Below are 288,358 nucleotides of genomic sequence, written 5' to 3'. Positions count from 1 at the left end.
CACTGGTGAAAGCAAAAGACACGGCGCCTAGGTGTTTTATGTTCCAGGAACCTTGTTTTGAGGTCGCTTATTTTGTAAGAGTGAAAGGAAAGAGATTGGTGCTTAGTCAGTGGCAGCATTCTGTAAATTGGATTAAATCCACATGGAGGCCAGTCGGTCTCAAGAGGGTTTCTCCCCAGCCTGAATACCATGCAGAGTGCAAAATAAAAGCTCTTAACCTCTCTTTATCTCTGAATCCCTGTCAACAGCAAGGGCCTCAGCCCATCACCTGAGCTTGCTTAAACATAAACAAGATCAATAGACGAATGAGAGCAGGCTAAATTATTTGTTTTCATCTCAAGGGAGTCCCAGTTCCCATTAAAATGCGACAAGGACCCTGTTCTGCAACACAACATGTCCATGACAGTGAGTGGGCATTGTAATACACTTTGGCAGCTGTGTTATGCAGCTAGCTGGTCATGATATCTGGCACCAAATGTGCCATCTGTGCAGATAAGCATCACATGCATTGGCTCATACACAACATTAAAGCAAGGCTGACAGAGCCGGTGTTTACTGACACCAAGGATGGGGCTGAGAGTGAAAAAACATAGCATTAAAATAGGAGAGGATGATTGTGTTTGAAGAGTAATTCTGGTTCATTACAGCTCATGGTGCCGATTCGCCAATTCGGCAGTAACAGGTCAATCGCTGAGATCTGGCTACAGAGCAGCTTACTTTAAAGGTAAGGACCAAGCTTTCCACTTTCCTTCTCTAAAAAGGGGCTTTTGAAATGGTATGGGTACAGCAACTGTTTCTCATGATGGCAAAAGGTGTTTCTGCTGCAAATGTGGTTGCAGCTACGCAGTAAAGGAGTGAGCAGAGAAGGTGACAGTCTAAATACAACACCATATGAAGGGCTGAGATGTAGACTGCAAAGCTTAATTGTCTGGGCTTGGGACCCTCCTTTCCCATCATTTCCTAAGCACACTACATAAAAAGGAAACAATGTGCAATGTTACCAAGCATGGGCATAATCAGACTAACTGAAAGATGTTTCTCTCTGGGGGGGATTAAAGACCGTCTACAGATAGATGACTTAATATGCTGTACAGATTCAGGAGGCTTTGTGCCACAGCTTCCTGCCTTTCCAATGTGTTTCTGCTGATTTTTCTGCTCTATGTTTTTCTTGTTTTTCTGTCTTTGTGTCTTTTTATGTTTGCTGGATCCCAGTTTTCACCCTTAAGCCTTAGCACTAAAGACTTGATTGGCATCACTTGGTAAGTGACTGCATGCAGAAGGCTGGAAGATCTCGAAACATATAAATAGGAATGGGAGAGTACTTTGTAACACATCTCATGATGTTAACTTAACAGTGCCATTTTATGAGGGCATCAAAAATACAACAGCTCTCATGATATTGGAGGAATTATTCAAATGAAGCCACCCCAAGCATGTTTAAAACCTAACGCAGATTTTTTGGAATACGCAATGTTATCAGTGGTGATAAAAACGACACCCAGAGCTATAGAAAATAAGACCCGAGTAATACAAAAGCGTAACTATTGTGAACATGAGCTCATTTAAACCCACATCATCTCATTGCTTATGACTGTGCATGTTCAGTCTTTGATAATTATGCATCAGACACACTCCAGGTTCATTACCATCACTATTCTCTCCCCGTAACATTTAAGTGCCAGTCACAACTGATAGAGAAAACCACAGAGGCATCCAAATCCAACCATTCCTACAACTCAGTGCCCTGACCTCCACCTCTCACTCTCACCAATTAGGAGGGTGTGGTTAGCAGCCCTGAACTTGACACTTCCCGTCTCTCTGCTTTAATTATGTCTGAGTCTCTAAAGGCCACAAAAAGGACAGGGTCCAATTAGTCGACAGAGACAGAGGGCGATGAATGACGTCATGCGCACACATGCCAGAATCCATCAGAGAGAGCCACGTGGGCACTTCAGCTGTTAGTAGTGAACAAAAAAGTCTATGGTGGGGAAAGAGGGGTGAAGGATGGGAGGGGATATGCTGATGAAAACGTGATGAGAGCTATGAGGTTAAATGCAGCTAAAAAATATGGATACTCATGAATTTGTATGTGCCCTAATCACTCTCAAGAATTTCTCTCAAGAAATTTGATTTCCTCCTTATCAGCCCCCCTTTATCATTACATGTTTGATCTTTATTGCAACCCCGTCTCTCACCAACCGTCTCCTCTATACCTCCATTTTCCCCCCTCTCTCACAGTCTCCCTTAATCTCTGCCGTGCCCACGCATCCCGCGCCTGTTATTGTTCTGGTGAATGTCATACACAGATTCACCCTAAGCGAAATGTTAACGTTCTTAACAACCTGTAATTTTCCACTCACTTTTGTAAACCTGTAGTTTTGGAGGAATGAAATAAAGGCATGCTCAGCTTGTGCTCTCACATTTTGATCTCTGGACTGCTGGCCTTCAGACAAAAAACCAGACTGCATTTATTTGCATAGCTATCTTTACCAAAATGAAAAGGACTTTCATTTTTGTGTGATATGAGCCACAGAGGAAAGGTGTGTGTATACTCCTTTTATAGTTAATTATCTGGTGCTACATGCTGTTATTCTTTGATAAGACCGCAGCTCATATTAGATTGACAGCCAAAAACAACCGAGTGAAGCAGCTACTCCTTAATGTCTGAACAGGACTACTGATTAAAGTCTTCCAGGGTAGTGCAGAAAAAAATGGCTGAAAGTTGGAACTCCCGGGGTTTACTCAGATTAGAGGAAGCTCTTCTCATATGTGAGGAAAGACCTCTTCACAGGAGACAATGACACCGTTATCAGGTGTGAAGTAGAGCTGTTGCCAGCAAAAATCCTCTTTGTGCTTTAAAATCTGGACAACCCTCCTGTCATTGAGGAACTTGCCACTGGTGTGGTGGATCCCAGCGTTTCAAGGCGTTAAGTACAAACGCTATATACAAAAGCACACACAGCTCTCCTCTCTCTCGCCACTTCTCTCTTAAACCCATCTACACAACATATGGACCCCAGAGGTCCCATTTATCTACACCGCCACAAGTTCAAGGATTTTGAGACAAGTGGTTAATAAGGGTCGCTGTTTTATTCTTAACCACGAAGAAAAGAAAAACAAACGATTTTTTTAAGTGTTTCATCTGCTACACCGGTAAGTACAACCTTAGTCCTTAGTGTGGTGAAAGGTTTCTTGGACCAGAGACAGTTTCAAAGCTCAAAGGGGGCAATGAGTCTCTAATATTCACACTTAAACTAAAAGAAATTACCAGATGTACGCTACCAGAGGCAGACTGAAAGAGCAGTGCAAGAACAGTCCTGAAGGTCTTTTATTGATGAGAATTATTAGATATCTCATGTTATTATAATCTGCATCATTCACTCACTGCTAATATACTGCAGCACCCAAAGCAGAGTCTCACACCATTTTAAGCCTGCTTGTTTTCATCAGCAGAGAAATCGTGTTTTCTTTTAAAATCACAGAAACAGCAGAGAGGTTATTTTTCTTGCATGAATGAAAGCTGTCAATGAAAGTTCAACAGCCAAAAAAAGATTGCGACATCTCATCACAAGTGCGTTTTCAGAAAAAGGAGTTTAGTTGTCTTTGCAGAGATGTTGCCCATCAATCATGTGGCCTCACTGTGAGAAAACAACGTGACGGGATTTATGAGTGACATTTGCTTTTTTAGGGTTTTTTGTTGCTTGTTTTTTTCTGTGGCAGATTTCAAGTAGTCTTTTCTTGATTTTTGATAAAGATGTATGTGTATTAAGGTTTAAAGAATATCAAGTTTGTTGTATGACTGTTGTTTGTGATTATTCAAGTAGTGAGTGAGACTCGCAGATAAAAATGTTGCTTCAGCACGTTGGTCCAAATTTAAATATCCATAGAGATTATTGAGACGATTATGTGAATTATATAGTTTTCACTTATCAAAGCACTAACATTTGCTTCATCCAGACACTTACACAGTGAGCTGCCTTAAACCATAGGCACTCTGAAGATATCGCAACTATTTTCATAGTGTTTTTGTTATGCTAAGTATTTTGTACTTTATTTGGTTCCTCTTACTGAGCTTTTAAACATACAAATACCTGAAACCTTCGAGCTATACTGCTTGTTCAAAGCAAATTAACAATTATTAGGATTTAAAATGGACAGAAGAGTAAAGCCAACCTACATTCTTTATAAAGGCCAGCAGGTCCTTTTGCACAAAAAAAAATAAGTCGTTCCTCCAAGATGGTGCTACATGTAACGTATAACAGACAACCAGCACAGGACTACATAAAGTGTAAGTGTGCAAAAATAGCCCAGCTATTTGTTTCTGCTGAGCAGCCGACCTGTCCACTTTATCTACACCTTGCCTCTGCCTTTCTTCTTGCAGCCTCAGCATACTGCCTAATGTATTTGTTGCATACCAGAATTCCAGACAGAGAACTAATTGTTTAAGACCATTGATCAATAACCTGTCTTTATCTCAAATTAGGACAGGCTTAGCTTCAGCTCCAACACCGGACCAAAGTTGTTCATTACACGTAGCTTACTTGTCAGAGTGAATAATGACCAACGGGAGAGGAGCACAAGCAGTCTTGTCAAGTCCTGACACTAAACAACTTTCCTTTATGTGAGTTACTGCTCAGACACGATTTTTTTATGGTCTGGCATTTATGTGGAAAAGTTTCAGTGTTGTTGCTTTTAACAGTGACTGCGGTTCTTAAAAATAGTTTATTTAATTTATTGAGGGAAAACTAAAAAAAAATCATGTGAAAACAGCACTTTAAAGCGTTCCTCTCCTTGAATAAGAGAAGAACACTTGAGCCTTTAATTACGCCAGAAAAAATGTAAACTGCTTCTGTTATTAGAAGAAAAGATATAAAGGCATAGTAAATTATTACTTTTACAGTAGTGAATTTGTAGGCAGCTTTAGAATTCTTTGGTGCTTTATAAAAATGACGTTCTGTTTTGGGATTTTTGTTCAGAGTCTGATCTGTTCTGCAATTTCACATTTCAATAGCTGTCATGGGTCTTAGACACAGGGTTGCTGAGTTATTAAACTTATTATAGAAAATAATCTGTTGGATTTCTTGTATGTTTGTTGATTAGAATTTTTTTTATCTTTGTGTATTTTCTCAGTATTTATCTCTAGTGCTTAGTTTTGTTGCTGCTATTTGTAATTGAGTTTAATTATTTTCGTTTAATTGTTGAAGAAGTCTGTATGCATTTGGGGCTGCAACCTGCACACCCATAACATAGCCATTTGACTTTATTACCACATTAATTATAAAAACTGTTGTTGTCAGCTTCTAAACCATTAGCTTGGTTGTGGTCTTGGTTGCTGTCTTTACTGGGTCAACACAGAATCACCTGCTTCCATTTCATCCTATGCCTAGCATCCTCCTCTGTCACGCCAACTTTTTGCATGTCGATGTTTATTCTCCACTCTGCATTTGATAATTGGTTATTATTAATCTCTTGCTCTCTTACATTATGCATTGGCACTGTCTTCTTCCCCTCACCCCCTCCAAACTGGCCCCTGCAGATGGCCGCCCCTCCCTGAGCCTGGTTCTCCTGGAGGTTTCTTCTTGTTAAAAGGGAGTTTTTCCTTCCCACTGTCTCCACTGTCTTGCTAATAGGGGTCCATCTGATTTGGGGGGGGGGGGGGTTCTATGTATTATTTTAGGGTCTTTACCATACACTATAAAGCACATTGAGGCAACTGTTGTTGTGATTTGGTGCTATATAAATAGATCTGAATTGAATTGCACTGCAGTGAATGTCCTCCTTCGCTGAACCTTCTTCCACCCACGTACATCACCAGCAGCACAATCTTCGATTGACTGCTTACCTTATACAAAATACATTTAGACGATCGTGGGGCGATCGTGGCTCAAGAGTTGGGAGTTCACCTTGTAATCGGAAGGTTGCCGGTTCGAGCCCCGGCTTGGACAGTCTCGGTCGTTGTGTCCTTGGGCGAGACACTTCACCCGTTGCCTACTGGTGGTGGTCAGAGGGCCCGGTGGCGCCAGTGTCCGGCAGCCTCGCCTCTGTCAGTGCGCCCCAGGGTGGCTGTGGCTACAATGTAGCTGCCATCACCAGTGTGTGAATGTGTGCGTGAATGGGTGGATGACTGGATATGTAAAGCGCTTTGGGGTCCTTAGGGACTAGAAAAGCGCTATATAAATACAGGCCATTTACCATTTACCATTTATCCTTCAGCGAGATGTGTGGCCGTTTCATTTCTAGCTGACCACAACAGGTCTGTTAGAAGGAATTCTGAAGTAGGTTGGATGAAATGGTAGAGTGTCTCCTCTGGTGATGGGATAATTATTTATATACATATTTAGGAGAAACATTATTTCATTGTTGACTGGAGGACAGTGGAGGAGATAATAACAAGATATTCAAATCAGTTCAGTTAAATTCAGCATTCTGAATGAATATTTGGTTCAGTGTTGCACTGCTTAATTGCTTGTTTGCTGGCCAATTGCATTGTGTGGTCATGTTATAAATAATAGCCGCTATCTGAACTTCTCTTTCTCTTGCTCTCCTGTTACTGTACGCATCCGGGTTTTCACTCACCCGATGCCACCTATAGCTGTCGCAGGTAGTGTCGTTTATGCAGCTGCTGCCTCGGTTTGAATGGGTTACATTGTTGCTGATCGTGCGTTTTTCTAGAAATTGCCTGTGGATTCCTATTTTACTGAAAGACTTCCTTTTACAGATTATTGCTGGTATATGATTTATTTATTCTTTTGAGGTGCAAGTGTAATTATTTCACTTGGTGATAAGCATGTGTTTTGATTATAGGTCATAGCTGGGGGAGCCCTGTATTGGCTGCTTGTACCTAACATTTGATCAGTATGTTACTCTAGCTGATAACAACCTTTATTCCTGTTATCATCATCTTTAATATTAACACTACTTTTACTGTGCATCACAGGATGTTTGGGCCTTGGTGGGTGGCCAGTAGACTTACAGTGGGGCATCACTGCTACTTTGTCCTAGGCTACAGAAGTGCTGCTGCGTCGCCTTTTTGCTTTTCTTCCTTTTGATGTTGTTTTTGATGTTTCCCTGTTACTTTCTGGGTCATGTCTGAAAAAGAATTGTGTCCATTTCAATAACTGGTTGGGCACTAGTTAACAACCTGCTTTGTCTCAACCAGAACTAACTTGGATGTTCTGTGGTGATCCAGAAAGTTTTCTTATACTTTGTGTAATGTGTCAGGTCTTCGGCCTACTTTAAAGTTGTATGACTGTTTTGAATGTGAGGTTTATGAAAGGCTGTAAATATTATTTTAATCATAGCTCTAAACCTCCTTCCTTTCTGTTTTGCTGGGCGATCGTGGCTCAAGAGTTGGCAGTTTGTCTTGTAATTGGAAGGTTGCCGGTTCGAGCCCCGGCTCCGACAGTCTCAATTGTTGTGTCCTTGGGCGAAACACTTCACCTGTTGCCTACTGGTGGTGGTCAGAGGGCCCAGTGGCGCCAGTGTCTGGCAGCCTCGCCTCTGTCAGTGCGCCCCAGGGTGGCTGTGGCTACAATGTAGCTTGCCACACACAAATGACTGAATGTAGTGTAAAGCGCTTTTACCATTTGATGTGGTGGTGGGATCATCTTCCATGTGCTGTGGTTATTTCTGCACTTCCAGTTTAAGCTCGGTGTGTGCAGAGGTTAAGAATCACATGTGAACTGGTGTATCTGCCAGTTCATTTGCGTAGTGATAAGTGCCGCTCTGAGTTGATGGTAACAGTATGTGTGATTAGATTAATGGCTCTTATATTTAATGTCTTGTTTTTAATAATTGCCAATAAAACAAATTCTTGATCATTTTAATCACGGCTCTGTTTGGCGTATAACAGATCTGAATGCCTTCTTGGGGATTGTTCTAGTTTTGACATAAGTACTCCCAGGGTGCTATTGCTGGTCTTTCCTCTTTACACTTGAAGCTTCCAAGCTCCCAGTCGCCATATCACCACAATTGTGTGGGTATGTTATCATTGTCTCCCTGCACTATTAAAGACAAGGTGGTCTTTAAAAGTGGAGTTTGTATGAACTTCCATTATGTAGTGTGAACAATGTTGATCCATATGATAAACACACACACGCACACATTATCTAAAAATCAGCTGTTCTGGCAGATGTAAAAGGCACTTCGCTAAAAGCAGAGCGCATTGATGGAAGCCCACATAAACACCACATCTGCAGCATCCACTCATCACAGCTGAAACATACATTTATGTATGTACAACTGAGATATCCCATTGGGTCTTACATCCAAATGTTCCTTTAGACAACACCTAACAAGCTTGAAGTAACAAATGTGTAATGGTTATTAATGCCTCGGGGTCTATGAAAAGAAAATTCCAGAATGACTATGTGCTTCTGTTATCTATGACTATAGCTGCCTCAGATTTAAGCCTATACATGGAAGTGGTAGCTCAAATAGGAAATGTGCAGCACTCTTTCTAAGACGATATTCCATAAATATAAGAAGAGGATTTGACTTTTTTCTTGAAAGGCAAAGAGTTTGCATTTACTGTGCTTTGAAAACGAACATACCAGAAAAGAGGGATGCAAATGAGTAACATGTATGTTCTTGGGGTTTTGTTCTCTAGTATAACGCAACATCAAGAGATTATATGATCTGTTCATTTCACAGGAAATTTGCACGGCAGGAAGTGAGCCATATTGAAATGTGTTAAAGATTAAAGCATATTCTGACAGTTTATATAATTTTATTCCAGGTAAATCAAGCACAAAGCAGAGAATGTGATGAAAAGCCATGATAAATGCAAGTTTTTCTCAATCTTAGAGTATTTACACAAAACCTCTTGGAGTGGCTCTTGAGTCCTTTCATGTAATCAAACAGATGAATCATAGATGAGTCCTAAATATCAAGTGCAAAGGCCAGAAATCCTTTCAAGCACTGATATGAAGACCCACCTTGATGAACACAAAATTACTACAGAAAATCAGCATGAGTGCTGTAATGGAGGAGGGCAACAAAACACCACAACTCTGAGTCCATTCCTCTTGCTCCATTGCACAGAAACAGCAGCCCAGTGAAGCACAGAGCAACTTCACACCAGCTTTGCATCAGCTCCCCAGCATTGGACTAATCATAATAACTTTACCAGAACTAATCCATACCTCACAAGCGACACACTGCTTTCTTATCCTATAGCAATGCTGCAGTCTGTATTCTTGGGGTATCTTTGTGATGTAGTACCTCATCCCTTTCACTGGGAAGCAAGACGAAAATTCTTATTTACTTCCTACTGAGAGCAAAGGAAAGGCATACTTGGGCAAAATGTTCAACTCTGATCATCTTCTGTTTTCACCAAAGTAATGGTTATTAAGCGAAACTACGTTTTTATAAGAATTCCCGCTGGGTAGACATTGGCTGAATATTCAGGGGAACAAATGCGATGGAGGCAATGACTAACAATAACATCAGAAAAACACAATAAGGTGATTGAGCATTTTTTAACCTTACCACATGAGCTAGCTTTCTGCCTAGTGAACAGCAAGCTAAAAAGTCCTCCTTGGAGGGATATTCGCCTGTCGCAAATGGCTTTGGAGTTTTGGGAGGTGTTTACTGTACAAACTGACTCAAACTCATTTTCTTTGTACTGACTACAAAGAAAATGAGCCTGCATTTAATCTTATTTGCTTAAAGTGAAAAGCAGACACTAGCCATTTCTTATTTCGGCTTTGATATCAATGAATTTTGATAAAAATCAACATATGCATTTCAGCAATAAGTTAAAGAATATGAATGCCATATGTTAAAAACGATCACAGTTATTAGCAACTTGAACAAAGTTGCAGTATACTGGACCTGCATCTATCTGTAAAGCTCTGCTATCATTATATACTGCTCCACCTTAACATTAACACTTTGAAAAAGCATCAGACCTCACTGGGAAAACTACACTGGAAATCTATAGCGATATGTACTGAGCAATATGTTATGGATGAAAGGATGCCACATCATTTGATGTGGAAATGGCAAATGATTAACCTATGGAGGGCTAAATTCAAATACACCATAAACAATCAAAGTGATAAAAAATATGACTTTTGGGAAAATGAACTTCATCAGCCCGAAATGGTACTCAGTAGTTTGAGTTTGTATGCACCCCACATGCTTTATGCATGCCTGACTGTATCAGGGCATGTCCCTGATGAGACAACGGATGGTATCCTGGGGGATCTCCTCCCAGAATTGGACCAGGGCATCTCTGAGCTCCTGGGCATTCTGAGGTACAGAGGTGTTCTGTTGGATTTAGATGGGCCAGTCAGTGGTATCAAGTCCTTCATCCTCCAGGATACTACTTTCATACTTTCATCACATGAGGTCAGGTGTTGTCATACACAAGGAGGAACCCAGGACCCACTGCACCAGTGACAATGGGTCCAAGGATTTTAATCTGCTCTTATATGATAAAAGTACAGGGCAACAGTAGTGGACCTACCAGTTCTGTTATTCTTTGTGCAAGTAACGCTGGTGGCCCTGTGCTGGCCCATGTATGGATTACCTCTGGCAAACCTGATCTGGGCCACCAAAGGGCCGTCATTCTTTGCGGTATGTGGGCCATGTGTAAGTTGTGTGCAACCACGGGCCAGTTGCAGACACACTGCTGGTCCTGTGCTGGCCCAGAACCGTTTCAGCTCTGGCCCCAGATGTCAGCCTAATGTGTACCTTAATCAAGAATAATAGTGCAAAAGTAACCTGCCGGAACTTTGTTCAGACAGTGAATGGACTGATTCTTATAAAGCGCTTTTCTACTCTCCTGGATTACTCAAAGCATTCTATACAACATGCCACATTCACCCAACCACACACTTTCTCTAAACTGAGTGCTTCCTAACTACATTCATACACATTCACACTCTTGACATGCAGACTGGAGGAGCCAGGGATCGAACCACTAACCTTCCAATCAGTAGGTGACCTGCTCCACCTCCTGAGTTACAGCCTCCCATTGGTGAACATGAGTAAACCCTCACTAGGTTTTGGATAAAGTGCACACTCACAAACCTGTGAAACCTGCATTTGAAAGGTTGGCTACCATAGCAGTATAGTATTGCAACATGGCATTTGGGTCTTCTAACTAAAATAGGAAAATAGGAACATAAATAGTGCCATCGTTGCCAGACCTGGCCCACATGGTTGACATACACCCTACCATGACACCAGTCAGGATCCGGGCCAGACTTGTTTTCTATGAGCCTGGACCACATAAACCAAACCACAATGTGCCAGATGTGGCATGCCATCACATAAACAGTGCCATCTACACCAGGCCTGGCCCAAATCGAGATGACATACCACTTACCATGCCAGAAGTCAACCAGCAGTGCCGGCTTGACACCAGACCTGTCTGCCATGTGGGTACACAGACAACTTTGTGATTGGCTCAGAGACTGCAGAGTCACAGGTTCAGTGGTTGCAGAAGATGCCCAAATCAATCGTTGACCGTTGCTATGAGGTGTTTGTGCTAATATGTTGTGTTGGTTTTCACCACATTGTTCCAGAAGTATTTAGGCTCTTCAGATGCAATTTTGCAAAACTATGCTGTGCTGCCATGTTTCTTTAGTAAGAAAAGGCAGGAAACCTTTCCAAACCAGCTATACTTGCTCAGTCTTTGTCTAATTGTGCTGTCATGAACAACTGAGGCCTTCAGAGTCTGAGATGTATCTCTTTGTTTTTTTTTAAATTTCTCTGAAAATTGAATACACTGACCTTTCTCACATCTTTCTCACTGTAAAATGATCGACTTCAGATTGTTTGGAAATTAGCTTATAACCCCTCCCATTTTGGTGAGCAGCAACAGTTGCTTTCTAATGTAATTGCTGATGTCCTTCCTCCTCTGGATTGTATTGCTTTTTATAAAAGTATTTTGGTCCTGGTTTTTGTTAAATATGTAATAACACAGTGTGACATGCCATGTGTTGTTCTTCATTTAACATCATTTTTACCTAATTTAAAGATTGTAATGGATCAGATGCTTTTTTATATATATAACTGAAAGAGGGTAATCTTTCATTACCAACTCAGGATGGTCTGTCCCTTTCTTCTGTGCAGTGTCGATTTGTGTAAATTGCCATTCCTTTTCCACTATTATGCACTTTTAAACAGGAATACGCTCCCACATTAAGTTGTGGGGATACTGACTGATTACCAGAAGTGGACAAATGCAATTTGACTATTTACTTTACAAAAAGAGCTGAATATTTTTTTCAATCATAGGTCTCTGTGCACCATCACATTATACCTATGCTCTGATTAATAAGCATTTGATCCATTGACGATTGGCCAAGAGAAGTCAAAGGCAATATTTAATCTTTTGTTAGTAAAGAGTACTTAATGACACCAGTTGGTGTTTGTTTACAGTTCCTTTCATTCACTGAGACTGGAACTCTTGCTGGACTGCAGGGCGGTGGCACAGATTTGTTTAGTTAATGAGTCCCCGCTGACACAGTTAAGACATGACAGGCACTGTCATGCTTTCATACACACAAGGAACCAACAGCCCGGTGCCAGAAGCAGACGTCTGTCTGAAAGCTGGCAAAGATTCCATGCTGCAAAGCAGATGCCCAGACATAACAAATGGATCCCATCAAAAACAGAATAACAAAGGCTGAAATTGTTTGAGGAATAAAATTAGAGTTTGATGGCAACTCAAGCAATTTCAGTATTTAATGGGTAGAAAGCTCAGTCTTTGTGACCAGGAAACCCATTCCAAAGTGTAAACTCACTTCTTGTTTATATGCTAAATGATATAAAGGAGAAAGAGGAGAGTTGGCTCAGATTGCAACAATAATCAACAAAAATTGATTGCTGGCCAAAATGAATTGTAAACCATGTTTGGGAGCAAGATTGTAAGAAAAGAAAATACAAATACCACACCATAATTATACTAACAAACAAATGTATTTTCTGTATTTCTATTTAACGAACAGAACCAGTGGATGCAACATTTTGCAAACATGTGATGGCCTGAAAAAGTCCTGTTTGATCATTTGAGTCAGTGCTTATTAACCAATTATTGTAATATTGAATTTAAAGTTGTGGCATTCTCAGATTAAATGTTAAAAATTCCATCTTTCCTTTACAGATATTGAAGACTAGTCAGAACAATGATTTAAAATTGTCAAATGTAAGCCTTGTACAAAGTCTGATGTCAACACCACAGCTGGGAGTCGCTGCTAAGGATGCAAATCTCAACATCCAGGACCAAACAGCTCCCCTGCAGTCAAGAAAAGCACTTCTCTCCCATTATTTATGAGAATGCTGCAAAGCCAATTCACCTTGTTTAACAGCCTATAGCCATGTGTTCTGTTTGCATCTATTTCCAGGCAGTAAGATGGGGAAATCATTCCAAGGCTTTTCTCATTTTCACACAGGCATATAAACATACATTACACAGCATCTCAGAAAAGTATGCAGTGTGGCAGCACCTGCCTGAATTCCCCGCAGTAACAGAGTAGAAAAGGGTAGAAAATAAATAATTGTCACCAACTTAAGAAGAAAGGGAAACGGGTGAAAAAGTTTAAATCATTCCTGACAACAATGTTAAAGTAACAAGAAATGAAGAGAGAGGAGTAATGAAAGGAAAAATGAAGCACTGCTTGACAGCTTTGGTTTCAGAAGTATTGGTGCAGCATTGCAGCGTGATTGCTTAGAGGGACAGAAAATCAAGTAAACTTTTAATCTTTCATATGCAGTAAAGCTGGTTGGCTTCCAACTTCATTTGCAAGAAAATGAAGGACCGCCCTGTCCTGACATCAGAGTCAAGAGGAAATTGGCCTCATATCCATGGTGGAGTGTGCTTTTAACCAGTTTTTTCATTTAGGGGCCCTCACCTGAAAGCTGCCATTAACTTGAGAAGCAATTAGCCTTCTCTGACATTGACTGTTCTGGACAATGAATCATTACTTCTTTTCATTAAATGCTGAAACCCCCTTTCCATATAACTGCAGCTGTAAGCCAGTGATATTGTTGAAAGGAGGTGCTTAAAGGGCCGCTACTACCTTAACATTACTATGTGAGTGATTGCTTACACCAGTATCAACACAATAGTTGCTGTTCTGGACAGTGGAGTTGCAAGCAGGCTTGTGCTGAATCTAGCTCACACCTGTGCCTGCCAATTACTTTAGATAGCTTGCAGTGACTAAACACTGTGCAAAACCAAAAGAGAGGCAAAATGAGAGAGAAACGATGTTATATAACTGGCAAATAATTTTCATTTTTATCCTCATGTGGTTTTTATTTCTCTTTATTAGTTCTCTAATCTCCTACAATTTCATTTGGTAAGATTTGTTGAGATAAGAAAATATATCTTGGTTTTAGAAAAGTAAAATGTCTCCATAAATGAGTGTTAAAGCACTCACATCATGCATTTTCTTTATTCGATTCGAGTGCTTAAATCCAGAGCTGCTAAACATTTTGAATCTTCCCAAATAGTTTGCACTTACAGAACCTATTTACCTTAGAAGTTCTACACAGTGCTTCACTGTGTTCTTTTTAATGCATACACTCACCGGCAGCCACAGACCCGTGGACCTAAGGACATTTTAGAAGGTGGAAGGGAATTGGGTTGTGTCTCTGAAGTGACAAGTACGTTATAGGAAAGATTTGACAGTTTTTAAGGAATTACCATACACATGCAAAAAAAGGGGAAAACATTTTCAATAATCATTTAGCAAATACAATATTATTCTCAAATCAAAATCAAAAAGGCTTTATGACTGAAATGGCAAACAGACTGGTTCCTATGTAGCACTTTTCTACTCTACCTGAGTAGCTTCATATAACTTGCCTTGTTCACCCATTCACACAAGCACTTTTTTCTTTGCTTTTTCTCCACAAGTGTTTTCTGTCTAACATTCGCACACAGTCATACTCCAGTGGATGCAACAGAGAGCAACTTGGGGTTAATATCTTGGCATGCAGAGTGAAGCAGTCAGGGATCGAGCCTCCAACTCTCCGATTAGTAGATGACCTGCTCTACTTCCTGAGCTACAGCCACCCGAGCCACCTAAAAGCAAGACTGTTCCTACAATCATCTCTGAATAGGTGATGTGGGTATTGACAAAAAGGATAAGATAATGAGCATCCTCCAAGGGGTGTCCAGGCTCTCTCTGAGAGATGAGAGATAAGGTGAGGAGCTCAGTCATTTAGTAGGGGGGAGAGTGGATCCTCTGCCCTTCTGCATCGAAAGGAGCCAGTTGAGGTGGTTTAGGCATTAGGTTACGATGCCTCCTGGATGCCTCTTAATTAATGTTCTTCAGCATGTCCAAGTGGGAGGAGACCTGGGGCAGACCCAGGACAGAGTGGAGATGAATGTTTCTCGACTGGCTTGGGATTGTCTGAGTTCCCTCTCTCCTCCTCAACACCCTCAAAAAAGCTAGAGGTGCTGGCTGGGGAGAGAAAGCTCAGGGGGACTCTACTTAGACTGCATACCACCAAACCAGCAGCAGCAGCAGCAAATAGATGGATGGATAGAGCTTTACAGGTGGGTTTTAGATTGCATTTCTTGCTTTAATTTATTTTTTCATTCCTTTATTTATTCATTAATTTATTCATAGCAGTGCATAATGTAAGTGATATTAGGTGTAACGCAGAAAAAAAATTTAATCTACCCTGAATTCAATAAATGTAAACTAATTTACTTTTACTTGCTCTGAATAAGAAGCACAAGGCTTCTTTTGAGGCTAATCGTGGGCGTTTTGTTGAACAAAAATAAAGACATAAACCATCTAAGAGGCAAACATATCTTTACCAACAAGAGTTTCAAAAGCAAATTCACACTGAATTAATTAAAATGCCTTAACTCTGGAACCTGATACTGTGCTCTTGACCTGTTAAAACAATTTCAACACATTTCTGGGTTAACTCAGAGCTATCAGAAAATATTTAAATTCAGAAACCTATTAAATATAAAATGTTCTGCACTAAACGTACTAAAATAGTGTATAAAACAGGTACCAGAACCAGATGTTAATGAGAACAACCGGACGTACTTTTACATTTAAGTTACACCTGTGCTATTACTTGCACGAGCGAGACAGTGAGGTGGCAGCTGAGAGGATAATGAAATTTTGCATCTACAGAATGGTCTGTGTACCATATTTAATATCTCTCTTGCTCTGAGTGCGGCTGTTGATGTTACCTCAGATAAATTTGCTGAAGTCATGAGTTCATTTTCAACCTTGAAGCTTTCATCGAGTTAAACAAATTCTTTCAAATAAATCTTGAATTTAGATGACATTCATCTTTTGTACATTTTAGTCATGCACTCTCCCGCCAAGTTCTTGATCACAATATCCTGTGAGACCAGGGACCAAAATTCTCTCTCTCTCTGAGCTTGCTATTTTCACAAGTTGTGACAGTTTCCACTCAAAAACAATCAGGAGTCTGATTACACAACTAATGTTATAGTAAGTAATATGGTGCTGCATGAAATTCTTTCTGAGTTATGTAATATAAATAGATAATGTTGTAGATTAACACTGGTTAAAACTATAAACTGTGTATTTAAAATGGACATTTCTACTGTTGGGAAGCCTCACATTACTGGGCTTATCTTCAGAGAAGGAGGGAATATACACATGTGAGATTAGTAATGTTGAGGAGATGCTGATTAATTACACCATTATTCGAATAAGTCAAGGAAATACATTTATAAATGGTATATAAATTATAAATGGTTACATTTATAAATGGTTACATTTATAAATGGTTACATTTATAAATAGCTGTTAGACAGGTGAAAACTAAATGAATAGAAAATGTTCTTCAAATTGAACTTTTCTTATTCTTTTTCATATATAGTACATACAGATACTGAGTGCAACCCTTAATTCAGCAGTTTGTAGAACCACCTTTAGCAGCAATACGTTTTGGTCCCCTACTCTTTACCACTGTTGCCTCAGATAATTGAGGTTTGCATGCATTCATCTGTACATGACTGTCCTAAGCTCCTAGCAAGCATTACAATCAGGTTATGTCTGGACGTTGACTGGGCCAATGCAACGCATTGATTCTTTTGTTTTTCAGCCATTCTGTTGTAGAGCTGCCTGAGGGGAATCATTGTCCTGTTGCATGACACAATTTGGAAAAGCTTTAGCTGTTGGACAGCTCACATTTGACTCCAGAATACTTTAATATACAGAGGACTTCCTGGTACATTCAGTGACTTCAAGATACTGTAACAGTCACAATTGTGTGGTGTCTCTTTAAGACAACCTAAGTTAATGTTTAGTGATGTCACAAGTATGCGTCACTGCCCTCTGCAGAGTATGGGAGAAATGTGCTTGCACATGGACGTATGGACTGAGATTGACCTCATATCTTTACCCCTGACACACAAAGTGTTTGACACTTTACATTCTGGTCAAACATCCCCACTCTGCTCTCATCTGTGCAAACAACACTGTTCCAGAATGCCTCTGGATTGTTCACATTTGCAAACGTAAGATGTGCTGCCATGTTCTTCATGTTCATTTTAGAGAGAAGAGGCTTTCTCCAGGTAACCCTTCCAATCAAACCATACTTGTTTTTGTTTATAACACATGTTGTGTTATAAACGTTAACATTTAGGATGTTAACTAAGACATGGAGAGTCTAAGATGTAGCTCTTGGCTGTTTTGCTGTGGTCAGACCTTGTGGTTAATTTTCACCCTTTAGGGAGAGTGAGTGTTTTCCACTTTTCTCAATGTAGATTCATGGGCTTCCAAATAACCATTCCTGGCTGATGAGCAGCAACAGTTTTGCCTTTTAAAATCATTGCTGATATCTTTCTTTCTAGGCATTGTGCCAGCATACTCCTGAAAGCTCTAGATATGCCAAAACATCTGCGCTTATAGAGTTATTTACACTTGCTAATGATCAGTTGATCAAGTGCATTTGATTACTTACTCTCTTTATTCCTGTGAAAGTTTTATTTTTTCACATGACATTTTTCAAGTAACCCCTGTGAACCAAAGCTACATCTATAGACTATTCTAATATTTTAACTCTACATGATGCCAGTAAGAGGAGAGCAAGGAAGCCCCACCTCTCTGCTATTGAAACCTTCTGTTTATGAGGGGCAGCCAATCAGATAAAAGAAGACAATGTATGCTGTTGTCAGTTAAGGTCTCGTTATTATGCATTTGTAGGGTTAACTATACCTATAATAAAGATTATTAGAATATGAAGATTTTGGTTAAATCAGATCAGAAGAGGTATCATACTGATAATCGCTGTAAATATAGTCACAACTGTGTGAATCTAAATCAAATGCCATTAAAATATATTCCAGCTAGCTAACATGTCTTCTAACCTCTGGTGCAAGCTGCATGACGATAATGATTAGATTCCTTCGGACTTTTTGCACTATTAAACTCATGGGTATTATAACGTAAGCATGTTGTTTTTAATGACTGTGAGCCTTCTTGTAGCATAATCATTATTTTGAGCTTAAATGCATATTAAAGTGCATCTGTGTCATCTACTGAGTAATGTGCACTGTTTAAATCTCAATTAATATTAAATTGGGCTTAAAACTTTCTAATTTATGCAGTTCACTTTTAAGAGACTACACATCACACCATATGCTCTGATGAAGGTTATTGGCTTAAAACTTGTCTGGTCATTGTCAGTTAGTCAGAACAGTAATTGAGATAACCCAGTGCAGTCACATTGCTTCAATATTTGCCCAACGAGCCTAACATGAGAATGAGAGGCAAGAAGTTAAGGATTCCCTTTAACATTCTTGTGTTTTCCTCTCAACCTGCTGCAGTCATTCCTCTCCACACCAGCCGTAGCTTCAAGCAAACCATAAATAATTCATTGAAATGGACACAATGAATACCAATTCTTTCATATTGCCCTGCACTATCATCAAGGCTGATTGCTCAACCTGAGGTCATCAGTGTTATCGGTAGCAATATGTCTGCAATACTAAGCAGTCAGTTTGAACTGCTGACACAAGCGTTCGTCAAAAAAAGAAAAGGGAAACAAACACTGCATTTAAAGTAAATGAACACAATGTGTTAAAACAGTTGAATTTCTTTATCATGGTAAAGTCAAACAAGTTGGTGCAATATATGCTGATGGTTATATATTTTAAACTCCCGGGTCTCTGCTAGAAGTGAATTTGAGATCTGTCACTAGATAGAATTGGCATTTTATGAGGGCAGTCACAGAAGCTGGGCCATGAGATGGTATTGTTAAATGTAATTACAGACTGTTGGTCTGAATACCAGCAAGCAGTATAATGGACCCCCAGGGCAACTTGACATGCATGGACACAGTTCAAATTGGCTGCTGGATTTGTAGAGATTCATAATTCCCCAGCCCACTTTCAGAATCAGAATCAGAATCAGAATACTTTATTAATCCCTACGGAAATTATGTGGTTATGTGTTTTGTCTGTGAATTTACAAGTTCACTGAGTGGAAAGAGGAACAAATGTAGATTATACCCAAAGAAATTATTGTAACAAATAACTCTAATTTCATTAAGCTCTTAAAATTCATTCCTGGGAACAAACCCGTAAATGGAAATAACAAACCTTCTTATTTTCTACTCTGTGTGTGTGACTGCACCTTTGCATTGGAGTAGTAATGTTAATACAGTGGTACTGCAAATAAGTGACAATCTAAAATAGATTTGTTTTTACTAATACTAACATGTCCTCACCTCACAAAGTTGACACAATGGATGTGATTACTATAATTACCAATTACCAATTGAGCTGACATACAGCAATATAAGCAGTAACTTAGAGCCCTGTTTCAGATCAACTGAATAAAATAAGTCAAATATTCTCTCTGATTGGGTTTCTGAAATAGCATTTAATACCATTTGTAGTAAGTGTCTGGCTTTGTAGGTGCTTAGTAGGGGTGCAACGATACTCGTATCGATATTGAACCGTTCGATACAGTGCTTTCGGTTCGGTACGCATATGTATCGAACAATACAAAATTTTTAATTTATTTTATCAATTTCCTTCTGACGATGCTGTCTGTGTTGAGAGCTCAGTGGATCTGTGTTCGACTACTCCGCCTAGGCTGCACTGTCGAGCGCAGATCCACTGAGCGCAGCACAAGCTAGCAAGACAGAAGCTAAGCACGTTGCAACATGGCAAATTGAACCTGGTGGGAACTACTGCGTTAGCGCAGTTAGCTCGTTAACGTGTTGGCCGTCCAGCTACCAAGCACGGGGCGATCCGCGGTAGCTCGTTAACGGAGATTTGCCGTGTTGTGGCTTTAACGTCATTTCAGATTAACGCTGACAGCACTAGTGGGAACACAACAAATATGACTGCACATTTACTCCGACATCATCCTAGTGCAAAGACAAGTGGAAGCAGACAAAAACAACAAGCAGCATGCTACAAACTTTACCCGAGTCATTTAGACAGCCGTTAGCACAGGATTCTCCTTATGGGGACCTGATATGTTTAATATGCTGCTGAGAATATAGCCCAGAAGAAGCGTATAGTATAGCTTTTATTTTGGAAAGAGACATTTCTCTGTAATAAACTCTCTTTTCCAAAGATGAGGGATTTCTCCATCAGATAGATTTTTCTTTTTCTTTTGTTGTTTCAGCAACATTAAATTTAAAAACTGTACTTTTGAGATAAAATATATATTTATAATTTTAATAAATGACAAATTAAAAAAGCATGAACGTTTTTTTGTATCAAGAAAATATCGAACCGTGACACCAAAGTATCGAACCGAACCGTGAATCTTGTGTATCGTTGCACCCCTAGTGCTTAGTATTTCACTATGTTCAGTTGCTGGTTACCAGTGTAAACTCAAAGATGTTTATCAGTGGGAATGTCATGCAACCGTTTTGTGGCAGGCAGGAAGAGGACCCCAATGCAACAAAGAACAGAAGCAAGCCGAGGGTTTAGACCATGGCTGTCCAACTCTAGCCTTTAAGGGCCGGTGTCCTGCAGGTTTTAGATGGGTTCTTGATCCAACACAGCTAATTTAAATGGCTAAATTGCCTCCTCAACGTGTCTTGAAGTTCTCCAGAGGCTGCTAATGAACTAATCTGATTCAGGTGTGTTGACCCAGGGTGATATTTAAAACTTGCAGGACACTGTCCCTTGAAGCCTGGAGATCCCCACCTATGGTTTAGACACTGAGGAGATTAGGGCAGAGTGGACACACCTGGTGAACACAGCTGAACAGACCATAATACATACGAGATTAGGGACTATCAAAATAAGACAAGAAGTAACAAACACTGAGACAAACAGAAAGATAAACAAATACGGAGACAAGAGTAACTAGACATAACTAAATGGGAAAACCAGACAACCACAGGGACAGGACACAGAGAGACAAGCCAAACAGAAAGGATACAGGAATATGTAGAAACTCAAGATATACAATATAAACTGAAAACAAACCAGGAAAAGCAGATTCAAAAAGGTCCAAAGGCCTGGGTAAACCATGACAGTGACTGATTTAGTGCAAATTGTAATTTTTTATTTATCTTTTTATATTGATTAAGTAACATCATGTACCACAATATTTAAGGCCTCAGTCGAACTGGGAACCACCAGTGTGTTTGTGCGGCAAGGGGCCTTTAGAGGTTGCTGGCAGTTGCTGTGACACTAAAGCCCCATTCACACAGGCTCAGAGACCTGTTAGTGCAGGTCACGGTCTGATGAGGTGTGTTGATTGCAGGAGTAAACCCCGCCTTTACTCTGTTTGCCTCACACTTTTTCAAGTTTCACAGCAGCTTGGAGAGCAAACAGAGAACATATGTAGAAAAGTGAGTATCTTTCATGTAATATGGATGACCATGGCAATCTGCTAGTAAACGGTTTTTTGGTGCAGCACCCTGTTTTTAAACTGTAGACAAATGTCACTTAGTGACTGCCAGCAACTAGTCCAGGACTACACATTTGTCTCTAGATGTTGTCACAGGGTCACTGCCCTGTCTCTAGTGTTATGTTAAACTGAAATCAGAAAACATAATCTTTCTTTATATAGAATATTTTTGTTCTAACCAAAGAAGAATCTGTTAAAGGTCTGCAAAAGTTAGTGCCACTATCATTATGATGAGGAACTAAAGCTGGGTGCTGCCATTTGTGGCATCTGATCTTTTACTAAAGATGCTAATATCTTCTGCTAGCACTGAGCAACACTACAGCTGTTTATGATGTGTGAGCACAACTATGACAACAGCTGAGTGGAGCTGTACTAATGACCATCTATCCTGATTTTGAACTGATGCTGAGGCCATGAACTTTTTTCTCATTTGAGTGACTGTGTATAGCAGCTTTGTTTGGTACTGGCGCTGCACATCGATACTGGCTTTTTATTTATACTTCTCCTAAACAAGGGAGTCCTGCTTATTGTCATCTTTTATTTTGTGTTTCTCTGAGCTATAGCCAGTGTAAGTCATGATGTTTGTTATGCTGTTTAGCTGGCTTTTGGCCTGTTGGATGTTTGGCTAATCATTTCGGTTTTTGTGTTGCACTGATTCAATTAGAGCGTTTATAAGGAAAAATCTATCATGTAGTGCCACTTTTTGCAACAATATGCGTATTTTTAAAAATTTTAAACTCTTTTTCCACCAAAACAACTTTTATTTCTCTGAACTTTCTTCTTTTTCTAGAGCATGGGGTGGCATATGAAGAAAGTCTCCCACTTTTAAATTGCTTCAGAACTGTTCACACATAACTTGCACAGCCTAATTCTTCAAATAATTACCTTCAGTCTTTATGCAAGTTGTTAATCATTGTTTTATCATTCTTTCCTAGTCATAACTACCGAAGAGGTTAATGTATTTGACCTGCACTTTTCAATATTAGCTGGGAAGTTTGAGGATACAGAGCTGAGTCATTGGAGCAGTATAATGATGTATGAGTCAGAAATCAATAAATTTATTTTTTAAGTGTTTTTGCAATGCTCGCAGGTGGTTTTACATTACCTTTTGACACTTTCCAGTCTGCTTACCATCGAAAGAACATATCATCTTCACTTGGTCAGCATCTATCTGACCTCCGTTGACATTTGACACTCAGATAACTTTTAATCTGCTTCATATAACAACAACTGAAACCTGCACACGAACTGTACCATCACTCCTTTTATACAAAGCAAAATCTAACATTTTGCTGAAAGGCCACGTCGACTTAGAAATTCAAACTCCAGAAAGTATGACAACTATTAAAAGTAACAGTGACATTTTCAAATTGTTTTCAAGATTTAATTGAAGACTGGGCCAAGGAAGAAAGTAATACATAGACAAAGAATGGCATATACAGTCTTTTATTCTCACAGACTGTGAGGTTCCTCTCCAGTGATCTCAAAGTCAATTGGAAAACTTTCAAAAAGCCTCAAAGTAATTTGCTAGTTTACTAGACAAAGCATGAGTAATAACTGATTCCTGCCATTTGAAGGAAGCAAAGCTGTATGTCACATACTACACATCTGAAACTTGTTTTGTTATGTTTTGTTTACTCTGTGAGAAGTGTGGTTTGGACAGCAAATTGTACCAGAGATGAAAATGAAATGTGCCTCTAAGTCTAAATATACAATAGTTTCTTTATTAATTGTTTTTTTGTTTTTCAACATGCATGCAACGTCCTACTTATTATTTTTGACTTCTTACTTTATGGGACTATAGACACATAACAAATAGAGCATCTCCAAACTGAAAGAAGAAGACTCCGTATTTCAAAGCAACACTTCTGTCAGATTAATGACCACTTTAAGTTGTGCACCAAAATCTGCACTCTCAGTGAGTTGTAAATGGAAGCAAAGAAAGTCATTTGTCACTCCATTTGCCATTTAGAAGCACATAAATCTACCCAGTGTTATGATGCTTTTTATACCCAAAGCCTTTTGTTTTCCTTTTCTAGTCCTACATGTCTTTATGTCTATACAATGACAAGATGATAACCTATTTTTTCAGCATGTTGACATGACAGACTACTCAGACATTACTCAATACCAGCAGGATACAATAACGCAGATCTGGCTCTCCCTTGTGCAATATGCATTTCTTCCTGTATCAGCACAAATAGCTCAAGCAGAAGCAAAGACACGCATATATACTCCACCTCAGGCATTAGCTCTGTCAGCAAAAGGGACAACAAGTGTCCCAGCACTTGTTTTTACAGGAGATCAAAGGCCATTAATTAAGACCTCTCTGTATATACATATATATGTCTACCAAAATATTACCTGCACAGTAACATTTTGCAATGTACTGTTTATAAGGTTGGGGAAGAAGTCTGAAGAAAATCCTTGGATGACTGTCAAAACATTTGAACAGAATCAACCTTTTGGGATTTACTTGACTGGACGATTGAGCATGCATGAAGACATCTTAACTCAAAATCAAATTTGTTTTCAAATTATATAATTCCTATTTAATAAAACAATGTAGCCATTAAACAAGTGTTCCCATATTGTTACACCATAATTATAAGCAGCAAAACCTCCTAAAATATTCATTTAAATATGTTTTTTTTATTTGTTTTTTTGTTTTTTTTGGGGGGGGGGGGGTTGCGATAAAGAGCTATGAAGATTTAACTATTGGCAGTTATGTCTATGACCCCATTTGCACTTACTTCCTTTAATGCATGTGCAGTGTTTTTCTTTATGACTCTTTTAATACGGATACATGTGGGAAATGCTTTCAGGTGCCAATTTCTGCCATTGCTAAACTCCATCTGCCTGCACTGTTGCTTTATTTCCTGGAATACATTAAATGCCTATAAAATCAAGTAGACCTTGTTTTAAGAATATGTAGATACATTTACTGAGGAAACTGTATTCATGTGCATGCACTGCCTGGAGCAGATAACCTTGTAAAGAAATGTTTTTCCAAGATGACCTCAGGTAATTAAGAAACTGAAATAAATACTTTTAGCTCAGAGGTTTAACATTTACCTCATTTGATTTATTTAGTTTAGTGTGAACTTTTAAAATTGTATTACCAATACTGTATCACAGTTCAGGAAAATCATATTATATTCACTTTAATGTTAACTTCCAAACTTCACAAAACGAGAATGACTTTAGTCTCATGCATCAACTATGTTTCAAAAGTCAGCAGGTATAGTGCTCAGTCATCTCAAGTACAGTGCAGTAGTTTGATAGAAAAAGAACTTACATTTTACACATTCAGAGAAGGTAAAATGCTTTTTCATTTCCTCCTCTTGAATGAATTTCAGAGTTGGTGCTCATGTATGCAGAGATTCTGCAGAAATCTGTCTCCCTGCTGCAATCTGAGATCTCAAAATTTGTGTGAGAGGTCTTGACACTGAGAGACCTGCACTCACGATGAGTACTGGCCTGTTGTTTCCTTTCCTACTAGTTGTGTAGCTGAGCATGCTGCTCATCTCCGTCTGGCCCAGTTGACTGATGGATTTCCAAACTCTGCATCAGCCAAAGCTATTAAGTGGTCTGCTGGAGCGAAATGGCTTTACCGTTGCTGAGGTGCTGCAATTGGCTCAGCAATTCCTGCCTGCTATTGTCTCAGACCTCTGTGACTAAGTTAATTTCTTGCCAGACAAGCACAAACACGTATATGCTGACACACATAACAAATAACAAGGAAGAAATGCAACGAATCCCATTCCTAACAACGTCTTTTGTTCCCCCTCATTATCAGCACAGAATTCAGATGGAAGAAGTGACCAAAACTGAATGAATTCCACTCAGAGGAGCTTTTTGTCATCTTCTTCTGCTGCTGCTGTAACAGTTTCTTTTATTATGAATCTGCTACAGGCCTAATCTATCATGTTTGAAATCTGTAAGCTCATGCTGGGTTTTTTTGCAGATTTTTGGATTACTGTATTCTCTTCCTACTTCGAGATGATAGCAGTAAATCAGATTTGATGATTCTGTGGCATCGTGCCATTGGCTCAATATCAAAGGCACATGGAAAATGTAACACTGCTCTGATCCTTCATCAGCACTTGCTCTACCTGCTTCTACATCATTCATGGTCATAGTAGGATGTAGGAGTTAAAGTCTGTCTTTACATTTATGTATTTATAGTGACAGGCGGGGATGGCCCCAAAGGAATTCAGGCCCTTTGTGTTTTAAGTCCCTGACATGGTTGGGCAAACACAGAACTGAATTTACCAACACTGAAAAGAGATATTTCCCATAAGACCTCGTCCACAGTCAAGGGGCCTACTTCAAAAGTAATAAGACATAAGAAAAACTGAGAAAACAACTTGAAATACACTATATCTAGCAAAATAGAGTTTGCAATGAGTGAAATACGAAGAAAAGAAAGGCAATAAAAGAAAACCAAACAATGATTTGCAAATCTAATAAAGACATGTTTTGTTCTCAATAGGATATAGAAAACATACCAAATGTTTTAAATAAGTCTGTACTATTTAAGCAAAAATCAAAGAAGGTTGCAACAAAACTCTGGAAAGACAAGTGGAACTAAAAATAAACAGCTGCAGGAATATTCTGCAACTCGTTTAGTTAATTGGCAACATGTCAGTCACGTTTATGAAAAAAGCATCTTAGAGAACCAAAATGTCTCAAAAGTAAAGATGTGCAGAAGTTTACTAATTGGTTTACCAACCAAAACACGACATCCACAAATTGTGAAACAATGTCAGAAAAATGCTCCTTGTTATAAACCAGAATCATGTCTGTTGTTTTTGTGTTTGGCTACTCCCATCAGAGTGTGTGTCCATGTGTGCTTTTCTCTCTCCTCCCTCCAAGATGTGTGTTGGCTGAGACAGTTGATTGCTGAGTGGTTGATTTGAATGGGTTTCCTGCATCTGGATTGGATGATTAGATGGACAGCAGCCTCATAACCACCACCTGACAGCCAGCTTGGCCCTCTCCTTCCTCCAAAGCCAAGAACCACTCAGCGTCTTTGTTAGTCGTTCTGTTTGTATCTGTGATCAGAAAGACTGCGAGTGAGTAAAACGGACTAAGTTGTGTGCTTTGTATTACTGCAGGCCACCAGTTTGTTGTTGTGAATATTACACTGCATAAATTGAGCACTGCTGCAGTAGTAGGAGTGAGAAGCCTCTTTTGAGTCCCTTCTCTTGTTTATTGGTTAGGAGCTTAGGTTAGAAAGTTGTCTTTTGTTTGCTTTTTATTTATTCTTTATTTTTTGGATAGGGAAGTAGGGAACAATAGAGACTTTTGTTTGTTGTTTTGGCATTGCTCACTACCGAAGCTAATAAGCTGCTATGTAGCACTTTCAGTTCCTGTGTTGCTGACCATTTCTTTGGGTGTGGTTAGTGTGGGGTTGTTGCACCTTATGTTATGCCCAGGTTATTCATTGTTGTGCTTACTTTATCTCATAGCACAGAAAAGTTGTTTTTGCCTCTGAGGACGTGTCCATCTCCCATTCGTAATGACTGGAGCTGGGCAAGCTGAGAGGCCAGCCGCTTGTTTCTGGTGGTCTGCGAATTGTGGATGAACCTCTAGAGCATAGGTGTCAAACTCTGGCCCGCAGGCCAAATTTGGCCCGCAGCCTAATTACATTTGGCCCGCGAAGCCATACCAAATTACTATCAGAGCTGGCCTACTGGTATTATACAGCTAATATATATATATTGTTTAGTATTAAGCTTTGCTTGTTCCATATTCAGTTTTTCAGCAAAACGTGTTTGAGTCCATAAGAAAAAATTCATTCTTATATCTGGAGGAATAAATATATTTCAATAAATATTAACGTTAGCCCGCGACTTTGTTCCAGTTTTGAATTTTGGCCCACTGTGTGTTTGAGTTTGACACCCCTGCTCTAGACAGTAAACTGAGGGAGATCAGAGAGCTGCTGCTGGTCTGCTTTCACTGCTCCGAGATCAGTTATAACCCACGCTTCATATGGAAACACAGCTAGCACTAGGAAGAAAATGAGATTCGCTAAATTAGCATGATAACAAAAGAGTTTCCTCTTGGTAATCAGCTTGACCACTATGTGTGATGTAGAGAGGATGGATGGTGGAAAAGCTTGTTAATAAGTCATTTAGTAGATCAGCAAGGAAACCTGTGACCATGATGGAAAGAGGACAGCAACTCTGACCATGTCCAGTCTAATAAAACTGGTAAGTTGAGCAGTTGCAGGCTCAGCAGCACTTTTACATTAGCATCTATGAGAATGACTGAATGTAATAAGCTTATCCAGCAGTTTTGCCAACATTCCACCTTCATTTTTTATTCATATTTTAATCTCCCCCTCTGGATATTGTTAACCATGTCACACACTGCTTTTTAACTCAGCTGATTTAAAAAAAAATCATTTTTAAATATTTTTGAAAAATCAAAATAAAATACAACAAAGAGGACTCATTACTGTTGAGCAGCTGCTATATTCGACAAGAATGGGTCCAAGGGACAATGTTTCTTATTTTAAAGTCTAGCAGCCATTCTACTCAGACATTTAAGGACTATTGTTAAACGAAGAGTGGATGGTACACTGTGGTAACACTCAGCATCTTTGTTAGTTAATGTGTTAGTTAATCATAGCCCAACTTTTTTTAGATGTGTTGCTCCCATCAAATTCAAAATGTGTTTTTCATGAGATAGTAAAATGTGTCAGTTTAATAATTTGAAATGTTTTCCATGTTCTTTTCTGAATAAAATGTGGGTTTATGAGATTTGCAAATCATTGTATTTGTTTGTATTTACATTTTTCACAGCATCACTTTTTCACTTTTTACAGAATACCAACTGCTTTTGAATATTGCTTAATAACATGAAACAGAGGTCTATAAAGACATGGGGAATGAAAAGATGGGTGTCGTATGGAAGAGGACTTCTTTTTTTCTTCTTCTTTTCCATAATTCTGGGGAAAAAGTCAGAATTCTGAGGAAAAAGTCAGAATTCTGACTATTTTCTCAGAATTCTGGAAAAGAAAAAGAAAAAAAGACGTGGCCACTGTTTTTTCCAGTGGCTCTAATCCTCTTCCGTAGTGTGGAGAAGAAATCTGTTGTATATAACAGGAAGCCACTGAGCACCCTGAGTCTATAGCAGCAGAACTAAGGGGGTGTTCAGGGTCACCTGATCCAGTTCTAGCTTTAAGCTTTGTTAAAATAAATGTTTTAAGCATAATCTTAAAAGTAGAGAGGGTTTCCATTTCCTGAATCCAGATTGGAAGCTCCTTCCATAGTAGAGGGTAAAGTTGAGGCTCTTGTTCTGAAAATTCTAGTAACCACAAGCCTTCAGTCTGACAGCAAGGTGCTCTGTTGAGATAATACGGTGCAATGATATTTAAGACAGGGCCTGATTATTCAACTCTTTGTATGTGAGGAGCATATTTTTTAATGAATTCTAGATTTAACAGGGAGCCAATGAAAAGAGCGGAATATAGAGGAAATATGCTCTGTCTTTTTGAGATGATGGTGAGATAGCCTTTATTTGTCAGTTGCAGGTCTTTTGCCCACAACTGAGATGACAGACCTTGCCGACCGTACATACAACACAAACATCACATTGGGGAGACAGGTCAGGCCAGGTAGCGAGGAAAAAAACATCGAAATGTGCAACACAAAAGGATAATACAGGAATGCACAGATATCAACACACCATAACACAATAAACACAGACAGCAACATGGGAAAGTTGTTGTAAGTTTTAATTCCCTGTCAGTACTCTCACTGTAGCGTTTTGGATCAACTAAAGGCTTTTCAGGGAGATTTTAAAATAGCCTGATAATAATAATTTGCCATGGTCCAGCCTTGAAGTTACATATGTATGGACTAGTTTTTCTGTTTCAGCATTACTCTGAAACAGAAATCAACTTTGGTAATATTGTGCAGATGAAAGAACATAGTCATGCATGGTGAAGGACATATATGATCAAAACTTATTCTCAAATTCCTCACAGTGTTAGTGGAAGCCAAGGTAATGCCATCCAGAGGAAATACATTTTTAAAGCAAAGTACAGTAACCTCGTGTTTTTGTTTTTAATTTAGAAGCGGGAAATTAGAGGTCATCCAGGCCTGTAGTTTAACTGACTTGTCTTATGTGACTGCATTGAAGTTGGTGTCATCTGCATAGCAATGAAAATATATTCAGTATTTTCCAACAATATTGTCTAAGGGAAGCATGTATAACATAATTATAAGCTGATAATATGTGAGGCTGGTGTTTGTAGGCCTTTCCATTGCAAGCGGACAAAAATGTCTTAATGAAAACACTAAACCACCTTCTAACTTAACCAAATTGTTTAATTTGTGCAGCGTGTGATCTGAAACAGAAAGGTGAAAGGCAAGGAAAAACCTGACGAAGTTAAACATTAAAGGAATTGCTGGGAGTGAAATATATATCAAATGTTAGTGCTTTACAACACATTGACTTCTACCATTTTTTGTAAATAGTTTTTATCTTCCAGTGGAGGCCTATACTTGCAGGGTGTGCGCCAAATAGCACTGAAGTGGTTCCGTTTAACACACTGGGGCCCATCTGTGGTCTGTCTGTTTTCTGAAAGTGGATCAGTGATTCATAGGTGAATTTATATACCAGTTCTTCAAATCATAGGCAAGGTTTTTCAGACATAAAAGGGCAAGTTGTGTCACATACACATACAACGCTAACACCAATGATTCATCTTCTTAAATATGATACTAAATCAATAAATTGCTTTCAGTACTCCACTTTAGGAGAACACAGCAACATTAACTGAATCACTGAAAAGAAAACTCAAAATCAACACCATATTCCAACAAACAAATGGTGTCCACCGTGAACTAGAACAAGAAAGTTTCTCTTTGCAAAATCATCCAGTGGAGGTTCAAAGACTTGCAGAATCTAGGTCAAATAACACTGATGGGGTTGCATCTAACACATTGTGACCCATCTGTGGGTGTAATCAGTCTCCCAGTGAATCAGAATACTTGATAACTCTATAAACATGCCTTAAAAGCACATGTTTTGTGAGGTATCGTATGCTTTTCAGACCTGCAAATGCCAACGCTAATGATTCTTCTTCTTAAAAGTGATCCTGAATCAATAATTTGCTTTCAGTGCTCCACTTGTGGAGCTGCAGTCAGACAGACTGCTGTTTGGAAGTGCATTATCTCAGCTTTCAAAATGTCCTCAACTGGAAATAATAGTTGGACTATAATTGTAATTTTCCCATTCAAATGACAGAATTGAGTTATGCAAGAAACAGCATGTTATGGCCAATACACTGTGTAATGTAATGAGGAAAGACAAATTGAGGTGAACCAAAGAATTACAGAGGACAAAAGATAGAACTTCCAGACTTTAGGAAACAGAAACAGATTAGAGCAAAAAAGAGGGACCCTTAGAAATATCTATAAATGCTGCTTGTTGGTTCCAGGGTGGATGGCTGGATGTTCTGGCGTGGTCGTTGACCCACTCTGTCATGGTCCTGGGCCATGTTGGCCCAGTATTCTTAGTTTTTGTGTGTTTTGTATTTTGTTCTCTATTTATGCCTTGGTTCCTAGGTTGTTTAGTTAAGATGTTCCTTATTTGGTTACCTCCTGTGTGCCCCTTTATGTATCTGAACCCTTGTTTCCCCTCCTTGTGTTTTATTCCATGTTTTCCGTTATGTCCGTGCTTTCTCCTCCTGTCTGAACCTCTGTGTACTTCCTGTTTTACTTTGACAGTCTCTTGTCAGTATGCGTCATGTTGTGTTCACCCCTGCCCTGTCTCGTTACGATTATCTGTGTCAGCTGTGTTCCCCGTGTGCTCCCACTTCCCTCGTTTACCCTCTGTGCATTTATGTCCACGTCTCCCACAGTTCAGTGTCGCGTTCTCCCTCATGACTGTGTGGCCCTCCGTGTGTTTCCTCGTAAGTCAGTTCCTTAGTACTTCCCAGTTCAGGTTCATATTATTTTGTATCGCCGTTATCTTTTGTCAGCAATAAAGCTGTATTTTGGGTTCAGTCCTGTTTTCCCGTGAGTTTGCGTTTTGGTCCTCATCCTGCCTGTGCACAGCCTGATCACGACACACTGCCTTGGTGGTCCGGGGTGGCTGGACATCTTCTGCGTCAGGTTGGTATTTTTAAAACAAAGAGGAAATACTAAAGCTGGACATCTGATAGTGAAGGATAAATGTTCAATATATTTAATTTGTTTCCTTACAAGAAAGGAAGAACCAAAATAGGGTAAAATTATCGTGATTTAATTTGTCTAGTTTTTATCGATTTAATTGAAACACCATGATTAGGATTAAGTAGTGGAATAATTACCTTGAGTTAAACCTAAGCCACAAAATGTGTGTAACTTTAAAACTGCAATAATCCAATTTATTGGAAAAAAATATTGAGAAAGGGCAGAATATTGCAATACAGTATGGAATAAATTGTAGTTAAAAATCTACTGAACTAAGACTTCACTTTGCAGCTGCCCTCAGCTCTGTGACTAATTTTTAGCACTATTCAGCCCATCACCAGCCTCAGCACCATGGTTAGGATAGTTTTACCTTGTGTGCGTGTCTGTGTGTGTCACCATGGCAAATTGTGGTCCTGTGGGGTGCGCTATGAAGGGAGGTTAATAGGTTAGCCAGGTTTGTTGAGCCTGAAGCTCAAAGTCATGAAGGTGGCCGTCTTTTATCGTAGCTAGATCATCATGGTAACACTCTCAGGAGCAGGCTCCTGTATGTTTCAGTTTAAAATCATCTGTAATAGTAACCACAAAGGGACCATTTGTTATTGATATTTTCTATGATTTTTTTTGTCCTGCATAGCTTTAATAAACAAAGCTGTGAAGTTACAGTAGCACGGGTTGTACACCCTGTGAATTAACATGCATCCAGTGTACTTTATAGAAAATAAGCAATTATATGTACATTTATGTTTAGTCCTCATTCAAACTTAGCATAAAGGACTCTAGAGATGTCAGCGGGTAAGAAGCAGCATCCACCTTAAAAAGGTCTAAAAAAAAAAAAAACTATTCACTCTCACATACACATCATCTGCCAATTTTAAGTGACAGATGCAGCTCTTCAGAAAAGCTACCATCAAGCAGAAAGTTAACACTTCACAGCAGGAAGGTTCTGGGTTCGAACATCTGCACCCCTACACAGAATATTCAGTCAAATAAATATACTAACTCATGCATTCAGAAGGATGACGATTCTCTGCCTTTTATGTGGGTGCACACAGAGCATGAAGGAGAAATTTGATAAACACCATCATCATAACCTCATATCTGACTGAGGGTTTTAGGTTTTCTCAACTAACTTAAAGAAAATCTTGCAATTCAATTTATTTAGCCTATCCAGCACCAAATCACAACAACAGTCATCTCAAAGCGCTTTATATTGTAAGTTAGACTTTACACTAATACAATAAAGACCCCTACTTTTGCAGGAACTCCACCAAAGACAGGTTTCAGTAGATGGCATGTGCTCATTCTGCTGGTACTGTTTACTGTAACATGACTCATCACTTATACCTCGCTGATAGATCCTTATCAGTTCACTTAGGCACCTTCTCCTCTTCCTCCGCTCCGGTCTGTTGTGGTGTGCCTCAAGGATCAGTTTTAGGCCCTATTCTCTTCTCATTGTATTTGCTCCCTCTAGGCGCAATCTTTGAAAAATACAATATCGCCTTCCACTGTTATGCCGATGACATACAGATCTATTTTGAACTTACTGACGACCTTGCTGTGTCCCTGCACTACTTTCAAGAATGCATGCGGGAGGTCAAAGAATGGTTCCTGAGTAATTCCCTCGTTTTAAATGATAAGAAGACTGAGATTGTGGTGTTCAACAGTAAAATCCCTCGTGCCCAACTCTGTGCTGCCCTGGGTTCCTTTGCTAGTTTTTCTTGTGACTATGTCAGTAACTTGGGTGTACTGCTGGATAGCTCGCTCAAACTCGATAAGCAAGTGTCTGCTGTAGTGAGATCTAGCTTCCACCAACTGCGCCTTATCTCTAAGGCTAGGCATTATGTTCCGCATGAGGACCTGGAGAAGCTTATTCACGCTTTTGTGACCTCCAGGTTGGATTATTGTAACTCCTTGTACTATGGTCTTCCCTCTTCTCTTCTTCTTAGACTGCAAACAGTCCAAAATGCAGCAGCCCGCCTTTTGACTGGTACCAGGAAATTTTGCCATATTACCCCTGTCCTAGCTAGCCTGCATTGGCTGCCCATAAAGTACCGTATTCAATTTAAAATATTACTCCTTACTTTCAAAACTATTAATAAATTAGCGCCAAGTTATCTTAGTGAACTTCTCAAACCACATACTCCTGCTAGAACACTCAGATCTGCCACTCAACTACTTCTGACCCAACCCAGATCTCGACTGAAGTCCCGGGGTGACCGTGCGTTTGCTCTGGCTGCCCCGGTACTGTGGAATACCCTTCCTCTCGACCTCCGCGCATCTGACTCCATTGCACTGTTCAAATCACGATTAAAAACCCACTTATTCAATCTTGCCTTTCCCTCTAGTTAATATTTCTTTTATGATTTTATATCATGCACTTCTATGCTCATTTAAATTCTTGTTTGCTCTGTACCTGTTGCTTTCCTATGTATTAGTGACAGTTATCTGTTTGCATATTTAGTACTTGCTTTGGTCCTATTTCTATTATCCTCCTCCTATACTCTATTTTACTTGTTAAGCACCTTGGCATACCCTTGGTTTTTAAGTGTGCTTTATAAATAAAGTTTATTATATTATTATTATTATTACTTACTCATCACAGCAGTTTGTTGAGTAAGTAACTAGGAAGGTATTTCACCAGGAATGCCAAACCAGAACTAAAGCCAGAAAATAACTAGACAAGGACATCACAGCAAGTCAGTACAAGTCTTGCTCACTGATTGCTGAATGTGTTAATAAGCCAGGTTTTGCAAATATGTTAAAGCATCAGTTTTGTAAAGATCATTTGCAGCTTGTTTACAACAGTTGACACATTTATAATGCTAAACATAGAAACACAATTCTAATATCATTTTTCCGTAGAGTGTTGTTAAATATATCCTAGATCGGAAAAAGGTTAATAAACTCACTCATTTAAAGTGCTTTGGTTGGTCAGTAAGTTCTATAATCTTCATCCACACAGGGTGAGAATTATGATCAATGATGCAATACCTTTTTTAAAAAAAACCTGTGCATTATCCAATAATAATGAGCACTTTGTGAAATAGCTCAGGTCTTTGGGGAAATTAAAACTGATTTACCAGGAGTTGTATGACAGCACGGGCGGTGAGAAGAGGGGAGGATTGTCGAGGATTGTCAGAGCTGTTGGTCACGTACTGTCTCTGCTCTGCCCCATCCATTGTAGTGAGTGGGGTCTAGCTGCAGTGCTGCTCTGTCTGGGGGCCTTATCTGGCTGTGGAGCACTGGGCTCTGTGCTGCTGTCTCTATTGGCATGTTGATAGAGGGAGGGCCTGTCTTCCCAGATAAACCCTCCCCCTGTTCTTCCTGCTGGCGGCATTGTAAAAACTGTTCCCACAGCCATTAGACATCAACACGTCTGCTGGTGACAAGTTGGCCTCCATGACTGGGGAAGATAAAGGACGTGGAGGGGGAAGAAATGGAAGGTAGCGGGTAAACAGGTACATAGATGGTGGAGAGGAGGAAAGCTAGGGCAAAGGAATTGGGAGGGAATGGAGACCCAATGACAAAGTATGAATTTTACCAAGTAATTTACTTCAGTATCAGTTCATAAAATCCTATTAGTTGTGACCAGCAGCTACTGAATCATTTTGTTGGTCTGTGCTAAAACTTTGCTCAAACTAAAGTTTTCTGGTCATTTCTCATTTCTGCTGGTTATCGACATGGTTACATTCATTAGTTAAATAATATGGATAACCTTTCCTTATTTTAATAAATGTCGTCTATAAAATGTTGCCAAAAATCTCAAGATTATAATAACTATAAGGACCATTTGCTTCAAACTAACAACTAGTACTTAAACACAATTTATTAAGCTTCTATGAAGTTGCATTTTTTGTACATTTGTACACTTACAAAAACAAAGCTAAAGAAATAAAAATAATGTACTTAATTTCATCAGGTGGATATCGATGCGTCTCCTTAACATACGATGAGACAAGTGATTTCTAACCAGTTCACCTTTCATCTTCAAAAGTAATGGCATGTCTGGTTTGTGTTTGCAGATCCTTCCACTGCTTCTAAGTGTCAAAAATGTCTAGATAAAGGACATAAAATACCTGCTAACTTGCTGAAATCCTGTATGAAATTCACGTCTACTTGAGTCTACTCTACCATTTGAAATGACTGACACTTAAAGGTGACAAATTTTGGGAAGAAATTGACAAAATAAAAAAGTATTAATCGAGATGTAGGGATATATACGGCTACACTAACTGAATCCCTGAACAGGAAAAAAAGAGTCAGCACATCATATCCCAACAAAAAAGCGGTGTCCACAGTTAACTAGAACAAGAAAGTCTCTCTTTGCAAAATCATCCAGTGGAGGTTCAAAGACTTGCAGAATCTAGGCCAAATTGCACTGATGGGGTTGCATTATTACAGGAAAGCTTATGCATAAGTTAAATAAGCGAGATCTGTAATAACTCATCAGCCTGCTTTCCTTGGTGTCGGGCTGCTTTTCTGTTTACATGACTACTACTTATCCATGCTGTCAATCTCAATACTGACATCATTACACCAGTCCAATCATATTCTCACTTGCCTTCTTTGAGCCAATCAGCCTCTGGTTCGCGTGGTATAGAGACATCATACCTCGTCCCTATTCCAGTGGCCCCCAGGATTACAGGCCCGTGGCACTGACCTCCCACATCATGAAGACCCTGGAAAGGCTCATCCTGGACCAGCTGCGACCCATAGTAAGACCACATCTGGATCCCCTTCAGTTCGCTTATCAGCCTCGTCTCGGAACAGAGGACGCCATCATCTACCTGCTCAATCGTGTCTACACCCATCTGGACCAGCCGGCGAGCACTGTGAGGGTCATGTTTTTTGACTTTTCCAGTGCTTTCAACACCATCAGGCCGACCCTCCTGGGTGATAAGTTGGCAGCGATGCAGGTGGATGCTTCTCTGGTGTCCTGGATTGTTGATTACCTGACAGGAAGACCACAATATGTACGTCTCCCACAGTGTGTGTCTGACAAGGTGATCAGCAACACAGGGGCACCACAGGGGACTGTCCTCTCCCCCTTCCTCTTCACCCTCTACACCACAGACTTCAGCCACTGCACAGAGACCTCCATCTTCAGAAGTTTCCTGATGACTGGTGGTTGGATGCATCAGCAGGGATGATGAGACAGAGTACCGTCACGTGGTGTGAGCAGAATCATCTGCAGCTCAACGTGGCAAAGACCAAGGAACTGATCGTGGACTTCAGGAAGACCAGGAAACACTTGACCCCTGTTTCAATCCAGGGGGTCAGTGTTGACATTGTGGAGGACTATAAATACCTTGGAGTACACATTGACAAACTGGACTGGGCTAAAAACACCACAGCACTTTACAGGAAGGGCCAGAGTCGTCTCTATTTTTTGAGGCGACTGAGGTCCTTCAACATCTGCCAGAAAATGCTGAGGATTTTCTATGAGTCTGTGGTGGCCAGTGCGATCCTCTATGCTGTTGCATGCTGGGGGAGCAGGCTGAGGGTCGCAGATGCCAACAGACTTAATAAACTGATCCGTAAGGCCAGCAATGTTGTGGGGATGGAGCTGGACTCCCTCAAGGTGGTGTCGGAGAGGCGGATGCTGTCCAAGATAAAGACAATGTTGGATAACACCTCCCACCCACTCCATGACATGCTGGTCAGTCACAGGAGCTCGTTCAGTGAGAGACTGAGATTACCCATGATGCACCACTGAACGACACAGGAAATCATTCCTGCCTGTGGCTCCCTGTACAACTCCTCCACCTAACACACTGTTTACTGCTACAGCTACACCCTTCTTGCACATGTTCTTTTTCAGCTATTTATTAATAAGTGACTTTTATGTATATATGTCTGTATATATGGTGCTATTCTTAGTTAGTGTATTGACTGTCTTTGTTAATGTTTGTTTATAATGGAGCACTGTAACGAAAAATAATAATTTCCCCCAGGAATCAATAAAGTATTCTGATTAAATCTGTGTGCCATCATTCTCCCTTTCAGACTCTCCCTCATGCAACCCACCTCCTCTTCATCTGCACCTTAGCCAGAGGTCTATTCAAGCCTCAATCTTCAACTTCACCACATATGGGGGGTCCTGTCCTTAATCCTGCCATGATGGGTCATCGTAGTCTAATCACCAAATATATTAACTCTCTCTATCTCAAGAAATCATGTTCAGTTCTTCCAGATCATCTCCCCTCGTTGAAATGCTTTCAGTGCTCCGCTTGTAGCTCTGAATCTTTTCTCTAGAACTGTGGATCTGCAGTCAACTACTGCTGGTTGGAAGTGAATTATCTCAGCTTTGAAAATGTCCCCATGTGGAAATAATAGCTGGGCTGTAATTGTATTTTTCCCATTCAGATGACAGAACTGAGTTATGTAGGAAACAGTATTTTAAGATTACACAAAGTTATAGCAGATACACTGTGTAATGAAATGATGAAAGACAAACTGAGGTGAGACAAACAATAAAGGAGGACGACTGAAGCCACAACCAGAGTTTAGGAAACAGGACAGAACAGAGAAGAAGGACCAGACAGGAAACCCTAATCAATTTCATAAGACTTTGTAATTTTATCTTCCTTGCAACAACACACTGATCCACATTCACCAGAGGGCAGTTTTTCATTATTCATTGGCTTCTGTTTCCTGCTGTTTTTGTCCACTTGCTGAGTACTTAAGCATGACTTTAAACCACAAATCCAAAAGTAAGAATCATGCAGACAAACACGTGTGCACCAGACAAGTGTTAATGCTATTAATAAACAGGAAACTAGCTGCACCTGAAAGGGAATTTTAAAAACAGACAGTCTCTCTTCATCAAAATATGACCTTTTTGGATTATTTGTGCAATCATGAGGGTAATCAAAAAAGGTCAGGCTGAACAACAATCTTTGACATAAACAAGATTAAAATTACATTAAATTACTATTGCTAATCATAAGGTGCTATTTTTCTTAGAAAAATTGAAAAACTAATTTATTTACATTTTTTTTAAAGCCCTTCAAACTTTGAGTTAGAAAGTTTACCAACTTTACACTTATAGTTATTTTTCTATGTCACAAAACTAAATTATTCTGAGAAGGAATGCATATTCGGACACACTGGAGTCATTTATTCATCAAAAGACCTGCATCATCGTAGCTTGCCAAGGAACTGTGCCATTTGCGGACAAACTGAGGTCACTGTGAATGTGGGGTAAACATCCACTTCAGAGCCACAGTGCTGTGCCAGGCAGTGAGGAGGACACTGAACTGGCAGATCAGACCACCTGGCCCTGCCAGACTGTCAGCCTATTTATACCCAAGACAATAATTTGCACCAGAACTCCTCAACACCACTGACAAGGAGATCCGGGAGGGGGGGCTCTGTATGAGGTTACTATGGTGAAGGAAAAAGCAATCTAATGTGGATTCTGATAACCTTCTGCCATCTTTTCCCTGTGAGGCTTTCCCAGAGGAGAAAAGCAGTGACAGCATTTTCTTCTCTGCCTGCTGTCACCACATCTACAAGAGGAGAAACATTAATGACGTGAGCTGCACTCTGGGCAGAAGTGCTGGCTAAAACTTTGCTCACATTTGGCTTGAAAGAAAAGATGCGTTGGAATTTATTATTATGGGATATGCATCTTCTTGGGTAAAATACACTACTATTTATACTGTACCATGTAACAGTCTAATCTGTTGTAATTAGGACAAAATTAAAAACGTTTCACTGAAAGTTATATTTTCAATATAAAACTTAAATTATCCCTTCACTAATGCAGCTGAGAACAGGGGTAAAATTTCTTTAGGTCAGTCCAGAAGTCAGTAACTCCTCGCTTTCCTTAAAAATAATCCTAAAGCAGGAGAGAACGGGATGATCTTTGCAAGCACAGAAAGAGGGTGCAGAGTTTGAAACCACCAGTCAGGTGGGCCCTTTCTGTGTTTGCGTCTTCTTCTTGTGCCTGTGTGACCTCCAACACTGTGAATGAAATAGCTGTTTGTTCTGTTACCCCTTCTGGCACCGTGGCAGCCTGTCCAGGATGTACCTGACGTCCCCTTTATGACAGCCAGGATAGACTCCGGCCCCCCACACAACCCTGAAATGAATGGATGGATAACATTACATAGTTTGCTCAGCAAGGTGATCTTCACAAAATAGTTTCTGAAGCTGAAATCCAAAGTGTTGACATTGACATGTGTTGAGATTTTTTCTTATGTATGTTGTTTTATAACAATCTGAGGATGTACAACAGTTGTGTTTAACCAAAGACTTTATTTCAGGCTTCTTATCAAAAGCCTGTTTAAAAGTTGATGGCAGCTTGATGAGCTGTGTACCATTGTACCTCAAATGCGCATTTCATAGATGGAACACCTGTGTTGTATTAGTGCAGCTCTTCACAAACACATTAGATATGGTCTTTTACCTTCATGTATTTTCATTTTCATTTCTTTTTCAGTTTCACTTCATCTAGTCATAACTGTGTGGCACTCCCTTTGTCTAATATAAATTCTGATAAGCCCAGTATTGTCACTAATCAGGCCACACAGCCATGACAAAAACCCAGAGATGCATAGGAATGTCTTTCAAACTATTTTATTTTAAGTAAATAAAACAGAAAAAAGAAACCTGTTGTCACAAACTATGGTGTGTGTAGTCAGTACCATCAGTGGTGTAAAGGGTGGGAAAATGGAGTATGTAATGTTGTTAAATGCAAGAACCAAACCAACAGCACCAGAGTCCAACAGGGTGTCGCAGGGGGATGAGCTAGTGCACAGGTGTTGAACTCCAGGCCTCGAGGGCTGGTGTCCTGCAGGTTTTAGATGTGTTTTTGATCCAACACAGCTGATTCAAATGGCTAAATTACCTCTTCGACATGTCTTGAAGTTCTCCAGAAGCCTGGTAATGAAGTAATCATGTGATTCAGGTGTGCTGACCCAGGGTGAGATCTAAAACCTGCAGGACACCGGCTCTTGAGGCCTGGAGTTCGACACCCCTGAGCTAGTGGCACAACTAGGCTCTAAACGCTTTTTATGGAACCCTGGCACAGGGTGAACAGGAACTCCGCCTCTCCAATGCCTGCAAACAAGACCCAAGTAGGCAAAACGAAGGCAGGTGCAGTGGTCGTCACAGTATCAGTCCATTTCTCAATGTTATGTTCCATTTTCAGAGCTTAATGTTGATTTAATAAATTACGGTTACATCGATTTAATTATTTTTAATTCAGTTGCCAGTGCCAGAGCAACATCTTACATATTCACCAATTACTATACATTTATGTCACTTAAAAGGTTTTCTTGTGCCCCTAGTCCAAGAGCTTAGAAATTTCCCCCAAAAAGATGATAGTTCCATGTTCCTGAAAGATTTGTGAAAAGGTTCCTATTGTCCAAAAGCACATAAATCAAGTATTCCCCCATATCAATGCCTATAGCCAGCTATAAGATGACAAATCTAGTGTGATCATAACAAAATCTTTGGTTGACAATTTATTTTACATTTGTTATTTAGGTTTGCACCCTGGTAGGGTCACCCATTGCAAATTGATCCTGTGTGAGGGACCAGACAAAGTCCAATTCAAAAACCCTTATGAGTGTGAACAGTGGACCCTGAGATAGGGTTACTGGGGCCCAGCCCTGGAGCCAGGCACGGGGAGGGTGCCTGAGGGTGAGCGCTTGGTAGCCGGACCTCAGTCCATGGGGTCACGGGGGTACAGCCCAAAGAGGGGCCACGGACCCGCCCTCCTGTCGGCCCACCAACCTCACAAGGCGGCATAGGGATCGGTGCAGTGGCTGCTGGGCAGCAGCCAGGGGCAGAGACCCTGCCGAACTAATCCATGGCTACAACGACTAGCAACTGGGACATGGAACATCACCTCTCTAGTGGGTAAGGAGCCTGAGCTAGTGTGTGAGGTTGAGAGGTCGATTTTTTTCCCTGCACCTTCTGGACGGGGAACAGGTCCTGACTGTTGTCGGTTTGCCAAATGACAGTTTAGAGTACCCGGCCTTCTTGGAGTCCCTGGGTGGGGTGCTTGAGGGTGCTCCACCTGGGAGCACCCTCAAAGTCAAACCTCAGATACAGGAGGAACAATGCAGTTTTCTTCCTGGTCGTGGAACTCTGGACCAGCTCTTTACCCTCTCGAAGATACGCAAGGTTGCATGGGAGTTTGCCCAACCAGTCTACGTGTGTTTTTTTTGACTTGGAGAAGGCATTCGATCGTGTCCCTCGGAGCATTCTGTTCGAGGTGCTTCGGGAGTATGGGGTGCCTGGCCCGTTGCTACAAGCCATTCGACCCTTATACAACTGTTGCAAAAGCTTAGTCCACATAGTCGGCAATAAGTCGGACTCGTTTCCTCTGGGTGTTGGACTCCGCCAGCGCTGCCCTTTGTCACTGATTCTGTTCAGAATTGTTATGGACAGAATTTCTGGGCATGACCAAGTGAGAAGGCTTCCACTTGGGTGGAATCTCGTCTCTGTTTTTCACAGATGATGTGGTTCTGTTGGCTTCAACCAGTTGACGGTCTACAGCACACTGGAGAGATAACTGCCCCAAGTGGAGGAGTTTAAGTATCCCAGGGCGTATCTCGGGGGTTATCTCGCTCTCTCCTTACTTGTTCAAAAGTGAGGGGAGAGCGGAGTGGGAGAGCGATAGACAAATTGGTGCTGCAGCTGCAGTGATGCGGATGCTGTACCGGTCCGTCGTGGTGAAAAGAGAGTGGAACGTAAAAGCGACGCTCTTGATTTACTGGTGAATCCAGTGGGTGCTCACTTATGGTCACAGCCTTTGGGTAGTAATGAACAGAACAAGATCACCTTTCTCCGAAGGGTGGCTGGCCTCTCCCTTAGAGATAGGGTGAGGAGTTCTGCCATCCGGGAGTGGCTCCGAGGAGAGCCGCCTCTCCTCCACATCGAAAGCAGCCAGTGTAAGTGGTTCGGGCAAGGATGCTTCCTGGGCGCATCAAGGATGAGGTGTTCCCGGCATGTCCCACAGGAGGAGCCCCCGGGAAACATACTGGAGATATTATATTGCTCGGCTGGCCTGGGAATGTCTTGGTGTTCCCCCAGACAAGCTGATTAGGGGCTGGGTCCTGGGAACAGCAGCCTATGCAGACCAGCCCAGACCTCCATTTCCCTGGCCACCTCAGCATAGGCTGTTGACCCCACGACCCAGCCCCAGATAAGTGGAAGAAAGTGGGTTTATGAAATATGTCATAATGAATGCTTATTTGTTTCTTTTGATGTGAAATGTTAGCTACATTAGCCCTAATACAACACTGTTGATTAAAAATTAGCTTGCTTATCAGTAATGTAAGGCCTGTGAAAGCATTTCCAAATCCAAATTTGGAACTTAAGATAAATGAATAACAGTATTAGTTTGTAGATATATTATTAAAAACAAATGTCCTCAGTATATAACACATTATACAGTGAATCCATAATTTTTATGGTCTAGAGACTTTATTATGACTAATACGATAGCTCCAAAGCAACATAGCGACCTACTGACAATAAATCTAACTCAGTGGGTTTTATTTTTTCTCCATGTGCTGAATTAATAGAAGAAAATCCCATCGGGCCATCCACCCTGACTTTACTAGCCCAGAAAATAAGTCAAAGCATTAAAACGTCCACTTTAAATCTGCGTGTCATGTTATGTAAGTTATTAGCATATTAATAAATAAAAGTCATAATAAAAGATTTTAAATTAGACTTGAATTGAATATGGGAATCATTTGTATGTGTTTCAGTGAAATAAACTGAACCCATGTGGTGTACACAAGTTCATTTAAAATCCTTAACCACAGCCCCAGAGTGAAATAAAGTGTATTTGCTGGAGCCACCATTACTCAGACTTTTTAATTAATAGACATCCTGTTCCTTGGCTCTCCTTTGAAAAAACGAAAGGCTGGAGGTAGCAAGGAGGGAAAACAGGCTAAAGACAGTGTAATTAGTTATTGAGTGAGTCGGGTGCCTGCTGCAGTGGGCAGTGTCGGTGCTACATGAGATTTTATTGAGTGGGCGACACGAGTCTATTTACTTTCTGTCACCTCTCGAGACACCCATGGCAGTTTTAGATAGTGTCAGGCTGTCTGGCTTTGGCTGTCCATCAGCAACATTCTCAAGTTCAAATGTGGAAGACGGAGCGTAACCTTTAGATCAATGAAAACACAGAATATACCTTAATGATAATAAATCGATAGTTTTCTTCTTGTGTAAAAGGGCTTTTTTTCGCTGAAATGGAAATAACACCAAAAAAAGTTGTCACCCCTGTCAAATAAAAGCTCACAAGACCCAAAAGTCTTATAAATATGATCCAGTAAAGAGCAGCATATGTGAGCTAAGTGAATCTAAATACCTGCAATATTGGACAGAGTGAAGCAGCAGTGTGGTTATGAGAACATTTTGGCAGTCACGTCTGTTAAGCAGAGCAGGAAACAGGAGCTCAGCGTTGTTGAGCAGTCAGAACAGGTGGGAGGCTTGCATGCATTTGTGCATGTGCACATGTTTATGCACCCAGCTCGTGTGTTTGTGCATGCTGATGTATTTGTTTACGGGTCCCAGAGGTGCACAAGTGCAAAGGAGAGAGATATGCCGTGTTGGCAGAGTGCACAAGACTAATGCCTGAAACTTGGACACTTGTACAGTCTCTGTTTTCCCTCTGGCTCAGTGCTGGACAGCGATCACAGGAAAGCATAGCAGAGGATCCAAGGTGGCTGAAAAGTAAGAGTTAGAGATATACTTGTGGCAGGTCCTTTGACAGCTAGTATTTATAGCACAAGTGTGTTCATGGGCCACCCAAAGGATTTTCATTGTGGTAGTTTAATGATTTTCACCCTGCAAATCAAGATACCTATGGCCCTAAACTATAAATCAGAACATAAATCCTTAAAGGAAGAGTTTGACATTTTCAGAAATATGCGTCATGAGAAAGACTCACAGCTTCCCAGTAGAACGCTGGATAATATTATTCCCTTCATCTGTCACTGGTTTTAATGTTGTGGCTGTTCATACAAATCTGTTTTTTTTCCTTGTTAGTTTTATGATTTTGTGAACAAAAAAAGAACCATCGACAAACATTTATTGACAACAGCTTGTGAGAATATTTGCACAAGCCATACTGAGATCTGTCTGCTTGTTTTTTGGAAAGGAGAATTAGAGGAAAGGATATGGCGACAGGCACAAGATGCTGATGAAATTATTATTTTCTTTACTCACAGAGCCACTCTTACATCTTTTCAGTCAGTGCTATAATTTTGACTTAAAATTACTTCTCATCTTTAAATTCCTCAACTCTTAAAATGATGCTTTTTTCCCCTCCAGTCTGCCACACAGCAGACATTACTGATAATCTTAGTCAACAAACCCTCGCCTGCTATGAAAGACTTGCTGGCTTGGATTTACCACAAGGGAGACTCCCTTTCAAATCTGGGGTCAATAAGAGGAACTCTAATTGAAAGAGACCAAAAGATCTGGCCAACGGAGAAGTGCCTTGTTATTAACTGATCTGAAGATAGACTTGTTAGCGTTTAGATTGAGAGGGAAAGGAGCAGGCCTGATGTTAGATAATCCATTGTTCCCCCTGGACACAAGACTGACTGCCTGGTTTCATTTGCAGCTCGAATATAGCCAGTGGCCCTTGTGTCATCGGTCTGAATGACATAGCAGCTGGAGATAAAACTTGAAAAATGCTCTTTCTCAAAGAACATACACTAATTACTTGACAACCTTAACAGAATAAAAATGGACAGCAAGTTATATAGCGTTCTAAAGCAGAGATACACACAATGTGTTTTGTTACATTTGATGTTTGGCCCACCCATCATTTGCTGGAGTTATCTGCTGGTGCTTTCACTCACAAGGTAATCTATCAGAGCTTGCATTAGCAGTTGCAATGTGCTTAGCTAGCTACCTGTGACTTTGTTGATGTGAAGCAAGGTTGGTACTCATTGCATTAATCAACTTCTCATCCATTGTGATGTAGAATACAAAGCTGCACCAGTGACAACCACACACTAGCTAGATATGAAACAATTTGACTGGCTATTGAAGTTTTGCAGGCGCGTCACCGCTAACCTCATAGATGTTATCTTATCTGCCATTTGGGCATGTGACAATCATGGTGACAGTGTAAGGGCAAGTGAATGAGGCCCCAGTCACACAGACCTAGAGACCGGTAAGCGAAAATGCGCTACCCTCGATGAAGTGACTGCTGGTGTTTGCTGGGAAACTGGTTGCTAAAGCCCCAGTCACACAGGCAGCAAACAGTTGCAAGGGAAAAATGGGTCCACCCCCACTCCTTCTGGCAAAAATCTCCTTGCAGTCGCTTTGGTTGCCAGCAGATTGCTGCGGTCATCTGTAGTTTGCATAGAACTCATTGACCTATCTACAAATATTCAATATCTTCTCTCTGAATGGTAGTGAAACTGAAAAATTTGCACAAAATGGAAAGAGAGCACAAAGTAGAGTAGTAGAGTATGTATTTATGAATCATGTTGGTTGTAAGCTAAAGCTCTCAGCTACCAGTTTGCACTTTTTCAAGTTTTGCTATTGCTTGGCTAATAGTTAGCATCGGCATCATCTATGCGAACTACAGACGACAGTGGCAATGCGGTTTTTGGTCCAGCAACCTCTTTGTGGCCAATTTCAACTGGAGATAGTTTGCAACTTCTAGGAACCACTCACCAACCATTTTGGAAATATATACTTTTCCTTCAAAACCAATGCTTTTATCATGTCCAAATAGGGGACAACTCTCAAGCAATGTGCAAATGACATCAAACAATTAACCACTATAGGCTGAGGATGTATACTAATGTATACTTTACTGATCCTTGTGGGGAAATTCCTCTCTGCATTTAACCCATTCACTCAGTGAAGCAGTGGGCAGCCACCAATCTAGTGCCCGGGGAGCAGTGTGTAGGAATGGTACCTTGCTCGGGGGTACCTCAGGGTAGCCGTTCAGTGGACTCAAACCCCCGGAAGGTCAGGAGTTCAGTGGATTTAAACTCCTGACCTACCCAATCATGGGGTCACCACTCTACCTACTGAGCTATCTATGCAAACAACTGACAATTCAATGCCACAACATGCAACGTTACCATAATGACCATAATCATTATGGTAATGTTGCATGTTGAATTAAGAATTAAGTTTGTTGCCAAGTTTGTACACAAACAAGGAACTTGTCTTGGTTTCATGGTGAAGAAACAAGGAAAAAAGAAACAGTGGTTTCTTGAGAAGTTGTTGATGGCTGAATGCATGTAAACACACTTTTAGGAAATACTGTTACTTGAGAGTAAGGGCAGAGTTGTGTCAATATGAATTATTCTGTTGAATTATTTACTCGTGTATGTGAGAGGTAAGTGGTCAGTAAGCCTTGTTAGACTATATTGACTTATGATGATACATAAGAGAAAAAAAAAACGATGTAAAGGGAGGCAGAATAAAGCTGAGCATGGCAGATATAGGATTGGTGTTTATCTGATCCCAAATCTTTTCACCTCTATGTTCAATATAACAAAACATAAACAAAATAAACAACGGCAAAACATTCAAACAGGCATCCATGAGTTTAATTTAATAGAACTTTAATTTCCCTTCTTGTAAAGCAATAAGTAGAAGACATCACAGTGATGTCAATATGATATTGAAATGTATCCAGGGTAAAATTAGAGTGTGAAATTAATCAGTAACAAGCCAATATGCAGGTCCCTGATTCTGTTTTCGGTACATAAGGCACCATAAATCATTGTGAACCTCATTAAATGCCCAGCAAGCTCTAGGTAATTTCCCTAGGAGGCCTCTTGGCTCGAAGCCCCCAAATACACAACGCTGTCTCTTGCCTCAGCAGGACCTGGCAATGCCACAGAACGAGAAAGAGAGGGGGGGAGAAGCAGGTATGGATAGATTCTGAGGGATTGCAGTAGGAAGAGATGGATGACTGGGTTTTGAATGATGAGCTCTCCTCTATCTCTCTTCAACTACTGATAGTGACCCTGGAACCGTTGGACCCGTAGCAATCGCACTCTGCTCCAGACTCATACTTTAAATAAGCACTTCAAGTCTGCACTTCGGTTCTCAGCATATCTCATATGGTATTATGGTCTATTGCTGTGTTCTAACATCACCATTATTTCAAGCACTTAACTTTAATTTGCTTTTCTTTCTGTCTTTTCTGTGTTTTTGTGTTCTACGCTTCACTCACTGCCAAAACTTCCCATAGTGGAACTGATTCAAATGATTCTTCTGATACGTTATTCCTTTTATTCCATTTTTTTAAATGCTAATGGAGATAGAACCTTTTTATCAAAAATATTTATTATATGTTTTCACCTGTTATATTAGATTCACTAAAAAGAAGCGTCTGCTTTTTAGGAAAACTAAATATCTGATCTGCCAAAGAGAGACAATATAAAAATTGGTTTAACAGTGTGAGTTGATCTAGCTGTATCAGAAATCTTTCAGTGCTGAGCATATACTGTAATATGATATACTCTCACCAGACACTTTATTATGCCTTGCTAGTGTTGTGCCCTTAAACAGGGGAAATAGTGAGGAGAGGTGAAAGAACGGCACAGACACGCAGCTCTCACTCTCACTCGTCTGTATTGAGTTTCAGAAGCAATACAACCAAAACAATATTCTTATGGATGCACTCAGTCTCAGGACAACTGTATCCAAACTAAGTCACTATTGTTCGCTGCATTAGCTGATGAGAATACTTTAGATAACATGAACTGTAGCATTAGGCAAAAACATCTTTTTAACTCGCACGTGTTAGCTGACACAGTCACTAACTTTCCACAGCAATGAAATAATACTTTAAGTACTGCATGTCTTCCAGTAGTTAACTTATACAGATAATAACAGAAAAATCTTCACACAATATGGCGGAGCAATAGCGAAAACTAGCATACGCAGCAACAGAGATTAACTGGAACTTCTCAGCAAAATAGTCTGCAATTCACATCTTCCGCTACAATGAACAATGATAACAATGTAATAATCAACAGTAACACACATTTATACAGATTTGTGCATGACAGTTACCTTAAACAGGGGAAATAGTGAGGAGAGGTGAAAGAACGGCACAGACACGCAGCTCTCACTCTCACTCGTCTGTATTGAGTGAAGGAGGAAGCGCGCGAACCCACCTACTGGAGCCCTGAGGCATTAACAATGGATCGACGCACAATCAACCCAGGCAAAACTTTCACTACTTATCTCCCTCTATATTCCCACTGCATTTCTATTCGAAAACAGTCAAAGCAACAAATAAAACATTAATAAGGGCATGACATGAAATGTAAGGAACAGAGATGTACAACTTGAAAACTAATCAAATTATCAAATTTATGATCCACCACACTAGCATTGGGCTGAATGCCCTTTTGGCTTCAGAACTACTTTAATTCGTTGCGTCATTAATTCAACGAGGTTCTGGAAATGTCGTTCTTTGGTCCATATTAATATGATTCCATATTGACAGATTTGTTGGCTGCACATTCATGATGCAAGTCTCCTCGCTCTATTGATACTGAGTCACTAAACTGAGTTCTGGAGACTGTGGAGGGCAGTCTCCAGCCTCCACATGAGCTCATTCTCATGTTCAAGAAAGTTTGAGCTGATTCATCAAGAATATTCAGGTAGGCTGTTTCATTTAAATGAAGTCCAGTGGTGCCAGGAGTGTGAAATATGCCCCACAGTGCTACACCAACACCAGCAGTCTGAACTGTTGATCCAACGTACGATAGATTTGTGCTTTAATATTGTTAATGCCAAATTCTGACCCTACCACCTGAATCTTGCAGCAGATATTGACACTGATCAGACCAGCCAGTGATTATCCGATCTCCTATAATCCAATTTAGGTGAGTCCATGTCAATTGTAGCCTCAGTTTCATGTTCTTGGTGTGGTCCTGCACTGTTGTAGCCCAGTGCTTACAGATTCAATGTGTTGTGTAATCAGATGTTCTTCTGTGTACCTTGGTTCTAACAAGTCGTTATTTGAGTTACTGTTGCCTTCCTATCAGCTTGAAGCAGCGTGGAGCACTCTCCTCTAACCTCTGACATCAACACGGCCTTTTCACCTAGAGAACTGCTGCTCACTGAATATTTAAGCGTTTTCAGACCTTTTTTCTGTAAACTCTGGAGATGGGTGTGTGGAAAATTCTCAGCAGATCAGCAGTTTCTGAAATACAAACAACCATGCCACCTTCAAAGTCACTGAAATCCCCTTTCTTCCACATTCCAGTGCTGGGTTTAAGATTCAGCAGCTTGTTTTGACCAGTTCTACAAAAACAATGAGTTGCTAGCATGTGATTGATTAAAGATTTGTGTAAATAAAACTTAAACAGATGTATGTAACAAAATAGTCGATGAGCGTATTCACCTTTTGTTAGTCTGATCTAAGTGCATAGTAAGAATTCCAATACCCTATCTAGGGCACTCAAAGTATGCCACAATGCCTCTTGAATAGTAGTTTTTGGTGAAGGAAGAGTGACAGACAAGAGGAACAAGAGCAGTGCATCCCAGCATAAAATGCAATAAAAGTTTGTATTTATTAACTTTAAAAAGGGCATTTGGTACGATGAGTATTTGTCACAAAATTAATGGCAATAATGAATTTTTTTGGCTTGTCTTGATGTAAAAGAGGTAAAAAGGCCAGATTAATCCATTTATACATGGATATATTATCTGTTTTTCTGCAAAATTACAATGAAATTCCACTTTACTTAAATTTACTTAGATAATACTTAAATGTACATACACTATAATTATTTCTTTGGTTCCTGTAAAAAACTGGCTTACCTATCTTTAAGTATTTGTAGGTAAATATAGTTCAATTATACTTTCAAATAAAATGCTTTGAAATTCCATGTAATTACAGGGAAATTAGACCCTTAGTCACAGGCTGTATTATAAAGTGTTACAAAAATGCTTCAGCACTTTGTCTAAACTATACATTAATCATGTCACATTGTGTTGTTGTTGCAACTTTGTAAATGTTAAGTAACATTTATAGCCTGTTTTCCCTCTATCATTCTTTTGCCCGGCAAAAGAAGAGGACATAAATGTGTTCACACAAGAAGTCTGACGTACGAAGCTCATTTTCTATTTACTGCAATATTGAGGCGGTTTCTGTAAATCATTTTGTAGATATTCCTTCATAAACATATGGTTAATTTTAATGAGGTTCTCCTGTGAATATGAAACTGCCTTTTTTTGTACCTAATCCAAACCTAATCTTTGTCAGCCTCACCCTTATCCCTTGAACGGAAAATGCACAAACAACGTTGTCCTGTGTTTAAAAAGTGCTGTGTTTTGTTCTACAGGACAAAGAGGAACAAGTTTGGTTGTTTGTCATTTAAATAAATATAATCATAATTGTAATACATCCTGGTTGGCTGGCTCTGGGAATCGGCTGCCATGTGGGAAAAGCTTTCTGTCAAAAGCATTGTTTACAACCAAGAGCAGAAGGGAAAAGAGCTACAAACATGCACTTATTATACGACATCAACTGATAACACGCCGTAAGTATTTGAACAGTGTTCCACTAGATACAGACTGTACCGCTTTCTTGTGTGACAAATCCATAATCCTGTTTTTCATTACTGTGTAAATCTTGATTTGTACTTTACTGTTTTTAATCTAAAATGTTTTTTTTCTTTCCTTAATCCTGTTTCCTTGCTCTGCAGCTGTAATGTGAAATCCATGTCTCGAACTACTGGATGCGCCTGAATGACATTCACTCATATGAACAAGTTTGCCAGTTTTCAGGCTTTAAATCAGCCATTTCCTATTAATTTGTTGTACAGTTTGCATGTTGTGGTTGAGCTATCATCCAAGGGTACAGAAGCACTCATAAAACCACAACAGCTCTCAGCAATTGGATCCTTTACGCTAATCACACAAAGGAAGCTCGTGCCAAAACGAATTCAAAAACAAAAATCCTTGTTTACCGTTCAGCAGAGATCACGCAGCAATATAAAACAATCTGCCTCTGGGAATCATTTCAATTGGACTTTCCATTTTGTAATCAGTCAAGCAAAGACGCCCACTCTGTTTCTTAAACGGCAGCCTCTGTGACTCATCAAGAAGCTCTAGCCATTCTACTGTCACTGGAGACACAGGTCAGTGTTTATCCATGGAGAAACACAGAGATGATACCTTTCACTCAAGTGTAGGGCATCACTAGAAAGTACAAGCAATGAACGCATGTGTCATCCATTTTGAATCTATATCTGCTTTATTTTTCCTGCTATTTTGTGTCCATCAGGCCAATAGTGCAGCTGAAACCTTGCTCATCTCATGTAAGACGATTAGTATCGATCAAAACTGCTGTAATAGAAAAGCGAAGCTATACTTCTAGCTAATAATTCACTAATTTCATAGCCATTTCAATTTCATTCAGCCACCATCAAAGAAACATAGTTTCACCACCATGCTCAGTTAATGTCTCATTTCTTAACTGACACACTACAAGGTTAAAACAAGAAGTATGCTTATGCACATGAGAGCAGTGATATGTTTTGAGTGTTACTATTAGTCTGCAGAACGGGCTCTGGAGTTGCAATAGGGGACTTGTGTTTCTAACTGACATTCAAAAAAGACAGGACATGCATTTCCCCAGATCTCCTCCTTTGTTCCTCTCTCTGTTTTTAAGAGCAGACAAATGACTGGCCCCTCAAAGATTCAAGAAGTGACTTACAAGGGAAGCCAAGCAGTCATCTTGCAAAGAAGCACTCAATTTAACCTTCAGTCAGTTTTCCTGTTGAAGATAAAGTTCACCATTTTGCATAATATGCTTATATTTAATGTTGAGAATTAGTTTGGAAGACTGACATATGGTATCTTTTTGATTTAACCCACAAAAATTTGGTTGCAAGTAAAAGCAAGCTGTAATGTGTTATTGAGGGAGCTTTTGATGATTTGATTGGCTTCATCAACTTGCTTTTCTTAAAAATACATAAACAATAATTAATCCACTAACTCATTTATCATCAGGCCAATGCCGTTTTTGACAAATCACATTAAAATATATGTAATTTCAGTGAAAACACATCACCCGTGGCTTAATTGAATGAAAAATAAAGAAGCTTAAAGTTCTATAATTTCTTTTTGCTCAACTATTTAATTTGCTAAATGACGATTTTTAATTGGTTTAGTCTGATCAGTCATTTTTTTAGGATTTCGTGTCACTTTTAATTTTCTGGTTATGGCCGTCTGACATTAGAGCAACTTGTCGACTCTACATTAGTTTGTTGTGAGTGACAAGCCATTTGGGCCAACTGCAGAGAAGCAACTCAGCCCTGCCGGCTGCTCAGGGATTGACTTCCAAATGATCGCACCATGTCCACCAGAAATCCCGCAGCAGTAATGACGACACATCATACACTTTCTCCACCCTGCTGGGGTTGAAACCACCCTTTCTGCACCCCTTTCATCATGGAGAGGCCTGCTCGTCTCTGTCATCTTAGCAGCAGTGTCACTGAGACAGTAGATGAGAAGGCAGCAGAGGGCTTTCAGAAACACCACCACAAAGACAACAACAATCCAATCATCCTGACGGCTGATTTAGACCTCACAAAACTACTCTGACTATCCTTTAAAGTCATTGTCATGTCCCCAGGTTGGTCTAGGAGTAAGGGGAAGGGCATAAAATGAGATGGAGAAACACTGTTTGGATTAGTTTAAAGCTTTGTTTGTCTGGATGTTAAAAAGAAAGCATCGATTTACTTCAGGCAGAGCCAAGGCCAGCATAACAAATAAAACCGCCCTAACCGAAAATGAAATTGCATCAATTAACTTAGTCAAAAGAAAAGTTACAAGCCTTTATCTCAACTTTTTAACATGACAAGGAAAAACAGGAGAAAGAAAAGAGGAAAAAACAGGCTTACACTGGCAATGTAACACAAAACACTGCAACAAAGAATAAATCACGTGTAACAAGGACAAACAAGCTAACAAGGACCATAAGAAACCTAACCTAACAGAATGCTCTCAAAACACATGGTGCTCTAACGAACCAAAAGTGCAGCTTCAACCAACTTATACAGGCCCTGGAGGGCATCCACAGGCTGCAGGACTCAGACCTCAGCCAGTGACCTCAAGAGCCAGTAAGAAGTAGGGGAGGAACCCAGAAACCAGGCTCTAAAGCAGTATGGTCAACATTAATCCTTTATATACTCTAGACGTTCTTTTAACCCTTGCATATTCATATTCATATTCTCCATAATAACAAGGCAAGAATTTCCTCATAACTGTCTAAAGCAAACTATGAACTTAACATCAATTTAAAGTGTATAACAAGCTGGCTTTAATGGATGGACGAGTAATCCTTAGTGTTTCAGAGAGACAGGAAACTGTATTTTTGTTTTTGTTGTTTTTTCTGTTCTAGCACTCGTTTTTAGGGAAATACCATTTACTGTCATACAGTGTCGTGTCTTCTTATACAAAATAACAGCTACAATAATAGCTTGTGGCCAGAAGTCTTCACACTCTATCTAGTTTGTTTGTTGTGTCCACACTGATGTTTAGTCCTCTTTATATCCGCAGCTCTGGTAAACCGAACCTTTCGACCAATGTTCTTTAACATTTGTAGTATTTTTTTTAATTATTATTTTTAATAACATTTAATATTGTGTTAGGGTAATAAAGAGGTACAAACACCTCCAGGTACTTTTACAATAATGAAGTGAGTCTGCCTAAACGTTTATTGCAGAATGAAAACCTGGAGGGAAAAAGTAATTTAGTCAAGTGGTGCATGCTATGAAATGTTCCCATATTGCAAATTCATTTTACAGCCCAGTACAAACACCGGCTGCTGTTGTTTCAATGCAGTTTCATTTTAATAATGTAGCTTTACCGTGTTTGTCGATCTTTAAACAGAGTAAAGTGATAATTCCCTCTTTATCTATTTTTAGGAGTTCAGCTTGTGATGGCCTCGCTTTTTGGATGTTGTCCAGAGAACGAGGCGATGTTGTCACTTTTGATTTTTGGGAGCTGATTTTATTAGTTGTTTTTACTCAAATTAATGGCTTTTCTTTTTTTCTGTTTTTACTGGTACTCTTGAATGCCATTTGTATCATATGTAATACATGCGATTTTGAAACGTCCACAACATCAGTGTGATTTTTTTTTAACCCCAACCCGAAGCCCCTTATATGTTTTTGTTTGTTCAACATAAACCAAATGTTTAGAAAAATTATACAAATCAGAACTTATTCATGCAAATTGATTTTTTTATAATTTAGAAGGTTAACAAAGTTAGCTTGCACTAGTGGCTCCAAAAAGTTGACACACATGTTAGAGCTGATATTTGTAGGTCAAAAGACAAGTTAAAATTTGAAAGTTACAGTGACCACTTTAGAAACTAGAAAGTACAAGCGAGTTTTCTTAAAACAATGGTGAGACTAAACATGATGCTCATGTGGGTGTCACATCAGTACAAAACTACATCTGCAGACAGTGTTAGAATAATGAACACATGTCACTATGAGGGGCCCCAAAATCTCCAGCTAATAACAGCGCGCAACAATAGGATGGGAATCAAAAATGGAATTAATTAAAAAAAATTACTTTGAGGTGATGAAAATCGAAATTGTAAGTAAGTAAGAATTACAGTTAGCATAAAATCTATTAACATCCAAAAGACATATATATTGTTTTGGTGATGAAAGTGATGAAAGGTAACGTAGAGTTTAAGGATACTGTTGAGCATGGTTGGCATCATCCGTAGTGTGGTTCAAAGACGGGAAATTAATGGAGATAGTGTAGCCAGAGTTTCAGCTGAATCTCACTGAAAATGCATTCCTGTTACATCAGCCTCAGAGGCAACAGTAATGACTCATGTACTTGATGATAACCTGTGAGGAGGGCACCAGTCTTAGTGTTGTCAGCAGATGTAAAACTTTGGGTACATGTACTGTGGAGTGATCAAAAAAAAAGTGTCATTTTAAACACACTAACAGTCTTTTTGTCTGTGCTGTAAATACTGTCTGAGTTATTACTTTTCTTTATTGCATTTTTTCATTGTTATATAATAAAAGGTAAGAAAAAAATCATCAGCCCTTATTTCTTTACATTTTGCTTCCCAGTAGCGAGACTTTCTGGTATTTTTTTTCCAAAATGTCCTTGAGTTCTTCAGGTTTTCTGAAGATCTTGTAATGATTATAATGATTCAACTACAAAAAAAAAAGGCACCTAACTCAAGGAATAGCAAAGAATCGATTTTAAATTGTGTCTTAAGGAACTTTGTTGCTAGTCACCTGTTTTATGATTGGAACATAATTTGTTCTTTAATTGAATCCATGAAATGTAATTAAATTTGGCAGGCATAAAATTGTATTTTTAAATTAATAACAAGATAAGCTCCATAACATTATGCCAAAATGTTGGTATATCCTGGCATGGTGTAAAATGTGTCCTTAAAAATTGCAAGTAAAGAGGACAAGTGTACAACAAATGATGAGTATCTGAAAGTTGTGTCCTTAAGAATCAGGAAGATATCAGTGGAAGGGTGGCTGTGAAGAAGCTATTCTTAAGAAAGGGAAACGGGGGAAAGGATGAGGTAAGCCAAATACACAAAACCTGAACTGAAAATCAGTGGCAACAGGTCTTATGGAGTGACGACTCCCCATGTATGTATGGAAGAGGACAGAGGTCATTTTTCAGCACGACGGTGATCCCAAACCTGTGGGCAAAATGTGGTAAAAGTCTACCTGACAGAAAACACACATTTGAAGACTGTCAATCATGGATTGAACCTGGGCCTCAACATTATTGAAGCCGTGTGGGAACATGTTGAATTTTGACAGAGGACTAAACAAAAGGCAGCCAACATCCAAAGAAGAGTTTTGAATGTCCTTTAAGAAGCCGGTCTTCCTGAAAACAAAGCTTGTCTAAGAGAGCTCAGGCCGTGTTGAAGAAATAACAATTTGGTCAAACCAAATATTGACTTTGAGACTCATTTACAGTTGCAAACTAAGTTCTTTTTGCCTTATAAACTGTGTTTCCATGTGTGCTTGCACATGTTTTAATAAATCGCTGCAAACCAACCAAAATATAAAGAAATCATGCTTAAGATGAGACAAATCTCAAACAATGGAAAGTCATATCTGTGATCATCTTAGCATGGCACACAATATACTTTGTCCCGTGTTACTTGTTTACTTGGATTTGTTTTGTTTTTTTTAAACATTGCTGCTGTTTCAAATTAGTATTATGTACTGCAAGTGTTACGCTAAGGAGATAGGCCTGCAGTCTTTGATCCCTTGTGAGAAATTATTCCAAGACAATAAAGGCTAATCTAATCGAATCCAAACTGTCGAAGATCAGCCTGACAGGCACACATCCAGACAATTTGGATGGAAGTTAGGCAGCATGCATTAGAACAGAGGGATCTGCCAATAACGTCATGATCCCATTACAAAACAAAGAACAGCTCGACAACCATCAATCAACCAGATCCCTTCAGCAAACACGTCACTCATCAGTATGGCCCAGCTGTGTCCACACTAAACAGCACGTCAGCCTTGACCATGAATAGGAGATGATGCTGTAATCCCAGGACTCAGCGATCATACAAGCAACTGTGTATTATCCACCATAAACTCAAGATAGAAGTACGACATCCCCCCAAAGTAACAATGTTCCACTCTTTTAACTAGTCACTAATCACAGCCAAAGGGGGGGGATGAAACATGCAGCTCCAAAGCTCAGTGAATTACATAGAGCTATTTATTACATTAAGGAAGGAGAGCTACAGCATATTACAAGTAGGGAAGAGTAATTGCAGTGGATTTAAAGAGGGTGCTCCTTAATTTATCTTCCTTTTAGAAATCAACTGATATTGGCAACATCTATGCCAAGGGAGATAAGGGATTTGTTTGGATATTAGTACATATGTGCAAATCCAGGCTGTGTCCTAATCACTATGACGTAATAACCACTGTCACAAACTCGGCCTCTTGTTTGAAGCCCTATTTTGTATGTTGCTGTCCAGGAGCTGAGTATTCAGAAGCTAAAGCAAAGAAATACCCTGTTTTAACAGCAGATGTCTAGTGCAATTCACAACTAAATTCAAGTTTGCCAGCCCGTCCTGCACCAAAAGAGGAAGTTAAAATAAATACTCGCCACCGCCAGCAGTGAAAAAGAATTGGTGTGGGTGTAAAAGCTATTGATAGCTCAGCCCAGAAGCAACACACTGTGTCCCCTCTGCAACCCTGAAAATAAAGCACAGGTTTTCAGTCTACCAGCTCCAATTGGATTCAGCTGTCTAATTTACTGTGCCACTCCACGTTCTCACTTCAACAGCTGTAAATTATTCTACTGGTAACTGAGTTCAGGTACAATCATGGCAATTTAGTACTAGTGTTTAAGAGACGGTGCACAAAGGAAAATAGTGCCTATCCAGATTGGTAAAAAATAGAAAACAGCTTTTTAGGAAGTCAAAAACAGCCTTAAAACAGCTAAACATTTGATCACCTCCAGCACAAACTCTGCAGTCCTATTAGTTGTAATCATTGGTCATAAGATGAGCATTTTTTTGCCATACCTGTGCAAACAACAGGTATTAGTCTGCTTGGCATTTTCAGATCTTTAGTTTGTGTTCTTTATATTAAAATAAGCCCATTTAAGAATGACTTTTGCATCCATTGTGTATTTCTCCCTGAGTATTTGTCTTTTCTGAGATGATTTCTCCTGTAAAGTTAAGAACAAAAACAAACTAAATATATACAGCGTGTCACTTCTGTAGACAGCTATACAAAAAACATCCATTTTTCTTTATTTCCATGTATTTTCAGCTGATGAGGACGCTGACTTTTTTTTAATTAACAAGAAGATTGACACATCTAGTTAACAATTAAACAGTAACAACAACAATCCGTGTCCAGAAGACCAACTTAAGCTTGCACACATATATCTGTGGAAAGAAAAAGAAGAAACTGTAAAAAGATTAATTATTCATACTCGCATGCAGGAGCCATCCACATCATTAAATACAACCCCAAACATGGAAAACAGCACGCAACTAGAGAAAAGAACTAATCATGACTGTTGATTTGCACACACATATGCAATCACGTTTAGTCCAAGCAATACAAAACACACCACAACATTCACCTCATTTATTTGTGTGAGCATTTTAAATTGTTGAATTGCATGCAGCCATATTTAAAGCTTGTTGCAGACGGTGTTTTCCACTCTTATATATTTTTTCAGCTGTTTGAAGACATCCGAGTTTCTGTGAGGAGACGGTTTGTTATCAAGCCCAGAGGAAAAAGAAAAGAAAAGATATTGCCTGATAGAATATGGAGAACTATGGGCCGTATTCTTAGTTGTTCAATAAATATCAGATTTGCTTAAAAGAATGCTGTTTTCATTATTCTGAGGTGATGTTGCATATATTTTACTCTCCTGTGTCACAAATATGTGATAAATGTAAATCAAATTCTGCATACATTGTATCAGCCTGCTAGGCAATTGTACATTTATTCATTCATCTTTGGAAGCCTGCCTGAAGCAGGCCTTGACCCTCGATACTAAACAAATATCATGTGCTGTGTACGCACAAAGGAAACATTTGATAAGATTTGGATTTAAAATGAATCCGCTGGAATAATTCAAATGTTTTCAACAAACTAATAAAGCTAATAGTTGTTTCACTGGTTTCTATTGTTAAATATATTTAGCAGAGTAAACTGATGTCTAGTGGTAGCATAAAGAAGAACACTTTTATCTGCACTGGCTGACAGATCCAGCAGAAGCAACAGAGATAAGTGAAGGATGGATTCCATATGGAAGGTTGTTCACGCCACCATCGAAAATACAAGTTATTAGGTGGAAATTTTAAAATTATAACCCAAAATTTAGTTATGCCGCTTGAAGAAGCTTCCTTAATTCAAGGATCAGCATCACAAAGCAACATAATTTTGCTTAACCCATATTGCTCACAGAGAATCATCTAGACATAGCAGCCAAGATGTTAGCTTGATAAACACTGTGCATACATAACCTAGACAAAATGTGTTCCATTGATCACATGCTCGCTTTGCAATGCTCCCGTCTCATGTTTTTCCTCCTCTGCAGGGGGCCTGTTGGCATGCTGAGCCTGAGGGCTCAGGGACATTCAGCTGTGTCTAATGTGCTCCAAGTGTTTACACAGAGAAAGGTGAACATTGAGAGTTTCCTGTTGGTCATGACAGTCTCGCGTGTTCGTCCTTTTCACAGTGGATGAGAGACAGATGACAGTCAGTGATGTGTCAATCTCTCAGCTATAGCCTCTACATCCCTCTCTCAAAGAGCGAGGAAAACAGGTCGAACCCTTCTGCACATTAATCCAGATGGCTGGCTGCAATTTCAAAAGCCTCATTGTCATTCTCTGACATTTCTCAAGCCCCCCTCTGTGTCTTTGCTTATCTGAGTCATGCTGACTGAAATGAGGATTGGAGCTTTATGGAATTCAGATGGCACATTGGATGATCAGCTCTAACTCTGTCTCTTGATACAGGGAGGATAATTTTTCTGTCCTGATTGTCTTTGAATGCTCAGACAGTGTGTCAATGATGAACAAATGAGGAGTATAACCCAACACATTAGCTAACATGAGTTCTGCCTAATTTAACAGTGATATTTTGAAGATGGTACTAGCAGATAGTATTTGCGGTAAACGGTTAAAGACAGATTAAATAAACTGCAAATATGATGTAAGGTCTGTTAGGAGATGTGCAATGTTGTAGGTTAAGAACAAGCTGTAGTGGAGTGTTTGACTTATTTAGATGGAAAATAAACCTTGGGCTTGGTCATTCGCAGCAACAAATCCTCTGTGAGTCATATAAAGGAATGTGTAAGTTAATCCCCTGTAGCTGGAGATATTAAGAGCATGGTTTTTAAAACAAGAGTTTTTAAGACTATATTTGTTGAGCAAAGTAAATATAAGAGTTTCAACATTTCAGTGTTTTATAAATGTAATCGTCATTGCTCATGGTTAAAGTGACATTTGATCAGAATGGAAATGAAACATTTTTTGTCCTACAGGGAAGTGTTACAAGTGATGGTATAGAAACATTTGTATATAATCTTTAAATCCAGTACATGATTTTTAACATAACATCACCCATGATCCTTAAACTGGAGCATTGTTAGGAACGATCCACTCCTACATTTGGAAAAATGAAAAACTTCAGTTCAATTGCTTGTTAACGCAAATCTCTGATCAGCCAACTACATGACACCAATGCACAGAATAAAGCCATGTAGACATGGACAAGGTGGCCAGCATCAGAATAGAAAAAAATGTGATTTCAGTGTCTTTAAACATGCTGTTGATGCCAGATGGCTTGGCCCGGGTATTTCAGAAACTGATGATCTACAGGGATTTTCCTGGTTTTACAGAAAATAGTCCAAAAAGGAAAGAGTAGTCAGTAAGCAGCAATTCTTGGGGGCTCAAATATAATCAAATATAATCTAAAACTGGTTCCCGAACATGGTGATGAGGTCACTACTCAAATGACACACACAGTCACCAGATCTTAATCCACCATTGGGATGTAGTAAAATGATTCACATGATGCAATCACCAAATCTATAGCAACGGTGTAGTTAATACGGACTAAAGTCTCTGAGGATTGATTAAATTACCTTGCCATTTAGAATGAAGGCAGAGCATGATGTACCTATCAAAGTGGCAGTAAGTGTGTACAAATGTAGTAATGGGTGATAATGAGAAAAATGTCTGTTTTTAAAAAGAAATTTGAATAATGTGAAACAGACTACAGCTACTTCTACATTTATGGATGACGCTGTGGATGTAACTCATATTCTGAAAACATAACAGTGTGAAATGTACTGTGTAAACACCAGTTAAAATATGTTACAGAGCTCCTGGATTTTTCAAACCACTGTGTTGGTGGATGAGTGGGTTGGTTGGGGTAAGGGTGGCTTTTTGCAGATGATTTAGATTAATTTGTAATCAAAAAGTAGCTGAGAAAACCAGGATTCGGACTGGTGGGGGTGGATAAGCACCATCTGTACCACCCCCAAGGGGAGTGACACAAGCCCATGAGAACCACAGGTTAGTCCGCCTGTGATAATACAAAAAAAAAAAAAAAAAAGTAATGCCAGCATGAGATAGTGTAAGCAACAAAGGATTCACTTTACTGGGGCACAAGTGAGACTGTGATCATGTTAAAAGATTGCGACAGATCCCCTCCTGTGTGGCTGACATTAGCCTGAGCTGAAAGAATGCCCTTCAGCTTATTTACGAGCAGCAACTGACCAAGGTAAGACACAGTAATGATCTTCTTGTCACTTTTACTAGTTTATGTCAAACAGCTCATGCTTCATCACCGCTGCCACTGATGGCTCAATTCCAGCAGCAAAAATACAATCAGAGCCAACATTGACCAGCTGTCTGCTTGAAAAATATAGTGTTTATGAGACAGAGAGAGGCCAGTAAGTTCCGTCGTTATGGTGAAAAGAAAGTGAGCTAAATTGCTCACAGCTTTTAGGTCAAGTACAGAAAATTTGTCAAGAGAAAAGAACAGCACAGAGTGTCTCTGCTCGTGGACATCCATGTTCAGTGAATTCAAACAGGTGTACATACGGTGACGCAGCAATACACCTTTTTGCTGCGCATGATTAGCATAGCACAGTTAACCACATGTCAACCTCAATCACATTGACTGCTCAGTCAGAACCGAGTTTTCAGGCCTACTGGTGTATGAAATTCCTTTGCTCCACACCTCTTCTCAGACTTAATCTTAAATCAGTGGCCATTCAGCTCTGATGGGAGGACTTAAGTCATGTGGCTGCCTGCAGCAAACTCAGCTTTTCACTGGAGAAAGGAATATTGGCAGAAATATTGTACAGTTAGTAAGATCAGATGTGCCTACTGTGTCATCTCTGGAACAGGGAGGCATAATATTGCTGGTATGCATCTGTATGTGTAGCAGTAACAGAAAGACAAACATCAAAAAATCTGTCTTTCAGGCACATATTCACATTCTATTCCTGTTAATTAGCATAGAAACGTGTGTCATGATGTGTTTATTCATTTGAATAATGATCTGTACATGCTGTTGTTCTGGTTCTTAATGAAAGTGTTTTTCCTGTTTCTGTAAAAAAAAAAAAGTTTAATGTCATAAGGTTTAGGTTTGCTTTTATCTAGACAAGCAGACTGATAAGAATTATAAAGGATTTATGGCTCTCTAAGGATTCCTCTCAACCAAGATGTAAACAGATAAGCTGTTGTGGGCAACAGTTGAGTACAATAGGCCTGGAGAGGAACCAAAATGCAATCATTACAAAGAGAGACCTGCTTTAAAAATTGGTTAACATTGTTTGCATTTAAATTACAGATGGTGACAATGCAAGTTTGGCATTTCTTTTTATAGGGAAATGCACCGCAGTTATTTTGCTAAATGCTGATCGCTAAGAAAATGGGATTGCTAATTCTAAGCTATGTGGATAAGAAGTGCAAATTAAAGTTAAAGGTTACATTTAAAATATTACATGCTAAACAGCCTTTTCTTTTTCTTTTTTCATTGCAAACATTTTTCAATCTGTAAATGTTTCCATCTTTCCAGAAAACTGATTATTTTGTATACTTGTTACATATTAGTAAATTTGATCACCATGGTGATCAGCACAAACACAAGCAACATGCCTCTTGCTACTCGATGATATAGAAGCTTCTTATTACTTTGTGATTCAAGCATTCAATCGTATAATCAGTTTAAAAAGAACTTGGGTTGGCCACGTTACATCAGTGTTACTATACAAGAGGTATAAGTGGACAAATGTCAAACTTGTAATACCTGCTGAAAAATAAAACCTGAAAAGAAAGTCAATTGCTTTATGTAGTTTGAAATGTAATTGCCACCATCTGCATTTTAGTTTATTTTTTAAGTGCATTACAGTGTATTTATTAAAATATTATACAGTTTACTTTGCTGATGATGTCCCTAGCCTCACTTCATTACATTTTTAAATGTCTTTACTTTTGAGCATCATTAAATTTATGTCAATAGCCTGGTTATAAAAAAATAGACTCGGCGTGGTTTCGTTTTATGACTCTTAAACTGAAACAATTTAATAACACTGAACTATTTATATGAAGCCTTTGCAATGAGTTCACTAATTCGTGGTAACGTCTAAAAGCTGTTTCCCCTTCAACCAAAGGTGTTATTTACTGGTTTTGCTGGAGTTTTTATCTCTTGAATTTTGGATTGATGATACTGTTTTTAATGCAAAGTTAAGAGTCACGTTAACTGTTGATGCCTAGTAAGACTGTGTGTAGCCATTTCTTTTTTCTACTGCAAATGTTATTCATGTGGTGACTTGTGATGATCAGAAGTTTTGCAATGGAGGCTAATTTTACTCACAACTTTGTTTCTCAAAGTTTTTGACCCTATTAATCTCTTTGACTGCTCATTGTGTCCCAAGCTACTATTGTCCAATCCCTGTTAATTTTTAAAAACAAACTAAGACCCATTATTACCCACCAGTAAATAATAAAGTTTCTTTTTTGTTGCTAATTATTAGCAAAGGTTTTTGGGATGCAATTAACAAAAAACTAATCTTTTTGATCAGTTCCAGTCTGGTTTCAGAAAATGACATTCGACTGTATCAGCTGTCCTTAAAGTTTCAAATGATCTTTTGATGCCTGCACATGAGTGTGACTGTTCAATCTTACCTCAGCTCAGCCTTTGAAACATCTCACCTTCAGATCATAACACATAGGTGAAAGTGCATGGCTGGGATTTCTGCCCTGTATTGGTTAGCTTCACTTCATACCTTGCTTTTGATTTTGGTGGTAAATTTTTAGTCATGTGTTGCTGCTCCATTGTGCGGCGTTCCTCAAGGATCTGGGTTAAGTCCTCAGCTATTTTCATCGTAAAGCTTCCCGTTACGTCACATTATGAGCAGTTTTAAAATAATTTCTTATCATCTTTTCATTCAGCTATACCTCTCGTTTAAACCTCAGAAACTGGGTAAGTTATCCATTTTAAATGACTCTCTGAATGCAATCAAAGTTTGGATGGCAAATAACCTTTTGCAGCTTAACACGGACAAGGCAGGGCATCTAATTATTGCTCCTGAGAGGATTATTGCCTGCATCAGACAGTGACTGGGTTCTTTCTCATCCAACATAAAAGCTAACACTGAGAAACTTGGGGACATTTGTGATCAGTCTTTGAAATTTGATGCTCACATCAAGTCTCTGAACCACTCTTGTTTTTCATTTAAGAATTATTGGTGTCACAAAAGCACAAAAAGCAATGAAGATGCTTCTCCATGCCTTCATCTCCTCTGATTTAGATTATTATAATGCATGTTTTCTTGTCTGAGTAAAGAATCTATTAACTGCCTCCAATCTGTCTAAAGTGCTGCTGTAAGGTTCACTCTCATAAATCTCAACACATCACCACACTTTTGCAACAGCTCCTGTCAGCTTTAGACTTCAGTTTAAAATCTTTTCATTCTTATTTTACCTTACTACTAGCTTTTTATGAGTGATCTTTGATCTTTGTCTTGAAAAGAACTATATAAATGAACCTTACTTATTTCATTATTTATTTACTTAAAGTAAGTCATCAGGCGATTTAAAACCCTTTCTTATAACAATTTTTGACTAACTTTAGGTTGAACACTAGTTGATCATCTTGATGCCGTTTTTTTATCATTTGTAGTAATTTATATGAAGAATTGCCACAAATACAACTCAAAAAAGTATAGCGAATCAGACTGAAAACAACAGTACGCTATTACTGTGTATATGTATATGATCCAGGAAGTCAAGTTGTATTAACAGATAACTAGTTTTAAAATTTGTGGCATATTTAATTTAAAACTTTACTGCCAATCACCATAAGCTCATTAGCAGAAATTCCACACACTGGATTGGCTTTTATGGTGGACTGCCCTGTGTGTTTTCTTTGCTAGGAGCCACTACAAGGGCAAAACACTCTGCTCCAAAGTCTGTTCATCAAACTATGGTGTAAAGCAAGAAAGTGTCTTGTTATTCAGTTAAACAGCTGCTCGGTTATAGTAGAGTTATTTAAGCTTTCATTGGACTATGTACAGTATTAGAAATGTATTTGAAAAATCACAGAATTACTTAAAAGTTGTATACAGCTAACACTACAAGATTATTTTAGGGCAACACAAAAACAAAAAGCAGGCTTTAACTTAAGCTGGTGCAAAACAAGGTTAGCAAATTAAGCAGAAGCAGGGGAGCAGATGAAGGCTAACAAACTAGGCTAAAGAAATGGCACGAAGAAAGCAAGCACAGAACAAAGTAAGGGAGAGATATACAAGGCTATAAATATATAGAGAACAAAGTGAAAAAACAGGAAGCAGGGCAAGCAAAAGGGGAAATACACAGAAACAGAAGATAATTAACTGCATTATTTCTAATGGCCAATAGGATGCAACTCCTTTGGCTGGATGGACCTCTATGAGATGATGAATCTAAAGTACTGCTCATTTAACTTATTTACTTCAGTAAACAAAAGTGGGGTTTTTTTTTTAAAAAAATGAACATTGCATTCATTTAGTAGATTATAGTTTGATTTGGAGTAAAAATTACAATAAAGCAGCATATGCTTCAGTGTATGGATTCATTGTTTCCACTGTATGAGTCTGGGTGACAACACACTACTATTGTTCATATGCAGTCTAAAGAAGGATAATAGGAGACACAGTAAACACTGAGAAACATAAAGTAAAATGGGAGCCAAACCTACAACAACTAATAGAAAAAACCCAAACCATGATGCAGCTGCGTACATCAAGCCAGTTTATGAACATTAGACTCTGTGGTCTACATCTTCTTGGGTCATTCTTACGCAGACTGTGACTGCAGTACAGCAAAATATTTGACTGTGATAAATTTGAATACCAATTTGATATTTGCTGAAGGAGAGCCCATAATGCTAAATACAATGCTATTGTGAGAGGAAATTTTCCATTTTACTTCTTTTCCCATTCACTCTTATCTTAGTGAAACAGTCTTTCTGTGACAGTCTGATGACGTCTGCTTCTACAAATCTTTATCATTCACCTGGACTCACTTGAGTATTTTGTCTGGCTTGCAAGGATCAGAGCTTTCCCTTCCAGGCAATTAGTCAGTCAACGCTCCATCATCCAATCAAAAGGCCTCCTTACTAACCAGTGGGATACTAATTAGAGTGACATGCACATATCTCCAACGCCAGGTTTTACCCTTCTGGGCAGATTTTCATTAACAGTCAGAGCTGAGTGGCTGTCGCAGACCAATATATCATACCTTGAAACTGAAGCAGGTCAGAGGTTAGAAAATCAAACGGGGTTTTGAAGTTACAGAAATGGAAACCTGCGCTATGTGCTCTGATCCTCATACATCATGCCATGATTCAGCCTGTGTCAGAGATGTTTTGCAGAGGGTAAAGATACCGCTGCTCCTCTGACAGATCTGCACAGCCTATAAAAAGCATATTGATTGAATAGAATTGAACCTCCTCAAATCTACATTTTTTTCATCTTCCCAAATGCCCTCGAGGGTCAACACAGTATCTTTGGTAATTGGAAATGCCTGCCGAACTCTCGTTGTGAAGAACAAAAACTATTTTGGCCAGGATGGGTAATAAATGGGACTAATGTCTTTGCCGTTCACATGCTGTCTGCAGGGCTGCGATTTGTGTGTACAGCCTAAGGCAGTGGAAATGTTATGTTCTGAGGTCAGCTCTGACAAATCTCTGAACCCTGCCTGCTATAAACTGGGAGGAAAAATGGAACAGCGGGTAGCAAATATAGAAATAGGCACTATGAGAATAACTATATCAATAACATTGACTAAGACACAGTCTCACACAAAACACTCACCTTCAAAAATAACAAATAAGAACCTTTACAGTTTGATTTATTATCAATTAGTAAACATCACAACAAAGCCAGTAAGCTTGACACTGATCTTTAGATTTTAATACAGAAAAAGTATGAATGAAGCTGATAAACAGTTATACTCATGAGTCTGTGAATCTGTCCTGCATACTTGGTGGGACGACTTAGCAGACACACTGACCTGATTCTGTAGATGCTTTTTTCATGAGTTAGAGGAACACTCGTAAAATCTAGAGTGCTCAATGCCCAGCTGTTTTAGGAGATTACGCACCCTTTAAAAATGATTCATGACCCATTTTTAAAGATTTATATTTATAATAAAAATGAATGGCCTTGGGCCTTGTGACACTCAGTTCAGGGGCTGTTTGTTGAGATCGTCTCATAAACTGTTCACTCAACTCTTTGCTTGTTTTTCAGAATATAGTTTGTGGTGATGGGTTTTATTTAGAGTCTGCCTATCTATTCTGCCTGTGATATAAATGTTTACCACATGCAGTCCTTTCAGACTTTGAAAGTAGCTACGTTGAAAAGAAACCAATTACAAAGCAAAAGGACTGCTGAACAAAAAAAACAGAGAGCTTTTTATCCAACCATCTTCTGGGTAGGCCTACTTATTATCTTTGTCAGGATTGCTGCTGCAGCAGTGCAAGCAAAGCAGTTCAGACCGCCCCCACCAAGCTGCCTTCACGTCTCCCTAGGCGGCCTCAAATGGAGATGTAACCCCTGCAGCATGTCTTGGTCTGCCCCTTGTCTCCTACCTGGCTGGTCTTCTCCCATTAATTTGTGCTTGAAATGCATCCAAAGGATAGGGCTCAGGGGTCAACCCAACTTTTGGTGTCTCGAGTGCCTCAGATCCAGTTGTTGTTAAGTGTGCATGCAGCTCAAAAATGCTTCTGCTCCACATAGATACTGTTGGCTCTGTCTGGCACAGACCCACCGTTGGAACGAGATAATTCTATTACAACAGCAAAAAGCATTGGACACCAAGCAGAGCTCTTTGTTTGATCTCGTGCACGAGGGAGAGAACTGTGACGGGCGCCGTTCTTTCTGCTCGAACCCCAGTCGCTCTCAGCCAGCTTCCCCCGTAACACTGCTCTTTATTGTGGTTACATGACTATGCATAAGTTCATTAACATATGACGTCTTACACAGGCATACATGTGAACAAAGAGTACCTTGTCTGTGTGTACGCGCGTGTAGTATAAAAGAGACAGATTTTTTAAAACAAATTTCTGGGTGTACGTCGCATTAAAGCTGTGTTTGCTTTAACTAAACTAACTAAAAGTGTGTGAATTAATGTTTTATACTTGAAATTGATAGGGCACACTGGACTTCACTGAGAAGTCAAGAATGCAGGCAAATAACTATAATTTGGTATCTTAATCAAAAAAAGAATTATGTGCTTTATTATATTTTTAGCTTTGAAAATTCACAGATAAAAACAGTAATTGTATTCAGTAATAAATATATTGTTTCAGTTAAATAGTTTGCACATGCTGGTAGATCAACCATTACAGTAACATAAAAATGATTGCAATAATTACCAATACTTTTCATTTAGGGCAGCGGTGGCATAAACCTACCATTGGGTTGGTTTAAGCCAAATCTGGGCTAATTAATTTGTTAAGCACTGTATATCTACTCATATTGCACATAATGCATTTTAGAGCAAAGATTCAGAATATAATGCATCACCTCTACAGAAGCAGTTGTGCTGTGCATGCTTTCTGCATCACTAAAAGCCTCTCGATCACACATTAGCAGCTGACATTGATTTCTCTCATGAGCTGCACCGCGGGCAGCCTACAGAGAAATGTAAAGCACATTTACGTTTACTTTACATTTAGATCAAATCACTCATGCTGACAGTATATCATGTTTATGTTTCAGGTTTCTGCTGTATCACATTCTCCTTATACTCTACACTCATGTCTAAAAGGGGAACTTGGGGCTTAGTAAGCCCAAATAATCAAGGTGTCATGTTGAATATTAAATTAATTAACTTGTTCCTCATTTTCTTACTATGTAGTATCACGATATAATCCGAGGGCCTAATAAAACAGAGAGGGGTTTATCTGTAATCCAGAGGAGGTGATTATGAGATTAGATGTTTATTCAGTCTTACAATGTTGGTTTATTTTCTGGTTCAGCAGTGAACTTTATTTTGGTAGTTGTTTTAAAAGGAACTTGGGTGGGAAATAGCTACAAAATAGGGGACAAATCAAGTCTTAATAATATTACTGAACACAATAAATGTAAAATATTAACCCAGTTGAGCAAATACAATCACATAGAAATTAAAACGGATTCATTAATTTAGATGAGTGTCATTCCTGGTTATAATTAACAGTTTGAGTTGAAATTTAACCTTCGCTTCACTCTATGTCTCTTTTGTTTGTTAACAATTACAGTGGGAGATCAGGTGAAAATGGCATGTAGGTCACACAGTGCAAAGCAAGGTCACAGAGCTATGCCGAATCAATCAGGCAGATTAATGAAGCAAAGCCTGCTGACAAGACACATTCAAACATCTTGTGGTCACTGTGCTGCAATCACCAATGAAACAAATCCTGTCATTGGCAATATAATTTTGCTGCTTCAGGAAGTGAAAAGAAACTTTATCACTTTTCAAAGTCTGTTAAGAAAAGATTACATATGTAGCTTTGAGCTGTCCCTGAACTCTTAAAAAACCTTTGTGATTTTTTTAAAGTGGTTGAATAACAAGCAATGTATCCTCGAAATTGTGTTTATATAGATATTACAAATCTGTTTTATCAGTTCAGTTACAGGCTGCTTGAATTACAATTAGGGAAAAGACATTTCCATTTACTTTTGTACAGGATGTAGAAAGTTGTTTAGGGATTCATGTATGATGGGCAAGGGATTTGATCTGCACTCTGTTCCCTGTCTGTGCTTCTATACTTTTTATACTATTGGTAAGCCACTGCTGACTTTCTTAAACCAGGCCAAAAATGTATTCATAAGCCAAAAGCTGTGTGTTTTTGTAAATTAATAAAGTTTTTGTCATGTTCCTCAACAAACCATAATGTAGAGGTCTCACAAACTTTCCAGATAATTTAATTGAAATGTTTCCTCAGTGTACGGATAAAAAATGACCTCAGTCAGTATTACATTTTCTCTAAACAGAGTACAAAGCATTCTGAAAAATTTCTAAGAGAAAGAAAAGTCTGGTAATATAAAAGATGAAAATGCACTGAGGGTCCCATTGAATAAAATGAGTATAGCCCCAGAAAATAAGTTGACCAATGTCTTTTGTTCTACACAGATATCTAATGGAGTATGATACAGCAAACTATAATCGGATTTACTCTGTCTGTCAGAAATGAACACATTTTTCAAACTGATGTGCGAGTTGAAATACTCGATTGCGGCATCTTCCTGTATGGCAAATCTCCCAGTGGCAGATTATTTGTTGTTGATGCGTTTGTTCACTCACAGAGCTTATGTGGCCCTGGGGTAGTAATCCAAAACCACGTGAAAGCGGTAGGAATAAATTGTGATGGGCGAGGAATTATAGAGTCTTTGGCAAAATAGGGTTGAATTTTACACTTAAAGACTAAATTAACACCTTTGCTGAGTGTGCAAATCAAGTTGTGAGCTCGTGCAACAGAGCATCACACATACAATGAAGATTACTAAGAATGGAAAAAACAAAAACTTCTCCCTCTAGAGAGAGTGGAAAATTAATTTTTTCTATATCTATTATACAAGTCATCTTTCCAGCTTAGTTCCATAAATAAAATATAAAGAAGATACTAAATACATACAGCCTGAATAAGGTAGGATGTTTCATCATGAGAAAATAGAAATATTACATTAAAAATACCAGAGTAATTACTGATCATTGCAATTAGACATGAACAAGAGGTAGTGTGACATATTTATTTTAACCATGCTGCAAAAAAAAAAGACCCATCTTATTCTGGTAATTGTCATTATAGAGTATAACCTTTTTTCATTTTGTTTCATTTTTTATTAAATTAATACACAATACTATATTCTTCATTGTTGCAGCCCAATGTGCTGGGGATAACACCCGTTGCCTCACAGCAAGAATGTCATGGGTTCAAACTCCTGACTCTAAACTCTGAGTGGAGCTGGACCTCTTCGTGCCTTTGTCGGTTCTCTCCAGGTACGCTGACTTCCTAATCACTAAACATGCATGTTAGTTGGTAAGTGTAAGTGTGAATGTTCTCCAAAAGCATTGGAGCAGCAAGGCAACAGCAATTAATTTGTTTGTGTTTTGCACTGAACACATTTCAGCATGAGACCAAAAGATGAACATGAGAAGAAAGATCAGTGTTTTAGGTCTATTCCCCAGTATTTGCTCCGAGGTATACAACTTAGCAAATATAAATAAAGGACCCCTTTCTTCTTTAGTGAGCCAAATTGGAAGTGTTGACCGACAGATGTTCTTCTCACCCAGGTGTGCCAAATCCTTCTAAGAACCAAGGGGAAGTATCTCTCAGTTTAACTTTATTGGTGATTTGTTTGTCCACTACAGAGGACATAAATGAATAGGCTGGGTCTCAGGAGGATACAAGATTGATTCCAGAAAGTTGTTTCTTTTCATCTGGATGTAGCATTTTCAGTTGGAGAAACATTTCATGACTCATCTAAGCAACTTCTTCCCCAAAGTATATTTACCCCTATAGGCCAGTGACCACTCTTTCAGTGATGTTAACGTGCACATCTTGGATAGTGAGTAATGCTGGTTTGACCAGAGAGGGTTATTGCTTAGCCATGTCTAGACTCAGTTGGTTTTCACCTGTGAAGACTCATTTGAAGTTAAGAAGGGCAGACCAACATGAAAACCAGAGAGCTGGTTATTGTAGAAAACCATGCCATTCAGGAAAAATCCATCAGAGGTGTTTCAGAAACATTTTACACAGCCAGTACCAAAATTTGGAATGTCAGGTAAAGCAATAAGTATCTAACTGGTTATCCAACAAAATAAAGAAAAACCGTGAAATAACAGTCTATGACATATCACAGAGTCCAAAGAAATATCACAATACAATGTTTGAAGGAGATTTAGAGAACAATGATACAGAGCCCATAGTGCAAGATGCAAATCACTCATCAGCAGTAAATATCAGAAATCAAGAATCTTGAATCGGAAAAACAAAAGTACAAACATGACTCACAATAGTTTTTCAGAGTGATTAAAGAATGAATCTGCTTGTGATTCTAAACATCTTTGAAGCATGTTGGATGAGCTGTCATGGACTGGGCTGCTTGTGGAACAGGTTCAATTCATTTTTATTGAGATGTAATTCACAGTGGTGGTAGCATAATGAACACATACATTTACGAAAACATACTGACTGCCAGTTTATGTAGAAGTGCATCCAAACTCATTCGGAAGAACTTAATTCTGCAGAAAGACAATGATCCAAAAAATAGCCAGCTCAGGAATTAACTGTAATTTAGTTGAAAACGTTTTTTTCCAGTACTTGAAGTTACTTGAAAAAATGGGTGATTCAAAAACATGTCTGGGAGTGAATATCAGGGAATCAATGGTGAAAATGTTCACATTTTAAACTTGATCATCAAACAAATTAACTGCCTTTGCTATTTTTTAGGTTATTGTATGCATTAGCTCTCCCACCCATCTACCCTATGACCCCAAATTGGGGTGCAATTTTGATGTGAATAATCCCCACCACCACTGCAAAGAAGTCAGTTTTTATATGTTTAAAATGAAATCTCTTACTTAATCTTTTTCACTTACAGTAAATTATTTTTTATACGCATTTACAAAAAGCTTTGGCTGATAGTACATCCCTTTAAAATTGTTAAATAGTTTGTTCAAATTCAGAAATTACAATAAAATCCCTCCTTTTCCGTCATGCTAAAACCAACTGAAGCATCTTCAAGCCGCTCTGTCAAAGAATTGTTTCTCATTTTTACTTATCTGAATCTTATTTTGGTTGCTTCCGTACTTTTCACAGCAGCAGCTGTTCCAGCTTAATCTCGTCATATTCCTTAACAATGATAATGACTGTTGCGATGTACATTTTAACCTGAGAAAACATATTATATTACTGCACTGGATTGTTACACATCTGCGTGCCATTTATTATTTCACCGGCTTAAGTTTTAATAAACCAGTAAAACCTCAAGTCTTTTCAAAGCGTAGGTGGAACGAGAGCCCACTTGCAGATAATTGAATATAAAATAATGATCTCTCGTGTTTTTGTCAAGGTAGGAGCTCTCAGCTTGGTGTCCTCATCAAAGCCTTGTCTTTCAGGCATTGGGGGAAGTTCCATCTTGAAAAGCTTTTTTATTCTCAGAAACTTACAGCCCCTCACTCAGAATCAGCGCATCATTCACAGTTTGCCACACTGCTTAAAGACTTAAATTGGTTCTACAATTCAGTCCTCTATAATTTTTTTCGTATCACTTATTTAACAGTATCATTATTTATTCTCAATGATCCCAACTAAACCGCCACAAGATTGGTTCAGATCTCTAGATTCATGTATGTCCAAATTCCTTTGGAAAAATAAACCCCCACGTATAAGCTTAAAAACACTACAAAAGACCAAGGATAAAGGAGGACTAGAACTGCCTAACTTTCAGCACTACTTCTTAGCCAACAGGCTTCAGTTTATCTCAGGATGGCTAAAACACACCCTCTTAGATGAACCTTGGCTAGATGTAGAACAAGCACTCTGCAATAATCTAGAGATCTCAGACCTACCATTTATCAGCTCAAACATCCAACGACATGAATGCTTTAAAAGCATCAACATCAGCTCTTCTCTGACAGCATGGTGGGAGTTTCTAAAATTGACGGCGTCTTCATTAATCCCATGCAAACGTACACCTATCTGGAACAACCCTGACATATTACAAAACAATAATATGATAAACTTTTCAGATTGGAGTGATAAAGGAATCAAATATTTAGAACATATACTAGAAGGAACAGAATTTATTTCATTTGACGGACTAGTTACACAATATGGGATCAACAAGAAAAGATTTTTAGAATATCAACAAATTAAATCCATAGTAAAAAAGAAATTTAAACCGGGTCAAGTTGAACTACAAACACCACCAAGTGTGGTTCAATTTCTTACTCTTAAAACCCCCAAATTACTATCCAAAATATACAGAATGCTTTCTAAAACAGATGAATCAATATCACTTCCTATTGCAAAATGGGAAGCGGATTTATCAGTTAACTTAGACCAAAACTTCTGGTCTCAGATTTGCTTAAAAACCTTTCATCTAATTAGAAATCCCAGTCTTCAATTAATTCAATACAAAATATTACATAGAGTGCACTATACAGGTCATCGGATGTTCAAGATGGGTTATACGTCTACCAACAACTGCTCACACTGCCAAACCAATTCACCGGACAATTATATCCACGCTCTTTGGTTCTGTCCACCAGTTCAGAAGTTTTGGCGCGAGATATGTGAAGACTTATCAAAGTGTCTGAAATGTAACATTCCAACTTCCCCCTTAGTGTGTCTACTGGGCAGCTTAGATAATGTCACTTCAGAAAAGAATATCGCCCATATGATCTTCACTGCCCTATGCATAGCCAAGAAAACAGTCCTCATGAACTGGAAAAATAAAAATAATCTTAATTCTAACCAATATAGAAATTATCTATTAGATTACATTAGTCTTGATACAGCCTCTGCCACCACATCAGATCAATTGCTCTGGGCTCCTTTGATCAGCTCCATCACCTAGTGGGGGTGGGGGGTCATAGTTTGGTCCCGCCTTCACTGTTGTGATTGGTGTGGGGGTAGGGACAGGCTTAGGGCGTCGGGGGGTTCCCCGGAGGCATCTTCCTTGGGGGGCTCAACCCGGGGTAGCAGTCATGTCCGGTTAGGGGCTCTGTTGGCTCTCAGGTGACTGTTTCCTCGCGGCTGCGTGCAGCGGGGCTAGGGGAGGGTCTGTGCTGACGGACGTGGGTTACTGACCTGGTAGCCTGGCTGCCCCTGGGTGGGTCCGGGATGGGCGTGAGGTTCTGGGGGCGCTCCGTCTCTGGGCTGGGACCCGGACTGGGCCTCGGGGGCTTGGGTCCTGGTTGGTGTGTTGCCGGGGTTGTGGGCGGGTGGGTGCATGGGGGCCCAGCCCTGGAGCAGGGTGCCGCCGGTGCGTCGAGCCACCTGGGGGGCTCTTCAACTGGTGGGGAAGATTGTCACATCTTGCAGGAGCTTTCCTCTCCTCAGGAGCTCCCTCTGCAGGAGGGGGAGATACAGGAGAGGTGGAGGAAGATCTCAGCCTGGGTGTTTATTGTCTTATGTAGTCTGGAAGATGAGTGGATGGTGGGGTGGGTGCAGTTTTCTCTGTGGTGGGGTTGGGTGGACTGTCCCGGGCTCTGTGGGGCCGGGCGGCGCTGCTGCACTGGGCCCGGTCTGGATGGGCCTGGGCCCCCTTTCCCTGGCGGGTCGCGGAGTATGGGGGTGCCTACTGGGGTCAGCGGGGGAGCTGGCCCCAGGGAGGGGTCACTTGCCCCTCCCTTCCTTCCCTCCCCATCTCCAGCTGCCTCCCTCTTCCCGCTCCACCACAACCACCCACACATGCAGGGCCTTGGAGTAGGGGTATGTCACCAGGGTGCAGAGGAGGCTACCCCCCCCCCTCTGTCCCCTTCTGGCTGCCTCTGCCTCAATTTTATCCCACAACTTAGACATTCACATTACTCACACTCTCATTACACATACATATAGGATCTTGGGGGTGGGCACGATACACGGAGTCCAAAGTACCATCAGGGTGTACACCCCACCCCTGGCATCGTTGCCCACCTCTCAATTTTAAATACACGTAGACATTGAGGGCTAGCAGGAGGGACCATGCGCTTACCTGCTGCTCTCTGGCAGGTAGCTCCAAGCCCTCCTGGGTTTTAAATGCACCTTAGAACACACATGCATCAACACTACAATGAGCGGGTGGAGGGAGGTTTGGAGTCTTCTCTCACCCCCATTCTCTGCGACCTGCTGGAGCGGGGGGGCTAGGAGGAGGAGTTGGCCGTCCGACTGCGGTCTGGAGTGTGGAGCCTTCCTGCTGCTGCGGAGTCGGGGCGGTCTGCCTCCCCCCACCGCAGGGAAAAGGGAAACACCACCTGGGTCTGGGTGCAGTTCCCCCCTCCAGGGGCGAGGGCACCTAGACCCGGTTTGTAGAGTACGCTTGGGGAGTGTGATCGTGTGTACAACGTCTCTTTATGTCTGTCTCCACGTTGGTTGAGTGTGGAGTAAGTGCATATGAGAGCATGAGGGGGGGAATGGATGTTTGTATCTGTGTGTGCCTGTATGTCTGTGTCTATATGTCAGGTTGGGTATCAGACGCCACCTCTCTGGGGACATCTCAGGCCCTCCAAGGTTTGGAGGCCTATCTCCCCCTACCACCACTTCCCCTGCCAGTGGCGGACCCCCTCAGACATCGGTGCGTTGGTGGTTCTTTGTGTCCGGGGATGGGCGTCCAGGTACACACCGGCTCACTCCTTGGCGGCCGCTTATCGGGGCCTGGAGCCTGGGGCTCGCTCGGGCCACTTCGGAGGTGGGGTGCCCCCGGCCTCTCGGCCTGGGGCTCGGTCACTCAGGCGCAGCTGGCTGCCGGCGGAGCTCACGGGCGCGTCACTGCAACTCCCCCTGGCTTCTGCTCCGCGGCTGCTGAGTGAGCCCTCATCTGGGACTCTCCTCAGCTCTTTCTGGGACAGTGGCGCGGCTGCCCCTCTGTTGGTCTTCCTTGGTCTCTTGTGTTCTGGGGGCCTCTGGATGTCTGGAGTTTTGATCTCCTCCACACCTGCTTCACGCCCTGGAGGACGGGGCTGTGGCCCCCCCACACCCTCTAGCAGATTATTACATGAAGGAACCTTTTAAAAAAACAAAAAACAAGCGCGTCCATGCTCACAGGTGTACACACGGGTGATCACACCCACAAACTACACCCTTTTTGGCTCCTACCTCAAAGCACACTGTGTTCTGTTGATCTTATGTGCTGCACAATAATGTTTAATATTTAGCATTTACTGTCATATTCCCATATATCATTGTGATGTTGTTTATTCTATTACTCTTGTTCTCTTCTGCTTGCTTTCTTTTTTCTTTCTCAGCAGGTGATCCAGGTGATTGATATATGCATTTTTTTTCTCTGCCCGTTCTGTTGGTTTTTGGTTTTTGCCCTTCTCCCCCGTCCCTCTTCTCAGCTGTTTCTCTTTCCCTCTTTCTTTCTCCCCTTCTTTCCCCCAGTCAAGTCTGTCCCGTATTCAGTAAGTGAAAATAAAATAAACAATAAAAGGTGAATCAAATGGACCATTACGGCAAGGCTGGGATGGTCAATTTGGTAAAGTAAATCCGTTGGGCATCTTTCTTTGCCTTTAGACAACAATTCTGATGCAAAAGAGCCAAACGGGACAGGCCAAAAAAAAAACAGTATCACTATATCTGCCAAGCTACTATCTAATCTGTCATGGTAAATACTCACTGCTTCGAACATGCCGCAAAATGATACATACACTACTAAATCTGCTATTGATTTTTATCAGTTCATTTAAATTCAGTTGTGTAAGCTTTGAACTGCAGTTGCACCATTTCCAATCAGTTGATGATCAAATCAGCATGGCCAAGAATGAGTTTCAGATATAAGCTAAATCAAGTGCTGATTTGCATTAAATGTCTATTCTCTTATGTTCTAAAATTAAATATTTTATCTGACACACTAACAGATCTTTTTTCATATCCATTTATATGATTAGTTTGTTCAAATTAAACACACGTTATGCCTAACAAATGCACAGAGAAATGTTTGTTTGTCCTGATACATTGTGTAATTAATTCATTTTGCCCAATTGTAAATGATGTAATGATGCGATGGGTCATTCCATTCATGGTGGCAAATTTCACCGGAACAGGCATTCTTCTGATATGTCGAGTCTGTAGAGCAAAGTAGAGCACGCAGTCTGCTGAGAGTTGAATCTCTGCGAGACCTTAATAGAGGCTGCTGTGAACTTTCATGTTATACTCTTCAATAATTCTCTTTCATGAACACAAAACAGAACAAACTGAGTTAGCTCTTTACATAGCGTTGTGTTTTGTTTGTTCTTCAAAGTACTGATTTTAAACTGTAAGAAAATAAGGTGGTTGCTAAATATTGTAATATGATATTCTAAGAATCTCATCATTGACTTTACAGTTTTCTTTCCAGCTGTTATTGACCTTCAAACAAGTAAATGATGGGAAGTGAGTAAAAATTTGATGCTTGTACTTACCTTTACCTGTTACTTTACAATATAGGCGTTTTCATAACTTTTTATAGAATATTTGATGGTGTTTTAAACCATTTGTGTTAATCAATTATTTCTAAAACAAAGTGCAACAGCTTCTTTGATAATGTGTTAATACGTAGCAATAGCAACTCATTAGTGTGCACTGTGCCATGCCGGTCCTTCTGCACATGCTTTACAAAGGTTTGTTGGCTAAGCTGTCTGAGAAATGCATTGCCAGGGATTCCCTACTCAGTGGTTTAGATCAGGAATGGGAGAGAGCATGGGGCTTATCAGAGAGGATGCTTTTACAGTAGGGAAATAATGGTGAAACTAAAATTTTAAAAAACACTTCCTTTTATTGCAAAATAAAAGCAAACTACATCTGTTGGTGTTTTTCGTAGTCAGCTGTTAAAACCTCATTTAAATATTTAAATTGCTATGCAAATGTGAAAAGTGATTAAACCACCAGCAAGTTACTACAAATGTCGTTAAGGCGTTTGTTTACGTATATTTGACCACACTCTTATACTGGACAGTGGTGATGTGTACATAGTTTCTTGTAAAGTGACATAATGGCAAAAAATAAGAAATTTAAGGTTAGTACGAACATTTGTGAATTGCAAGTTTTAGCTCTGTTGTGAAAACTGATGTTAGGTTAAGTTGCACCAAATTAAAACAATAATATTTCAAAAAAGTGGTTTGTCTGTCAAAGACATTTCCTATTTTCCTGAACACTTTACATAAAAATAAGTGATGGTGCATAGTGAAAGTATGGTATTTGGACTGCTATATGAAATGCAGTCAATTTGAAAAAAATATCTTGGCTCACTGGAGCAATATTGCATAGTGGCAGCTCCAGCAGACAGTGAGAGCTAACTCTAAAAAAGCTGAAATTCAGCTCAGTGTGAAATCCACAAAGCACATGTTTACCAGCCCAGCTGGTTTGCGATTGCTTTTTACCAGAGGATACCACGGGGATAGGAGCTGGAAAAGATTTAATTGGCAAGTCAAACTTTTTCATGGTTGCTCAGTTGCTCTTCTGTAGGAGTGGGCTGGAATTAAACTTTTTAAATTTGTGAGTTCTTGTATGACTCTAACAACAGAGCTTAATTTGAGCAAACATGGTAAGCTTGGCCTTGGGACTTTGAGTTAAACTTCATGGGACACTCTTCTCTCTGGCAATGATGCTGTAGGAGCACATGGAGAAGACAAGTTTAATTTTATTTGGAAAATAAGGAATGTATTTTAGTACCTTTGAGGTAGAAAGCAGCAGACGCTTCAGAGCCTGAACTGACTGTACAAAAAATAATGTTTAATTTCTCTCTCTCTCTCTGCCAGAACTGCTGCTAGAAGAATCTTCCTTATGGCTTTTACCTGCAAACGTTACAGCCTCATCATATCCTGTCATGTGTGCTGACATGCGGTGCGATATGAATTTAGTTCCCTCGATATTCCAAGCTGAAAGATTTCAGTGTCTCGGTGTGGAGAGTGTGATAAATCCACAGAGGGCTCACATTTGCCATGAAATCATTCTCACACTGAACACTGGCAATCAAGTCTCAATCAGCTGCAGTGGCACATGATGAAACCTATCCATGAATGTGACCCTCCAGTGTGAAAGACAGTCAGATGGTTTAATTCAGCAATCACCACCCAGCCCAAATAACTGATTAGACCCATTTTGTCTTCACTCCTGTAAAAACTTTCAGTTCTGTACAGCAGATTTCATGCACTTCAGCTCTCATTCAAGACAAGAAACCCATTATTTCTTTGGTTTACGACAAGCAGGTGTGAATGAGCAAAACAACCTCTGATTTCTTGTAAACAAATTCTCATTAGTTCATAAAAAGACTGCCCCGTTGACTCTTAAGTTTTGACGGCCATACGCAATAGCCAATCAAAGCCCGACTTTATTGACTGTTGCTAGGATACCAAACTTTCCATATGTGAATTACCCTGGACATGATGAGATTTGTGCAGGCTTGCCACTTGAATTCATTGCATCATTCCACACACTATGCACTTCAAAAATACTTGGAATGCATAAGAGCAGGAAATCTAATGAGAAAAGCTGAAGAGACTAGCGGAGGGACGACAGACAGCAGCTTGGAAGGAGATTGGATGCCTGCAGGAGGGCTGATACTGAAAGTTCTCACATATACTGTTGATGAGAAAGACATGTTTTCTTTGGTCAACAGCAGCTTATATTGTGGAGGTAATCTCGTTTTTCATGTTTGTGCCCGGATGTTTTACCATCACAGAGCTGTAGCATGGCAGATGTGAAGCTTAGAATATTCACAGGATCCTGAATATTCCAGCATTTACGATAAACTTATTTTCTTCCCTCCACTTTCACCTCTGAAAGTGTTAAGGAGAATGTATTTCCATGTGTATCATGTTGAAATCAACAGCAGCAAAGCCAATTTGTGTACCGGGTCATTTTTTTCTGTCGTGTAAGGAAAAGAATATTGATTAATGATGAAAATTCAGTAGCTTAAGCTGCAAAAAGCATTATAACCTTTTAACGAAATCTGAAATCCACCAAGACCTGATGAATGAATGTGGTCAAATAAATACTAAACAAAAGGAGAAAAAGCTTATGTAAGGCATCCTTGAATTTTTTTATATATGACAAAATCTGAAGAAGCTCTTGGGACAACTCCCCAAATGTCTACAAATAAGACAACAAACTTACAATAGTGACTGCACAAAGTACAGTGAAAACAAACTAAGCTATATGTGGAAGTGCAGCCTTATGTTGTGCAGCTGACGCTGTGCTGTGGTGTCTAATTGAACCAACCTACTGGGAACCAGGTAACAGCCCCCCTCTCCAGCTGGGAGTGACATGTTAACAGGGAGTATTCCTCATTTGGGAATATTAATGGATCATTAAACATTAATAGGTCCCTCAGATCAGTATTTGCACTTTGCCGTACTCCCCCCTTTAACTGGCGCATATGTGACATAGAGAGCTATGATAAGTATTCATGCCACATCCCACTGGAGCAACAGACATCAGATGGAGAGCAAATGGTGGTTACCAGGTAGTGCAATCTCATGCAAACAAACCAAGCAAGATGAATTCATACTAAGTTGTCAAAACATGTCAAATTTCACCACGAGCCTAAGGGGAAAGGGTGGGTGCAAAAAAGCATTATCAATGGAGTAATTGGCATTAAATTGTCCAAAACACGTAATGATGTGGGAGTGAAATGCATGCTGGCACATATAATAATCCCCTTGTAATGAGAATTCACTAGATATCACTGGCTTTGTTCATGCCCCAGCATCTCTGAAAGAGCTTAGCCACTAGAACAGTAACAATAAGCTGTGGAGTAGGAGATGGCATGAAATACAGCTCAGAGCAAAGTGAAATTGCACACAAAATGAAATAATTTGCTTAATCAAAAGAAAGGTGGTATTAGAGACTTTAAAGTGACTCGTCCATTTCTCTGCTTTCTGAAGATAAAATCGAGACATTTAGCAGATAACTCGGTCATCTTTCAATGAGGGCGCACTTTAAGTGGTGTGCAAGTGACAAGAATCAGGTTTGAGCTTTTTTGTTGTTAAAGATTAGGATGAAGACAAAGTAAGCCTTGCAAATCCCAGGCTCAGATACCACAAGGACAAAATGACGAATGATGACAGCAAATAAACCTGTGACAAACCAGTATGCTTAGAGTCCAGCTTGTCATTCACAGTAGCTTAGAGAGGAAAGTTTTGATTTGGTGGAAAAAATAGTGATGTGACTTACTTAAAAGGGCCAATACATCTATGTAGAAACACTCTATTTAACATCAAAGTGTTCAGTTTGAGACGCATACTGCTGTCATATGAAAAAAAAATGTTTTCATGACCTCTTGCAGTCCTGTGAAAAACAAGGTACACCTGTATTGGGTCCAGTTGGAGTTGCCTACCCCTGCTCTAAAGGGTCATAAGATGATATAACTGATTACAATAAAGTTCTGCTATACACCATTTGTATTCTGTGTGTGGACTAATGAGTTATTTATTTATTTACAGTGTTACCTCTTTGCACAATAGAAATTTAAAGGTGAAATCACATGGAAGAAATCATGAAAACATAAAGACATCCTAAACATCACAAGGAGTCCCCTTAGAAACTGTGAAGCACGGGTATAACTCAAATTAATAAAGTTTGTTTATTGTATTAAAAATGCTTGATTATAAAAGTAGAATAGAAAAAAATAAAATGCAATTACTCAACTAATGTACCACATAACTAACTTTGACCACTTCACTTCCAGTTTTTGTTTTTGCAAAAACAGACTTTTATGTATGCTTCAGGATTTTTTGAATAAGTAAATGTGGCAGAGGTGGCTACACATATTCGTTCGAATTCCAGAGAATAACTGGCCTCTGCAAGGATAACTCATTCAACTTTAAATTTCATCAAACCCATCTGCATAATGGTTGGGTATTAATTTGAATTGGAATTTAAAGTGGATCTATTAAGTAGCCACAAATGAATAACAGCAGCTTAAGGAGATGATAACGACTTCTGATAAATGCACCAGATGGACAGATCTGTCTTTAAAATAAAAAGGAACAGATAAAAAAGATTTGTGGACCCAACTTTAGGAGCTTAGAATTATACATATTTTTGCCAAATTAAAAGAAAATCCATCCAAGACATAAAACGAAGACAAAAATTCAGTCCATCAATCCTTTTCTGGAGGTTCTGGGAACACTGCCTGAATAATAAATATATAATAAATATAGACTTTGATAGCTTGAAGCTCTATATAACAAAGAAAAAGCTGTATGGGATTCTCCTGGATCACAGCACAATATGCAATAGGCATAACCTATTGATAAGAATCCAGCTATTTGCATATTCTTATCCCCTATTACTGAACAAATACAAAAAACATAACTAAAGCACAAATAGAATTGTCATCTAATAACAAACAAGATTATAATCCACTTGATGAGTACTTTTACATAATTCATTTGCATATTTAACAATTAAGTCAAGAACAAAAAAGTCTGCAACAACAGACGATTGTCCTATTGAGGTCAAAATGTTGCTTTAAAGCATTTTCTAATCTGCCAGCTGTTATTCTGTTAGACAACAATTAATGCTTTTATAAATGTATATTCAAAGCCATACGATTGCATTCTAATTCTGCTTATGTGAACTCCTCTTCGGGTGGTTAAACTCCCAAGCAAATATAATTAGAAAATGCAGTGAAAATCTAAGGCCCATTCTACAGCTTCAGTACATTTTCTGTCCCCCCCCCCATAAATCTGAAAAGTAATCTGTGCACAAAATACTAAGATAAATTGCACTTATCACAGGACAAGATGGAACAAGATGGAAACCTAGTTGCTGAAAACGTGGTTACAAAATATCATTTCAAATAAATACATTTTTTTAAAAGAAAAAAAGTGCAGTTTTTCACTTGTTCCGAATTCTTGACTAAATGCATTTCAAATTAAAATACGTTATGAATCTACGTTTTGGTTGGTTTTGTTATTATGTATGTATGTATGTATGTATGTATGTATGTATGTATGTATGTATGTATGTATGTATGTATGTATGTATGTATGTATGTATATGGAGCAAGCAATAATTACAAACACATGTTGAGAACATATGGAATATTATTAATCTTATTATATTATTATATATTACGCATTTATGTCATAGCCTTGTGCAGCCCTATAATGTTATTGATATTATTTTAAAATTTTCATATGAATATTGTATCTGAGTAAACATCTGATAATAAATACTGAAATTAAAAACACGTATGATTACTGAAAGTTGATCAAAGTAGATTTCCAAAGTTGTTTAAATTAATATAACTATTTAGAATGAGAGTGATTGATTGATTTGATTGATTGGTAATTTATTTCAACATGTGAACAATATACAAGTACATTTAGAAAAGAAATAAGAGAGAAAAAAAATACTATACAAATTACATACAAAAAAACATTCTGATTAATTTACATGTTGAAAGGGAGTGGGAAGAAGTATACACTTATTTAATCCCACCCCTTTGCCATAAATTATCAGTGAATATTTAGTCAGCTTCCTTACTGATATAATTTGTAATAAAAATAGTGAACAGAATTCTGATATACTATATACTATAATATCACATCATGAATTTTTTGTTTGTTTGTTTGTTTTTAAATAGAGACATTCACTTAATTTAAATATTTTCCTTTTCTTTATAGATCGAGAAGATCATGTTTTTATAACTCTGTCACAGGCTGGGTCTCCGACCCAGCACTCTGAGTTTTCTTTGTATTTTTTGATATGTTATTAGTTTTTGTGTTATTTCCTATTTTGCCTTTAGTTTAGGCAGTTATTGGTTATTGTTCCTGGGTTTTCTATGTTTTGGGGTTTGGTATTTATTCATCACGTATTAGGTCTGTTAAGTTGTGTTGTCATGTTTAGTTTTAGTATTTCCTGTTTTATTCTGACAATGTCATGTGTTCTCTGTTAATTGTATTTAGCTTTTCTCTCCTGGTCCTGTCATTAGGTTTATGGCTGTCAGCTGTTTCCCCATATGTTTCCACTTCCCCTGATCACCTCATGTCTGTATTTAAGCCTTTTGTTTTCTTCATGCCATTGTCGGGTCGTCTGTTTATTCTGCCCTAGTTCTAGCCTGGTTCTGTTTATTTTGACCTCGGTCTTAGTTATGGTTTTCATCTGTTATTCATCATTAGTCTTAGTCATAGTATTTGCTGGTTATTTTCCATCACAGTCATAGTTTAGGTTTTGGTCTCAGTACCGTTTAGTGTTTTGTTTCTTAGTGTTTTGTCAGTTTACTTTGGTTTCCTGGTTTACTCCTGCCGTCATCTAATAAAGGATCACTTTTCTGCTCAAACTTTCAACTACTCGTCATCATCTGCTTTTGGGTCCTGTTTCCACACACATCGGCGCACCCCGCCGTGACAAACTCTTTTTGAACAGTTTTATGTTTGGACATTGCTTTAATTCCATATTCAGTTTGTTCCATAGTTTCACTCCATGAACAGAAACACAAAAGCCTTTTCTTGTAGTACGTACCTTCATTGTTTTGAAGTTACAAAAACCCCTTAAATTATAACTTCCTTCTTTCAAAAAAAAAAAACATACTCTGAATATTACCTGGCAGTTCTTTATTTTTTGCTTTGAATAGAATTTGTGCTGTTTGGAATTTCACTATATCGTCAATTTTCAATATTTCAGACTGCAAAAATAGTGAGTTTGTATGTTCCCTATAACCTGCATTGTGGATGATTCGAATTGCTTTCTTTTGAAGAGTAAAAAGTGAATGTAATGTGGTTTTATAGTTATTGCCCCAGACCTCTGCACAATAGCTTAAGTATGGTGAAACCAGTGAACAGTAGAGAATATGAAGTGATGTTCTGTCGAATACCTGTTTTGCCTTGTTTAGTACTGCAATGCTTCGTGATACTTTGGAATGAATATATCTTACGTGAGCTCTCCAGTTAAGTTTTTCATCTATTATTACCCCAGAAATTTATTTTCACTGACTCTTTCAATATCAACACCATTTATTTGAATCTTTGCATTTGTATTTAAACTACTATTTCCAAATAACATCAGTTTAGATTTATTCAAATTTAATGATAATTTGTTTTTATCAAGCCAGAACTTCACTTTACTTATTTCATTAGTCATATCCTCCAATAAATTCTGCAGATCATCACCAGAGCAAAAAATTTTTGTATCGTCAGCAAAGAGAACCATTTTTAATACTTTGGACACTTTACAGATGTCGTTAATGTACAAGTTGAAGAATTTTGGACCCAAAACTGACCCTTGGGGTACACCACAAGCAATGTCCATACATAAGGAGCAACCACCATTTATTTTCACAAACTGCTTTCTGCCACTTAAATAACTCCGGACCCAATCTAAAACTACCCCTCTGACACCATAACGTTCCAGTTTTCTTATTAATATATCATGATCTATGGTGTCAAATGCCTTTGTCAAGTCTATGAATAACCCAGCCACATATTGCTTTTTGTCTATGGAATTTGTGATGTATTCTATTGAATCTAATAGTGCCGATGATGTTGATCTGCTTGATCTGAATCCGTACTGACTCTCAGTGAGTAGTTTATGTTTATCTATAAATTTTTCCAGTCTGTTTTTAAACAGTTTTTCAAGAACTTTTGAGAATTGAGGTAGTAAAGAGACAGGCCTGTAGTTTGTGAAATGGTGTTTGTTTCCAGATTTGTATAGAGGTATAACTTTTGCTATTTTCATTCTGTCTGGAAATCGACCAGTTTGAAATGATAAATTACAGATGTATGTAAATGGTTTTATAATAGCCTCAATGACTCTTTTAACCACTATCATATCAATATCATTACAATCCAAAGATTTGTGATTTTTACATTTTTTGACAATTTCAAGAACTTCATTTTCATCAACGGCTGTGAGAAACATAGAATATGGATTTCTGTCAATCAGTGTATCGGGTTTTTCCTGTGCTTTCCCAGGATGAGTGATTGTTCTTGCTAAATTTGGTCCAGCAGTTACAAAGAATTCATTGAGACTATTTGCCACAACATCCATATTGTATTCTTCATGATCATTACAAATGAAATACTTGGGATAGTTCTTTTGTCCAGTCCCACATTTTATAACACTGTTCAGGATTTCCCATAATCTTTTATTATTATTTCTATTTATATCTAATTGCTTCTTATAGTATTCCTTTTTACTAAGTCTAAGTATATTAGTTAACCTATTTTTATATCTTTTGTATCTGATTTCAGCATCTTTAGTTCTCGTTCTTAAGAACTCTCTGTATAGAGCATTTTTCTTTGTACATGCATTTTGCAGACCTTTTGTTATCCATGGACAGTCCATATATTTCTGTTTCCTACTATATTGCTTTATTGGACAGTTGGTATTGTACAGTAATGTAAATATTCAATTATCATTAACTTAATGGTCAGGAACTTATTAAGCTCAATTCTGATTTTTAAAGGATTAAAAAAAGTATTTATTGATTTGTTTGTTTGTTTGTTTGTTTGTTTGTTTGTTTGTTTGTTTGTTTGTTTTAAACCTAAATTGTCCTTCAGTTGCAGGACAATCTAGGCTAAATACGTCTTTACTTTTAAAAACAGTTTTGGAGGAAAGCTTAACTCGCCAAAAGAACATTATATAACAATGCAGGTACCTTTTAACAGTTTCAAGTCTTTGGTGTGCTCTTATTTTGACGGGACACTCTCCCCTGACGCTCAGCTGCAAAACGAAACCTTCCAAAACACTAAACGTCAACGAAAAGCACGTGTCGACCTCCCGCTTGCCGTACTTGGCTCCGCCATTGTTTGACAGGTCTCGTTGCTAACCAGAGGCTTTCATGGTTACCAACTCAACAACACCAAAAGAAAGAAACTTCCAAGCCTTCCATGGCTTTATAGAAAGCTTTTCGACAACACAGAAAGCATGGAAGAGGACAACCGCCTTAGACAGGTACTTTATACTTTCTCCCTCATTTTCTCTTTCACTCCACCGGTGCTAACTTCCGACATCAGTAGTTCGTGTTAGCTTCTGTTTTGGAAGTTCACAGCGAAGCACATAATGTGTTTTGAAACGCGCAGAGCACTTTATTATCTGAAGCCACGCTTTTGTTTCAAACTGGTAGAGTAAACTCATTAAGTTGGCTGACTTTGCCACTTATGAACTGGGTTGGCTTGGTATTTATTCGAGCTGTGTGGAAGCGTAATGTTTTAAAGCGTCTTTGGAGCATCGGCACGGGAAGTCCAACCGCTAAGTCTGTTTCACAGTGAAATACGAGTCAGTCATACTGCTGCTGAGTTCTGAACGCAAAGCGTGTGCCGTAAAAATGTTCCTCTCCACGCCAAATAAACGCTAGAGGCGAATAATAGTCTTGTAATAGTCAAAACCATTTACTGTGATTTGCAGCGGTGCTCAGGAAGTTATTTTGGGTGCAGAGAACAGTTTATTGCAGCAGCCAGTGCAGGCTTTAGAAAAGCATGGGAAGTTTGATTAGCATGTTGCTTGAGTAAGGTTTCATTAAGATTTGTCTGATCCTTGTTTGGCCCTAAAATTAGCCAACATTGCTTGGTTCTTTATTCGTTTCAATTACGGGTTATTTCTATAGCACCAGTTCTGAACAGTCACCTCAAGGTGCTTTATATTGTAGGGTAAATATGTGACAGAAACCCCAATCAGACGCAACCCTATGAGCACACACTTGGTGACAGTGAGAAGGGGAAAAAATGAAGAACAGTTAAAGTTGGGTCCTTTTAACAGGAAGAAACCTTCAGCAGAACCAGACAGAGGGTGAGCAGCCACTTTGCTTTGGGTGTTTTGGGGTTGAGGAGAAAGATGAGAGCAGAGAAAGACAGGACAAAAAAACAAAGAGAGGGCCAGAGGTTAGTAATTAGCAATGATTAAATGCAGCAGTGGTGTATAAACACATAGAAAGTGAAATGTGAAACAAAAAAGAAGACTAAAGAAATGTTCAATACATTATGGGAGGCACTCCAGCACTCTAATGCAGCATAACTCAGGGAGGGTTCAGAGTCAACTGATCCAGCCCTGGCTATAAGATTTATCATAAAGGAAAGTGTTTGTCTCCTGAATTCAAACTGGGTTTCACATGAGAGGGGCCGGGTGGCTGACTGCTCTGTTTCTTGTTCTACCTTTAAAAACTATGACCCAAAAGTAAGCCTGCAGTCTGAAAGTGAAGTGCTCTCTTAGAATAATAAGGTACTTTGAAGTCTTTGAGGTATGGTAGGGCCTGATTAATAAAGATTTTGAATGTGAGGAGAAAGATTTTAAGTTCGGTTCTGGATTTAACAGAGACCCAATGAAGAGGAGCTAATACGGGAAAATATGGTCTCTCTTTTCAGTCCTAGTTAGTATTCTCTCTGCAATACATTGAATACATTCATTGCAAGCAGGTGGTAAAAGAGTGTAGCCATAACTGTACCAATGAAACTGTACAGAAAGAAGAATTACAGATGTGTTATTGCCATGGTTATCCATAATCAGTAATTGTGATGCAGCCAAATTTCTATAAAAGGCTATATTCTGACCATAACTAGTCCTTATGATCTCTTTAAATTTTGTATTATTTCCTTATATTCCTTTGCTGTTGCTCTGTGCTGTAAAGCCTTGGGATAATAACAGTTTAACTTGGCAACTGATCTATAAGGGAACTTATAGAAAATGGGTGGAAAGCAAACAGCTGCTCTTTGTTAGTAGAAATTAAGGAAACTAGTGTGGGCACTATGCAGCAAAACAGCTTTATGTCTGCTGTGTGATTGAAATGAAAAATCAGAATCAACGTTGTGGTATTTATCTTAAGTGGCCAGGTATTGCTCGTAAGTGGTGAGGTTATCTCTAAAAATATGGAGGATCATTACCTGAGAAGGCTCTACAAATACATTAATTTCCAGAGGTTCATGTTGAGGTGCATTTCTTTAGAGAGATTTGAAGGATTACTGAGTCATTAATGGTAACCTAATGCCAGTGATATAAGGGGTGTCATACAGGTCTGAACATCCAAGTCCAATAATGAGCTAAAGTATGGCTTCACAGGTATAATCCTAAATCTCGACTCCCTATTTTGCTAAGAGAGGCACCGCTGATAGAAAAGGTTAATCCTCCCTTTGATTAAAACTGGAGGATGCCATTTGTTCTGGCCCCGTTGTCAGAAATACAACCAGAATCTGGGCAAGAGATGTGACGTTTGAGGTGCTTTAAGCATTTAAGAAAACCAGTTAATTTAGGTAAAAGCAAGGTGACATGGGATTAGACCTACTGCAGAGGCTTAATTCTGTTTTTGAACGTTATGCACTTCCTGTTATACTGTGTGGACTTTTTAAATGAAAATGGGTGGTTCCTTAAACCAAGTGACTAGTTAGTAACTAACTAGGTAATTCTTTCATTAAAAGGAAAATTAGTAATCAAGAGTGATAGCACACGTTTAAACAAAAGCACAATCTGGTGTGCTGAAAATGCTGCAGGGTTATAACTACTGTTTATTTTTAGCTTATTATTTCAGGTGTTTTTTTAGTTATCTGTTTGAAGTATTAAATACTGGAAAATAGTGAAAAATTACCTTTGTGATTTTGTGTTTTCTACAAACAAGCTTTACTGGATTTTTTCACACTATATTGCCAAAGGTATTTGTTTGTCTGGCTTCAGACGCATGTGAGCTTGACATCCCATTCTTAATCCATAGGATTTAATATGATGTTGATCCACCCTTTGCAAGCATGACAGCTTCAGTTCATCTGGAAAGGCTTTCCACAAGGTTTAGGAGTGTTTTTATGGAAATTTGGTGGTTGCAAGGGTGTGTAGCTGACTGGTTATTCCCAAGTCTGGTGTGACTGAGGAATAACCAAAAAACTAGGTTCAGTATGACTGAATAATCAATAAATAAAGTCATTAGGTATTTAAATGTTTAGGTCTTGCTCCTGATAATCCACTTTTGTTTGATCATCTTATAAATATTGATCAGTTTTTGAGGATACTGGAGCTCAAACTGCTTGCAACCTGCGTTTACACCATGAGCTTTAATTCTGTGACATTTTTGGATTTAGTAAATTACAGGGAGAGACACATTTCCTTATTTAAGCTCTTCTTGTAGTGTGTTTACCATGTGAAGGATTAGGTTCAGGAGTTTACCCATCTCCTTCTACTTGGGCCAGATTTATATAAGCAGTGTTGTGGACTGCAGGACCAAGATGTAATAAGGGTGTCAATAATAGTATTTAGTATTTATTTATTTATTGTCATTGTCAATATTCGTCATGTCAGCAAGTTGTGCTTCATTAATCTGTCTGATTGATCCAGCATCCATGTGGTTCAGTGACCTTGGTTTGCACAAATAAGAACTGCACCCTTGCTGGTGTTACCTGATCTACCGCTCTGCTGATAGGCTTCTGCGTGAGTTATTGAAAGCACAGGACAGACACTTATGTGGACACCAAGTCCACGAGAGTGATGGGAACTCTCCAAGCTGAGGAGGAGGCCTTTTGTTACATTTCATGATATCATATGACTGTAGCAGCAGGATGGACCTAATAGACTTGTTCAAACTAATGAAGGTTGAAGAACTGAGAAAATACTTGGGGACTTTGGAGAAATTTGACCTTAGATGAGGTCAAGGGGGTTGGTCTTAGGAGACATCTCTTAGAGGTTAAATAGGTATAAATGCAGCTGCTATGAGATGGATGGTGTCATGCTGTGTAAGCAAAAAATGCTAATCAAGGGCCAGGAGCTAATCCCTTCCTAACTCATTCCTTGGAGATACACAGTTGATTTGGTGGATCGATATAAGTGCTGTGACTCAATGAACGGAATTAAGTGTTAGCCAGACTGGACTCATACAACATGCTAAATTATTTTTGCTTTAAAAATATTTTAGATGTTCCAGGTGGGCTTCTCTTAGTAGAGAAGTCACAACATACACATACTCTGTTACTGTACTTAAGTAGAATTTTCAGGTATCTGTACTTTAATATTTATTATTATTATTATTTTTTTTATTTTTTATTTTTTTTAGTGTGAGGTCATTTCAAATTCAACATTTCTATCAGCTCAACAAACATCAACAAATACACAATGAGTTTGTGTGCAGATTGTCACACAGTGTGTTTCTAGCTAAAGTCCAGCTGCTCTGTTTCCCAGGTAGAGAAAAGAATGAGAGTTAACTTCACTCAGAGATGGAGCATGGTGTAGGAAGACAGACAAGACAAAAGAGGAAGAAGAGGGGTTATATTTAAAGGTAAGGACCGCTCAGTGATGCTTGATAAACTGCAAATTTAAAGATCACATGCAATGTCATCATTTTAATCACATATTTGATCTGTATATAGGGATGGGTACCGGTGTCGTTCTGACATAAACGGTAGTAACCAGACCGAAAAGCAGCGCACATTTCGGTGCTTTATTTCGGTGCTTTTTTTTCCTGAGCTGTGATACACTTTAGATTCGAGCCAATCATTTTACGTTTCCGAGGATAGTAGGCGGGGCCAGGTACGTACGTTCTGTTAGAGCAGAGCTACAGATTAAAAATGTCCAAGGCGAAGCGGTCAAAGTCTGGCTGTACTTCACAGCAAAAGATGCAAACTCAGCAGCAACAAGTGCTTTAAGCTGATACTGTGATACTGTCAAAGGAGGTAACACCTCAAATCCGATGAAACACCTGGCGACGCATAGCGTTTTTTTTAAAAGCCGAGAAATGCGCCGTATTTGATAGCTTGCTGCGAGACCTCACACCGAGCGCATCTACTGCGGGTGTGGTGCCTGTAATCGGACCCGGAGTTAGCAACATCCCCCAAAAACACGAAGAGGAGAGTCCTGGCCCCTAGCCCTGCCAGTGTAGCAGAAATGATGAGGATGATGGTGGCAGCAGCAACCGTTCTTCTCTGCGTGAGTAGCTAATTTACGTTGAGTAGGCTAACCACGTTATTACATTAATGCATGTAAGGTGAACTAGCAAACATCATCATAGCTACATGCGGCTGTCTTCTTGTTTGATGGCAGATACTCCCTTCACCCTGGCCAAAAAGGCTAAAATGACCAAAGAAAAAGTGGAAAACAGTTAAACATGAGAGGTTTAGGACAAAGTTTGTGTTTTTCCCATTGTTTAAGCACTGCTTCCAGCCAAGAGTGATACCAAATATGCCCCATAGCTGCAGAAAAGGCTAACATTGTTATCTTTTTACAAAAAACCAGCTGAACATGAGAGGTTTTTGGACCAATTTTGTGTTCTCCATTCTTTAAGCACCGTTTGAGCACCGGCACCGTTTCAAAAGTACCGATTTGGCACCGGTATCAGATAAAACCTAAACGATACCCATCCCTATCTGTATATGATGTGTTTTGATAAATTATGTATTTTCATTTTGTGAAACTTCCTGCAAAACAAATAAATAAATACAAACTAGTTTTATTCAAATGCTGCATGAAAATACTGGGCAGTTAATCAGGTTAGTTTGTGGTGAATTCACAGTAAACCACTGTGTTGGACTGGTGCGCAGGGTACTGTGGTACCCATGGTCAGATTTAGGTTACATCAAGTGTAGCAGAGATGAGTTTGCATTTAAGCTCATGATTTAGATTCATTCACGGAATTCCAGTTTTATGCTGTCTGTTATGAAGATAGTATAAACTGTGGTGTCGCTGCACTGTGCCATACTTTCCCATCGATATATGTGATGCAGCATTAGAAAAGCCAGCGAAAGATGCAGGCTCAGAATCCCAGCTACACACAAAAACAGCTGAGCCCACTGGATTTTCCAGTATTTCCGATTTCTGTTATCTTAACCGCACCGTTAACAAAAAAGCTGTCTGAAAAGTGGAGTTTATTAAACATTTATTGTTGTAATCTCTATTATTAGTAGGCAGTAAAATATATTTTACCTTCACAATCTGTAATGAAAGGATCTAAATCATTTCTAAAACAAATAAAACCACTACACTTAAGCTTAAATAATTATTTTGGTAAACATAACCTATAAGTAGGAAAATTAGTTGAAAATGAACAGGGTTGAGTTTTAGATTGTAGTATTGTGACAAACTTAGTACACAATTTGCAATGACTGATTGCTGAATACTGGCTAAAACAGGATGATGAAGTTAGTTTTAAATTATACATAATTGTGATTGCAAAAATGTTATTTTTTTGTTTCCCCTGTGCTCTCTGCTTCACCATTTTTTTGTTTATGTGCAAGTGAAACAGACACAAAAGATTGGGGAAGGGTTGTGGAGAGGCAGGTGAAGTTTTGGGCGTAACCTAAAGTGAAACATCAGGGTTTTTAAAAGGTAGGGCAAGATTTGCTAATAATATTACATCTACAACTCCCTTACACTTATCTAACAAATCCTGCCACTCACTGCTTTAGCTCGTATTATAAAGTCTCAGATACAGACAGTATTTCAAGATGTATGTATTTAGTGACTGTATATTCTAGGAGCATTTCATTTGACTTTGTTTTTGCGAGGTCTTTTTCTTTATATATACAAATGAAGTAAAAAGCTAACAGTCATCTTTTTTTACTGAATGTGCTTTTGTCTGCACAACATTTCAGATCTGTCAGCTCAGTTAAAGTTGGATGTTTGGATGTTAGGTAAGGTGACCCTGGCTGCTTGGAACAGAGGCAAGCTTGAATAAAAATGCTGTAACCTTACTTTTGAAGTCAGAAGCCTGTTCTGCATGCAAATGTAGGTTAGTTTTCCAGTTGCGGATTAAGCTTTGCCAGTTCATAATATGATCTTGTACTTTCAAAAGAGATTAAAAATGGTGCTTTGTGTTGTGTTTTGTGCTCTGTTTAGGTAGGCCACACAGAAGCACAGAAACCAGGTCTTTTTTCAGGAGCCGCTTTTGGATTTAGAGCTACCTCTTTTTAAAAAGAGTCATAACTTTGCATCCATTCATTCAATTTAGGGAAATATCTAATAGTAGAATTCAGTAGTATTCAATGTGTTGATATCTATATTTTTGCCAGGCACTATTTCATTTATATTGTTCTAGACAGTGCGCCTTTGTGTTTGTGCTGATAAGGGTTAAACAGTGGGGTTATTTAACTGGCACACAAGTTAAAACCATGTCTACAAGACATCCAGTGTCTCACATTAGATATCTTGTATAAAAAATAAAATAAAAACATATCTTGTATAATATCTGTGAAGACAGGAGTGTTTGTCTAAAACTGCTGTAGCAGAGAGATTTGGACAGGATTTCTGACAGCCTCTACTTTGCTTGGATAAAATATTGATGTTTATTGCAGCCTATAGCAAGAAGGTTAAGAAAACGACCCTTGTTTTACATGTCCCATCTTTTCGAACACATGGAAAAAAACATGTCTGCAATTTCCGTCCACAGCACTAATTAATTTTATTAAAATGCGTTACCATAACAGCGCACCCACTTTCCACCATATGGTCAATATTTTCATTACTTGAAATTACTGTGAGTGGTGGGCAGTCCCTCTGTTTTCAGAGCCCACGTATGAGCTGTGTGTCATGTCCTTGATTATCAGTGTGCAGCATTAGAGTTGCTGAAAGCTTGTTTAGGAATATTAATGAGGTATACAGGTTTAGATGGCCTCAGGCGATTTGATTAAATGTAAAACTGTAGAAAAAAAATGTCTGAGTGCTTTGTAGCCAACTGTCAGTCACAAACTAACCAGACAGTACAAGTGCACCACAGCTCTGCTGTTGTAAAACATGAAAATGAGCTTCAGTATTTTGTTCAAGCTGAGAAGAGAGGCTGTCAGAAATTCTGTCCAAACATCTCTGCAATTCCAGACTAACACAAACACTTTTTTTTTTGCATAGAAACAACCACTGTGGCACCCAGCAAAAAGGTTTTAACTTTACTCATAGGGAAACAACCGTGTTAATTCATTTAAACATTATTTAATAGCATCTTTGGTCATCTGTTTAAAAAAAAAAAGTAACAGTGACTCTAACTGTATGCAGACTAGATATCCATTGAAGCAAAATGCTGTATACTGCTTTTAACCATGAATATCTTTGATTCACTTGTTTTTACACATCCAGTAAATTAATTGACTGTTTAAGAGTTTATTTGCATATCCATGTAATACTTTTGCTTACCTCACGAGCTAACATTTTTGCTATTGTGCATCTGACTAACATCAGCAGATCTTCCCATTATATCCTTAGAGGTGTCATAAATGCTGCTTATGTTACTTAAATGAGGCTTACTAGTGTTGCCTTCATTTGGTATTAGTTATTTATTAGAATTTAAGACTGTGCCCTCACTGTTTTATAGCCTCCCATGTGCCCCAGCACTATTTTGATTCCATCTGCAAAATCTGTCTGACTAGTCTTTTCTGCCCAAGGCCATGATACTAAACTTAGCTCACCATGTTGAGAATATTTTCCATGTTTTGAAGCAAATTGTTTTTGTCCCACTTGGGGTGAGAAAAGGTGACATTTCTCATTATGAGATCTTTCATTTAGCCTCAAGCGAATTTGGCAGCTGGATAAGAAGAGGCAGGCGATGACGAGGCGTCATCTCAGCGAATCAATAAACCTGTGTGCGTTTTGGGTCTGTGCATAAAGTACCAGTCTGTTGGGAAATACCTAAAGTGAGTAAATAGTGAAAACTGGTAATAGAAGAGCACGATAATAAATTAAACTACTGTTTAATTTAACTATGTACATATCTTGCATAGTATAGGTAGTGTATGTCTTTCTCTTGTCAAGCTTGAATGAGATTTAGAGATGAGGACAAAATTAATTGCCTCCAAATAAAATTTTAAGTTTTTATCAAAATGTTCTCAACTTTAATTCTGCTGGAAAGGCTTAAGGTTTAAGAGTGTGTTTATGGGAAATAAACTGTCCTTCCTCACAGTATCGTCCTGTGAGGTCAGACGCTGACCTCAGACGCATGGGACAAGAAAGCCTGGCTCTCAGTCCTCGCTCCTATTCATCCCAGAGGTGTTCGGTCAGGTCAAGAATCTGTGCAGGCCAGTCAGGTTCTTCCTCATCACACTCAGTTAGCCATTCTTTATGGATCTTGCTTTGTCCACTGGTGTGCAGTTATGTTGGAACAGGAAGGCGCCATCCCCAAAATGTTCCCACAAAGTTGGGAGCATGAAATTGTCTAAAATGGCTTGGTATGCTGAACCATTACGAGTTCCTTTTACTCAAACGAAAGATCAGAAGCCAACATCTGAAAAACAACCCCACACCAAATCCTCCCCTCTTCTAAAGTTTACACTACTCGTCAGACAACTAATCGTCTCCTGGCAACTGCCAAAGACGGACAGAGAAGCATTATTCATCAATCAAGAGAACATGTCTCGACTGTGTTGCAGTCCATTAGCAGTGTGCTTTACCAGCACCATCTGACTTTGTATTGCGCTTGGTGATGTAAGGCTTGCGTGTAGCTGCTTGGTTATGGAAACCCATTCCATGAAGCTCCATGTTTTTTTTTTTTTTTGTAGAAGCAGTTTGCATAGCTACTTTCTTTATTTTGTAAACCTGTGGCCATAGAAGTAATTGAAATCTGGATGATTTGAATGGGTGAGTGAATACTTTTGGCAGTGGATGTTTGGAGAAAGCGGGAAGAGGCAAACAACTGATTGTCCCCACAGTGAAACACGGTGGTAGGAGTATTATGCTGAAGGGATGAAGGGAAAAAAACACAACGAAAGAAGAATATGTGAGGATTTTTCAAGAAAACCTTAGGCAGTAAACAGCCAGTGTTGGTCAAGTTACTTGAAAAAAGTAATCAGCAACTAGTTACTGATTACTTCCCCCAAAAATTAATCCCGTTACTTTACTGATTACTTATTTTCAAAAGTAATTAGTTACTTAGTTACTTTTTAAAAACCCGATTTACACCCTGAATAGGTGATAAAGCGATAGATCTTTCAGCCCAATTCTACTTTTTCTGCATAATCCATCATACAAAATGTAATCAAATGGAAAAGCATCTTTTTAAAACTTGTTTTATTAGTTTTAATCTTTTAACTTTATGCATCAAGCAAAAATTTAATTCTATGCAACATTCTCTGACTGGAAGAAATTAGTTTAACATTTAAACCTATTTTCTGCACATTCCAGCACATAAAATAAAATATTTTTTGTGTTTACACTCAGTCTTTCAAATAGATGCAAGTAAAACACAGCAGAAAATAAATAAAGTCAAAGACTCAGCGGTCCTGTTGCTCTATTTTCACCTGTAAAGCAGGAGTTGGGCAGGCGGAGGTTTACCCTGGTGTAGGTGTGCCGCGGTCAGTGGAAGAATCCGTGAGTTTCTCTGTGAGTTTCCCATCACGTCGTAGCTACTCGGTGCTTGTTGGAAGTTTAGGGGTTTTTCGCTGTAAAAAGAAGTTTTCTTCCCACGCACAGCGGACACTAATGTTTTTGTCACTTTTTATGGAATCAAACTCAAAGTAAGGTCAGTACTTCCACGCTTTAAACGCTGCACGCTCATACTCTCTCTGCACTCGATATATTATCCACTGTTGATCTGCACACAGCTGTTGTCACAAACGTCGCACTCGCTTACGTCACTGTCATGAGACACTCTCGCAAAAAAATCACGGTTTTAGTAACGCAGTAACGCAGCGTTCCTACGGGAAAGTAACGGTTAATTACCGTTTTTGCAACAGTAATCCCTTACTTTAGTCGTTACTTGAAAAAAGTAATCGGATTACAATAACGCATTACAAGTAACGCGTTACTGCCCATCTGTGTAAACAGCAAAACTGGATGTGAGTCGCCACTTTGTCTTCCAGCATGACCACGACCCAAAACATACGACACCCTGATGTGAATCTTGTTTAAAATTTGTGGGGTTAACTCAAGGCCAAAGTCTATACCAGAAGACTTTTAAATCTATAGGAGGTTGAAAGATTTGGGCTGGGATTGATCAGGAGATGTGTGCAAGAATTGTTGAAAACTTCAACAAATGACTGCGACTGCGTTATCCAGCAAAAAGGATACACAATTGACTGTTAGAATCATGTTTTTTTTTTTTGTGAAATAATTGTTTTTTCTGTATGCAAAGTAAAATAATGTCAAGCATCAGAAATAACAACAACAACAACAACAATCTTTATTTATAGAGCGCATTAAAAAGCCAGGGGCATGCCAAAGTGCTTTACACAAAACAATAAAACAATAAAATGATTTACACTAAAACATCGGAGTCATATAAGTGTGGGATTATGTTCACAGGTAAAAACCACTAATAGGAATAATCTATAGCACACAGCTATAGCAAAGTAGAACTGTACCATCATACACAGTGATAGAGAACATAGACAACGCAACAATAAAATAATAAAATAATTAGCACTATAACGTCAGAGTCATATAAGTGTGAGATTATGTTCACAGGTAAAGACCACTAATAAGAATAAACTATAGCACACAGCTATAGCAGAGTAAAGCTGTACCATCAAACACAGTGATAGAAAACATTGACAGCGCAGGACAACGCAAAACAACCAGACACATTAATAGAATAACTCACTAGAAGCGAGGCGAGAATTTAACTGGTAGAAAAAGCAAGTTCAAACAGATATGTTTTAAGCCGTGATTTAAAAGATTGAATAGAGTCAGACGCCCGGGTGCCAATCGGGAGATTGTTCCACAGCTCAGGTGCAGCTAGAGCAAACGCTCGATCACCTCTAGACTTCAAGCGAGATCTGGGCTGAACCAACAATGACTGTGAGGAGGATCTTAAGGCCCTCGTAGGAAGATATGAATTTAAGAGTTCCTTAAGATAACTTGGCCCTGTGTTATTAGTAATTTTAAAAGTAAACAACAGAATTTTAAATTGAATACGAAATTTCACAGGCAACCAGTGCAGATCAGCAAGGACGGGAGTGATGTGAGCAAACTTCTTAGTTTTAGTTAGAATGCGTGCAGCGGCATTCTGGACTGTCTGTAATCTATGTAAAAGGGTAGAGTGGAGACCATAATAAAGTGAATTACAGTAATCTAGTCTTGACGTTACAAAGGCATGGATAAACTTTTCCAAGTCATTGTGCGGGATGTAGTGTTTGGCCTTGGAAATAAGGCGAAGTTGGTAGAAACTAGATCTGACGACAGCAGACACTTGTTTATCAAGTTTAAATGAGCTGTCAAGTAGCACACCCAAATTCCTAACAGTGTCAGGGAAAGAACTAGTGAGAAAACCAAAAGCATCATGAAGTTTGGCACGAAGAGCGTCACTGCCAAAGATCATAATTTCAGTTTTCTTATCGTTAAGGATAAGAAAATTTGCCAGAAGCCATTGCTTGACCTCACACATGCACTCTCGAAAGTTACTCACGGACATAGCTAGATCATCATTCAGCTCAAAATAGATCTGGATGTCATCGGCATAATAGTGAAAGGCAATGTGGTATTTCTCAAAAATGACACTTAAAGGAAGCATATACAGTGAGAACAGGGTAGGGCCTAACACAGATCCCTGGGGGACACCACAGCAAACAGGTACAGCGGAGGAGGAGGAGGTGGCCAAGTGAACCGAAGAGAGCCGATCGGAGAGGTAAGATTTAAACCAATCCAAGGCAGCGCCCTTGATGCCTACAGTGTGCTCTAGTCTCGCCAATAGTATGTTATGGTCAACCATGTCAAATGCCGATGAAAGATCCAATAGCACTAGGACAGAGGGGCGTCCATTGTCAGCCATTAGTAAAAGGTCATTAAAAACTCGGAGCAGTGCTGATTCAGTGCTGTGGTGTTGTTTAAAGGCCGATTGATATTTATCATTAATGTTATTCTCATCCAGGTAGGTCTGAAGTTGAAGCAGAACTACCTTCTCAAGAATTTTAGCCACGAAGGGAAGTTTGGAAATCGGCCTATAATTGGCATAATCATTTTGATCGAGATTACTTTTTTTAAGAACAGGTTGGATTATAGCAAATAATCCAAATAAAGTTCGGACGTTTAGAAAAGAGGTGCTAAAAAATTTATTGCTCTGTTTAACGAACTTGGGAAATACTTATTTGTGTTTTCTTATGTAACAGAACTGCAGAGTTCACATTTAAATAGTTATGTACTTTAGCCATGTGCATTTTTAATATGTAGCACATGCTAGTTATCTAAAATACAGACTCTTTTTGTCTTCTAAACTGAAATGAAATGGAGTTGCTGACAAATCCTTGAAACCCTATATTTTAATGCAGAGAGCAAAGTTTGTTTGTTTTTTTAATTTTAACTTATGTGCAAAGAACACTTTGTATAATGTTAAAAACCAGATGAGCTAAGGCAAACTGGAAAATGGTCCTGTGGTCATAATTAACATATTATCTTATATATATACTATATCTGTCTGTCTGTATGTAAACCGAACCGTGAATTTTGTGTATCGTTGCACCCCTGATATATACATATATGTATATCGACTTATCTACACGGTGCCAGACGCTGTGACAGCACGGAAGCATTTGACACCCAAGTAATGAATAAATAATTAAAATGAGAGAACATCAGATACACAAGAAGATCATTAGCAGTTGTGAAAGCATTGTGAGGATGGGACAGGTTAAAAAAACCTTTACAAAACATTTGAATTGAGGTGGATGAACTACTACGTCACTGACGTTCTGTTTCTGATTTTAAGTTTGTGTGCACTGCAGGGATATGATGAGGGCAAAGATGAAGACATTTAGTTGGCATGGTAACTTTAATTATAGTCACCTCCCTTGTAGCAATCTTGTGTTGCTGTCTGCTCTACTTCATTCAAATTGCTGTTAAAAATAAATCTGTTTCTTAACTTCAAACATCACCTACTTTTTCACTGCTAAAATAAACTAGCTTAAATGACAGTATGGGAGCATATGCTGTAAGCTTCCCAGGAGGATTTGAAAATAGAGCAGTGACCTCAGCCATACTCCATCTGCCACCTGGGATAGGCTGTAGGCCTACACAGGTATGTAGCATAGGAGATAAATGCAAATTTAGCAATGGGAATACAATGCAGACACAGGTTAAATGTATGCTTTGGTATTACTTTCACTGCATTGCTTATGGCTTGATAACTGGTTCCACTGAGTTCACAGACCTGCTGTACACAGCCAATACCTCTTTCCTCCGGCACACTGCATTGCTGTTGAAATTGGTCTAACCATCTCAGGACAATGCACTTTATCACTCCCCGTGGTTAGTCATTTAGGCTATATGGATTCCGGCTTTAGGCTAAATCTTCTCATCACATCTCAGTGGATACTGATCTTATGTGAAGTCTCCAAAAGGTGTGAAGTAAATTAATTTCATAGCCGAGTAAGTCTGGAAGCTGCAATGACATTGACAAGTAGAGAGGTGCTGGATGTACTTTACAGTTAATCCAGCACAGGAAATAGTCATGTGTTTATTATATCTCTATATAGATCATATATTTTCAGATATCAGACGTGCATGACTTTTGTAATTCATGAGCTGAACACTTTTGTTTTGCACCGATTACCTGATCATCTATGGATGACCTCAGAGTGGGCCATCCTTCTGGGCAGACCAATTACTTGCACAAATGCCATGTTTTTCATAAAGATGAAAGCCACACTTTTAATCAGCCACTGCTGATGATAGGCAATAATCTTACTGATTGCACTAAATTTTCAGTTGTAGTGATGAGCTGTGAGGACTTTGATTATAGCAAAAAAGTGGTCACAACATCATTGCATACTTTATCCGGGCTGCCGTGCAGTATGAATGACATCTACATATTTCACGCTATGAAAATTAGATTTCCAAGCCCTTGCCTTGCCTGTGTTCTTGGTTTTGTCTTAATTTTTTCAGTTTTATCTGAGCTTTTTTGTGGGATTTATGGAGTGCAACATATTAAGTAAACCTATCTATTTACCTCTGCTACCATCCTGTAATGAAATATATGTAGGAGGCTGACAGCCAGACATATTCGACACACACTAGAGCTTCAAATCACTGTACAACTGCAATGCAATCTTACCCTGCTAGATTTTGTAAAGACAGGCTTGGCCCTGTCACTGCAACTTTTTGATGAATGATGGCATCTGATTAGTCGCCAAGAAATCTGAAATGACTCCAGCTCTAAAGCCAGGAAACAATTCTGACAAAGCGCTGTCTGAAGCAGCCAGACATCTGGATTAAGGTGCAAAAGGATTTGACTATCTTTTTTTTCAGTCGGGGCAAGTGCTAGAATCTGATATATAAACTTTCTAATGTTAGCGTTTAAACTTTTTCTTGGGAGATAGTTTGTGGTCATGTTTTCATTTTCTTTATCCATCTTATAAATATATGAAAATATATTTAAAACTTAAAAGGAATTTTCTGAGTCAGACTTGTGTATATATATTTAATCTAAAAATATATAAATAGAGGTTAGCAGGGAGGAGCTGATGAGTCCATATCCATATTTTAAAATGGTAATTAAACTTAATGAGGAAGTGAATTTATCTGCTTCACAAATATGCAAATGCATAGAGAGACACAGAATCTCTTTTTCGGCACTGACTGGGTGCTTGTATTTGTTTTGTATTTTGGAAGATGTGTCCATGGTTCCTTTAACTGGCTAACAGTTAATTCAAAGACTATAGCATAGATTCTTTAATACTAGATCGTCATCCCTCGAAGGTTATGACCTTATAAGCCTGTTGTACTTGTAGTGCCACTTGTAGTGTTGTTTATGTAGAGGTGGGGGCCTGGCATAGCAGTCTTACAAAGTGGTTTAATGTTACTGTGTCCGTAAAGGAGATTATATCACTTGAAGAAGAACATAATATGTCTTGTAAAAAGGTGTTAAAGGAAAGTACAGCGTGATGGGAAGCCTTTCTTGAGCTGAATTTGAGAAATGCATTAAGTAAGTGAATTAAAAGGTAGCTTTCATCTGCTGAGAGTAAGTGTAATACTGTGTATGTTTGTGTGTGTTGTGGGATCAGTGGTGGTTTTCTCTCAACTGATTAAGATGAATATGTCATGAGAAATAACTTTTCATTTCTTCTTCCTGTTACCTATGGCTTACATTCTGTCTGAGCCTTAAAGGCCCACTTCTGTAAGAACTACCACGTGTGATGCTGGCCTTGGTTTACCTGGGAGTCGACTGACAGCTGCTGGAATGAGAATGAGGAGTGGCGCAGACAATTAAAGGGTTGGATTCAGCCTGGCCTGACCTTCTGATCAATGCACTCCTATTTAGAGCTGGCAGGCTAGAGGCTGGGTCTCTTTTCAGACTAATAAAGATGGCACAGAGAGCAGCTCCTAGGGTAGCCTGCCAATACTTTTAACACCCCCATTGATTCTCATTACTGTTAATGGTTTCTTTGCTAGTGTGAGTCGGATGTTGAGAGGGTGTGGGTGGACTTGGGTGTAGTTGGAGATTTGGTAAGGGCCAGAGTCATCGTATTATAGCAGTACTGAGAAAGTGCGTTGGCTCCTTGTAATACAATGAGTTAAGTCGTGATTAGCTCCTAAGCTTCGCTGGAAGTACAGGCGATTCATGGTAAAAAAAAAACAACATTTTTACGATTACATTCACCTTTATTCAACACGTGTGAGCTGCTATCCAAATCTTTACCTTCTGCTGTCACATTCATGGTCATGGTGGCACTGTTTTCCTGTTGCAGTGTAAATGCTAAAAGGGTCATAGATTTACTCTTAAACCAGCCTACTGATGTAATTGGTCAAAACAAAATCCAAATGTGGTTTCTCTCAGCAGAACAGACACACCAGCATCCACACATTTGTTGTGTTTACGTACAAAACAGCCAAAAAACACCCTAGTTTGATTCAGTCTGCTGTAGGAGCTGCTTAGCATTGTGGTTATACGTCAACTCAGTAGTTTAGTCTGGAGATGTCATGACTGTAATGAGACGGCAAGTTGGGGGCATGAAAAAGACATGTCAAAATAGTATGTGGTGCTTTTATTTTCCTACTTTCAAACTACTGGAAATACCTACATATTTCAGTGACCTGCAGAGCTGCTGTATACATTGTAGTAATTCTTTGCCTATATTTTTAAACAACCTTGATTTGATTAGATTCTTATTTATCTTAAGAAATCTACAGTGCAGTGAAAAGTATTTCCCCCCTCCTTATTTCCCTTTTTTCCCTTTTCGACCTCCGCGCATCTGACTCCATTGCACTGTTCAAATCACGATTAAAAACCCACTTATTCAATCTTGCCTTTCCCTCTAGTTAATATTTCTTTTATGATTTTATATCATGCACTTCTATGCTCATTTAAATTCTTGTTTGCTCTGTACCTGTTGCTTTCCTATGTATTAGTGACAGTTATCTGTTTGCATATTTAGTACTTGCTTTGGTCCTATTTCTATTATCCTCCTCCTATACTCTATTTTACTTGTTAAGCACCTTGGCATACCCTTGGTTTTTAAGTGTGCTTTATAAATAAAGTTTATTATTATTATTATTTTTTAACTGGGGTATTGCTTTTACCCAACTGGGAAAAAACTAGAGAACTGGGCAACATAGGAGTTTAAAATCGATACCATAGATGAGACGGCTACTAAAAATCTCGGACAAGTTTAAATCTCAGTGACTTTGACTTAGAGGTCAAGTTCAGAGGTCGAGTTTTCTGAAAACCTTGTGAATGCAACAATTCAAGAAGGAAGTCACCTATGACTTTCACATTCATACCACAGGCGCATCTACTGAAAGTTTTTGTATTGCTAAAAATGTTGAATGAGTTCTGAATCTTAGTGACCTTGAACTGAGAGTGGAGTTCAGAGGTCAAATTTTCTGAAAACCTCGGAAATGCGATAACTCAAATTCAAATTCAAATTTTATTTGTCACGTACACAGTCATACACAGTACGATATGTAGTGAAATGCTTGGACAACTGCTCGTGACCTAAAGAAAACAAAAAAAGGAAAAGGCTATGAATAAGATAGGAAATAAATATGAAAAATTAAAAAGGGTAAATTTAACTAGGAAGGAATAAAATATAAATTAAGGTTAAAAATGAAATAACTGTACAACACAAATTAGAATGAAGGGTAAATTTAACTGGGAAGAATAAGATAAAGATAAATATATAAATTAAAGTTGAAAATAAAATAACTGTACAACAAAATACACAATACACAATATAGAACTATATAAGAATGTATGAAGAAATCTAAATATAAATAAATATATACACAATAACAGCAGCTGTACAAGTATTAACTGGAAATGAAGAATATAGTGACCAGTGTTGTGCAAAACCAAAGTCCAGAAAGTCCAGTGTGTGTGTAAGAACCATATGTGTGGGTCAGTACTGTGTGGTGGTGTGATTGAGAGACCGTATCGCCTGCGGGAAGAAGCTCCTCCTCAGTCTCTCTGTGTTGGTCTTCAGGGAGCGGAATCGCTTTCCTGACCTCAACAGAGAGAACAGTCTGTTGTTGGGATGGCTGAGGTCCTTCACCATCTTCCTGGCCTTGGTCCAGCACCGCCTGCTGTAGATTGAGTGCAGGTCAGGTCATGAAGGAAGTCGCCAAGGATTTTCAAATTTATATCATAGGTGCAGTTACTAGGTGACTGAAGGGTAGCACTGGCAGCCCCCAGTATTTTTATATGAGGATATTTTCGTTAATGGATAAATTACCCAAAAGTACTTGTTTCCCTTTGTAAAATCATAAATTAACTGTAATAATTCACATGTGTTTGACACTGGGTTCAATTTTATTAGCCACACCCAGGTTTGATTACTACCATACCTGTTGAATCAAAAAATCAGTTATATAGAACCTGTCTAACAAAGTGGAATAGGCTAAAAATATAAAATACTATGGCTTATGCCATGATCTATAGAACCTCAAGAGAAACAAAGTCAGTGGCATCTATAACACCCACAACCCTGAAGCTGAAGTACCCTTGACCAAAAAGAACTCAAAAGTTTGTTTCACATTTGCCAATACACATCTTGATGAGCTCCAAGACTTTTGAGAAAATGTTTTGTTGGCTGACGAGCCAAAAAGTTGAACTTTTTGGAAAGTTTACATTGTGTTATATTTGGTGTGAAACTAACACAACATTTCTTAAAAAGAATGTCTTACCAAGAGTCGACATAGTGGTGGTATTGGGACTACTGGTGCTGCTTCATGACCTACAGCAACTTGCCATAATTGATGGATCCATGATTTCTGCTCTCTAACACAAAATTCTGAAGTCGAATGTTTGGCCATCAATTTGTGCCCTGATTCTCAAGTTCGTTTGGATTATGCAGCAGGACAGTGATCAGAAACACACCAGCAAGTTCACCTCTTAGTCAGGAGGCTATGGTTCAGGAGAACCATCCCTGGCTACTCTACTGCTTGTGGTACCCTTGGGCGCTGTTTGATGATCTGAAGCATATAAGTGTGACAAATATGCAGAAAATAAATCAGGAAGGGGACAAATACTTTTTCACAGTACTATATTCTTTGTGAGGTTTTTTTTCTCACTCCAAAGTTCAGGGATTGCAGCAACATTGTCTGCTAATCATTTAGTGTTTAGTGCTCCACTGGAGGCCTTGACACTGACAATAGCACAATGGAAAAACAATAAAAGGGGTTTTGTAAGTGCAGGTATTTTGCCACAGGGTGCAGGTAAAAATATGAAATACAAATAAACAAGCCCAGGGTGAAGGCTTAACATGTGAAGACAGTGGTTTACGTCCTCGTACTCCTTTGAGGTCTGAATGTACACCTCTGGAAAGTTAATCAAAGAAATAGCTTTCTCTTCTTTGTTGGTGCTCACCAGGCAGACAGCAAATTAGTGCAGTGCTTCAAGGTCCATGCTTCAACTTATTCTACGTGATATGTGTTTGCGCACATTTGATTTGCTATCGTTTTCCCTGATGGCCATACACTGCATTCTGGAAAAGTAGATGACTTCACATTGCTGTGTTTTGGCCTAGTGGCTCACTGAAATGAGCTTTTATGCAGCATCATTACAGAGAAAGGTGCCTTAGGCTGCAGGTTAGACTCTAAAAGTAAAATGCTCTAAATCAGAATGGACTGTGTGGTTTCTGTTTTAGTTTCCTAGCTCTAAAACTGATTTAGAGCCATGTAGTAAGATGATAATACAAGTATTTTAGCAGTGTAAGCCTAATACTGTTTTTTCTCTCATTTGCAGACTACAAGATGAATCCAAACTGCTCCAGCATTCTAATGGCCAGGGTAAAGTGACCTGGTGCTTGAGAGAAGCTGTTCAATGGCTGCAGCATGCAGGTATTTTCTCCATGGCATGCAGAGCTCATGCCAATCAAACTGACTAAGAAAGCAATTCACCACTGGTGTACTTATGTTATAAGCCCTGTCTGGTAATATGTGAAATATATTAACATGGACTTTTTCCCACTATAGCTGAGGACTTAGTTTTGTTTAGTCCACAGAGCCCGCAACCTCTGACTTCCACTTCAATACTTAGCCCTAGATGCAAAGTTTTTTACTTCTTTTTTCTATTTCGACTTCTTAATTTATCATCTTCACTTTTGAAATGAACCAAATTATTAATGGTGTGTCAAATTTAATGTGCGGTTGATGTCTGCATACCAAAAACTCTGAAGCAGCACAGGGAGTCTAATCATTCATTATAAGTACCATTAAAAAATTACATCATGCTGCAACAATAGGAGATGCATGCGATGCATGCGATGCACGCAGCTGTGTGTGGAGATTAGGATTCAGTGTTTCTTGATACTTGTGATAGAATGGAAGTCTGTTTAAAAAGTTGGGCAGTTGACAGATTTTGAAAATATTTCTAAAGAGGCTAAAAGAAGTGTTAATATGAACTAGCCTTGAATTTTTATCATTATGTTTCTCTTGTAGATGTTCCTGTAAATCAGTCAGTTCAAAATATTTAATTCAATACAATTTAACAGTTTAACATTTGGGGGGAAAAGCTCTCGAATTCTTCCTCTCATCTTATTTTTCTCTAACTTCTCTAATTTCTACTGTCTAGAAATAGTGTTAAACTTTATAACTAACACCTTAAACCAGTTCTGGATGGATTGGACAAACAGTTATGTCTCTATCTTAAATTCTCACAAAATCATCCTGTTTTTATTTCAGTTTTGTTAACTTTTTTGTGGTGTAGTTTCAACATCATGGCAACTGTAAACGGATGTTGGCCAAGCCTGCCTACACAAACACCTGTTGTGTACTCATGTTTTGGCTTCCTTTATGTTTCATAGTAGATATGAAGCAGTAAATTAGTTTTTAGTAATTTAGTTGTAATGAGGTGTTGGCGGTTAAAAAGGTATTGGCGTTAATTTGCTTGCAGGATGTATACTGTTCATTGCTGTCTCAGAGGCTCAGGTGCCGCTTGTCTCTCAGGCTATTACTACTGGAATCTGCCTTCAGATTCAGCAGCAGATAAGAGCAGTGGTATCTCCTCTAATTGCCTGTTGCCTAAGAACTCCTAACTACTGAAGATGTGGGCTGAATGTAAAACAGTTTTCCCGAACTAGATTCTGTGCGTGCATTTGGGCACATGCAATTAGAGCCTCGCTCATTTGAATATACTGCAGTGTATTTTTTTTTCTTTTCTGGCCATGGAATAATTATCTAACCTCGATTATATTCTGCTTCCTTGTGCAGTCGTCAGTGCAGTTTGAAATACATCTGAGCTTTATCTCAACCAGTCAGCGTAGTTTGCGTTGCAGTTCAAAAGCATGTTGTTAGGTTGGGTGTATGTATTTGGACTACATAAAATATGCAACAGGGGCTCCAGTTAAGTTGATTGTGTAAAATGTGAACCTTTCTCTGGTTTCTGTTGATTGTTTTGTTGTGGTCTTTGGCTCCTTTCCATTCAGTTCCAAAAAAATTAAATCATAATAGTTTATCTATATATTTGAAAATTGCACAAACATTGCCTGTAATGTTCCGAAAGTCTTGTCTCTGGCAATGAAATCACCAAACTCACAAGAGATTTGAAGGAAATTAAAGATCGTTGCACTACTGCGCAGTTAATGACCATGCATCGGATGCCAATTCTCATCCAGCACACAATCAAACTCATTTGCAGAGGATTCAACAATGCTTGTAGCTACCTGTTTCAAGCATGACTCATTAACATGATCTGTTACTGTCATTAATAATCATGCTGAGTGCCACTAGATGCTAAAAGGAGGAGCGACAATTGCATTTTGTTATAGTTTGTGTTGGCTGCTTATAGGTTATCGTAATTAAATAATGTATGTTCAAAAAGTAGAGATTTATTAGTCTCCATAGCCACAGCAAATTATACCTGACACACCACATGACACACTCAGTCACATTGCTTCACTTTAAATTGGTGGTGGTGGTGGTGGTGGTCAGTAATGCCTTCTGAGTCCAGAGAGACATAAGAGTTTTCAGAGAGTTTTCAACCAAGCCAAGCATTGCCATTATCTCCCACAGAGCTGCCTACCAGAGCTTCAGAAGTATTCATTCCCCCAAGAAAGGCAATTGGATCCTGAACTAGCTAGCTGAATTAGCTAGATGCTGTTTAAGCCCTCATTCTAATTTTACACATACTATATTTTCATGGGATACTCAGTAGGCAATATAGTGTCCTACTTTAATACCCAAAGTGGAAGCAAATGGGTCAAAGCTCCTGTTTTTAACTGGGCACAGAGGAATGTCCGTCACTCCGGCCTTTGGGAAAAGCTTTCAAGGTGAAAGATTGTATGAGAGCAGCACTTTCTTCATGCTTGGTAGTTTTGCATCATACCAGGGATCATTTTGTCACTGCAAGATATTTTTGGATTTCTGGTCATCTTGTCTCTAAAAACTCCCACTTGAGCTTTTTCTGTTCTTTTTCATCTGAGTCATCTCCAAAGTACTGACACTGTTGTCCCAAATTTTTTTGCTGAGAGTAGCCTGCACAGTACCGGCCACATGACCGCATGCACTCAGTGCCAGTGATACTTGCCTAGGAATGTTCGTCAGCCTCTTGCCGGTGATTACTCTAAACAGCTATTTGACATAGAGAGCATCCCAGATGATGCTGTGTGTTTGAAATGGAGAGGATATTACCTGCTATTGAGTTACTAGTGCAGAAATTTTATAGACCAGGCCAAATTACTGGAAATTTGTAATGTAACATCCTGATGAACCATTTTCTATCAAGTGCTATGTGCATTTTCCTACTGTCCTTCTGTTTTACCTTCCCTGCCTGCTCTCTGATAGCTGCAGTTTAACATTCAAGTGTAAGCGGGTGAAAGGTACGTAGGAGGAGTAATAGTTGAGGATTACTGCTGTGTCAATCCATGTGACACAATAACACTTCCTTTTAAATAAAAGCGACCGATAAATCCCCTATGATCTCTTTATGCTGTTATCTGGGACTTGCAACAGTGGGGGAGAACAATACAGGTTGCTTTTCTTTTGTAATGATTTCACTAACAAAGCAAAACATTCCCATTTATGTTTATTTTGAACACTAAGAACATCTGTTTTTACATGTATCATACTGCTCACACACCTTAATAGTGGTCACAATTTGTAGCTTGACAAAAAGGCATATGTGCTACTAGTTGAGTGACTTTGAAATGTTGCTGCAGATATTAATCTTATCTTACTGAAATACACCTAATCTCTATCTGTTTGTCCACAAATTCCTCCTCCACAATCAGGAGTTCAGCAAAAGAAAAACTTGGCACATCTCTGCACATCTTAGGCCCCTGGAGTTTTTTCAGATATCATGAGATCATCATGTTGCCTGGCAGTCATGTACCAAATGGGCTAAAATGACCCCTCTTTAACCTTTATGCACCAATAGCAACTTATAAAATACTGTCTGGGGTGAGTGGTACTCATCACCCTCTTAGCAGATAAATCTATGGTATCAATTTCAAAACACCACCTAGATCACCTTGTTCTCAAATTATTGCATTTAGAAGATTTTTGTAAAAGTTGACCTCTAACTGATTTATTGCCACCCAGCACTGACACAGGCCCAGCAGACCTTTTACTCCCATCTGTGTGATGGGAACCTCTAAATAAGTCAACTGAGGAGTAAGACTGCAATAGCTCTGTTAACTAGCGCTCTATAGTACAACATCTATAGCATGTTGACCATACACAATAAGCAGTTGTATCTAGGCTTTGGGGCAGTGGTTAGCACTGTTGCCTCTAGGGATGGGTATCGTTTAGGTTTTATCTGATACCGGTGCCAAACCGGTACTTTTGAAACGGTGCCGGTCCTTAAACGGTGCTCAAACCGGTGCTTAAAGAATGGAGAACACAAAATTGGTCCAAAAACCTCTCATGTTCAGCTGTTTTTTTTGTAAAAAGATAACAATGTTAGCCTTTTCTGCAGCTATGGGGCATATATGGTATCACTCTTGGCTGGAAGCAGTGCTTAAACAATGGAAAAAACACAAACTTTGTCCAAAAACCTCTCATGTTTAACTGTTTTCCACTTTTTCTTTGGTCATTTTAGCCTTTTTGGCCAGGGTGAAGGGAGCATCTGCCATCAAACAAGAAGACAGCTGCATGTAACTACGACAGTGTTTGCTAGTTCACCTTACATGCATTAATGTAATAACGTGGTTAGCCTACTCAACGTAAATTACACTCGAACAACATGAAGCTACTCACGCAGAGAAGAACGGCTGCTGCTGCATCATCATCCTCATCATTTCTGCTACACTGGCAGGGCTAGGGGCCAGGACTCTCCTCTTCGGGTTTTTGGGGGATGTTGCTAACTCCGGTCCGATAACAGGCACCACACCCGCAGTAGATGTGCTCGGTGTGAGGTCTCGCAGCAAGCTATCAAATATGGCGCATTTCTCGGCTTTAAAAAAAACGCTATGCGTCGCCAGGTGTTTCATCAGATTCGAGGTGTTAGCTCCTTTGCACAGTATCACAGTATCAGCTTAAAGCACTTGTTGCTGCTGAGTTTGCATATTTTGCTGTGAAGTACAGCCAGACTTTGACCGCTTCGCCTTGGACATTTTTAATCTGTAGCTCTGCTCTAACAGAACGTACGTACCTGGACCCGCCTACTATCCTTGGAAACGTAAAATGATTGGCTAGAATCTGAAGTGTGTGACATCTCAGGAAAAAAAAGCACCGAAATAAAGCACCGAAATGTGCGCTGCTTTTCGGTCTGGTTACTACCGTTTATGTCAGAACCGGTGCCATCATGGCACCGGACACCGGTACCCATCCCTAGTTGCCTCACAGGAAGAAGTTCAATTCCACCATCAGGCAAGGGTCTCTCTGTTTGGAGTTTGCATGTTCTCCCCTGGTACTCCGGCTTTCTCCCACAGTCCAAAGACATGTACTTAGTGGGGATAGGTTAATTGGAAACTCCAGGTGTGAATGTGAGCGTGAATGTTGTCTTTGTCTATGTGTTAGCCCTGCGACAGACTGGCAACCTGTCCCTCTCGCCCTAAGACCGCTAGGCTAGGCTCCAGCCCCCCATGACCCTGAAAAGGATAAGCGGAAGCGAATGGATGGATAGATCTAGGCTGTCAGAGTAAACTGGCATTTAAACCAGAGAAGTACATATCTGCATTTTGCACAACCAGCCACCAAGAAAGGAATGCTGGTGGTGCTAGCAGTGTTAACGCTGGTTCCAGTACCACACATATCTGGGACATTTGAAATAAGTACAATATTAATCTTAAATACAGACACACACTATTTGTGTGATCACCAGTGATTTACCTTGTCTATTAAGATGAGGTTTTTTTTAGGTATTTAGTTTTTCTAATTCACTAGTGAGAGAAATCTGTCCTTGGTGATCAAGAAATAAAATGCTGTGTTTTTCAGGCGTGCAGTTATGTTGTTATCTTCTTGTCCAAACAACTTGCCATTCATAGCAGCAGGCTAATATTAGCTCTCACCTTTGGTTCATTCCATCTCCCTCTGTCTGTCTCATCAACTCTTCTGATACAAACAACACACACACACACACACACACACACACACACACACACACACACACACACACCAACTTTGCTCCACCAGGCGCAGAATTAAGCTTTCTTTCACCTCTGTACCCACAGAGAAAAGAACAGGTATTATTGCTAGAATAATCAAAATTTCACATCAATATTAACGGAGTAATTTTTATAGAATAACATTTGTTCGTGGTAATGAAATCCACAGCCTCTCAGAATTGGTAAATGTGAATCTACTTGATGAAACTTTTGTGTTTGTATGCAGTTTTTCCTCCATGTAAGATCAATGTATTGTGTCTTGCACACTGATTGCAACTCCTCTATGTTGATCTGTTTTCATCACCATTAGGACCTGCTATCTGCCTTGTGCCAGCCTCAATTTTTGTTATACTGTAACCACAAACTATGAAACAGAAGTGGGCAAAGTAATACAGTCTAAAAAATGGTACAATTACCATTTTGTTTCAGTGACCACATCATGAAACTCACTAATGTCTTTTTCTCTCACATTTTCTACAGCAGCAGTTTTGTGATGGTGGTAGCTAATTACAATATCTTGAACTCATCTCTGCCTCCAGCCTTTTATATTTTCACAAAGAAGGCTGGGGGTTGAATTTCTAGTAGGCTGAAACGGCTGTTGAAGCACCTACACACACACACTTCAGCACTCTCTGCCGCACCAACACATTAATGCACATACAGTATCTGTGATTTTCGTATTTTCTGTGTCATCAAAAGGTTTTGGAGCTGCTTTCTTGAGAGCAATTGAAGAAGGAATACTAGGACTGGCTGACTCTCAGTCACAATAAACTTCTGACATATTTCTCTGAATGTTTGTGAGTAAGTTTACACATTAGACAAACATCAGTTACTTAGTAGTTTGGCCCAGTATGCCCATTTTGAACCATGCGTGGTAGAGTATATAATGCACATCGTCGGCAGTGATTGTACAGCATAGTTGTTTTTTCTTTGCCACATTTTGTGTTTCAAATCTCAGTACCTTGTCATATCCAGCCATTTTTTATGGGGAATGACATAGTGACATGACAGTGTTGTCACTCCTGCAAGTCTGAATAAATCTCCATGTTGAACAAGCAATACAGTGGCTCAGGAGTTATTTCTGTGTACATTGAGTGGAATCTGTTCTTTCTAAAATTATTTCTCCAAAGTGCATTTGACCAAGGCCTTTGGTAAAGCTGCGTCCACACAAGGAGTGAGTCGCTCGTAACACATCGCTTTTAAACTCACGGCTGGTCACTAGCAACCTTCCAGGCTCCGGTTGTCTAGGTAACTCTCTCAAGTGTTTGTGCCGCGGTCCATTTGCCTCGGAAGCTGAGAGGGATGCAACTCCCAAGTTGAGTGTGTTCCAATAGTAAAGACGGAAAAGTAAGGAAAAATGGCACAAGCAATACAACACAATGCTTGTTTTTATTTTTTATTTTTTCCCACTTAAAAACACCACTCCAACATATTCTCAGAAACTCAGAAATTCCGAATTTCAAATTTAGCTAGAATGCACTATTTCTACCCTGTTATATATGGGATCACATCTGTAGTCCCTTCAGTGGGGTGCTTTCTTTGTCTTGGGATCCACTCAGTGCACAACCAGTGTTCATCATCAGTTGAAGTCACATAACGTCATTGACTTTGTATGGTCTCTGGTTGCCAGGTCACTGCAAATCGCCGGCTTTGTGAGCAGCTGTTGGGCTGGGGTTGGAAAATGTTCTTTTCCCACATCAAAACACTGCAGAGCCATGCTGGTTAGTGCGTCTTCCTTTTCTTACTGTACAGCCTTGCTTGATAATCTTCTTGTCACAAAGAAGATGTAAACAAGCCTAAACAAAAACAATCTATATATTTCTGTTTTCATAGTATTTATTTTTCTGGATATAAATGGAGAGAATTTGCAACACAATTTCTAACTGTATTTAGACCCCTGCAATATTAGATAGAGTATATGAACTGATTCTTATATAGTGCTCTTCTACCTGAGCACTTCATAGGTTCAGTTTCTAGATGACATACTCTACCTCCCGACCTAGAGCCACCCCAACAAACATACTTGGTGCTTCTTGCATATTTGAGAAGAAAATTTGTTTTGAAAATGTTGCATACACCATCCAGATTTGGGATTTACAACTTTAGAGACATTTGAGTTCCTTTCTTTCTTTCTTTTTTAACCAAGGGGCTTTTTTGTCGACTGACAGCACAACTGAAGATGTTCACCATTTCCTGCTTGTTTACTTCCACTGATGCTCTACTAATAGGACTTTTCTTCTCTAATCACAATGTCACACTCGTGCCTGTCAGTCTTAGGAGGATAATGTGGCTGAGAATCAAATGTGTGTTGTGGCTTCAAGTGAGACTGCTAAGTTCATGACATTGAACATTTAAGTAGAGTACCAGTAGAATAAATTGTCACTGGTCTTGTATGAACTGTGATAACGGGTCTGATATGTAATTTCTGAGTGATTCAAATTCTTTACTTTTATTGGATCTGTTAAACACAGTGACACATTAATTTCACTTTGTGACATGTTCATTACTGCGTGAAATGCTCTCTGAAATGAAATATTGGTGCCACCAAATTATGTGTCCGTGCCACTAATGGGAAAATGTCAGTCGCGGGAGGAGCAAAAAATAGAGCTCTTTGGAAGTTTTGCTTTCAAACGACTCGTTGCCTGATTTAATTGCAGTGTGGTTTACTGCAAAACCTTACTACTTTCAGAATTTGCCAGAGTTTGGAGAGCAGATCTTGCATAAAGTTTATTCATGCCCACACTTTAGACCAGAGGCTGTTGCTTGTCCTTTGTAGTTTTTTTCCTTCTTGTGTTATATGTATTCATGTATTTGTCTATTTTTTTGATAACTGACACCAGTTTTTACAGCTTGAAACTCTGACATTAGTTCAGAGGCTTCATTGCAGTTCTGTACAGCTTCTACTGTATGGAGGCCACATTGCTGTCACCAAAAGGATGTTTGTTTGTTTTATGTCAAACTTGCATCATGTAATATTGTGGGTCTCTCAAGTGACATCTTTAATCAAATCCACTTATAAATCATTGCAACCTTAAAATAGAGTCACATCACTGATTCCACTGGTGACAGGACACTCGGGTCATGTTAACACAGCAGTTCCTTTGTTTAATTCTCACATGCTGAGAGGTGTCTCTCTTGGCTGAAGAAGTATTCGCTCTTAGCTGTAAAATTTTCTGTTGCTCACTCCAGGGAAAGCTTTATAAGGAATGAGACTGCAGCAGCAGGACACAGTGACTCTTTTTTTCCTTCTTCCTTTTTTTACGCTGGAATTGTCACAGAGCTGCCTCCCATTGGTCTCCGTCTCTATGCTTCTGGGCAGTCCTGGTGTAAATTATTTTCCCGAGTATAAATAGGCTGACAGTCTGGCAGGACCAGGTGGTCTAATCTGCCAGTTCAGAGACTTGCTCTCTGCCTAGCAAGGTTGCGTGGCAGTTGTTTGTCCCCACATTAACACAGACCATATTCCCCACAGATGGGCTAGTTGTTGTATAGGGATGCAGCGGTGGCTTCACAGATATTTGTGAAGTTTTCTCTACTTAAGAGACACCTTATATTTTGTTTATTAAATAGGCATAACGACATGGCTGAAGGAGAACATCATTTGTGTTCACCTAGCTTTTTAGTTTATAGTAAAAAGAAAACGAGCTATTTCATTGAGGTACAGCTGTAAAAGCGAAATGTGTAGGTCTGCTCTCGTGTCCTAAGACCAGGTTTTCTCTTATTCCCTTTTTTCACAGTGCAAACTGCTCCTCATTCATGTCAGATAAACTGAAAAGAAAGTTTGTGAGGCTACTGTACCTGTATCTAGTGTTTGGGAAATTGTTCAAAGAAACAGTTTGAGAGGATTCAATTATATTTCCTTGCACCCAGTGCTTGCCATCTGGAAACAGTATGGCACCTGAATATTGAGCATAACAAGGTTTTCCCTTGGTGACAGTTTTGGAGCAGCAGCAGCAACAACAACCGTCGTTACTGTGTGGTTAGTACAACCTGTCTGCCTCAGTTTCTTTTTCCTTTATGGTATACAGAAATCATTAGATGAATTTCTCCAGTTTGAATCATATTTGGAGTTTTGTAAACTTTTGTGGACTTTTCTTATTATGTGAGACATGCTTTTATGAGGTGAAATGCAATTCTAATACTAATTATCACTTATTTCCCATTTTAACTCAATTCTAATAGGTAGCCATCCCAGTCTAACTTTTGCCTCTGTGTGTGGCCCGTTTCCATCTCCTCTGTCAACACTTTCACCCATTTTCAGTCCCATCAGAAGTGCCAACATGTCACCAGCAGCGCTAAAGTCTAATAGCTATGGGAACATTTTCTCTGACACCTGCAGCAAACACGAAGCCTGCTGGGCTGCTGGGAGAACAGAGGGAGGTTTATCTGGGATGGCAGGCCTCGCCTCCACTGCCATGCCAATAGAGGCAGCAGCACAGAGCTTGGTGCTTCACAGCCAGATAAGGCCTCCAGACAAAGAAGCGCTGCAGCTAGACCCCACTCACTACAATAGAGAAAAGAAAACAAGATGTATGACTAATAACCCTTGACAGTTTGCTCCACTTAGATGTTATACTTTCAGCCTCTGAATTAGTATTCAGTATTAAAGCTCAAGGTTTTCATTACACAAAACTAAAGTTTCTCATTGTCAGTTTTAGCTAAATTAACATTGTGGATATTGCTAAGTTAGACTTGCTCTCCCAGGCAACTAGGCCAAAAAGGTCCACATAATAACTAGATGTGAAGTATACAATTACTGTGACACTACTGACATATAATGAAGAATCTTTCTTCGTAATAGTCACCTGATTTAGTTTTAAACGTTTGAATGTTGCTTTGTTTTTTACAATAAGAAATCATTAACTCTTCAGTTTACTTTTGTTCAGCAACCCACATCTAACAGAGCCAAAGACACTGTTCTCTTTGGCTCTCTACTACCGCGTAGTGAAGACGATGAATACAGTGATTAAACTCTCTGTATTACAAAATGAATGGAAGTATGGAAGCACGTCACCTACAGGTGATACTATTTTGGTGGCGATATCACTGGGTCATGTCTAACAGTATGCAGTGTATTCTGCATCGTCTTATTTACAGATTTCAATTTCTATTGTCTAAATGCTGGACTGGGGACCAGACATTAAGTTGAAAGTCTGAATGAGTGACCCTGTGGAAACCAGGAAACAACCCAATGCGCCACAATACCTGCGCCATGTTTTAAAGCTGTCAAAGAATGTTCAGTATTGTTGTTGTGTTGTGTTTTTGTTTATTTGTTTATTAGGCAAGGTTTAATTTGGCCTTTCTGTTGTTGTATCTGATGAATGTTTGCACTTTGTGGTGAATCTTCTGCGTTTTTATCTCGTCTTCCTTTATTGAAGATTTGAAAGCTGTTCTCCACTTTGCTGCATGCTGTGAAGGTTTCCCTTTATCATTGAAAGCTTCCTGCAGTTACCACCAATGCCTTTCATGTATGTTTGAGCCATTTCATGGGTTTTTTGGTCACAATCTACCATACTCTTGATTTGCAAGCTTATTATTTTGGGAATTTGATTTGTTAATGCAGCCTAAATATGGCCTGCTCGACACAGAAACTGCTTCCAAATGCAAATGCTTCTCCTTGGGTAAGGGGAAAAAACTCTCTAAGCTGTTGAAAAAACAAAACAAACAAACAATGAATAAATAGTGCACACCTTTCAGTGGAACAGCTTCTGACTCAGTCTCCAATTACATATAAGCCCCTGAAAATATGCATCTGTGTACAAAAATGGATATAATTCCACAAAGCTTTATTTATTATTTTTGTTGACGTCACTGAATCAAATTCATTTTCGTCTTGAATCTTTCATTTTAAATCTATTGTGGTGACATACAGGCGTAAAATGATAATAGGGTTAGAAAAGACTGAAAATATTGTGTTGCATAAAGTAAATTGGCCGAAGGACGGTAACATGATTGGACATAGGATGAGCATCCTAGCGTGCTCGATTCTTTCAGAAGGAAAGATGGAAAGGGATTCGCAAGCCTCGCCTGTCTGTTAACGACTGCAATTTAAGATGAACATTTTCAATGTAAAATTGCTTTGAATTTAGGGATTTCATCATCTATAGCACATTTCTTCAAAAATTCAGAAAATCTGGAGAAATCACGTTACACAAGAAGACAAGGCAGAAAACCAATATTGAATGGCCGTGATCTTCAAACCCTCAGGCGGCACTATATTTAAAACAGACACCGTTCTGTAGTGAAAATCACTGCACGGGCTCAGGAATGCTTTTGAAAGCCGTTGTCAGTGAACACAGTGTGTTGCTGTATCCACAAATGTAAGTTAAAGCACTACTATACAAAGAGAGAACCATATGCATTATGAATATAAAGTGACTGACTTTCTTTGAGCCCACATTTTTCACAATGGATTGAGTTAAACTGGAAACCTGTCTTTAGTAATTTCATATTTGATGCAGATAAAAAGAGAAGTTGGACTCAAAGCCAGAATCTATTATGGTGTATAATGGTGCATTAATGTACATGATAACTTGCATTTCTGTGAATGCACCGTTTCTGTAGAAATATCCAAAACTAATAGACACAGGTTTTAGAAATTTAGAAAGTAATAAAGATTTTATTTTCCCCCTACATATCTCTGTGAGTGAGTTTCTTGGTCTTCACCTGTCTAGTCCAGACTAGTCACGTGCTCTTTTTGGCTTTTGATTTTTAAAGTAAGGCAATGAACTGTTGAGCAGTAAAATTCTACATCAAGCAACAATAAAAAAGAAAATACCAAATGTCCTTCAGACAAATATATGCTCTCTTTTTTTTAATATGGTGGCAGCAAAACTTAAAGTTGGAGTAGAGGGATAATGATCATGCCATCCTTCATTAATTACAGAATTGTGTTTTCATTTTGTAGTCTTATAGTTCTTGTGAAAAGATGTAGACATGTTAATATAATTAGATTATATAAAAAACACGTTTAAGGTGTCCTGCAAACCTTTTTTTTTTTTTCCACTGGCCACAAACTTTTTTCGTAATGCAAACCTTATATGACATTCTGGAAAAAGGGTGATCTGTTACCAGCAGCTATTGTTAACGTTTTAATTATATTATGCCTATTCTGCGGTCAGTGGCTTATTGTAAAAAAAAATAAAAGGGAGAGAAATTATTAGCTTGCTTTCGTTCAGTGGAAATCTTTTGGCATGGATCTCTATACTCTCCCCAAATCTTTGCTAAAAGCAAAAATAGAAAATAAAGCTCGTTCCTTTTTTTTTTTTTTTTTTTTTTTGCCGTTATTGTTATTTATTGCACGTGTCAGCATAAATGTTTGTGCTTGTCTGGCAAGAAATTAACCCTGTCACATTGGCCCTAGACAATAGCAGGCAGGAATTGCTGATCCTAATGTTGCACTCTGGGAACAGTAAAGTCATTTCGCTCCAGCAGACCACTTAATAGCTTTGGCTGATGCAGAGTTTGGAAATCCATCAGTCAATTGGGCCAGAAGGAGATGAGCAGTCTTCTGAGTGTCAATATGCTCAGTGTTTGAGCAAACAGGTAGCAGGGAAATTTAGTTGCCCTCATTATGAGCTTGAATCATGTAGCGGCATCATATGTTTTATTATTATTATAATTACACAATGACAGCCAAGACAGCCTTGATCTGGCATCATGCTGGGAATAAGGAACACGAGCATCAGGAGAGACAATAGAGTGTTTTCTGTTTAGTCTACCATGGTAGAAAACAATCAGGGCAAGAGCATAACTGTGGGTGATGAGCTAAGCGATTGTGTTTGCTGTGTATTCTTTCACAAGTGAATTTAAGACTTCAGCCTTAAAGGTGGTAGAAACAGACGTTGCATATTAAAACAGTCCAAAAAAAGAGATGAACCAGTGGAGACACACATAGTCACCGACTATAATCGAGCAGCAGAAGGTAAGCTTAGTGTTTATCTGTTTCATTTAGCGTTGCAGGTTTGATTGCATCGATGTTGCATTTTATTGCCTGGACTCTTTAGAAGATAGAGAGGATTGCAAGCTTGATTTTCCCGTTCAAGCAGGTTGGAAAATATTTGATTCCATCAGAGATCAGAAAAGCCTGTAAGCAGGAGTTCTGCTGTGCATGTGAAAAACGTAACAGTGTCTTCTTTAACACTATAGGGAGCTGCGTAAAATCTGATAAGCTTCCTCAAGTCATGTCACTTGAGGCAGTGTCGGTTATGTCTACAGGCTGAAAATAAGAAAAAGAAAAAAAAAGAAACTCTGGGTGTGGAGTTAAAAAGAAATGTGCTTGCCAGACCTGCACAGCCCGTTTCTTATCTCTGCTTGAGGCTAGCTGTTGGAGGCTACATTTATAACAACCCAAATCCCTGAATGAATTATCCAAGGTCAGCTTGCATTTCATGGTAATACACCAGATTTGAACTTGGAAAAAATAATGAGCGAACCAATGTGTCTGAATTTTGAGTCTTCATATGTCCAGAGTGCCAGACTGCATGAACGGTTACATGGATCAACACTCATTTTGTTTGGTGATCTCAGTTTAATGGCACTGGAGTTCACTTGGTGGATTTCAGTATAGAAAGAAGGACATAAAACTATCAAACATATATGCAATGAAATAACAGAATCAAAAGCTGGAATTTGCACTGCAAGTTAGGAGAAGCAGTGTTTTTACCTTTCTAGGTTATATAAATAAATCTGTGGGAAGTTGCAGTATGTTGGCCCTGAATATAATTGTCAACAAAATATGTTATCATCAAATAAGAGTATATTATGCTTACGCATTAAGTTTAAATGAATGCAGAGGAAAATCTCCTATAAGGCTCTGACTGATGACAAAAGCAGAATTACTGTAGTTGGCGCCGAGATCACTGCTATTGAAAGTTCTTACTCATTGATGGTAGGTAATCTTGAATCTTAATATAATACACAAACTCCTTGTCTGACTGTTGCTTGTTTCCCTGACCACAAACTCCCCAAAGACTTGGCACCCTAAAGGTTCTTATCAGATATAGTAACCACCTGGGAATGAGCTAATGGACCTAAACCACTATATGAAAGCATCCTGTAACTGTTTTACAACAGTAAAATCTTATTACAATCGTTGCCTACCAGCCACTCAACAGTGGGCTAAAATGACCCACTTTTACTTTACTTATAAACATTACCATTGTGATTAAGTGTGTAAACTTACATTTTTGCAATAACCACAAACAGCCTAAATAATACTGTAGCATGAAAATGTACTAGTAAATATAATTAATGACAAAAACAATCTCTGAGTTAAACAAGGCCACCCTGGTGGAGAAAAGGCACAAAACCACAGAATAGCCTGTAATTATAAGTATACTATGTAAAGTTATTCTTATATGCTTTGTATACTGGAGTCTGATTCTAACTGATGGTTCACAGGTTATTTCTAAAATGTAATCCCTCTTTTGCTTCCAACATAGAGTGTTTTCAATGCACAAAGCCAGAGCTTGCTCATACATTATTGGTTAATATTATCTGGACTTCAAGCAGACTAGAGATCTTTTTCCTTGCCTACAGATTCTGCTCGAGTTCATATGCAGCCATCTTTTTATAGATTATGTTAAAAAATGTCAGAGTTGAGCATGAGCGATTTGTTTGATAGATTCAACATTATGCACTCCACACTGTATATAAATGCCACTTGTTTTGCACATATTCAACTCTGTATATTTTATATATTTTATTATTATTATTATTATTATTATTTTATTTTATTTTTTTACTATTTAATTTGTAAAAATGTGTATACACACACACACACACACACACACACACACACACACACACACACACACACACGTAGGAAAATATTTAGTATACACATCCAGAAATGCATACACTATTATATATTGTACATATATTTATTAGTTTCAGGTTGGCCATTCTTGTATTTTGCTCGTTTGTGTTGTTGTGTTTGCACATCTCTGTTGCTTGTGGGGCTCGCACAAGAATTTCACTCGCATGTGCTGTGCCAGTGTGCCTGCACATGTGATGTGACAATAAAAAGTGATTTGATTTGATTTGTGATTTGATTTGATTAACTGGCAGCGACGGCTGGAATGACTTGTCTGTCTTTACTTCTTAAGATGTGGATTACATTTGCATGTCATAAGTGCTGTTTCTCATTTTAAGGGTAATTTTAAAAAGAGTAAATGATTCATTTTAAATAAATCGAAATGTAAATACTTAATTATTGTAACCCATAGTCCCAGTGGCATGCCGTGCAGCTCTCTTCATCCTATCTCTTCACTTAATGTGCCAGTATGCTGCTCAGTTTTCCTTTAGTTCTAAGCAGCTCATAACTATTATCAGAGACAGCTTTGGGGTTGAGACAAAGTAATTAGCTGTTGGAAAAGCGCCTGCATTTTGGAGCAGAACAGACCCAGCTTTTTAGCCAAAGGCTGTGGTCTGGTTAGAGAACACAGTGGACTAGCTGAATGAGGATGCCTCTCATAACTGATAGTATTGTTTTAATGCTACAAGTGGGAACCAAATTTGGATCTTTGCTAATTGTGGAATCCTTGCAGTATAAACTGCATCAACAAAGATGAATGTTTTTCATATATTCTTTATTTTAATTCAGACTTCCTCTGTGAAGAAAGGGAGCAGGTATAAACCCAGTCAAAGTGCATTGGTTAAAGTTACACAATGCACACGGAGCTTTCACTGCATGAAAAGTAATGCAGGAGGTGGATTATTATGTCGGTCTTTCCTCTTATAACACTTTAATGTCAATTAATATATGAGAGCTAACAGAATGTAATATCAAACAGCATCCTCCTCAGGGTAATAAGTCATTGGCATTCCCGCCGCAAAGAATTTCCAGTTTATTGGATGAGTTTGTCAAACGTTTTCTAGTTTTAAAGTCTTTTAGATAACCAATTTGCTGTTGTAGGAAGAGATTTCTGTTGACAATTTCATTCTCAGCAGATGCTGTTGACCATTCACAAGCATTTTTCCAAATGATATGAGGTTATTATATAATGCCTGTGAGGTCTTTAACAGAGGCATTCAGATGATGAGTTAAAGACATAAGGATACATCCCTGATGTTGCTGTTTTTGCCGGTCTCATCCTTTCCCCTGGTTACACATGCTTTAGCTTCTGCCTTTCTTTCTTGATTTAAGTGCTTGTGACAAGGAGAGCTGAGCACCATCTAGCCTTTTAAATGCAAGTCTGCTTTTTTGTCTGGTATTTACTTGGAGCTGGTTGAATCAAAACCTCTGCTCTTTTCCACCAGTATCCTGCTACATAGGTTTTTCAGTTAAAGGTACAGTGTGGAAAAATCACCTCTAGATTACCCTTTCCCCCTCCTTTCCCTATTAAAGTTCATGGGCGCTGTTCAGGGCTGGACTGGGACAAAAAATCGGCCCGGGCATTGTGACTAGAGACCGGCCCCCCAGGTATTATAGGAAAAATCATAAAGCCTTTGAATGAAAACAAACGCTGTTGGGACAGTGGTGTACACTGTCTTGTTGGTATATGTATGATTTCTATACGTTGTACATCAGATAAAAACTTTGGTTGTAAGATTCAGATAATTAGACTTTTTAAATGAGAATAAGAAAGAAAAGTATTTCTTTGTGCCCCCCTCTCCCTGTTAATGCCCTACCTGCCCCCCTGTCAACACTTTGCTAGACCCGCCCCTGCACAGTTACCAGCTGTCAGCTGCTTAGAAAAGGATCCTGGTGTTATTTGTCTCTCAGAAACAGTTCATAACTTCAACTCATTCATGTCACCTAAAAGGTAAACCTGTTTCTCCATCACCTGTTCAGCTCTGATGATTCAGTAAGGACATCTCCTGGTTTCATCTTCATGTTTCCCTCTCACCACATATCCAAACCGACATCATGACCAGCAGCTTTACAGCTGTGGCTCCAGCAAACATCAGCTGATACTAGAAATTAATATTAAATCAATTCTAACAACAGCTGATCAAGCTTAAACGTGCTGCTGTTGTTTAGCGCGACATCCGCTGGTTTCCTCTTTCTGGCGCAAAGTGATAAACAAACAAGAGAGACGATCAGCTGATCATTGATCAGTTTCAGGATTGAATGAGAGAAGAAGAGGCAGCTGCAGCGTAAAGACAGAGAAAAACTCCAGCTTTGTGTCTTTTTCATTGTAGCTGAAGTTCGGGACAAACTGTGTTCCTTTTCAGCTCAATACGAAACGCGTGATATTTTCTCTGAATACGAGACGATTCCGTTTTTTAGGGGACGGTTGGCAGCTACTAACTAACCTTATGAATAAAATAAAGTTCACTATCAGTAACATAGCACCACCCAGCTGTATAGAAACCACGTCATGCTAGCTAGCACGCAGTACGAGTTATTGCGACTGACGGTAAAAAGTCAGCACAACGAAAATAAACTCCACCTTTATATCTGACCCAGACAGACTGCAGGTCATAACTTCTTACCTGAAGTTCAGTTCACCTGACACTCGGACCGGCGGCCGCCTCAGGCCTCTGCTCCTGCCTCACCTTTCCCTCATCCACCTGGCCTCTTGTGGCAGCTCCGCCATAGCCACCACCAAACAACTGAATTATTTTTACACATCTGCCAGCATCTGGCCAATCCACCACCTCTCATTGTTTATACTGTTATACAAATAAATAAATGTTTTAAAAAAAATCATCGGCCCACCGGGCCAGTCCAGCTATGGCGCTGTTGAACAAACCCATTTTGGTTCAGACATTACATTTGGACTGTGCACTTTATCGGCTATGACTTGCCAGTGTTTTTTTTTAAATCTAGAATTTAAAAAATGGGTTTGTGTCAGTTAAATATTTCGTTGTATTTTGTGCTTTTACTTCTGTGTCACATCAAAAATGTGGCTGGCACTCATCTGTAGTGAGTGTAGGCTGTCAGTCTGCTGTTCACCTCAGCATGCAGTCGTTATGCTGAGTGAGAGGTCCACGTCTATTTACTCTGGAGGAACCTGTACTTGTAAAGGGGTCTGAAACAAGAGTCAGCTCATCTCTGACCGCAATACAATAGACTAGTTATTAAGAAACCTTAAACCTTTCTGTTGGTATGCTCTCTTTTTGCTGCTGGACTTAAAATGTAGTCATAATGTATTATATTTAACTTTATGAAACTGCATCAGTTTGTTGAAAATTTATAGTAATAAATATTTATTTATATGAGTGCAACTTCTTTTCCCTATTCAATAACATTAAAAAATGACTGACTGTGCCTTTTAAACTGTGTGTTTTTGTAACCAATTGCGTGAACTGCAGTCAAACTCTGTTGAATAAATCACCAGTTGAAAAATAGTTGTAAGGATCTTTTTTTAACAATAAAAGCGTCACGTCTACAGAATGGAGACTAACGGTAATTACAAAGACCTTAGAAACAACACAGCATTGCTCGTCTTTATTTCAACGTCTGATGTTCAGTCATTTACACTTAATTTTGTTAACAAAATTCCCTTTTGTCATACCTTAATTACCATGATAAAACTAATGGCACACACTTGAGATATCATTCAGAGTTGGTTGTAAAAGAGAAACTAATCCACAAAGTAATAATTTAGCCACCTAAACAGTTGTCTCTACCTCTCCAGTTGATTATTTTTCCCCTTTTTAAATAAATTGGTGCTTTTTTTGGCACTAATAAATTATATCCTGGGCTCACCATTTCTGGAAGAAAATGATTTCCCCAACCTCCTCATTGGCCGTGAATGCAAAGACAGCACGTGTCTGTGGTTGTTAAATAACGCTCGCTGGCTCCCAGCCCACTCGTAAATTATGGAGAGAAAGCCTCTCCCAAGACTGCCTTTAGTGAAACGGTTCAGTCAGTGAGGTTGTTTCCCATAACAACCGGCACAGCTGTCAGTTAACGGAGTTTTGTGGCACAGAGACCAGAGCTTTGTTGACAAATTATGAGAAAGTGTCATTAGTTTCTTTACTCCTCTTTCTACACTTATATATTTGTCTACTGTGGGCGCATTTAACATATGACTGAGCTGAAAATTCAGTCGTTCATGACTGAATATAGTGATAAAAAGTTATGAAAAAATTAATTAATTAACTAAAATGTTTTATTGCAATTGGAGAAAACAATTGCCAAATTAATCCATGAAAAATATCTATTGAGTCTTGTTGGAGCTGCATTCTGCATCATGCCTGCTCATAAACCAACCGTGGTTAAGTAAACTATTCCATAAACAAACAGAGATGCAAAGAACAAGATGCTGGAGTACGCAGAGACAAGAAACGCTTACAGGGAAACAGAAAAATCACATTGTGTTCGTCCTCTGGCTATGTCTGTTAACATTGTGCAATTTTTTTCCTGCTCCCTTTCAAAGATTTCAGCCTAAGCCCTGTCTGAATGACAAAAGGCCCACCCCACCTCTAGCCAGTTTTTCCTCTTCGATCGTTGTATTGTGGAGAACAGTGGACGTCCTCTCAGTCGTCTTGTTACCCTGATTTTGCTCTTTCCTCCCTTTCTCCTCCCTCTGGCTGTCTTGCACTTCTTAAGTATTTTAAATCATTTTTAAACTTCTTTTTTTTTATTTAAATCCCATTACATGTTAGAAAGTGTATAAAGATGGCTGCAGTACATACTTGGTGCTTCTCCATTATCATTAAACATTTATGACAAACGAAATGTACAGTCATATCTTCAAGAAGTGCAACCACATGGCACAGATGAGTGCCATAATGTTTCAGGGTATCCATTTTTAAAATGTATGTTTAGCTGTTTTTGCTCACATATTGCTGCACAGCGGTGGTGCCATCTCTTCAACATGTTGTTTCCCTGTGTGTAGGAAGATTTGACAGACTGTCATCTCTTCAGCATGCCAGCAGGGGCTCATTAACAAACAAATACTGCGTACTACATGATTGTTTGCAACAGCGTGGGAACACTTGTGGCTGTATTCTTTAGTATAAAATGCTATTGTCATTTTATGTAGTTAAAAATATGAATAAGATTGATTTTAGAGTACGCACACTGCGACTGTAGAAAGGATGACTGGAACAGCCACATCACTACACATGGCAGTTCTTTTATGCAGTGAATTGCTTTCTGTCCCAAAACCCAGCAGTCACATTTGATAGCTGCCGAGATTTTCCTCGTCATTACTGTAAATCAGCTGTGTAAACCATGATACTGAGTAAGAATCTACTGTTGACTATTAGAAAACCGCATATGTCTTTGCATAAACTCACAGGCTGCTTCATTAACTACTTACTGTGTAAGACAATGCAAATACCATCAAACAGCTCTGCTATAGGTTTGAGTTTATGAAGCATTTTCAGTTGTTGGTGTTATCATTTTATTGAGTTGTTTGTGGGTGGTTGTGGTGCACGGTACCGAATTGCATTTAAACGTAGTTTTGTCCGGCCCAAGGACACATTACCTGGCACTTTAGACCAGCGGTCTCCAACCTTTTTTGCGCCACGCACCGGTTTATGCCCGACAATATTTTCACGGACCGGCCTTTAAGGTGTCGCGGATAAATACAACAAAATAAAACTGTTACCGGTACCGAAAAAAGAAGATTTATTCATAACACACGTGAAAAGACCACGAAAACCGAGTAAACGATAAAAGCGATAAAACCCCTGAAAACTATACATTTCACAGCTGAGCCTCAACTCTCGCGGCCTGGTACCAAACGACTCACGGACCGGTACCGGTCCGAGGCCCGGGGGTTGGGGACTGCTGCTTTAAACCACTGAAAATTTGTTGCAGACTGAATTTACTTACCTAATAGTATAATTAGAAAAGCTTTTCTTCTACCAAGCCTGTGTGTGGACTGACTGGTGTTTAATTCCTGTGTATTCTGGACACTCTTCTAGTTTCTGAGTTACAACTCCTACCACTGCGAACACTTTGGACTTTACCTTCCACACGTGCTCCAGTTCCCTGGTAGTTCTCTGCTTTGTGGCTTCTTCAGGCTTACTTGTGCTAGTTCAGAGTGAGGCAGAGACTTTAGATATCAGACTCCTCTGGTGTTGAACCACCTCCAAGTTTGGGTTCATCATCTCTACTTTTCAGATAAGACTTAAAACTTTACTTTTTAATCAGTCTTGTAATTAGACCTGTATCAGATGACCTTGAACCAACCTTTATTTATCCTGCCACAGGCTACATCTGCTTGGAGACTTGGCTCAGGGGGTTGGGAATCGCATCTGTAACTGGAAGGTTGCTGGTTCGATCCCTGGGCTCTCTGTCCTGGTTGTTGTGTCCCTGGGCAAGACACTTTACCCTACTTGCCTACTGGTGTTGGCCAGAGGGGCTGATGGCGTGATATGGCAGCCTCGCTTCTGTCAGTCTGCCCCAGGGCAGCTGTGGCTACAACTGTAGCTGCTTCCACCAGTGTGTGAATGTGAGAGTGAATGAATAGTGGTATTGTAAAGCGCTTTGGGTGCCTAGAAAAGCGCTATATAAATGCAATCCATTATTATTATTATTATTATTACCTTTTGTCTAATGTCCAGTCAATGTAAGGGTCCAGTGAAAAAACTTTTTGAGAGCCGCCCTACTTAAATGAACTTTTGCAATCCTACCAGACCACAGAGGTCTAGAAAGCAGCTGCTCTTGAAGATTCCAGGCTTAGAAGACACTGGATTTTATTTACTATATTTGTTTGATGATGCAGCACAGTGGCACACTGTTGCCTTAGAGGAAGAAGGCCCTGGGTTCCACTTTACCTTCTCTTTCACCTCGCCCACCAACCAATCGAAAAGATAGCTGCCCTTCCCTAAGCTTGGTTCCTTTGAAGTTCTTTTCCTGTTTAAAAGGACTTCTTCCTTCATACCATCACCAAGTTCTTCCTCATATGATCATAAGTTAGCTGTGGTTTTATCGTTGATATTTTAAGCATGTTAGATTAAATAACTTAGACGCCTGTGATTAAAATTTACCCTCAGATTTACATCATAGCATACACATAAATTATTGAATTTACTTTTCTTGTTGCTTGTGTCCCTCCGAGTTACACAACTAAATTAAGACAACTTAGCGACATATTTTTCTTGCTTTTAGAAAAAAAAAAAGACCATAATTCATAATATAGCCCGTCTTAATTACTAGTATATAATGAACATGCGTACAGGTACACAGACAGAAGATGTCTCGAGATGAATAATTACATTGATTTTATTATTGCTGTTTTGCTTCATTCCAATGCATTGTGTTTCCTCAGTGACCGGGGCATATCAGGTTGCAAGACTAAGCTAAATGAAGTGTTGACATAGCATTAGGACATTTTTATAAAAAATATTAATTGTTCATTTATCTATTACGTGAGTGTTCACTTACTTTTAGTAGTAGTAAGTCAGTATGGCCCTTTGGAACAAAATATGTTGCCTACCCTATTCTAATGGCATTTTAGTCCATTTGATATGCACCATCAGGTTGCCCACATTATCTTAAATGGGCATGTCGTTACCTTACATTGTGACGGTGTGGATAATGCATCGCAGGTTAAAATGCTATTTCTAGACACAACTAGCACTGGTTGTCATAAAAGAGAGAAATGCAAGAAAAGCTGTCCAATAATTGAATGATTGATGGGGTTTTTCCTCCAATGAGGCATACCAAGACAAAAGAAAGGAAAAATTGATTTCCTGTGCAAAACATCAGTACTACACCAGACAACTTATACACAAGCGAATAGCTGCACATTTTCAACCTATTTCTGTGTGTGTTTATGTCATCATAGTAAATCTAGTAGCTTGGTTGTGTTATTCTGTGTTGTGGACATATTTCTATGATTTTCAGACAAATGTAAAATCATCCAAGCCTTTATTTTGTTGCCCCTCTGTGGCAGATGAGGTACTTTATTACAGAGATAAGCACACAGGCTGAGGGACAGCTACAGGAAATAAAAGATTTAGTTACTTGCGAAGTACCAATCAGTTCTTGTGAAGTTGGTATGATTAATCGAAGGCTGTGAATTGTTTCAGAGGGCGATTTGGTTTGTGAATTTCCAGGCTGCTGTTTCCCTGTTGTGCAGAAAAAAGATGAATAGACCTATCGAGGCTATTATGGGGTATCTTCCTTTTCCATCACTATAGGGGGCCAGTTGACTCTGATTATTCGTTTTTCACTGAGGGGATTCTCTAATCCCTCCTAGAGACAGGTGTGTGGCCTTTACATGTGTCAAGGAGTTACCTGTGGTTAACTGTGAGTAAAAATCCATTCATACGCAGCATAAACACAGAGGCAGCAAATTTAACAGCATTTTGAAGCTGTAAAACACTCACCAGCTTGTGCTGCACTGCTTCCTACACTTTTTCATAAACAATTCATGTTGCCTTTGTGCTGTAAAGAAATGTCCAGTGTCTCAGCAAGGCCGTTCGCATCAAACCGTGTTTAGAACACTTTCTTTCCCGTTTTTGTTTATTCGAAGGTTTGCATATTGCAAGCTTTCTGGATCTTTTTTAAAATGTTAGATATTGCAAATGTGAAACTTCTTTCTCCTAGCTTCTGTGTTTCATTCATAATCATTAGCGTACAAATTTGCCCAAGATAGCATCTAAAGCCAGCGTACTATAGAATGAAGTATGTGGAAAATGACGAATGCTGATAATAACAAATATGATAGGGCAAAGTGGGTGCCTTAAGAATGATGAATGCCATTTGTTTGTGGTCCCCACAGAGGACTTCAAAAACAGTTTTTTGTTGGAACTCCACACATTAGGAAATCCCTTATTTTGCCAAATTAAAATAGCTGTCATTATTCTTCGTAAGTCTGGGGTAATGTTATTCTCATGCTGACAAAGCAGCTAACCCAATTTTCCATCCTCATTGTGCATTTTCTCCTTGGCCTTGATTTTGCTTTGCGGTTACCGTTATTGTGGTTAATGGTTTGCTCAGATTTTCAGCGGTTTTGCTGATTCTCATCGTATGTATATATTACACGCCTATAGGTCCAAATGCCACTCTGATGTGTTTACAATTACATTTCTGTGTAATAATATGTTAAGTGTGATCACATCAGCTGCAGTGCAGAGAAAGCTTCTGACCAAACTCATCCTCAAACTTGACTAAAGTCTTTGTGTGCATCTTGCAGACAAAATCTGCCAACACACAGATCACAAATGCCTTTGTGGTTCTTTCCTGCTACAGTAGATGTCTGCATGGACACATTTTTCCAAGATTGCACACTCAGACAGGCTCTCAAGGCCTGGATGAAAACAAGGTGAAAGCATTAATAGCTACGCTACAGTAGCTGGAAATAATTTTTTTCATTTGCCTGACTTTCTTTTATAATCTGATCTCTTAGTTTGGCTGACAGTGTACTTGGTTTCTTCTAATGTGCAAAACTTTTTGGTTGCATTTGGAAATGAAAGGAACCAGAATTAGGTTGCATGATTTTTTATTTTTCCACAGTGATATTTCCTGTTTTGCTGGTTAACAGCCTGAATTTACATTCATTTATTAAGTAACATTTCATTGCAAGCCAGGCGTTTGTACTTTGTTAGTTATTTTGAATCTTTATTTGGATATTGTCGTAATAAAGCATTATGTGTAAAGCAGGGATTTAAGTCAATTATGTTGATGCAAAAGATGGGCTTTTGTCTTTTTATTGTACTTCTTTTTTGTTTATTTTATAGTCTTTTTTTTTTAACTATTCCTGATCCCACGTAACATATTTTATTATTATGCTTTTATTATGTTTTTCTTTCCCTCATTCCCCCAGCATTTTTTTAACTCTGTATTATTTTCTATATTGAAACCTTGTAAGAAAAGGAAACAATTGTGCACTCATTCATAAACATAACTTCACTATATCCTGTGCTCTCAGGATTTATCTAACGTTATCATATTTACCAGGTTTTCTCCAGTGAATCTTGAGATAATAGGCGATCAACAGAGTTATTCATGCTGATGAGTGAATTTTGTTTTATCGCAGAAAAATACAAATTCAACTGGGAAAGAGCTTTGAACTCATCACACTTCTGTTCTGCTATCTGTATTCAAAACAAATGCAGGCTGATAGTAGCAGTGGAGCTTTACAGTTTTGTTGCTGTGTATGAGCTAAAAACCAGAGCAACCAATAAGGTGATATGTGGCGCCTCAGTTAAATTGTAAGTTTATTACATTGTTTAACGAAATCTCACCAAATCAGGGTGACTGCTTTGGTGAGGATTTGTTAAACATGAATAATTTCCAGATATTGTTGTATACCTTAACGCTGACACACCAAGCTTAGCTGGTGTGGCACAGTTTGTACATTTAATTCAGTTTGTAGAGACTTTTATTGTGGCTTGCAAAGATGTCATTGTATGTGTGCCAATATCCCACTGTACTAGTGAACGAGAACAATCCTATCTGTGCCTGACATATGGAAGACAATAACATACACGATGCATTAAATCCTACCAAAGCTGCAACGTTTCATATGATGGTAGCTTATTCTTTACGTGTTGTGCACTCTATGTGAAAGTCTGGAGTTATTTTTTATTACATGTAATTTGTAGTCTATTGGGTTACAAGTAAGTACATTTTGGCTTGTCACAGTAGCACAGCTCTATTAAGCAAGAAGCAGCCTCCAGAGCTGACAAATGAAGCCAACATGGAATTGCCAGAAACTTCCGTCTTTTGAAAGAAAACTTGATTCTGGCTGTAAAAGCAAGACAGTCCCAGCTGTGCTAGTTTTGAATCTTATAGTTTCATGCTCATTTTTTAAATGATGATACCAGTGACGCTACAGCCAAGCGTGCTTCAGGGCAGGGATACAAAGAGTGTTGTTGGGGAAAAAATATTGATAAGCAATGTACTGTATTGCTTCCTTTTGCTGTGCCATTATCAGTACACTGGTGCCAAATGTCAATATCTTTTTATTAAAACACATAGGGACTCTAAACCAGAATCGATATTTCATGACTTTTAGCTAATGGCACTTAACTAATGCTTACCGAAGAGTGAAAAACCCGTAGAGGAAAATAGATAATGGTAATAAAACACAGACACACTCCATATGAAGTGTTTCTCTTGAAGTGTATCGCAGAATTACACAGAACTGGTGTTATCTTGTGAGTATTGTGTACTGTGATGCATTTGAAAGTGAACTTTAATTTGTAACTGAAAGTCCTTGACCTGAATGTAACATCCCAAGAATGCAGTATAAATGTCTTTCTATAAGAATTCAGATGCTATGCTCAGCAGTGTGGAGGGAGGTTTGGGATCGCTGTGACCTTCTCAGTGGCCTGAGAGTGTGTTGGCATGGCATGACTGATGCAGATTATCATAGTGGAGAAAGCCAATTACTCTGGTCATCACGGCACCCTCGGGGTCTCTCTTGGTGGAATGAAATGCGTTACAGAACTCTCTGTGCAGCGTTTTGTATTTCCTCTATGCTGATCCTCTCAGTTTGAGTGTTAATAGTGCAGTCAATGGGACACTCCCATGCCTCACAGGCCCTCTATGGCTCGGATGAGCTTCTGCTCCACAAAGCAGGGAGGTCGTGCCTTTTGGAGAAGCGGATGAATTACAGTCTCCTCTGTTTGTCTTCTCTTTCTATTCAAGACAAAACCCTTTTTATTTTAGACCCCTCCTAAAAGCTCCTCCCGGTTGGTGTCCTTGAACGACTACAGAATGAATAAGTCGGGTTGCGGAGTTGTGGTGTAAAAAACTCTTCGGTGGTGTTTTGTGAACGGAACAAATGGCTGCTGACCAGACCTTTCTTACCCTTGGTTTTCTTTTACAAAACAGATTCGCTTACAAGAACAGAGAAGCTGAGATCACACCTGACGACGCTACACCTGTAGAATGTACAAAGACTACAGATCAAGTAGAGTCGCAGGTAAGAGGTCTAAGTGGATGCTGCTGCCCGTGGGTAGTACCTATATAAGAACTTTTACTGTGTTGTCTTTCTGAGCTCCTGAGTTCAGCATTTAAAGTTATGGGACAAGATTTACTAACGTGATGCACCGGTGCAAGCTGAGTAAAAGATTTTCTACTGATATTTAGTGTGTGTGTGTGTGTGTATATATATATATGCCAACATACTAGAGAGAGAGATAACCAAAGTTATATATAACTTCACTTTGGTTCTTTTGTGCAGACTTAGTGCCAAGGCTTTTGATTAACCTCATTCAAACTCACGTCTGTGATTTGAACACGGGGAGCACAGTGGCACAGATGTGTACTGATATTTGTGAACCGTAAAAATTGTGAATTTAACATAATGTCACATTTAAATTATTTAAAGTAACTTACTTCAGTGGAGTACTTATGTAAATATCTATCTAGCTTAAGTACAATTTTTTAATTTGCTGACAATAACAGAAAACCAAGGAACTGATTTTGTAACTTCTTGTTATGCAGAGAAACTAAGGCAGTCCAAAGGAAAGAGCATTTCCAATATACAGCTACAGATATTTTCACATTCCTTCACTTGAAAGGGATGAAAAACTGAAAAGTCAATTTTAACAACCCGGGAATATATAGAAAGTGTTTTTTCTGAGTGCATTGTCTGCTTGTAGAAACAAAAGTGAAAGCCTCTGTTCACTTATAACAAACTGATAAACACTGGCCACTGTTGGCAGATTGTTTCAAGCCCAGCAATGATGTTTGTTCTTTTAACTTTATGTAATTCTTAAATGCAAATTATGGATTAAGAAACAAAGAAATTGTAAACATGCGTGTGCATCCACGCATTGAATGTAGTGTTTTTATCTCTTAAATATTGTTGAACCATGCAGGGCATTTTCCATCTCTTGACACTGTCCCCCTTATTTTTAACCATAATAACATATGCATTGTGAGATACTGAACACTGTTGACCATGGTAATCTTGAATTTTCCTTTTGCACTTTGAGAATTTTGACATTTTTGTCACCTAGTAGAATGCCTCGACAGGTACTGGACGAATTACCATGAAATTCAATGCAAATATCTGTTTTCCCCTAATGATGAATTCTTATAATTTGCATGATCCCAAGAGTTTCCATCTTCTGCTGTCATTTTGTCTATCATGTTAGATTCATCTGTGATCTAGTCACTGAGAGGCTAGGGCACCACGTGGAATGAAATGCCCTAAACAGACAGGTCCATGATTTGCCCCCCAGCTAGATAATCCTCCTCTGCTTGTTATTCCCCTGCTGTTTCCTGCATTGCTGGTCAGTCCACACTTTGCTATCTAAAACACCAAAAAATAAATAAAACAGGTTTATAACTAAACACCTGCAAGACTCCCACCTTGTTTTGTGCTTTTTACCCACTGCTAACACTAAGATGCTACACATGATCACCATTCCACTTGTTTTGTGCATAAGCATGTTAGAATTACCACTAAGAGCATTTGGGCATTTAACATTTCCTTCAAAGCCTTCCTGTGGACAGCCTTAAAAGCTGCTAACATGCCTATATCTACACAGATAGTTATTCCACCTCAGAATATTTTGGGTATTTTGACAAAGTATGCCACTAACATAAGTACCTAACACAGAAAAAGAAGAACAGTAGTACTTAATAACTGGGCAGTTTTGTTTTGCAGAAGCAGGTGATCCATTATGCATTACATTAGCCATGGCATTACCATGGTTCAGTCCCCTATTATGGAGTCTTTGAAAACACCGGGATCTCACAGTACATTGTCTGAAAATAGAAATTGAACCGGGTAAGAAACTGACGAATTGCTAAAGAGAGGGGGGAGTGAAAAGCACCTTACTTGCTGGGCTTTGGCCGATGAGTGTGTCCTTTCCCATTACTCTCACACAGTGCAATATGCAGGTCAGTCAGGTGGTAATGAATGCTCTGTCTGATACTTGGCCTTTCTCCCTCCATGCTGCTCGTCTGGTTCGCTCTCTCTGCTGTATCCTCTCTGTGTCTTCACTTTTTTTAAACCAGGAATCCCATCTTCTCTTTATTGGGAAACATCTTGCAGTTTAAATGTGTCTCGGATCAGTTTAGACAATATAGATGTCAAGTTTTCTGTCTCTTTCTTAATTAATCAAAACCCAACTCCAACCCACAGTCATCTGACGGTGAAACCTAATTTTGTCAGCTTTATATGAAGAAAAACGGAAGGAAAATTTTGTTAGTAGATCATTCACTTTAGTCTCCACAGTGCACACAGAGCTAATCAAATTCTGTGCACACTGACTCCCACTGCATGACCATCTGCAATAGGAAGGAATGTGATCATGCATTCATTCAACGTTTGGCTGAAATAAATAAAAGCAAGTTGAATATGTAATATTTTGACATTTCTTGTAAACACTAAAGTATTAATAAAAATCAATTATTATTATTATTTTGGAATTCATACTTTGTATGGTAATTTTCTTTTTAGGAGGAAAACAAAAACAATGTTGCTATTGCACGTTTCTTAAACGGGACTTTTTAGTGGTTTCATATTTTTCCTTGGAAGTGCACCAATCCTGTGATTGACAATAGTAACTACTGATAATAATTTTAATTTAATTTGATGCAATAGATGCACTTTGAAATAGTTAGGTTACTAAGTTATTTTAGCTTACAAATAATAAAGAAATTGCCCTGTAAGGTATCTCATAGAGTTAGCAGTTACAACAACATCTTAAGGGTTCCCCACTTGCAGCAAAGATACTTTCAGTGTGTTAAGAATGAAACTTTAACTAGCATTAAATAACTGAAAGTCTATTAAAGCTTGATAGGAGGTTCGAGGCTTTGGGACTTTCCTAAATCGGCAAAATGCCTCCTCTACCTTCAAGATAGCAAGACTGTTTTGGCACTGTGTTTAAAAAAACTACATATATTACAAATGAATTCATCAGAAGACATAAGCTCACTGACATGACTAATGCAAGAAAAACTTTAATTTGGTTTATACAAACATTCAAGCAGGGCTCTCTTAGAATTCAGAGCTGCGTTTATATCTGCAGGGATCTATAGGTCTACATGTCCTTTCTCAGACAAACCGATAAATGTTTAGAATATGGATGAAATGTTTTCACATTTCTGTGTTAAGCTCACCATACTCTCTGGGGAGCGAGGTGTCTGGCTACAAGACATTGCCTGGCTTTGTGTTAACTTGGGGGCAGTGGAGTTTCATTCCAGTGCAAGGCTGATGGTACATTTGGTGCCAGGAATCACAACAAGCTTGCTGTGGAACACAGCTGCCAACATGCACGGCTGGTCCGCTCGCTCTCATAAAGTGATTTTGCTTCTGTCAGAAGACTTGCAGCATCTCAATGCAGCGTGTTAATGTTGCAGAACAGAGAAATATGATTTGCGATCACCTCTTGTGGCTGTAATGATGGTGATGCAGGAGTGGTGTTTGTGTCAGTGGATTCTCTGGCTGTGGGAGATAGTGGGGCTAGAAGCATTGTTAACAACATTTCAGCAGTGCAGAGGGGTTAACAGTTGTTTTCACTCCATTTGGGACCCACTTCCATCAATATTCATCCTGAGGGAAGACTCTCCGGAGGAAGGCCTGTCCTCCTTTTGGATTTGGCCTAATCCAGTTTCCAGAACAGATGCTGATGTCACCAAGGCGCCTACAGTAACTCCCTCGTCTCTGATCATCATCAAAATGATGGCAAACATTGTTTTCCTTCTCAAAACATGTTAGCTCCAAATATTTTTCATGGTGGCTTGTTACTCCTCCACAACTCATTAAATTCATCCAGGGAGAAATGCACCAGTATGTGAACTGGGACACTGTGAGCTCACTTAATGAGCCGTGACTTATGCAGGGGAGTCACCTTAACCTTTCCTGTCCAGATGATCATCAGCTAACCATCAGTCAGGCTGCAAGGATATGAGGTTAGGTGGGAGGAGGAGAAGAAGGAACAGGTAATTAGAAAGGGAAGATTTAAGGAAGATAGAGGTCAGAGATAACTAGCAGGAGCCCAAAAAGACACAGATGTCCGCCATCCTCAGGAGACATTTCTGCACTGGCTGTCTCCCTTCATACAGAGCAGTGGAGTTAATGACATTTTCTCGTGTCTGGGCTACAAGCCCACCATTCATTGATCTCAGCGTGGTCAACACCCAATATCTCAACAGTCACTTTAGACTTATAGGCGTTCTGCTGAGCAAAACCTTTTTAAATATCATCTGCTTTCCTTCACTGAAGCTACCTGAATCATCTTCTTTGACTGGAAAAGGGCATGTTGGTGCAGCATGGAGCTCTCTTACCATGTGAAAACAGGACTGTGTGATATGACAAATTAGTCAATAGAGGCAAACAAACAGTGTCAACATCTCATGGGAGAAATAGTCATAAATGTTTAGTGGAAAGGGAAATATTGAGTGAAACTAATGCTTGCTTGTAAGAAGAAGGCTTTGTCTCTCTGAGCCGTTGTTAAAATGTTACTGTGATAGTTGTCGATGAGGTCCAGCTTCTGTTTAATATGTAATAATTGAATTTGAATAATTCATTCTAAGAGTTCCCCGTTAACTAAACAAATATATTAGGCAGGAAATTAGATCTCTCTGGTTTAGCTGTTCTATGTATTTCTGCTTTATTACATGAAACAGAGATGAGCTGCATGATATGGACTCGTGATTTCAGAAACGTGGTCAAGTCTTCTCACATAAGACATTTTGAAATGTTCTAGCCAAAATTACTACTCACTTTCAAGTCCACCAATTTATTTGAGTAAAGAGGGCTCGAATGTCACCAAAGACACACGTTCTCACATGAAGCCATTAAAGCGAACCGAGGCTGCTTTCATCTGCTGAGGCACAGAGTCAAATTAATGTTTGATTTGGATGTTTTGCTACGCTAAGCAGGCCACAAAAAGAACATTATTGTACAAAAAAATAAAAAAATCAAGACATCAGATGAACATCATTCCGTACGGACACTAAAATTGAATGAGAGCATGCACTGGCTGTTACTCATTACTACCGGCTGACAGGGGTAATTGAATTCTGCCTGGAAAACATTCACTTTATTTATGACGAGCATTTTCTGGTGAAAATGTGGACAGCAGAACAGAGAGTGTTCGTTGCAGGAGTGAGTTTGTTGTTTTGCATTTTTAATATCTCTAAATGTGGATGATAAATAAGAAACTCGTCGCTGATAATGTTGTGTTTGTGTCTGCTGATGCTCACCAAAGTATCTCTTAGATGTCTCCAAAGTTTTAATGCAGTATAATTTGCAGGTGTTCTGCTCTTGTTTTTCTTAACCTACTTTGGCATCTGAAGCTGGAAGCATACCCATCCAATATTTTCCAAAGGCTAGGCTGTAATCCAAATGCTCAAGAAAGACATGTTTTGTTATTACATATTATGACATGGTTCTGAAGTCTTTCCATTGTTACATAGCCGGCGTAATTCATACCAGGGTACTGGGTCAGCAGCCTAGCTTTACCTTTACTGGATCTGCGATAGACAGGCGACCTGTGTAACCCGCCTGTCACCCAGCGACAGCTGGACAGGCTCTAACCCCACTCTGGCTATGAATCGGGTAAGTGAAACGAAAAAGATGGATATGTTTTATTTTGAAAAAGTGGAGTTTCTATCTACAAAATGATAGAACACTGAGACTATAACTCTGCATACAATAGGAAATCAGTAAGAAGTTGTTTTTGTGCTGCCTGCAGTTTATATTCTTGGTAAACCGTACCTGCAGAGCGTATCTGTCATGTGGTGTGACAGTTTAGGTGTTTCTCATACTTGAAATGAATTCTACTTGGCTCATTTGAGGTATATCCTAACCAACATCCAGCAGCAGGTGAATTTGTGGATTTTATTGGCAGGAAATAACTGTATACTGATAAAACACTGCTGTTTGTCAAAGGCGAAATCATTAAAGCTGTTAAAAGAGTCACTGACAATATTTACTGATGCTAGAAGAAAGACAGAGTAGTAGTGCGTACTGTCGTAACTGTACTTGAATGAGCCCAATACCTTGTTTGTGGAATAGTGTTCTTCTGACTTCACAGTGGATGGAAAATTGAGGGCAATTTTGTGTTTTGGAAAAGGGTGATGGAACTCTGGCCTTTGGTAAATACTTTTATTTACCTTAGAAATGATTGTGCGATGGCAGTGGAAACCCAGGTATTGGTAGGGCAGAAGGGAAAATCATTTGACACAGTGGCTATTTCCTAAACGTATCTAGCTTTTATTGACCTGAACTATACAACCTCAATTTTGGCTTGTGTATATGCATGCATCTTTGTGTGTATGTGCATGTCTGAATACAGCCTTTCAATTCGAAACCTACGCAATGCAACAGTCCTGCAATACGCTTCTCCTTTTTGTTCTGCAGGTTATAGTGGTTTTTTATTTATTTTCAAATAAAACTCAACTGAAACATTAAAAAACCAATCAGATATCACAAAGAAGGTTTTGTTCTTGATAGAGGTGGGAAACTTGGTGTAAGGAACCTTCAGCATAAACAGACTAATTAAATAAATCATGACATGTATGAAACATCCGATGGGAATGTCAGCTGAGTTTCCTGACAGTATAGTATGATTGCAATGATTTTCCAAGCTCATACACCCACATTGAGAAAAGAACATAGAAAACATATCAGATTTTAAAAATGACACATCTTATTATTTCACGAAAAATAGATGTTTGATCAAATCAAATCAAAATTTATTTATATAGCACATATTAAAACAACAGTGTTGACCATAGTGCTTCACAGTCAATAAAAACATGAGACAGTTAAAACAAACAATAAAAGAGGACAACAAACAATAGGTAACAACGCAACAAGCTAAAACAGCCAACTAGACAGAAACAAAAGCCAAAGTAAAAAAATAAGTTTTAAGACGTGATTTAAAAGACTGGATAGACTCAGCAGTGCGAATATGAACGGGGAGGTTATTCCAGAGTCTGGGTGCCACGGATGCAAAGGCCCGGTCGCCTCTCGACTTCATTCGAGTCCTAGGTTGTGCTAGGAGCCTGTGGTTGGACGATCTAAGTGCTCTGTTGGGATTGTATGGATGGAGTAAATCAGAAAGATAACTGGGCGCTAAATTATTCAAAATATTAAAAGTGAACAAAAGAATTTTAAAATCTATACGATATTTAACAGGGAGCCAATGTAATTTGGCTAAAATTGGAGTTATGTGTTCATGAATTCTCGTTTGATAGCAGCATGTCTCAAAAAGTTAGTGAGCAACAGAAGGCTAGACAAGTAATTGGTACTAAAACGAAATAGCTGGAGGAATTAACTAATTAGATTTATTGGCAACTAGTCAGCAACATGATTGGGTATGAAAGGAGCATCTTAGAGAGGCAGATTTTCTCAGGAGTAAAGATGGACAGAGGTTCACCAATCTGCAGAAAACTGCGTCTACAAATGATGCAGCACTTTCTGAATAATGTTCATCAGTGTAAAATTGTGATGACTATCTCATTATTTAAAGTACATAATATATCATCAGAAGACCAGAATCTGGAGAAATGTAACAATGCAGCCTTTAATATTGGCAGCTTGAACATCTGGAATGGCAATGTCGATGCTTGAGTGCATCATACATGCAGGGAAGACCTTGAATATTTCACCAAGACAATTTTAAACCACATGCTGCACGTACAACAACAAAATGGCTTTAAATTAGAATTGAAGCATGTTAATCAGCAGACCTGCTCAAGGGATTAGTAGTACTATATGTATATGAAGTTATTATAATGAAAGCATTTAATGCAATAGCTTTATGGTCATTTTGAGGCTGTATATTACCAGTGCATTACCAGTGTGATATCTTGATCACTTTGGTATAAACTAAAGTAGAAAAGCTGTTACTCAGTACTGACTTATTGTTAGCAGCTGATTTGACAGCTCAGTAAAACATTCTCAACAAAAGCTGATATTATCTTTCTAATTGTAAGTTTCACGTTAGCTGAAGTGACTGGTACTTAAAACAACAGCTACAACATGAATGTTGGCAGGAAAAATGGTTACAGTTTTTGAAATTTTCCAAAATGAACACACTGTTGATTTCACCTTAAACGAACAGTAAACCTCAGGTGTTAACCATTAGAGGCTGAATCAAATGTACTAGTCAGAAAAAGGAGATGGTCTCCATTCTGGGATGATTGCAGCCTGCAGCTGTGCAATGGTCATTGGTTCTGATTGCCTCTGATGAACATCGTGTCCCAAGCGTGCTCAGTAGGGGACATATCAGGACTAAATACTGGCCAAAAAAGTCTGTGGTTATGGTCCTGTACAGAAGGACCTGCACTGCACTGGCATCGAAACAGTCGCAGACGTGGGGACCTGCCACAAGAATGGCACAAGGACGATGTTGTAGTACCTCACCTTAATCAAATTTCAAGCAGATTTTGATTAGATTAGGTGCTCCGCATGCAGCATGGCTGTACCCCAGCCTTGATCGACGAATGACAATGTTGTGTATACACTGTTTTAATCTTGCATTTATTTATTTATTCTTACTAGCATAAACAGTGGGCAGGTAATGTTGTTGTCTCAAGGGGGAGTGTTTGGGATCAGGGATAAGAGGATCAAGTGACCACTGCAGTCATACATTTCAGAAACATTCTCATGGATGTTTTTCATGTCTCTGTACACAGCTTGTGGCTAATTATGGAAGCATAATAGTGTTTGCTCTGCTGTTTTGCTTGGGTAATTAATCTTATTACTGTGTGTTGATCAAACCAAAACAGTGTTTACAGTCGCAGAAGTTTCAGTCATTTTTAACAACTAGTGCAACCCAGATCATGCCAGATCATCGGCATTTGGTGGGTGTGAAAGCCAGCAGGCACATATGTTGTCTGCTATTGTTAAAAAAAATGAGGACAGCTAAAAGGATAATCTCAATAAACACGTCGCTACTAATAAACACAAAACACATTAAGTGAACCTGAGGAGCACAGCTAATGCTATCTGAGGCAGCTGTTTAACAATCACATTGAAATGTGCCTTGTGTTAGAGGCTTGCGTTCACTTAACTTTTAATAATTCTGCCCAAATATCATGGCAGTTTTTCCCAGAGGCTGAGAATTTGTTGGTAGTTTATTTCTGCACTTTAATGATCTTTCCTAAATTTCTCACATGCACGGAAAGCTGTGAAAGCGTAGCATGAAATGCATGCATGAAAGCATGAAGTTTTAGCTACGTTGGGGGAACTGCTCATACGAACGACAGTGAAGTTCACATCCTGAAAGGTCACCCAGCAACTCTGAAGTACATCTGATGAACACTTGGGGGGAAAAGGCAAAGAACTGAAACCCACACAGACATTTGTCTGTGCATTTGCAGCTTTCCAGAGAACTGCTAATCCATGCAAAATGAGTGACTGAAGTCATTTGACGCAGTTAAAAGAAAACCTCTTCAAGTCAAAATTTGAAAACTGCTCATCCAAAGTGATTTTAAAATGGACACTGCATTTACTTGGGTCCCTTGAAATGCATCAGCTGAATGTCTCCATCCAGCAATTTTCTGTTACTTAGATGTTTAAAAGACTTCAGTATCCCACAAGTCAAAATTGGGTTAAAATTGAAAGATCTAGTAGACTTCCAGATCACACATAGCTGTTGTTTTAACTCCATTCAGATGGCTCTATGTTGTCATCACTTGCCTGTCTTGCAAGCAATGACAAAATGCAGGAATCAAATCAAATTTGTGTTAGCGCAGTTGTGTCTATTTGGTTGAAAATGTCCCCTTATAAATAAGCAACCCAACTGAAAGGGAAGCCAGAGACAGCTTTTGAAAAAAACAAACAAACGCATCAAAGATGAAAAATTACAGTATGAAACATACAGACAGTGACTGCAGCTTCAGCTCTTTGTATGTTAGAACTTCACTTTTCTCGGCAGCTGGCTGACGATGGACCAATAACAGCACCTGCAGAACGGTTGTAGCGCATATTTTTAACACTGCCCCCATCTGACAGCAGGTGATCTCTGCAGGTAGATGACCAACAGACTGCTACTGCCACTGAGCCCATAATACTCCAAACATAAGACTTAAGTGAACTAATCAGCTGTTCGGCAGCCTTATATTGCTCATATTGGAAGGGTAGGAGGATGATTATTGTGACAGTTCAGAGGCCCAGACAAAGAAGCAAAGTGACAAACAAATAGATGGTGAATAGAGACAACATCTTTTTTGATGTTAAAAACTAAACTTCATAGAATGGGCATTCATGTGGCTGTTTGATCATATAAAATGGCAGTTAAATACTGAGTAGAAAATAACACGCACATGCACTTTTGAGCCAATCAGATTATCAATTTAAGTGGTCTTAAATTGTGCAGTAAAATTAACAGTAGCTAGCAGCACAGATTGTGTGGCTAACAAAGCCTACTTTTAGACTAATTGGTTAATTATTACAGATTTGTATTTAGTGAACATCTGTAAACATTTGTAGTCTGTTATGATGATACATAGGCGTAATAATAGGCTGTCCCCCTATCAGCCCATAATAATAATGATGATAATAATAATAATAATTTTGTAAATGGGGACTTCCGGTGTGCATGTTGGATATTTACAGCTCTTTGCATGATATATAAATTATGTAATAACAAATTGGTTCTAAAAGGGGTCTGTATTTATCCAGAGATATTCAGGGCTATATAAAAGCCAGGAAATGTAGAAATTTTAAATAAAGTCTAGTCCTCAGTGGGGTTGTTCACAAACACACACAAGCACACACACAGGTGGAGACATTTTTTACTTTATTAAAGAGATGTAGACTATTTTTCATATCTTCAGAAGCATTTCAGTGAAATGCACTTTTTTCCTGAAACCATCATGGAGACGCAGAGAAACCTTAGAAACCTGACTGGCTGTAGAAGTAAAGAAACTATATATGTGTAATTACTCACGATCACAGATTTGCTGAAAATCTCTTACAGAGATTATAGTAGCAAGTGGAAACCTGCACATTTTTAATAAGAGCATAATCACTTACTAGTTGGACGAGTGCTCTCTTAATGTATTTATTTTAAATCATAGAGATTATCTGCAGCTTCAGCAATGGAAGAGATGCTTCTCACCCAGTCTGCGTGCTAAGTATGGCCCTGGAACGGTAATCTCTATGCTTCTCCTCCTCCAACCGGCAAGCTGCAGAATGACACCTTCTTCAAAGCACAGCTGTCAAAAGTTTGGGACAGATTACCTGGCTTTCATGCGCATGCATTGCTTGGGTGAACCTTTAGGAGATTTTTAAATGCAAAGTTGGAAATGTGCATCTTGTCTATCTGGCATTCAGCTCAGCAGCCGGTGCGTGTTAGTGATTTCTCTTGTTCGCTTTGAGTGACTTGCCGTAGGGGGGGTAGTTCGGCTTCAGCTCTCCGTGAAAACATCATCATCTCTTGACAGCCCATCATAGCTCGGGCTCGGCTTTATAGCACGGTGAATAGCGGGAGTTTTGCCAGAGACGCTAGCTCCCACGGACACGCTCTCAACCTGAACAGTTCGCCTGCACGCTGCGTGTGTCGGAGGCGAACTGTAGTGTTCCCCTTCAGTCACCAGCCGGGCGCGTCGTGAGGGCGGGCTCGCCTGCCGTAGCTAAAAGGTCCCGCTTCGACTAGCTGCTCTCATTGCAGTCCAGTCTGCCGAGCGGAGCGGACTGACTGAGGAACAAGCCCCGTCTCCATTCAAGGATTTTTCCTCCACTTCATACACTTCGTCCTACAGCACAGGACCGACGGGAACCGCACACCGCCTTCTGTGGACAATGTTTCTCTTGCAGTACACAGGTATACACGCGTCAAGTTTTATTCTACTCCCGGTTATATTAACAGCAGAGATGTTATTTATTTCTCCCCATCTACTTATTCTGCTGCAGGCTACAGTACAGTGTATTGGCGCACGGCAGTTAGCGCACGTTTTGCCACATTTTGTCGCTCATCTGCGTTATTTGATGGAAGTTATAAAAGCAGGCTTGGAGATTTCCTAGCTGTGTTTAGTCTCTAATTGTCGGGCGTGTACCAGCTTTTGAAACCGCAATAGAAGAGCCGTGCTGCCCGTCTCCACTGTGGTAGCGTTGTTTTTTTCGCGTGTCTGAGCATTTGATGTACAACGGGTGAGCTTTATAATGAGAAATGACCTGCAGTATTTCCCTGTGCGGATGTTACAGTTATCCCTGTAACGGAGTCGTAGCTCTAATCTGGACTAACCAGATATGCTTTTTTATTGATGGAAGTTTTCAGAATGGGTTGAATCCACGCTGACGCCGGATCACTGCTGTTGAATATCGCATATTTTCACATGCCATTCAGTCCGGTTTCTGTTGTGTTTGGGCAGCATCACCGAGCCTGGTGAGACATTATACTGGATGGGCCTATCTCGCAGGGTAAGCAAGTTGTTTGGTTTCTTTGCTGCGACGTCCAACAATTAGGATTTCCGTGTCATTTATTCCCGGAATCCCCGCGACACATAAGCTGTGTTTGAAATGGGACATTTTCTCTGGGCTCACAGGATCTAATTAAGCAGCGATGTTGTTTGAACTCTCACATTAACCTGCTTACTCTGCGTTATTCTGCCAGCCCTCTGTTTATAGTCAGGGTAAATTTGCCACAGATGTTCCACAGCTTTGTTGTTGTTGTTGTTGAGTGTTCTAATCTTAATTTTCTTGAGCAATGACTTGTCTCAAAGATTAGTCTCGTGTCATTAATTTGCCGTATTTCCGAATGCAGTGAGCGTAGTGACTAAACAAAGCGGTTTCCTGTTGCCCACTGTATATGCAGGAGTAAAGCAAAGTTGGCACACCTGTGAAGAGCAACCATCAATCTGAAATCCTTTATTTAAACATCTTTTAAATGTTTTGGGGTGGTTTTTTTGTGTGGTTATTTTATGTCACTATGCAGTGATGAAAAAAAACATAAGTCTAATAAAACAAATGATTCAGGGGGGGCAGAGGCTAGTGCTCTTGTCCAGTGAATTAGAGGGTTTCATTTTTCCGTTATACTCTCTTTTATCTTGCACAGACAGACAGGATCGGTTCCCTTCTCCTATTTCCTCCCCTTCCAGAGGCACAAACATGCCTTGAATCAAATTGAGTGAATGGAGGTCGAGTACCTCCCTATGACCACTGGGAGAGAATAGGTCCATCAGGCCTTGTGACAGCCATTTACCTCCACACTGCTTTAGTCCTCTCTGATCAACTGGCAGAGCATCTTTAGATTGCCTTTAATGGCGTGAGGGAGGGGAGGCACTTTGCTCCCTAGATCTGTCAGAGAGACCGGATTTATAGGTTGTACATAGAGTGCTTGAGAAGCAGCTTAAATATTTCAGCTCTCTTTGGCATTGGATGATAGTGCTGCAGAACAAATTAAGACTGAATACAAAGTGGACTGCTGTATAATGCCAGGAGATTTAGCAACTTTGGAAACTCTTAAATTTTAATTGGTTGCTGCATGACAATTTGCAGTTTCTAAGTGGAGCTCTTATAGCAGTGCTGGCTGACAGAGAGAAAAATGTGACAAAAGACGGGGAAAAAGAAAAAATATGACTTATACGATTGGGAAATGTTTGATATAGTGAATAAAACGACTTCAGTGACAGCCTGACTAAGCAGGAATTTACTTGGTCTCGTCATAAATTGCTCTGTGTTTAGTAAGTTAAAACGTAGACATCACATAGGATGCTCTCTCTGTGCCTTAGCAATTCAAAGTCAAATCGCATGCCTTATAAGTGAAAAAAGGGAAACTAAGATAAATACCATAATAACTACACAGGACTATTAAGAAACTCTGTTGTTATATTTAAGGTGTGCTGGGCCTGGAAAAGTAAGCCAGCTGACTGGAGACCTGCTAGTTTATTAATCTTTGTGTCACAGAAAGAAGTGTTTGTGGCAATCACGAGCATATCAGTTTAAAATGGAAAAGCAATTGGCTTCAGTTTCATCCACTCATGCGATAATCTCAGAGAGTCATTTCCTGACTCAGCCGGCCCATTGGACTTCTGTCACCTGACTGCTCCGAGTTGCACTGACAGACAGGTAGGAAGCTCTTCATATTACTGATGAGGAGAGCTGTGCACTCAAAAAGTGTGAGTTCCACTTCAGAAGCTTTGGTAAAGTGTTTGGTGGTGTCTGTTGGGCAAATCTAGCTAGTCTGGGTAGTGCTGCTTGTACTGGCATTATTAATATGGCTAAAACATTTTAACTCATTGGTAAGAATCTATGGATTTTGTAGAACTGGGTGAAAAACCTCACTGGGATCCAGTATTATCTACTTCATGTACTCTGTATCACTGTAGTGTGCATCCAGTCAAAAATCGAATAAATAAAAGTAAAGCTGGCAACTTTATAGTTTAGAATTCTGGCTTTTTATATATAGAGAGAAATGTTACCATTTTACCTCACAGAATTATCAGTAAGTTTTTAATATTTGTACTGTTCAAATTTTGCCAGGGGCTGCTATTAGATTTTGACCAGTGAGATTATGGTAGTGTGTGTTTTGTCATTATGGCCAAAAAAAGTGTGTGCAGAATTTTGACCTTGATATGCTCATGTCAAAGTGAAACAACTGGTTTCATTTTCAGCCAGAATTTCAAGGGTTTTCTCTTAAAGGATGTCCTGATGTTCCCTTAGTACACTACAAGAAATGCAGCTGCACTAGCTGTTTAAATCCTTCTCTCCCTAAACGTAGTCATGTGTTTGGCTTACAGATCTATAAAAGCGCCTACTTTTTCCTCCCCCAAAGATTCCCATTTACCAATACTAGTAGATGGCGTTGTTGCATTTATCTAAAGAGTGAAAAATATGGATGATCTAGAGAGACCTAACTAACCCTAGGTGTTTTTCTAAACAGCTGTTGTTTCCTGGGGTTATACTGCTACTTGTGACAACTGATAACTAAAACTAATTGGTAAGTTTTAGAGTGCAGAAATGCATAGAAGTTTTCCATAAACCTTATTTGTGGATAACAGTGTTTCATCCTTAACTTTCTGTCTTGAAACAACAAGAGCCATTCATTAGAAACACATTACAAAGCTCCCAATAGGAAAATGATGTATATCACCTTTTACAAGGTGGTTGGCTACTTTTGTCAAGTTATTTCCTTTCATTCGGTGCTATCACTCCTGCACCATCTGTTAGTCTGATGTTTAAGGCTGTTGGTGTGGTGGCTTGATTGTTCGCCTCACTGCTGGTCCTAAATCTCTGTAGCAGCCTACTGTAGTGTAATGAATGTTGCTAATTCCTGTGTCTAATGCTCACTTGTATGTGCCCTCCAGGAATCCTACTTAACTTAGTCTAAGTGTTCAGCCTCTGAATTACAACAGAAGTGCTAAAGTGAAGCTAAAAATCTGTTCAGGTTAAAGAAATGTATATTAGCTTGTGGAAGTTTCCTGTGAGGATCAGCAATGTTGGCAGCAGCCGCAGTTCAACCTGCCATCTGGTATTGAGTAGCTAAGAGAGCTTGGCAGCCTGAAGGCAACCAACTCGGGGGCTCCAATGCTATCACCGACAGAGCTCTTCATTACTAATCACTTTCAAGATAAGCAGCCACGCAGAGAACCTTGAAATTGGAGGTAAGGACTTTGCAACAGCAAGTTCAGGAGCTACATGAAAGATGAAGTGAGCCATCAGACTTATTCTACATTTAAAGTTTGTGAGATGGGATTGTGGCTGCAGTGCTGCTGATTTAAACCCAGCTGACAGTCCCTTTGAGCAGAAGACAAGAGAGTAGTGGTTTGAAGAAGCTGGATTATTCTGTTCACCAGGGAGATGCTGTACAACTTTTCTACATTTTCATGACTTCTCTCAAAAAACCTATACTGAACACTTACGTCTTCTGCAGTGGTTCAAAAATTCTGTGTAATTTGCAATCCCATGGGAGTTTTGGTAGGCTAAGCCAAAATTTAACAAAGAGATTGGATCCTGTCACTCAAATAATGTTCATGTGCACCCATATTTCACAATGGCTCGCTCTTAAATGTAAACACACTTTCACTTGTGCCGAATCAGTTCAGACCCTTCAAACCAATACTATTTGAACTGACATGGCCTGCATAAAGGGGGAAGAAAGCAGTAGGATTAACAAAGGTCTGGTCAAAAGATTATGCACTGAAAGATAAATTCCAAGAGATTTAAACATGGCAGATATGGAACGGTGATTAATAACAGACAACGTAACTCAAGTTAAATTTATATTGTTCCTAACTTTTATATGTTATATGTGTTGCTTATAAGAACTAATTGGCCAACCTTTGGTTTGTGGACCTCGGCATTAGCTTTGTGAACTAAGGTAGCGGTCCCCAACTTTTTTTGCGCCACGGACCGGTTTATGTCCAACAATATTTTGTTGGATATTTTAAGGTGTTGCGGTTAAATACAACAAAATAAAACCAGTACCGCTACCAAAAAAGATGATTTATTCATAACACACGGGAAAAGACCCAGAGAAACAGAGTTAACAATAAAATCATAACAAAATAACGATAAAGATGAAATACCCTGAAAACCATAAATTTCACTCTCGAGGACCAGTACCGAACAACTCGCGGACAGGTACTGGTCTTTGGTCCGTGGGTTGGGGACAGCTGAACTAAGGTGCACACACCAGTCATAATTGACCGGTTAAGCCTTTACAACATTAGGCAGCAGCATCCTAACAAATACACAAAGTTGTTTATATAGATTCACTGACTCACTGGTCAGGGACTGGAAATGGCTGATGCTCTGCCTGGGCTGGTGATCATCTAGTGAGTCTCGGATTTCAAGCTGATTTATTTTACACATTAGCATGGAACTTGTCATTAGCATGACATGTCCATGAGGAAAATCGTTTTGGGTACAAGACAAATAATGATAGCTCTTTTGGGATGTATCATTTCATAGTAATGGAAGATAAGAAAAGACAACTCTGACTGAAATGGTTGTACCTGGTAATGTGGTACTTCTTGGATAATAATCCTTAGTATTTATTTTTAAGGTATTTGTGCTGTATCAAGCAGGGCCAAAACCCCCCCAAAATACTTCAAAGTAGCAAAATGTATACCATGATGGATCACCAGAGGGATGTAGGACACAAATGTTGTACATCCTGGAAGTTAATTGTGCCCACTGCTGCTTCAGAGATGGTATTACAATAAATCATCTCCCTTACAATTGTACGATAAATCAAGCCACTAAATGTAACTTCTATATCACAGTTCCATTTTATTTGGATTTGTTTTTCTTTGAATGTAAGAATAATGTATTGCATATACTGTGGATTCATTTGGGAGGAGACAAAATGTATTAAAATAAGTTGCATGGTATTTATGTCCCTTTTGCTTCTGTCCTGTGAATCAGTTGTATAGGAGCTGACCCTCTTGGCCAAAATCTGTCCTTCACAGCATCGATATGTTTAACATTTCCCCCATAGCTTAGACCATGGTTCAGCAGTTTGGACCAAAGAACAGGGGTGTCCAGAGATTGCTTGTCTGGAAAGCAGCCATCACTCTACTGTAATAGAGACTGAGAGCTTGGATTTATATGGCTCTTACTTTGGGAAGAAGGATTGGCTTAAGGGGGGGAAGGAGCTTGAAAACAAAATAGTACCAGAATGGATCCAAGAATGCATTATTAATAGGGTAGCTGAGGTTCTCTGTATTCTGTCTTTTAGGGGCATTTTGCTTGTTGGTGAAGCTCTACAAGTAATAACTGCGTTTTTATGGAATGATAGAATGGCTATGAAAGACTCGCTAACTTTATATTCTAAGCCATGTTTACATGATGCCTTTACCCTGTGTGGAAATCAAGTTGAAAGACTTGGGGTAACCCTGGAATTTTCCATTTGCAAGAGACATTTCTGTGGTGAATTTTTCTTTGGGGTGTTTCTTTCCATTTTGAATCAACAAACACTTACTCAAAGGTCCCCACTGTGTAGAACCTTTTCATAGCACCAGAGAAGAGAGGGGGGGAAACCCTATCTGAAATGGAACTAGACCAGCTGAAAAGTCGGGTGCTTGAGCTCAAAGGAAGCCCTGTACTTGCATGTTTACTGCACTGAGTCTGGCTAGAGTCAGACCCCCGCTGCTGGATAAATGCAAGGTTTTTTTTTTTTCTGTACTCAGCACATCTTACTGGCCAATATTAGTTCTGTAGCTTTTTTCTTTTTTATGAAAGGTCAGCATTTATGGCAGGATGATACAACACCAGTGTAATATATTTCTTTCTTTTTTCTTTTTTTTATACCCAGGAATGTGGTTTAGTTTCCAGTTGGGTTCTTTAAATTATAGCTCCGTCTATTTTGGAACATTGGAATGACAGTTGAGGTCAGCATTTGGTTGAACCTAAGAACGTCAGCGACATGACTGGTGTGAGTTAAATTCAGGACGCGCACATAGATGGATTAAGTTCACAATTAGACCCTTTACTGGCCTTTTACTTTGGTTTTTAGGGAAATAAATATCCAAAATCTCAACAGTTTATCATTTGATGCAACATGTTGCAGGTTAAATAAGTTAAATAAATGCTCATGACATTGCATATGTAATCCACGTAAGCAGAGTTGGTCAGGATATCGTTCAGGTAAAGAGTCAGCGTTACTCTGGTAGAGTTCTTGTTATTTCTGAAGAGTTAAAGAAACAAACATACAGAAAAATAATCCAGAGTATGGACAAAGGTCCTCTATAAGGAGTCCCAAATTTGATCTCTCACTCCAACATCATTCTCGTTTTCTGTAAAAACACAGTGACATTGCTGCTGTTCATTAGCCCGATTTAAGAAAGCACCTCTAGTGTGGTTAAGGCTCAGATTACACCCGTTACCACACTGGCAAAGTGTCAACAAACATTCTTGTGATAATGTGAAAAAGGGACTCAGCAGTTCAGCTTGAGCCATGTGAATTGCCACTGCACCTGTTCTTTGAGTTTTCATGCTTCTCATGAAAGGCGTTTTAGTGAATGCTGGAAAAATGAGCAAATGGAGTGTAACCGAAGCACATACCAAGCAAAATGGTTTATATTAATACGGTACATCTGCAGCAAGGTATGTTTTGTTTTGGCTATCCAGATGAGATGGAGAGAGCTGGAGCTGCTTTCAGTGCCAGCTTTAAGTGTAAGCATAGATCTTTGCTGTGTGCCATACCCCATCTCTGTTACCTCTGGAATATAGGGGTTTTTTAATAAGGGAGAAAAATTGCCAATTTCAATGCTTGATTTGAGAGCAATATTGGTGTTGATATGAGGTGAGAGTTGTTAGATAAAGGTCCAAGGACTGAAAAGCTTCTGTGTGAAGTCATAAATCCTCAGGATTGCCCATGAAACTGCTGTTTCAGTCAGACATTTAAGACATGAAAGAAGTCGATACCAGTGTCTTCATTGATGCTTGATGGACAATTTTTATTTGATTCAAATGTTGATAAAGACTTTTAAGGAATATCCAAAAGCAGGAATATGTTGGCTTTAAGGAAATGTAGCTTGATATGTCTACACATCTTTAAATACTTGTTGATTGTTTTCTGTCAGTCCCAGAAATCGATAGTTGTTTCTCTTTTTGGCTTTGCACAGTTCATATAGCGTTGTTTGCTGATGTAAATTCAAAAATTAACTAGAAAAATTTGCATTTCCTGCGAAAATGCTGTGTGGATGCCTTAACGCTGAAGATGTCTGCTGAAAAAAGCTGAAAAAGTTGAAAAAACAAAACAAAAAACATTGCCCTGAGCAGGATTCGAACCTGGCCCTTCTGGTCTAAAGGCGGCAATTCACCTCACTGCACCAAACTCATTCACACAAAGAAGAGGTGGAGAGAGTGACAATTGTGGTGAAATTAGCAGAAGCTGCTTAGAATTGTGCTGATAAGAGGTGAAAAAGCTAAACATTTGGCAGAAAAGAGGTGAATCAGAAGAATTTCTGCTGAAAAGAGGCAAAGAAGCAAAAAGATGAGCTGAAAAGAGGTGTAGAAGCAGAAGTACTTGCTGAAGATGGCTGTATGTGTAATGACACACTGGAGAGCAGTGACACACAAGAAAGCAGAGCGCATGCAAGCAGGGAACATGTGTAGCAACTGTCACAGGTAGGATTCAAACCTCTGCCACCGGGTCTCACGGCAGATGCCCTACCCTCTGAGCCAAATGAGTTCTGGTCACAAGCAAAGATATGATGAGAGGGACAATGTGCACTGTGGAGCAGAAGCTCAAATTAGCAGAAAAGAGGTGAAGAGGAAGAACTTTGTTGTGAAATGAGGTAAAGAAACTGAAATTTGTACTTAAAACAAGTGAAAAAGCTGAACTCTGAAATCCTGCTAAAACAGCAGAAGAGGCTGACATTTTTCAGCTACTCATTGAGCCAAACTGGTTCTCACGTAACTGAAAAAAGGTGGAAAAGCTTACAATTCTAATGAAAACAGCAGAAGAGGCTGAGATTTGTGCTGATAAGAGGTGAAAATGCTGAACCAATCAGAGGTACTGCTTCTGTCTGCTTCATCAGGCTGTGTACTTGTATGTATTTCTGCCATAGACTGTTAACAAGAATGTGAGGTCCATATTAGAAAAGCTGCTAAAATCATAAAACTTTGCAGAATTGTAATAAATTATCAATATGAATTACCGGTCTGTGATAGTGTATAAATTTGTACTCAAAAACTAGGTGGGATAGAAGCATAATTCTTGCACTGGGTGAATCAGCGGACTTTGGTGTACTTTGACTACGATTTACATAGCTCTTTGTATCTCCGTCGCGGAGACATGACGAGAGAAGAAATGGCTTAATTTTCGGAGTTTGAAAAATGAGAGGAGGACAGATTTCCACCCCTCAAACATGTTTTTGCAGAAACACTGTAATTTCACTTAAATAGTATGAAATAGCAGTAATACTATGATTTGGCAGAAATACTACTTTTTAGCACAAATACTATTGTACAGAATGGTGTACGTCAGTTTAATGCTGGGTGGTGCTGCAATAGTAACTATCCTCGGTCAGAAGGAGAGGCTGACATCCAGGGATTAGATTACCACAGGTGGAGTTTATTGGCGGTCAGATGGATGGTACAGGGAGGCATGGCATACAGTAGGAGGATGTGGAGAGGTGATATGGTGTGGTTTCTATGATTAAGAACACTGGCAACAAATTCCTCCACTACAAATCAGTCTGATACCACTTCTTACAGGGTTCACGTTTACTAAGGCACTACCCAAAAGGCGCCACAAGAGGGCACTCCAACACAAGAGATGACCTATTTACACTGTAAACACCCCCTACTTAGCCACTACATACTACAGTGATATTACAGTATACAAATTCACACAAATACTATGATTTGGCAGAAATACTATGACTTAGTAGTAATACTATAACATAACAGTTCAATGTTCTTGCACAAATACCACAATATGGCAGAAATACTATGTTTTAGCATAAATACTGTGATTTGGTATAAATACTACGATTTGGCACACATACTATATTCCGCAGATACACTATAACATAACAGATATTCTACGACTTAGTAGTAATACTATAACATAACAGAATTATTAATTGGGCACAAATACCACAATTTGGCAAAAATACTATGATTGGGTACAAATACTATGATTTGGCAATAATACTGCATTTTAACACAACTACTGAGATTTGATTGAAATACTATGATTTTGAAGAAATACTATTACTCCATACAAATACGATGCTTTGGGACAAATACTATGTTTGGGTTCCAATACTATGATGTGCAACAAATACTATGATTTGGCACAAGTACTATGATTTAGTACAAATACTATGATTTGGCAGAAATACTATGCCTTAGTAGTAATACTATAACATAAGAGATATACTATGGTTTTGCAGACAAACCAAGTTTTCTGCACAAATACCATGATTTGGAACAAATGCTATGATTTAACAGAAATACTAAGATTGGGTACAAATACTATGATTTGGCAATAATACTGCGTTTTAACAACAACTACTGAGATTTGATTGAAATACTATGACTCCATACAAATACGATGCTTTGGCACAAATACTATGATTTGGCAGAAATACTATGACTTAGTAGTAATACTATAACATAACAGATTTCCTAAAAAAAACTATGAAATTGCAGTAATTCTATGACTTGGCAGAGATACTACGTTTTAGTACAAATACTATAACAACGCAGAAATACTATGACTTAGTAGTAATACTATAACATAACAGTTCAATGTTCTTGCACAAATGCCACAATATGGCAGAAATACTATGTTTTAGCACAAATACTGTGATTTGGTATAAATACTACGATTTGGCACAAATACTATATTCCGCAGATACACTATAACATAACAGATATTCTACAACTTAGTAGTAATACTATAACATAACAGAATTATTAATTGGGCACAAATACCACAATTTGGCAAAAATACTATGATTTGGCACAAATACAATGACATGGCAAAAATACTATGATTGGGTACAAATACTATGATTTGGCAATAATACTGCGTTTTAACAACAACTACTGAGATTTGATTGAAATACTATGACTCCATACAAATACGATGCTTTGGCACAAATACTATGATTTGGCAGAAATACTATGACTTAGTAGTAATACTATAACATAACAGATTTCCTAAAAAAAACTATGAAATTGCAGTAATTCTATGACTTGGCAGAGATACTACGTTTTAGTACAAATACTATAACAACGCAGAAATACTATGACTTAGTAGTAATACTATAACATAACAGTTCAATGTTCTTGCACAAATGCCACAATATGGCAGAAATACTATGTTTTAGCACAAATACTGTGATTTGGTATAAATACTACGATTTGGCACAAATACTATATTCCGCAGATACACTATAACATAACAGATATTCTACAACTTAGTAGTAATACTATAACATAACAGAATTATTAATTGGGCACAAATACCACAATTTGGCAAAAATACTATGATTTGGCACAAATACAATGACATGGCAAAAATACTATGATTGGGTACAAATACTATGATTTGGCAATAATACTGCATTTTAACACAACTACTGAGATTTGATTGAAATACTATGATTTTGAAGAAATACTATTACTCCATACAAATACGATGCTTTGGGACAAATACTATGTTTTGGTTCCAATACTATGATGTGCAACAAATACTATGATTTGGCACAAGTACTATGATTTAGTACAAATACTATGATTTGGCAGAAATACTATGCCTTAGTAGTAATACTATAACATAAGGGATATACTATGGTTTTGCAGACATACTATGTTTTTGCACAAATACCATGATTTGGCACAAATGCTATGATTTAGCAGAAATACTATGAATGGGTACAAATACTATGATTTTGCAATAATACTGCGTTTTAACAACAACTACTGAGATTTGATTGAAATACTATGATTTAGAAGAAATACTATGACTCCATACAAATACGATGCTTTGGCACAAATACTATGATTTGGCACAAGTACTATCATTTAGTACAAATAATGTGATTGGGCAGAAGTACTATGTTTCAGTACAAATACTATGATTTGGCAGGAATACTCTGATTTAGCAGAAATACTATGTTTTAACATAAATACTATCTTTTGGCAGAAATTCCTGCTAAAAAGGACTATTTCTGCTTTTTAGCAGAAATACTGTAATTTGGCATAAATACTATAATTTGGTATAAATACTGTGATTTGGCACATATAATATATTCAGCACATATACTATAACATAACAGAAATATTATGATTTGGCCCCAAAACCCAAAACCATGATTTTGCACAAATACCATGATTTGGCAAATATACTATGATTTTTCAAAAAATACTATGATTTAGCAGAAGTACTAAGATGTAGTAGAAGTACTTTGCTTTAGCAGAAATACTATGATTGAGGAGTAATACCTAAACATAGGAGAAATATTGATCCACAGACACACATACACAGACAGTAAAGGGAACAGGAGCTGTTGAGAGTCTGGGCTTGGTATATGTAGGTCAGTTAAATTAGCTGCACCTGCTGTAGTCAGCCCTTACACACGCAGACACAGAGAGAGGTGTGAGTTTTCTTCAGTGTATTTCTGACATTCAGGATTCCCCTCGAACAAATGGCCATAATTTCCTAACCGTAGAGGCTAGAACGGTCATTCAGACATTGTTTTGTTCAGAAGAGATGGGGGAATCTTCAGGTCTTCATAATTCAGAGATAAAATATAAATTATTAAAGATATATGACTTGTAATACACTGTAACTGAGTAGAGGCGAAGCAAAACCTGCCTTGACTTGCTCTCAAACAACCTTTGGTAACTCTAAATCTATATGGAGCATCAAAATCATTCTTTCACCGTAAGAAACAGCAGGCTTTGGTGAACAGTCATGGAAATTTTCAGGGCTCTGTGGAAATCCATCAAAAAGATATGATGAGAGAAAAAAGTGACTCATTTCCAGAATTTGAAATCTGATGAAATCTGAGCGAGGGACAAATTTCCTACCCTCAAACAAGTCTAACTCATCTCAGAACGGTAATAGGTGAGAAAATAATTCTTGAATTGTGAGCGTCAGGAGTGTCTGAACATATACTGGGACAAGCCTCATGTCTTAACTTCGCTTCGTTAAGGAGATATGACAATTTGAAAATGCCTCTCATTAGAGAAATCCAGCGGTGATTTTGAACAAACTCTCCATTGAGTTTATATGGAGAGTTTTCTGACTTTGTGTTACTCTGAGGAGATTTGCAAAATAACTATGAGTCCCACAACAATGATAGGGACATTTTCTGAAAGCCAGCAAAAATACCTACGTTTTGGTGTATAATCTGTGGGGCTTGAGTGGAAATTGAGCGAGTAGCAAGAAGTTGTTTGGACATGAAGAGAAAATTCAAACAGTTTCACTGTCCCCTCTGAGTTAATTGCATAGCAACCATAGCAACGCATGTATTTTCTGAAAAATCACAATTTTGCAACTGAAGACTTAAAGAGAGATAAGATGAAAACAGTAGAAGATCTGAAAAAGCTGAATCATACAGGAATAGCCCAATCATTTGAGAACGTTTTAAAGTTTGAATGGAGTTTCTAGGTGAAAGTATGAGGCAGTAGTTAAGTTTCAAAGACAAGAAAGTTTTAGCAGAATTGTGGAAGTTTCCCATTCATTTCAATGGGACAAATTAAAGGAAAAAAGTGTAATATTTTAAAAAGTATAATAGTAATAAACACCAAAAGTCATAGCCGGCATAAGCAGAAAGAGCAGAACAGTTTAGAGTTTGAACGGTGAAAATAGCACAAAAATTGTGGAAGTAGATCCACGGCAAAAAGTGTACGGAAACACCCGGAATAATAAAGAATAAAGAGAAACAGGAACTCAATAGTGTGGATGCCTATTAAGGCATCCACACAATTAACATAATCATTCCTAGATGCTTAGTGGTGTTCGAAGTGGAAGCTGTGACCTTTCGGACATATGCTGACAACAGCTGACTTAACAGCAGGGCACTGAATACAGCCATTACAGACAGAGAGGTAATTGAATTCACAAATCACCATGGCTCTAGGTTTATGGTGGCATTGGACTTTATGGCTCATATGTCAGAAGCTGGTAGGCAGTTTGTCAGAGGAGGCTTGGTAGGAACAAGAAGGTGGTGAATGGACGACCATCTGAACCTCGCTTCACGGTGGCTCCTAAAACAGCTCTTCCAAAAGAAATCCTGTTAAATATTATAGCTTTTTATATAGCTTATTGAAATGGACCAAAATATGATTCATGGCTTCTTTGTGTCCCGTTTTCTTTGATTGAAATTGTCCTTCTTACTGCCTTCTTGTAGTATTTTCCTTTTATCCTGCCCCTCGTTGTGCTTTATTTCTTCAAACATCAGCTTCTCCTCCTTTTTCGTTTTGCTTTCCTTGAAGGCAAAGTCAAATGTATCTAATGCAACAGGGTGGCTGATGATAAAGTGTGTGTATATGTTTGAAACTGGGTGTGAGGAATAGCTAAGAAGAATCTTTTCCCTGCCTTCCTCTCAGAAAGCTAAAACAGGTTCTCAGTCATGCTTTCTGTGCCTGTCCCAACAGAAGTCGAAGAGGTGGATCGATATGAAGATTAATTATTGTGTCCATCTTGAGGGTTGCACCGATAGCCTGTATTTTTTCTGGCCTCTAGTGAGCACCCAAATGCTTCCCTTTTTGACGAGCGTTGAAGCTTTAGCTTGTTAGTGTGGTCTGTGGACCGAAGCTGCACTGAGAGAAAATTGGACCAGGCTCCAAGGGTAACTCGTTGAGGCTCAGTGCAGCTCAGCTTAGCACCATCACCAGGCAAACCAGGGGTCCCGCAGCATTTTCTGGGCTTATTGTAACCTCCTGGATATTAGGTATTAGGTTACCCGTTCTCTAAGGTATCAAAAGGGGAAGAATATCCTGTAGGCTATGGTGAAAAGATGGCTTTCTCCTGAGCTCACTGCATTTTTCAAGAAACAACTCCAGGCTAAGAATATTTATAATCTTATGTGCAAGCCCATAATTACTTGAAGTAGAAATGACTCCTTATGTACACTGCAGTGGATCACTCTGCTTCTAATTATTTAGCAGGAGTTTGTGCAATTTATCACTGCGTCTTTTTTTTTTTTTAAAGCATTTTGATGTATTGTATTTTGAAATGTCTAGTATGTCATGTCAATAAATCAACAGCATGTGTTTTGAGTATAAGCCTGAACTGCCTATACAGGAAGAATTTGCTGACAGCAGAATGATAAATTTCCCTGTTGAAGTCCAATGGAGCGTTTTAGTTTGATAAAGAAATGTCGAAGATGTGTCATCAGATGAACTTGAATCAGTCACAAGTAGGTGTCACTGGGAGATGTCGGGAGCGATTATGTCGCTCCAAGTAATCACTGGTTAGACTGAGGAAGATGATAATGGAAAACATTGTCAACGTAACCAACAATCTATCTTTCGATTGAGTCCCCTCAGAAAGATTTTTGCATCCTTATGAGTTGATTGTGATGTGCTACCTTAATGGATTGATTTTTCCAGATTTAAAGAATGTAAAGTCCTAAAAAGCAAAAGCATGAAACAGTAAAAGTCTCTGGCTTTGATTTCATACTGTATCTAGTTTTGTCCAGAGCGCCCACGTAGTACCTTCTTGAATTGTACATGCAGGAGTCATACATTATGCAGAAGAGCTTGTCAAGTCCCTCACTTCAGTCTAATCTTGATTGGACTGTTCAGAATGTAATATAATGACAGTAATTCTGCAGTGTAGAAAAACTTGTCCGGCTCTAGTTAATTAAGGAAAAGTGTTGAAGTCTAATCTCTGAAGGATGATACAGTTAAAAAACGCTTACTTTTGTAAGTACATTAGTACTAAAGTATATTTTGTGTTAGTGACATGTTAACTTTGACATTACAATGTTTTGACTCTCCTTTACTATTCCTACTCAGAATTTCACATTATTTTGTGGTTATTTCACTGTTGCAAACTGTCATGCTTGTCACACTCTGTTGCATAGAAACAGAAAATATTGTTTGCGGGAACTTTGAGACACGGCGCTCATCTTTACTTGCCAGTCGACACACAATTGCACTTTCAAATCACTGCTGGAATGAAGTTGTCAGCACTAAGAATGGTGAGGACAGCTGAATGCGTGACTGCGCACACATACTTGGGCGCTTTGTTGGTGTGTTTGCTCTGTCTGTATCGAAATGTGTACTGTTGGAATCGAGAGCACAGCGTGTCAATCGCCTATTTGCGTTTGCATTCAGAGATTGAAGATTTACAGAATGGAAATAAAATGACTATTAAGTCACTATGTGTGAGGATGTAGCAAATAATTCTATTCACTATTTGTTACTGTAACAATATATTGTTAATTAAATGCAAAGAAGTAATAAAAATAAAAAATGCAAAATTTGTCATTTTTGTCCAATGAACTGAAGTTTTATTCCATACTTGAAGAAAAGGTCAGTTCATGTAATGCGTCTGTCAAGAGTAAGAAGACAAATTATGTTCTGGATCTTGACCCAGAGTTTCAGCTGACCTTAACGGATACTACAATAATAAAAAGGTGTATAAAGCGTAAAATATATACCACAAGTTTCACAGGCGTGGATTAAACCTAGTCCCAGACTGAGAAAAGTTCAGTGAAAATTTCTAATGATCAAAGTTTAGAGTCTAGGAATAGGTTTAATTATTTCTTGGGCTCTTAAGTATAAGGCTGAGGAGGGTCTGCTAAGAGCAAGACCACTGTTTAGTATTTTCGTGATGGAACTGAAGTTCGGTAACGACTTGCACATTTTTCTTATAGTTTTAAATAGTCTGTCATTGCCACCTTGCGCTTGTCACACCGTATTCTCTCCTTTTTTCCTCTGTCATCATTTTAGCCATTAATAACAGTGCAACTACAGTCTCCAGTCTGCATGCTCTGATGAGTGATGGATGGATAGATGGCACAAAGAGAGTCAGAAGAGAACAAAGAAAACACAGGAGTGGAGCCAGGCTCAGCCAAATCATAGCCTCCAGTGCTATCCTCTTGCAAGATCTATGGGGCTTCATTTGTTTGTGCCGTTTTGGTAATTAAACAGGGGAGGCCCACTCAGTGGAGTCTGGCTGCTGGCTTAGTTTCTCTACCCTAATCTTCCCATAAGACCAGATAATTAATGGTGGAATGGCAGGAGTGCCCACAGTCCTTCTGTTAATGGAAGGGATTCATCTTGTTTGCTCAACTTACTCCATGTTTCTTTATTCAGAGCTTGGCCATGGTGTCATCGCTTTGGTGGACGAGGATATCGAGACTTGGTATCTGTCCAGACATCTAATGACAAATGATAGTGTGGCAGCATGGCATAGACGGGGATATTTTCAGCCAAGACTTCTCCTTCATCTTTGGTGTCAGACTTTATCAGTGTTGTTTGTTTTACCCACATATTATATGGATCATGAGTGGAGTGCTTAAAGTTTATTTATAGTTTATTGCACATGTTAAAAGCTATGGTTTGTGACTTCACTGTGGCACTCAGCCTCAAGCCAGTTGGTTCTTCCCAGGGGAGAGAATCAGAGTAACTCACCATATGACAAGATGTTGTCCACATCTTGATGGTAATGCAGTGATTCTGAAATATTTATCTGCAACCGAAGAAGGAAATAATACTTGTACAAAGTCAAAGTATTTATTTATTTACTGTACTATAGTATTAGGGCTAGTATTTAGTTTCAATTTAGGTGCAAATTTTGATAACTTTATCCCAACTGTTCTGTTTTTTTCAGTTAGTTTCTTCTTTCTTTAACTGCAACTTCTACTTACTTTACTCTGATTCTTTTCATTAGCACCACACAAGGAGTGATAAATGGATCAGTATCAGCATTTCTAGCTGTCAATAAATTAAAAGTCTAATAAAAAGCAGAGATGGGAGAAGCAAGTATCACTCAGAAGTAATGCATTTCTTGGACTATTTTCAGCTGCGGGTTAATATGCATTTTAAGTAAGTCATGTATATGAGATTGGTGTGTTACCAGTGCACTAGTGTTGCTCATTTATGTGTTGTTGTGAACACAAATAGGTCTGGTTACTGAAGATGGCTATAGCCGATCAGTTAAGAAAGAAATATTTATGGATTTTGATCTTAGTTTTTGTTCACAGTAAAAGCTATTTAAAATATTACTGAGCATTGTCTTTAAAGGCTGTGGTGGTTTTGTGTATGTTGTGAGAGCAAATTTGTTTCCCAACTTGACGTCATATTAATTTCTGTTTGTTTATTCATGGTCGTAATTAGGTGACACATTTTTTCTATGACTCAGATACATGCGTCGCCATGCAGGCGCACAAGATAAACAAACTGAAAATCTGAATTGGAAAACATTTTTTTTAAACTTCTTTAATTTTATTTCATTCATTACTTAGATTTAACTTAGTGCTGGTCTCTGTGTCCCTGGATATTTCCACATTTAATCTGTATTCACTTCCTGTTATTGACAAATGTTGGACTGAGTATGCCCTGTGATGCACAGGAGGTGGACATGTAGCCTGCAGGTAAACAGAGCTGTGAGGAAATAAGAGCTATGCCCATGGTGGAAGTGTTCCTGTGGGCAACTAGCTGCTCAAGTCTCCCCTGAAGCAATATTTTGACAAAGGCTTTTAAAGAGCTGAGCTGTCAGCTTTGGCTTCCTGACCAGGCCCTCATTAGCTAACACCACCACCAAAAGAACAGGCGCCTCCTCAGCAGCACTCGAGAAAATGCCTTTCTAACTGCAAATTAATTTTGAATTGGGGATTCATGGGCGAGAACAAGGTGGGGAGCGCTGGTGAAGTGGGCTTCTCTGTATGAGTGACGTGTCACACAAATTCTCATTAATGTGGATCTAGCAGAGAACTTAATCCCCAGGAGCTGCTTAAAGGTAAACAGAACAGTATGGAGATTAGAAGCTGACATTTTTGGGGGGAGATCCTGTGCATTATGGGATTCCTGTGGGATTCCCGCTGGATGGGAGTCAGTTTCACTATTCATTACATGACTCCGACAGGACAGGGGAAAAAATCATTGGGAACCTAGAGGACAGGAATAAAGAAGCTGTGTGTCTCTTGCGGTTGCTGGTCAGTCACTGTTGAAGATTGATGGCTTCATCATGCATCTGCAAACTCCAGATTAGGGCTGGGCGATATGACCCAAAATTCATATCTCGATATTTTTTAGCTGGATGGCGATATAAGATATATATCTTGATATTTTTTTTTAAAAGCCATAAGTTAAGAACAAAAAGAGAGTTCTTAGTCACACTGTGTCCCAGATGTCACACGGGCATTTTCTTTACATACAGCGTAGATGTACATGAAGAAATTACTCAAAAATAAATTATCAGCATTTATTTTTTTTTATGATTAATATTTTATTGTACTTTTTAGAACACTACAGTCCACTGCGGAGACAGATTACATCGCATAAAAAAAACATCAGCATAGCAGCAGAACAGTAGAGAATACCAAACCAAAATGAGCGGGGGGCAAACAAAGCAAGAGATAAACAAAAGCATGGAAAGAAAAACAAAAACAACAACAAACAAAAAAGGAAAAAAGAAAAAAAAGAAACAAAAACAGCCAGCCTTTGACTATGTGGGTCTTACTGCATGCCACACTCTGACATCCCTGAGAGTGCTTCATCAGAATTCCAATGACTATCCCACTCTAGGGTCTAGTCTGTTCGTTTTATTCTGGACAGATATGGATCCCACTTCAGATGGAAACTCTCCACTTTATTCAGGAGCCTGTATGAGAGTTGTTCTAGTGCAGCGAGTCTCCCTAGTTGAATATGCCATACAGAGACAGGTGGGGTGGAGGGGGCCTTCCACTGGGAGATAATGAGTTTACGCCCCAGCATCAATGCAGTCTGTACCCACTCAGCAGCCTTAGGTGGAGCATAGTTAAGGAGTGATGGGTCTCCCAACACAAATAGTCTTGGTGAAAAAGGAATATCCCATCGTATGGTTGATTTGATAAAGTCATGTATCTCAGTCCAAAAGATTTGGGTTTTAGGACAGCTCCAAATCATATGGGTCAATGTGCCTACCCCAGTCTGACATCTCCAGCATTCAGGGGACTGAATGAGGTTCGCCCTATACAGTCTGTGTGGCGACCAGTAAATTCGGTGTAGTAATTTGAATTGGATTAGTCTCGTTCTAAGTTCCCTGGACACCTTTTTACTATTCTGCAACATTGCAGTCCATTCCTGATCTGTAAAAGCCACACCAAGGTCAGATTCCCAAGCTAACCGGAGGGCAGGTAGTCCTTTACTCGTGCCCGTAACAAGCATTGAGTAATATTTAGAGACTTCACGACCCCCCCCCCAAAGATTTTTTTGATGTAGCTGAGATATTCAATATTTGGAGGTGGTGTGGAGGAAGAACCAAAGGTTTTGAGCAATAAGTGCCGGAGCTGCAAGTACCTCCAAAACTGACTTTGTGGCAACTGAAACTGTGCTTTAAGGTCGTTGAAGGACTTGAGAATCCTCCCCTGATACAGGTCTCCGAGAACAAGTATCCCTCTCTGGACCCACAGTCTCCAGAAAAACGGCGATTTATTAATGCAGAGTTTGGGATTGAGCCATATGGAAGCCTCAGTGTGAAGGTGGGAGTTAAAATTTAGTAGCAAGGCCACCTTCTTCCAGACCGTCTGCAGGAAAGAAAGAATGGGGTGGGTTTGTATATCTGGTGGGAGCTTGGTGGTTAAAATGTGCATCGGAGGGAGTGGTGAGCACAAAGTACTCTCCAGACTAAGCCATGGGGGGGCTCGTTCTGGAGGGAGAGCCCAGTGAACCATGTGTCTCAGACTGAAAGCATAATGGTAAAATAGTAGATTTGGGACCCCAAGGCCTCCCGACTCCACTGGTTGCTGTAGCTTTTTAAGCTTTATTCTAGGGCGTCTGTTATTCCATATGAATTGGTTGCATAATCTGTCAAATTGATGGAAATATTTTGATGGGATTTTTAGCGGGAGTGTTTGTAGTAGGTAATTAAATTTTGGAGCACAATTCATTTTGATGATGTTAACTTTACCCCAAAGGGTGAGGAACAAAGGGGACCATCTAATTATGTCGGTTCTGAACTTGTCCAATAGAGGTTCAAAATTAGCCTGGACTATGTTGTAGGGCTGAACGATTATGGAAAATAATCTAATTGCGATTTTTTTGCCCCAATATTGCGATTGCGATGCGATATGCGATTATTTTTTAAGGTCTTTGTCTTCTGTATTATTAAACAAAGACAAGCAATACATCATATAGTATGGCCAATACTATATTACATTAATTTTAAACTGTTCTTTCCTGGAAGACAGACCTCTGTTATGATGACATGAGGTGATGCATGAATTGATGACTGACATTTTTATTTAACTTCTTCAATCACAACAGTATATTTGAACATACACAATAGTTTATTTTTAGCTTACAAACATCTGAGCATAAAGTGCTGACAAGGAACCCTGGTGTAAACATTAAAATGAAAGTCAGTACAATGTGCAGATTGCAGAAATATACATAAACAAAATCAGTGGCTTTACCACACTCAGTTTTTCGACATCTGTGAACTACTAGACAGTCATTCAATTAAAAAATAATATTAAATAAATAAAAAATACACACATCTTACTGATCTCTGCAGTCAGTAACATTACACATAAAGTGCAAACATAATAGCAATTGTATAAACACACACACAAACACGCCTTTAAAGTTTAAAGGCGTGAAATTGGACGGTCTAGTTCTGATTAGCGTCACCGCTGTCTCGGTGGAGTTTAATAAACTCGGCCGTCTGCTTCTTGCTATCTAAAATATAACCAGACACTGGTGTAAATTCTCGACTGTCTCATACTTCTGTTTAATAAGTTTTCTGTTTGACGTTTAGTCAGCTGTGTGAAAACCAAGGAGGAACCCACCCGGGGGATTAATAAAGTTTTATTTTATCTAATCTAATAACTTTAATCTCAGCCAAACCGATTTACTCACGAACAAACAAAACACTGAAAAAAGCCCAACAATAACATTTTTAGGTTGTCTAAGTGACTTATATATCACGTTTAACCCGAGCAGCGAAACTCCGCGGTGATCTGAAAATGATGTGCCGGGAGTTGTGCCGTTCTCGGCCGCATCAGTAACCCTCGAGCTCCCAGCTAGCTGTCGAGCTGGTGGGTAGCAGACGCCTCTGAAAACGTCGAAACACTTTTGCAAATATGGGATATCTTGATAAACCGAGCAGATATTTGATGTTTACACAGCTACTTTCTCGCCTGAAAATATGTTAAAAGTTTATTTTGTGACCAAGAAAGAATAGTATGAGTAATTTTAAAACTTAGTAGCGGCCGCCATTGCTGGAAACTGGAGTTTGGCTGGGCCGCGCTATGAATTCTGGGATATGGTAGTAATTTGGACAGCCTTATAATCGCAGTATAATCGCAGCCTTTGCGGTTAGAAAATTGCACTTGATCATGTCGCGATATTATCGCAAATGCGATATATCGTTCAGCCCTACTATGTTGTGTAACAAACGGGGGAATGTAATGCCTAAGTATTTAATACCAGTCTGAGGCCAGCTGAAATCCCCTGGCTGGAACAGGGTTTTGGGGCAGAAGGCTGTCAGAGGGAGCGCTTCAGACTTTGACCAATTTACTCTATATCCTGATATATTAGAGAACTGGTTAATAATTCTCAAGAGAGCAGGTAGAGATCGTTCTGGCTGTGATATTAGGACCAGGGCGTCATCAGCATAGAGCATCAATTTGTGGTTATTATTGTGGACCTGGATACCTGGAAAATCAGGGTCTCTACGTATTGTCGCTGCCAGAGGCTCTAAAGCTAAAGCAAAAAGCAGAGGACTCAGTGGGCAGCCCTGTCTTGTACCCCTGTCTTGTACCCCTGTGGAGGTCGAAGGACTGTGATATAATACGGTTCGTTAGTATTGATGCTCTCGGATTGTTGTAGAGAAGTTTGACCCACCTTATGAATTTTGGGCCAAAGCCAAATGCTTCCATTACACAAAATAGAAAACGCCACTCCACCCTGTCGAATGCTTTCTCTGCATCTAGGGAGAGGGCTATAGCTGGAGAAAAGTCCCCCGTAGGGGATTTATTCTGGGTTGCCCACATAATATCAATTAGGCGTCTAATATTATCGGCAGAGCAGCGAGTCCAAATAAAACCAACTTGGTCGGGGTGTATTAAGTAAGTCATGACCTTATCTAATCTGGTTGCTAGTAACTTGGCTAAAATTTTGCAATCACAATTGATCAAGCTTATTGGCCTGTAACTCTTACAGTCAAGCGGGTCTTTGTTTTTCTTTAAGACAAGGGAAATAAGTGCCTCTGACAGTGTTGGTGGCAGGCTGCCCTTATCCAGGGCTTCCTCAAACATTTGCAGGAGTAAAGGGGAGAGCTCCTCTGCAAAGTTCCTGTAAAACTCTGCTGTAAACCCATCCAACCCAGGGGCCTTGTCAATTGGGAGATTTTTGATTACCCTTAAGATCTCTTCCTTTGAAATTGGGGCGTCCAGGGAGTCCACCTGTGTCCTAGAGAGAGTTGGGAGGTTGAGGGGGGAGAGAAAACTGTTAATTTCCTGAGAGTTTGCTTGTATTTCTGAGGAGTAGAGTTGCATATAGAAATCTCTGAAGGCTTCATTCACTTCAGAGGGTTTTGACACCATAGTGCCATCCTGTGCTCTAATTGCTGCTATGATAGTCTGAGCTTCTTTTTGTTTAATATATCTTGCAAGCAGTTTGCCAGGTTTATCTCCATCTTCGAAGTATTTCTGCCTAGCCCGAAATAGAGAAAACTCCAAATTATCAGCATTTATTAAATAATCATGGTCCATAAATAAAAGAAAACAATGTTGTTTTTGTGCATAACAAAAAGCTCACAATTGTGCAGTCAAAATGTAAACTAATAGACGCTGAGCGTAATAACAAAGAGACAGATTTCACAGCTGCACCACGTCTCTTACAGGTGCCGTTTGTGGTCCTTATACACACAGTACGGTAATATTACGTTGAAGCACAGTACGTATCACTCCGCGAGGCTCCTCCCCGGTAGCCGTAATCCTCCGACAATCCATCAAGCGGTGCAGCTCCGTAGCTTAGCAAAGTCATATTAAAACATTTTTTGACAGATTGCTGAGCGCTGTGTACCACATAAAATCGGTTCGCGGTCAGTAAGCACATACATAAGGCGCACTGTCGAGTTTTGAGAAAATGAAAGGATTTTAGGCCGTACAGTCGTTAGCGCGGTTAGCTCGTTAGCGCGGTTAGCTCGCTAACACGTTGACGCCGTCCAGCCCCACGCACGGGGCGATCCGCGGTAACTCGCTAACGGAGATTTTCCGCTTTCATCTTGTCATTGCCTGCAGGTGAAGCTATGGGGGAGGGGGAGTTGTATTCAGTGAAGGAGAGGCGAGGCCGAGTAACGTTGCATAGAGACAAAAGTGGACGAAAGAGAGGCAAACCTGCCGGCTCCACAACGTAACATAGACTATATCGATATAAACGATATTGTCACATCTTATATCTCGTATGAAAATATATCGATATTTTTAAAAAAACTCGATATATCGCCCAGCCCTACTCCAGATGCCATCAGTGTATTCTGGAGTGACCTGATAAAACCATATGCGCTACTTTTAAGTTATCTTTAGTAGTTGCCAAATGCAACACGGACTTGGGGATAATTGCCTTTCACAGATGTAAAGCAGGCAACAAAATGCAGCCTGCTGAAAATCACCTTTATTGAGAAGCGCAAGGTGCCGTGAGATGATAACATATCATTGAAATCATTATATTTCTTAAAGTCTCTCAGTGCCAGCATTTATTAATGCTTAGCGTGGACCTCTGAGGAATTCAGACCAATGGTATGGAACTGGTTCTTATGCAGACAGAGTTCAGCTCTAGTCCATCAGAATCCAGAAATAGCTCTGGGACGGCTGCTCTGGGACGGTGTTGATATTAGGAGGCTTTGAGGTATTTAGAGGTCTGTCCATGTTGGGGTTTCACTAAGACAGGTTCTATATAATGAAAAGTCTTTGCTAATCTGTCTGTAATTCTTCCACAAATCATTGGTGCATAAGTAGATTATCTTGTCTATCCCCTAAAATCCATTTACTATTCAAGTTTTAAAATCTAGAGCCTTCTTCCCAATAAGTTTAGGCTGCACCTGTTTGAATGCCTGAGGTAATTTAATGTTCCACATTAAAAACAAGCAATGCTAATTTCCCCTCAGTAATCTCTTGTTTGACATCCTTCTCAGCAGCCCTGTTTATAAACTAAACAAACCTATCGAACCCATTTACTTCAAATCCCGTGCATGTAGTGCCGTGTATAAAAATTCTGATTGGGTTAAAGTGTAATAGTCTAAGTGTATGGCTATTATTTTGTATGATGAAAAGTACCTTCCTCATCATGGCAGATAAATATTTATCCCAAGATAGACATTGTTGTTCGTGTGACTTTGAATTAAAAGAAAAGCAGAAAAAGAAACAGTTGTGCCTGCATGGAATTAGAACTACAACCCAGCCCTATTAATATGATTGATTGATAATACATTGATTTTACATCAATGCCATATTGAATGTATTGAGAAGAAAGCTACTTGGGTTCATCTTGGTGTCAAATATGTATAATTCATGAATTACACAGAAAAGCATCAGAGATGGAAAGAAAATAAAACGCAGTACTGGGTGTAGACAGAACCGTGCAACTGCTCCTTCACTTACACGAGTCCTCTATTGATCGAGAAGGAGATTGCAATTGATTGAAAGTCTGAAATCACTGAATCACTCCAGTTAAAATCAGGCTTCTCCTCTTCTATTTCAATGATAATGCATTCTGCACAGCACACGAGTAATGTTCTGTGGCAGCCTGGCAAGTTTATCTTTGATGAAAACAAAGGTATTAATCACAAATTTAAACCACCTGCTAAATACTCTTTCAGTCCGCTTTGTGCCACTAAAGCAGCTCAGGCACCCAGAGGATCCTTCCTGGGTGAGGTCCCAGTGGATCAGGCTTGTTCCGCCGCAACCCGTGGATGCTTAATCAGATTGGGATCTGGGGAATTTGGAGAAGAGGTCAGTGCCTTGGGCTTTTCTGCAGGCTGTTCCAGAGCAGTTTTGAGGTGTGGCAAGGTGCCTTGATCTGCTTTTGCCAGATGTTGGTACATGTCAAAATAACATATGCATGAATGCTAAAATCAAGTCTCCCAGTTGAGGGGGAGGGGTTTTCTGCTTTATTTTATGTAACTTTAACTGTCATTAACATAATCTAAGGCACATGTTCAGTGTATTAGATTTGTTAATGGGTGCACTGTATGTTTTAGATGGAAGTGGGAATCTTTATTCATTATAGTGGTTGACAGGCTCTCTGTTAGGCTTCGTTGCCTCATCTATAGTTGCATAAATGTGATCTATAAACCCCTAATTGCCTTTGCCTGATTTCCTCTATGGCTATCGCTTTTACTGTCTGCAAAGGTCATTTCCTGTCCCATATCTGTATTATTCATTAGGGAGGCTCAGCCACTGCAAAAAAGGAAAAATACTGGGAGGATATTTGCAATATTGTCATTCAGTTTATCCGTCAAACTATCGAAAGCAAGCTGGTCCCTGAGAGATGGTTTGAATGTGCAAACAGCTGGGAATGTACAGCTGACTTCAGAGGTCAGCAGAAGGCTATCCAGGCTGTAAAGGCTGCTGTGAAACATTTTTATGAATCACCTCCTGCACTAGGTCAGAATTAGAAGAGAAATTAGAGATGAGCCATGGAAGTTTGTGTCTGTGTGCAGCAGAGACTCCCACCTACCTTATTTGGTACACTTGTGAAATATAGTGCAATATAGTATAAGAGGACCTGAATAAAACTAATTAATCTGAACTGTCGTCTACTCGCAGTTTAGCTTGAGTTAACATCAGGGGACGAAAGCTCCTGTTGGCCAAAGGCATCTATAAGAAGTAAAAGTCTGAAAAGTTACTGTAATTAACCTGTAGAATGACTGTCAGTGGTGTACTTTGTACTTTCCCATTGTCGTGCACATTTCAGTGGTTTTCTGTAATGTTACCGATCTCCGACCTGTATCCCCATGTGATGTCGGTGTTGTGTGTGTAAGGTCGGGGGGCGGGTCCATTCCACTGCAGGGCGACCTGCATGTGGCAAATAAAGCTGATTGATTGATTGGCTTGCAGCTTGTCACCTGGTCTGCTTTTGGTTGTCCATGAACAAGGTGTCAGTTGATTGTTGGCTTTGGGTCGCCATTGCTCGCCCTGTAGCTGCTGTGCAGGTCTCCGAGGCATGCAAATCTGCTGCTGCCAAGGACTGTGATGCCCCCGGCAGTTTATGGTGGAGGCTGCAAGCCGGCAGGCATAGGCGATTATCCTGGTAAGCCAAGCTTTAGAGCAAAAACACACCCATAGTCTGGGCCTAACTACAATGTATTTGTTTTTCATTTGAAATTTTCAATGAAATCTTATTTATTTGTTTCGCATTAGAAATTAAGAAAGTACATGGTGTTTAAGATGGTGAACAATCATGCTTATAATCCACATTTACAACGTTTGTTTTGACAGTTTTAAAAAAAATGATGACAAAGTCCAAACAAAGCAGAGCCTTTGATTCCTCCAGATTTCTCAGTTGCAGCTCATAAAGTGACTGGTGAGTGTGACGGAGCATGGACCTCAGCTGCATTGTTTACACATTTCCCATAAGTACTGTTAGAAAAATCAGAGCGACTGACTCAACATATGGAAAAAAAAAGTGTGGCAGACAGCTCACTGTAACTGAATCATGTATACATGTTTTTGGCAATGAACAGTTTATGAAGCAGACTTTTTGAAGCTGATACTCTCAATAGTTTTTTCTCATTTTTTTCTCCATTGGTAAACTTCAATTACATAGAATACAGGATTTACTTGTTGTGAAGTTTTTATATTTGCAAAGTGCATGAAAGGAAGGTGAGCTGATACTCTTGGGGAGAAAATGAACAGATAGCATGGTTTATTTACAGGCAGTTTTTACAACAACTACTTAAGGAATATTTCTTAAAGAAGTTTTGGCTTGTGCGCAAAGATGCCAGCCACTTGTTGGCCAGGGAGATGAGCAATGAGTAGAAACATCTGACAAAGTAAAGCTCCGATCAAGCATCAGTGGGTAGCAACACAGTTTCTTCTGTAGCCTAGAGATCTATAGACTGTTGTGTCACTATTTAAACTTGATTACTATAAGGTTTATGGTAATCAAGTTCATGATAATAATGTAATTTATGGGGTATGTGGAGTCCTAAGGAATAAGCATATCTCAAGTTGTGAATGACAAATCCCTACATTCAAAAACTGCCCAGTAACCTGAGAAATTGTTTAGTAGCTAAAATACCAACATTATGGATTATTGTGGATTTTGCTCAAACTGGCTTGGTAGTACAAATAGTTTGCCTGCCATCCACTATCACTCAGCTACAGCTGGCCAAAGTGACACATTTACCCCCCTCTTGTAAAGACAGATGGCAACAAAGTGTCCTCATCAGCTGAGTATTTAGCAGTGCCGTCAACATTAAACCTGTTACTACTGTAAAATTGGCTTTATTCCATCATCTATCTTATTTCCAGCATTTTTATAAAAGGGTGTATACATCCTTTCTGAAAAACACTAGCTAATGGTGTACTCTTGCCATCTCCAACAAAACTTTATGCTTACTATTCTTCCTGCGGTGGCATATTTTGTTAGTGAAGTTTGCACCAGGGGTCACATTAAAAAGATGATTCACTTTGGCCTTTGTCACAGTGTTTCTCTCTTTTTAAATGAGTCAGAGCTTATCTTTAGCATGCATCAGTGGAAACCCAAGGCATTTGAATAAATCAAATAACTCACAGAGTTCCTAAGTGGGTGTTTACTTGACTGAGTGCAACCCATTGTGACCCCGACAGCTCCCAGCCTCCCCAAATTAAAACAAAGATGTTTTGCGCTCTTGTGCCCTACTTCAGCTGTTTTCTTTATTTGTGCCTCAAATATCAGCGTGGCAGCATTTGGAAGAGATTCTCCCTGACTTGTTCCCTGGTCATTTCAGAATGAGGTTTCTCTTGCTCCACTGAATAATTCCTTCTGGCACGCTAAAACCCTCTTTTCCACAAACACCTTCTCTCGCATTTGCCAGTGACAAAACAACAAGAGACTTCAGACAATGAGTGCTGACATTTTCTGCCACAGGGTCCATTAGCACTCTCATGTGTGACTAAATACTGTTTTGGTTATTTTTGCATTCACAGCTCCAAATGTTAGAACGTCTGTACTGAGTAAGGATAAAACAGCACAAAAATTCCAGACTGTGCGGATGACTTAAATGTGCAGTATCATAGCATTTTATTTATTTATGTATTTGCTCTGCTGTGAATCTTGGTGTTGACTTTGAATCTGTAATATTGTTGGCAAACAAAACACACACCTTGTTTTGTTTTTTTTCACTCATTTTGAGACCATTTTTCAGAAGAATTTTTTTTCTACCAGGAAAAAACTGATAATTTGTTCCCATCCAGTCAATGGAAAATGTCAGATAAACAGCTTAACGACTATATAATGGTATATTTGCACCAACAAGGTGATTCCCAAAGAGTTACTAGCCAAAAAAATGGCTTATCTGGCATTGGTGTGTAGTGTGTCCTTAAAAAATAATCAGAAACTGGACAAGTTGAGCATAGAAGTGGCAGACCTTAAAAAAAAGAGACTTCTCTACTGCAGATGAAAGTATCTGAAAATCATATCCTTAAGAAATAGGAAAAAAAAAACCGCAAAGACCTGATGCAGGAATGAACAGAGGTGTCTGGCTCTTCAGTTGACAAATCCACAGTTCCCTGAAGCCTCATCAGAAATGGCCTCGGTGGAAAGGTGGCTGTCAAGAAGGATGCAACAAAAAGAACCGGGCAGAAGTATGTCAAATTACACATTTGGACTGAAATTGGTGGTAACAGGTCTTATAGAGCGATGAATCCAAACACTTCTGTTATATTCTTAGCATATCGCTGTTAAAATGTACGGAGAAGTTCAAGGGAGAAGTAGACGGTAAGCATCCACGGCTATCTGTAAAACATAGAGGACCTGCAGTGGTTTGGAGCTGCATTTCACCCACTGGTGTTGGGGATTTTGTCAAGATTGATTGAATTAGGAACACAGAAAAGTACATCAGATTTTGATCCTCCATGCAATACCATCTAAGAAACATTGAATTGGCTTCATTTTTGCAGCATGCCGATGATCCCAAACACACTGCCAGTGAAGTAGAAGCATACCTGAATAGAAGAACACACAATGGAACGCCGTCAGTCATGGATTGGCCTCCCCAATCCTTCGGGAATCCTGGAGAACTGTTCCTGGAGGTTACAAGAAAGCTTGCCTCAAAACTTGGTGTTGTTTCTCTAGAGCTTTTTCCCTTTTTTAGCAAAACTAAAGAAATGAGGAATGGCTCAAATCTCTCGATCGATCGATCAATAGATAGATTTTTTTTTTTCAAAATGGTGACAAAATATTACAGTGAAATTATACAACAAAGTGTTGCTAACGGTTTTCAGCAAATTAGTTTGTACAAAAGGTCACTGAACCACATTTGAAGCCCAAAAAATGTTTCATGCTGTACTGAAGGGACACAAAGGCAGAAAGCCTGGTATGACAGGGAGATTCAAGACACCACAACCACAAAAATGGGCATAATGGGACTGACATTCACACAGTGTTCCCACGAAGTCATTTGTAAATGGAAAAAAGACACTTTTTTTTTTTATTTCTACATATCGTCAGATGACTTTGCCTTTTCTTTTTTTCTGACACCTTCAAACCTATTTTTAGTAATGTCACTACCGTCATAGATCAGAACAACTATTTTTGTCCGTATTCATATTAAATGGAACAGTTTCCCAGAGCTACAAAAATAAAACTTGAGTTCTTGTAAGCCATAGTTTAAATTCAGATTACGTTAACGTGATATTGTGGTTATGGTTTAACTAGATGCTTTTCAGATCGTTACTACTGGATTATCTTTACATAGGGGGTGTGGCAAGTGAAATCATTTAGCAGTATGTCATGTCATACCATGGATCAGTAGATCTGCAATAAGAAATTCCCAGCTGTTGAGTTTTTGAACTAGGACTCAGACTGCTATGTCTTTTGGTGGCAGTTGTAACAGCTGAAAGTAAAAATTACTATTGCTTCTAATCAGCGGTTATAAAACGGCAGAATGTGTGTCCTACTGGATCGTGATCAGCATTAGTCCCCGCTCTGAGGATGAGAGCAAGCTGGACCAGCATTTAAAGCTCCGACTCCTGGAGAATGACAAGTAGCCATCTGGTAATTCTCCTCTTCAGACCTGTACGGTAGCTACATCCCAAAATAGCATCAAAGGCAAAGAATTGTCTTTTGAAAATGGGCTGTTCTGGAGCTAGACAGGTCTCACTTGAATTGTCACTCAGGGGGTCTGATGCAGTTGGACACCGATTCAGCTGCACTCATTTTGTCATTTCAGAGAGGGAAGAGAGGGGAAGCTGCACGCACAAGACAAACAATACAAACAAGTGTGGAGCACTTTTTACAAGTATTAATTGACACACAAGGGAATAAGACTTCTTATCTACTCTTCTTGAAACCAAGTACCGCCTCTGGGATGTTCTGAAGAGTGCTGATGAGGTGTGGGTGTGCTTTTCAAAAATGTGCTTAACATGGTTTCCAAAGAAATCTGAAGTTGTGACGCCAGCTGAGTCAAGAAACTAATTTTTTAGGACGGTTGTAAGTTGATTTAGGCTAATGATTCTCATTTTCGTGTACTGCTGGCTGCAGGGCCCGAACTTCCATTGTATTTTGAACATATTGCCTTTTTTAAACAGTAACTTGTCACTATTCATTTTCTTTATGGATTATTACAGACATCGGCTCTATCTCCTTTGATTAATTACTATTCTCCAAGTGCATTTAATCAAGAAACAAATTATAACCGCTTTGTAAGAAATACTGTCTATATGGAAGCCATCACGATGGCCTTAGGTTACATCAGTATTCAATGAAACTGAAAACTTTCCTTTGAAAATTATTGCAGTAAATACTCCAGTGACCCTTTTACTTAAGGCAAGCAAGTACAGAAAATTGAGGCAGAAAAGGATTCAAATGAGAGAGTGAGCTTGAATAAGAGATGTAGTACTAGGTTGTCTCTAAGCTTTAGAGAGTTTTGTCTGAGAGATGATCTCTGGTCTTTGGTTCTTCGGGGGCTTTGCGACAAACAATAACATTAACAATGCAGGAATTTAATGACAGAACTACTTAGATTTTCATTTTAAAATAAACTCTGACCTCTTTCTCTGGTATTTCTTCCTAGTCTCCATTTCCTGTGCCTAATTTATTCTCTTTTCTCCTTAGCTTTTAATTATTAATAAGGCTGGATAATGGTCAGTTCCTCCAATATGCAAAAGTGATATAGTTTTACATGGACAAAGGCTACTGAAAGAGAAAAGTTGGACTTGTGCAATCAAAGGCAAAAAGCTAGAGAGCAGGACACATCTTGCGGCTTTTAAAAGCTTTTGTCAGCGCTGGCAGCTGCTCATCATAAATCTCCTCTGTCCTCTGTTTCTATCCTTTCCCTTGCAAGTATAATATATACTCGGGTCTGAAACAAATTATAGAGCAGCAAAGATTTCAGAACGGACGGGATAGTCTTTGCAGGAATGAGTCAATCCTTGCTATTAAGGAGCATTCATCTTCTCTGTACATGGTGGCAGACACCAACCAAAGTGTGCATTGCTAATGAGAGCGATCTGGCAGACTTCTTCATACTGCACAAGTTAAGATCACTGTGAATATTTAGATCTCACAAAATAAACCAAATCTCCTGATGTGACCTCGGCACAGAATGGCCATATAGCGGGTTGAGCCAAGTATGCTTTAAAGGTGACCGTTTTCAGCCAGTAGTGTCCAAACTCAAACAGCTCTACGTGTGCCATTGTTGAAGTGTGTTGGAGCCAGCGAGCGTCTCATTACTCAGCTCTCTGGAACACAAAAACACATCACCATAGGCTGGATGGTTTTCCGACAGACTGCTAATAGCGTTGACGGCTGTTTAAGGAAAGGGTGAGTGTTTCCAAAGTCATTAGCATATGAGTGCCAGTGCCAGTCGTAATGCATGCCACGCCGTAGTAATGATACAGCAATTGCCTACATAGCCAAGATATCCTTAGTAGTGGAGCCTAATTGTTGATGGCTTGATGTGGCCATGCCCCACATGCATTAAAGTATCCTGTCTTTCAAAGGAGCGAACAGATGGTAAGGGCTTAGACATTTTGTGGCCTCGAGGACAGTAGAAAAGAACGGGTCTCTCGGGAGAAACCTACATTTTAACTTCATCGCCTTTTTAGATTTATTTGACCAATGTTATGCAGCGGTCTCAAAGGACATTCCACATGCATGAGCGTGTGTGTATGTGTGTGAGCTAACGTGACCTTATCAGCTGCTGTGTTATCTCGTTAACACACACGCATGCACGAGTGCACACGCAAACAACCGCATGCACTGACTGCATTGCAGAAAGGGCATAGGCCTCTGACAGCAGAAAGCGGATTAGACTGCAAACCAAAGATTCTTAGTGAGTTTAATGGAATAGAGATGAGTGGATGGGAGATTTAAATAAATTAACCTTCAGTGAATCCCTTGAGGCTTGGAGAATGACAGAGGGGGTCTGAGGAGGATTTTTTTTTTTATAAACTTGCTACTGATTTAATGAATAGTCATGACATTATTACAGGGAGCTTGTACTCCTCAATTTGAATGCAAACTTGAGACTGTTTGAAGCACAGCTCAAGTGAGCACCGCAAATATGGGCAAACGCGTAAATGTATTTCTCTCCCTAAACACTAATAACCTGATCCATTTTTTGCCACAGTTTGAGCTCCATATGCCAACTTATTATTAGTGTTTATTTTGCATGCAGAAATGGGTGATGTTTATAAATGCACTATGAGATATTCTGGCATCTTTTTAAAATGTCATCTCAACATCAGGGAATACACTGACCTTTACTAAACTCCCAGCCATAAGAACATAATTCTTTCTACGTACTTATCACGATATTAACCCTGATTGGTGTCTCTGACATTTACTTAAAGATGCAAAAAGCTGAATATCCTAGATATCATTTTTTAGGAGGATGCTATGATCACTATAGCCTAATTACCGTACATCTTTAAACTGCATTGGCAGTTTAAACTAGTCTTATTTTTGTCTAGTTAGCAAAAAAAGTCTTTTAAATGTCTTTTTTTCTGAGCTATGTTGTTGAAGTGTCATGCATCTCGCTACTACACCCCCAAATCTGTAGGGAATGTAAGTGTAGTGCGCAACCACAAGGTCTGTATGCTGAAACTTTGTCAGCTTCAGCTGTAAAAAAAGGGCTTTTCTAGAATGTACAGTAAGGTCCCATAGAGCACATATCACACTGACTGTGTACAACCAAGCGGATAGATTACCCAGCGGAGATCTTCTGTCTTAATTTGACAGGTCTCCATGGAAACGGGCGTCCATAACAGCATCACGTACAATCTCCAGTTGGTAGAAGCCCCCGTGGGTAACGGTGTCACTGTGCCCTCCATATTCACCGTAATCAATTTTCTGCCAGACTTCCTCCCATCCCGCCTTGAGTTGCTGAAGCTGCGTCAGGCCAGGCTGCTGTCTTAATGGCTTTTAATTGCCTCTGGTTTTACCTGGATGAAGTCTGTCACTCCTGATCAAGAACGTGACTTAAAACACCTCGAGAGTATTCATGGTGATCAACTCATGTGTGCGCACAACACCGCAAACTGACAGAGGAAAACTGGCCCCTCAGGCGTGCGAATTCAAAACAAAACCCAAGTTTTCATTAAAGCTTGAGTTTGGGAAACTTGTCTCGGAGATTACGTGACAATTTGTTTTTGACTGCTGCCGTAGCTCGCTTAAAATATGAACTACTGTGTATTGCGTATGCGACAGACTAATAATATTTTGTTGTTAATATTTTGGGGAAAGGGTGAGAAACATACCCTCGGTTATTAATTTTCTGTCAGAAAACACGGTTGTACCTAAAATGATAATGTGTTTTTCCCACTTTGTGTGGAGTGCTTGTGGTTTTAACTGCTCTTTGTCTTTGCTATAAATACACAGGAAGTGAAAAGCTTCGTTAATGGTCTCTTGAGAATACCACAGCTGCTTGCCATTCTTTGCATCCTTTGCTAAGCCGTATCAGTCAGACACCTTGTTTATTCATATCTACAGTCAGCTGCCTTTTTAGGAAGCTTGGAGCTCGTGTCCAGTGAGTCCAGAGCCAGAATGTGTCCTGATGGACACACAAGACGGGATATGAATAGAGTAACATCTCATTTTATTGTAGTGTCTGATCTATGCACAAACCCTTTTTAGTGAGTGCTAAGTGAGGTCTTGTGGCTGATCACTACCCTTTCAGGTGACTGAAGGTTAATTTGGGATCCTGTTTGTAGACTTGCCAGTTGCCAGCAGAAATGAGACTTATAGCCTGTGACTGTCACATTACTCTGACCCACACTCTGCCAGCTTTGCAGTAAGTGCAATGAAGCATGATTCAAAATATTACCACAAAGTCACTTTGTGGGCTGCATTATTATATCGATGCTTATGTTGCCTCTTGGTAATGGAGCCTGAACTCTTAGGCCATTCTTATAAAACTTTCATACCTTTTCTACCCTGGCACTTATTATGCACGTGGTCTGCTTCACTAGTGTGTCATCAATATAGACAATATAGTGTTGACTATAGTGCTAAAGCATTTTGTGTATTGATTTTAAAAACTAGTGGCGACAGTATGGCCAAACCTGTCTCACAGTGTTTCTTTAACATTCTGGCAGCTTCACTGTATATCACGGCATTATTAGAAATGGTTTTTATTATTATATTCAGTTAAAATAGTTGAATGTCAAACAATGCAATGCCATCATTAAAAACTTTCCAGCAAAGAACAAAGACAGAGAATCATTTAGTTATCGAGCAACGTTGCATTTGTGTTCCAGGTTTCTTAAATGTGAATGTGTGGTTTCAGTGGAGCTCGAGCCCATCACAGCTGTTATAGGGCAATAGTTTTGGGACATCCTGGACAGGTTGCCAGTCGGCCTCAGGATCAACACTAATAGCTAGTTCAGAATCACCAGTTAACCTAACCCCATGAATACCTTTGAAGTGTGGGGTGAAGCTCACAGTGACATAGGGAGAACATGCAGTTTCCATACAGGACCTTGTAGCTGTGACCTCTTTCCAAACTGTGACGCCAACTTGGAATTCTGTTTAAACAAAACAAAACCAAAAAAATGACCATTTGGTGTCCTGTGATGAACTGACAACCTATACAGTGTGTACACCGCTGGCTATCTGAATAGAGCTGCCCGAGCCTGCCTCTCCTCAGTTGCCTCCACCAAGTCTTCTGGGGATGACACCAAGGAGTTAAGAGTAATGTCTGTAATATCTGCAGTATGTGCCATCCAGGAGGCATTCCACCTTAGCTGGGTTCTTTTGAAATAGCCAAAGAAAATAAGAAAGAAGTCTTGGTTTTGCTTCTAGTGGGGCAACTTCTCTGGGTTTCCCCCTTGCTTCTCACCACAGCTGGGTATCATGAATATGTTTTCTTTTTTTAGAGCATTAGGTCTGTCGGATGCATCCAACTGTGAGCTCACAAACTTGCAAAACGGAAGCAGTGTATGGGGAAGGTGTTTTTCTTGTTTCTTTGACCAAAGTGCATGCATCTGCTCCATCTCAACAAGACAGAAAAACACACAGATCTTTATGCAGCATTTCCTCTTCTGGCTTTTTTTGTGATGTTCAGGATTAAAAGTTGTTTTTCACCTGATCTGATAGGCGAATGTGCTCAGCCACTTTAAACGTCCGATGCAAATCAGTGGAGCTGAAAGACGCTTTGTTGACAGTTCGGGTTTAGTAATGCAGTGGATTAGTCAGAGAAGCTGATTTATTTCTGAGGTTGGGACTGTGTTAATGGAATGTGCCACCGTCTTGCCCTTTGCCTTGTTCAGATGGATGAATGCCCAATAATCTACATGGTCTCTGTATTTTCTCTGCTCTAGTTTAAAGACTTCGCTGCTTAGGTCGTCCCCGCACTAATGCCCATCCTCGCAGTGGTGCGCTGATGCACATTTCCTTATGCTCTGCATTATTCATATCCACCAATTGGTTTATTAGCTGATATTTGTTCGATTAAAGGCTACAAGAGAGTTATGCAAACGTGTTAGGAAGAAAATCATTACAGCTAAGTGCGCTGTCTTGTACTTGAAAGCTCATAGGTTCAATTTCCATAGCTCCCAATGACTTATGAAGTGTGATACAACTAGATGTAAGATACAACTTGTTTTCAACAGTGTCAAATTAAAAAATAGGGCATTTGTGAAATAAATAGTCTTATCTAATCTAATTTCCTAAATTCCTTAATTTGTATAACCATTAGTCTAAAATCTCAAAGCTGATCAGTGTACTAAAAGAAAATGAGTAAAGCAGGCTAAACGTGGGATTATGGATCACATTTCATAGATTATGAGGTAAATTATGTGTGAGTTTAATGAGCAGTTATTGTTGTAACTGCTTGGATCCAGCTTGGTTACTTCCATGTTTTGTTTTTGTGTTGTTTGTTGACCTGGCTCAACTTTAAAATAATCAGCAGAAACTGGCTCGCATTCTCCCAAGAAACTCACAATGTAGACGTACTACCTTGTTTCAATTCCAAGGCAGTTCAATGGTGTTTTAATGAGCCACTGACTTTCACTGTGCATTCTAATGGTCCTGTGCTTTCCTGGCTCACTGTACCATTAATGGTGCATGTTGTTAATTCATTCTTGTTGGACGAGCAGCCCAGAGTCATTTGTGATATTTCTTTTGTATTCCGTTCTGAGGCTCGAAGTCTCTGTTTCATTTCCTCGGTTTACTCTGCAGCCCTGCTGTCCATCTCCTCCCACCCTCCTGGCATTTATTTTCTTCTCCCTCTGGGGAGTGATTCTCCCCGACATCGCTACACGCCCTGGCCAGATGTTGAAACTTAAATACGCCATTCATCAGCCCACAGACTCAAGTAGGGGCGATGACCCTGGAAAGACATTGTTAGTATACAAAGCTCACACACTCACCGCCTTTACTCATAAATTCTCTTCCCACCCTGCACATTTAAACCAAGACATTTCTGGTGTGAGTAACTGTCCAATTTCTGGTTCTGAAAATGGCCTCTTGAGAGCTTAAACTTCAAAAACAAGATTCTAGTGTGTGATTAGAAATGAAGATTTGCAGCCAAAATCTTTTTCATTGAGGCCGATTTATTGTGTCCATTATTTTCTCTGCAGTTAATTCCAGAGTAATGGTATCATTCAAGAGCCAGATAAGTTACTGAACTTGATTTAAAAAAATAAAAAATGTTTAAGTCCTTGGAGCATTCTGTCATGAACTCTAGATCAAATAAAATCAACAATTTGAGTGCCACAGATTTGCCTATTTTCATTCACCTTTGCACCATATTTTCAAGTCCTTTTTTTCCGTTTAGGAACAAATCTTGTAAAATTGTTGGAGAAGCTCACCACTGTGAGCTAAAGTGACGCTCTTTCCTTCATCTGGAAGGGCAGTAACACTGTAACCACTGAAGCTTAGTGGTCAGTGTTCAGTGCTGCTTCACTTTTTCCATAACTACTCTTTGCCTTTCGCTTGGGAACTCACAAGCGCATGACTAAAAGTCTCATCTCTTCAGATGTAAACTGTTGCTGTTTATTGGTGACAGAGTTAACATTGGCAGAGGAATGCATTTATTTCGCTCTCTGGACGGTCATCTTTAAAGACGTGACAGATGGATGTTGAATAGAGATTGACTTAAGAGGGTTCTGTGCGTGCGTGCACGCTCACACACACTACTCAGACCGACTGTGCAGAAAATACCAATGCCTAAATCTGAGAAATCTCCCATGCACAGATTTAAAGTATTTTAAGGCCTCGTTTCAGGTTTTATTGCTGGAATTGCAAGCATGGCATTAACTTTCTAACAGACTTTATCCTATGTTTTTTTTTTCTGGTTTTTTTCTTTGTTTGTTTGTATGTTTGTTTTTAACTGATTGTTTATGTAACAGAATGGGAGTTTGCACACTAGATTTATAAAATTCAAGGGGAAATTTGGTAGTTCTCTACTTTCCTTATTCTCCTTTTTAAAGTGAGGCTTGATCTATCTGTTTTTCTTTGTCTATGTCAGTTGCTAGTCACATAAAAGCTACTGGTCAATCTTGTTGTTGACAGATTATAGTCATGAAAGGTTGAGACACAGTTGACAAAGGTATCAGTAACCTCATTAGCTGTATAAGCCTTAATTAAACCACTACTTCAAAGCTGCATCATTAGAGCATCACCCTGAAGTCTTGAGTATTTGATGGGCTAAAAAACAAGGCTACAACAGTTTCAGTGCACAATTTAAAAAAAATAAAAAATGAATGTCTATAGCTACTTCTGAGTTTGATACAAACTGATTAGTCTCTCAGACCTGTAATAGAGCCACAGTAAAGTGGGGTTTCTGCTCTGTTTTGCCATGGAGGGAAAACAAATCTGAGCTCAAAGAAGTGTCATGAATTTTTCATGAATTAAGACGGAGTCTCTCCAGGACCCCGCTCTGAATTATGAACTAATGCAGCTCTTAAAGAGCGCAGAATAAGTGATACATTCATTAGGACTTGGGGGGGAATCTCATAATAATTTAGTGATAAATACAGATTCATTCAAGTGTTCTTACTGTCTCGTATGATCGAAATAAAGATGCTAAGGAAAAAGCTGTCTTAGACCACACTGTCTTATTTTTACTATTAGGTTGTGGCCTTGTTAAAACTGACCTTGATTAGAAGAGAAGGAAGCCTTGCACATACCCGTCTGCCCAGGCAAGCACAAAATATTGATTCATATGTCAGGCATCCAGTGTATCGTTGTCTATTTTTGCCTGCAAGTGAGCAACTGAAACGAAGACCTAGAAAATAAAATCCCATATTAGTTTTGGTTTTGTTTTCTTAAAGAGCGAGCACATTTTAATTAACAGCAATATAAACCTTGGCTATTTGAATCTCAGCAGAAATACTAATTTATCAGTGTAGCCCAGTTGGCTTTCTAGATTGCTGTACCAATGAGAATGGGTTTTATCAGCCTGATTAGGGTTAATTAATTTAAGTGTTATTCCATCTGATATTGACTGTAGCAATGGTCTAAACTGATTACATTTAAAAATATATTTTACAACTTTTAGCATGTAAACGGTTTGAGTCCAGTGTGACTCGAAGATAGTTGAACTTGTTTTGCAGTGTCAGGCCCAAAACGGGAGCATTTTTAGTGACACTCTTTATATATGTCGTCCACTTTTTTGTAATCTCATTTATCTCACATCATTTTAAATAAACGAAGAGTCGTTATTTAATTGAATATATTGTGGCTTTTGTTTTTGTCTGTTTTGCAGGACTCAACGCTTTGCCTTTTGATCCAGCAGCCAACAACGACCCTCTTCAGTTCAACGGTTCCAGCGGACAGCTGGTGACCGACTGTCCTCCCTTGGAAAACACTGCAGAAAACAGCAAGAAGAGGAAGAGAGCCAGCCTTCCTCCAGGTACTAACAGCAGCTACCTCACAAGTTTTGCACCACTGCTGCAGGATTGCTCTATGGTCTCAAATCCTCATTTTGCCCTCAGCCATGTCAAATTTCTAAATGCAAGAGTTTGTAACCTCAAATGGAGAATACCCCCCTTCACTTAGGAGTGCTTTGATACAACAGTTATATTTCTTACCTTTCTCCCCTCCGTCTTCCTCTACCAACATCAAATAAGTGCAATGTGAATTGTTGCATAATCCTATTATTTGGCGGCAGTATGGAAAAGAGTAGCTTAGTTCAGTCTGTTGTTGTTTTCGATTACCTTGCCATGTCCTCGGGCTCTGGTTGTCAGGCCTGTTTGGAGGTCAGGCAGCTGCAGCAGAAAAAAAAATGCTCCGGTGAGATTGTGTGTACGCGCCTGACTGTCTGTTACCGTGCCAACACAGGCTGCCAATCACAGCTCCAACACAGCTTCAGTTTTCTCACACAAACACTGAACACAGGGAGGGACACACTGAGAAAAGTGCACACGCGTGCATGCGTTTATGTGAGGATGTGCTATAATTAAACAGTAATTTGAGTAAGTGTTGGTGTTTGCCTGGTAATGTGTCAAATTAAAAAAGGACTTTCTAATTAAAGAATTAAAGAAGTACTGACTAATTAATTGCTTTGTAAGTAATAGAACAAAAAGGCCCTTAAGACAGAGAGGTGTTGTTCTGTGAGCTCTGCTTTCGTGGCAATGCTAATTAATACTTCACATTAGCGCAGTCTTAATCGACTCTTCATCTTTTCCTCACATCTTCACATGAACGAGTCCATGACTTGATGGCAATTTAATTTAAATTCGCTGACCACGCTAAACTCTAATTGGGCAATGTATCTTAGATGATTGTAGAAGGGCGGGGTGGGTGTGTGTGTGTGTGTGTGTGTGGGGGGGGGGGGGGGGGGTAGTGAAATTGACACCACATGTTGACATGTGGGGGAAATAAAAGAAGGTAGCGATCGGTAAAAAGCCTTAAATTAGAAAATGCACCAATTACCAAAACACAATGCTTTGTATTATTGCAGGAGTTTGTTGGCTTAAGAGAAGTTGGCTTAATACAGCTTTTCAATTAAGAAAAAATGTCTCAACTGTGTTACAAACCTCCTAAAATTGATCTATACAGATAAGTTTATGAAGAGAGCATGTTGTGCAAATGTAAACAAACATGGAGCTTTTTCTTTTGTTAGATTCCAGTTTCTTCATGATCAATGAGCTCTCACTTGTTAGATTTCCCACAACAGCAGTGAGAACCAAGTATCCTACGGTCATAATGTCATTAGTTTAATGTGAAATCACTCTGTCAGTATGACCGTGCATTCACAGCAGAAACTGAGAATATTTAATGCATTGTTCTGCTGTCATGTTTAAGTCACATTAGACGAGGCAGAAATGTTCAGTATATTCAAAAAGTGCTCAGAGCAACAGTGGTAACAGTGTATAGAGTTATAGTTTTACGGTTACAGTATTTTGGCTCTGTGTAACTTGGTAATTCTGCACAAAGTTATTTATAGTATTATATTTATATTTGCCATTCTCTGAGAACTTGGTTTCTCCAGTATTACATAATACAAGGATGTGATCTTATACAGCCTGGGAACTCAACAGCAAGTGGCCTCAAGGGGCAATGGACAGTTTTTCAGAGCTTCCAGTGTAACCAGAGGATATCCTGGTCGAGAATTTCTATTTGTGCCTGTCAAAAAAGCAAAAGGAGATTTATTTATTTTTCTCATCCAGCTGAAGGGCCCATGAGCTGATGTGGTGGTAAGGCATCCATCATCCCTCCATCCAACGCTCTACAGTTCACAAGAATCATAAGAATAAGCCTTATTCTCCCACATGGGAAATTTGTCTTGGGTAAACGGTGCTACACATAGCTGGATTATGCAAATCCAGCTATGTGTTCCTACAGCATTTTGCTACGAATGCTGTAGGAAAATCACCGCTTTTCCTACAGCATTCGTCCGATTTTTTTATTTATTAATTTTTTTTCTTTGTGAAACTCACCTGATGAATCTTCCTTCAAACTGTGCCCAGGGTTAAGATCGTATAAAATGGAAAAGTGGCTGTTATTTTACGTGTGGATGTCCATTTTCATAGGAATCTCAACTATTTTTAGAGTCTTGGTCAGATTTTCTGAAATGAGATTCTAATTTGTTTCGGATATAACACTTGCAAGCTTCCTTGACTCCTCTATGGACTTAAGTCCTCATTATTTTGTGCCGTACAGTCAAGCAGTGACAACAGAACTTGACACTTTCTTTCTGTATTTGACACATTACAATAATCTGTGAGTTGCAATGGATCATTAGCTACTTTGTCATTCTCTAACCAAAGGTTGCTCAAACATAGTCTATTTTTGGAGATTTGATCTCGTATATTACAGTAATACTCAGTAATAATTGTTAATCATCAAAAGAACAGTTCTTAGAAATCACGAGTGTGCGTAAATTTCAGATTGTAAATAATATAGAGGACTGATCGTATTGCTATATACCTTTTACCAGTTTTTGCCATATTAAGTTACCTGCTGAAGCATTATTGCAGCACCGCACTAACATTGTACAGGAGCAGCCCACATTGTGTTGAAATTCCCAGTAATTCTTTTTTTATGATCTGTCATTTACTTGGTGATATAGAGGAGCACTGGTTACCTCTTATGTTTGACCTCATCCCATTGTCTAACCTGTATTGACACTTCTTCATTGACTTTAAGTGTAGGGGTCTTTGCATTGGAAGTGTCTTAGGTTGGTGTCTCTCACTGAAAAGGACCCATTCAGCGTCAGACTGTCTTTAACTAGTTTCTTCTTCTTCTCTTGACTTTTAACGTGATTCTGTTGGACTACATTGAGTCCAAACTGACAAATCACAAATCTAGCTGCCCCATGTGCTATTCCAGAATTAAATTGGCTACAAATTAGCTTTGACTTGGCCTGGTATGACCTGAGTCTGTCAGTTATTTCTGCCTTCTTGGTTGGAGCCCTTGCAGGACTAGCAGGTAAATGGTGGCCTAGAGCAGACGGAGCTGTGAATTTATCGGCTTCTAGGGTTGGATTCTGTCTGGCTTTTGATTGTCTTCACCTGGTCAGGTCCTTGAGCCCTCTGAAGCACTGTGACTCATTAACAGCTGTATTGACTGAGTCTTGTTCAGAAACTCAAATAGAAAGAGTTTTCTCATTACATGTACAATTCATGGTACTCTAGTGGCATTATACAGCAGCCCCCTCAAATGTAACACAGCAGAATTGTCTTTCACTAACTGATTTAAAATTTAGGGAATTAACAAATGAACTAACTGACATGAGAAATTGAAGTCATCACAGATTTGATGGCTTGCTTTGGAAAGATTTCATTTTTTCTGATGACATTTCTTTAAATCGTTAAATTGCCACACTAAGCAGACAGACACATAGGGGATGGAGCACTCCTCTCTTGTAAACAGTCAAAAAGTAACATTTGAAATTGAATTGATGTTCTGTGGACTCGGCCTTTAAATAGACACAGTTTGTCAGAGTCACTTCTCTCTCTGACTCGATGTGACTAACTCCATGTTTTTATTTACTTCAGTATGAAAAAGTTCCAGAGAAATTAAGTTCAGTGAACATCATATCACTTGGGAGGTCATTACCAGTTGGTTATTACAAAAACGAGATTATTGTTGAGCTTCTCTGTGCCCAGTAAAATTTTGTTATACTTTATTTAGTTTTTAAATGAAACACTAACGCACTTTTTCCCCAGCGACCATTCCCTCTATAGTTCGACTACACACTCAGCCACCATGTTTGCTCTTTATTTTCTTAGTCTTCTCTGTTTATGTGCACCCACTCTGTGCGTGTGCCTGTCTTTTAACCATCCATAATAAGTGGTGCCTTAGGGTTAGCAGGCGCACTGCACGGATCTTCCCTATACTGTTTGTTATCAGTTTTGCAACACAGCCAGAGATGCCCATTTCCCCTCAAGTCCTGCTGTGTTTAAGCTGCAGGTGGCGAAGAGAATGAGATTTTTAAAATGATGCTGCTCCTGTAGTGGAGCAGTTTTACCCTTTATAATGAATATAAATGTCAGTGTAGTAGCAACTGCACATGTTACATTGAATTATGTCGTGCCTGTTGCTCATGTTAATGTAATAGTAATGATAATCATAATTTGTGGAGCAGTTTCCAAAACAGTTTTGTGTGATTTAAAGAGAGCCAAAGTTAAAGGCATTCTAATATTTTGTGATGTCAAACTAAAACTGAGTTACCAAAAAACCGAACAGCTGAAGGGGAAGATGGAAATCAATTTTATTTTTTAAGGTATTTCTGTTTAAGACTGTCTGTCATTTTTCAGGCCTTAAAATGAGGGTTTCCTCTGCTGTGGGGAGGCCCTGTCAACTCTGGTAATGAGGTGTGATTTCAATCGCAGCGCTGTGCCTCCAGCACTCTTTAACTAACATTCTTGATCTCATGCAGTCTACAGTGTGTTAGTGAGAGTTAACACAATACTAAGAAACACTCCTACTTAAAGGACTTTGAATTAAATGTATTTTCATGTAACCCAAATATGTCTGACATGAGGACAAACTCGTAAAGAAAGGACTATTTGGATTGGCGAGTTTAGTTAGCATAGTTTGACATCTGTATGTCCGCTGCAAGCAGTGTGTCTGCTCATTGCAGTAACAAATAACTTTGTGTGGAAAACGCTCTTTGAAGGAGAACACTTACCCTTTGGCTGATTGGGTTTCAAGCACCCTTGTAACAAGGTTGGTTGACTGGGAAAAATATTGAAGTGATCAGAGGGGAGGTATATTTTCAAACCTAAGGCCATGCGTGTGATTTTTATCCGACGCATTTCCAATGCCTAGATTAAAGAAATGTTTTTCTTTTTATTGTTTTTTTTTTTTCATTGCATGAAAATCAATTAATTAAATTTCAACACGAATGCCATTTCACTAGCATTGTTTTAGCCAATAAAAGAACTGTGCTCTAACCGATCCAATCACGTATGCATTAACCTTTAGTGAGAAAGGAATTGAATAGAATCTATTGATTCTGCAGGAAAAAGGTTAATGCCATTTAGCCAAGGAAAATAAAAATACATGCTGCGCAGGTAGGTAGTGGTAACAATTGTCAGACAGCTTCTGCATCATAATCTGAAATATAGCAGCAAAATTATATGGACAGTATATATTATTGTATCCTAGTGGGATGTTATTAATGTTAAAAATGTTATTAAAATATATGTAGGTCTGACTTCTTTCTGTTAAACATGTATCCTACCTTTCTTTTATAGAGAGAACTTTATTACATATATTAAATATTCGACATGTGCAGATTTATCTATACAATCTTGCATCCTAACAACCATCAAATGGCTCAGCAAGTTTTCATATATACTATTTATACAACTACTGTTTGGAGAGGTTTCTCAGTTTCTGTGCCTCGCTGTATTCAGTCTTCAGTCTCCTTGAGCCTTAAGCTGAAATCGTACCTTTTGATGTATGCATATCCACACGGATCTATCTGATGTAAAATGCATCACCTGCCCGTGTCCACAAAGGTTTGGACGCCCATATATGTATGAATCTATGTCCCACTGTTAATACATGCAGACAGGAAGCTCAATATAAGTAGGAGTGCTTTGTAGCTTCCTGAGCCACCAAAGTGTTAGCTACAATAAAGATATGTTAAAACACAGATTTATTTTTTCCTGTGGAAGCAGGTGCATCTCTCTCATGTTGCTGAAGCTTGTCTAGTCAGTAAAAATAGAAACAAAAAAAATGAAGGTGTCCGAGCTATAACGGTAAACCTAGCTCATCTCGTCATCTGTCAAGGCGCTGCGCTGGCCAAAAAAATGCCTGGACTCGACTGCTTAACATAATGTGACGGATGTATTTGTGCTACGTAGTTTTGCAACCACAGTGATTTAAGTTTTGAAATCCTGACGAAGAACAAACCATTGCACAGCACTTTATTTTTGCCTCTGATAAACAGCTGAGCGCTATAAAGGAGAGTAGTGTTGACTAACCCGATGTCGTAACGTTTTTTTGTCATGCCATTTAGCCAGTACAAAGTCTGAGCGTGTAGTTCACACCCTGTCTTCTACTGTGGCCTGCTCGTGATAAATGGTTTCCACTCTGACTGTGTGGAGCTCCAAAACACCAGAAATAAACTTCCGTTCAGTAAGCTGAATGTTGAAAAGTGCTTTGTAATAGTTTTGAGAACTACAGGCAGTAGTATGCCTTTTTGTGGCCCTTTTTGGTTGTCACATGGGAGGGTAATGGATTTGAGTATAAAAGATGTAATGTGATGTCACTGACCCACCACTGGTAGGCAAAGGGTCTATTGGAAAGTAAATTCTGTAATGGGCTACTCAAGCTGTCGTGGATGACAGTCCATTGAGATATATGACTATGTCATTGTCCTGTAGAGGTGTATGTGTGCGGGTAAGCTGACTTGCATGGCGCGTGCTGAGGTGGGGGCAGATCTGCAGCGGGATGTCAGTCTTTGTGATGCCAAGGCCACACAGAAGATTTAGAGTGATGCTGATGGACTGGAGACACTAATGACAGATTGATGTTAAAAAGAACTCATTAAGAGATTAACAGGATGCATGCAGCCATGCAGGGGAATTAAAGTGTAATGACTTTCTGAGTTCTGAAGTGATTGTTCTAGATTGAGCAGCTGCAAGTTTCTGAAGACAGATACTCTACGCACAATATCTACAGAGTATATGTGTTTTAACTCCAGGAGAGAATAGTGATTGAAATGCATGTTCAGCTCCTTATTCTTCTGGGACTCTTCTATTTCACTTGCAAAATAACAGTTTAGTTATCTCTACTCCTGTTGAGGGAAAGACGGAGAGTGCCATTGTGTCACTGTGAACAGTGTGTTCTTGCACAGTTATGTCAAGCAGCTTTTAGTATTTAGGAAACTGTTAATTACAGCAGTTCCAACAAAAAGACCACGTATACAAAGCGTCCGATCCAGGTAAACGTGCAGTTTCTAGATCTATTCCACTGATGATCGTCGAGCAAGAAAATTAAATTGATGTTTGTCCTCTTTCCTTTTCCCATTTGTCATCCTTATATTTTTTTAATCATGCTGTCTTGCTCCCTGCCACTTTTCTTTCAGCTGCAGTGGTCAGGGATTTAGTGCCATTTCACCCCATCTTGCAAAGCCTGCAAACATGAGACCTAAATAATTCAGTGCCAGCAGGCGCTCAGCTCTGACGTGTCTCTAGACTTGCACTAAAGTTAATGGTAAAGCCTTAAGCAAGGTTCAAGCTCTGAAAGTATAAAAACAGAAATATTCATTTGGCTGTCATTTTTGTTCATGGTCAAAGCAAAAAACAAAACAAAACCCAAAAACCTGCATTGCTTTGCAAATGGTCCTCTCGGTGTTATAATTCGTGCAGTGTAACAAGAAAGGTGAACAATTAGTTGCTTCTTCATGCCTCGGCCTCGGGGAAATGACCAAATAAGTTTTATTTTGGGGCATTTTCCCATCCTTATAATTAGTCTTTTCTAAATTGATTTCTAATCAGCACATGCCCTGCAGGCTTAAATTTTAGAGTTTAGCAGTGAGCTACCTACAGCCCATAAAATGCTCAGTGTTCATTTTGGTATAAACTTTGATAAACAGTTAATTGATACAGAGAGAATATTTGATTTGGGAGTATTATTGCATAAAAACAACATAATGCTTTATCCAACATGCTAAATGCATTGGTTCTCCTAAAGCTGGAATAGACAGCATTTATTGGCAACACTTGACAATAAACCCAAAACATTTTCGTCATTATTTTGACAAAGGACTACGCTTCTTCTTCTCCAGTTGGCTCTATTTTTAGGATTTAAAAAAATCTAGGCCATGACAGAAAACGTTGGCCAGTAACAGGTATTTTCAGATCTCGGCAGAGACGTACTATAAATTAGCATAATAAGCTGCAGCAAGATACATGCTTTTATAGACCGTAAGCTACAACAGTAAGGTGGTTAATGGATTCTCCAATTAACAGGCAAGTTATTTTCCCCCAAACTCAATACACTAAAAAAAATATGCTTCTCTTGAATTTCATGCCAGCAACATGTTTCTAAAACAGGGACAGGCGCATCAAGATGCTGGAAAACCAATTATTTTGCAACAGGTTGGGATGTCCTTTTTTTTGTTTTATATACCCAGAGAGGCAGAGTCTGTCACAAGTAAGGATGGGCTTTCGTAAGCAGCACAGAAGGAATTCATGGGTACACAGTTGCACAGTTTAAGAAGTGTTTTTGAACATGTGACTGCAAACAGTGTGAAGACCTCATCATCTACAGTAAATAAAAGAGGGCGTTGTGATGGTGCGCTGCCACCTTACTGCAAGAACATTCTTGTTTTGAATCTACCACATGGCTGCAGCCTTTCTGAGTGGAGTTGCTGGAAATGTGAGTTTTTCTGCACACTCTGGCTTCCTCCCAGAGTCCAGCGATATACACATGAGGTTAATTGGTGATTCTTAATTGGCCAGCAATTAGTCTGAGAGCAAATAATTGACTGTGTCTTTGTTAGCCCTGTGATAGACTGTCGACCTGTCCAGGGTGTACCCTGCCTCTCTCCTTATAACAGCTGACATAGGCTACATCCCCCGGTGACCCTGAATTGGATAAGCAATTAAAAATATGGACTACACATTAAAACATTATGAAATTTGGGGAATTTTGAAAAAATAAACAACTTATGTGTGCAAGGGCTGACTACCAGTAATGAATAGCCATAATCTTCATCCATTAAAAACTTCTTTGTTGGAAATCGTTGCGTGGGCTCAGATGCTCTCCTGAAACTGATTCGGTGAACACAGTTCAGAGCTACATCCACAAATTAGAACTTTATCTTGTAAAGAAAAGACTCCCATGAAACAAAATCCAGAAACACTGCTCATTTTTCTGAGTATGAAAGCATTTTAGAAGTGAAGCTGAAAACTGTCCTCGAGTGTTTTCAGCACACAGTTCAAAAGCCTGCATCCATGACATTCATAGGGGTGCATTAGTGCACATGACATGTGTAAACTGAAACTCTGTCAGGGTTCTGTTAACGTTATATATACATATAAAGGTTTGGGAGGAAAATATGCTGCCATCAAGATGATGTCTTTTTCAGCTTAAGCATTGCTTATTTTAGCAAGATGATGGCAAATTATATATTTTTTTAATTATTTACACTATGACGGCCATAAAATAAAATGGTCTTGGTGCTAAACTGCCATGCATTTATCCCCTACCGATCCATTCCCTTTTCCAACCCAGGTCACTGGAGAACTTTCATGGACACTGGAACAAGAAGCATACACCTTGGCACCTTAGAACATGTGGAATAATAATACAGAAAGCCTGTACGTTCTCTTTGATTTAGAACCTTTAGTATGTTTTACCATTTAGCATAATACAGACTTTAAATTACAAAGCTGCTTGCGTCAGTGTCCCGACCGTTTTGAAAAGAGGGTTGTACATCTCCAGAAGAGGGCTGTAATCTACCCAGCACTTCCTCTGTATCTCAGCCCTCCAACCCCCATCCTCAATTTAGTTGAAATAGAAGCTGCCATTTCCTCCTGTTGAGTGCATGTTTCTCTAACAGAGAGGGCTGGCCTGAGATTCAAAGGCTCAGATGGTTCAATTACAAATGTAAAGGCAATTGAGAGGTTTTATCTAGAGTGTTTTTCATGAAGCCACCAGCGATTGTCAGATCTCTACATGTCTGAGATTGCTTAAAACACCAAAGAATAACGGCTCTCTCAGAAAGGTCGGATTACTAGATGAATTATTTATGCTGTCTATGTGGATGAGGTTTGTTTCTATTACAGCTGAACCAAAATTGCTTTACACAATCCTTTGGTGTGTTTTTTAAACTCTTTTAAATGGTACCAGAAGACTGTTGAACACACAGACCACAGTGTTCCTTCACCATATAATCGGAGATGAACATGATACAGGAAGTGGTATGTTTGGCTCATACATTCAGAGCTTGAGTTTCTTGGGAACCTAAGCAAAACAAGAAGGGGCGCAAACATGGAAAATACAGTTTGGACACGTCATAGTTTTCCTTGTTGTCTCGTTGCCTCCGTGTGAATGAAACTCCCCGTTTTAACCGGTATTGTGCTCACAGCAGGATGTTCATCACAGACGCTCCACAGCTCCACTTCTCTTCTATTAATGCCCCGCCTCGCCTCGCCTTTCGCCCATTCCTCCTCTCCTTCGTCTTTTTCCCCCTCTAAGCCTGAAGCCAGTTTAACTCAGCCACACCAGCTGCCTCTTACTGCCTGACATTATTGCCTCTTCTTCGTCATCCTGCCACCATCTTTCGAGAGAGTGGTTCAGAAGTAATACTAAAAAAGAAAGATGAGTAATTAATCAATTATAAATTAGCCTAATTTATTTGACTAAATGTGAGCTGTCATCTGACTCTTAGATTCATAACGGCATGTAGGTTGTGTATGCTTCTCTAATTTGAGATTCGGGTAACGTGACGAATTTATCTTTGCTCGGTTAGGAAGGGACCTCTTTGCACCTGAATCTTAGCAAATATCAGAGCATTTTAAAAATATAATTTAGACTGCGAAGGACTGACAGTTTGGTTGACGAGAGGCCGACAAACCGATGGTCACCAAGCCAATGAAACTGGATCAATCACCCATTCACACAACAGCTGGATCAGCTGTTTTCATAAGTTGCTTGTGACTGGCCGAAACAAATTGGTATTTTATATTCATTACAGTTGTAAACACAAGCTTTACAGCTGAAGTGTGGCCTTTTCAGGCTAACGCTAATAAAACATCTTCGTCCAAAACAAAAATTCCCAGCGGTGAATCATTTGCTCAGTTACTGTTCCACAGAGCACAGATGCTTATTATTGAGTAACAATCAAATTATCTTGGATTATCGGATTTGGGGCAGGGATAGCTCAGTAGGTAAAGTGGTCGCCCCATGATCGGAAGGTCGGCGGTTCGAATCCACTTAACGGCTACCCTGAGGTACCCCTGAGCAAGGTACCGTCCCTACACACTGCTCCCCGGGCGCCTGCTTAGTGGGCTGCCCACTGCTTCACTGAGTGAATGGGTCAAATGCAGAGAAAAACAAGTAATTTCCCCATGGGGATCAATAAAGTATCCATTATTATTATTATTATTATTATTATTATTTGATTCATAACTTGTGGTATAGCAGGAAAAAACAGGTCAGCTAGATCGCAGAATATAATAAGAAACATGAGGTTTACGGCATATTTATGATTCTTTTGTTGTTTTTGTGTTTATCTAAACATTGGTTCAAAATCTAAAGACAATCAGTTCACCGCTAATTTATTTTCTATTCAGCTGTTTTCTTCAGTACTCATGAATATGAGTTGTGTACTCCGTCATCCTTGCAGCTTCAGCACAAGGCCTGTTCAGCGATACGCATAAAGTGCCACCCATCTGTTATTATTGCATGATTGTACCAGTGTGCGCACAGCCTAGGAATAAGTATTGATGTCAGAGCTTTTCAGAAGTGAAGTAGTCTATCTGAAAGACATTTCAGGTGCAGACAACATAGTAAAACATCAGAGAGAAGATATCCAAAGCAGGATTACTTTTTGACAGACAGTCCAGGGTCTTTCTCTTTTTTTGTTACGTTTGAGCAAAGTCTGAAAAACAAAAATGTCACGGGAGAGCTGCACTGTGGCTGATCACGTGCTCGGACTCCTTTGAAGAAACACGTACAGCATGTAAGTAAGCAAAGAAAAAAAGCCTTTATACTACCCTTCTTCTCAAGGGATACGTGTGCTTCAAAAAAAAGTAAAGAAAACAAGTGTCTACATGAGGGTGCGTGTGTTTAGACCAAGAACAGATTCATGCAATAGATTCAGAAAGAATCAAATCGTTTCTACTTTAGTGAGGTAGATTTAATTGAAATTTATACAATCGCAATTTTGGTCACTCACTCAACACTCAAGCCCCTATAATAATTGAGTAAAGCTGCAATTACAGAAGTATTTGCAAATTTATTGAACTTCTTTTTCTCTTTTGAAAGCTAAATTTCAGTTTCTACTTGTGAAGTGATCTTTATTCATTTATTCGTCACCTTTTCCAATTTCTAAAAGACACCGGTCTTGCTGCTCTCTAGCAACAACTGGCAACACGAGCTCAAGATTACATCATGCAGGTACCTTTGGTCTGCAGTTTGAAAAGCCTGATGGATCAGAAGAAAGTCTGCTAAAATTCTGGATGTGTCTCTTTTTCTGTTTCTCTCACAAAGTCTCCCAGACATCTAAGAGGGGCAGATATACTCTGCACTTTCAACATCTTATCATAAGCAACCCCCTTCCTTAACAATGACTTTCTCTGCCCAGGGTTTCGCTGCTGCTTTTCCCTTTCCTTCTTTCACTACATCCCATATTCCTCTCCTAGTACGTGGAGGCGATAATCCTCTGGGTGGATGATTTAGATGATATGCTAAGGAGTTCATAAGCTTGTCTTTACCTGCATATATTTTGTACTGTGTGCGTAGGTTGTGCATGCTCAATCTGTACTGTATATTTATACAAGACTTTCATTTTCATATTGGAAATGTGGCCAATTTATATTCTTAATCCAATTATATGAGAAAAACATGGTTGTTGTCTGACTAGAGTTTCACAGATTGCATGTTGTGATCAAACCTTTGTTTTTGAAGTGTCACTTCTCATATGCGTTCTGGAAGATGTAGGGTTATTGCAGCATGATGATGATTGTATCAATGCGGCATTGGCTTTATTAACACTCTTTTGACGTTCTCTTCCTTGGCCTGACTTCCCCCTCAGGTAGGGAGTTAATAGGTTTAATCTAAAGTCAGCATGCCAGATGATTAGTGTTGTTAAATCCCAAACTATGTTGTAATGGCATCGACCGGAAAAGCGTTTTGAGTCATTTGTCAAAGCCACTGGAAGGGAAGCTCCCCTTTTTACATTTGCCAAGTGTGTCCACTCTTCCATCATACCTTCCTTCCTTTATCTTTTTCTCTGTTGACAGTTTCCTGCAGGTGCAATGAGACTTGATTATTAGAACGTTTCCTTTTGTCTAACTAAAAAGTAGAGTTTCAAGTGGCTGAAGGAGATGTGGAGACACTGCATGCACACGGTCAAAATGACGTGATTTCAGATAAAGAAACGTCAGCTGTATTCTCTTCACGACGAGTTTGTTGGAACCTCATCCAAAAGTGGTTCTTTAAAAAATATACATGCATGAAAACATGACCTGATAGAAAAAGTTGGTTCACTGCAGACAGAAACACGGTTTGTCCTTGCTTTCCTTTTAAACCTTTCTATTGGGGATCAGCTGTGAGTATGCAGTGGCATTGTGTTCAGTAACGCCGTACCACAATATGGTGCTGAAAATGTCTTTGTTGCAGCGTTGTTGCTATTCCAAGCCAGTTAAGGGGGTTTACAAAGGCAGCTCAGGTTTTTTGTCTGCCATGAGCTATGTGCTTCTGCGAGGGAAGGTATCTCTCATGGCTCTAGTCAACCATGCTTCCATTAGAAAAAAGATGATCTATTGAAATAACGCCAATGACCTCCATCCACCGAGCTTTACTAAAGAACGCATCAGACCATGATTTATTGAATGCTTCACGTCTCTGTGGAGGTCACTGTCTGCTAGAATCTTTTATATATGGTCTTAAAAACCCATCCATACTAATATGTGTCTCCCATTAAGTTTCACGACCGGTGATGCAGTTGATGACATACAACAGAAAAATGTCTATACCTCCAGCTGTTAGAGTGATAGTAAAAAGTGATGTCCTTTAATTTGTTTCGGTATTGATCATGTACTGTTGGCCTTTGTTTCGTTTATCAGTACCAGCCTGGGTATCTGTCCTTGAGTAATTCAAAAGAGGGGCCATTGCACTTACATGTACACATGTAAGATAGCTTCTTTTTTTTAATCTTTCTTTACAGAGATTGGCGAGCAAAGATTCAGCCTGCAACATATTTTTCATTATATACTGAAATAATCAGGTGTATAATGTAGTTTGCATAGCTTTCAATTATTATTTTTTTGAATAACCATTTTCCACAGTCAATACAATTGACATTTTTGCTATATTTTAAAAAAATGAAAAGTCCAAAAATCATTTAGATTATTTTGTAACGTTGTAATTGGAACACTCAGTTACTGTAACCATGGTGTGACATGATAAGAAACCACAAATTCACCATGCAAAAAGAAACTTTTAAAGTGGTTTCAGGAAATTGGATGCTGTGTAAAAATGTCTATTAGAAAAAAGATTGCAATGATTTGAAAATGTGTGAAATTATATATTTAATTGAAAACAGTGCAAATTCGGCATACAAGATGTTAGAAACATTATAAAGTTAAAAAGTGTAAAAACATTTCTGAAATACCAGTTGGACATCTAGACGTTTTTATCATTTTATGTAAGAAATACAAAAATTGCAACATCTTTTCTGGTTACAGCTTTTCCTCAGCTGTGGAACAGAAATGCAGAAGCATGTCATCCATTGATCCCCACTGGAGTTTCTTGAACTTCCCTACGTCTTTCTAATCTTACACAGTAATTGATCTAAAGCCAGTGTGTTCCACAACCCAGTTTTATTTCAATTACTTTTTGATAGAGGTATAGAAGCACCTGTGTTCGTCACAGGATGTGAGACTTCTTTTTGGTGTGGGATGTGCACAAAACATGAGCATAGCTAAGCTGAACGGCAATGATGTGGAGCTCATGCTAGTCTATTTTGTCCAGTAATTTTAATAAAGCTATTGAAACACAAAGTTATTGCTTAGGAAAAAAAAAAGCAAGGCAACATTACTGCACAGTTCAAAGACTGAGGTTTCAATGCAGGCTTTAATGGGGGGGGGTTAGCATTGGGGTTTTTTTTTGGTTTTTTTGGGGTTTTTTGTTTTTTATATATTTGAGAATTTACCCTTACAATTTTAAGAACTTTTTTTTCCTGGCATTATGTCAGGTAGATTATTCTATTCCTTGGCTGCGTTCAAACTTTACCGAGCTGTGACCCCATGCGCAGAGTTACATTCCAAAATATTTAATATATTCTTTTAGCTTAGGTATTCAGCGTGGACACCCACCCAGGGAAAGGTGAACGAATCCTGAAGCTTTCCAGTCATCATCTGTCAGAAGCCTACTAAAATATTGCAGCTTTCAGGAAGTGTGGAGTCTTTCTGGGAGGCTTGCTCTTTTGAAGCCCTGCTATTCCTCCAGCCCTTCTTGTCACAACATTGCACTGGCAGTCGTTACAGTGACAAGCTCAAAGAAAGCTGCCTGGATGAAGAGGCGTGGCCAGATAAGAGCCCTGGCAAGTTCACTGAGCTGTTGACATTTCCTCACAGCAAGTCCCCTGGTTCTAATTGGCTACTGCTGATAAGATTCCCATGTTGTAATTGGCAGCTGCTGATAAGATGCTGTCACCTGCTGCAGTAGTCAGCAGCACGGGGAAATGACAACGACTCAGCAGTCAGTAGGCGGACAGGGCTAAATCCAGGGCCTGAACCTTGTTTTCCAGAGATTCTATTCCAATCTGGGGTTGGCGCTGGCTATGGCAATCGTGCAGACCAGGGAGCAGGTGCTTAAAGAACCTAAAAATACGTCTTATCAATTCGTTTCTTAATATGAATGAAAATGCAGTTTCTCTGCCTTTTTTTAAAGACAATCTGTCTCTGCCTGTGCTTATCTATGCTCTTGTCATTGCTGTGATAAGGGCTGCAGTAATTCTGAAAAAGCTGTATTTCTGTGTAACAATAACATCTGAGCACTATTTAAATCTAAATGGGTACAAACTGCTTTGTGGGTTGTTTCTGTCTGCTGCTAGGCCATTATCTTATGAAATCATATCCATATTAAACTTATCTGTCATAAGTGTTGGGGGTAGCAGGTTGTTCATGCACATTTCCATGAGGACAAGGGTAGGTTGTCTGGCTATTTATAATTCCTTAACTGTATCTAGGTTTTTTGGACATTGTGTGTAAACTGTAATGTTTTGAAGTAGACCACGGCAGACATAACAGAGCTCAAACAAGATTCAAAGAGATCCTGAACTACATGCCACAGACAACTGTGCTGCTTTCTGAGATATTAGGGCAGTATTTGTAGCCAAGTTATCCAGTTACTATCTCCCTGCTACTTCTCTGTGCTGATGAACAGTTGGTCGATTTCAGAAGCAGGTGCAGTTTCAGGGAATGCATCTCTGCTAAACCAGCCAAGTATGGCATAAAGATCTGGTGGAGCTGTGATATCAAAACTCCTCTTTGCATAAAAATGATTGAAAACCAGAACTCCAGAATTACAATTAAGACTACAATTTAGAATGTTTAATGGTTCAGTGTATAAATATCACAACTAGATTTCAGTAGATCAGAGCCAACTGAATCAAGTGCAAAATCCTATTCATTATGACAGGGCAACACTGGGGCTTCCACAGTGCCTGCTCCTGTGTATTTTCAATGCATTAGTTCTCAGTTTGTGGGAACATCACTTTGTTGGAACATGGAATTACACACTAATCAATGTGTATTTATGAGTACAATATTCTCTTTTCAATTAAATGAACTAAAAAACTTTTAATTGTGAAAATATCTTAAGGAAAGGTCCCAGTACTTTGGGGGCTCCATATTGTAGTGGATTACACATTTCAAATTCAAATTTTATTTGTCACACACACACAGCCATACACAGTATGACATGGGGGTGAAATGCTTGTAGCTGTACAATGCCCGACCATTAAATGACAGAAGAAAAGTTTTACAATATTTACAATTTACTACAAAAATGTACAAATTAATTTAGGAATTTACAGTAAAGAATGTGCAAATAGCAGAAGAGATTATAAAGATAAGGATTATAAATTATAGGAATTATAGGATTATAGGAAATGTGTGGTGGTGCGTGTGGTGACGTGTGTGAGAGTCCAGTCTTATAGTGACGTGTTTGGGAGAGTCCAGTCCTACACCTGGTTCAGGCCCCGAATAGCCTGGGGGAAGAAGCTCCTCCTCATTCTCTCTGTTTTGGCCTTAAGGGAGCGGAAGCGCTTCCCAGACCTCAACAGTGAGAAGAGTCCATTGTTGGGATGGGAGAGGTCCATCATAATCTTCCTAGCTTTGGACTTGCACCGCTTGGTGTAGATGGACAGCAGGTCAGGGAGCTCTGATTGAATGATGCGTTCTGCCGAGCGCACCACCCTTTGCAGATCTCCTCTGTCCTGCTTGGTGCTGTTCCCAAACCAGGTGCAGATGTTTGCCGTCAGGACGCTCTCGATGGTGCAGGAGTAGAAGTTCTTGAGCACCTTCAGTGGCAGATGGAAGTCTCTAAGTCTTCTGAGGAAGAAGAGACGCTGACGGGCTTTCTTAACCAGGGTGTTGATGTGACAGGACCATGACAGGTCCTGAGTGATGTGGACACCCAGGTATCGGAAACTGTCCACTCTCTCCACTGGCGTGCCACTGATGATGAGGGGTTTGTAATTCCTCGCCTGCTTTGTAGTGAAGCACATTTACTTAAAAAGCAAAAGGTTGCTGGTTCAGTTCCAGCTGAAGATGAATATCCCTTTTAGGCTGGTGTAAAACTAATTTTATTTGCTTTTAATCTCTGGTCACTTGGTTTTATAGACACTGGAACCTTTGTGGGGATCTTGATACAATCACCGTTACCAAAGAATGAGCTTATAAGGGAAGTATCTGATGTAAGGTACAGCTTCTGTATCGGTTCTTCGGTTTCCAGCAAATTCCATTGTCACTCACTTCCCTATTTGGCCCACCTGTCAACAGGTCAGCATTTGGGAGGTGTACAGGTCACCTACATGCACTGATGCGCAGTTAGGATTTTGGAGGATTGCACAGGTGCATGTCTGTAGAGGGTGAAAACCACTCTGTTTGCTATCCGAACAAAAATGTCTACACAGATGGACATATTTGCTGGACCATGAATCTTTACAGGTCCATGCTGTCATTAACAACGCTGAACTTAATTTGTCCAAGTTCCTGGGATAGTCATGTCACAAAGATTCACATTTTTTTCACCTTATCCCAGGTCTTTACTCATTCTTGTGCAGCTGACTGTGCTAAATCCGGGCCACTTTCTTTCTGTAGAAATTTTGGTCTATTTGGACATATCTCAGGCTATACTCATAGATTTAGCAGATGTTTTTGCTGGCAGAAGTAGCCTGAGGTCTCATGGGTATGAGCTGGAACTGCTGATAAAGACATTTTTGCACTATTGTGTCCTTAGCCTCAAAATCCAAGTAATTAATGCTTTCAAAACTCTGACTAAAGTTTCTACACTCCTCTTGACTTTACTTCCTTTCTGCCTTCCTTGAACTGCGGGCCATAGTTTCTTGCAGTCCGTATAATTTTTTTTGATTGATCTTCAGGAAGTAATTATGCTTCTGTCTTTATATACATAAGCGACTTTGCCAGGCAGAGTTTCCATGTGAAACTTGCTACAGCTCCCAGAGTTTGTCATTGTTTGTAGATGTCTCAAACAAATGCTTTTGCTCACAGGCACCAGGACGTCCAGTGTCACTGGAGTTCAGCTTCACAGTAAATTGTTATCTGTCAATCTTAAAGATTTGTTTCACACCTTTTTCTTTGCCTACTATTCTACCTAGCAACAGCAGAGAAAACACGAGTTTAAGGTTTATTGTTGACCATGTACACATAAAAAATTGTTTCATGAGGCACTTTTTTCTTATATTTTCTCCTAAAGGAAACTTTTTTTTTTTTTTAATTCTGATTGACGATTTCAGGTCAACGACCAAATGTGACTCAATAAAGTTTAGCGTTTCCATTTAACAAAATTTAACAAGAACAGTGTTGAATGCCCTTCTCTGCCTCTCTGATATCTCCTTACACACAGCTCTCTATTGACTATCGGTTTCAGTTTATTGCTATTGGTGTTTCTTTATATGGAGCCAGAATAACAAGCTGTCCATGTGGCCAATAATAGTCACACTTGGAATCACCTGAGTTACACTAATGAGTAAGTGACTGAGTGCGAGCTATAATTGCCATGGTAACCACTGACAACAAATTATTTGCCATCAAATTTAAATTCGTGTAAGTAGACTGGTGATCACATGGTTTGGTTTGAATGAAATCGATCATACAAATACTTGTAGTTGCTTAAAGCCTTCGCTGTCAACAAGTTATGAAATAATTGTGCCTGAACAATTTTTTCTCAGTGACTTTATGTAATTATAAAGATTTTACAAATACCAATGAAACGATATAAAACTGACTCTTTAAGGTAACTCGGTGGACATTCACTTTATCTTTAGGCTGAGCTGATGGAGACACACTGTCTGTCAGAGGCTTGTAATTGTTTCACAGTTTGCTTCAGGACTGTTCCAGCTGTTGATTAACCACGACCATCAAACGCATTTTCTTTCCAAGAACGGCATAACAAGCAATGGGGACCTAAAGCACTGTTACCGCAACAAAGAATGACAGTCATACAACTTTTTTTTGTTTTTTGTCTCAGGCCCTGGTCTCTAGTTCTGACAGTTTAAACTTCAAAGAAGAAAGAAAAGGGATTATATGAAGCGCTTCAACTTGTTTTTCTTTCTCAGAGTTGTCAAGCTGTCCTTCAGGCATCAGTAACTACATTCAATTCATGTCTCTTGTACTAACCGAGGGTTTGGCTGCATAATGACTACTTTTTAAACAATGAGCTAAAGGCTTCAAATTGGGCACAGGCTGACTGCAAAGTATCAGTCCCGAAGCTTTGATTGGATAGCGGTCACCGCATTCACTTAATGCATCACAGTGTGTTATGTTTTAATATTCACCTATTAAAACTGTACTACCGTGAGAAGACATGTTTTATAGGTTTGGTTTTTATGTTTCATCTATAGCATAATCTCTTCCCTAACTCACATCCTCTGATCGAGGTCTACCTCTGGCTGTCTGGCATGTTAGCAAATTTTCTTTAAGCTTTTCAAATTTATTATTATATACTGTATATCTGCTCTATATAAATACTCACATAAATCTTTACTTAGGGTATCCTTTTCTCCTGCTTATCCTCTTGGGATGATGAAAGACATGAGCACTGACAGAACTGAGGAGATTAATAAGGCCCTCTGAACTTCACACTTGGTCACTCTTGAGATTTCTGCCTGTGAAACCTGAGGGTGGAAAAAAGGCTGCAGATTTCTCTTGACACTACCTTTGTTTTTAGGTTTTCCTCTGCTGTCATGCAACAGTTTAAAGAAGGGAGGGGTGGGGGAACCTTTAAGCTTGTGTTTCAGAACAATAAATAAGATCCATAGCTAATTGTGTGTCTGTGCAGTAAAGATAAATCAGGGTTAGAGGGGAAAGCTTTATTTGAAGGGCAGTAAACACCAGTATCAAGTATGTTCTTACTTTTTAACCCTCTTCTGTGTTGAGATGATGTTTACAAGAGTGTTAAAGGGCACTGACTGGCAAATACAAAGAGGCGAAAGTGTTTGCATTCTGAAGGGAAGGTCTCAGAAGGCCATGATAGAGGCCATTGTATTGATTGTAGCTCTGTTTTAACAATTTAATTTTTCAAAGTAATATCTTCCACTACTCTTCTTGTGCAGTGAGTAGCGGAAGGAGGTTCAGATTTTTAATTTAATCACCAAGAGGGTTATCATGTTGCACGTCAATAGGTTTCATAGTACATCCAGGAATGCCAGGCTTACTACTGCCTCTTGTCTGCAGTAGCACTAACCTCCAATAACTGAGCACAGAGAGATGTTTTTGGGGTTTTTTGCCTTAGACTGTGTGCTTGACATCACATGTGGGATCAATTATACTGCACAGCTGTTCAGTTTCTCATCAGATGTAACCAGCTTTGAACTACAGGCTGTAGTACAATTGGGATTTTATGCATTGTTTTCCCCTAAAACTGGAGGCTTTCCATTTTTTTTCTTCCCCCCTTGTCCAAGTTGCCATCTGATCCATCCTCAGTTGGCAGCATTTTTCACTGATCCTTGGTTTTTGCTTTCTTTTGATTTGGCATCATGGTTTAGTCATTAGAGACAATTTCATACATATTATAGGGGACTAAGCCAAGGCAGAAACCACCAAGATGACGTTTTCTTTTTTTAATTAACGTTAGCGTTTCTTGAAGTTGTAGAATTTCAAAATACAGATATGCAGTATGTGAAAGACATTTGACACATTTCCTTTGAACAATTTAAATTCTGACAATTGGTCTGCATGATTGCATTTTAACATGAATATTTTCACATGCCGATTAGTGGCACCTACTTTTTTTTGTTTCAGTTAGTTGGCCGTGGCAAACAGAGAGAGCTGGGAGTGTCAGAGACTGGGTTAGCCTCCCTTTACAAGAGTAGATTGTTGACTTAGCGATGTTCAGATGTCATTTTAATTTAAGAGTGGAGAGCCAAGGCCTACCTTTTCTGAACCAGAGGCCATCAATACAAATATTTAATGTTAAGTCATGCACTTAAAATTTAAACTTCAGAAATTTTAACTGAAAAGTTGAATTCAATTTCAGAGCTCTTCTCAGAGCACGCAAGTGTTTAATACTTACCAACTTTAGGACCTGTTAGAACCTAGATGAAGTCAGAAACAAATTCATAAATGTTGACTCCTCATTTTAAGGATATAGTAATGAGAGTGATGCTTAGCTACCTATTCTAAGCTCCTGCATTACTCTGCAGAGAAAACTCATTGCTGGGTCTGTTCTCCTTTGGTGTGTCTGTGAACCAGTGCGAGACAGTAAGAAGCTGTAGTGTTTAATGTTTTCTCTGTGGTATAAATTAAAGCTCTGTTGCATTATTCAGCTTTTGTTTAAAGTCGTGTTTTATTTCAGCTGTCTTACCTTATGGACTTACCTTTGATGTTGAGTTTAGATGAAGCTCAACTACTGTTGTTTCTCCGTGTACGTGATTGTTTTCAGGTGAACATACAGCCTCTGCAGGAGAGATCGAAGTTATACAAATTGCTCATAAGTAACATTTTGACACGATTATTAATGAATGAGAGAGTTCATTTAAAATGTACATGAATCTGGGTGTCTTATTTCATCAATGTCCATAATAATATATACATTAAATGCATTGACATTTCTGCTTGAGCAGAGTAATGTGAAGTAGATTAGGTCACAGGAAAGTTAAACACCATTTTTAATATCTAACGACACGTACGCTTTGTACTAAGCTTTCGTGAAAGCGCTCCAGGACTTTCCCCCCAATTACGTCTCACAAAAGGTCTCACTTATTTTCCCATTGTAATCAGCCAAGCAAACATTATAATAGTTTTTAATTGTTACCATTCATTCCTCTGTTTTCTTTACCGCTTATTCACTTAGGTCATCGAAGCCTGTCCCAGCTATCATCACGTCAGAAAAAGCTGATCTAAAATCTGATTAAAAGTATTGGTACTTTCAGTGCATGCTTACCAAATAGTAAAAAAATAAGAATAAATAAAAAGAAGAGAGAGAGCGCTGTTACAGAGTCAGGGTGGCGCATTTCTGGTCTGACCAGAGGCGCTGTTTAAGGAGTACATGATCTGTGACTGCTCTCATTGGTACCTTACAGTATGTGTCACATTCATCTCTGTCACCCTGATGATTCTTACCAGAAGTGTTTGGCTTTTAAGCCACTGGACACCCAAACACAGACTCTCAGGAAAAACAAAAGAAAAACCGACACAGACCAGGCCACAGTGTCGCTGAGTGTGGTCAACCGGAACAACATCCTGTTTCTCAGCTACTCCAAGAACTCTAAACTGCCTGGAAATCTGTGGAGTCTGGTGACATGCAGAACATGTTGCTTGGATTTAGTGGTTCTTACTTTGCATTCCGGCGTATATTGAGCAAGGGGACAAATACTCGTTTATGCCAGACATGCAGAATGTTACATTAGCCATCTGTTTAGTTATCATAAAGGTAGCAGCTAGCGGCTGTGGCTAATTAATAAAACAATAACACTAATGTTGGAGGCAGTCCTGCCCATCTGTAACATTAATCGGTAGGTAAAGATTATTTGTAAAGCGCTTTGAAGGGATATATTGTTACAAAGTGATGTACAATCAAAATAATAACAGATTAAGAATATTAGAAATAAAATGGAAAGCTAAAAAAAGTGAGCAGGAATACAAAACCCCATAAAAATACACTAAAGGAAAGAAGACTGAAAACAGTGACTCAAGAAGTATCTCAAAAAAGACCTCCTTAAATATGAAAGCAGCGAACTGCTTTTTTAAGGAGTCCACAGAGTCGGCTAACCAAAGTTAGAGTAAACTCTGTGCCACAGGCTGAAAAGCTGCCCCTCCCGGTCACAACCAATTGTAAAGTAAATCCTAAAATCTACTGGGTGCTAGTGTGAAGAATACAAAGTAGAACTAATGTGAGCTTAAGAGGTGTTGATAGTTGGGCAGCAGCAGCATTTTGTATAGCTTGGAGGCAAGTAAGCGGTGATTTGACTAAGCTTATAAATAGGCCATTATCATAATTTAACAGGATAACATAATTATTTGTGTCCAAAAAGTGTTTCTCTTAAAGTCCCAGATGTGAAAACAGATGTGTACAGTGTGTATCATATCAACTCTGATTGCTCAGCAAGGAGCTGTAGTGCCAAGTCATAAGAGCAGCACTACGTGAGACAGCCTAAAACTCTGTCCTTTCTTGTTATGCACTGCCAAAGAGAATGTTGCTAATAATAATACTGCTGGAGATGCCCTACAGTTATGAGTGTATGTCTTTATTTTTTGCCCAGCATCAGATGACTTAAAAATAGTGCCACCGTTTATGCACTGATGTTATTGTTTGATTGTTTTTAATTGTTCAAAAGAATGCATAAGTGAATAAATAATACTTCTTAATTTTTTTGTCATTCCACATGTGCTATCAAAAATGACATCAGGCATAAGGTTGTGTCCTAGATATCGAAATCTGGCACTGTGACAACAGTAATAATAATAATAATAATAATAATAAATTTTATTTATGAGCGCCTTTCAAGTCACCCAAGGACACTTTACAATAGGATAAAACACTTAGTAAAACAATGGCAGAATAAGAACAATAAAATACAAGCACAAGATAAAATGAACAAACAGTGGATTCACAGTGAATATGCAGATTTGAATAGATGAGTTTTGAGTTGGGATTTAAACTGGGGGAGAGAACCAGTGTTTCTTATTTCAGGGGGCAGAGAGTTCCACAGCCTGGGAGCAGAGCAGCTGAAAGCTCTGCTTCCCACGGTGGTGAGGCGGAAGGAAGGTACAGTAAGCTGGATAGAAGAAGAAGAACGAAGTGAACGGGCAGAACAGGTGGTGGTTAACAGGTCAGAAAGGTCAGAAGGAGCAAGGTTATGAATGGCCTTGAAGGTGAGCAGAAGAAGTTTGAAAATTATCCGGAACTGTGAAGTGAAGTGAAGTTCCTGAAGAACAGGTGATGTGCTGGTAGGAGGGGTTCTGGTGATAATGCGAGCAGCAGAGTTCTGAACCAGTTGAAGCTTATGGAGGGATTTTTGGGGGAGACCATGCAAGAGAGAATTGCAGTAGTCAATACGGGAGGTAACAAGACTATGTACAAGAATGGACGTAGACTGGGTGGAAAGAGAAGGAAGCAATCTGTTAATGTTACGTAGATGGAAGTAGGCATAACGGGTGAGATTATTGATGTGAGATTTATAGGAAAGCGAACTGTCTAGGATGACACCAAGGCTCTTAACCTGAGGTTAAGACAGAGCTGTGACACGTGAGTTCACCGTTAGACACCGTGGCCGTTAAAGTTATAACATGATAACTTTAACTGGGCAAATGCAAACCCATCATGTCAAAGCTTCATTCCATGTAAAACTGCATATATCCTAAATTAAAAAGAGGAAATAATTATATGCCCTGCCCGCTATTTGTGGAAATATGAGAACAAAAGTAAAAAGATGTTGTAATGAACCCTCATTGTGCGTAGAGAAAATGCATGTAGGGTGAAGCATAGTTCATCTGGTTCAAGTAGTTTGTTATTTAAGCACTTAACTTTGTGTAGCACATAAATTGGTGGCACAGATCCCGGAGGATTTAATACCATTTTCACATTTTTCTTTTGCACAACTTGAAATGAGCAAATTGCCTATTACACCTCGCTCCTTGAGATTGATGTTCTTGTATTACTGCGTTTCTTCACATCTGTACCATTAGATTACCTACTCGCAAATCAGTATTTAACGACGTGACAGCTCGGCCAGCTTAAAATATTCCAGATTCATAGTCTCTGCCGCTGTCGCTCATACCCTCTCCAGGACACTGGAATAGGCGCTGTACATCATTTGCACATTAAAATGAGAACCCATTTCTTCCACTCAGTAATGAGATCTAGGACTTGGTGTTTTTTAACGGGTGCCGTCTAAATGCCAGATAGGTATCTGGAATGAAATGCACCTCACAAACATTGCGTATGCCATGCGTCAGCCTTTATACAGTTTAATGTAGTGCTTCACTGTTCATTGTTCATGTTTAAATTAATAAGCTGGCAATAGAGTTTTACATTATATATCGCGTCAGTGATTCATTGTGCATGTTCAAATTAATAGGCCAAGAAATGAAAAGGAAGACGCAGCCCTACTTCCATTCCTAATGTTAGTCTCACAGATTTCCCAGCTGTCTCGTGTTTTTGTCCCAGGTGTGACAGAAATACAGGAAAATAATCTGCTTCTCTGTAATTGGGCAAATCCACACTGTTGTCATTGTGGACAGAACGATGTTGGCTTTCTCTGTAGATATGTTCATTAAAGTGACTTCCTGTCTTTCAGAGCTCATCATTCCTACAGATTAGCAGCAGCTGTTTTTGTTTCATCATTAAAGTCAGTCCTACAATCAGTTTACTCCTGCGTCCAGTCAGGCCTGCAGCACTTCTTCTGCTTCCAGCAATATTTCAGCTAAGGATGTTTTCAGTTGTGATGATTAAAGAGATTCTGAATAATCGATTGTGCGTTAACTTCCAAAGTAACACAGTGCATTTGATGTTTTGCCAAAGAATGACTTCTTCTGAGTGGTATATGGCAGAGGAGGAAGGGGAAAAACGTGATTGTTGTATTTATTCCCAGCCATCCATAAATCCATCCGTTTATCCACTTTCTACCCCAATCCAAGGCCGCTTCACGGGGTCAGCACCCTTCCAGCTAAAATGTATAATTTGCCCAAACTTTCTGTCTAGTGCTTTTAATTTTTCCTTCATAGAGTTGTCGTCAGTCAATACATAGGGAAAATGTTAGTTTCAGTAAGAACTGGGCAAGTGGACCATTACAGCAGCAGACCTGGGTAACTTTGATATGGAATTGTTCTGCAGCTGTTTGTAAATGTTTGCCAGCGTTATGGTTTCTGATTTATTTCAGGCTCCTCAGAAGTCTGATATTTATTGGACGGCAGATATTGTTTTGTGGTGCAGTAATTAAGGAGCTAGCAGTCAAGGGGATTGTATGGGAGACGAGGCAGAGCCCAGAAGCTTTGGGAGGAAGCAACAACGAAATCATTTGCCTGCTGTTGCTTACCAGGGCTGAAGCCGACGTAGCAAAGATTCTGCAACACAATTGATTGTGCAGCAAGTTGAAGCTTGTTTTGCTTGGTGGTGTACAGATGCATCCACCGGTATCATCTTAGCATAAAACTTCATATTTCGACCAATCAAAATGTTCAGAATCACCTGTGTATGTGGGAAAGCACTGCAGGAAACTGCACTGTGAGTTTGAAGCTTTTGCACAATTTCATCCAACAATGCAAACCAGTAAATTATACATTTCAGGAACTTCCAAAGAAAGTGTGGAAGAGAGTCTTCATTGATTTCCTTACCAAGCGCCAGCTTTAGAGACATACGATACTTTACAAGCATCCGATAGAGGCCCCAGCCCCCATCGCATTATTGAAATGCCTTGATAATATTGATGTGGTCAGGTTTCTACTCTGTTTGTGATCTCTCTTTTTCTCTCTTTCATGCTTTTTATCTCCCATCCCTCTTACCCCACCCCAAGATGTCGGAGTAATCTGTTCTTGTCTGTCACCTCTCTCAACCCGATAAGGAGGGGAAGAGCCATGCTCCCGTCCAGGAACGGATGTTTCTCCTTGACAACATTGACGCAAACACAAGGGCCTCTGCTCTATTTGTATAAAAATAGCTCCAGATAAGGAAGTAGACATTGAAGTTGTTTACTATAAGTAATATGCCTATCACTGAAGTCTTCAGAAAGACCTCTTTTAGTGAGATGAATGCTGATGTCCACTGTGCATCACCGCGTCTGTTTCTGTTTCTCAGTCATTGCCACTTGTCATATTGTGGGTTTATGGCTCTTCAACCCCCCCGATGTGCGCTAGTGTGGCGTCTTTGCTTCATAGCGCAGTCTAATCATGCAATATTTTCTTAAAAGACACAACAGCAGCATTGAGCCATTTCAAATCCAGCGATGAAACTCATTTGGGGAATTGAAATTAGGCATTTAGCTGTACTTGCTGAGCAAAGCTTGTTGGAGTCATGAGAGAGCAGCAGTAATTTGTTGGTTTATTATGTCAGCAGTATTATCCAGTTACTCTCAGCGTGGATGACTTGTTGGGATGAGCGAATTAAAGCATGGGTTTTATCATTTTTATTACAAACATATTAGCAACAATAGCAGCTTTTGTTGAGTCTTTGCTCTCACTAGTGTGCTCGCAGTGGCACAATAACTGTAATTCATAGCTAGAATGAAAATATGGAACTGTGATTCTTACGTTATTATGGGTCAGCGCATGATCAACACTTTGTAGTCTTACAGATATTATATAAAAGAAGCCGTTTACTAAAAGGGAAGATCTATGCAGCATCAGTACATAAGGGTGTTGCAGTTTGACTGTTTGTGCTTTGCTTTGTGGCGACAGTTTCATGTGGTTTGTAGTGAACAACGAACCCGTTTTCCTTTATCAGTTAAAAATTGGCACATTTTTATAAGGAAATGCCTTTTTATTTAAAAGTTCTGCAGAGAAAGTAGTATTTCCTGCACTTTGATTAAGCAGTGGAGTCTTTATAAGCGTGAGCGCTTGATTGGACTATAATATACATTATGCATTAGTCATTAGATATGCATTGGTCTCTTAGTATTTTTTTGTGGAGCTGGAATTTCACCTCTGCTGAGAATTGGTGTTGGGGTTAGTTTTTCCAATCCAATTTTAGAGTCCGTAATTTGATTTGACAACCTCCGCTGCCACCACCTCACTAAACCCACAGTCACCTGTTGGACACAAAGATACACTCTCAGCCATCAAATTGCAATGAATTTATTTGCAGTCAGTTGCTGGGAGTATTTTGTAACACCTATTTTCAGCAGCACTGCATTATGGTTAAAATCTTAAGGCTGTTTAGCCCTCTGTACAATGAACAATGCCTGAGGTTGCCTCTTATTCACATTTGCCAGGTGATGAAATTTCTTCCTACGTCACCGTACAGCACCATGAATCTTGTAGTTTGTAGTCGGCTATTTGACAGACAGCGTCTGTATTTAAGGCGGTTTGGCTTTTGTATTGCTGTAAAATAATATTTCTCCTTATTTTTCTTCAAATAAAGCTAATGTCTGGGAAAAAGTCATGGACACAAGTGCAAGATGCTGAAAGAAAAAGTTGGATAAGCAGTCACAAAAAAATATCTGTCTCGACATCACCAGCAGTGCTAAATGATTACAACGTCAAACTAACCTAACAGATCTGAGACTCTCTCTCAGCACTCGTCTCTCATTAATGATTTTATGTATCAGAAACACCGAGGTGATTGAAAGTGAAACAGCACAGGGAGTTTCTGACCCCTTTCCCCCCCCATGAGGCCAGACTGTCTTCAGGCCTTGTCTGTCATCTTTACGTCTTCACTTTGTTGTCCTCTTTTTGGGTCCTAAGTGAGACGCAGTGCAGTATAACACTCTGGGCATTTTTGCCTTTGCTACCACTAATTACCAGACCCCTACTAGTTTTATCATAATTAACAGATCAAAGACGCAGAAAGAAGGGCAGTCATGCATTATTAAACACACACACTCTGTACGTATATGTGCCTGTGTATGTTAGTCACGTAAGTCATTGAAAAAATCGTGATCTTTATGAACCGATTTATCCGTTTTGAGAAGGTTTTCATAATTTATCAAAGATAAAGTCGTACAAATTGTCCTCAAAAGGAGATTTTCTACTATTGCGTAAGTCTGATCTTCGTGGTTTTAGGCTCTAAGTATTTTTCACATATGAAGTAGTTTTTTTATTATTTATCTCACATACTCAGAGACAGTTGCAGATAAACACACAGACCTCAGGAGACTTCGGGAGAGGTTTAGGTTAAAGATGTATCAGTTGTTCTGCACATTGCGTCTTCTGCATTAAAGGCATCTAGGGCAGTCATTTTTTCTTTCCTTGTAAATGTATGTTACTGTACTCATGATTCTTGATGGAAAGTGGCAGATTTCTCTTCCAATGTTTTGCTTGAAACTAACAAGTCAGAACATAGTGTGGAACAAATATTTGGGGTATTGGTTTTTCATTTGGTTGGAGGACATGCAGTGAACTTTAAATGTGCTTATCTGTCAGCTCAACCACTTTGTGTTCAGCAATGGAATAATATAATACATGATTGTGGGTTTTTGCTGTTCCTGCTTTGTGGTAATGACTATCATCAGTCCTCTGTGCTTTATTTAGTGCAATGTTGAAGTTCGGTTCCATTTTCTACTTTACTCTTCCGTCAGCATCACATCTATTAAGTGACCTGTTCTTTCTGTTTTTGTCTCTGCTCCGTATCTTTTATGCTCCCTCTTGAGTTCACTCTCTAGGGGCTGTAATAAACCTGTAGTTAGCTGTTAAAACCGTGTGCATTTTAGACTAAATGGCCCCCAGCGTCCCTGTGCCTGCTGTTGGGGCTTACGGCCAATGGGCCTTTAAATGACTTAATTTCCTATCTGCCTCCTGGGGGACCTTTTAGCGAAGCTAAAAGCTGGTCACAGCCCGCAGAGAGTGTCAGGAAAGACTTGGAACGGGTGGACCCCGGCTGAATCAAAATCGCTATTGCTCTAATTGCCACTGGCAAAATCCGTAATACAGACATGTGTCATAGTGATGTGGAGGTGCACACATGTTGGTCTTTTCACAGCATGTCCATTAGTATTTGTTACTGTTAGCATGCAGTCATCATTTTGAGTTTTGCTGCTTAACAAATCAGTAAGAATACAAAGCGGTTGTTAATCATTTTTATGCAGTAAAAGTAAAAGAAAATAGCTTTTTTGAAATTTGACCTTCCCAATTTTCATCTAAGTTGTTCAAGCTGTTGCTGTGAATTTTGGACCTTTTTGGATAATAATTTAGTGATTAATAATCAAATCAGATAAGATGTCACTACTTTGGAAGACATGGGGACATGCTGTGAATAGGCCTTGCTGTCTTTGAAGCTAGACACTCGTAACCGGACTCAGTATATTAGGCATTTGTGTCATCCTAGATATTAAATGTTCAGCTTTATGTGGTGCACACGTTACTTAAGCTAAGAGCTGAAACTGTATATAAGTTGCTATAAGTTTTCCCAAGTCATTTGACCTTGATGAATACTCTTAGATTCTGTGAGTTATTTAGGCACTTTTTATTCCATGCAGACAATTGGCTGCAAAGCAAAGTGCTCTAATCCGTGTTTTCACCAACATTGATTCTGTTATTGGCTCCCTCATCCCAGGCTCCCTTTCCTCTTTTCTGCCAAGGTGAACTTGTGCACTGTGTTTATCTGTTTCTTGGTGTGTGCTCACACATGTGTCTCCCTGTGTTGATCCTTCAGCAGTTGTTTGCTGTTTCTCCCCGAAGATCACTTACATCGATGCGATGGTGTAGGATGATTGCTTCAGGGGGAGCCAAGGCCTGTCCTTAGGGTCATAACAAAATTAAAATTCCTTTAAATATTGACATACAGGGGATGCAAGTCAGAAAAATATAATTGATTTATGAAGGACAGAGTGTATGTCTCCGAGACAGTGGATAGCAGGGTGGTTCGATGCAGGATGGGCAGCAAAAGACTGGAACAGGCTACTGCAGCTGAATTTACTTGACCTGCCACTTGATACTTTAACTTCTTTGACCTAACTAGTCAAATGCATGATAGTTTGAATGTGAGCACCACAATCAAGAAGTACACTGACCTTTAGTGAGGATTTAAAAGTACTTTTTAGAGTGTTGGGCAAAAAAATTAAATTTAGAAAGAAAAATGAAAGCCCTCCTGCAGTTCTCCCCTCTTGTTCAAAGCCCCACCCATCACAGGAAACTCGGAAAAGACCACCACTGAGTCTGTAACAGTCTGCGTCTGTATGGTATGAAAAGACCATGTTGTAAGCTAGTTTTTATTTAACCAGGCAAGAGGACTCTGTTCGGTTGAGGCTGTCACCTGTCAGCCCTGGGTGTGTGTTTGTGTTAGCACTGCAGGTTTCTGTACTGTAAACTGCAGCACAGCTGTTCACCAGAGCTCACAGCCACTCTTCTCTTCCTTTATTCTAACGCCTCAAAAGTGTCCCCAGTTAATAGGGTTGTGTTAGTTAACAAGCCTGTGAAGTCCTCGTCAGCAGCATTATCACAGCGACACACACAATGTGGGTTTTATCGGGCCTCTCTATGGCAGCGACAGCAGACGGGTCTGAAATTAGCAGCTCTGAGAGGAAAGCAAAGAGGCACACGGCATTATTCCACATTCCCAGCTGTGTCTGAACACCAGGAATACCAATATAGCAGTTGTTGTTCGTCAGACGCACACATTCGTGCACGCGGAGCAGACAGTTAGCACCACAGTCAGCTCTGTCACAGACCTTCTGAGGCGTGAAGTATGTGCAGGCTACAGCTCTTCTCATTATTAGGACTGTTGCCACAGCAACTTACAGGTCTGTCAGAAAGAAAAAGGTCAACCGGAGGAAAGAATTCAGAAGCATTTAGGGCTCTTGGATGGACTGCAGATGGAGAGAATAGGTCCCTGGTTTGTGTTCATGTTGGCTTTTTTTATTATGGTGACCAGAATATGCTTTATTATGCAACACTTGGAAGCAAAACCACAGATCTGGAGTTGTCTGTTTGAGATGAAATGTGCATATTTGTCCTTCTAAGTTGGAGAGTTTTCAGCTTGTCAAGGTTTAGTAGCAGACTGCCTGGCAAACGTGTGATAGAATCAGGATTTATGCTCCTCGCCTTGATAATCTTGGTTTAGCCTTTATTATTTTCTTACTCTGGTTGCAAAAGAAAGCTCAGATCTTTCATTGGAGAACTTATTGGTGTACATTTTTGTGTTGATATGTGCGAGTGTCCTCCTTCTCCCCCCCCCTCCTCCTCGTGCCTTTCTAAGGCATCTGGCGCCATTTCAGCACACTCACAGAGGCAGAATGTGTCAAAAGGCCAGGCTGTTGAACCTCTGTGCACCAACTGAACAAACGACAACACGAGGAAAAATAGATTCTCTGTGACAGCGCTGCTGAAATCACTGTGGTCAGACTGACTGCAGGGTCACGGTAGCCTCGCCTCTCCTCGCCTCAGACAGAACACAGACTTAAAGCAACAATTTGGCAACTAGACATGCCACGACAGCGCTGCACACTTAAAAACAGTCGTTTACCTCGGTCTTCACCACAACATGGCTCTTCTTCTGCCGTTACCTTTTTGTCATGGTGATTTGAAAGTCACTTGACTGATGCTGACGCTTTTCCTTATCCCTTTTTGTGTGTGTTTGTCCTTTTGCAGAAGGCATCTGCAACATGACAATGGACTCCAACTCGATTACAATGCCGATGTCAGACCCCAACGCCTGGGCGACAGCTATGAATAACCTGGGGATGCCTCCCATGGGAATAACTGGACAGCCACTCATGCCAGGTACCAGATTTCTCCATATAAGAACCAATCTTGTGTTGAAAATGTGACTCTGTAGCATGAAATATGAATATGGGAGGAGTTGTCCTCATATAACACAGTTGAATTGCATCAGTTTGATTTTACACATGTTGGAAACATCATTTTGCTGTCTGCAGTTCCCAGATATTGGTTTCCCAACACCAAGTATGTTTTGTTTTTGTTGAATTGAATTATTGCATTTATTGCAGTTGCATTTTTGGCATAATTACCTGATTTCTTCTCATCTAAAATGGTGATTTATGTTGAAGTGCTCGCTTCAGAAATGTAGCTCTAGTTGTTAATCCATTCCCTTGATAATTATTTTATTCATCATGGCTACAGTGTTTTCCTTCTGGTTGTTTTCCTTTTAAAGACAGGAAAAATAATGAGATTATTAAACCAAATTGGAGAAGAAAAGGCAGCGTGTAGGCGGCTGTAGCTCGGAGATGGAACGGGTCAACCTGTAATCAGGTGTTCACTGGTCAGATTTCCAGCTTCTTCTTGTGGAAGTGTCATCAGTGTTTAAGTGTGTGGGATCGTCAAACTGATGTATTCATGTATGTGCCAATGGGCAACAGCGTTTTACGTGGAAGGAAAGTGCTATACGAAAGCAAATCTAACTTTTTACCTGGAGTTCGCCTCCAAAGCTTCTCAAGCACAGCATTTTAATGTCATTGTAAGAACGAAAAAGATGACATTTCATGTGTGAAGTGGGGCCTTTGTGGATTCGTAGCTCTTTTTCTTTGACTGCATTGTCAAGTGTGGATTGACTGCTGCTGTGGAGCAAAGTGGATTGTCATCAGTGTGGCTACGCTGGTCATTTTAGAGTAAGCATATTTCTTTCTTTTTTTTAAACGGCATGAGCTGAGTCACCAAGATGGGATTGCAGGCTGGTAATCTGTTTCAAACTGGCATACACACAAGCAAAGTCTGTCTGACAGATGCTGATATGACTCAGTCCCACTAGGATCAGTTAAAAGGAGCTTTTTTTGTTTTCAAACTCTGTGCTTCATGCAAGTTATAAAAGAACTGTTAAAAAACAAATGTATGCTGAGGTGACTTGTAATCGGTCATTCTTTGTCTTCCACCTTTAGCAAGTTAACGTTTCCTTGCGGCCTTTTCAGGCGGCTGTGTACTGATAAAATGCAGGTTCACATATGCCTATATATTTGTGTACACGCTGACACCGATGGCCTTCTGTACGCTCTGCTTTCCATTAATTAAATGCATTAAAGGATGCATATGAAACACTATTACCGAACTAGTCCTTAGGACACAAAACAAAACACCTGTATCAGCTTATCAAACAAGAACATTCACGCACGTTTTCATAGTTTCTCCCTTTGTTTTAATGAAATATTGTATTATACCTGCTGCATTATCGCTCAGCACCAAGCAATGACAAAAAATCAGTCATTGGTTTAAAAGCAGCTGCTTCAACTGTTTGGAACCTCTCCGTTTTGGGGATTAGAACGGTGAAATTTCATTTATTTGCTCATTTATCCCACACTCTTACAACCTCAAAGTGCATTTTGTATGCGCCAGGTTGAGCTACTGTGTCCCGATCTACCGCTAAAATATCCAGCCTTACCGATTGCTTTGCTATCTATAACATTAGGTTCAGCAGCAACCTCCCACTCTCCATCTCTGAAGAGTTATTCTGCCATGTCTTTTCTCTCTTCTCAGTTGAAAGCCTTTCCCTAAAGCCTTTTATAAATCACTTCCCACTTCTTAGCTGAAATGCACTTTCATATTTGAAATATGCCAGGCTGGTGTGTGTGTGTGTGTGTGTATATATGCACTTGGAGGCGAACTGTCTTCCAAATGCACTCCTCGGGAAATATTAAGGGAAACACACACAGACGCAGGCATTGCGTATTTCAAATATAGTAGAAGTCTTTCCAGTAAAGAAAAAGAGAAGTCAGAAGTGACACCAAAAAAGTCTCATAAAGATGGAAACCAGACAGATTTTGCCTGTTTGAAAGTTTTAACACTGATCTGACCATCCCAGACAAGTTCCATATTGCTGACTAAGAATGAAAAATACATGTTTCCTTGATTTGATTTCAGCCAAAAAACATTCATTTTGCTTATCGGTTCCTTCTGTTTCTGGGGCAGCATCAGGAAAGTAAACACAGGGATGAGGTCTTGAAGACGGTTCTGTCCAACCAAATGGCAAGAGAGCAATGTACTTGCTTACAGAGGAGGTCAGCCCTTAATTCATTTTCCAGCTAGCTGCTGGAAGACTGACTGTATAAGGTTTGTATTTTCTGCAAAACATACCCACCTTTGGTAGCTTTTCAGCCTAAACTGGCGAAGTCAGTTGGTGTACTTGGTGGTCATTTTGGTCAACATCCAGCTACGAATGCAGTTTTAAGATCTTCCCCAAACAAATCAGTTCAAGGGGGAAACAAACCAGACTCTGGTTCAGTCAGAATAAACAACACAGATTTGAGATGAAAACCAATGCTGGAAGGTGGACATAAACACATCTTTTCAAGAGTCTATATTGCAGCTGAAGTGTATGTGTGAAGCGGACTGATGGCCCCCTACTGAGATTCTCTCTTGGAACTTTATTTGCAGCAGTTGAAGACCTTTTCAGAGCAGTAATTTAAATTCATAGCAGAAAAGGCACACAACTAAAACACTAATGATGCCCGTACCAGTAATCCAGGGTGCACAATATGAGATCCGTGAAACTCGCACCTGTAGATGGAATGCAGCAATTAGTGTTATTAGCCGCACCTGCGTGTCCAAGGAAAATGTCTGCTGTGAGAAAGGCCAATTAAACTGCTTTTAAACTTAGTCAGACGCTCAGACAAGTTTGCCTCAGGTCGATCTTACAACCTGATTTTGATGTGGTAAGAAGGAAAACGGTGTGTGTGCGTGTTTGTGTGTTTGTGCGTGTGTATGAAAGAATGGCTTCGAGGCCGACACACCCACACAGATGTTTTCTGCTGTCTCATTAGACTTATGCCTCAGTTCAGCTCCATCATAAAAGATTACTGGTAGTGTATAACTGGAAGTAGCTAATTACACTTCAGTACGGTTCTTAGGTATATTTTACCAGGCTTGTAGCACATTGATCAATGGTTTGATCAATGTGCTTTCATCCGACCACATTCTTACTGGTTAGGCAATCATGGGTGTGACTTCTACAATAACGCTTTCATTTAATATTAAAATTATTTTAGCTGTATTATAGCTTGCATGTTGACATTTTGATTGCCTTTAATGCGAGCTGACTGACTTCATGCAGTATCATGTTGATGGAGCTGAGAGAGGGAGGTGTAATTTATTCCACTCCAAGAGGTGCAATAAACCAGCAAGGGAGTGAAGATGTTGGTCAAGTGTTGTTTGTTCACACCCACGCGACCTTAGGAAGAGTTTTCATCAGGCAAATGCCATGTGGTGGGTTTAGCTTCAGTTTTCAAAGCATTTAAATCTCGATTAGAGTGAAACATTAGATGTCAGAAGAAATTTCAGAAGGGTGATGGGTTGAGCCAAATCAGAAGATCTGCTGTTCATCTGCTCTTTATGAACGGAGTTCATCCCAGTAAATTCTTAAACACTCAGACTTTATTCAATTACTCTGCAATGAACATCTGGACTCGAACCCTATTTAAAAATAAATAAATAAATACACAGCTGACAGCTAACTTATAGTATTCTGTCAGCAGGCTGTACAGAAATGGAAATTGATGCTTTCTCAACCAGATAAACGCCACAAAAATAATTATATGTAATATTGAAATGTGCGAATTGTCTTATCATCTGTCTCCAGTCAGAAGGAGTTTTACATTTTCCTCCAGTGCATTTTCCACTAATTTCAAAGCATGAAAAAAAACATGCAAGTGGATCCACTTGAGCACAACCATCTTCTTTGCCTGTCTCAGTAGGACAAAATAGCTCAAGGTTAGCCACTATACATATGTGCATTCAGCTTTCATAAACTGTTCAGTTCTGTCGTAGAGGTTTCTTTTGGTAAATTTAGATTCTTCCGTTTCATTATGAACTCTTATGAAATCTCTGAACACGAAGCAGGAGGCACACACACTCATCAAAGACTTATGCTGTCATGCAGCATTTGTTGCCAGGGCACCTTTGCCTTTGAAGAAATCCAGGTGGATTAGTTATTGATTCCCCATCATGACTGTACATCATCTTTTTTTCCTTTTATTTTCACCTCTAACCAATGGGGAGAACACTCTCTCGGTCTTTTTGTCTGTCTTTGATTTTTGACGGCATTTCTGCACGAGTACACTTTGTCATATGTTTCCTGCATGTAGAGTTATGTGAGATTTTTATGTCAGTTCTAGGTTCATTCATTAAACGGACTGCCTGTGCCAGACCACTTTCCCGAGACATTAAAGTCTGCCTCTGTTTCATCCACTGTGAGCCCAGAATGTATTTCTACACTGCAGAGTCTTTCCCTGCCTCCAGCCAAGTGGGTTTATCCAGACAGACAGCTGGATAAACAGACTTCTGTGGGCATAGCCTTCAACTCTCTGCAGCCTCTCAAAGTCTAGTGCACATCTACAATGATGACAGTTTTATTTCTGTAGATGGACTGGGTAATGGTTATGTATATTAGAAAGTTTTGTGATGTGTGTTTGTGTTACACAGAGAGAGAGATTGGACTCGGGCAATAGGCGTGAGGTTGTACATACTGTATGATTTATCTTTATGCTGCAGAGGATTTTTGTGGTCTGCTTCCAACTGGTGCTGGATGGTTCCTAGAAGTTGCTTGAAGGCTTTTGTGATTGATTTTTTCCCCTTTTGTTTGCATTGTATTTACCTAACTAATTCAGTGTCCCCATACTGTTGCTGCTTCTGTCAATTCTGAATAAATGAATATATCTGTTGCATTTATGCATGTCCTACAGGAGGGATCTGCTTGCTTTTCAGGGGTTTCATACTCTTTGATTTCCTGTTTAAAAGGGTTTTTGTGGATGTGGAAAAAAGAAAAATTACACTCAAAACTGCCCTCTGTAAAATCAGCATGCTGAACTTTGATTTTTTCCTTTTTCTTCAGGAATTGGGTTGTAGTAACTGATTACCATCTTTAAATGTGCACAAAGTAGTACTTGAACAGAACTTTGAAAAGAAACACTAGTTGACGAGTTCAGCGCCTTGCCTGATGGACTAACAGTGCACCATAAGTAGCCTAGTTTAGGAAATGTCAAACTACAGCCTGCTGCATTGATGGAAGGAGTGTTTTTCTGGCTTATGTAAATTACATTGAATTGTGCAGACCAGCATCAGCTTGAGATATTTAAGAAAACTCTCACCCACCCCCCAAAAAAGAGCAGAGAACCGAAAGAAACCAGAGACTAGAAAACCAGACGCATGCACATATGCAGTAGATGTAACTTATGCCATTGTGCTAATATTAGTTCAGTAGGTCTAATAAAATAAGCCAAAGAAGTAGTTACTCACATTACAGCCACATTGAAGCCCCAAGGTACCAGCTAGGTGTGGTAGGTTTTAGTGTAAAGGGTAAATGAACACGATAGCTTGGAGCCTACTAGTACAGGAGGTTGTTGACAAGGCCTAGCTTTTCCACACAGCTCAGCAGAGAAGTACAACAGTCCTGGAAGCAAATAACACAAATCATCTGAGGAGAAGAGGCAGCAGGGCAAATTGCATCTCAGCAGGGGAGGAAACGCACATCCAGTACAAATGGCAAACTCTATTGATCGGAAGGCCAGACTTCAGGACAATTGAATGTAAAGAATCTGACCCACGTGTGACAGCGAAGGTGGGGTCTATTGTATCTGTAGGAAATATTGATTGGAGTGTATGGTCCTGAACTCTAACAGTGTCACTTTTAGTGAAGTCGTGCTATTCTGCTGACTGTGTGCAGTGTGATCTAGTATGTAGAATACCAGCAGTTCAAATAGTAAGGTGAAACCTTTCATTTGTCAGGAATTCAGAAGACTCAGAGGTAATGGAGTTTGACAGTCAGTCTTCCCCCAACATCATGGGGAGTGATCCAGTGTTTGAAAGTGCCATGGGAATTTTAGAGGGGAGGTTGTAGTCAAAAACAAAAAAGATCAAGTTGTTAATCTGGTTATTTTTGTTCTTATAACCAGCAGTAATACAACTGGTTACATTACATTACAAACAAGGTTTGGAGGCCTATCTCCGCCCACCACCACTTCCCCTGCCGGTGGCGGACTCCCTCAGGTGTCGGTGCGTTGGTGGTTCTTTGTGTCTGGGGGTGGGCGTCCAGGTACACACCGGCTCACTCCTTGGCGGCCGCTTATCGGGGCCTGGAGCCTGGGGCTCGCTTGGGCCCCTTCGTAGGTGGGGTGCCCCCGGCCTCTCGGCCTGGGGCTCGGTCACTCAGGCACAGCTGGCTGCCGGTGGAGCTCACGGGCGCGTCACTGCAACTCCCCCTGGCTTCTGCTCCGCGGCTGCTGAGTGAGCCCTCATCTGGGACTCTCCTCAGCTCTTACTGGGACAGTGGCGCAGCTGCCCCTCTGTTGGTCTTCCTTGGTCTCTTGTGTTCTGGGGGCCTCTGGATGTCTGGAGTTTTGATCTCCTCCATACCTGCTTCACACCCCGGAGGACGGGGCTGTGGCCCCCCCACACTCCCTAGCAGATCATTACATGGAGAAACCTTTGGAATGCAAGCATGCTGATCCACACAGGTATGCACACGGGTGTTCACTGCTCGTAGACCCAAATTACACCTTTCTTGGCTGCTACTTCGAAGCACATCTGTCCTGCGTGCTGCACAACAACATTGAATATTTAGTATTTACTGCTGTTTACACTTAGCTAGATTAATGCGATGGTGTTGTGTTTAGTATGTTGCTTTGTTTTTTTTTCTGCTTGTTTTCTATTCTTCTCTCAACAGGTGATCCAGGAGATTTTTATTTTTTTTCTCCCCCCCCTTTCTCACTGTCCCTCTCCCCTTCTGTTTTTCCTTTCCTTCCTCTTTCTTTCTCCCTTTCCTATCCCTCACTCATGTCTGTCCCGTCTGTAACATCTGAAAATAAAATATAATAAATAATAAAAACAAAGATCGACCAAATGGACCAATACGGCAATGCCACGAAGATCCATTTGGCAAAGTAAATCCATTGGGTATCCTTGTTGGTCTTCAGACAACAATTCTGATGGCTAAAGAACCAAATGGGACAGGCAAAAAAAAAAGAAAAAAAAATACATTACATGGTGCAGTCGTCTGAGCTGAATGCTCGTGGATAAGTTGACATCTTTAACATTCACAAAGCTAAAATAGTGAAAACTGTGATAATGGAACAAATGTTGCAAACAGTAACTAGAACATCTGGTTTCAAGATTTTTGAGATCTGACACAGATATCCTCCGCATGTCCTCCTCCTAGGGGCTTCACCTTGTATTTCCCCTCCCTTCGTAAGTATTCCCTTTAGTCCCACACATCCAGACTATAAGCAGAACCAGATTCATGGCTATAGAGTTACCCCTGTACATTTCTCACTACATACAGACCTCCCAAGATGGTTTTAGTTATTTAAGACAGTATAGTGTAACCGCCATTCTGCAGAGCAATTGGCCTGATTTGAAGCCTGCGCAAGTTCCCGATCTTTGTTTGTTTCTGATACAGAAAATCGAAGTAGTCTCCTTCATTTTTGTATACACAGTTATTAGGCTTTGTTTTGAGAGAGATTCTATAATTATTACTTGTCGCTCAGTGTCTCGCACTTCTAATAATGCCAGTAATGGATCACTATATTTCACAGACTTTATCTCATGTTCTTTTTCTTTTTTTGTTTGTTTTTGATATGAATTAACTATTCAACTAATATGTGCACCAACCAACAGCTGGTGCCTGATGCCACATTGCAAAGAATATAAACACATATATACGTAAAATTGTTGTTTTTATTCTTGGTCTCAGAATATTGTTGATGGATTCAGATATACAAATATGCTATATATAAATAGTCTTTCAGATCAAACAGTGGTCAAAATTAATTTGGCTTTGCCCATCAAGTCCCAGTTACAAAGAAATAACCATTGCAGTAATTTCTTTCCAATAATATGAATACACTGTTAGAGTGACCACAGCAAGTAACATTTTAACTCTTATTAGGGTCAATACAAATTGCCAGTTATTGGCTATAAGGTTAAATCTGTTTTGCTTAACCAGTAACTTTTGACTGGCTCAATGCTCGCACCACATTTTAGACGAGTAAAAGACTTCTGTAATAATCGTTATAGTAGATGTCTGTTTTCACACAAATGATGGCTTTGATTAGCTAATTTAGTTTCTCACATTTGGAGACAAATCTACTCTTTGGACAAAAGAGAAATTTGTAGGACTAACAGCAGATGCTGGCTTGGCCGCACACATTTCACCATAAGGAAAGCATTCGACACTTCACACACACGTATTTGCAAGTTTGTCAGAATTAATTTAGATGCACATATATTTGCATGAATACACACACAAGCTCAAACACTCTGGAGAATATATAAGCAGACTCCAGGGACAGACAAGTGTTCCCCGAATAAACAAACGTTCCTTTGTCTGTCGCTTCCCACTCATCCTCTTTCTTTCCCCACAGCTGCCACGAACCCCTGCACCACTGTACACACTGTGGAATATATAAAAAGTTAGTGTCATGCCTCATTACTCATTTAAAAAGGACTCCTCATATGATAGGATATGAATCTGGGCTCTCTCGTTCTCACGCATTAGCTCACCTGGATTAACATCAGGAAATACATTACATGACAGTCATTCCTTTGCCGTAAGCGTTTTCCAATCCCTGGACTGAAAGCTGTGTCCCTTTCTGCTGACTGCTCAGAAGCAGCAGTGGGACGATGCCAGAGGTTTTTGGCTGCACGTAGGCGGACAGAGCGGAGAGGCAAAGCCTTCCCCTACCTCGACTATACAATACATGTGGAAAAAAATAGAACAGTACTTATAGAGCTGCTGAAATAGGACTTTTCTGACCGTTCTCACCAATCTACTTCAAATGTGTTTGCCTGTTGTAGGCTATATATTGTTAAAAGCTGGATTTCTTATGGAGATTTGAGTATACAAGCAGCAGATGAAGACAATGGACTTTGGAGGGCAGCATAAGAGAACTGATTCCTATTTGGATGTAATCGAATAGAGAGATGAAATAACTTTTATGAACAGCAAGTAGATAGTTTCTCTCTATCCTGCAGCTTGCAGCTCACAAGAAATGTTGCAGTAAAAGAAATTAAGTCTGAGATGTTCATATGAAAATGTAAAGGGGGTGACTTTTGGTAGAAATTGAGCGAGGCGGCCTCTGGTAAGGTTCCAGGTGGCATGGGTAGCTCGCCTCATTAAAGAATATTATCCAGCACTGCCTCACGGCAGCTGCCTATGCCCCCCCACCACCACCCACCGCTGACTCTGCTAGAAGGGACGTTTACCCTGGAAATCAGAGAGGAGAACGGGGGAGGGAAGAGGAGGATGACATTAATAGCCAGGAGCTTCACATAATCAAATCTGCGCGTCTTGATTGACGGGCAACTCAGAATGTAATTACTTTGAACAAACCTTCAGGAACTAGATTGTTTAACATCAAAAGAACATCATCAAGAAGAACAAGAGGAAAATGAATGAGAGTAGAATAACCTCAGAGGCCAGCGTTGTGTGTGCACTCATGCATGTGACTGTACAAGAAAGAGGTGTTGCAGGAAGATGTTTGTGCGTTTCAGTTTTCCACACTGGGAGAAAATAGAGACTAAAGCTGAAAGACAAGCGTAGTAAACACAATCAGACAGATGTGCGGCTACGTGTGGGTGGACCCAGCCCCAGGTATCTTTTGTTTTTCTTACACAAGAGGACCCTTGTGCTCTCTAAGTCTCTCTGTGGGGTTTCTACCGAGTCAGAGAGACCTCTCCTTCAGCTCTCAATGAGTTCACACTATTTTTGCTAGTGTGACGTGTATCTCCACCAAACTGTTTAATATGCATCATTTATACAAAAATGTTAATGTTTTCTAAACACAAGAAAAGTTGCACTGAAAATCACTCAACGCCATTTTTACCTTAAAGATTATATTTTGAATATTAGACGGTAGTAGTCCAGCTAGTCCGCTGCCAAATAAACAGCCATGTTTAATGTTTACATTACAAATCCAGAGTCTCAGCGCCCAAGACGGTCTCTTTAAATTTCTTGTTTTGTTAAAACGGTTCAAATATTTTGTGTGTATTGATTAGTTCAGAATGGTCTCCTTGTATTCTGTTGGTGGACTGATTGAGTAACTGACTAATCATTTCATCTCATCCTTGTCCAATTGTGCTATTGTTGAATCACAAATCTGGGTCTTGTTATCTGGGCTTGCCTCTGAATTAGTGCTCCTTTTGCTTAACTGGTTGACTGAATTAAACGTAAGTAATAGCCTCTTATAGCTGTGCCCAATCATGTCCTCATTATTTTGCATGTGCTGCCCCTCGGTTTTTTGTAAATTTGCAATTAAGTATCATTCCATTATTGTTACACCCACAGGCTTCCGAAGCTTCGTTTATTAAAGCTGAATTGACATCGTTGTGAAGATGTTTCTGTTTCTGGGAGCAACAGTTGTTTGTGCCTTAACCCACATGACTTAGACAGTTTATCATTTTTTATCATTTGTTTTTGCAGCAATTCTGCAGCACACACGCGTCTCTTATGCATTCTTTTTTTATAACTGTGCAAATCACAATGGCCTAGAATCACATTGGCCTAGATTAATTTTTTCTCTTCATTTGTCTTTAATTTAGTGTTTGTTTTAATTCTTCAGTTTCTAAGATCCTTTAAATGTCTTCCTTCTCCTTAATTCGTCTCTCAATACAAGTTTTGGCAGCCATTACTGTGGTTTTTGTGTTAAAGGTGTGAAGGGTGATGGCGATGGAGCTATTTGGTTGCTTGTCTTTTTATGATTATCACAGTGGAGCTTAGTACTTAGAGGGAACAGGGCTTTATTAACCTCTTTCACCTTGACACAGCCAGCTGTGAATGGAATTTCAGATTGATTTTAAATTTGTATTGATTTTCTTAAATGCCGCATATATTAGCCTGTCTTTTTGTTGTTGTTTTCCTCTCCCCCACTAGGATGACTTAGGAAAACAACAGATGACCGACAAATGACCCAAGTAACCTCAAACACGGGACATTTTCCTGTGTTTTCTGACAGCAATTTAAAGCCTGCCTGTTTTTGCTAATTTCCACCCTCGTGTTTTATTTTTGGGCTCTAGTAGCTTTGTATGGCTCACGTTTTAAAATCTTTTCCCCCTCCTCTCTCTTAGTGAGCCTTTGTGTAGCCTCTCAGTTCATCCACCGTCTGAAACAAGCCATTTTAGCACCTTGCCATTTCCTCTCCTCTCAAACAGAAGGGTTTACATGGTTGCGAGTGGATAAAGCGCTTCTGCTGGCAGACTGAGCTGTGTGCCTGAGATGACCATATTAAGGACATGCAGTCTCATTGCCGTACACATCCAGGAGCAGAAGAAAACTGTTGGAATCTGACTGCTTGGAAGTGTTTTGAGCTTTTGGATCAAAGTCATTACTTGTAGACAGACACTCTTTATTATTTAAAACTTTAGCTATAAAGCATAATCGGTCCACTTTAACCTTTAACAGAAGAAAACCACAAAAGTAAAATTGGCAACAAAGAAGGATTCATCCACTGCATGTGCTATATATTTCAAGCTTGAACTCGGGTTTTGGCTGAATACTCCTGCAGATTAGTAACACATACACTAATGGCTACGTTCCTGGAAAAACTTTTAAAGAATTGAAACTCTAATAGAACGTGGTGTTTCCCTGATTACCAGCCAAGTGTACCAAAGCTAGCTAGATGAGCTGTGTTGAACTATCTCCAATAGTTGGCAGTGTTGCCATGTTCACAGTTATTAATGACTGGGTTTTTGTTTTCTCTTTTTCCTACAAGTAAGAGAAGATTGAGGCTTGTAGAAATGGTAAGGCAATGTGTGAGCCCACCCTCGGTCTCACCTCCAGAGACTTGGTCACCACTTCCTGTCACATTTGAGCACACTGGATATCCTGTTGTTTTTTTTATACTGGTGCAACCACCAATATTTTCTAAGCACTTCAAATGGTTTTGGTGCCTGAACGTAACCAAACAAAGAGTGAAAGCAGAGCTTGCAAACAACACACAAACTGTGGTCTTCCAGCTTAGATTTGTGTGATCGATGAGATCTCCTCCTTCAACTGTGTGACAGATTCTGCTTATTATTTACACTGTGGTTGGAACAGCTGGTCATGATTTTGTAATAGTCTGGTGAGATTGTATTGTTTTTGGGGTTGTGTGTTCTTTGTGTTTTTTGTGTTCTTTTTGCTTTTCTTGTCTTACAATGCACATAATTGCGTGTAGCTATCAGGTTGTGGATATTTTAATATCCATCTTAGTTACAGTGTGCCAAATTTCTTTTTTTTTTTCTTTTGTTTTTAATCTGATATCTGCAATCAGCATCCCAAATATGCTCACATGATCTCCATTACAGTATGGACATGTAGTAGTAGTAGTAGTGGTATTTTACCTTAGTAGGAGTGAGACTTTTGACACATATTTTCTGTAGCAGGCATAAACAGTGGTGCATAAGATCTAATGTAAGTGTAAATTCTGACAAAACAGCAGATCCTAAAAACAAAAGCTTAAATTTTCATCCATGTCCATTTACAGGATAGACTGTAAGTAGCATAGGAGGAAATATGTTATTTAGTATTTATTTATTTATTGTCATTGTCAAGAACAATGAAATTGCGTTTGGGGCTCCCATACAACCCCCAAAAAAAGAAGAAAATAATAAATACCCCTTAAAACCGAAGTGTACATATTTAACACAGTGTGACTCCTATGCAATAAGACAATCCTTAGCAATAATGTTCGTAGAAATTCAGACAAAGAATTTGTCTGAAAGTTATGTGTGTTTATATTCATGATGAAATGTGCTCCTTGACCTGTATTGTTAAAAATGGAGATGGGGAGGGAAGCTGCGGGTGCTGTAAATCTCTGGGAAGAAGTAAATAATCGTCTTTATTACACTTGATTCTGCTTTATACGTGCTTCAGGTCTCAGGCATTTGATGGTTAAGGATAAATTCATAGGCTCACATTTTCTCACCCTGTCTAGAGGGAACATGAACGGCGCTGCAGTGAAATTGCAGCCTGATGCAGCCACATCGTTTTCTCCATATGAGCTGAGATCTAGTTTGATTTGTATCAAAATATGTTATAAACTCACCAGCATGTTTCCTTGTTTTAAAACGGGGACAGTGGAGCTTGGGCAGTCCTGAAGTTCTGAATCTTTTCTTTTTGACATATTGTTTGGCATTCAGGCTGTTGCACCACCACCCCATCCTCTATCAACCTTTTCTTATCATTCTTGCTGCTCTCCATCTTCCTTTTCTTCACTTTAACATGTAGAACTCATCAATCGCCTGGCAACAGGGGTCCTTATCACCTGTTTCCTCGCACTGTGACACCTGGTTAGAGACTGAGGTCATCAGCACACATCCATCCATTTTCCCTTGATGTAGCTCGCTTTGCTCATTTTAGTTTTTTGAGGCCGTGTTTTTGGGGGTTTGTTTTTTCAGTATCCAGCCTCTATTTCCTTTTTATCCTTCAGCCATTTTTATCAGCCCAACATATTCATTACACCCTCCCCTGCTCAAGGGACCTATTTTGAGCCTTCGATAATATGCATATTTCTTTATTCGCCTTCACTAAGTGTCATTTAATTCCTTTACTTCCCTCTCTTACAGTAGATTTAGAGGGAATCACTTATGAGGAAATGTATCTATAGCCATCTATTTCCACTTAATGCTGCAGACCGAAGAACAGTAAATAATATTTTCCTCAATGGGTTTATTGCTATTGAAGATTCAAATGAGCAGACTTCAGATCACAGATAATACATGCTACTATTATTTTCTGGTGGTGGGCCCTATCACAGTGATTTATTTGCATTGCTGTAAACTGTGACTCATCGTATATGGAGCCCCCAAAGTGCTCAGCATTAAATAAATAAATAAATATGAATGGCTGTAATTAAGCAATAATTTGCAAATTTATTCAGGAGATAATTAAAACTCAACTCATTACTATATAATACATTTTATTTATTTTCATAATTTAACATAAAATTACAGGACTTAATTTGTTTTCATAATGGCATTTTTTCCCCATAACCATTTTTTAATTTATTATGTTTCTGTTTTCTTTTTTACTGTTTATTCAAAGCAGCATCAACTTGGTTAATTCCGAATTGGTTAAGAGACGGGGGAATTTAATTGCCTGGAAAGTATAAGAGGGTAAGAGAGGCGGGGAAGCAGCAAGTCGTGAAAAGACATTTGACATTTGGATGCAAGTGAGTGCAAGTTATGCGTCGATGTAGTTTTACTGGAAGCGTTGGTGAATCAGAGGCTGAAATTTCCCGATTACAAATCAGGATTCAATAAACATGAGTTGGACCCAAAGGTACTGTAAGAACGACACAGTGCAGTTACATGAAGACTGCAGCGACAGTGAAAGTTAGTTGCATCATGTTTCATGTCAGGAGGAGCTGAAATATCCCAGCAAACTGTCAGTTTTAATTCCGTGATCATGTCATGTGGGATGGATGACTTGTCTGTTCACATCATTAAGTATGCTGTGTGAAACGTGGACCTCAGAGGTGGCAATGAGAGAAGTGAGATATTAAGGGTTGACACTACAGTGACATGTCTGTTTAATGTGCATTTAATTAAATCAAAGCGTGGTATTTGAAGCGAGACATCTCCGTTTTATATTTTAAATTGCCAAGGTAGATGCAAAAGGGTTTTTTGTTTTACATTATTACCCGTTAGGGGCAGGCGATATCGCCTCAAAAATGTATCACGATTATATTGTGAGAGGAAATCTGTGATAATGTTCATGATATTGAAATAAGGTGACTGCAGCTTGCAGGCAGTGGCATTTATTAGTGGAAAAAAGTGAATGTCATTTTCCAGCCTTCTTTTTTTTAATGAGCAACAGCAAACAGCTCGTTTGAAGTGCAACTGTATTGCCAGCAGGTGCCAGCAGTAGCATTATAGTCCAATAGTGATACAGAACGGTAACCTAGGAAGTGTTTCCTTAATAAACCTGCTCAGCTTTTTACTTTAATTGTTGTTATACTAGCTTAACCTTGTAACTCTTCAGGAGCCTGCATAGAATAGTAAAATTGAAACAGAAGTATTTTCTGCGTGGGATCTTGTGTTGAGCTCTTTAACTAGTTGCTTAAAGCCATTCTTTTCCACCGTAACCGCATCAGTCCCCGCTGTTTGTTCTTTTTGTTATTTGGATTGCTACTAGCGAGTGCTCCAGCAACTGCCTGTTGAGTCACCAGCTGCTCGTATCTCCTCCTCACATGCCTCAATAGGCTGGTTGTAGTCAATGCTGTGTTTTTGCCTTAAGTGGTGGAACGGGTTTATTTCCATCTTTACCAGGAAGAGTTTCCTTATATATTTTGTAAAATATGGGGCTTAGTTGGAGGTCTGACCTCTTGTAGCCACCTCACTTGCATATTATTGAAGCAGCTCCTTTTTTTTTTTTTTTTTTTTAGGCCTTAAATTGTCATCAGAGGCTGGCACACTGCTCTCAGACATGGTTTTTTTTTTTAAATACTGCTATCATTGTGGACAGCATGGCACAGCCCTATGAGGCATCTGATGAATCTGATAGTCCCCAAATTAAGTCTGCATCATGACTACTACCCCAGCTATAAAGGACTGTCTTCAGCAGCAAGAAGAACAAAGTGACCTCCAGCAAATGGTTTAAAGATGACGAAGACATTTTGGGTTTTCATCAAAAATCAGAAGCAGTTAAGACGATAACTCAACAGCTTTTAACACCTGCTGCCTTTAGAACAAGCCTATTATATAAGTCAGAAGCAAATATTTTGATTGCCTTGCCATGTCATAAAATAGTAGTTGTCATAGAAGTAGTACATAGTAATTAACCTGTAATTAAAAGGAAACGACTGACACATTACACATTCATGTGGTTAACAATAGACTGATTTTAAAAGCACAACATGCTACCAGATTGTCACTTTAACTTTGTTTGCAAGAAAGATAAACAATAGTGTTTAAGGAGTAGATGAAAGATGCCTGCAGGATGTTACACGTCAGATGAACTGTATTGCTTTGTCGGTGTTTGATTTTAGTAGAAGCAGATTAATCAGCAGAAACAGTAACTGTTACATCATCTTTTGAAGAGCCTTACTTTGACATGTCTGTGACATGATCACAGTTCTGAAAAATCTGTCACTGAAAATTAATTAGTCGAGTTTTAATACTTTCTTTAGTAATTTCATGGTTCATTATATATTTTACACAGTTTGGTTATTAAATGTCGTTTAATTTCTTTTTAATTTGTTGGATATCGAACACTGTGGGGATCCACACTCCTCCTGTCTGCTCTGCTGAACCCTCCCACTGTGCTGACTGATAGGACCGCATCTGCATATCTACAAATAAACTAAGGAAAAACATTAAATTCTCCCAGAAATTAGTTTGCTGTAAGATGTCTCAGATTCATTATTTTGCTGGTTAATTTATGTATTTCCTGATTCCGCTGGTGACCAACATGTCTGGCAATCAGTAAATGTCACCGTCTGTAAAACAGTTTTAACTAGTGTCACTTTTTTTTAAACATACAGTATCTCGAGCATCACATTTTGCATATAACCTTTTGTGACAGATTTGCGAGCAGCGCTCTTGCATGTGCATGCACAAATGCAAAAGCTTCACTCACCCCGCGGCATAATTGTAAACTCCAGATCCTCTGCAGATGATGTTGACACATTGGACGATGTGGTGAGGAGCATCATTTCCATTTTATAAAGTTCCATATTGAGACTAGTATGCACAAAAAAGTGCAGTGTTTGCCTTTGTTTCAGTATGAGAGTAGATGTGTCCATGTTTCCCAGCCCCAGTGTGAATCAGCATTGTAAATAAAGCTGCTCTGATATGTAGACCCACTTGCATTATCTGTAAGTTCATCATTCAAACAACAGGGGTGACAGAGAAAGAATGACTCAGTAAAAACTTCTTGAAATATGCATGTGGTTTGCAAGATTATTTATTCATGCATGGCTGTGTATTCCATTATGTGTAGGCTGCTTGTGTGTCACTGTTGTTGACAGAGAATCACTCAGGGAATAAGTACGCAATGTGAATGCAACTTAAAAGATTTAGTATGGGCTGAGGTGATATCTGACCAAAGGTTGGTTATTCAGTGCAACTCTGTTTATTGTTACTGTGTAGGTGTTACCTTTTCCCTTTGGAAGGAAACTACTGTTTGAGCTCATTCATATTTCTCTCCTGCCTCCAGATTTTGACCCTAGCCTTGGTATGATGGCTGGAATTACCCCCATGAACCCAATGATGCCCGGCCTCGGTATGGTACCTGCAGCTCTCTCCCAAGACGTACCAGTTGTCAAGGAGATCATCCACTGCAAAAGCTGCACCTTGTTCCCCCCCAACCCCAGTAAGTCATAGTATTATGCTAATCCTACACCGGCTCTTTTCTTCTAATACAGCTAAAAAGACCACATTTCTTTGGCAGACATCGGCTTGTGTTAGAGCTTGAGATGCAGCACCTTAATTAAAAATACCTCAAAGAAGGGTCAGGTTTTGAAATGCATTATTTTTTAATTTGGTTTAATTAATAATCTTGTTAATAATTTCCCAGTGTCCTGGACAGCATCTTCAGCTAAATTGATCGGAACATTAGTTCAGATTGAGCATAGATGGCTACAAAGTTGAGACCAAACAGCTGATCTCATCAGCTGGTTTCAATTCCAGCTGACATCAGCTGACCACTGATCATGTTGGTAAAATCTTAAGTAAGCCCTTTTATTTACATTGCTTTAGCCTGCTGACAGTTGTCGTGCAAGCCACTTTGCAACCCACATCAAGCTCCAGTCTGTTCTGTTTGTGATTCTACTTTCGTGCTTCAATGTCCTTATGCTTTCGATCCATGTGCAGAACTGTAGGGAAGTCCCACAACATCTACGCCAAAATTATTTTTTCACTTTACTGCAGATGCAAAAGAAATGAAAAAAAGAAAAAAGAAAAAAATTGAGTTGTTTCTTGAAGATTTGATCATATTTATCAGTTTAGGTGATTTATTGCTTTGCAGGATTTCTACCCATACGGTTTTGTTAAAATGTTGCTTAGACTTAGTATTACACTGTCATAAACAATGTCAGTACAAGAGAAGATACACCTGTTCACTTTAAGCTGCATTTACATTCTGACAAACACAGTGGAAATTCTCAGGGCAAAAATCTCACTTTGTATAATCTGATGGTATGTGTGTTTCCCAGAGTGGCGTTTATATTTATCTCACCGCCACCTTCCAATTATTCTGAGTTAGGAACCAAAATAGTGGGGGGGTACTTTGATTGATCCCACCTCTGCTTTACGGATTTCCTGCTGCATAAAGCTCTCTGCCTGGGGACTTTTTTCAAACAAGTGCTACATGTCATCTTCAAGGTGAACTGAAAGAAAAGCTCCTTACCACATTAGCATTCACTAGTTTACAATCCTTTTGCAAAACAAAACACACTCCTGAATTTTATTAGGCAAATATTGTTTTTCACGGCGCACATAAAGCTGTTTTAAGATATTCTTGTGCATCTGCTGTATGCATTTTGGCTCAGTATATGTGACAAAATAGAGCAGAGAGAAAAGCAGATTAAAAGTTTAACTTCACCTTGGATCATATTTCGAGCTAGTTGTCAGGAGCAAGTACAGAAATGAACCAGGTACTTTGTTCAGGGGCACCTACAAACCCTGAGGCTAAATGAGGGATCAGCTTGTCAAGAAATTACCCAACAACTTTATAGCCTGTCACAGTCACTCACAGTCACAAGCGCGAGTGAAAACTTTTTGTGGAAAATGATCTCTTCCCAAAACCTTTTCAATCCTTGGTGGCACATGGACATGAGGCTTAATTGGTAACCTTTTTCATCCTCCTTGTTACTTTCTACTTCCCTGCCTTTCTACTCTGCTCCACTTACTCTTCTCTCGCTTTTTTGCTCCCCAGCTCTACCTATGATCTTTTTGCGTGTCACTTATTCCAGTGTCACAAAAAAGCAGTCCATCTATAAGCCAGGTATTTTAAAATAGGCAGACAATTGAGAAGCTGTCTAGCTTGATTCTTCTCATGAAAGCTAAGTAGCTCTGTAGGAGGTCTACAGGAATGGCTAATGCCCAGTGAGAATTGGCGCCTTATCAAATGGGTTGATTTTGTGTTTCTGTGGCTCTGAGAGTTCTGGTGTCGATCTCAGGTGTATCTGTCAGGGTCGCATTTTCCAGCTAAGGGAACTGACTAAAACCAGTTCAGGTATTTGGCAAGGTTGTGGTATGTCGCCAGTTTATTTACAATATCTCATCTACAGTTTGACTCATTCTATTTCCATCCCGAAAACTGTTAATTGAGAAATAATATTAAAAATATGTTGCTGAGCCTTAAGGTAATGACTATCAGGCCAAACCCCAAAGGAGTTTTGCACTTAACAGACCATTACAGGACCTTTGAAGGTGTCTTGAGGAATTGGACAACACATCTTTATGGAGCGAGGCAAGGCCAGCATATCTAACAGACTGCAAACGTAACGCTGTTCTTTGTCTTGTTTCTTCTTTGGGAGGTTTTGCTATGTAAATTACCCTTCTACCAGATGTGGTGTGAACATCTGGCGATCACTATAATGTAAAAGATGGATGATAAGTCAAACCTGGTCTCTTCCTGCTGTTGTTCTGTGGTCTTAAGTGTAATGCTCACATTTCTTGTAGGAGCTTTAAGGCATGGGCAGTGATCACCTTTACACAGTAAACTGCAGTGGACTCTGTTCTGACACATCTTACACTTACACTACTTCTGTGTATGTGATTGGACCACACGGGCCAGCCATCACTCCACATCACCCGTTGTCCTTCATTTGATAACCTTTCTGAAGCTACTAACTTCGACCTGTCATTTTGGAGTTGCTCTGAGCAGTCGTCTAGCCATCGCAATTTGGCCTTTTGTCAGAGTTGCCTGAACTCTTACACATACCCATTTTCTCCTGTCTCCAACACAAACTTGAAATCCTGTCTGTTTGCTTGCTGCTTATTACATTCCAAGCCTGAAAGGTATCATTGTTACAGGATCAGTGTTATTAATTTCACGTCTTTATATGTGGTGTCATTGACGATTATCTCACCTCGACTGAAAAATTCAGTCAGCTAAAGGACAGGGCTGGGCGTGGCATGTGGGGATATATCTGGAGACCTCTGAAGCTAAAAAGAGAGTCTGACGTGCAGAAAACGGTAGAAAACCGCTTTATTTAAGTCAATACTGTCAGATAGTTAAATGCACAGTTGCACCGGATACTGTATCAGCTTTTATTTAACAGGCAAGAAAGTTTACCCAGTCTTTCATATCAAAAAGTGGTGTTTTATTTTTGAGAATAGGATCTTGTCAGCATCTGTCTCGCTAAGGCTGTGTTGTCTTCCCAGTATGACAGAACTGACGGGTGAGTGAGAGGAGAACATTTTGATAGCACTGAATCATTATTTCATACTGCATGCTGTCAAAAGTGCTTTGAGATGCAAAATAGTGGTGGCCGGGACAAATCGTTGGGAGATGAAGTTATTTGAAGTCTTTGTCATGTGTTTACCCAGAGAACATATAATACAGTTGGATTATACTTCACCATTGAGCCAGTATAAAGCTTGCTGTTAATGGAATGTGCATGAATCACTGTTACAGTAACTAAGGACTGCTGCTTGGAACCAGAGCCATATTAATGTTGCTCACGGTTTGAACTGTAACAGCGAAGCAAACACTGGCATTAGCTGCATTGAGGCGTTAAGCAAATATCACAGGAAAGTACTCGCTTCTTGGCAACAAGGTTGCATATGGTGTCCATCACAAGTAGTCATTACCCTCTAGCTGCACACACTCAACCTGACACCGCATGCAGCATCCTCGCTCACTGACCTTTTAGCTGAGCAACAACAACCCTTTCAGCCCTCCCCCAGCTCTTGTGCGTTCTCGCTCTTCTGTCTTCTCAGTGTGCATAACCTTACAATCAGCGTACATCCTCATCAAGCCCTTCTTCTCAATGCGTCCCCCCTCTTGACTTCAGTCAAACCCTCTCAATTCAGCATTGATCACTGGTTCACCTTCTCTACTGCCTCTTTTGCCTGGTCGACTATATAATGCTTCGGTGGTATTGTAAATGGTTTGCAAAGGCTTTGCTCCCAGTATTTGGACCTATGGACCCACTTCAAAGCTTGATAACTGTTTTTCTTATCCAACCCTCTGAGGATGTTGTTAGAGAAGAGTTTGTATAGCTATCTTTAAAGAGATTTTAGTATTCTTGCAGTGTGTACCAGTTCGACATATGAACACATACAGTATAAAATATTTAGGAAGGATGCTCAGAAATGTTTGGTTGGTTTGTTTGGTTTTTTTTTCCCAGTTTCTTGGCTCATTATTGATTTTGATGCATTTCGCGCAAGCGTTGCGCGCCATAAGCAGGGCCCCATTGTACATGCCAGTGCTTCATGTGTTTGCAACAACCAGTTATTCAGACAGTAGTAAGCAAACCGATTAAACCAAACAAAAGCAAACAGACACTGATGTGCAGATCGCAGTGTGTGCAGTTGTGAGACAGTTGTGCCATTTTTCACCGTAATTCTTCGTGCACATGGCTTAGTTTACCCCTGACAAGAATCAGCTAAACATAGGTACTTGAATGTGTGTAGATTGTAGTTTGTCTTTTGTGGTGGGGCGTGGTCTGCGGGGCCGTGCGGACGCACTTGCACAGCATCCGCAATCACGTCCACCGTGTTAAAACACGGGACTCAGGGGTTGGTGGAGTGTTTTGTGGTGCGGTTCATGTGCGGCTGGCAGCCTGTGAGCTGCAGCCGCAGCAAATAAAGACGGCTCAAAATGACGATCTGCGGTCCCGCCGTGCCTTATTCACACCACAGTCTTGTAAACTGTTGGCCTTTGAGGGACAAAGCTTCCTCTCTGTGGCATCTTCTCAGACCATGAAAGGGTGTCTGGTCAGTCAAGCTGATGGATTACAATAACCTGTGACAGTGTAGCAAACCACTGGGTGGTCATATGAAGAGCAGGCCATTGGGACAGGGCTGAACTAAAAATTAGCCAGTCTGTTTGCTTTACAGCCACATTCATGAAACTGTATGTGCAGAATAATTCGGTCTAATACAAGAGAAAATCACAGGGTAATTTTTGAGCCACTGGTTTGTCCTTTATTATATTATTAGTACTTTCTAACCTGCTAAAATTCTGTTTTGTCTCTTCCATTTAGCCGTCTGCTCAATTTTCTGTTTCTCCTGCTTTCCTTTGTGTGCACTGTCGAAAACACAGAATGTTTTTTAGTCATTTGTGTTGTATGATTTCCCAAATGATTTCCACAAAAGATCCTGCAAAAGCTGCTCCATCCATCCTCTTCCTATGCTTCCTTAGCCTCAGGTTCACTGGCTCATTATATTTGCATAAAATGCAATCACATGCACTGTGCTTTGATATCCTCTGATATCGTGTATTTACTGTAATCTGGAAGTCACAAATAGCTCATCTAGAGAGTTGTTTCTAATTCGTTTGCATAAAATGTTCGATTGTGATAAACAGTGCGATTCAGTAGCACAGCAGGCAGCCGAGGGGATTGCAAAATGATTTCACTCCTGCTAAGTTTTAAAAGATACACAGAAATTCACAGATTTAGGCCAAAAAAAAACCCCAAGACTTTCCATTGTATTCTTTTTAGATAACTTACAGCATGTCACATTAGGTTATTTCTGCACTGCACCTGTTCTCCCTTCTCTGTCCTCCTTGCTCCATCGGCCGCTCGTGGACCGAAAAGGTCAGTTAATTTGGAAGTCTTTGTTGCATCTGCCAACAAAGCGTTTCTGTGCTATCGCAGCTTTTTCTGCTCTGCCTTTACTTTTTCTGTCCATCTCAACTGAAAAACTAGTCTAATCCGCCAACTCTAGAGGTCAAGGAATGAAACAGACGATGTTTGCTTTAACGGTCGCATTTAAAGAAAAGGAGAGGCAGAGGGAGGGATGGGTTGTTGGAGCCTGTGTGTAAAGGTAGAAGAGATACAGGGGGAAAAATTAAAAGAAAGAGATGGTGCTGGCTCCGGCTCAGAGACATAAAGTTTGTTTGCAGCTCTTAACAGTGCTGCATGCAAGTACAAGGAGTTCTGACAGCAGGGGATTATGAGCTGATAAAGCTTTTTAGCCAAAAGAAAACTCTGACTTTGGATCGTTATGTTTTCACAACTAAACTTCCTTCCCCTAACTTTTTTCTTTGTGTGTTACATGATGCTGTAGTATATTGTTGTGCTTATAATAACTAAATAATGTAACAGTTAGCAATATATTGTTTATTATTGCCAAACCAAGGCTTGGCTTTAAACGGTGTCCAAGTGCATAGCCGGTTGGCTTTTTATTAGATATTATGAACCAGTTGTTTCACCTTTGTTCCTTATGATCATGCTGTGCATCTGCTAGGTCAGTCAGTAATTACTTGTTGTTAATAGTAAGCAATGAAATTTTACATGATTACATGTTCAGTATGCTTTGTTTAGTATAGACTTTCTAAGGTAGTAGTATCTCGCGAATAGTCAGGCTCCCCAAATAGCATGTGGTTAATTATTTAAAATAAATATGGTAAGATGTTAACTTTTACAAAACCTCCAAGTGTTAATAGTCTCCAAGTAGCTCAGAATTAAAGCTTCCTACTGTCTGGTATAAAGTTGCCTCCCCAGAACCAAGTAATAATAAAATCCTTTATAGTGCACAACTTCTGCAGTTAACAAGTTCTATTTGTAACACCGTAAACACATTAAAATGATACAGGGTTTATTCCAGTTAAACAAGAAGTCATTACACGTAGAACGATCCCATTTCATACTCGTCCACTTCAGAGATTTTCTGAAAAGCAGTTGAAAGAGGCTGCAATTGTTCAAGGCTACGAAACAATCATTGTTTTCAGCCGACGGAGCTTTTTGTTGTGCAGGATTATCTATGTGCACAGCCAATCCAGATGTTTAATGCCCACTGAGTTCCTGTTATCAGTTCTCGTGAGTCTCATAGGAATGATCTTTAACAGGCTAATCTCCCTACAAACCTGCCTGCAGAGATTAGTAGGCAGTTATCATTCACTGTAATCAGCGATTGAACAGAAAACAACACAGAGCATTGAGAAAACCTCAGGTAAATATGTTAACCTTGAAACTTAACCCAAAAAGTCATTTTGGTGTCTAAACGTAACCAAATAACATGTTTAAATGTTTGAGGCTGCAGAACGAAGAATGCCTGTTCTTGTGGTACAGCACAAAGTAAGAGCATATATAGAACAACATATATAAGAACATAACTTATTAATGACGACTTTCTTCCTTATTGTTAAGTAGGAGGCTATTGATCGAGAATAAGGCATTAGTGTTTCATAGTAGCTAATAATGATCCTAAACTGTTACCAAAACCGAAACTGCATCAGGAGTCCACTACCAGTCTAGTTTGTTGTTGAGCATGAGATGAGCCACCCTGCTGAGAACACAGCAGCTCGTGCCGTCCTCTCCGTCATTCTTTTATCAAATCCTGTGCTGCATTGAATCCAGAGCTTTCATTAAAGTTTGAGTTCTTGCTTTACAAGCATCAGTGGAAGACTGTTTGGTTGTTGAATGACAAAACAAAATATAAAGAAACATGAACCATGTGTAACGTGAATCTGAAATTGTATTCACCAGTGCATATATGAGAATAATGAGAATATGAGGGGAGTTTTTTTCTGACTGCACTCTAGATGTGTGCACTTGTGTCAACAGATGAATCCTTTAAAGACTGATCCAGAAGGCAGAATAGGAAACTCAGGGTGCTGCTAGACTCTTTCTTAACAGCTGTTACTAGGAAAAAATACTTTTTTGTTTTTCGTTTCATGCCACTACTGAAATCTACTACTAAAAACACCTATATCCTGACCAATCTTCCTCCTATATCTCAGGTATCCAACCAGGTTCAGCCCCATTGCAGAGATTTCCTAGTAGACGTCTAGAAATACAGCATCCTCTGCACTACACTGATTAGCTGGTTCACTTCTCGTAGACCACGCTAATCATATTCATCATGGATGAGAAGCCGTAGCTATTGGAGATTAAATCAGTCAACATTCATCTGTGATGAATAAGTGATTTCTGCAGTGCCAGGGACCCTTCACATTAAAAGATCTGTCACTTTGGGGCCAACAGAATTTCATTTTCATGGATGGGAGGGTTTGATTTTTCAGTTTCTCTTACAAAAAAACTCTTGCTTAAAGAGGTCATTATTCATTAATGATATGATTAAGCTTCATAATTTTTTTAGGTCATGAGTGCTCTATTCTAGAATGACTTCACTGAAAATGCACAGCATCACCCTGAGAATTTGGTTTTTGCTTGTATTATATACAGATGCCATCTTGCTCTTTTAATGTTGCTGTGATCTGGCCCTCATTATTCTCAGTCTGAATGTAGAGGCTTTTTCTAAAATGGATTTTTCATTAATGCCCTGCTATTACGCTGCATTTGCTTTTGTCAGTCTTGCTTATTTGGTGATGGGATCCTTTATTATGCTATAATTATTTATTAAAATTTTGCATTTCTCATAGCACCAATGGTCTTCTCTTATCTTTATTTTAATGGATATTTTTATTGTACATGATAATCCAGGTTTTATTTTTATGGTTGGCTGCAGTTCTGCTTTATTTTCATCTATAGTTTTGACTTGTCTCCATGTTTAATACACAGATGTCTTAAAAAAGACAAAATAAACACCTATTCGATTAAATGTTATTATTACAAAGTGATGAAAGGTTTTTTAATCATTTACCCTCATTTTTCAGGCAGTGCTGTTGATAATAGTTCTGTTTGTTACTTTGTTTTTGTTTTGTTTTTTTCTTGCAATGAATTTTAAAGAAAACCACTTTTCTCTGGCAAAGTCCAATCAGTGGTTACCGCTGCTTGTATTGTTTTCATCTTCACAAGGAGCAAAATTCATGCTCAAAATAAAGTGTTTTACCTGAATTGTTCTCGGGTTGCCTGTGTTTAAGTTCACACAGCAGTGATTGAGAAACATTGCAGAGGACTTTTTTGAACTGCAAACATTAAGAAATGCTGTCGACTAATTAGAGTTGTTAGTTTTTCCAGCCTCGTATTTATATTTCAACTTGATGATGTCTTACACATGGCTGTTCTTTGTCACAGACCTGCCCCCTCCGGCAACCAGAGACCGCCCTCCGGGATGTAAGACTGTGTTTGTCGGTGGTCTGCCAGAAAATGCCACAGAGCAGCTCATCATGGAGGTCTTTGGACAGTGTGGCGATATCACAGCCATACGCAAAAGCAAGAAGAACTTTTGCCATATCAGATTTGCGGAGGAGCCAACTGTGGACAAGGCGCTCTTCCTGTCAGGTAAGAGGTCGCAAATCTAAAGCCTTAATTTTATTTATTGTTTAAGGCCTTACTGATGAAACGCAGTGGTGTGAATTTCTGTAGTTCAAGTACCACTTAAAGAATCACAAAGTGAGCTTGTGGATGTCCTGCTGCCATCCGTGTTTTCATTGAGCACTTCAGTGCTTTGGTAAAATGCCTACCAAAAACAAACAAAACAACTGTCAGAAAATATCAAGACCTTTGCTAAAACAACTCGCTGTGTAAACCTTGCTGGTACCATGTTTGACCCTCTTTCTGATATGAGAACTGCCTTATTCTGCTGGAGACATTCATAAGAGAGTCTGCTCCATGTTAACATAGCATGACGATAACGTAATAGCATCACACAGTTGCTGCAGATTTTTTCAGTTGCACCACAACCCGAAGGTGCTTTCCTGGATTGCGATGGGGTGACTGTGGAGGCCTTTTTAGTACAGTGATCTAATTTCCATGTTAAGGACACCAGTTTGTGATGGTTTGAGCTTTGTGACGTGGCATGTTACCTTACTCAAAGTAGCCATCAGAAGATGGGTACAGTGTGGTTATAAAGGGATGGACATGGTCAGCAGCAGCACTCAGGCTGCGGTGTTGAAACAATGGATTGCCAGAAAACATCCCTCCAACTAGTGCTGGGCGATATGACGATATGTATCGTGTGGACGAGAGAAAAGTGTCTTCTATCGTTTCTAACCCAAATTTTATAAATTATTACATAAAATATATAGTTAACCCTTTACAACCGGTCGGAGCAGGCAAACTCCGTTTTACCTAACTATTTTTAAATCCCTGTAGAACTGGAACCACGTAAGGTAGCGAAAAAAAAATTTTTTGCATGTGAAACCGGAGTCGTACTTACATCTAATGCCATCAGCTTGCCCTAGGTCACGATTTCCTTCCACATATAGCTTTGCAAACATTGCATAAGAAGCACTTGCAGCAACAAAAGCATAATATTCCAGAAACACGCTTTGCTGATGTTCATAACACTTCCTACGTTGGCATATACGTCAGCACGAACTATCGCACATCCGCCATTACCTGCCCGAAACCGGAAGTGACGTCATTTCCGCGAAAGGGCCTTATAAGCCTATGTTGGTGTTTTTAAAAGTCATGTTTGATTTTATGCTTTTTTGTATCGTTTCTGGGATGCTTAGAAATTATAATTATAATATTTATTTTCATTTTTCCTGTAGTATATAAAAATTAGTGTATCTCAGAAATAAAACTATGAAGACACTCAAAATAAATTTCTCGTGGTTGGAAACTATTTTGTGCAACTTTTTTGTATTTACAGTTTTGAGGGATAAGCCTCTTAAATTTTTCTTACTAGAAATATATGTAAAAACAAAAAAACAAAAACGATTTTAAATTTTTTGTAGTTTATTGCACTACAAATTTTTGCAATTTATATAGTTACTATGGACTTAATGCATACATATTTTTAATATTTGGGCTATAACGGTTGTATTGATGTATGGAAACTTGAAATGCTCCCACAAATGGCACTACAGCATGTAAAAACATAAAGATAAGCTCTGGCGGACTTGGTTCTATGGTAGGTCTTAAAGGGTTAAGTAGCCTGTGGCAAATATATTAGTGTTGTCTTCTCACTATACATGCTCTTAACTTTATGCAAGAGAAGATAAAGTATAAAAAAAATGATAATTTTTGCAAAGAAATTCCGTCTTGTGGTTTGCGACCTGGTGCTGCTGTACGTGCACCCGGATTTGCGACATACTTTACGGTAACTCACAACAAAGACTGCACCCTCGGCACTTGCTGTTTACAGACTGCGTACTTTCTAGATGACCACAGGTCAGGTGGTATATCATGATATATATCGTTATCGTGATATAAAATAATTCATATCGTGATAAATATTTTTTCCATATCGCCCAGCACTACCTCACACCACTACAACACCGCCAGTCTGATACAAGGCAGGATAGATGATGTTTACACCAAATTCTGACCCTACTGTTGCCGCAGTAATCGAGAGTCACCAGTCCAGGCAGAGTTTTTTTCCAGTCCTCCATTGTCCAATTGTGGTGAGTCTGTGTGAATTTTAGCTTTATATTGCTGTTCTTAGCTGACAGGAGTGGCACCTGCTGCAGTCTTCTGCTGCTGTAGCCCATCTGCTTCAAGGCTCAGTGTGTTGTGCGTTTAGAGATGCTCTTCTACGTACTTTGTTTATATCAAGTGGTTAAATATTCAAAATCCCACAAACAAAGACCTTTTGGATATTTTTTTCTTTCTCTGTAAAATCTAGAGATGGTGGTACAGGGAAATCCCAGTAGATCAGTGCATTTGTAATTCACCTTCAGCACCCAAGGTTAAACTTTGTGGCTATACCACAAAGAAGAGCATTCAATTATTAAAAATGTTTTCGTATTTCTTTATTAGACTGAGCACCATCAGAAATCAAAAACTGGCTAGTCTCTATTAAGTCACTTAAGGAAAGAGATCTACGCGGAGTTTTCTACTACAGGTGCCAAAAAAATCCATTTACCATGAAGGCAAAAAACCTCTACTAACCATGTATCACTGGCTTATAGGCTCCTATATTACCACAGTAGCTTCTGGACTACAGACATCTTAAATCTCTCAGAGCAAACACATTGTCCTGTGTTCCTGCTCCCCCCAAACTCTTAACCCAATTCAGGAATATTCTCTGCGTTATTGTGTGTCCATGCAGGTAGGTAGGCAGGTGTGTGTATGTCTGAGTGTGGGTTTGAATGAGAGACCCGTCGATTTCGTCCACATATACTCTTACAGTGAGATGTGGGAGTGGGGGTCCATATATTAAAGTATTGACAGAGCTGTGTAGTTCCCCCATAAATAATACCACACACACACACTGTGCAAACACTACCTAGAAATGACACCCACTCAAGCAGCCCACACCAAGATCTCCTCATATGAAATATTGGAGCAGTAGTAGACTGGGAGCCTGAAGCAGAGGGAGCAGACAGTCGAGACCCTGAAATCGCGCTCATTTCTTTTCCTGCCTTTTTTTTTGTTTGTTGTTGTTGGCATCCAACACTGTTTCACCCTCTTTTTATTTTTCCTTTGATGAGAGTGTGTTGTGTCTGTCAGTAAATCACTCTGCACATCATTACTTTGCTCAGTTGGAAAACACACTCTTACACGTGTGACCGAAAACACACGTTGGATGCACTTTGATCATTTCGAAGCAATTAAATCACAAAATGGACCAGATTTCACTTCAGTCCACAACCAGCCATTAGTGGAAATTGAGTAAGGAGGGGAGAGTGGGGATAAGTGGGAACTAGTGTGGAGAAGAGTGGGGGTAATGAGGGATATTGTGGTGTTTCAGTGCCACTAGAGAAGTAATTGGCCTCTCTAAGTCTCCCTTGTGTATTCCCAAAAGGATGCAGGCCTTCTGTACTCCACAAACCCTACAGCTAATATATCTTCTCAAACCAAGAGATCTAACAAGAAAAAGAGAGTAATGATGAGGGCATGCTGGAGGTGAATCAACTCGTAGATCCCAATAAAAAGTGTCTTCACTGGATTTTGTTGGATCTAAATACACATTGTTGAAAGTAATGGAAAGTGTTTTACTGTTGGCTCAGAGGAAATCCCCAGTGGCACCGACTACACATACCTTTTTAGAGTGTCACTCCTTTCAAATGTATTGCTTTTCAGTTCAGTCAAGTGTAACTTAAATCATTTTTCTCAGTTTTTCGAGCAGTGTAGAAGGTGTAAGACTAATGGAGAGTACCAAAGACAAATGAGCACGGTTTAATAAGAAACTGATGTAAACAGGACGTACGAATTTGACAGATGTCCGGGATTAGAAGCATTCATGCCTTGCATTGCTTTGCTGCAGCAGTCTACGTGCCACAGGAGGCTGCGTAACTGTTACTCTGTGACGAGTGATGTCACATGTTACCCTCTACTTTTTTCCCTTCGTGTTCTGAACTGTGAAGTAACAAATGAAACCAGAGGCTTTGTGAGACAGGAAAAATGTAGCAGTGGTTTAGACTAAATTCTGAAATCGTTAGGCTAACATGTAACACCTGTGATCACGCTGTTACTAAGCAGATTGCACATCACATTATAAAAACTGTGTGCACAAAGTTGTTCACTTGTACTGGTACGTTTACCGTTGCTCCTTCTGCTCCTCCACATTAGTTTCTCTTAAGCGCCTCCTACTTCGTTCGACCATTATTTCTCTTTTATTTACAATTTCCGTTTCCTTCCTAGGTTATCGTATCCGTTTGGGTTCAAGCACAGACAAAAAAGACACTGGACGCCTCCACGTCGACTTCGCACAGGCCAGAGACGACCTCTATGAGTGGGAATGTCGCCAGCGCATGTTAGCCAGAGAGGAGCGTCACAGACGCAAGATGGAAGAAGATCGCCTCCGGCCACCATCCCCTCCTCCCATCGTCCACTACTCTGAGCACGAGTGCGGTCAGCTGGGAGACAAGATCAAAGGTAGACATGGATGCTGGCAATCTGTGAAGCATGTACAATGAAAAGCATGCAGGATATGACAACACAAACATAAGAAACACAGATTGGCAGAAGAGAAGAACCTGTCGCATGTGTGGAAGAAAATCATTTGCTTCTGTCACATTGTTATTGAGAGAATACAAAAATAGGCCTCATGGTACTGTCTTTATTCATGCAATCCAAAAACTGACAAGGTAGATAATAAGTCATGACAGTGGTTGAGTACTGCGAGTGTGTGTGCTTGCAGGGATTTCCCAGAGCAGGACATTACAGGAACAGCCATAAACTGCAGCCGGTAAATCTGAGAAAGTAATTCTGATGTTCTAACAAATTTGCTTTCAAAAGACGAAACAGCTGTTAAACACAGTATATCAGTTTACTCTCCCCTCAGCAAATGCTTCTCTCTTATCTCGTCCTCTCTCTTCTACTCTCCTCCCTGCTCATCCTCTCTATTTTTTTCTTCTCAGCTCTTTCTCCCGTTCTCGGCTTTCTGTCGAGTTTCTGGCTGAATAAACTTGTTTCACTAATGAGCAGTGACACTTCCAGGTCTCAGTCACAGTTGCCTAATAACAAAATGGCTGTGACTTTGTGCCTCTCAACCATCTGCGTGAGTCTTTTTCAGCTCTCCCTTCCCCAGCCTTTGGTGCGAAGAACTCCAGCACTGTGCCGTTCTAGCCAAGGATTTGTTTCTGATCACTTTGGGCTGCTGTTGTGAAAACTTTTATCCCAACTATTGCTTCAGATTTAGGTTTTCTTTCCAAAGGGGAAAGAGGATTTAGCCGTTTCTCCCAGGCAGTTGTATAACTCAGATCCTGCTTTTAATGACAAGACACCTATAGAGGAGGTTTTCACCAAGATCCCTATAAATGGGTGCTTGTCTCTGCCCTTAGCTGTTGTTGAAGTCCACAAAGTTGTTTGTTTCCAAATATATAACTGTGTGTCATAATTTGTTTTTCTTTCATCCAGAGGCACTTGCTTTTAATGTTTCCTTGCTCTTATTAACCCTGCTTTTATTTTGTATATGGTCAGTACAGGAGAACATGTTTTTAATATTACAATGTTCCTGCGTTTCACAGTTTATTATATGAAACATTTATTAGTGACCAGAAAGCAGAGCATATTTTCAGCCTTATGGGATTATAGGTGAGAAGTCTCTGCTTTATCATCATGCTTGGTGTTTGGTGCACTCCTCTCCTTTCGTGAGACTGTACAGGGTACAGCACGTTTTTTCTTTTCCGTGTCAATCGTAACTCTTACTCTTTCTTGCCCAGATGACGGCAAATTTCCTGAAGCGGTTCGTGTGCTCCTGACCTGGCTTGAACGAGGCGAAGTTAACCGCAGAAACGCCAACAACTTCTACTCCATGATCCAGTCCTCCAACAGCCACATCCGCCGGCTGATGAGCGAGAAGAGTCAGCATGAAAAAGAGATGGAAGAAGCCAAAGACAAGTTCAAGACTGCTCTGGCTGGTATACTGGCTCAATGTGAGTTACTACAGTCTGTCTCTCACAAACACACACTTGCATATTTCAATATTTACACTGTATATACTGTAAGTAAGCTCCTTATTGTGCAATGCAGGAAGAGGATATGATGGCATGAGTCAAATCCTTTTTGGTTCAGTGTAAGTTTTAGGATAGCACACCCACATTGAATGTAAATAGTTTGTAAGCTAGGCAAAGGCACCAAGAATCCAAATCAAGCCTGCATTCTGGAGAACTGTAATCCACTAAAAAGTAAGTATGACATTGTTCACAGTCTCTCACATGATGCACAGACCGTGTGCTTGCACACAAATGTAACTACTGACCGACACACTGCGGATTTAAAGGTTAGGCTTAATAGTGTCATAGCTGCCCTCTTGTCTTGTACTAAATTGTTGTTGGGACCATGGCTTAAAGGTAGGTTTAATTTCTTTCCTAAGAATGAAAATGGTCTGTATTTATATAGCTCTTTATTAGTCCCGAAGGACCCCAAAGCGCTTTACACGATCATTCACCCATCCACACACACATCCACACACTGGTGATGGCAGCTACATTGTAGCCACAGCCACCCTGGGGCGCACTGACAGAGGCGAGGCTGCCGGACACTGGCGCCACCGGGCCCTCTGACCACCACCAGTAGGCAACGGGTGAAGTGTCTTGCCCAAGGACACAACGACCGAGACTGTCCAAGCCGGGGCTCGAACCGGCAACCTTCCGATTACAAGGCGAACTCCCAACTCTTGAGCCACGATCGCCACGAAATGTTCCCTGTAAGGCTCCTGCTCCCTTTTTGTTGCATCTATAATACAAAATATTTCTTTAAAAAGTCAGAGGAATGAAAGGTTCATATTGTTGTTGGAAGAAAACACAGGAGTGGAATGTTAAGGTTGCAGGATGGACGTAGTAACATACTTTCTGCAAGAATACACTGGAGAGCAAGCATGTACAGGGAATGCTTTGCACACTGATGTTGATAAAAAGCCAAAGGCATAATAAAATGGAGAAACCCACCTTTGGCAGCTTCAGCTCTTCGGCTGCTGATTTACACTAAAGTCTGCAACACTTTGTCACCACATGCATGTTAAATACAACGTAACGTCATTAGAGACGGTCGCTAGTTTCGCTGTTTCATTTTTATTAGATAAACAATGCACATGGAAAACACAGATGGTGGGTATATAGTTCTTTGTATAAACCAGAAAGAGAGGCAGGCCTGTTTGTTGTTGTTGTTGTTGTTGTTTTGTATTGGCCATTCTCAATTATTTCAGCCAAACATAAATTCTTAGCTTTTTCCTGATACTGTAACTCAGCCTGTGGGGGAGGCTTTATTTGTCATAACAGTTAAAGTCTGTCTGCTTTACTACTTGCCGTCCACAAATTGTAGTTTGTGAAGCTATATGTCACCTTACAGGATGTCTCTTATCCCAAATTTAACAAAAACATGTTCACTTAATCTTTAGTGGTATCTATTGTTGCATACAGTCACATTGCATATGCCCAGGTTTTGAGATACTGGCTTCTGCTGCTACCTCACTAGATTTGAAGTTGTGTTACTTAAAGCCCTGAAAAAAAAAGACTCAAAAGCACATTGCTTCTCCAGAAACTCCAGATAATTGACAGTGAAGAGGTTGTATTTGACCGACTTTCTGCCGTGTCGAAGACGAGTAGTATACAAAATGTATAAATATTTCCATATATGCTCACAGGCCTGAAAGCCTGTCTGAACATGTGCCTCTCTTCTTTCCCCTGACCATCGATTGGATCCATCAAATTACAGGGTGCTGGGAAGATGATATTGATCCTTGAACTGTGCTATCTCTCACCACTCTGCAAACACACACACACCAACGCACACTTAACTGGAGGTCTTATTGGCTCCCCCTCTGCGTGAGTTAGGGCTTCTGAGATACACAGACCACCCATGACCACCTGCATGACAACAGACAGGTAGCTGGTGGTGGAAAAATCACTCAGTTGATGTACTGCACATAAGACAAAATCTGACACAGAATATATTTAGACCCAGAGCAGCTGTCCCCAACCACATCGCTTCCAGAGTAAATGGAGACCCTAAAGTTAAAGGTTCTGGCTTATTGCCTCGTGCTAATTAGGCACGATGACCCGAAAAAACTCAAAGTCCAGACTCGAGTCTCTACCCTTTAAACGACTTTGTAGTTACAGTCGTGTAAAAGGTTTTAGCAGCGGCATGGAGCTTATGGCATTTGCACAGGAAAAATAAATCAGGAACACTCTTACTTGAACAACTTGTTGTCCTTGGGCAAGGTTCTTGAGAGCCCACGTCTGCAGTGGAGCTGCATTGTGGTCAACGGTAGCATACTGAGAGTCGGCCTTGGTTATTTTTGGCAGCTGGCAGTTGCTGAGCAAAATGTCCCTCATTAAACAATAAGTCTGCAGCCATGCTCGCAGCTCTGAGACACTGTACTCCTTCCTTTCTTCAAGTCACATGTGAGGTACTATAATTTGTCTTTTTTAACTAGTATTAACTTCAGCATCCAAGATGTAATTATGACTGGAAAGCTGACATTTTTGGGGAAACCTGTGATATTCCCAACTGGCATTTAAAAGCACCTGAACTGACAGGAAAAAAGAAGATATGAGTAACTCTTCAGTCAGTGTCAAGATTGAATTCGGTATGTTCAAATTTGTTAGACATGGTGGTGTATTTGGCTAATCGTAAGCCACTCGGTTTAATTATACCATACCTGTTAAATGCAGATTACCCATTAATTTGCTTGCTTGTAGTAAGAAGCTGAGTGAAGTAGCTTCCCAAATATGTGCCTGGAAATATTTCAAGATAGCTACAGAACTACAAGATGTTCCTTCAGAAAATTTCAGGAGAGTTTATCCTCTGGGGTTCATGAATAACTGCCAAGTTTAGTGATCCAGTGGTTATGTTTGTGTCAGCTTGAACTAAAATAATCAATTTGTGCTATAGAGCCGTGTTGGTAATTAAAGTCAAGAGTAGACATGTGCTAAAGAGCAACTGCTCTGCAGAAACCAGTTTGTCTCATATAATTCAAGCACGCTCTGCGGAAATTGTATAATTTATTGAACTTTTGCTTGTGGGAACTATCTGATCACTCTCCCATAGGATGATGCACTGGCATCAGCTGGTAAGTAGAACACACGCATGCATATACCACTGAACGAACACACACACACACACACACACACACACACACACACACACACACACACACACACACACACACACACACACACACACACAGTTCTTTACATCCCTAGTTGACTCCGCTTTTTCACTCCTCTGCTCCTTCCCAACTGTCCTCTCTCTCTTTCTCTCTTTCTCCCTCTCTCTCTCTCTGTCTTTGGGTGGTCACTGGTCCTTCCCTGCATCCTGCCACAGTTGAACAGATTGTGTCTGTATTCCAAGCTGCTTCCAAACAAAAGGCATGGGACCATTTCTCCAAAGCTCAGCGCAAGAATCTGGACATGTGGCGCAAACAAGCAGAGGTTGGTACATTTTGATTTAACTGTGTCAATCACATCATTTATGGAAAAAATTAGTCATTATCCCACTTTTACGCCTTCTCAATGTAAAGCTCTTTAAAATGTTGTTTGATACCAAAGAGGTGATGGTAATAATAAAGAAATAATAGGAAAGGGCAGAGCCCTTGTAATAGTAAGTACTTTGACTGAAGCAAGGCTGCAGAGCAGGTGCCTTCTCAATCGAGTCATTGCGAGATCCAGGCACAGACTGAGGCCCAGACCTCTGCCCTTTCCTCCTCCACTCCTTCCTCCAGCCTTGCCTCCCCCATGAAGAGATACAAGGTGCTTGGTGAGTCTGTTTCTTCCACCCCTAAGTGTGTTCAAGAAGAAAGGTAAATCTGTACAAGCCTTCCCTGCCCTCTTCACCAATAAATTAGAAGATGTTGATTTTGGGGGGGCTTTTTTCGTTCTCTGAAGTAAATGATTGAGGGACATATATTGAGAGCTAAAAGCATATTCATTTTCAAGTCTAACAGCACTTTTGTCATCTGCTGTCTGCTTGCTATTTTCTCTCTCTGCCAAATGGAACATTAATTGACATGATGATGGGTTGTATGTAATGGAGGGTCTGGCATGTGTTGCAGTCCTGCGTCTAATGGACCATATATGAGCATATCTGATTGGTAAGTTTCTTTGAACCATAGTATGAAAAACAACCGTTTTAAGATGCAAGTTAAAGCCCAGTTAAGATGCTCATTAATAACAAAATAAGTCATAGCAGAAGCAGCAGTCAACTTGTGCAAAAAAACTTCACATTGAAGGTAGGTGGTGGTGCAAATCAGAAATGTCGCTCCAATTATCAGATGTACTGCAGAATTATGAGCATGGAAATTGTGTTTATAATGGCTCATGTTAAGGCCTCTGAGTAAGAGAAAGCAGAATGATGCATATTTAATTGCACATGCTGCCATCAGGAAAGACCCTTTTGTTTTGTTGCCATTCCTCACTCAGTCCTTAAGCAATACACTCACTGGCGAATCATACTTTTGTACATATATAAAAACATACTCTTAGATATTGAAAGTTTTCAAATCTCTTATGCTGTGAACAGTGTTTCCATCAGGCCTTGGGGTTTTTTCTGTTCTTTTCCTGCCTTGCATACATTTGAGTGTACAGTATGACCCTAAATGTAAACAAAAGAGACCACGGTGGGTGGACACTGCTGCTAAATATGTCCTGATACAAGGAAACATCCCTGTTTGAAACATCCTTCGAAGTGTTTTCTCTTCAGGCTGTTTTACACTTACAATCGCTGAGAAGTGATTTAGACACTTCGTGACATTGTGTGCTTGTCTCAAAGTGAGCGATAAGTGAAGTAATTTCAACTCTAGCTGTTGGGTTAGCATAAACCCGAGTTGAGTCTTTATCTCTGGCTGTTAGGGCTCAGGGCCTGGGGGAAAGTAATCGTAACTAGCGAGGTCATATGCAACCGGTAGGCGTCTTCAAGTATAGATTATCCTAATAAATCACTCGGTGCCCTTACTCCCTGTACATTCAAACACTGTGAGGTGTTTTAGTATCTGTCAGCTCATTGCTTTGGATCAGTCTGGCACTTGAGCTTAACCTGCAGCAGGCAGAAAAAAAAAACTCTTCTAAAATGTATTAAATAAATAGGGAACAATTACTCACGTTAGGTATAGAAAAAAATCAACCTCTAAGGAGGCAATGCTCCTTTATGCTTCACTGAATGCTTACAATTCCAAAAAGTGCACTTGCATTTCATGATTGCTTACAAGAAACACATCCACGCCTATATTGCTGGGTTGGTACAGTGCACTCAGCTGCGTGAGCCGGAAGCTGTTACCTTTAGTTATATATGGACGTGTAACAAGAAGTGTGAAAGGCAACTACACATTGTGTGTGAAGGTCAGAGAACCAAAACAATGGGTTTAAAAAGTCAAAAACTGCATGTGGCTGTAGAGGTGGATGCTTCGACTTTAACCATTAAAGCTGATCATTTCTTTACATTACTATCAAATAATGGTTTTATTTTGTTCTTGCCTATCTGTCTTAGAGGCTGTAGTGCTTGCAGCCGCTGTCCAGTGTATAGAGAATCGGTAAGTAAGTGTGTTTGTTTGGGGACAGTTTAACATCAGAGGCAGCCAGTATCACTCTGTGGCCTAAAGGCGAATAATAGAGGAACGGGCGGCGCTGTTGAGGAGCTGCAGCTCACAGGCAGAATCAGACAACAGCTGTCTCTCTGTTTTTATGTGGTGTGTTTGTGTACATGCAGTGGATGTGTGCTTGTGCACACAGGGTTGTTTCTCCACATGTGCTTGTGTGTTTCGAGTACCTGTTTGACCTGTGCCACAGGCTCAGGCTGATAACATCAGCTGACAGATGGTTGTATTTACTCTTGGGCTGCTTGGGCGGCTTTTTTGCTCCCTCCCTTAGAAATTGTTATTTCATTGATTTTGCACTTTTTATCTACTGATGGTGTTTGTAAACACAGCACTCCCCATATGTGTCTTTCTGTATTTATTTCAGTAAATACTTGTTTTCATGTTTCACTGTCTTTATTTCATTGATTGCCTAAGAGACACCCTGTTGATAATGTGTCCGTGTAGTTGTGTGTAATACATGAAGAGAATATCATGCTTTGAAAAAACTCCTTTGAAAGACACTAGAGGCTCATGCAGGCTTGTTAAGTGATGGCTTGTATGTTTTGCTTTTGTTCTAAAGCATAAATCATATATTTAATGATTTAACCCTTGTGTTGTCCTCGGGTCAAAAATGACCCCTAGGTGTATGGCAAATAAGTGTATGGGAATCCCGAGGACAACACAAATAAATGGAGGTCAAAGTTTAAATCACTTTTGATCGCTAAATGCTGTAAATGAGTGAAGTCGCAGGAGAGAGGAGTATCATGGTGAGATGATATTGATCGATGCCTTTGGCTTTAAATCGGCTGCCTCAAAGTTCAACCGTTAAGCTGCAACAAAGGTTGAGCTCTATAGATGATTGTGCAGCTGTTATATTAACAACTGCTTTTATTATATTCATTAATATGTGTTGCATACATGTGTGAATCAAGTCCTCACCCCTTTTGCAGCACAAGCTAAAATATTAGGCCTGTCAGAGCATGTAATCGTGTATCTAATGCATCGTACATCTAAATTAGCTGTGCATTATAATTCTTTCGAGATGTATATTTTACACTAAAATGCAAGCATGTTACATAAAGGTCCAGACACAGACCAAACAATGAAGATGTGGTAGGATAGTCTTAGTATTAACAGTCGACCATATGTTTATTCGTTTGTTGGTTTTGACTTTCTCTCAGCACAAACCTGGAAGGTTTTGTCTCAATTACAGCCACTCCATTTCAGTGGTATGACCTTAATCTTTAAACCATTTTGAAACCTGCTTCTGGTTACTGGTCTCCAGATGGATGTAGTCATTAGCGATTCTGTCTGTGAGGGTGAAATGAAATGGAGAAGATTGGTATTTTACAGTTACTGCTGGTGTTTCCAGATGTGCCCTCAATTAGAATAAAACATGGGCATAAAAACCAGCAGCAGGTGCAATGTGCACCGAGACACTTATCATGGTTTGTTGTTGTGAATCAGTGTGTAGTGAAATTGAGGAGCTTTGATTTCATTGACAGATGGTAGAGTTGCATTTGTATGGCTGCTTTAATGTGTACTGTTTTCTCCAAGTACAAAACGGTGAGGTCTCATTGTATATGTGCTACCATATACCCCATTTCCGAGCCATAGAAGGAACTGAGCCCTAGCTCTGATATCATCCTTTTTATCTCTCTGCAGCTGCACTCCTTTGTTCTGTACCAATATGTTAAAAGTTTTCCTTTGCAGCTCAGTTTTCCTTTAGCGTCAACTTTGAAGGAGTTTACTGATCAGCACCTGCTAAAATGTGCATCACTCTGGAGTCTTTGCAGTTTTGACCCGTCGCTCTTTTCACTGTGTTTTGCAGGAGATTAGAAACATGCACAACGAGCAGCTGATGGGCATCAGACGAGAGGAGGAGATGGAGATGTCTGATGATGATATGGAGGATGCCCCTGACAGCAAGGACTCTGAGGACTCAGGTATGCATATGCATCCACAGTTCAGCACTTCTGTCATCTTGACAGGAAGTACACTGATCACGATTTCCAAAGGATCAGCACAGAGACTGTTAAATAACTGAGGGAGACAGCTCTGTTTGACTGAAACGACAGTAATCATCCCCCAAGCACCTGACATGCCTGCATGAATAAAAAAACACATTCAGACTACATCAAGTTGCTGACAATATGCAGGCTAGCCTGAGTTAATGTTGAACATAAGTGCTGAATGTCATTCACCTCAGTCCACCCCAGTGAATGTACACATAGGAGCATGTACATGTACCAATCTGTCCACATCTGCCAGCTGCCATCTAATTTCAGATTGGGGTATCACTGAAGTGCCATAATCTTCTGTTGCTCCCTCAAAGGAGACTCTTTGTGTTTGCTGAAGCAACAAAAGTTAATGATGCTGCTAATCCCTCAAACCCCATAACAATAACCCAATAATTCTAGAGTAGTCATTGGTGCAACATGCAGGGAACCACATGTGAGGCCTCTTCATCCCATGTTCTGTGCCTCTTTTCATGTCTCAGATGTGTGGTTTCTTCTTGGCTGTTAATCAGCCTGATCTCTGCCTTTTGCTAATATGACAGCATCTCTAATTAGCATGCAAATGTATGTAAATGCACTCGTCACTTCAGCCCCTTCTCTTTTGCAGCCTTGCTGTTTAGCTATCATTAATTAGCATTGCTGTCAAAGACCTGTCATTTCGCTCAATGCTGCAGGATTGGCTGAGGTGGCAGGTGTTAATGTGACACTTTTTCGTATTTGTGTTGACAGGCTGAGTGTTGCACCCCCCCCCCCCCCCCCCCCCCCCCCCACACACACACACACACACACACACACACACACACACACACACACACACACACACACACACACACACACACACACACTCACTCACTAACCTTTAAGCAAACGGGCATGTTTACACGTCAACCATCCCGGCTAAAAACACCTGTGTTATGACTGCAGCCTCTTAAAAAGGGAATCGATGCTCCGCATCTGACTCATGTACAGAATAGAAGGCAAAAGAGCCGCTTCTGTGCATGACTGTACACCCGAAGGTGTATGCCTACGTGCACACTCGCGGATATCTGCAGGTCGATAGCTTTGCCTGTTACGTAACAGAATCTGGCCAAGCAGTTGACATCTCCTCACACCAAGCTGATGAGGCTCTCAGATCAATACACTTCTCACCTCAAACCTTCATTTTGCTGGTAGGAAAGAGCACACACAAACCCAGCGTGGACACACACACACACACACACACGCCCAGCAAGAGTTCATTAACACTGCCAATGGTCCTCCATGATAGACTGCAGGCAGCACTCGTGAACACCCACACAAAACCTAACAAGACATGCTTTCATGCACACACTCACTCACACAGGATGGGGCTTATCTCCCCAGTCCAGTCAGTGTGTTGCAGTTTCCCAAAGAGCTTCTGCTCAAGGCTTGCAGTAGGAGAGCAGAACCGATATAGTAGTGGACATCTTTGGAGCTAAGCAGATCTCATGGAATAATACCTCCTCCCAATCTACTCCTTTACTCAGTAGGTCAGGTCAAATGTCCAGATGAGAGCTACTGGCTAGAACACTCTGGTATTATTACAGCTTTGAGTACATTAATATATACTACAGGTGTTTGATCCCTGGACATGGTATATAGAAGTGACAGTGCTCCACCAACTTGACAGCATTGTACTGTTGGACTTTGGGCCCTTTTGTGTTAGAATGCTTGAAAAGTAGCTAAATATCATTTACATTTGGTTACCCAGTCTGCTTTCTAAAGGGGACCTACAATGCTTGTTTGCTTAACTACCCTTTCTGCTTTGGTTTAAGGGGGATGGGGGGAGGCCCCTTTTTCAGCTGACATAAGGGTATATCCTGGACAGATCAGCAGTTTAGAATCACCAATTAGCTTTACACACACATCTTTGGACTACTGGAGGAAAGCAGAGTGCCTGGAGAAAACTTACACAGAAACAATGAGAGCATTCAAACACCACAAAGCGAGCCCGCAGCTTACAGCAACCTTTTCTCCTGTGAGGACACTAACCACCTCTGCCTTATGCTCATTTCCAAAGTCTTGTTTTTATTCGTGGACTCTAAAATTGTAGCTTTGCATCAGTAACAGTTTTGTAAAATCTGTATTTATCTTATACTGTGGATTAGTGCAAACCCCTCAGCTTGGTCCAGCCAGTCACTGGTCTAAAACAAGCTGCTTTCGTTCCCTTCCTCTTTCCTTTCCCAGCGTTTCTTTGATTTGCTACCCCTACTAAAAGCGTTTGAACAGGAGTTGTTGGGGCCGTCTTTCACAGCTAGTGCTGTTGGCCTGGTGTGGCCATATCAGTTTATCCAGTGTCATTGACATTTTACAGAGCCCAGAGTAGAAAATATGCCTCAAAGTAAACATTTAGAGCAGCCCGAGCTTTTGGCTCACAGGGATAACTTTCATATATATTGACCTCAGTGTTTGAAAGTTCTGCAGTGCTTAGTGTAAGCATGCACTACACAGAAAATAAGGAAAAGCATTATGGGTAGCAATGTAAAGTTTTCTCCAAGCTTTCCTCCCTGGGTCAGCTATAAAATTTCATATAGTGAACTTGTTCATCAGTCTGGATTTACTCAAAATGTGATGCGAGTTGTTTTTTCTTTTTAATATCTTGCCAAGCCGCTGTCATTCAAGTTATGAAAGGGAAGGAGCCTCTGGTTCCAATTTCAAAATGTCTTTGAATGATATCCTCACTGTTAACCTGGAGACACAGCACTTTCTCAGTTGATCAAACATCGTATGTATTTGTTTTGCTATAAGCGGGGATTAAATTGGGATTTGTATGAGGTTCATAAGTGTAACTTATAACTGTGACTGGCAGAAAAATATTTCTGCATACAAAAGGTCCATATTGAAGTAAAAAAAGTTGAAGCATCAAACTTTAAAGATGGGAATTAATAATCATGGTCCAGCCTTTCTTATAATTACATCAAAAGGAAAATTCTTTATAGACATTATAAGTGATGTTTCACTGCTTTCAGTACTTTGTATTGAACAGTGTGCAAATGTAAGCTAACCCTGCTAGCAGTGGAACCTATTGGCTAGCTTATTGTAGCAACTGGCTAACTGAAATAGACTTTCATAGCGGTTTACTTTCATGAAAGGAAACTACAATAAGCTTCTGTGTCTCTCCCTAGCTTGAGTCCATCTTCTCCTGGCATCTATTTTATCTGAATGAAAAAACAGACAAACTCACTGGGAGACCACACTTCATGCACACTACATTATTCAGTTCACTGTTAAACCCAACGGTTTGTTTGAAAATGTATTTTAGTCCTTGGCTGAATTATTAAGATAAAGAATTACATACGTTGTTAAAGATAGATCTGTGAGGCTGGGTGTCGCCTGATGGCAGTGAAAAGTAAATGTGCCTGAGCTGAAGTCCAGGATATAGCAGTGAGTTGTTGCCAGCCGTGATACTCTAGCTGGCATGATTTTCATCTTGTGAATCTGTATGTGTCTGTGTGCAGACGTGGCAAAATGTTTCTCTGGCAAAACCTGCACCAAAGGGCGTGTCTGCCTCTGGATTTTAGCAGATCTGAAATTTTCCAGGTGTTCAGTTTAGATCAAAAAGAAGCCACATCTCAAAAATCACCGTAGCCTGACTTGTGAACACAAAGTACTATTTCGATGATATATTTATTACTAAATTCGATTTTTACCAATTATATATCAGAAACATAACACGTCGCAGGTAACACGATCCCATCACTACACATTCTTTAGCTTTTTCTTCAACTTTATTTCTGAGATATCAGTTTTTGACCATTATTTCTGACCTTGATGGCTGCCTTTGTGCCTCAGCCATTATTGTTGGGTAGCTGAAGCCAGTCAGAGGTGCAAATCAAAGTGGTTGCAAACAGAAAATGCTTCATTATATTATCAGGAATATGGTATGTAAATTTCATGCCTATCCAAGTGAAAGAAATCCTCCAACTGCGAATAAAATGACAGTGGGTAAAATAATGGGATGTAAACCAAGCTTTCTGGAGCTTTGATGTCAGCTGCTTTGTAGATAAATACCATCTTTTTCTGTCATGCTCTGTCCTAACTCTTTTGTTATCAACGCTCTAATAGTCACCTCCTGCTGTTGCCTCTGTGAATGAGGAGTGATGCATTCATGACTGCACATGTCACTGTCAGAGGTGCAACCTTTACTATCTTCTTTGTGTTTTAATATATACGTCTTCAGAGGACAAACAGCTCGGGGAAAACTCAAGAGCACCGTATCAGGAGTGACACAGTAAAACTGAGCCTTATCTCAACTGGAATTTGTATTGTTAGGGGTGTTAAATGAATACATGGAATGACCGGTGGCGATCCATGATAACCAGAATATTTAATTTTCTCTGTGTTTATTATGTAGGAGTTTCCCAAGCAGAGGCATTAAAGGAGGAGAACGACTCCCTACGCTGCCAGCTGGACGCCTACAGGAACGAGGTGGAGCTGCTAAAACAAGAACAAGGCAAAAATCAGCCAATTAGGAGCGAGGAGGACAACACTCACTCACAGCAGCTCAGCTTCCTGCAGCAGGCTCTACAAGGCATGCAGAAGGTGATGCTTATTGTCTACACAGAAGCATACAGAGACACCATCTTCCAGCCTTCTGTCCATCAGTGGGTTTAATCTCCTATTGGTTCCTGTCGGCACTGGGTACTTTGTACCAACAAGGTCGCTCAGGTTAACTCGTTGAATTTTCTATGCAAGCTGAAACCTTCGCTGTCATTTATCCATGACCCAGCACTTTAAATGGTAGCTAAGTGCTATTTGGGAGCACGTAGAGAAGCACAGTTGTCTGGAGCATCTGTGAAGAGCAGCTGAAAAATATTTTTACTGGAACACTTGTTCACTGTCAGAACGGGTTTTATTTGGAACTGGAGAGCTATGTGCTGCGATTCAAACAGCATGTTCTTGGAACGAACCCAAGCCTATTAAAACCATTTCAGACCATTTAATCAAAAAAAGATATTGAAAAAACATTATTAGGATTTTAATGACATGAACTAGGTTTCAATCTAAAAGTTGCTGAATAACTTTTTACATTTCCTACTTTAAAAAGAACCCATCTAAGTGTTTTAAAACATTTGGGCATCTTTCTTTGCCTTTAGACAATAATTCTGATGGCAAAAGACCCAAACGGGACAGGCAAAAAAAGACCTCAACCCCAAGGTCAAGGAGTGAGGTCAAGTTTTCTGAAAGATAGGAGGCTGAGGTGGTCAGTAATGTCACAAAGCATGTGCAGACATTTTACAGGTTCAAGTCTACAAAGTTTAGTTAATAGGCTCCTAAAACTCCAAAAATAATTTGACTTCATGCATCCTCACATGCAGCACCTCTGGACCCATTTTCGTTCAGCTCATGTTTTACATCCCTACACAGAAGTGTTTTTTCTGGTCCCCTTGCACTTGTGCCTCCACAGTGCCTGCAGAGTTTCCACCTGGTTTCCAGATTGTGGAAAATTGCAGTCAGAACAGTCTGGGGACAAAGTGAAGGTGCAAAGTGACCCAGATCCCCTGGATCACCCTCCTGACCCTACACGCCTACATGCTGGGTCACAGCTGAGGACACACCTCTCATCACCGCTGTTGATCCTCTACAAGGAATTGGCTTTAGTATTTTTTTATGTTTTAGGGGGAAAAGCAGCCACACTGAAAGCTGTCCAAAAGTAAAGAAGATAATCTTTAAGACTATATTGGCTAAGTCATTTAAAGTTTTTATTATTTGTATGGGTTACCTTTGGAGCCTTTTATTCTTGACCTTGAAAACAGCAGATCAGCAAACAGTTTTATAAGGTCTGTTGAGTCGTTCTGCAGCAAAATGGGGAAACAAGGACATGCGTAAGTTCAATTAACTCTAATTCTGTTTCAGCATTGTGAACCGGATCTGCTGATTAAGATCAAAACGATCACTGAAATATTATCTTAACTACTAGATCTTTACCTGACAGCTTAATAATCTTTCTAAATTTGAAATGAGCAGCCATAGGCTGTCAGAAATCCTTAAATCTGCCTTTACAATGCTAAAGTTTGACTCACTCTGGGTGTCTCAGGTAATGGAAATTATGATCAATTCATGTTTAGAAGAAGAAAAATCCATTAAACCCCCGCTGCTCATTTCTGCTCACGGAGAGTAATTACCTTTCCAACTTGCATATCCCGTGGTGTGTTTATGAAAAGATTAGGTGAATGGATTAAATGAACTGGAAGGCGCTGCAATGGGATACCTCTCCTTTGTCAGCGTCCACACGTTGTATTGCAGAGTCCCTCAGACTAGAAAGTAAACAAAAATATCAGCACATACTGACAACCTTGTCTCGTATTCTTGTGAATTATAGTGTAACAGACAAAAAGCACTGAGTGATTAGGAGTGCAGGCGAACATTTCTAGCTGCAAAGACCCCCCTCCAACAAGCGTACCGCCTTTGTGTTGAAATGAACACAGAAGGTGGATCTTTTTATCTGTGTTCAGGAAGAAACGTCAGACAAATTGGACACAAATCTAGGTGTTAGCCTTCAAAGCTTTCTCAAAACTGGTTCATCTGGTACTCAAAGCAAGCATGAAACCCAAATGAGCGTTCCGATTAACATCCCTATTAAGAGTTTTTCTTCTATATTCATGCATATTCATTTTTGACTGAAAGATCTGCAAAATGATTCCTCTTGGACACATGCACGAGAGCAGAATTTTTCTTTCTGTAAAAATGTTTATTAATCATATAATTCACATCCATATCTAATTGCTTTTTTGTATTGAGCTGAAGTTCCAATTACCAGTATGGGGATTAGATGCTAAATATTAATGAACAAATGGCGTATTGTTCCTCTGCTTTCAGAGCAGGTTGATTATGAGGTTAGCATTGTCACGGTTAGTTAGCTCACAAAGGCATTAGTGGCTTAATGTGCTCGCTTTTTTGTTTTTACAGCAACTGTTAAAAATGAGGGAAGAATTAAAACAGCGGGAGGCCGAGCTGGAGAAGAGTTTGGAGGAAAAACAACAGCTGAAGAATCAAGTGCAGAACCTGAAGGAAGGTCTCCAGAACCTGCAAAACGCACACGTAATGCAGGTAGGTGACAGACATGCACGCTTTCACTGGGAACATGTGAGCGTTGCCATTCTGCGTTTCATAGGAGAGTGAGTTTGTTTGTTCGAACAGTTATTATTCTGCACTTTAATGGGAAAGAAATTAGTCCGAGGCCTTCAAGAAGTTTCAGTGCACAAAAGAAATTAAAGATGTAAATCATAAATAAATAAACAGCGAGCAATGTGAATGCTGCAGTAAGTAGTCTGGGGTTGAGAAAATCACTTTGAACTAGTTTAAAGCTCTTCTAAACTCATCAGGATCCCAAAATGGCCACATTGGGTGGAAAAACCAGTGTGCTTGACTGCAAACAAACCATTCAATGGTGGCTGAACCATATAAATATCAAACTATACATGAGAACCTTTGTGCTCACAGTTACATGTATAAAGTCTGAAAAAAGAAATTGATGCACTTCAGCATGAATCGTGGCTCAAGAGTTGGCGGTTTGTCTTGTAATCGGAGGGTTGCCGGTTTGAGCCCCGGCTTGGACAGTCTCGGTCGTTGTGTCCTTGGGCAAGACACTTCACCCGTTGCCTACTGGTGGTGGTCAGAGGGCCCGGTGGCGCCAGTGTCCGGCAGCCTCGCCTCTGTCAGTGCGACAGGGTGGCTGTGGCTACAATGTAGCTGCCATCACCAGTGTGTGAATGGGTGGATGACTGGATATGTAAAGCGCTTTGGGGTCCTTAGGACCAAGTAAAGTGCTATACAAATACAGGCTATTTACCATTAGCATGAATGGGGTCTTCAAAATATCAAAACTGGGGGAAAAAGGACAGACTGCAATGAGATTTCTGACTTTTACTGGAGGTTTCGTTCTCATTTTCCTCCCTGGAGTGTTTATTCGTTTTTTAAACCACGGTATAATCAAGTTTTTCATTTGTAATTTTACTCCAAAAAATATTAATGTTGCAGCGTTCATGTTGTAAGTAGTTCAGTAAAATGACATTTATGAATTCCCTCTGTTTATGTAATAGTAATGTGCCCTACTAAAAAGCAAAAGAACATTTTAACTAATACCCATTTAAAGGCCTGTGTGTCGATTGTGTATTCAAACATTTTTCAGTGTCTGCAGGCATCCATAGAAACAAATTGAGCTAGTAAACTATAGCTGCACCATATCTTCCAGGTAGTTCCATTTTCAGCTGCTTTCAGCTCTGATCACTTGATTTGTTGACTGAAAATCAAAGTATAATAAAATAATAATCAAAAAATAAAAGAACTTCTCTCTTTTACCTTCTCTTAAGTGATGTTTGGTGGCATTATTCCCCTTGTAAATGGTAACAGACTGAATGTAATTGTTCTCCATCTCCAAATCATTTCGTCCAAATGGCAGCTTGTTGCTGTAGCTGACTGTCGAGCAGAAATATGACCGTCGACGTTAATTGCAAAACTAACTGGTGAGTTTCAGCCTCTGTTTTGTTTATTCGGTTGCACCATTTCTGCTTGTGCTTCGACTGTGCTGGCTACATCAAACGTTTGAAAAACAGCAAAGCTTGACCTAGATCACAACCTGGTATTCACTTAGTCTTTCTTTACAAATTTTCATTTTGTTTTGGGGCCAAACTCAGACCTGCACAAGAAACTGAAATCTGTACAGCTGTGCACAAAAACTTCAGAGAGGAAGGTGCACACGAGTCACAAGCCTGACCTGCTGTAAATTTGGCCAGTGCCACTTTGAAGGTCACCATCTTGTTCACTTCTGAACTACTTTCAAGTGGGAATGCTATTTTTGGCTCTCTCATAGGAAGTGCTTCTTATGCATTCTTCCTCTTTAACTTGTCAAAATGGGAATGTTTCAGCTTTATTTTCATTTTCGGGATCTAGATGAAGGGAGGCAAATTTGGCAATCTAGTGATGCGGGTTGTGAGTGAAGATTGTGTTTGCGCAGCCAACAAACTCCTCTGTTTTCACTGCGCGCTGTGAACCAGCACACAGTGGCACTTCAAGTTTTCTCAGCTGAAACTTCTCTGGCAGACGCCTCAGGACAGTACAGTAAAAGTCCACATTAACAGTCTCACCCTGGGGAACCAACTCACGATGCACAACCCAGTGGGGGAAAAATGGGATTTGTCTGAGTGTTTTCTCACCTGAAGCGCCGCCTTAAGCCGTGGAAAGTTTGGACTCCACTGCGAATTCATATAGTATACAGTTTAAGTGATCAGAACAAGGCTTACAGAGACCAATCTGTAGTAGATGGTTTCTGCACATGGTCAAGAAGATGACCTATGAGAAAATGACATGAGCTAAATGTAAATCAAACGAGGCTTTAGATTTTCATGTACCCATTTCTAGAGTTTTTAATTCAGACCTTATTCAGTGTTTAAGCTGGACTACACAGAAGACTGGGCTGTGGTGCCTCTAAAGCACCTCTCCCTTGGTCAGCCAGAGTCTCATCTTTGAGTGGGTGACAGCACACTGAACCAGAATGTAGCGTTATTTCACCAAAAACAGCGATCGCTCGTAGCAAGGCTTGTTTTTCTTTTAAATAACTCCCTTAAGGCCAACTTTCCGCACGCACCCTCAACAGCATCCTGCCCAGTCGGGTACATTTAATCAGTCTCCACAGGCTCATCAATCATTATCTCTACATCCTTACTATCATAAAATGAAAACCTGCCCTTGCTGCCTCATTATAACAATGCTGAGTATTTCAAGGCCCTTATCGTTATCCAAGTAACATACCTAGGTGTAAACAGAGTTTTTAAAAGCTCTCTGCAGAACATCCATGCCAGCAAAAAGATTACTGCCAAAATAAATACCTTCAGCCTTTAGGTTGTAACCTGTTTGTCTAACAGTAAGGCAGCGCCAGCAGCAACTCCCATCTCACCGTGCCCTCGTCTGCACCAGATAATGCAGTTTTTAAGGGTTTTTCTCTTCTGTGAGGCAGGCTGGCTAACCATCTGAACTGTATGTTCTCACAACACCCGCATGACAAAAATACCAAAGAAATTAATTCACTTTTTTAACTAGAAACACATTGAGCACAGTTGACCAAACTCAAATGGTTTCTTCCCTTTTCTGCAGCTGCGATTTTATGTCACGCCGACCACCAGCCTTACCCAGTCACGCGCTCTCAGTCCTGAACATTTTGTCCTTTGTGTCATGCATCTGCACCGGCATCACACAAAGCAGTGTTTTTTTTCTCTCAGAGAGGCTGTAACTAACAGCGATGTCAGAGTATGGTCACCAGATTGGGGGATATTACCTGCCAGATAGGAGCCACGTGGCCACACCTGCTGCTTTATTAATCTACATTGGTGTTTTTGGGAAAAGACTGCTAGTAACAAAGTGCCTAAAGATGCAATTTCAAATTGATTCTTTGCTCAGTCGTCTGTGTTGACATAACACTGGCTCATCCCTTGAGTTAGGTGCCTTTGTAATGCTTGAGTGATTCATAGGTCAATGTTAAGTGGTTCCGCAAACAAACAAAAGCATTCCTCTGAAAGCAGTCGGGTACAAGGACTGGAATGAAAATGAGTGAAACCTTTGAAAGACCTTCAGAAAGCCTTAAGAACTATTGCTCAAGACCACTTAAAAATACAAGAAAGTCTGGCTCCTTGGAAGCAAAATACAAAGAAGTGAGGAGTCCAGCGCTGTCTGTAGGGCTGAACAATGAATCTAATTTTCATTTCAGTTACATTTCAATTCAGTTTAAGCTCGCAGTGATGAGTAAAACAAGGTGATTTAGATCAAACGACTACTGTGCCACTCTTAAAATGACTCTTTAGTAAATTTAGTATTTTTCCGAACTGAGTAATTGTGGTAAATGGTCATCTGAATATTGATCACGATAAAAGGATTTTTGCCACCATCGAGCAACCCTGCCTACCCCAAAAAAACACATTAGTTAAATGTGCTTCTTCCACTGAGACACATTTTTCCATTTAATATTGATTCGTGTCAAGCTGTATTACTACACTCTTCCACTGACAGACGCACAATCCTCAATCTTATAAACAATTTCAGTTTTCATGGGTCATTTTTCTCTGCTTGCTGTGTCATGTTTACTAATGTTTCAGGTGTTGTCCCATGCGCCGAGTGCTAAAGTGCTCATGTTTGTTAATGTTCCTTCTCGCTCGGTATAATGAGAGAAATGGCTGTCATTAAAATGAGCCTCGGGTTAAATCGCCTATTAAATTGGATGATAATACAAACGAAAGGCTCTCAAACTATGTGGGAGCCTCTGCGTGTGTTGTCTGTTAGCTCGGAGATAACAGGTTTCATGCGACGCCGAGCTGAGTTAGTCATTTGTTAACGGATCTCTTCTTCTTCCGATCAGCTGGAATGACAGGGTTGTCAATAGCTTGTTAAGAGTGATGGGTTTGATTAGAAATGTGTCCCTCCACAACTGTGAGCCCTGGGAAATATGCTAATTAAATTCTTGCATATGGGCAAACATGAATCATGAAAGACAGTCTCATTAAAGGGAGAAAGAGAAATCAATTTTGGGGCGTTGGTTTCTCCGAAGATTAGCAGGCAATGTAGGATGATTTGTCATGCCGAGGACATCTCTCATGCCATCAGTTCTTCTTCACTGGTTCAGTCACTGTCCTTACTGTCAGCGAGCTGTCGCCACATATCACTTCACCGATGCAAGTGCAGGTCATTGAAGCCATTAACCTTATTATTATGATCACAACAAACATCTTTATCATTTCTTTGTATGTATTTTATTGTCGTCACTAAGAGTTTTCCGTTGGGATTTATCGGCTGCTTTCCTTTGTGAGTAAAGGGGCATTTCGCTGACTTAGTATCGCAAGTTACCACTTGTGAGACGATATACATGAGAAAGCCAGGATATTCAGACTTTCAGTACCTAATATAAGGAAAGCACTTCCCATTATGCAACTCAATAGTTTATTTTCACTGGAAGCCTCCCACACTGTAAATGTAAACTCAGCATCACCCACAATTATTCCTTATGATAAAAAGCATAATTTAGAGCCAGAGATAAGGGTAGCAATCTAAAACCAATTCTAGTTGAGTCCTTTCCATTTAATTGTATTCTTTGTAAGCTTGGCGGGTTTATCTGACAGTCTAACTTGTGGCGTTGGAGCTTTGCACACCTGAGTCAAATGCAAGCCTTTATTAAACACTGTTTTTCTGCTGTGTTTGGGTCCAGAGCCAGTAAATTGTTCCAGACAGAATATTGATTATAAATCAGTAAAGAAATTGATGTGTATGTAGAATCCATAACAGTCCATAATAACTTATAGACATAAATGACTTTATTTGTAGTAACTGCTTTTCACAAGATAAAGCTGTCTGTGAGCTACAGTGGGTCTGTTTGACACTCTGACAGCTTCTGAAGCTCCTAATTTTTATATTTTCGACTCAACTTGTTAACATAGCAGGACAGTGATCCGAAACACACCAGCAAGTCCACCAATCCAAATTAAATACACAGACTGTACATCCGTGAAAACCCGTCCTTACACCTGACAGGCTGTTTTTTTTGTTTTGTTTTTTAAGCTGATCATTTAGCAGGTCTGCTGTGGATTACTTTGCTGTTGATGGACTAACGTATCATTAGAGCTGTTTTATATTCCAGAAAAATCAGGACGCACACTGTTACATATTTAATAGCTGACTTGTTTGTGCCAGTTTTGACTCAGGAAGAGTTAATTACATCCATATGGAGTTTACTGTCTTAGCTTTTCTTGTTTCTTCACAATCAGCTCATATCTGGACATTATTCTAAAAATAAACAACTTTAAGACCTCCCTCCTGCCTGTCTGCATACATTGGTGCCTGGCTTGTTTCTCAGTGTGTTATTCTTCATATGTTTCTAATGTGCTACAGCTGGAGATGTCGAAGCAAGACGACAGAGGAAGCGAGGAGAGCGCTAATCAAAGCAGCGTAAGTGGGGAAAAATGCTCAGTCCTCCACATAGTTTTGTCCTCATTCTCCCTTTCTTCTTCTTGTTTTCCTTCTCCTCCTCCTCCCGATTTCCCCCTCTCTCCTCTTCCAATGACATGACAGATCATCACTGCAACTGCATGTGTCATTTAATAAATCACACAGACACAAGTGGGCTAGGAAATAAAGGAGTCATAAAGTCAAAACGGCTTGCACATGTGCGTATGTCTACACACCCACACACCAAGACACACTCACAGGGTGTTATGGATGGATAAAAAAGGCCACCAGAGATCCCACACTAGAAGTGGAAATGGTACGCACCGTACTATGTAGAACAACAAACACAGACAAAATCTCTTCTGTTATGCTGCCTCTTCTCTGCCACCTGTCAGAGATCTGAAACGAGCAGCTTGATCGTTCGCCTTCCAAGTCTCTTCCCCTCTCCCTCTATTTGTTCTTTTCAAACTCGTCTCCTCTGTCCTGTCATTGTGTATGTGCGAGACACGCTTCCCTCTATTAGAAATATAGCTGCTGGCTGAATATCCTCCCTCGCCTCATTATCCCCTTCCTCATTCATTATCCCCGTTTTCATTGTCTCTCTGGATTGACATGTTGGTGGTGAAACTTTCTGGTGTGCTCGTCGCACTTATTTGTGCATGATTGTCTTTTTATTGTGTCCCATGCATCAGCCTAAATTTGAATTTGTTTACATTACGCCAGATAACTCAGTCAAACAGTGCCAGTGGCTGTCTGCAGACTGATTCATGCTAACCGTGTGTGTGTTTTGTGCACGTGTAGGAAGCCACAGCGTCGACGGTGGTGTCCTGCAGTCAGGAGAAAGAAGGTCCCACAGAGAGGAATCCACCAAGTCCTGTCCACTCCGAGAGGGAAGCTCTGCTAGTTGGTACGCTGACACTCTGGCTTTTTCCCAGCACTCTCACTGAGACATTTCTTAACCCATGAACTGCTCAGTGGCAGGCCCGGGCCCTTCTGTGTGGAGTTTGCATCCTCTCCTCACGCTTCCTCCGGGAGCTCTGGTTTCTCACCAAAACATGCTAAGTAAATTGTCTTTTCACTGTGCCCTTTACCAGGACACAAGCTTACAGCTACATTTGATCGCTGGCTCCTGGTTACATTCAAATGCCCCTTTCTCCAGAAATGTGTGTTTCTTATATGCAGAGTTTATTATTATAACACACACCTTACTCGAGCTGCCCTCAGCATTCATGGCCCTGCAGCTGCACACAAAGTGTCAGAGTGCCTTGAAGGCAGAAAGTAGGAAGATTTGGATAAAGATTCAGAAACACCAAACATGGGAAGTCTGGATGCTGCACCAACCGCTGCATTTATGGCTTATGGGGGGAAAAAAAGGATGACGACTTCCTTGCAACAAGTAAAAATCAAGGGTTGCGTTGTTTTTCATTTTTGCAAATAGTTGCCGTGACCAGCTGCTTTCGACTGCTTAAGATTGAAATGCGATAGCACAGGTTGCCTGGTGGGAGGCAACATGTCTCCAAACAGTTGCACTCTTCCTTAGACTGACTGCAGTCGCACTCAGACAGATTGGCTGAGGCTGGCAAATAATGATCAACTATGAGATTTAACTCTGGTTGCATTCTGGTTATAATCTTATTGAAAGACCAGGTTCCACAGTGGCTGTCACTGTGCAGGTAAATCACCACCCTGCAGATACTTTTTAACTCTTTGTGAAGGAATCTCTGAATTCCATTTTTTAATCTATGAGTTTGGCAACAATATTGCAAGTTTGTGTCTCGGTCTCCAACCACTGTTTTCATTAGTGTGACTGTAGCTTCAAAGCTTCCTTTCTATAGAGCGATCACCTGTTTTTGGATTTGCCTCATGGAACATTTTACAGAAACTTTTAATCAAGTTCAAGTGTTGTTTATATTTATTGGCTTGTTTCTTCAGGTGCTTGATAGTTGTGTCAGCTTTCAGACGTAATAGTTATACAATTCTTAGAAAGAAATGTGGTGTAAAATAAGAGGAATGGCAGCAGTGTCTGTTCCTTTCTGGAAGTGAAAATCACCATTTGTCATCTTTTATGGTCTCATCAATGTAATGATCATGAGCTCTGACTCTAGCACATTCTGGTAATCTACACACAGACGCAGAGAGTGGGTGCATATTGCTCCAGCAAACGTCTGCTGTCAGTTGGAGAAGGTGTTTATTGGCTGATTTTTAAGGTGAATAAGCATGGACAGCAAAACGATTGTAGTGGGCGAATTGTTGCAAATAAATCATCGTGAATTTTAACTCGGTGTGCTATCTAAATGCACCATTAGATTCTCAGTCGGTCTCTTAATCATTGTCAGTGGAGCAGCTCCAGACGAGCACGCTGTTTGTGTTCAAGTATCGATTGACCTCCTGCAGGTGACAAAAATGAAGTCTTGGCATACTGTTTTCCTCTAAAAAGACTCTAATGCTTATCATATTTTTGCTTCGGTGTTTGACCCAGCAGAAATCATGGTTGCTTTCACTTTGTTTTGTTATTGTTGTTTGTTTTTTACTTGTTTTTGCTTCTTTTTTTCAAATCAGGGTACCTCAATGCTGCATAGGTGATTTGTAAACAGAGGTGGAGGATTACCTCTCTCCTGGCCCTGTCTGTGAGCTGATAGCAGATGGTATGTTTGAGCTAGGGGAGAGTTGGGCTTTGATGAGACAACGGCATCAAAGCCACCATTAAACACTCTCTCTAATCTGGAGCCACAATGTACAAGAGGCTCTTAACAGTAGTGGGACTCTGGGAGACGCCACTCGAAGCTCAGTCAGAGGACAGGAGAAAGAGTCAGATAAAGCGGCGTTGTGAACATACTGGTGTAGTTCATCGACGTTTTATGGGTGACAGGAGGTTTGTGACATGGCTCTGTGTTAACATCTTCCCACGATTTGTTTGTTCTACCTCAGGGATCATTTCAACGTTCCTGCACGTCCACCCGTTTGGAGCCAGCATCGAGTACATCTGTTCATACCTGCAGCGTTTGGACACCAAGGTAACAGACTCGCACGAATCAAAACTTCTTCTACTGTGGATTGTATGCACCTGTACTGGCAGCGTGTCTCTTTCCTGTATAGGACTGATGTATGGGCTTGTATGCCAAGGCCCTGCTGTGCCATCAACACAAGCTGTATTGCTTTTAGAGCCCTTTGACAATACAAATATTTGTTTTCTCCCCAAGAGATAGGTGAGAGGAAGGATAACATGTGTCTGTCCAAACAGATTTACACAGCGCTGTGTTTTAGCCCCCTTTGGTATTTAGCAACATTTCTTTTGTCTTTGACTTGAACTGGGATAAACCGAGAGCTTGCTGTTTTAACATATGTTTTTTTTTCATTAGCCATGTAAACGCTTCCCTGTAAGTTCAAATGTGTACATTTTGATGTCGTAAGACACCTGGGTCATGTGAGTGGCTTCCTATATACGCTGGGTCATTTAAAGGTTTGGTGGTGTTTTCCAGCAGTGCCAACATGTGCACACCAACACATCTAACAACTAACTTCCACACTGCTCATTCTTCTTTGCCTTCTAAATGCGTACAGCTTGGTATTTATTATTATTATAATGTTTTGTTAAATATAGAAAAATGTTGTGAGCTAACTGTGGGTTTTGGAAAGGTCTCTTGGAAAAGAGACACTCCACTTTTACTGAGACAAATACATAACCAGTCACAGCAAACGTCAGACTGGGGACTGTGAAGGCCACTTGAGTACAATGAACTCATTGACATGTTCAGGACACCAATGCATGAGTTCGTTGAGCTTAGTTTGTTTGAGCTTTGTGAGATCAGAAAAATGACTGGATATGCTTTAAGTTGCTGCCGTGCAATTGGCTGATTTAATATTTGCCTTAAAAAGCAGTTGAAGGAGTGTACCTAATAATGTGGTGAAAATGGTTTTAAAGCAAGTTTAACTTTGACAATTTCACTTTTCTGTATGTGGACTTCAAACATGTCTTCTCATATCTGACTTTTCCTGATGCGGGAACGTATTAAAAGTAGATCCTTCTTCATGTCACTTGAAGCCAGACACCGCCCAATCCTCACACATCCTCAGCTTCCACTCTGTCCGCTGAGGCTATTCCATCCCCATCTTTCCGACGAGGCGTTTTAGACACATTATCGCTCTTCACTGCCACTTATATGAGGCTTTCAAGATGCCAACTTTCAGTGTCACCTCCAAAAAAGCAACACTAAGATTAATGGCCACTTCTCCTCTCCGCCCCAACAAGAAGACCTTCAGGGTGAAAAAATGGCAGCCTATCCCTTTATATTCCCAGCGCTGAGCAAACATTAAACCCTTTTCTGACAACTTATCATTTAGTAGAATTAATTGGCAAAAATGCGGATGTCTCAAGCGCATCGACGTGGCTGCCCCGAGAAATGCGTGTTCTCTGTAGCAACTCTTTAAATATGCTCATCACCAGCCTGACTCATTCTCACACATGCAAAGAGTGTGACGGACTTCTCTGATGCCTTTTGGGGATTTTTTTGTCTTGAGTGTGTTTTAATGTGAGCGGACGCCCACGCTTGTCTGTCTGTGTGCGTCTGAGTTTGCCTGTACATCTGTTGTTCCCACACAGACTCTTCGCTACACACATTAAGCAGCCCACAGAGTTTTGTCAATATCACTGGCTGGACTCACCAACAACGAGTCCAATCCTCTCTCCTTATCTGGTCGCTCCACACACACAATCACGCACGGCTTCATTGTGTGTAATGACACTCTAGTCCTATCTCCACGATGGCTCTTAATGCGTCCTGACATGAGTGCAGCTCTTAAACAATCTACTTATTAATTCAAGTCACTGTGGGATGTTTACAGCAGCTTGGACAGTGAATCTTGGCAGCGTCACCTCAGGATTTAGGCTGACTGATCCTCAGCCCACCCATGTGACTGAACGTGTAGAGGAGGTGTAAGAGAATAAAGCCTGAATGTTATGAACAACTCACTGGGTGACCCAACAAGGGCTGGTGAGCATTTTTCTCCCAAAGTGGTTTCCTGCCTTAAAAGATGTTTCCACTGAAAACAAAGTGAATTGAAAAGCATGAGTACACTTTCTCACTAATGGGTATGACTAAAATGTTTGCAAAGTTATAATTAGGGGCTAAGTATATTTTTCATCTGTGCCGAGTTTGATGTGCAAATATAACTGAAAATTAGCTCAAAGACGACTGACAAGCCTGAAGGTTTGAGCGCTACATTAAGGGGATCCAGAGATTCTGTTAAGCCGTAGAAAGCATGGTTTGGGGTTAACTCGCCCCCTTTTGCAGTCTGCAGACTACACAAAATCAGCCCGATAATCACCAGATCCAGATGAAATTGGGTGTTGGTTGATGTCTGGAACAAAGATGGCCATCACGCATGAAAATTGATCACATTATCTTGCATAATATGTCGTAATGAGTACCGACACTGCATCTGGGACTTCTCGCGGCTCTCCTGACAAAAAGCCTAGAACATTAGAAACTTCTTCAGCGCACTTCTGTGAGATTAAGCAATATGAGCACACAGCTGTTCAGTTTCTTCTACATTAGAAGACAGAGTCCAAAGGCCGCGCACATGTAAAGAAAGACGGTCCCTATAAATGGGGAGCAATGCAGTCTGTCTCACACTCACGGGAAGGTCAAGATTTTATTATTCTAGCATGCGTAATTTGACGTGCTGCCCATCGTAACAGATGAAAATAGCTGCTCTGAATGATTTATCCTTCATCCTATAATGAAACTTTTCCATTAGGGTCGAAACATTTCTAGGATGACAATGTCTCCATCCGCAGGATACCATGAGTCACTGAATAGTTTGAGTAGGAAAGGGATATGAATCACATGCTACGCTGTGCAACCACCAGATTTAAGCCCAGGTGATTAAGAAAGATTCTGTGGCCAGCGTCTCCCACATTATAACTAAAATACCAGGAGAGCCTTGAGTACATTTTGGAAGCTTGCAGAATCAGTACCAGGATTGATTAAAGATGTTCTTACGGCATATGGACGCCCGTCAACTTACCAGCTTGCAATTTGGTACAAATCTGTAAAATAGTAAGTTAGAATGATTGCAATTAAAACTACTAAAGTATTGCAAAAGGTTTGGTAGTTAGAAGGGGTTTAAAAAACCCTTTTTGTTGGTTAATAAGTCAAGCATTGAGTTCTTCAGCTAATGAGTCTGTACGGCAGTGACAGGAGACGGCAAAGCTGCGTTTGAGTTGCACAAAGGTTCCCACTCCCGCAAAGTTTTCAAAGGTAGCAAAAATCTTAAACTCCTCTAAGTCAGTGAAGGACGGTAAAGACGCGGCTAATGTGATAGATTATCTCCACCAGCACGACTCTGGACTAGCTGTAGTTTCTTAATGTTTTTCCTGTAAAACCTGAAAAAAAGCACATCACTATAATTAAGTCTGGAGGAGATAAAGGCCTGAATGACCTTCCTCAGGTCTGCTAACAAGAGCAATGAACCGATCATAGTCACGTGTCCCAGCTGATTCAAACACAGTTGCTTACTTCAGTGCCATGAGCAGACTTTGACAGTTTTAAATTAAAACATTTTTTAAATGATTTTAAATCAAAAAATAAATCAAGGGGTTTTAATTTTAGTGATAAGCTGTCCATCAAGACATGATATAATTAATAGTTCCACTGCTTAACTCCAACATCTGGCTTCTAATAACTGTGTAAGTGTTTTATCTCATGTGAGGAAAGTCAAAACAGAATTCTGGGAGCCGAGTGAAGTCACAAGAGGTTAGTGGGACAGCAGATGGATGTGACCTGTGGTCTGATGCTGGTTCTCCAGAGGTTTCACTACTTTCAAGTGTGATTTGTGCAAGATCTGTTTCAGGAATACCTTCTTTTTTTTAAATTAATGTGATTGTGTGGTGCACAGGTGCAGATGGATATGTCTTAGACAATGTGGGCTTATAATCTGTACCTGTGTTTGCAGATCAACCCCACTGAGGTGGAGTCTCTTCTCTCTCGGCTGCCCTGCACCTTCAGACAGGAGCTAACTGGTGTCGGAGCCAGTCTAGAGAAACGCTGGAACTTCTGCGGCTTTCAGGGCATCAAGAGCACGTAGAGACGGCCGGTGGCACTTGTGGAGGAGAAAACAGGCGGACAAGGCAACACTGAGATACTGTAGACATGTGAAAGAAACCATGTAAAGTCCACAGCTATCAAAGACCGGACTGTACGAGGACACAGCAGATTGAGCACAGATCAGAGAGGAAAGTTAACAGCATTCCAGGGACTCTGTGTGGGTGGCAGAGACGTGCAAATGCTGCATTTCTATGGCTACAGTAGTGTTGACACCAAGCCCTGGTGATGCAGTCTTCATGAGCTTGAACTCAGTTTCTCGATGTCGGCTAAATATTTTTAGACGCGATGACTCCCCGCGAGTCGCAGAACAGCACCAATTCCTACAGTCACTGGATTATTCTGTAGTTTTTTGCCCACAGGGGCAGGGCATTGTGCGGTGTCAGTGTGGGCCCGGTCTACAGGGCTACACTGGGAGGTAATCAGGGTACGCCTGAACACTTCAATCCTCCAAACCCTTTGGCCTCCCTCTCTTCTCTTTTTTGCTGTTCCTGGTTTGTAACATAGATCAAAAAATAGATATATTTCTTCATTTTCTGTAAAGGCGGTTAACAGTTGCATAGAATCATTTGTTGTAATACACTGTAAATGCTTGGATGATATTTTTGATTATAAAAAAGATGTTTGAGTATACATAAATGAGTCTGTTTATTTTTTATATATATGTTTTATATGTGTCAATGAAGGTTAGCAGGGTTAGGGTTGTACATATTTCAAGTATTATTTTGAGTCAAGGAGTATAATAAGGAATTACCAATTCTCTATGCCATTACAGATATGTAGAAAAGCATAAAAATGTGTTTTTAAATACCTAAACCTTTCTGATTTCTCACTGTTTACTCACAGATCTCAAGACAGGATCAGTTTAGGTTGCAGATTAGGAACTTCTACATGCAAAGTATGATATGAAACGATTCCTGAACATGTTATATTGAGAGTGTATCTTAATCTTACCGTGTTTAATCCACATGGAAAGGTTAGATCACAAGCCCGCTGTGTCAGCTTGTCCAAAAAGAGCCTCACAAACTCGGGTGATGAGTGATCCGGCTTCTGGTTCTAGTGCTGATACGTTTTGACACTGTTGAAAATATCAGAAAAATGTGGATACACAGAATTGATGTAAATTTGGGCAACTGTGAGGAAGAGCCACACCTACCATAGTGAAAGTGTACCCCTTTTTTTTTGCATGTTTAATACTTTCTCCCCGTTTATCCTGAGGGATTTGAATCAAATATTTTTTCCTCAGCTGTCTTAAAACTTTCAGAAGATTTCCAGGTTGCTAATAGGAGGATATCATATACTTGGGGAAGGGTCATCCCATATAAAGATTTTAATTCAGCAAAATAAGTTCTGTTCTCAAACTAGAAGGTTTTTGAAAAAACATTTCAGGACCTGTTAATAGTGTGGGCACATGACACTCCTTAAACAGAGCCGTTTTTTTTCTTCATTTAAAAAACCAGGACTCTAATAGAAAGTAATTTTAACGCAGATGAAATCACAGCTAGAAGATGAATGTCAAAATGTGATGATGTGCCCTCTAAAAGTTTGCTCCAAAAAAAAGCACTTTTCATGTTATTCTCCAGGGTATTATCAGAAAATTGGAGGGAAAAATCCATTTCCTAATAGCCCACGTCATGGACATTAAAATTGGTGCAGTGTGGAACATCTCACAAAAAAAAAGATTTTGTCTTTAAATTGTGACGCTGGAGTGGGTGTAAAATTGAGCTGGTTGCAGATTTGAACAGAGCTGAAGCGTGTCTTTCAGTCCTGGAAATTGCACACACTTATGAAGGTATAAGAGCTCGGAAATCCTGGAAAAATACAGTGAATTAAAAAGCACCTCTGTTTAGTTCAGGGGTATAAAACTTGCAGTTTCATAGAATAAAGGTAAAAATTTGCATGGCTTCATTAAAAATGCTAAAGCTACAAATAAAAAGTTGACAGCAAGCTAAATTTATTTATAAAGCACATTTAAAACAGTGTTCACTGACCAAGTGCTTAACAAAGTATGTAATACACACAAGCATTAATTAGGAGGCTTTCAGGGCAAAAACAGAGTTAGAGATGTCTTTTGTCTTCCTCCCCTCACCCTCAACCGGTCGTGGCCGCCCCTCCCCGAGCCTGGTTCTGCTGGAGGCTTCATCCTGTTAAAGGGGAGTTTTTCCTTTTGTGCTTGCTTGTAGGGGGTCGTCTGTGTTATTGTACGGTCTTCACCTTACGACATGAAGTACCTTGAGGTGGCTGTTAGTTGGCTCTATATAAATAAGATTGAACTGGACTGAACTGAATATACATAAGAACAAATGAGGGGTTAGTGGGCTGGAAGGGTCAGAGAGTAAAGGTGTTCTGAGTTTTTACCAGTGGATCTGAGAGAACTGGGAGCTGAATGTAAACAAATAAGACTGTTTAAAAGCCTTAAAAACAAGCAATTCTTAAACTTAACTGGAGAGGAAGTTAATGTAGAGAGGCCAGCACTGGAGTGATGTGCTCATGTTTTTAAAAAATGGGCTTATTCTGAGAGGGTGAGGTGGGAGGCAACGATTGATTGATTTTATTTTTTTATTTTTTCATGGTATGACCCTTAGGGAGTATTTTTTACTTGAAACAAAAAGCGTGTTTATCACTTTGTCCAGACAGGGTACTGTCTGCTCCTTTGCCTACAGCTCAGCTTTGTGTCCTTCATGTTGCTGCAGACACAAGTAAGCACATGACAGACACCAGAGAAAGGTTTCTAGGCCTCTAACAAAATCCACTCATGTTCCAGAGCACAGCCCACAGGTTTGGCCTTTTGGGATTTTTCTGTTAAAAGTAGCAATCTTGGCTAAAAATCCTTTTTTTTTCTTTCTTTTTTATATATATATACATGTGTGATTTTCAGAGATGGTTGTATGGGGGGTGGATATATGATATTCAGGTGCAGTTGTTCAGATATCTTTATGCCTGTCATCCCTTACTATCAGTCCTGGGAGACACATACGTAGACCTGCACAGAACAAGACAGGTGGTCCACTTCAGTTTGTGCTCACTCTTGCTTGAAGGGCTGTATTTCTTTAGTCTTCCTGTTCTTACAGAAGCTGTACTCGAAGCTGGTTTTAGAACCTTAGAGAAGGACGTTTGTGTCTTTCAGAAGCCAATTAAGCCTGGCTGTCAGCCTGACTAAAGGCACAGTGCAGCCACATCGCACTTAACTAGGAAGCACACCTAGGGGATCATGTTAATGATGTTTAATTGGTGAGGCAGTTAGTTTGTGAGCATTCTGGCATACATGAAATGTTTGTGTTTGTGTTCCGCTTGCCTGGATCCATATATTAAGTGGTTATACAACACTCTTTCTACAGAGGGGAGTTTTCTTCTCCACCTTCGCTAGATAGAGAGTTCTCGCCGCCAGGACTTGGTGGTTCCTCCCAGAAGCCCAGTCAAGCATTCTTAATACGCCTCCACTGGGCTTTTTGGCGGCATGCTCTCTTCCTCAGTTGCTCTGGGAAACAAAGGTTTATTATTACGCATGATTTGCTCTCATTGGCCTCCTCCATCTCCTGCTTTCACTGCATTTGAAAAATTAGCACTCATGCACTTAGCATACTACTTCGTCTTGTAGCTGAATTAATAATGAGAAATGTTTTTGCCTACAAGCTCTTACAAGACTTTCCTTCCTGTACGCATGTGTCCGTTATTAAGAGCGGCAGTTTCGTGGATGGAGAGTAAACTGTCTGTCATGGGAGTGGAACTGTTTGCACGTTAAATATAGTATGTAATATCCAACCCACTTAGCCTGTAGGCCTCTGTCAAGCGTGATTAGGAAGGAGAGGAAATGCTGGTGCTGTAATGCAGGACGTTTTTATGTGCAGGGAAATCCAGCCTTCTCTCTTCTCATAAAAGCATGCTAGAGTTATTTGTTATGATAATGATGTTACTGATAGATGTGGAACTGTGAATCTGTACTTTTTAGCCTCCCGTCTGTGTGATGGTGCACTTTGGGATTGTGAGAGACGTTGCCTGCGCAGAGTTGTGCATCGCTACACTTCCTCTCCACGCTGCAAGGCTTGATTTCAGCAGAAACATCCCTGATGGCAAACTCCAGCACACCTCACACCAGCCTCTTCACTCTCACTCACTAGGCTCGCTCTCTGACATAAACAAAACACTAATACGGCGAATTCTCTTTTCAGAAGCTGTTTTCTGTCTGCAGTTTTCTCCCAACTGAGTTGCCATTCCTACGCACTGATAGACTGGAGGCGCTTGCAATTTATCTCTTTTACAGCTGTTTGTGCACGAGCGTGCACGCACTGACGTTCTTGTGACTGTGCATCAGGTTCTTAGGCATCACACGAGGAGGTAAACAGACTAATTAAATCCACCGGCAGTCCCTGGTGAATGCCGCTCTCCATCCATTGTTGTCGTCTCATCGCTGTGGCACGGCGAGGGACTCCTCATTAATTCGATTCAAGGTGTATGCAGGGAAAAGGGTGTGATCTAACTCACCAACAATGACGATGCCGGAGGACAGCTCCCACCTTGTAAAGCCTCTGAGAGAGAGATTTGGAGATGTCCTTGGGCATCTGCTCATGTTGAGCTTGAACAAATTCTTAGTGTGAATTTAAAATTTTAGGGCACAGGTGTCATACTGGGGGGATTTCTTCAAATGATTTTGTAAATCCATTTATAAGTGTAAGATGGGTATAATTGGACGTGAGGAGATAACCAGGTTCTTGTGGGTGACATGATGATGCTTTAGACACCCTTAATTACCTTTTCCTCTCATGTTGCGTCCTGAAGGCATCTTCATCTACTTAATTATGATTATGGCCTCCCTTAAGCGAGCAGGTAAGATGATGCTGTCTGTGTGTGCAACATTTGTGGTCCAAAATAAGATAAACGATTACCTCAGGAAGTGGATTAGAAGAGCACAGAGGGGCTTCGCTTCTAAGCTCGTCTGCGTTATGGACCTGGATGAGGAGTTTAAACTCTCTGACCGGCATCTCGCAGCCTGGCGCACTGCTGTTTTGTCTGTCGCCAGATAAGCTACAGTTTATCTGGATATATCACTGGAAAAAAACTCAGATGGCTCTTTGACTTGTAGCGTTAAGTCAACAGCTCCTCCTATTGAGCCTAACAGCAAGTACACCTCACGCTGTAATTCTTTTTCAGTCTGCAGTCCAGCACCAGGGGTGATTTGCATTGACAGCTCGGCCACAGCACCGGGGGACATGCTCACGCAGGTTTCTTTCTCAATAGAAGCTCCACGGTCCTCATTAATTTATGTATGCATAAAAGCCCCTAAATTGTACTCTATATCCAAGGTGCCAGTTCTGCAGCGCAGCTCCAGAAATACTTGCCTGGAGGCACTTGGAATGACATCTTAGAAACCAGGAAACTATGGAATATTAAAGCTAGAACTAAAGAGATTTGTTTCTCTGAGGCTTATTAGTTTGGCAGGTAGCAAATCTTTTTTTTTTTTGTATGTGTTTTGGTAAGCTCGGAGAATTGCATCCACTTTTAGCCTGAATGAACATCAAGTGTTAGAATAACTGCTTTACACTGTGCTCCCCAGGGTGTCAGAGTACAGGATATCAAGCTGAGGATTTCAGTGGCATATGTCACGCAATGCCAGCGCCGCTCACGGTTTCCTCATCCCCCTCGTCCCACACTTGTTCCTTGTACATCGCTCCTCATACAAAGTAGGCACAACTTGAAAGCACAGTGGTGAATGCCCACGAGGTATTTGAAACCGCTAAGCAGATGTCCGCAACATCAAATGCTGAAACCCTACAGGTAAGAAGAAAGGTTTGGTGGAAAAAGTTGGAGGGAAACTCTCTGTGTGTAGTTCAGGAAATATATTTATTGGATTCTTTAACCCTGTTCACTGGTAATAAGATGTTTGGACCGAACATCCTCCTGGGGTGAGGTCCTACACTGGTATTCGTGGCCCATTAATTGATGAAACCAGTGTGTTTGATCTGAATGCCAACACAGTGTGGCCCATGCCAGGTAAGGTGGGACAGTGATACTCCCTCCCTTTTTATCAGTTCCCAGAGTCAGAACCAGACACGGAGAAGCTGCATTCAGCTTTTATGCTCCTTATATCTGGAACAAACTCCCAGAAAGCCTCAGATCAGCTGAAACACTCAGTTTATTTAAATCCAGGTTGAAGACTCACCTGTTCTCAGCTGCATTTGAATAAAACACCAAATCCACACTGTTAAGCTTAAATTTCAAAACTTACATTTAACTACTGATTTTATCTATTGTTCTGATTTTATCTGTTTTGATTTTATATACTGTTGTTTGTTTGTTTGTTTGTTTGTTTGTTTGTTAATTAGTTAGTTTATTTGCTTGTTTTATTCCATTTTAAATCCTGCTTTTTATTTGTTCTTGTTTCTAATGTCTCTGTAAAGCACTTTGAATCACCTTGTTGTTGAATTGTGCTATACAAATAAACTTGCCTTGCCTTGCCTTGCCTAATGAGCGATGGACTCTCATGCTGATATGAATCGAGTGACCTTTACCGGAGAAGAATTGCTTTGCACTGACAGCAATTATCTGCACTGCGGACATTTATTTGAAAGAGGTTTATTTTTAGAAAGGAGAAGTGGTTACGCTAGCGTCAGTGCTTTGACATTTTCCTCAGCAGATGGGTTTTTTCTTTATACACTCATTTTAAGTAATTCTTGTGTTTGACGGCGGAGCTAGCAAAGCATCGCTGCGTTGTTTCGAGTTAAGTGAATGTAAGACTTTCATCAGCTTCCTGAAAACAAAGACAGCCTTCAACAACAGTCCCTGAGCCTGAAAAAAAGAATTCACTTTTAAAAAACCACCTTTGTGTCCATGAAATGAATATTTAAGATGAAAGTAGTTGGTAGTTTGCATACAAATGCCATTGAT

General features: G+C 39.7%; 1 protein-coding gene across 9 annotated transcripts; it reads left to right on the top strand.

The window, feature by feature from the left end:
• The first annotated feature begins 88,474 nt into the window (after positions 1–88,474).
• enox2 (ecto-NOX disulfide-thiol exchanger 2) lies at positions 88,475–282,126 on the top strand. 9 transcript variants are annotated; one of them, XM_024805279.2, is made up of 18 exons: positions 88,508–88,644; positions 92,839–92,935; positions 108,743–108,837; positions 136,240–136,330; positions 188,307–188,453; positions 221,161–221,292; positions 238,643–238,798; positions 247,581–247,787; positions 252,039–252,272; positions 253,562–253,774; positions 257,166–257,272; positions 261,242–261,356; positions 265,801–265,988; positions 268,356–268,496; positions 274,317–274,373; positions 275,175–275,280; positions 277,302–277,387; positions 281,328–282,125. In XM_024805279.2, the coding sequence occupies exons 4-18, from the start codon at positions 136,297–136,299 to the stop codon at positions 281,457–281,459; spliced, it is 2,055 nt and encodes a 684-aa protein (XP_024661047.2). In that variant the 5' UTR covers positions 88,508–88,644; positions 92,839–92,935; positions 108,743–108,837; positions 136,240–136,296; the 3' UTR covers positions 281,460–282,125. The 9 variants fall into 9 exon arrangements, with proteins under 9 accessions (XP_024661044.2, XP_014268118.3, XP_024661047.2 ...); XM_076875768.1 differs by lacking the exon at positions 136,240–136,330 and adding an exon at positions 116,173–116,263; XM_014412632.3 differs by lacking the exons at positions 92,839–92,935; positions 136,240–136,330 and having other exon boundaries at positions 88,476–88,644.
• The last annotated feature ends 6,232 nt before the right edge of the window (positions 282,127–288,358 follow it).

Source organism: Maylandia zebra, linkage group LG2 (genome assembly GCF_041146795.1).
Source record: "Maylandia zebra isolate NMK-2024a linkage group LG2, Mzebra_GT3a, whole genome shotgun sequence".
NCBI classification, from domain to species: Eukaryota; Metazoa; Chordata; class Actinopteri; order Cichliformes; family Cichlidae; genus Maylandia; species Maylandia zebra.
Note: the sequence above shows the minus strand (reverse complement) of the source record. Positions and strands in the feature narration are given on the sequence as shown.

Coding starts and splice junctions, on each gene's coding strand:
- enox2 (XM_014412632.3), top strand. CDS start 88,532: ATGGTTACCAACTCAACAACACCAAAAGAAAGAAACTTCCAAGCCTTC. Junction 261,357..265,800: donor CAAGGACTCTGAGGACTCAG/GTATGCATATGC, acceptor TTTATTATGTAG/GAGTTTCCCAAGCAGAGGCA. Junction 268,497..274,316: donor AAAACGCACACGTAATGCAG/GTAGGTGACAGA, acceptor AATGTGCTACAG/CTGGAGATGTCGAAGCAAGA.